A 276,782-nucleotide genomic window follows, 5' to 3' on the forward strand; every position below is an offset into this window, starting at 1 on the left:
GGCAGGAGCACCGTGAGCATGGTGTGCTCAGTCGCTTGGTCATGTCCGATTCTCTGTGATCCCATGGATCACCCACCACGGAATTTTCCAGGCGTGGAGACAGAATGATTTGGGGAGGAGAGTAACCACCATCCTTAGAGAAAATGATAGACGTGCCTTTGCTTTAAAATGATCCTGGGCTTCCCTGATGGTTCAGTCGTAAAGAATCCACCTGCCATTGCAGGAGACATGGGTTTGATCCCTGATCAGGAAAGATCCCACATGCTGCGGGGCAACCAAGCATGCGCTGTGCAACTACTGAGCCTGTGCTCTAGAGCCCGGGAGTCACAACTACTGAGCCCAAGTGCCCCAGAGCCCATGGTCTGCATCAAGAGGAGCCACTGCAGTGAGAAGCCCAAGTGCCGCAACTAGAGAAAAACCTGAGCAACGAAGACCCAGCACAGCCAAAAATGAATAAATGAATAAAACATACTTGGTTTAAAACACACACACACAAGACCTCACGGCTTAGGCTATTCCTAAGGAAAACAGACACCCCAGAGGGGGACCCTCCAGACCTACTGTGTCAGGCCTGACCAGAAGTCCAGGAGCATCTTCTTATCTGGCTTACTCCCCACAGTTATTCCAGGAGCACCTGGGACTCTGTGTGAGGTATTTTCTCCCTCCCCTGGGGCTCCACAGGTTGAGACACCTGAAGGCCTTCTCAGAGAAGAATACCTCTGAGTTGTTCCCACTCCGCTCACTAGGTCACTGCTAAGTTTTCCACCTATCTGTGTTTATCTAGACAGAAACACAAGGAGCTCTCTGCACCAGAGAAGAGACCGTTTACTCACAGAAAGGGATTCAAAGACTTATATTGGAATGCTGTATGGGTTTATCATTTGAGACCTGCTCACCAATACCCTGGGAGAGTTCAGAACACACAGCTTTCACCACGACTGTGAGATACGACTTTGTAAGGAAGCCCCAGCAGACTTGAAAAGCTAGCTCTGCGATGGTTCTTCTCTGGAGCTCGGAAATTACAATGGGAACCGCTGCCATAGAAGTGGGAAACCTCAATGCAATGGGGGTGACTGGATCAAGAGGCAGCAGGCCTAAGAGGCTTTTGTCGTTCAGTTGCTAAGTCGTGTCCAAGTCTTTGTGACCCCATGGACTGCAGCACGCCTGGCTCCTCTGTCCTCCACTACTTCCCGAAGTTTGCTCAAATTCATGTCTATTGAGTCGGAACTTAATCACCAAAGGCAAGGTGGGCCATGCTCACCATAACGGACAGTAAAGTCAATGCTGCAGTCAGAACAGTCTGACTCAACAGAGAACAATGGCACTGGCTAATTGATCATGGTGTTCCTAGAAATGAAAGAAACGGGAAGTCTGACAAATTCTTACTTGATCTGTATACATGAAAGAGTTCTAAATCAAGTAAACAAAAGTCTAATAAAATCAAGAAAAAAAAGAGTCAGTCTCCCTCAGTCAATTCCTAGCTTAAAGACCCAGAATCCTTGGGTGTATGTATCTTTTTCAGCACTGCTTACAATAGCCAGGACATGGAAGCAACCTCAGTGTCCATCAACAGCAGAATGGATAAAGAAGATGTAGAACATATATAGAATGGAATATTTTTGTTGTTTAGTCACTAAGTCGTCTCTGACTTTTCCCCATACTCGTCCTCTTGTCCCCATACCTCTTTCCATATGGCTGTTCCCAAGTTATGCAGGCATGCATGCAAAGTCACTTCAGTTGTGTCTGACTCTTTCTGACCCTACAGACTGTGGCCCTCTGGGTTCCTCTGTCCATGGGATTCTCCAGGCAAGAATACTGGGATGGGTTGCCATGCCCTCCTCCAGGGGATCTTCCTGACCCAGGGATCGAACCTGCATCTCTTAATGTCTCCTGTATTGGCAGGTGGGTTCTTTACCACTAGTACCACCTGGAAAGCCTGTTCCTGAGTTATATCTTTTAATAAGAATCCCAAGAGTTCCCTGGTGGTCCAGTGGTTAAGAATGAGTTGAACATGAGTTCAGTCCCTGATATGAGAAGATCCCACATGCCTCAGAGCAATTAGACCTGTGTGCCTCAAGTACCGAAGCCTGAGTGCCTGGAGCCTGTACTCCAAAACGAGAAGCCGCTACAATGAGAAGCCCGCGCACCACAACTAGAGGAAGGCCATGTACAGCGACAAAGACCCAGCACAGCCAAAAATTAATTAACAGAGAAGTAGTAGCCCAGATACCACTGAGCCCTCTCCTGTTGCATGGCCTCTCTCTCTGAGCCACACCTGTGGCCCCCCCGGGGAATTCCCGCTGATCAATAAATGGAAAAAGAGAAAACTTGCGGCTAGTTTACAGAGAGTTCTGCTTGACATCCATACACCATGTGAAAGGGAAAAATTGCAGCATGCTAGACCCTTTCTGAAACTTCCCTGAAAGCCAGAGTGAAGAGAAATCCTCTAGGGGGGCGGGGGCGGGGAAACGAACTTCAGGCAGGGCACCTGACTGTCCATTTCACTTGCAAAGAGAAATGGCCAGAGGTGTGATTATACACTGATTCACGGGCTGTGGCCAATGGCTTTGGCTGGGCAGTCAGGGATTTGGTTGAGAACATGATTGGAAAATTGGTGTCAAGGAGATGTGAGGAAGAAATATATGGATAAGATAAACCTCTCTGAATGCTCACCGTTCACCTCAGCAGAAGGAGATTTAAATAATCAAGTGGATTGAATGACCTGTTCTGTGGACAGCCGTCAGCCTCTTTTTTTTTAACGTTTATTTACTTATTTTTGGCCGCTCTGGGTCCTCATTGCCGTGCGCGGGCTTTCTCTAGTTGCAGTGAGTGGGGGCTACTCTTCACTGCAGTGGCTTCTCTTATTGCAGAGCACAAGCTCTAGGGTGCACAGTCTCCAGCAGTTGCAGCCCGTGGGCTCTAGAGCCCAGGGTCAGTAGTTGTGGCACACGGGCTTAGTTGCCCCTGTGGCATGGGATCTCCCCAGACCAGGGATCAAACCCACATCCCCTGCACTGGCAGGCGGATTTTCAACGGCAGGACCACCAGGGAAGCCCCAATCAGCCTCTTCCCCCAGCTACCCCTGCCTTCGACTGGTGGGCTCACGAATGTAGTGGGCACGGCGGCGAGGATGAGAGTCATACGTGGACTCAGCAACACGGACTTCCACTCACCAAGGCTGACCTGGCTACAGCCACCGCTGAGGGCCCAGTCTGCCAGCCCCCAGACCCGCCGGGCCTCAGATAGGGCACTGCTCCCCAGGGTGATCAGCCAGTTACCTGGTGGCAGGCTGATTACAGTGAACCATCTCCGTGATAAAAGGGCAGCATTCTGTTCTTACTGGGACAGGCAGGTACTCTGGATACAGATCTGCCTTCTCTGCAAGCAAATGTCTCGGCCCAAACTACCATCCATGGCTGCCTTGGTGGTGCAGAGGTTGGGAATCCACCCACCAATGCAGGAGACACGGGTTTGATCCCTGGCCCTGGAAAGCTCCCACACGCCTCAGAGCATCTAAGCTTATGTGTTACAGCTACTGAGCCCTAGAGCCACAACTACGGAAGCCCGCATGCCCTAGAGCCTGTTCTCCACAACAAGAGAAACCACCGCAATGTGCACCGCACCGAAGAGCAGCCCCTGCTCACGGCAACTAGAGAAAACCTGAGTGCGGCCACAAAGACCCAGCGCAACCAGAAGTAGAAAAAAATATATCATTTTTTAATAATAATAAGGAACTTCAGGCACGGAACTCCGCAACAAGAGAAGCCACCACAATGAGAAGCCCACGCACCACAACTAGAGAAAGGCCGTGCACAGGATGTTAGGCAGAACAGCGTGGTGTGGGGACTGCTGCATTTCCTCCCTTGTCCACCAGAGGGCAGCAGAGTTACTCCACAGCCTCGAGTCTCCCCAAGGTCCTCAGATCTCCCTCGGCCCAGCAGAGTCGGACCCTCACCGGTGTCACCTCAGTTCACAGTCCTCCTCGCCCCCCGACACTGGACTCCATCACCTCCTCCATCCAGCCAGGAGTGGGCCCACTTCACACCATTAGGAACTACTATTCCTTCAGGTCTTCAGTGTGTGTCCCTGGAAGCGGTGGCCCCACTAGACCCCCAAGGAGAAAGAAGGAGGATCCCTCTCACCAGGTGTTACTCACACCCTCTTTCCAGCCCCTCAGTCCTTTTCTGGAGCCTTCCGGTGGGAATAGAACACAACCTTCTCACAGCCTTTGAGAACCCTGGGAAGACCCTCAACATGACAGTCGTGTCTGACTCTTTGCGACCCCATGGACTGTGGCCCGCCAGGCTCCTCTGTCCATGGGATTCTCCAGGCAAGAATACTGGAGTGGGTTGCTATGCCCTCCTCCAGGGAATCTTCCCCACCCGGGGATTGAATCCTGGTCTCCTGCATTGCAAATGGATTCTTTACCAGCTGAGCCACCAGGGAAGCCCCCAATGTTACAAAGGGAAATAATATCCTGGTTTGGAGACCCCAGGGTCTCTGTGTCATGCTGACAGACCCCAGACTAGAACACAGCAGAGGCGGACACTGAGGGGTGGGTGGGCCTCTCAGTTGACTTGTCACCATCAGCCTTGCTATTGAAAGTGTGCCCCACAGTCCAGTATGGTCAGCATCACCTGAGAGCTTGTTAGATGCAGACTCCCATGTCCACCCCACACCTGCTGAGTCAGGCTCTGAATTTTAATAGGATCTGCAGACCCTCCCTGTGCATAGACGTTCGGGAGAGGCTGCTCCCACCCCACGTTCTGGAGTCTCAGCCACGCTGGACAACCATGTAACCTCTGCGGCTGTTGAAGCAGCTTTTCTTAGGTGCCTCCTGGGGGTTCAAAGTCTTCATGAAGCTCCACAGGTGATTCCCATGCACCGTGGGGATAATGTCCCTGTGACAAGAGTTTCTGATGCACCTCCTCCCCACCCCTCAGGCTCCTGCTCTGAAGGGGAAAGCCAGAAGGGGAAGATGAGAGTGGAGACTGTGGAAGCGGGGAGGTTGACTGTGCACCCCCCAAATGAGACCTATGGGGGAACGCCCAGGACACTGAGCCCCAGGCTGGTGCTCTCTCCACCAATGGGGGAAATTGTGTACGTGTGTGCGTGTTTAGGGTGAGAAGTCAAACTGCAAAAGGCAGAAACAGCAGCGGTTCGCAGGCAAATGAAATGTAACAGAAAGGGAAGAACGAAGAAGAGAGAAGGCAGGCAGGAATGAGAGGGGAGGGGAGAGTGTGGGCTCTGGGCAGAGACCCCGCCCCGTGGGACTGGCCACGTGACTCAGCGAAGTGCTCCTGCCCCGGGGCAGGCCCAGCACAGAGGGGGAAGGACAGCTGAGCTCACACAACAGACTACAGAGCTTGTGAGCTTGGAGCAGAAGTTCTCCTCACAGAGGGACACAGCAGACAGCAGGCACCATGGGGACCCCCTCAGGCCCTTCCCGCAGACAGTGCATCCCCTGGAACAGGCTCCTGCTGGCAGGTGAGACAGGACAATTTTCAGGGAGTGGGCAGAGACAGTTTTCAGGGAGAACAAGAGACTGGGTGGGGTCTCTGGGGGAGACAGGGCTCTGAGAGGGGACAGAGGGCTTCTGTTCAGATCTGAGGGCAGAGGACAGGGTAGCAGGGGAGGGTGGGGGGCTCAGCCACAGGAGACTCTCCATGAACTAGAGCTGGTGAGGGGCGGGAAGACTCAACTGCTGTAGGTTTTATCAGTTATTCTTCACTGAGCAGTAATTGTTGAAGACTGATGACGATAATAATAATTTATGTCGGGGTGTCACTACAGAAAAACACTGAACTGGAACACTAAATACTGTCCTTACCCGGCACCCTTAGAAACTGACAAAGAAAAACCAGGCTGTGGAATTCCTGGGAACTCTCCTTCCTTCATCCCCAGGTCCTAATGTCTGGAGCCTGGTCCTGGCCCTGGGTTTCAAGCAGCATCAGACAAGCCCCTCCCCTCACGGAGCCCACGCTCTGTGGGGAGGAAGACAGACAAGCAGAGAGATCGAGAGCGTGCTGGCAGGTGCTGCAGGCATCACGCAGGAAAGGGAGCGGGGAAGGGTCAGCAAGTGAGCACGGAGGGTCTTTACAGCAGCTGGTCAGGAGGAGGGGCATCTTCCAACAGGCCCTGAGTGTGAGCAGGTGTGTGAGGGCAGCAAGGGAGTGAGCCAGGCAGACAGCAGGGGAAACAGGAAAAAATGAGCCCAGAGGGGCTGAAGTGATGGGGCTGATGCTGCTGACCTTGAACCACACACACACATACATGCACACACACATGTGCACACACACCCACACTAAGGCTGAGGGATGAAGAGACCTGCTCAGGACCCGGGGCACCATTTCCCCATCCCCGACACAGGTCACAATATTAACTGGTTTCTCTCTCTTCCCTCCTAGTCTCACTCTTAACTTTCTGGACCCCGCCCACCACTGCCCAGCTCACTATTGAAACGGTGCCCCCCCTTGCTGCAGAAGGTTCAGATGTTCTTCTGCTTGCCCACAACGTGACAAAGAATCCTCTAGGCTATGCCTGGTACAGAGGAGAAAGGGTAGACAACAGCCAGCTAATCGCATCATATAGAGTAGCCACTACCAAAGGGCCTGCACACAGTGGACGGGAGACATTATACCCCAACGGAACCCTGCTGATCCAGAACGTCACCCAGAAAGACACAGGATCCTACACCCTGCTCGTTACAAAGGATGATTTACAGACAGAAAGACAAACTGGACACCTCCACATACTCCGTGAGTGCTTCCTCTCTAACCTCGGGGTGTTGGGTGAGGTGAATTCTGTTCACACTCGCAGGACTGACCGACCCAGATGGCGCCTCCATCTCGCTCTGCATTATGTCCTGTGTTGGGGTTTGAACATTTAGTGCAGAGCACACACTATCGAGACAAACTCCAAAGGGTCCGAATTCCACTCAGGGGATCTGGACCCTGCAGACACTGCAGAAAGGAGGATGGTCTGATGGGAGGGACTCAGCAGAGGGAGAGCACTCTCAGTCCAGCCCCCCTGGCTCCCTCCCTGCGACCATGACCCTGAGGAAGACCCTGCAGGACCAGCAGGGCCCTGGCCTGAGGGATCCTCAGAGAAGCCCAGGCCCACGGGGAAGCCCCTCCCAGACCCCTTTCCCAGGGTCGCGGCTCCAGCGACCATGGGGAACCTGTGCCGCTGGTGGGTGCTGGCCTCCCAGGCGGGGCTGACTGGGGTGGATGATTCCCCAGATCCCTGAGGCCAAGGTTTCTCAGCAGGTCACCAGCCAGGGCTCAGCCCCAAGAGCCGCGTCTGAGCAGGGGTGGAGTCCAGTCCTTCCCCTGAGACTCAGCATGGAGAGCAGGCTAACCCCATGCCGTTAGCCGACCCCCTGGGGGTCAGAGGAGACTCCAGAGGAAGGTCAGCATCCCCAAGAAGGACCAGAGGAAAGAAGATGCTCCCGGCAGCTCCTCACCCCGCAGCGGGCAGCCCAGGGAGCCCTCTCCTGTGGACGCAAATAATAGTAGAGGCAGGGTTTTCTTTAAAAAAAATATATTTTTTTATTTATTTATTAGGCTGCATCGGGTCTTCATTACATCATACAGGATCTTTCATTGTGGTTTGTGGGCTTTGTTGCTCCACTTAGTTACTCTGAGGCCTGTGGGATCTTAGTTCCGAAACCAGTGGAACCCACATCTCTAGCATGGCAGGGCAGATTCTTAACCACTGGACTACCAGGAAGTCCCTAGACACAGTTTCTATGTCCAGCTTTAGACCAGCTAATAATTAATGATTTAAGGTTAATACACAGACAACATGGTGCTCCTGACACCATTTACCATTTATTCTGTTTTACTGAAGACAAGCTCAGTAAAATACAGGGAGCTATAGTCAGTGAATCAGAGTCACACAGACCATGAGAGGCCAGTCGGGGGAAATATGTGTGGAAGGGTCAGGCCAACATCACAGCCCCACCCTCTTCTCCCTCCCAGGGGCCTTATTCTAGGAACCCAGAAACCAAGTGTTGGTTCAGATCCTTTCTTCTTGGGCATCCTCAACTAGAGGAAGATTCTAGTGTGAAAAGTCAAGGGAAATGGACAATTAATCCCGTTTACTCTGGAACTAGAGCTTCCCAGGTGGCCTCTAGTGGTAAAGAACCCACCTGCCAATACAGGAGATGTAAGAGACACGGGTTCAATCACGGGGTCAGGAAAATGCCCTGGAGGAGGGTATGGCATCCCAGTCCAGTATTCTTGCAAATTACCTGCATCAACAATCAAATCAGTGACAGGAATGTCCAGGCCTCCCCTCCTTAGGTAGCCGATGGACAAGCTCCTTGCGCTGAGTGAAGCAGAGATCATTTACTTGCTGGTTACTGGAGGTGCTGGGTGTCACTCCCACTGGAGTGAAATGGAAAGGACTCAGTCCCTCACTCCCCAGTCTATACCTGCAGCCAGCGCAGGGCCTGACAGGCAACAGGCTCTCCGTGTCTCTTTGTGGAGGGAAGGGCGGAAGGAATAAGGACGGATGAATGATCTGTGATCTCTTCAGGCGCTGGAATCTGGATGCAGAGTCCTAGGAGGCTCTGGCCATGCCTGCGCCTGTCTCTCCAGGGAGGGGAGCTGTGTTTCATCCTCTAACCACCTGCCCCTAAAGCGCACTGGGAGCCGAGTCTCATGGTGACTGTGGGGCTGCTCCACCGTGGGAGGGTTTCCAGGGGTTGGGGGCAGGGGTCCTGCTTCTGGGCAGTGGTGGGGCTCTTGGACCTCTGGATATTTGAAGTCACTTGAAACCCCTGCTTTGAAGTCGCTTGTAAACGGACATTTCTCACTCTCTGCTCTTTCCATGTCTCTCACCTTCCTCCCTCATTTCAGCCGGGACTGGCCCTGCTCTGCACAGCACCCCGCCCTTAGATTCGTGCGTGCACTCTCAGTCATGTTTGACTGTTTGCTCCTCTGTCCATGGAATTTTCCAGATAAGAACACTGGAGCCAGTTGCCATTTCCTTCAGGGAATCTTCCCAACTCAAGGGTCAAACTCACGTCTCTTGCATCTCCTGCATTGGCAGGCAGGTTCTTTCCCAGCTGAGCCGCTGAGGAAGCCCCTGAACCCCACGCTTGTTCATTCACTTAGTCATGTCTGACTCTTTGCAACCTTATGGCCTGTGGAAGCTCACAAGGCTCTTCTGTCCATAGAATTTTTTCAGGCAAGAATACTGGCAAGTGAAAGTGAAAGTGTTAGTTGCTCAGGCATATCTGACTCTTGTGACCCGATGGACTGTAGCCTGCCAGGTTCCTCTGTCCGTGGAACTCTCCAGGCAAGAATACTGGAGCAGGTTGCCATTTCCTTCTCCAGGGAATCTTCCCGAACTCATGTTTCTCACGTTTCCTGCATTGGCAGACAGGTTCTTTACCAGCTGAGCCACTGGGGAAGCACTCCCACCCCAAACCCTTAAGCCTTCCACAGATATTTCCCCAAATAACTGACTGCCCTGTTTCCATCCTGGCTTGTGGCCAGGCGCACCCTCCCAGGTGATAGTAAAGAACTCAGAAATCTGGGAGCAGCAGCCTCTGTGGGGCTCCAACACAAGCCACTTTCCCCAGGTCACCAGGAGAATGAGCTTCAGCTTTGCCTTGGTCCAGGGGTCTTTCCCCCCATGGTGCCAGCCAGTGGAATCACGCCACGTGACAAGGATATGTAGCCCCCCTCACTGATCTATTCCCTAACATGACTCAAGCAGGAAGCCAAAGGCAGAAAGACAGGTCTGCAGTCCCCAGGGGCTCACGGGCTCACTTCACCTCTTTGACTTGTGACTCACAACCTTGTCCTGATGTGACCCTCCCGTTCCTCTCAGGGGTTCCCGAGACCTTCCCAGGATGGGACTGACACACCTGTGCCGTCTGGTTGCTTTACTGCCTACTTCATCGCCCATGTGTCCTCAAGATGTCACCTTTATCATAGGGTGGGATGTCCTCCGACGATGAGGGGCCCGAGCCACTGTCTTTTCACTTAGCCTTTGCCCAGTTCAGACAAATTTGATCAAACACTTAGTTGTGTTTTCTGAGGCAGAAAAAAAAAAAAAAGCATGCCACACGCCTCTGGTGGGCCCCCTTCCCATTTGCCTAATTTGCTGTGGAAACTGGTGAGAGGGACCTCTTCCTCTAACTTTATTAATAGAACACGTATCATTTCTGGGCTTCCTTGCTGGCTCCGACAGTAAAGAATCTGCCTACAATACAGGAGACCTGGGTTCAGCCCCCCGGTTGGGAAGGTCCCCTGGAGGAGGGCATGGCAACCCACTCCAGTGTTTTTGCCTAGAGAATCCCATGGACAGAGGAGCCTGGGGGGCTGCAGTCCATGGGATCGCAAAGAGTCGGACAAGACTGAACAACTGAGCACATTATCATTTCTGCTCATTTAGATCATTCCTCCCTTTTATAAAACAGAGACTCAGACTTGCCCTCTGATTCATTCTGTCCTCTTTTTCTTTAAACTTTAATGTCCATTTATTTATGTATTTGTGGCTCTGCTGGGTCTTCACTGCTGCACACGAGCTTTCTCTAGCTGCAGGGAGTGGGGGCTATGCTTCGTTGCAGTACACAGGCTTCTCACTGTGGCGGCTTCTCTTGTTGCGGGGCATGGGCTCTAGGGTGCATGGGCCTCAGTGGTTGCAGCACCCAGGTACTAGAGGCCAGGCTCAGTAGTTGTGGAGCACGGGCTTAGTTGCCCCATGGCACGTGGGATCTTCCCGTATCAGGGATCAAACCCATGTCTCCTGCACTGGCAGGCGGATTCTTTACCACTGAGCCACCAGGGACATCCCCGTGTGTTATTTCTGCTCCAACACCCAGTTCCAGGCTGTGCTGCCCAGTCTTCTTGGGGTTTAAGGACTAGGGGAAGGCCCATTGTTACCCATCTCTAGGAAACCTTGGGAATTGAGGAGACGGTGAAGACATGTCTCCATCAGGCAATGTAGGTCTGTGCAGCTTGAAGGGACTCAGGACCTGCACAGTCCAGGTGAGCACCCCAGGGCCAGGCAGGCAGTCACCTGGTCAGTGAAAAACTAAAAGAGGAAGCAAGTGGTCCCAGACTCGCAGGCCTGGGACTCTGCTATCAAACTCTAATACTTGACTGATACTTGGGGAAGTCTGTGCTTCTTCCAGACATAAGAGCAGATGGCCTCACACTCTCTGAGCTCAGATGTTCATGCATTTGTCTCGTGATACACAGACCTGCCTTATTCTTTAAGGGCTCAGTCTGGCTGAGAGGAAAAAGATGGCAACCCTGATTGAAAATGCTTTTAGAGGAACCCAGTATATAAAAGGGCCAATGTTCTCTCTGTTATCTGCACAGCGGTGCTACCCAGACCCGTCATCACCAGCAACAACTCCAAGCCCTGGGAGCACCAGGACACTGTGGTGTTAACATGTGGACCTGAGACCCAGAACACCTCCTACATGTGGTGGATCAGCAATCAGAGCCTCCCCAACAGCACCAGGCTGGAACTGTCCGAGGACAAGAGGACTCTCACTGTGTTCAATGTGACAAGGAATGACACAGGACCCTATGTGTGTGAAGCCTGGAACCCAGTGAGTGTCAGCCGCAGTGACCCATTCACCCTGAATGTCCTCTGTGAGTAACCTCTGTTCCTACGTGGTCCAGGCCTCCTGGCTGAATCTACAGTGCCAGAAGCCAGGCCATACCCATCCCTCTCAGGTCCAAGTGCATGGACCCTCACCTTTGGACACCCAGGCTGGCCATGACTTCCTGTCCCAGGCAAGCCCAGGCAGGCCCAGCCTTGAGCCAAGACTGGGAGGGGATGGACTGCTCTGTCTTGAGAGGCTCAGGGTCACCAGCCTGTGATGGGAGAAACAGGTTAATGTCTCAGATTCAGGATGAGTGAAAATGAAGGGGTAGTTATTGTTGGGAAACTGTAAAACAAGACTGTCCCTGGCTGAGAGATATTTAACTCTTCTACACAGTCCAGGAAGACTGAGTTGGGCCATTAGAAATTATGTAACAGAAAGTGAATGCCTCCCCCACTTTATGGAAAGTCCCCTTGGCCCCAGAGATACACAGAGCTGGTGGGCCTGCCTTCACGGAAGTGTAAGTAAAGAATGGGACTTGATTTTTTTTTTTAACTGGAGGATAATTGCTTTACAATGTTGTGCCGGTTTCTGCCATACAACGATGTGCATTGGCCGTTAGTATACAGAAGGTCCCCTCTTTCTTCGGTCTCCCTACCAACCCCCATCCCCCACCCAGGTTGTCACAGAGCACCAGGCTGAGCTCCCTGTTTTATACAGCAACTTCCCACTAGCTAGCTATTTTACATATTGGGGACTGAATTTTTTTCAATTTATGTATTTTTATTTACTTATTTGGCTGCACTGGGTCTTAGTTGCGGCATGTGAGATCTTCTAGTTGTGGCACGAAAACTCTTAGTTTCAGGATGTGGGATCTAGTTCCCGGACCAAGGATCAAACCCGGGCCCCTTGCATTGGGAGTGTGATGTCTTAGCCACTGGACCACCAGGGAAGTCCCTGAATTTTTTTATAGTCAAAGAAAACTGTGGGAAAAAGTCAAGGAAAGTTAATTAAAAAAAAAAAAAACAACTCCACTCGATGATGAGGATGTTAGACATATGGGCTGAGAAGAGGGTCCCGGTGCTGATCCTACAGAGATGTCCAGGGAGACCGGTCAGGGGTCGTCCCAGGGTACCTGGGAGTCAGAGAGGAGGCACAGTCCTCTCCTTACAGATCATCAATGAAGAGCGACTCCATACCTTGATCACAGACTCAGGGCCATCCTCTGGGTCACCTTTACAGAGGTCACTGGGGCCCGGGGCTGGCTGAGATCTCTGAGAGGGAGCAAGGCCCAGGCCCCTGACCCACTCTCAGCAGTCACCCCTCTGTCTCTCCACAGACCCAGTGGCACAGCCCTCCCTCCAAGCCAGCAACACCACAGTCATAGAACATGAGGGCCCCGTGGTCCTGACCTGCCTCACAGATGAGACTGGGATTTCCATACGCTGGTTCTTCAAAGGCCGGAGTCTCCTCCTTGCACAGAGGATGACACTGTCCTCAGACAACAGCACCCTCACCATAGACCCCGTCAGCAGACAGGACGCCGGGGATTATCAGTGTGAGGTCTCCAACAGGGGCAACTCCAGCAGAAGCGACCCCCTCAGCCTGCATGTGAAATGTAAGTGACCATTTGCTTTATGCTATATCTTTCTGGGCAGATCATTCTAACAATCATGCGCAAAATGGAGAGAGGTCACGGTGGGCAGAATATCAAATGAGACCACTACAGGTCTTCTGAGATGGCTCAGTGGTAAAGAATCCGCCTGCAATGCAGGAGATGAAGGTTCGATCCCTGGGTCGGGAAGATCCCCTGGAGGAGGAAATGGCAACCCACTCCAGTATTCTTGCCTGGGAAATCCCATGGACAGAGGAGCCTGCCGGACTACAGCCCATGGGGTTGCAAAGGGTCAGACACAACTGAGCAACTGAATACACGCACATAGTAAACAGGTGGCAGAGTGAATAACAGCTCAATCTCTAAATCAAATACAGTTTCTTCTCCTGGGTTTAGCATTTTAGTGTAACTTTCACAAGATTCGTTGTATTTTTTTTCTCCTGTTACCATTTTTTTAACATGCTGCTACTGCTGCTAAGTCGCTTCAGTCGTGTCCGACTCTGTGCGACCCCATAGATGGCAGCCCACCAGGCTCCTCCATCCCTGGGATTCTCCAGGCAAGAACACTGGAGTGGGTTGCCATTTCCTTCTCCATTTTTAATGTTAAGAGTACATAAAATATATAATTTTAGCCATTTTTAAGACTGCAGCTCAGTAGCATTAAGTACATTCACATTGCCACTATCCATTTAGAACTTTTTCATCTTATTAAAAACTCTGTACTCCTTAAACAATAACTTCTAGAAGTCCCCCACCTCAAACCCTGGCCAACACCATTCTACTTTCTTTGTCTCTATGAATTTGATTATGATACTTATTTTGTATAAGTGGAATCATGTTATAGCTCAGTTGCTCAGTCATGTCCAGCTCTTTGCAACCTCGTGGACTGTAGCATACCAGGCTTCCCTGTCCTTCACCATCTCCCAGAGATTGCTTAAACTCATGTCCATTGAGTTCGATGATGCCATCCATCCATTTCATCCTCTGTCATCCCCTTCTCCTCCTGCCCTCCTCCCAGCATCAGGGTCTTTTCCAATGAGTTGGCTCTTTGCATCAGATGGCCAAAGTAGTGGAACCATATATTATAATTATCTCTTTGCATCTGATTTATTTCACTTATTAGCATTATGTCTTCAAGGTCCCATCCATATTATAGCATATATCTGAATGTCATTCCTTTGAAAGGCTGAAGTATATTCCCTTGTATGTATATACAACATTTTATCATTCATAAGTCGATTGTCTTTTAAACTGCTTCCCCCTTTTGGCTGTTGTGAATATGCTACCATGAATGGGTGTATAAGTATCTGTTCAGTCACTGCTTTTGCTCTTTTTTATTTTGGCTGCACTGGGTCTTAATTGCAGCATGCGGGCTCTTCTTTGTGGTGTGCAGGCTTTCTTTAGTTGCAGTGCGATGGCCTCTCTTGCTGTGGCACATGGATTCTCCTGTTGTGGCACACGGGCTTAGCTGCTCTGAAGCATCTGGGACCTTAGTTCCCTGACCAAGGATTGAACCCATGTCCCCTGCATTAGAAGGTAGATTCTTAACCACTGGAGCACTAGGGAAGTTCCTGCTTTCAGTCTTTTGGGCACACAACCAGAAGTGGAATCACTGGATCAAATGGCAGTTGTTTGTCCAACTGTTTGATGAACGGCCATGTAGTTTTCCACGGTGGTTGTACCATTTGCATTCTCACCAGCAATGCACAAGTTTCCATTTTTACACATCCTTGCAAACACTTCTTGTTTCTGTTTGCTTTTTTTTTTTTTCCCATAACCATTCTAAAGGGTAAGAAGTGATATCTCACTGTGGTTTCGATTTGCATTCCCCTAATTACTGGTGGTTAGGGTTAGACCAGGAGCTGACTGTGGCTCAGATCATGAACTCGTTATTGCCAAATTCAGACTTAAATTGAAGAAAGTAGGGAAAACCACTAGATCATTCAGGTATGACCTAAATCAAATCCCTTATGATTATACAGTGGAAGGGAGAAATAGATTTAAGGGCCTAGATCTGATAGACAGAGTGCCTGATGAACTATGGACTGAGGTTCGTGACATTGTACAGGAGAAAGGGATCAAGACCATCCCCATGCAAAAGAAATGCAAAAAAGCAAAATGGCTGTCTGGGGAGGCCTTACAAATAGCTGTGAAAAGAAGAGAAGAGAAAAGCAAAGGAGAAAAGGAAAGATATAAGCATCTGAATGCAGAGTTTCAAAGAATAGCAAGAAGAGATAAGAAAGCCTCCCTCAGCGATCAGTGCAAAGAAATAGAGGAAAACAACAGAATGGGAAAGACTAGAAATCTCTTCAAGAAAATTAGAGATACCAAGGGAACATTTCATGCAAAGATGGGCTGGATAAAGGACAGAAATGGTATGGACCTAACAGAAGCAGAAGATATTAAGAAGAGATGGTAAGAATACACAGAAGAACTGTACAAAAAAGATCTTCACGACCCAGATAATCACGATGGTGTGATCACTGACCTAGAGCCAGACATCCTGGAATGTGAAGTCAAGTGGGCCTTAGAAAACATCACTACGAACAAAGCTAGTGGAGGTGATGGAATTCCAGTTGAGCCATTTCAAATCCTGAAAGATGCTGCTGCTAAAGTGCTGCACTCAATATGCCAGCAAATCTGGAAAACTCAGCAGTGGCCACAGGACTGGAAAAGGCCAGTTTTCATTCCAATCCCAAAGAAAGGCAATGCCAAAGAATGCTCAAACTATCACACAATTACACTCATCTCACACGCTAGTAAAGTAATGCTCAAAATTCTCCAAGCCAGGCTTCAGCAATATGTGAACCATGAACTTCCAGATGTTCAAGCTGGTTTTAGGAAAGGCCGAGGAACCAGAGATCAAATTGCCAACATCTGCTGGATCATGAAAAAAGCAAGAGAGTTCCAGAAAAACATCTATTTCTGCTTTATTGACTATGCCAAAGTCTTTGACTGTGTGGATCACAATAAACTGTGGAAAATTCTGAAAGAGATGGGAATACCAGACCACCTGATCTGCCTCTTGAGAAATTTGTATGCAGATCAGGAAGACAGTTAGAAGTGGACATGGAAGAACAGACTGGTTCCAAATAGGAAAAGAAGTACGTCAAGGCTGTATATTGTCACCCTGCTTATTTAACTTATATGCAGAATACATCATGAGAAACGCTGGAGTGGAAGAAACACAAGCTGGAATCAAGATTGCCAGGAGAAATATCAATAACCTCAGATATGCAGATGACACCACCCTTATGGCAGAAAGTGAAGAGGAACTCAAAAGCCTCTTGATGAAAGTGAAAGTGGAGAGTGAAAAAGTTGGCTTAAAGCTCAACATTCAGAAAACGAAGATCATGGCATCCGGTCCCATCACTTCATGGGAAATAGATGGGGAAACAGTGGAAACAGTGTCAGACTTTACTTTTCTGGGCTCCAAAATCACTACAGATGGTGACTGCAGCCATGAAATTAAAAGACACTTACTCCTTGGAAGGAAAGTTATGACCAACCTAGATAACATATTCAAAAGCAGAGACATTACCTTGCCAACAAAGGTTCGTCTAGTCAAGGTTATGGTTTTTCCTGTGGTCATGTATGGATGTGAGAGTTGGACTGTGAAGAAGGCTGAGCGCCGAAGAATTGATGCTTTTGAACTGTGGTGTTGGAGAAGACTCTTGAGAGTCCCTTGGACTGCAAGGAGATTCCACCAGTCCATTCTGAAGGAGATCAGCCCTGGGATTTCTTTGGAAGGAATGATGCTAAAGCTGAAACTCCAGTACTTTGGCCACCCCATGGGAAGAGCTGACTCATTGGAAAAGACTCTGATGCTGGGAGGGATTGGGGGCAGGAGGAGAAGGGGATGACAGAGGATGAGATGGCTGGATGGCATCACTGACTTGATGGATGTGAGTGGGTGAACTCCGGGAGTTGGTGATGGACAGGGAGGCCTGGCGTGCTGGGATTCATGGGGTCGCAAAAAGTTTGACATGACTGAGCGACTGAACTGAACTGAACTGAATTACTGGTGGGGCTTCCCTGGTGGTTTACAGGGTAAAGCGTCTACCTGCAATGCGGGAGACCCGATTTCAATCCCTGGGTCGGGAAGATCCCCTGGAGAAGGAAATGGCAACCCACTCCAGTATTCTTGCCTGGAGAATCCCATGGACAGAGGATCCTGGTAGGCTACAGTCTATGGGGTCGCAGAGTCGGTGTTGAGCATCTTTTCATGTGCTTATTGGCCATTTGTCTGTTTTTGTTTTTTTTAATTTATTGGAGTATATTTTACAATGCCGTGTCAGTTTCAGGTGTATAATAAAGTGATTCAGTTTTACATATACATATATACATTCTTTTTCAGACTCTTTAGCCATATAGATTATTACAGAATATTGAGTAGAGCTCCCCATGCTATAGAGTAGGTCCTTGTTGGTTATCTATTTTATATATAGTAGTATGTATAGTGTTCTTGCCTGGAGAATACCAGGGACGGGGGAGCCTGGTGGGCTGCCATCTATGGGGTCACACAGAGTCGGACACGACTGAAGCAACTTAGCAGTAGCAGCAGCAGTATCTGTATGTTAACCCCATGCTCCTCATTTATTCCCACACACACACATTTCCCCTTTGGTAACTATAAGTTTGTCTTCTAAATATGTTGAGTCTGTTTGAGTTTTGTAAATTAGTTCATTTGTATCACTTTTTACAATTAGATTCCATTTATGAGTGATCAGATCAGATCAGTCGCTCAGTCGTGTCCGACTCTTTGCGACCCCATGAATCCCAGCACGCCAGGCCTCCCTGTCCATCACCAACTCCTGGAGTTTTTGAATATTTTATTGTATGTAAAAGCAACTGATCTTTACATGTTAATTTAGTATCCTTCAACTTGGATGAATTTGTTTATTAGTTCTAACAGTTTTCTGGGAAATCTTTATCATTTTCTACATATAAGGTCATGTCATCGCCAAACAGAAATAATTTTATTCTTCTTTTGCAATTTGGATGTCTTTTAGTTCTTTTTCTTGCCTAATTGCTCTGGCTAGTATGTCCAATACTATTTTGAATAGAATTGGAAAAAGCAGGCATTGTTGTCATGCTCCTGATCTCAGAAAATAAATTTTCACTCTTTCACCATTTAGGATGATGTTAGCTGTGGGGTTTTTATATATGGCCTTTGTTACGTTGAGTTGGTTTCCTTTTTTTCCCAGTTTTGAGTGTTGTATCATAAAAGGTTAGTTTTTTGTCAAATGATTTTATTTATTTAACCTCCTTACTTTATATGTCTAGTCATATATTCTATTTCTTTATGATTACATCTTGGTAGCTCTCATGTTTCCAGGAATTTGTTCATTTCACAGAAGTTATCCAATGTGTTGGCATAGGATTATTCCTAGTACTCTTATACTTTATATTATTTTTGTATTATTTTTGTAGAATTAGTAGTAATGATTCCACATTCATTTCTGATTTTAAAAATTTGAATCTTCTCTTTTTTTCTTAGTCAATCTAGTTAAAGATGTCAATTTTGTTAATCTTTTTGAAGAACAAAATACTGGTTTTACTGATTCTATCTACTGTTTCTCCATCCTCTAATTTATTTATCTCCATTCTAATTATAATTATTTCCTTCCTTCTGCTAGCTTTGGGTTTAGCTTTTTTTCTTATCCCTTAAGTTGTAAATTTAGGTTGTTGATTTGAGATCTTTTTTTTAATATAAGCATTTACAATTATAAATTCTTGCACAAGATTCTTAACTTCTCTGAGCCTCAGATTCCTCAAGTGAGAACTGCAATAAAAGAACCTTCTTTATGGCATTTTTCCACAGATTTAATGTAATATTCAACTAAACCCTTAGCAAAATACCCACACAGGGAAAATTTTCCAAAAACTTTAGCTGCTATAATTATTACTATTATCATTGTTGTTGCTGCTGTTTAGTTACTAAGTCCTGTCCAACTCTTTGAGGCCCCATGGACTATAGCTCGCCAGGCTCCACTGTCCGTGGGATTTTCCAGGCAAGAATACTGGAGTGGGTTGCCATTTCCTTCTCCAGGGGATCTTCTCGACTTCATTAGGCTATATAAAGTCAGGTATTTCTAGGACTACTTGACTTTAGATCCACATCTCATTAGCCATATGGCTTTAAGTTTTCCACCATTGTAAACCTCAGATTTACCATCTATAAAATGGAAATAATGTCTATCTGACAGGGTTATTATATGAATTAAATGAGATATTTGGGAAATATATAGCACAGAGCCTGGCACAGAGTATGTACATCATAACAATAGCTAACAATGGCATTAATCTTCAGTCTTGAGTTGAACGGTGAGGACCACTGAAGTAAAAAAGAAGAAAGAGACAAAAAGTGTTATATATTTGGGGAAGGAAAGCATAAAGATCCACAGGAACATGTTACTTACTAAATATGGAAGAGATGAAACAGGGGGGCTGAGTACAAGGTTTCATGTCTAGTATGATAGTTTTCATTCCGTGAGATGCAGCCAAGATAGGATTAGACATCTAAAACATTCACTGCGGCACATGCCTGTGAAGGAAAGTGAGGCAAGAGTGGAGGAGCCTGGGAGGGTCCTCAGACCAGGATGCACGTTGGATCCTTAGGAAGGAGGAAGTTTCAGGCTGCAGTGCAGTTCTAAGAGAATATCTGCAAAGCTGGCAAGGAGCCCTTGAATTATAAGTCATCTATCACACAAAAAATTTATTTCTCACAGAATTGGGATTGAGTTCATATTCCTGCTGGAAACCTGTGTGAAGGATGGTCTCTGTGCAAAGGGGTAGTGAATTCAGAGGGCCTTCCATCAATTAAGTCCCCACCATAAGACACCTCCTATGGCTCAGATGGTAAAGTATCCGCCTGCAATGTAGGAGACCTGGGTTCAATCCCTGGGTCGGGAAGATCCCCAGGAGAAAGAAATGGCAACCCACTCCAGTATTCTTGCCTGGGAAATCCCGTGGACAGAGGAGCCTGGCAGGCTACATGGGGTCACAATGAGTCAGACATGACTGAGGAACTAACACTTTCATAAGACACCTAACAGGTGCATATTCATGGCAGCCATACCTGGTACCCAGATAAAGATGTAACCATGAAAAGATGGGAATTTATAACATACAAAAATAACCATCATCAGTCCTTCTTACATTTCCAAAGACTTCAAAGATATGAGTGCAGAAAAGCCAGGTTGGAATTGAGGAACGTGGTCACTAACCTAGAAATACAATCAGAGAGGAAAAAAAATCACAAGGATATAGTCGGTTAGTCACCTCACAGCAACCTTCCACAGAAAGTTTATACCTTGAAGGAACAAGTAGAGACTATTTCATATTGAGTTATTTCCCAGAGCCTCTCCCACTGTAAAATAATGTCGCCTTCATTTGTTCATTCTTCTCTTTTCTTTCCACAACAGATAAATTGACACCAGAAAGCTCCTCTGACCTCTCAGCTGGTGCCATTGTCGGTATCGTGATTGGAGCCATGGCTGGGGTGGCGCTGATAGGAGCCCTGGTGTATTTTGTGTACGTCATAAGTACTAGAGGGTATGCCGCCTTTCCTCTTGTTCCACTTTCTCTGAGGCTGACTGCCCTGCTTGGGAGAGGGAAGGAGACTTCGTCTCTGTCTCTGGCCTAGGTCTGCTTCTCAGTCTTCCTGCTTCTCGGCACTGATTCTTATGGGTCTCCTCTTCCCTGGTCTTCATGTTTCCTGTACCCCCCTCTGTCTTGGACATGGCTATTTCCACCTCCATCTGGTTTAGAGGGGGCAGAGCCAATTGTGTTCCTCTGTCCCAGGCAGGGAAACCAAGGTCCAAGAAGGAAAACTAATGAGGACATGAAAGGAGGAGCAGGAGGAAGGGAGTCCTGTGCTCTGTCGACCACAAGAGCAGGAGGAGGGAGGGATAGGACTGGAAGAGAACCTAAGAAAAGCAGGAACAACCCAAGGCCTCCTGGGCAATAAATAAAGTGAGAAATAACCAGCATCTACCTACAAAAGGGAAAAGATGTCTGGGTAGAAATAGAAGCAGTTGAGATGAATGGCCGTAAATGTTCTGAAGAGCCAGTAAACCAGAGAGGAGTAAACATGAGAAGGGGCAATGGGTAGATCGAAGACAGAGGTCCTAGGAGGAAAGAGGACCAACCAAGGTAAAAATGAACATGGAGGAGCCCCAGGGAATCATGCCGACGTTGCGCTTCCTAATTCAAGGAGCAAAGATCCTGTGCCTGGGAATAGTAGTCACTGTGTCTGATATTTATTTAGGGCAAGTGACCAGCGCGATCTCACAGAGCACAAATCCTCAGATCACAACCACAGTAAGTAGAGCCACTCACTCAGTGAGAGCTGGTTTGTTCCACCACGTGCCCTGACCGACCAGGGAATCCCTACCTTCTGAAATATGAGAGGTGATCTCAGTCCCCACCCTCAGTCTGGCACAGGTCCTCACATCCTTCCTAGCCATGTAAGAGTCCCTGGAGACATGGCCCCTCCGAGGCCACAGAAGCCAGGCAGCCATGAGATGGCCGAGCTTCCAGGAGCCCTTTCCTCATCCTGCCTCCTTCCCCCTCCTGCCTCTGTTATGGATGCGGGCATCTCCTATGGTGAGACTTTCCCTGTCTCTGCTGCTCTGGGTGCTGTGGGCTTCAGCCCCTCCTGCCTCTGGAGCCTGCTGCCGAGACACACACCTGTGAGACACACCTGGGCAAAACTCAGGCCTTGTGAACTGGCAGAAATCTTCAGAAGTGCACTGAGGCCTCCCTTCAACCCCCTCACCCTGCCCCACCACCACCTCGGTCTAATGCACTGGGGTCTGGACCACAGACTGAGGGCGAAATCCTTAAGTCTTAACCATGGGCCCCCAACCCGCCCACCACCTGCCACCTCCTTCACTAGAAGTCACATCAGCTTAGGAACAGCCTGTTCTGAGGCCATAAGGCAACTCTGCATTTTCATGGGTTGATGACTCTCTTTCATTTCCCCAGGTCAAGGTCACTCTGACAGTTCACCTGGAAAGGTAAGCACAGCCAGTTTCACTGGCTCCTTTTCTCATGGAAATATCTCTGAGTAGAATGGGTTAGTCTCGTAGACACAAATGTGAAATCAAGTTTGGATCAAAGTTCCTCACTGCAGCAACAAAGAAGCATTACTCCCACAAGTCCACCTCACTGGACTCCATCCCGGCTGGGACCATGGACTCAACCTCGTACAGCGTCAGCTGAGTCCTCTGTAAAATGGGTGTGCTGCCTACTTCACAGAGGAGGTCAAGGAATTAAATGACATAACAAAGGTAAAGCACTCAGCACAGTGGCCAGAGCAAGAAAGGCACTAGATCATTCTCCCTCTTCTGCCTCCAGTCTGACTCTGCTCTTACTGACAAATGATCATTTCCAATCTTAGAGACCTGAGGTCTTGATTCCTTTACCTTCTAATACTTTTACTGAATTTTTCTCATCTTAATCTTCAACAGAATATACATATAAACTGAAAAATGCTTCAATCATAAGTATTAGGTTGACCAAAGTTTGTTCGAGTTTTTTCGTGAGATCTTATGGAAAAACCTGAATGAGCTTCTTGACCAACTTAATAATTTTAACAGTAAGTTTCCACAAGTTGTTCATATCTATGTAAACAGTATGTAAACTATGTAAAACTATGTAAACATTTTTTAAAAATCAACCCCCCTCAACACACACACACACACACACACACACACACAACGCTCCAGTTACTTCCCTCCGAAGAGTAAGGACTATCTTCACTTCCAAGGCATTAGATTACTTTTACCTGATTATGAAAAACACACTGTGTACATGGGTCTGGCTTCTTTCATTCAAAATTGTTTTGCAAGATTCATTCATATGGTTGTGTGCCTTTATTGTCTATTTATTCTTATTGCGATGCCATCATATTCCATTGTAGAATTCCATAATAATGTTCTAATGATTATTCAATAGGATGTTACTAAGCAGAGAAAATAGGTAATAAAAGCCCTTTTCTGAAGCTAAAAGTTTCAAAGTGGTAAGAGCATGGGGTGCTGAGTCACCCTGGACAAGGTGAGGGTCTGGCCTATGATGGATGCTGATTTAACTGACTGCTGCTCATGCCTTTCAGGTTGATGAAGTTGAATATTCCTCCCTGAACTTCAATGCCCAGGAATTAAAAAATAAAGCAACTTCAGCCTCCCCATCTCCAACAAATACAGAAACCATTTATTCAGAAGTGAAAAAACAGTAAAGGAACCTGTCCTGCTTGTTGCACTGTTGACTTATTCCAAGCTTGTCATCCCCATCGCCAGGAGATCCCTCTGCCCTCAGGGAAAATGAGAAGAGAGTCTTCCCCTGGCCCCTTTGACCCTTAATGAGGGTCCTCCAGGCTGCCTGGTCACAGCCCCTTCCTTCAGTGTCAGCAGCTGAAAAGGCACATCCATGAGGAGGTCTGTAGGAAACCAAAACTCCTTGGTCATTGAAATCTAGCAAAGCGGACCTTGGGAGAAAGTTGCCAGAACCTCTGCCCCTCCCCATTTGCTGACCTAGACCAGTTGTAAATTTGTGTATTCAGAACACGTTCATTCCTTCCCACCTCAGTCCTGTCCTACTGGAGTCTAACTTGAATTTGCCATAACCTGGAGAATTATGTCTTATCCACTGAAATGCCTGTGCCAGAAAAGAAGAGCAAGAAGGAAAAGGAAGAGCTTCTGCACTCTCAAGCCCAGTGTGAACCCACCATTCACAGGAAGACACATACATGACCAGCTCTGAGCTGGGAAGTTCTACACCTTTGTCCACTTTCAGGGTTGTCTACCTGCAGGATCAGGGACTAAGCAACTTACTACTTAGCTAGAATACCATCTAAACCTTTGAAAGCATGCCTTCAGAGAACCCACTAGAAGTAACTAGAAAACAACTTCTCAGTGTTCATAAGTGTATCTTGATGGAAACTGCAAAAAAAAAAAAAAATGCACATACTGTTTTAATAATGCTATGGGCTTTATTCAAGGCAATGCCCGGAGATTGAGGGGTCATCGGTTTATGGGGCAGTCAGCTCTTACCAGATACAATCTGCTGGGATTGGGGAAAGGACTCAGAAAATTACCCTGCAGAGATTATTTAAATAATGGTCAAAGAATGTACAATTTGGGGGTATTGGTTGTTTTTTCCCTTCCTTCTGAGACATTCTGCCATTTTAATTCTTGTAACTGCTTGTTTATGTGAAAGGGGTTCTGTTTAATTTTCTGCATAAGCCAATCTGACCACTTTAGGGGGAAGAACCTACCAAAGCCCCTCATGTCCCTCTGGCCATGAGCTCCCCAAGCCTTTCGTGTCAGGGGCATAGCCAGAAATGGGTCTCACTCCATTTCTAGATATCTCAGGCCAGTCATCAACCCCCTTCTCTTCCGTGTTCCAGCCTGTGCCTGTTCAGTCCGTCTGCCCCGCTTACCTTCTCAGGACGCCTTCTTGAGAAGCAGGAGCGCCCTGAAGGGAGCATGGCCCCTTGCACTGTTAGCATTGTTTACAGTCCAGGAAGCCGCAGTGGTGCACATGCTCCTTAGGATATAAGGTGCAGATTATGATTCAGCCCTGGGTTTCTTGAAGAGCCTCTGGAATTCTTCTCCCATGGGGTGCATGGGACGCATAGAAAGGGAGGACAGGAGGAGGAGAGGTGCGCCTGCTCCCCACCAGCCTTCTGCACAGACGGGGCCTCCTTGGGCTGCCGAGAGAAAGGCTTTATTCCACCTTCATGATGGACCTCCTGCTGTGTGGAACTGGCCCGCCAGAGAGGGGTGGCTGGGAGCGCTCTGTACTCAAGTAACTCTTTCAGGGTTTTCTCACCTGACACAGACTGTGTACACCTCCCCTCATGCAAGCACTTCTGTGTAATTTAATTTTGCCTGGCTAAGGCCACTTCTGAATGATTTGTAAAAATTGCTCTATATTTATAATAAATATTGTATATCAGGTATCAACATGCTGCCTCGCAGTTGGTACTGCTTTCTGTATTGCCTTCTTTACAGGCAGAAGAAATAGAATTGCTCAACAGGGAGTCAGAGTGAGCCTGTTTCTAAGTCCAGAGGTATTTGATCCTGGGATCCGAGAGCTCGATAAATTCATGTGCACACCTGCTGAGAAAGTGCGTCCACCTAGAGCCACAGGTCACTGCTGCAACCTGCCTGGAAGGACCTGCCTGTCCTCCTCTGAGGGGAGAAGGAGAGAAGATGATTTCATGAGTAACAGGTCTGCTGGGCTCTTCACTAAGGACACACCGCACTGCCCACGCAGATGGCTCCAGTGCGTCCCACGCCTGATCCAGCGTTCACTCCCACAGTCTCCATGGGCTCAGGTGTATAGGAATCTCTCCAGCACATCCCACCTTCTTGTTCCCTGTCCCTTTTTCTGCCCCTCAGAGAATCAGAGCTCTTCCAATCAGGATAACCTTCCTTTATTAATTCCACCAAGAATTAGCCTGTCTTCTCATTTCTCCTTCACTTCCAAGCAATTGGAACATGTGCTGTCTTTCCCCTCCTCACCCCCTGATTTCCCCTGGCCCTCTGCTGTGGTGCCTTGTTCCCAAGACCACTGGAAGCAGCACTAAAATCAGTACCCAGGGGGCTTCCCTGGCGGTAAAGAATCCACCTTCCACTGCAGGGGCCACTGGTTGATTCCCTGGTCCAAGAAGATCCCACATGCCATGGAGCAACTAAGTCCATCTGCCTCAACTACTGAGCCTGTGCTCTGCAACAAGAGAAGCGACCGCAATGAGAAGCCCACCCACCACAACTAGAGAGACAGCCCTCACTCTCCACAACTAGAGAAAAGCCCGTGAAGCAATGAAGATCAGCCAAAAATAAGTAAATAAATACTTTATTATTTTTTTAATTGGCAGTCGTAATTGATGGCCTTGGACTTCCCAGGTGGTGCTAGTGGTATAAAGAACCCAACCACCAATGCAGGACATGTAAGAGACAAGGGTTCGATCCCTGGGTCAGGAAGATCCCCTGGAGGAGGACATGACAACCCACTCTGGTGTTCTTGCCTAGAGAATCCCATGGACAGAGGAGCCTGGTGGGCTACTGTTCATAGGGTCCCAAAGAGGCAGACACGACTGAAGCGACTTGGTGCATATGCATGCATGCACTCAATGGTGTGAGAATTCGCCTTAGAGGGTAGAATCAACTACAAAGGTGCACACGAGGGCTCTTGGGGGTAATGGAAACATTCTACATCTCAATTCAGGTGATGATCACATGGGCGTGTACAGTTACCAAAAATCAAATTATATACTTAAGATCTGTGTGCTTTCTCATGGATTTTAATTTTATTTGAATTTTAAAAAATAAACAAAGGAGCAGTTTATTCAACCTATCAGGTACAAAGCATCTGTATTCATTTTCTACTTTTGCCACACTATGACAAATTTAGTGACTTAAAACAACACCCATTCTCTAGCTCACAAAATTCAGGTCCTTGAAGTTATAAAGCCTGAGGTCCCCATCGCCCTAGTACAAACACTCTCAGCTCCTAGAGGACGGTCTCAGGTCCTAGGCATGAGGCTCCCTCTATCTCAGCAATGGAGAATATCCCTTAAAATTCAATTCCTCTTTTTAAAAAGTTTGTATTTATCTGGCTGCACTGGGTCTTCATTGCTGTGGAGGCTTCTCTCTAGTTGCGGCAAGGGGGGCTACTCTCCAGTTGCAGTCCAGCTTCTCTTTTTGCAGAGCGCAGGCTCTAGAGCATTGGGGCCTCAGCAGTTGAGGTGCATAGGCTCAGTAGTTGCAGTTTCCTGGCTCTAGAGCACAGGTTCAACACTTGTGGCACACGGGTTTAGCTGCCCCACATGTGGGCATGTGGGATTTTCCCAGACCAGGGGTCAAACACGTGTCTCCTGGATTGGCAGGCAGATTCTTTAGTACTGAGTCACTAGGGAAGACCTTCTAATCCCTGTTATATTTCCGATTCTGAGACCAGCTAGGAAAAAGTTGTTTTTCAAAGTGCTCCTGTGATTACATTAAGCCCACTTAGATCACATCTCTTTTTGTTAAAGTCAACTGATGAGTAACCATATTTACTGTATGTCTGCAAAATCCCTTTTGCCATGTAACGTAACAATCACCCACACGATTACGCATCACATATTCACAGTCCAGGGATTAGGAGTAAGTCTTGAGGTTCCATCCTAGAATGCTGCCTACAACAGCATCATACGGAAGCTGTTCTTGTTCTCAGGGAGCTCCTTCAGGGTCTCTGTTCTATAGAAACAACAAAAAAAGCCAAATGTGTTTGGTCCAAAGTCAAGTTGATATTATAAGACACTGAAGACAAAAAACAGAGATAAGAAAGCAAGGGCCCCTTCTCTACTGCTGCTGCTAAATCACTTCAGTCGTGTGCGACCCCATAGATGGCAGCCCACCAGGCTCCCCCGTCCCTGGCATTCTCCAGGCAAGAACACTGGAGTGGGTTGCCATTTCCTTCTCCAGTGCATGAAAGCGAAAAGTGAAAGTGAAGTCGCTCAGTCGTGTCCGACTCCCAGCGACCCCATGGACTGCAGCCTACAAGGCTCCTCCGCCCATGGGATTTTCCAGGCAAGAGTACTGGAGTGGGTTGCCATTGCCTTCTCCGAGCACCAAAGTTAACTCTTAGCTAAACTTATCAGAAACCAAAAGCCACCTCGACAAACCAACCAAAAGCGACAGTAAGGCTGCACTATATTCAACCATGAGATGTTACAGACTTCTGATGATTCATTCATTCATCATCATTTACTGAGGATTTACTACATGACAAGCACTAAGTCACTTGTGGATCACAATAAACTGTGGAAAATTCTGAAAGAGATGGGAATACCAAATCACCTGATCTGCCTCTTGAGAAATTTGTATGCAGGTCAGGAAGCAACAGTTAGAACTGGACATGGAACAACAGACTGGTTCCAAATAGGAAAAGGAGTACGTCAAGGCTGTATACTGTCACCCTGCTTATTTAACTTCTATGCAGAGTACACCATGAGAAACGCTGGGCTGGAAGAAGCACAAGCTGGAATCAAGATTGCTAGGAGAAATATCAATAACCTCAGATATGCAGATGACACCACCCTTATGGCAGAAAGTGAAGAGGAACTCAAAAGCCTCTTGATGAAAGTGAAAGTGGAGAGTGAAAAAGTTGGCTTAAAGCTCAACATTCAGAAAACGAAGATCATGGCATCCGGTCCCATCACTTCATGGGAAATAGATGGGTAAGCAGTGGAAACAGTGTCAGACTTTATTTTTGGGGGCTCCAAAATCACTGCAGGTGGTGACTGCAGCCATGAAATTAAAAGGCGCTTACTCCTTGGAAGGAAAGTTATGACCAACCTAGATAACATATTCAAAACCAGAGACATTACTTTGCCAAAAAAGGTTCGTCTAGTCAAGGCTATGGTTTTTCCTGTGGTCATGTATGGATGTGAGAGTTGGACTGTGAAGAAGGCTGAGCACCGAAGAATTGATGCTTCTGAACTGTGGTGTTGGAGAAGACTCTTGAGAGTCCCCTGGACTGCAAGGAGATCCAACCAGTCCATTCTGAAGGAGATCAGCCCTGGGATTTCTTTGGAAGGAATGATGCTAAAGCTGAAACTCCAGTACTTTGGCCACCCCATGCGAAGAGCTGACTCATTGGAAAAGACTGATGGTGGGAGGGATCAGGGGCAGGAGGAGAAGGGGATGACAGAGGGGATGACAGAAGGGGATCCAGAGATGGCTGGATGGCATCACTGACTCGATGGACGTGAGGCTGAGTGAACTCCGGGAGTTGGTGATGGACAGGGAGGCCTGGCGTGCTGCCATTCATGGGGTCGCAAAGAGTCGGACACGACTGAGTGACTGAACTGAACTGAACTGAAGTCACTTGCTGAGAACAACGTGATGATTACAAAATAAAGCCCTTATTTGGATTGTTATTCAAAAAATTCTACTAAAAAAGAAAAAGCAGGGGAGACACAAAAACAAATGTAGGAGTAACAAAAATGGGCAAGGAATGAAAGGGGGAAATGAGGTAATTGCAGAAATTTGAATACTGAAAACTTTACGGCAGTGAGGAAGCATGACTTCCTACTGTGACAATGGTATTGTGATTGTATTTTTCAAAGAGCCCTTACATTTTAGTAATACAACTGAAATATTTACAGAAGCAATGATTTGATATCTAGGATCTGCTTCAAAACAATCCAGACTTGGAAGCTAGTGGGAAGTTGCTGTATAACACAGGGAGCTTAGTCTGGTGCTCTTTGATGACCAAGAGGGGTGGGTGGGATGGGGGCAAGCTGGGAGAGAGGCTCAATAGGGAGGGGATATATGTATACTTAGGTGGCTCAGTGGTAAAGAATCCGACTGTCAATTCAGGAGCCACAAGAGATGCAGGTTCAAGTTCAGTCCCTGGGTTGGGAAGATGCCCTGGAGGAGGAAATAGCAAACTGCTTCAGGATTCTTGCTGGGATAATCCCATGGACAGAGGAGCCTGGTAAGCTACAGTGGATGGGGTCCCAAAACGACCGAGTGGCTAAGAGCACATACACACGCACGCACAGCTGATTCACGCTGTCGTGTGGCAGAAGCCAACATAACCGTGTAAAGCAATTACCCTCCAATTAAAAAAAATTTTAAAAATAAAGCATTCCAGGTTGGAGAGGGGAGTATAGAAGCAACAAGATTGGCCACGAAATAACTGCTGAAATTACGTGATGAGTACATGTAGATTCACTGTATTATTAGCTTTACTTTTGCATCTATTTGACATTTTTAAGACAAAAAAGCCCTTGCTCTCCAGAAGCTTATAACACAAGAGCAGATATTCCAACAAATATATTGCTAAGTAATTTAACAAAATATACAAAAAGTGCTAGTCCAGTTCTGAGGATACCCAGAACATGAACTCTTCAAACACAGTCTCATCACCGAGGAGACCCTGTAGACGGATTTGTACAATCAGCTCACATCTCACTGGGGTTTGGTGCTCAGAAACTTTTGGGGAGGAGAGGGAGTCACAATGGGCAGGGAGCCCAGCTTTAGGTTGTTATTTGCTGTGCAAACTGATTTCTTTTTCCTCCATTAGCAGACATCTTCATTTTCACCCCCCAAAAACAGTGAGGAAGAGAAGAAGAGACTGTGAAGAGCCAGAGCCTGAGATCTGAGAAGATACAAGACCACAACGGACACAGACTCTAAGGTGAAGTGTGACGCTCACAGGCAGGTCTCTCTGGAGTCTAAGCTGTCTGGACAAAGTGCCCTCTGCCCTGAGCAGTGATGTGGGGCTAGAGCACAGTCCTGGTCCCCAACAAGTAGGAAGTGCTGGTAGGACATTAACTAACCACCCAGGGGCAGAAGGAAAGGGAGCCTCAGAGGGCCTCTCTCTACGGTTCTCCCCGTTACGCCTGAAAGTTAGGCAATTCAAGGCTGTGACCCAGCCCTAGGATTTGATGGTTCTTTTCTGTTATAAAGGTGGGTGAGGAATCACAGAGCAGAAATGGGACATAGGAAAGGACAGACTAAAAAAAGCTGTTTAAGCATGCTTTGTTTAAAGGTCAAGGCTTTTTGAGCCAGGCCAACTTCCCTTCCCTGCTGGGCTCTCTATGACCATAAGCCTTGCCCTGTACTTTGAGCCCCACTGAACCCAGAACTCTTCTTGCTTAGGGACTAAAGCAACACATTAAAAAGAGAACTGGAAACAGGAAGACAAATGAGAAAAGCAGAGTGGCAAGACTCCTGAAATACTCAGTGTGGTTATAAGGAAGTGAAACTGGCCTTTCAGCAGCTCAACATAATAAGTGACTGAAATATTTGAGTAATGACAGAACTTCTGGAATAAATAGGTAGTCAGCTAGGAAAGCTACTTTTTTTTCCTGCTTTTGTTTTCTTTGTTTTTAATTGGAGGATAATTGCTTAACAATGTTGTGTTGGTTTCTGCCAACACCACGAATCGGTCACAAGTATACATAAATTCCCTCCCTTTTTGAGCCTCCCTCCCAGCGGCTCCACATCCTCCCACTTCTCTAGGTCATCACAGAGCTAAGTTCCTGATGCTCTACAGCAGCTTCCCACCAGCTATCTATTTTACACATGCTGGTGCATATATATCAATACTACTCTCTCAGTTCGTCCCACCCTCCTTCCCCCACTGTGCCCACAAGTCCCTTCTCAACATCTGTGTCTCTATTCCTGCCCTGCAAACAGGTTTATCAGTACCTTTTTCTAGATTACATACATATGCCTTAATATATGATATTAGGACAAGTACTTTTAAGGTGCCCATACTTATTTGGATTTGACATACTTGTAAAAGGAATCCTAAAACTCATTTGAGTCTCATAACTTTGTCTTTAACTTATTATGCACAGGACTGAAAAAACCAGTTTGATGCAACCAGGAGTTTGAGGAGAAAAGAAAAACTGGGGTGGAGGGGGGAGGGAAGAAGTATAGATGGTGGCAGAGATGTGTGGATAAGAAAAAAGAAGCCCCAAAGGAAAGAGGAATACAAAGGGAACAGTAAATTTCAGAGATGAAAGCACTGTGCTAATTGCGACTAAAATCAGAGAATCGCCCCCTTTCCCAGCTGGAGCTTTTCTGGGTAATATTGTCCCCCAGCTCTGTCACCGTGGTCCACAGTGAAGTGAAATGGGAGTGGAAATGGGCAGAAACAGACACTAAAGGCTTCCACTTCCATTTAAACCCAAGAAGGGCTTTATTACCCTACACTGAGATGTTAGACTTTGTGCATTTGGGGGGATAGTTTACATTAGTAAAGAAATTTGCTTACATCAGTTCTTCGGTGGCTAAAGAATTCCCTGTTGGTCCCGTGGTTGGGAATCTGCCTGCCAATGCAGGGGACATGGGTTCGATCCCTGGTCCGGGAAGACTCCACGTGCTGAGGAGCAAGCAAGCCTGTGTGCCACAACTCCTGAGCCTGTGCTCTAGAGCCAGTACTGCCCAACAAGGAAAGCCACCACAATGAGAAGCCCACTCATTGCAACTAGAGAGTAGCTCCTGCTCACCGCAACTAGAAAAAGCCCATGCAGCAACAAAGACCGAGCACAAAAGTAAATAGATCTAAAAAAAAAAAAAAAAAGAAACAAAGACGTAGTCTTTATCCTTAAGCTGCTTTTAGAAGAGAGTGGGTAAATATGTACTCAGATAAAGAACAAGGCATAATGACAATGCAACAGGTGCCGTTAAAGTTTAAAAAAACAAGGCTGTGGGATGACCACAGGACCACCACCTGTTTTCTAGAGTTGCTGTTTCAACCACTCTAGTTACGGTGCCGGGCTTCCCTGGTGACTCTGTGGTGAAGAATCCGCCTGCCAGTGAGGAAGACGCAGGTTCGATCCCTGGGTTGGAAAGATCCCCTGGAGGAGGGCGTGGCGACCCACTCCAGTATTCTTGCCTGGAGAATCCCATGGACAGAAGAGCCTAATGGGCTACAGTCCTTGGGGTCATAAAGATTCAGACACAACTGAGGCAATGTGTCTGGGCAAGAATGAATAATTTCTACTTAGTTCAGCCAAGTCTGGCTAACCTTTCAGTAGGAGCTAACAACAGGAACAAGAAAAGTACAAGAGATTTTTTTTTTTTTTTAAGATAAAAACAGTCAGCCAAGTATAACTGAAGCCTAGCCAGAGATTTCTCACTGGATGCCTCTGGCCTTGTCTGAACTTCCTTGGAAAACAGATCTGGCTCCCGACTAGTTTCGAGGGATTAGCCCAGTTTACTTTGCCCTCCCTTTCATTAACCCCAGGAGATGCTGAACTTGCAGGTCCTGATAGCCCTGGGAGGAGAGCCACCCTCTCTGTTTTCTGCACTCCTCTCCTAAACTTTAGCCTCATCTGAACCCACCTGGCAATCGACATGAATTTGAGCAAACTCCTGGAGATAGTGGAGGACAGAGGAGCCTGGCATGCTGCAGTCCACGGGGTCACAAAGAGTTGGATGCGACTTACTGACTGAACAACAACAACAGAACCTACTTGGCAGCAGCTTCCTTGGCTCTACCTCTAAATCACTCTAATTTTGAGGCCCTGGAATGTCTTCTGCTGCCTGAAACACACCTTTTCTCTTTTTTAATTAAAAAAAAAAAAACTCGGTGGGACTTTTTGCACACAGTGGGAGAAGGGGAGGGTGGGATGATTTGAGAGAGTAGGATTGAAACATACACATTACCGTATGTGAAATAGATAGCCAGTGGGAGTTTGATGTGTGACTCAAGGAACCCAAGGCTGGTGCTCTGTGACAACCTGGAGGGACAGGGTAGGGAGGGAGATGGGAGAGGGGTTCAGGAGGGAGGGGACACAGGTGTACCTATGGCTGATTCATGTTGATGTATGGCAGAGGCCATCATAGTACTGTAAAGTAGTTATCCTCCAATTAAATAAATACATTTTAAAACCTCTGTGGAATATATGCCTTAGCCTGATCTTTGTCAAGGACACCCCTTTAGGGTGTTTTACTATTTTCACCAAGATCAGGGCCAGGCTCCAACGACAGGCCCAGCTTTCAGAGGTCTCCATCATGGCCACCCTTGCCAAAACAATAGAAAACAGCTTCTTTTCCTATTTCAGAACCCCTAAGCTGCACTCATTGGAGAAGGCAATGGCACCCCACTCCAGTACTCTTGCCTGGAAAATCACATGGATGGAGGAGCCTGGTAGGCTGCAGTCCATGGGGTCGCTAAGAGTCGAACATGACTGAGCAACTTCACTTTCACTTTTCACTTTCATACATTGGAGAAGGAAATGGCAACCCACTCCAGTGTTCTTGCCTGGAAAATCCCAGGGCTGCCGTCTATGGGGTCGCACAGAGTCGGACACGACTGAATCGACTTAGCAGCAGCAGCAGCAGCAAGCTGAACTCATACAACGCCCATGCGATGACAGATAAGTCTATCAAGTTTTGGGAAATGATGTGGCAATATCTGTCAAGAACCCAAGTACCTCTTTTGACCAAAGTATCTGTTCACATTCAAAAATAAAGCCCAGGGAAATAACTAGAATGTAAAACAAACAATGAAATCACATTTATGGTAGAAATATTTAAAACAGAAAAAAATTGGAAATAACCCAAATGCCCAACCATAGGGAGACTGTTAAGTATGTTGTGAATTATTCATTAATATAATATACACTCTTTTAACTGTTTGTTAAAATTTAAATAACATGAAAACATTCATATTGACTGAAAAAAGTCAGTTTTCCAAGTTGTATACATAGTGTGATCTCAGTAAGTAGAAAAATGGGCAAAGGAGAGTCTAAACACAGCCATGTCTCTCCAGGGCATATGATGAGGAAAATCTTTTTATTTTTTTGTTGGAGGATAATTCCTTTACAATGTCATGTTGATTTCTGCCATACAACAAGGTGAATCAGCCATAAGTAGTATACATATATCCCCTCCCTTTTGAACCTCCCTCCCACCCACCGGCACACTCCTCTGGGTCCACAGTGTGCCCAGCCGGGCTTCCTATGCTAAACAGCAGCTTCCTACTAGCTAGCTACTTTACACACGGTAGTGTATATATGTCAGTTCTGCTCTCTCAATTCCTCCCACCCTCTCCTTCCCCCACTGTGTCCGTAAGTCCGTTCTCTATGTCTGCATCTCTATTCCCACCCTGCAGATAGCTTCACCAGTACCATTTTTCTAGATTCCACATATATGCATTAATATATGATATTTGTTTTTCTCTTTCTGACTCACTTCACTCTGTATAACAGGCTCTAGGTGTACCCACCTCAGTTCAACTGACTCACATTCATTCTTTTTTATGGCTGAGTAATATTCTATTGTATACATGTACTGCAACTTCTTCATCCATTCATCTGTTGATGGACATCTAGGTTGGTTTCATGTCTTGGCTACTGTAAATAGTGCTACAATGGACATTAGGGTACATGTGTCTTTTTGAACGGTGGTTTTCTCAGGGTATATGCCCGATAGTGGGATTGCTGGGTCATATGATAGTTTTGGGCTTACCAGGTGTCGAAATGGTAAAGAATCCACCTGCCAATGCAGGAGACGTGGGTTTGATCCACGGGTGGGGAAGATCGCCTAGAGTAGGCAATGGCAACCCACTCCAGTAGTCTCGCCTGGAAAGTTTCATGAACAGAGGACTCTGGTGGGCTATAGTCCATGGGGTCGCAAAGAGTCAGATACGACCAAGCAACTGAGCATGCAAGCATGGTAGTTTTATTCCTAGTTTTTTAAGGAACTGTCATACTGTTCTCCATAGCGGCTTTATCAATTTACATTCATTCCCACACAGGAAAATCTTAAACTTTACAAAGTTTCTGTAATAAACATGGGGTGTGTGTGTGTGTGTGTGTGTGCTGTGCTCAGTCTTGTCTGACTCTTTGCAACCCCATGGATTGCAGCCTGACAGGCTCCTCTGTCCATGGGATTCTTCAGACAAGAATACTGGAGTGGGTTACCATTTCCTCCTCCAGGGGATCGTCCCAACCCAGGGACTGAATCTGCATCTCCTGTGTCTCCTGTATTGCAGGTGGATTATTTACCACTGAGCCATCCAGGAAGCCCCAAACACGTGCATGCACAGTCATAAACCACACTGCCCCCAACCCAGCTGGCGCCTTGAGAGGATGGGTGGGCCGGAACTGCTTGCTGCCAACAGAGCCAGTCCTGGGTCAGGCAGGAAGCCAAGATACACACACATGAAAAGAAACAGAGCGAGTTTGACACACCCCTCTGCTGAGCCCACAGCCAGGTTTCCCAGGGTCCTTGCAGGGTCCCCTGACCTTCCTGGCATTAACTCCTCACCTGGGGCCAAGCCGGGCAGCCGTGCTGCTCTGTGTCACAGGTGGCTCACCTAGGAGCTCTGACCAAATGGGTAAGATGGCCGGAAATGAAAAGCCATGTTCCTCTGAAGCAGAGTCAGAAAGGTGATTCTCCAGCAGCTGGTTCCCTGGGGGGAGCCCCACCAGGAGCCCCTCCCTATGGCCACCCAGTTTCAGCTCCTGTGTTTTCCTTTTGGGGCCCGTCAGACAACTTTGGGATTTCTTTGCACAGGGACAAACTGTGCCCAAAAGCCGCAAGAGAGCAGGTTGGAAGAGGCCCTGACACTGTGCAAACCTCGAGTTGGCAGGAGGACCTGTGTCTCTCTGCCTGACCCAGGTCCGTGTCTTCCACGTGCCCAGGTGCAGGCGGACTTCCCTGCTCTGCTGGCAACAACTATCGTTTACTGAGTGTCTACTTGTGCCAACCACTGTGCTGCTGTCCTTGTCTGACTCTTGTGGGCCCCATGGACTGTGGCCCGCCAGGCTCCTCTGTCCATGGGATGTTCCAGACAAGAAAAATGGAGTTGCCATTTCCTCTTCCAGGGGATCTTCCTGACCCAGGGATTGAACCAGAGTCCCTTGTGTCTCCTGCATTGGCAGGTGGATTCTTTGAGCCACCAGGGGAGCCCTGCCAAGCACTATACCCAGGGCTTTATTTTTTTTTAATTAGACGTAATTAAACTTTAAAAAAATATTTATTTATTATTTTTGGCTGTGTCAGGTCTTAGTTGCAGCATGCCGGCTTCTTTCTAGTTGCAGCCTGTGGGTTTAGTTGCCATGTGGCATGTGGGACTTTGTTCCCTGACCAGGAATCAAAAGAGTCCCCTGCATTGGAAGGCAGATTCTTAACCACTAGGGAAGTCCCTACCTGGGGCTTTAAATGTTCTTCTCAATGAATTCTTATTAACATTTTGTGAACTACACAGTCCACTGCAGTAGTTAAACACAGGCCCTGGGGTCAGACAGTCCAAACTCAGAACCCCAGCTCCATTACTTATGCGTTACACTACCTTGGACCTGCTACTTAAATTTTCTGTACCTCAGTTTCTCATCTGACAAATGACGGCTACCCTACAAATTAGATCCTAGAAACATATAAGGATTAACTCAATAAGTATAAAGTGTTCAATACATGTTGCCTACAATAATAACTATTATGTGGGTATCATCTGCATTTGACGGATGTAGCAGCTGAGTCTTGGAGAGTGTTTAAGTCACTTGCCAAGGTCACACAGTTAATGAAGGACAATGTGTGTCAGCTGCTCAGTTGTGTCTGACTCTTTGCAACCCCATGGACTATAGCCCACCAGGCTTCTCTGTCCATGGACTTCTCTAGCCAAGGATACTGGAGTGGGTAGCCATTCCCTTCTCCAGGGGATCTTCCTGAGCCAGGGATCAAACCTGGGTCTCCTGAAGGTTTGATTCTTTACCATCTGAGCCACCTGGGAAGACAAAGCATGGATTTAAATCCAGATCTGATCTACCTGATTCCAGAAGCACATGGACACCTGACACATCTCAGTGCTGAAGCCTCTGTCTGTCTCTGTCTCTTGGTAAACTGTCCTTAGGGAGCAGCTGGGTGGTGAAAGAGATACAGTAGAACCCAGGTTTTGGTTAAGTTTCTGGAGTCATCCTGGAGAAGCAGAAATGTACAAGGCCCAGAGCCAACCCTAGGAATGTGGGGTCTGGAAAATTTTTCACACACCCTAACCCCTGTGATCTTACACAAGTGCTTCAGGCTAACATCAAAGGCAATGTTGAAGGGGAAGAGAAGTCACGTGGCACACCACGAAGCCTTAGCAGAATGGAGTCCCACTGAGTTGGCCTGGTGTTTTGGTATGGTCAAGGGGATCCCAGTTTAGTATGGGAGCCTCAGGGGAAAAAACTGGCACAGCTGCTCTGAGCATTTTTGTGCATCTTTCTCTCTACTCCATCCTTAACTCCTGCCCAAACTCCTGTTCAGAACAGGTAAAGAAATTGTAGTTCATGGGACTTTCATGGTGGTCCAGAGGATGAGATGGTTAGATAGCATCCCCGACTCAATGGACATGAATTTAAGCAAACTCTGAGAGATAGTGGAAGACAGGGGAGCCTGGAGTGCTGCAGTCCATGGAGTTACAAAGAATCAGACACGACTGAGCCACTCAACAACATCAACTATGCATATAAGTTTCATAAGCAGGGTGGAAATATAGAGCCTTGGCATGCTCCTTTCCCAATTTTGAACCAGTCAGCTGTTCCATGTTTGGTTCTAACTGTTGCTTCTTGGCCTGCATACAGGTTTCTCAGAAGACAGGTAAGGTGCTCTGGTATTCCCATCTCTTTAAGTATTTTTCACAGCTTGTTGCAATCCACACAGTCAAAGGCTTTAGCGTAGTCAATGAAGCAGAAGTAGATGTTTTTCTGGCACTCCCTTGCTTTCTCCATGATCCAAGGAATGTTGGCAATTTGATTTCCGGTTCCTCTGCCTCTTTGAAACCCAATTTGTATTAATACATCTGGAATTGTCTCTAGGGAACTACAATTTCTTTTTTTTAATTAATTAATTTATTTTAATCGGAGGCTAATTACTTTACAATATTATGGTGGTCTTTTCTTTTTTAAAAAAAATTTTGGCCACACCATGCAGCATGCATGTATACTAAGTCACTTCAGTCCTGTTCGACTCTTTTGAGGCCCCATGGACTGTGGCCCACCAGGCTCCTCTGTCCATGGGGATTCTCCAGGCAAGAATACTGGAGTGGGCTGCTGTGCCCTTCTCCAGGGGATCTTCCCGACCCAGGGATTGAACTCAAGTCTCTTATGTCTGCAGGACTGGCAGGTGTTCTTTACCACCAGGTAACCTGGGAAGCCCACAAATACATGGGTTCAGTTCAGTTCAGTTCAGTCACTCAGTCATGACATGGGTGGTAATGGCTAAATACTCAACATCTAATTTCTGAGAGCTGACCTCAGGCTATTCAAGATGGCCTGGCATTTCATCCTCCGCTCTCCACGCCCTCACATCTTACACATCCAAGAATAAAACAAAGTGGGGTGGTCCAGCAGTTAAGATTTCACCTACCAATGCAGAGGGGTATAGGTTTGATCCCTGGTTGGGGAACTAAGATTTCACATGCCATGTGGCATGGCCAAAAATAAATAAATAAAACAAAGTGAATTTCAGACCATATTAAGGAAATTTCATACACTTTTTTAATCGGTCCTCTGATAATACGAGTTACCAGTACTTTACATAAAAAGCAGAAACATAAACAGAGCAAATCCAGCTCCTGAATCACTTCTTCTCTCCATCAACTGCCATTGCCCCCCATCCCCTGACTCTGACCCACATGCACAGCCCCAGGCATAGGTAATGTAATACACTCCTGCTCAAATACAGCACCCACACTCCATTCCTAAGTGGCAGCAACACAGAAGACATTAGGACTCCACACGGCTGCACATATGTGTTATGCAGGCCCCCGGACAACATTAAGAACATAAGCCCACCCTTCAGCATACAGGAATACAGAGAGCTGGAGCAGGCCCTATGCCTGTGCGCCCCCTGTGTGTTCCGTCAGGCCCTATGAGGGAAGAGGAAAACACGAAGCAGAGGACTGGGGACCATGAAATGAACTTCCTGCTATTTGTTACAGGAAACCGCAGGCAGGAAACAGCCGGGAAGGTTATCGACAATCATAGCCCACTCTGGAAACTGAATGTGAGACTCTGGAGAGGGGAAGTGCAGGGGGGTAGGTTGGGGAGGAGGTGGGAGAACAGAAAAGGAAGTCGTATCACCCCCCCAAACAGGACAACTCTCCGAGAGGGCAGGGAGCCTACCCTGTTTCCCCAGGAGCCTCAGGGGCTCCGGGCTCCACAGACCCTCCTCACCACACCATCAGTGGATGACGCCTTCAGGGCACCGAGACACAGAGCTGGGGAGGGAGAAGCACAAGCAGAACTCACCACCTGCTCACTTGGGGGGCGAGGGGGGGAGGCAGGCATGTGAGACCCCAAGAAAGGAGAATGCAGGTCCCTTCCACCCCTGCCCTGACTCCCCTGCGGCTGACCTGAGATCAGATCATCTCACCCAAACCCAGCAATTTCCACACAACAAACTCATGTCCAGAGTGAGCATGTGACTAAATGGAGCTGGTCCCTTAGCTGACTCAGAACCAGCTCTCCCGTAGGATGAATTGAGAAAGCAGCACTGACAAATGTACACTTGTCATTCAGTCACTAAGTGACATCCAAGTCTTTGCAACCGCATGCGCTTCAGCGCACACTACCATATATAAAATAACGAGTGGGAAGCTGATGCGTAGCACAGGAAGCCCAGCTAGGCACTCTGTGAGATGGGAGGGGGAGGGGAGGGGATATATATAAGGACGACTGATTTGCATTGTTGTATGGGAGAAACCAGCACAACACTGTAGAGCAATTGTTGTTTAGTTGCTGAGTTGTGGCCGACTCTGCAACCCCATGGACTGTAGCCCGCCAGACTCCTCTGACCATGGGATTTCCCAGGCAAGAATGCTGGAGTGGGTTGCCATTTCCTTTTCCAGGGGATCTTCCCGACCCAGGGATTCAACCCACGTCTCCTGCATTGCAGGCAGATTCTTTACTGCTGAGCCACCAGGAAAGTCCTGTAAAGCAATTATCCTCCAGTTAAAAATTTTAAATTACAAAAAAAAAGAACTCCTCTCTCCTCTCTCCCAGCCCAGGGCCCTACCCCGCATCTGGATGTCCCCAGAGACCCAGTGTGTGAGCATCCCCTCAACTGAACTCTAGAGTCCTCACTCAAGACAGGGAGTGGAACTGGATCAGCTCTCTAAACGTGTAGCGGAAGGTTCATACGTCCTTCTGTTCATCTGCACTGACTGGCTGGGAGCCTGAAGGGAGATTAACCCTCCATTTCAGAAGAGATGGGGAGCACGCAGCCTTGTGTGTGGGTGACAGGATTTCCACTTCACATGCCAGGCTGCAGCTCCACCATGCCTGCCACTGCTCTCAGATGTCCCCGCCCTTCGTGGAGTGAAACAGCTGCACCTCATGGAAAGTGCCACCTCTGCCTCCACCTCCAGTGGGGCTGGGCCTGAAAGGACCCGCGGGGCCACTGCTCCCGTCCCCGTGCTCATCCCCCTGAGCACGGAACCACATGGACACTGCCGTGCCCGCCCCCTGTCCTGTCCCAGTCAGGTGCTGAGCCACCCAGGGACAGGCAGAGAAGCGAAACCCACCCCGGAGAGGGAGTGGGTGGGGAGGGGCTGTCAGAGAGGAGAGAAGCGAATGAACGGTGCAGGGAAAACAAGAATAAAAGCCACAGTCTCGAAGCGCCTCCTCTAGCATAGATGTTAGCACGATTTCCTCCACTCTCAAAATGAAACACACCCTCCTGCAGCCCAGAGAAGGAAAGAAAGCAGAGCCTGCCCTGTCCACCTCAAAGAGGGGTGACAGCCCAGGGTGCAGGCAGCTGGAGAAGGCAGGAGTCCATACTTTCCAGAGTCAGACATCCAACCCCAGCTCAGTCCCAAATATCCATGTTTGAGATTCTGTTTCCGTTTGCTCCAAGATGAGACTTTGAACATCTCAGTTTTTGACAAACGTCCCAGGTAACTCTGACGCAGACAGTCTGAGGACCACCCTAGGAGAAGTCCCACCTCATCACTTCCCCACAGGATGGCTGAGAGGTGAAGAGCACAAGTAGAAAATCCCACCTGATGCGAAGAACCGACTCATTGGAAAAGATCCTGATGCTGGGAAAGACTGAGGGCAGGAGGAGAAGGGGGCAACAGAGGATGAGATGGTTGGATGGCATCACGTGACTCAATGGACACGTGTTTGAGCAAACTGGGAGATAGTGAAGGACAGGGAAGCCTGGTGTGCTGCAGTTCATGGGGTTGCAAAGAGTCAGACACAACTTAGTGAGTGAACTACAATAGAAAGTTCCCCACACCTGCCCCCCCCACCCCCGGTGACGTGTCTTCCTTCAAGTTCTGGCTCAAGTCCTGTACCCGCAGTACCCTGCGCAACAGACCACACCTTAATCCCTTCATTGTTAAAAAGGGCTAATAAAGTGCCCACTGCATGCGCCCTTGTGAGGATCAAGGGAGCCCATCTGATTATTAAAGCATTTAGCACGTGCCTGGCCTGCATTAAGCACACAATGTTTGTTGATGATTAGCTGTTCTCTTCATACACGACTAGCAGTACTAGCTATCAACTGTACTGTAATTATTAGCAAGCAATAATAAATCGCAGAATTTACTGACTGATAGGAGTTCATGACACAATGCTTGCACATAAAACTCACTACTCCCAAGGAAATTGACAGGTCAAGGAATCTTTAAGCAAAAAGGAGCTTTCCAAGGTTTCTAGACCCTGTAGCCCAGTTACCAGCTTCATCCTTCTGAGGCACTCCCCCCCAACCCCCGCCTTAGTCTCACCCCTCTCTTCTGTCCCTGGACATGGTGCTGTCACAAAACCTGACATTCACCCTGTGCCCTGCGCTTCATCACCAACGTTAAAGTGCTTCATGGTGTGTTCTGAGTGCTGCCCTCTCCCGCATCCTCTCCAGAAGGCCTTCCTTTCCCCCATCCTCTCCGCCTCCCCCCTCATCAATTAACAGCTTGCATTCTCCGAAAGACTTTCAGGCGGTTAGTATGTGACCCCCAGGTTAAGAATACCTATCTAATTGCCACGCATCAAGAATACCAGTCTAAGCAAAACTGAAAAGTCACGCTGACCAGAGGAAAAAGGGTGATGAAGAGTAGAACGCAGCCCTGGAACTTGTGATGAGGAGACGAGGAGAGCTGTACTACACAGGCCAGCCTCTGGGCTGGCTCCCTCTTCTCCACCCTGGCCTCCCTGGGGAGCTTCTTCCCACTGCCCATAGGGGATCTCCACCTGCATGAGCCACAGGCATCTCATCTAAACATCCGAATTGGGGTCCCCTGGTGGCTCAGTAAAGAATTTGCCTGCCAGTGCAGGGGCATGGGTTTTATCCCTGGTCTGGAAAGATCCCACATGCCTAAGAGCAACCCACGAGCCACAACTACTGAGCCTGTGCTCTAGAGCCTGCATGCCCCAACTACTGAAGCCCGTGTGCTCTGCAGCCGTACTCTGCAACAAGAGAAGCCACCACAATGCGAAGCCCACACACCACAACTAGAGAGGAGCCCCTGCTCACTAGAGAAAAGCCTAAGCAGCAATGAAAACCCAGCACAACTAAAAATAAATAAATAAGGTTTATTTTATTGTGAGTTTAACCATAAAAAATAAACACACCCAACTCTGAGTTAGCGTCTCGGTCCCTAGGCAACCAGCCCTAATCCTTCTCTCGGGGCTCATGACAGCTGATCACCCAAGAGCCCAAACAGGATGCGGCTCCCGCTTGCCTTCAGGCCTGCCCCTTCACTACCCTCTCCTCTCTGGTCACTCCCCAGGCCTGCCAGTGCTTCAGAACAAACACCCTCCTGGCCCCTGCTCTCTGTGTCCTCTGCTGTCCCAGTTCAGATTCTCATGGGGACTCTCCATGGCCACAGTTCTTCCAACGTAACAACTGCCAGAGAGCACGTCCTGAAACGCAGATCTGACCAGGCCACGTGTAGTTCCCCTCTCACAAGAGTCTAAACTCCTTAGGCTGCCAGCCAAGACTTTCACAGTTTCAAAGGACCCCACCCCTCCTACCATCAAAGAGGGTGCCAGATAAGACCAGGCCCAAGATATCCACCCCCTTCACTCTACTCTAAAAATCCAGCATCCAACTTAATAGCTGGGAGTGGGGCCCTCCCATACAGATATTATTAGCCAGATTTATTCGATCTCAGAGTAGATCCTTGAAAGATTTCAGTAAGAAGCAGGAAAGAAAAGGCCTGGCAGGGCGTTCAGGCCATAGGCTTTGAGTTCATCTAGTGAAATCTCATTTTGCAGCATGCATGCATGCTCAGTCACTCCAGTCCTATTCAATTCTTTTGAGACCCCATGGACTATAGACTGGTGGGATTCTCCAGGCAAGAATACTGGAGTGGGTTGCCATTTCCTCCTCCAGGGGATCTTCCCGACCCAGGGACCGAATCTGAGCCTCATGTGTCTCCCTGCAATGGCAGGGAGATTCTTTACCACTGATCGACCTGGGAAGCCCCAGGCAAAGGTAAAGCCTAGGAAAGTTAAGCTACTAATTCAGGATCAGAGCTTCGTCACCAGCCCCAGGGCCCAGGTTTCCTGGCCCACAGTTCTGCTTCTTCTGCCAACAGGGCCTAGAAAACTCTCCCAAGTGCAACTGACTGGGATTTCCACAACCTTCCCCTTCTCCTGCTCACAACTCAGGACCCCCCTACACCATCCCACAAGCCTACAGATTCTAATGTGATCTGGAAGAAGCAGAACAGAGAAGCTCAAACCGAGGCACCAGTTTCCAGGTGGCAACTCCTGAAGACAAACACGAGGGCCTTTGACTATAGAAGAAAAAAAAAAAAAAAACAAAAGAAAAACAGACCCATTGTTCTCATGGGTGGAACCCAACCACAGCAGAATTAGGGAAAACACTTCTACGCCAGAGATCAGGACTTGACCTGAAAGTACCAGAGCAGAGAAGGGAGAAAAAGAGAAAGAAACACATGCTTGAAGGAAATAAGGGCATGACAACAGTTCTTACTCATCCCTGGCTTTTGTTTTTTATTGGGGTTTTTTGTTTTGTTTTTTATTCCTCACATAGGCCTCTGAGTCCCCCAGGATCTAGGAGAACCAGGAAAAGGAGTGGCTCCCTGGAGGGTGGAGGACACAGGATGAGATTCGATGGCTCTGTTTTATGACTGTACTGTTAGTAGAAAAAAGAAGTCACTCTATCATAATTTCCCCGAGTGCTGGTGAGAGAAAAAACAAAAACACTCCACCCCTAGCAAGGGAAACAAATCCTCCTGCAAAATACAAGGACCCTATTTGGGGACCAGGGCTCTGCCCACTCAGTACTGTAAGAAACAGGAGGGAAAGGCAGAAAAGCTCAAGCTTTAAACAACTACTTCATAAGCACATCCTCCCAGTCACCAAGTCTGAAGCTATTTGATATGATTTCAACTTGCTGAATGCCTTGTCTAGCCCCCATAAAACGTCTCTGATCCTATTCCTTGATGCCTAGAGACCCATTCCTCTGGGTTTGATCCTTCAAGTGACTAGACTCTTTTTTTTTTTTTTACTGCATTGTACATCATACAAGATCTTAGTTCCCAGACCAGGGATTGAATCTGTATCCCCTGAAGTGGAAACGCAGAGTCCAAACCACTGGACCACCTTTAATCCGAGACTTCCTTTAATCAGGAAGTCCCTGATTAAACATTTAGACTGAAGAACAGAGTCTCATGCTTAGCCCCAAACAAGGTTACCATCCCCGCTTCCTGCCCTGGCACAAGCCTCTCCTCCACTGTAAAGTCCTTCCTTCTCCTGCCCTTGCCCTCAGCACACTCAAGTGGCGAACTCTCTCAGGGGCCCACAGGCAGATGAGTAGTGGTCCCCAAACATGCTCCCACAGTTTGTTGATTATACCCCTATTTATAACATCACGAAGTCGTGATATTTAAATTCTTATTTTTGAAAGCTAAGACACAGTATGAAAAGATAAAGTATCACCCATATTCCATTTTCCACCCATGCATGCGTGCGTGCTACGTTGCTTCAGTGATGTCTGATTCTGTGCGACGCTATGAACTATAGCCCCCAGGCTCCTCTGTCCACGGGATTCTTCAGACAAGAATATTGGATTGGGTTATCATTTCCTTCTCCAGGGGATCTTCTTTTTTTTTTTCCAGGGGATCTTCCTGACCCAGGGATCAAACCCACGTCTTTTAGGTCTCCTGCACTGGCAGACAGGTTCTTTACCACTACTGCTGAAGGAAGAAACAGAGCCGGACTCCATCTTAGGCCGGGCTCCGAACATCAGGCTACACGCATGGTCACCCTCCCCATGGACTCTAAACTTTGTGCCTGGTATCTATAGAAATGGCATACAAATGGAAACCAGAGCCCCCAGATAAAAGAGCCTTAGGACTTGTACCCTGGACTTTCCATTGCCTAGAAGAACATGCTAATTATCTCTGTAATAGAACAAAGTGGTAAATTCCATTATGTTTATCTGGATATGACCACAGGCCTATTGATAAATACCCACTGTTTATCTAGTCTTGTGACACATGAATCATGGGTTAACTTTGACTGTATCTCCCTTTTACCTTGTCCAGACTAGTTTCAAGGAATTTGGGGAGGTGGGTTTGAGCACGTACACTTAGGGTATATAAGGTTTTCACAAAAACTGGTCAGGGTCCTGGTCCTTAGCTAAGAGGGGACCCTGCCTTGGGCCTGCCGGTGTAACAAACTGCACTCCACTATCTGCATTGTCCTTCTGAGTGAGTTTGTTTCCCGGAACGCGTGGCTACAACACTGCCACCTGGGAATCGAGACTTAATTGTTGTTTAACAATTTGGCATATTTCTTTCAGCATATTTCTTTTGGCATATTTTTACTCCTTTCTGGGTGGCAAACTGTAACCTCCTGGAATGCAAAGATGATGTGCTTTTTTGGGGGGGGCTGGGATGAGCAACACCACATGACACGTGGGATGTTACTTTCTAGGCCAGGTATTGAACCCATGCCCCCTGCAGTGGGAGGGCAGAGCCTTAACCACTGGATCGCCAGGGAATTCCCAATGACAATATACCTTGCCCCCGTTTGTACAGTTCTGGAGGTTAGAAGTCCAACACGATGTCACTGGGCTCACATCAAGGTGTTGGCAGACGGTGTTCTTTCTGGAGATCCAAGGCGTGAATCCGCTGCCTCTCCTGATTCAGGCTCCAGAGACGCCAACACTCCTTGGTGCTCAGCCCCCTGCATCCACCAACCCAGCAATGGATGGTGGAGTCTCTCACGCTGACCTTGACTCTCCTGCCTCCCTCTGTCACTTATGAGGACACCGGTGATGACATCGGGCCCACCTGGATGATCCTGAAGACTCTTATCATCTCAAGACCCTGAACTTCATCATCACACCTGCAAAGTCCATCATCCCAAGTAACGTGACATCCACAGGCTCCAGGGGTTAGAAGGCAGGTGTGGGGGAGGACCAGGATCTGCCTGAACGTTACCCACACCCACCCCTTGTTTGGGCTTCCCCCTCCTTCACTTTGCTTCTGGTGCGGAGGCAGGAGCACGAGCTTCCGGGTCAAACACACCAGCCGTGCCGTTAGGGCTGGATGACCGTGGACCCATCCCTTCACCTCCCTCAGCCTCATCCTCCACACGTGTAACACAAGGGTCACTCTCCCTGCATTAGGAAATGACAGAAAAGAGCAGGTGAGATATCTGAGGCGTTACCCACAGAGTCTGGTCTGTGATGAGCCCACAGTGAACCTTCCAGGAAGGCCCGAGTCAGACAATGGGTCAAGCAAGATGATTAGCCAGAGACAACCTGGAAACCAAATCCATTGCTATGAAACTCTCTGTGACCCAATGGACTGTAGCCCGCCAGGCTCCTCTGTCCATGGGGATTCTCCAGGTAAGAATACCAGAGTGGGTTGCCATCTCCTTCTCCAGGGGAGCTGGAGGAGATTCCAAATGCAGAAATGGCCATAAAACACACCCAGCTTGTGGCCTTTGCACAACGGCAGCCCCACCCAACTCTTTCCATGACTACTGGCCTCTGACTTCCTCCTCAGTCTCCCCTACTCCTGGCTTTGACATCTTAGACCAGTACTAGGGGCTTGGGTTGTTGCTGTTGTTTAGTCACTAAGTTGTGTCCAACTCTTTGCAACTCCATAGACTGCAGCGCATCAGGCTTCCCTGTCCTTCACCATCTCTCGGAATTTGCTCAAACTCAAGGGGCTTGGCACCTGGGGCCAAACCAGAGCACCCAACACAGCTGTGTGGGTGGAGGGAGCAGAAATGGAGAAAGCACTCAACTCACAGGGAAGCTGACACCTGTGTGCCCATCACTCGGGCAAGGCGTGGATTAGTGAAGTTTGCCATGCTTGACTCATGATTCAAGGAGTCTTACCAAACAGTCAGCTTCCTCAGTGCTGTCTTGATGAGAGCAAAGAGGAGTGTGGGAGGCATCACAGATTCCTCCCAATGTTTCTAACCCATTCTCTCCCCACCCCTACCCCACTGGGTTACATTCCTCTATCTACAGGTCACTTATTTACTGAGTCAGCTTCCAGGGTGGGGTGGGGGGAAATCTCAGTTGAAATCTTTGAAGATCCATGCACTCAATTCAGTTCAAGTGTGCCTGTCATCTTAATGACTAGACACAGACATCTTTTACAAACTCTGAAGGAAATTTTGACAAGAGCCTTTGCACCACCCACCATCCCTGTGGGGACAACTGAGCTACAGACAAGAGGAGGAAGGTACCTCCTATGTGCTGGGGTCTTTAGGTTTGCATCTCATCTAATGCCTACAGCGACCCTTTGACATAGGTACTACCATCCCTATTTGGCAGATGAGAAACCAACACTCCAACAAGATCAATTAACTTGTCCCTTATTCAAGCACTGGTGAAAGGTAAAACCAGGATTCAGAATCACATGTTTCTGAATCTAAAGATCATATTTTCACTCCATGCCATCCCACCTACCAGAATTCAAGGACAGGAAAGATGACTGCTTCTAACAGAAATACTCATAAAAGACTTCAGTGAAAGGACAGGATCTGTAATGGGTCTTACGATAAAAAAAAAAAAAAATTCAGGAGGCTGAGCAGGAAGGGAAGGGTATTACAGGAAGAAGGAAAAGAATTTGAATAAATGCAGACGTAAGAATGTAAAATGTGGGTTCAGCTCTTACTACATAGACCAAGGGAGCAGACTAGGGTCATGCTTTGGGGATTTTTGAATGACAGCTTACCTACCGTAATAGGGCAGGGAAACTCTGCTCAATGTTATATGGCAGCCTGGATGGGAGGGGGGTTTGGAGGAGAATGGATACATGTAGATGGATGGCTGAGCCCCTTTGATGTTCACCTGAAACTATCACATTGTTAATTGGCTGCTGCTGCTGCTAAGTCACTTCAGTCGTGTCCGACTCTGTGCGACCCCATAGACGGAAGCCCACCAGGCTCCCCCGTCCCTGGGATTCTCCAGGCAAGAACACTGGAGTGGGTTGCCATTTCCTTCTCCAATGCATGGAAGGGAAAAGTGAAAGTGAAGTCGCTCAGTCGTGTCCAACTCTGTGCGACCCCATGGACTGCCGCCTACCAGGCTCCTCCGTCCATGGGATTTTCCAGGCAGGAGTACTGGAGTGGGGTGCCATGGCTACACTCCAACATAAAGTAAAAAGTTTAAAAATTTTTTGAACTTCCTGTTACAGACGATAGGAGTCACTGAAAACTTTTGAAAGTCATAAACAGGACAAAAAGAATTTTCAGCAAGATTACTCTGACAGTATTAGGCAAGATGACTTAGGAAAGTGATTCTCGACTCTGGCAACTCATTAATTATCTGGAAGCATTCTTATTGTGCTTCTATTTTCTTAACTTTCCATTTTAACATAATTTTAGACATTCAAAAACGTTTCAAAATAGTCAGAGTGCCCATAGACCCTTCACTCAACTTCCCCAAATATCAATGTGATACGTAAAACAACAGAGATGATCAAAATCAATAAATTATTGCTGATACAATCCATTAACATATCTACAGAGTTTATCCAAATTTCATCGACTTTGCCACTAATGCCCTTTTTCTGAATTAGGATACAATCTAGGATCCCCTTATCTCCTCTGCCCCTTTAATCTGGACCAATACCTCAGAATTCCTTCCTGACCATCACCATTTTTTTCTTTATTGCAGGATAATTGTTTTAATATGTTGTATTGATTTCTGTCACACAACAAGGTGAATCAGCCATCAGTATACACGTGTCCCCTCCCTCTTAAACCTCTCTCCCACATCCCACTCCATCCCCCGCTCAAGGTTGTCACAGAGCACCAGGTTGACCTCCCTGTGTTATACAGCAACTTCCCATTAGCTGTTTAACATGTGGTGATGTACGTGTCTCCATGCTACTCTCTCAATTCATCCCTCCCTCTCCTTCCCCCCGTGTGTCCACAAGTCCGTTTTCTTTGTCTGCATCTCTATTCAGTTCAGTTTAGTTCAGTTGTTCAGTCGTGTCTGACTCTTTGCAACCCCATGAATCCCAGCACGACAGGCCTCCCTGTCCATCACCAACTTCCGGAGTTCACCCAGACTCATGTCCATCAAGTCAGTGATGCCATCCAGCCATCTCATCCTCTGTCGTCCCCTTTTCCTCCTGCCCCCAATCCCTCCCAGCATCAGAGTCTTTTCCAGTGAGTCAACTCTTCGCATGAGGTGGCCAAAGTACTGGAGTTTCAGCTTCAACATCAGTCCTTCCAATGAACACCCAGGACTGATCTCCTTTAGGATGGACTGGTTGGATCTCCTTGCAGTCCAAGGGACTCTCAAGAGTCTTCTCCAACACCACAATTCAAAAGCACCAATTCTTCGCTCAGCTTTCTTCACAGTCCAACTCTCACATCCATACATGACCACTGGAAAAACCATAGCCTTGACTAGACGGACCTTTGTTGGCAAAGGAATGTCTCTGGTTTTGAATATGCTATCTAGGTTGGTCATAATTTTCCTTCCAAGGAATAAGCATCTTTTAATTTCATGGCTGCAGTCACCATCTGCAGTGATTTGGGAGCCCCAAAAAATAAAGTCTGACACTGTTTCCACTGCTTCCCCATCTATTTCCCATGAAGTGATGGGACCGGATGCCATGATCTTCGTTTTCTGAATGTTGAGCTTTAAGCTAACTTTTTCACTCTCCTCTTTCACTTTCATCAAGAGGCTTTTGAGTTCCTCTTCACCTTCTGCCATAAGGGTGGTGTCATCTGCATATCTGAGGTTATTGATATTTCTCCCAGCAATCTTGATTCCAGCTTGTGCTTCTTCCAGCCCAGCGTTTCTCATGATGTACTCTGCATAGAAGTTAAATAAGCAGGGTGACAATATACAGCCTTGACGTACTCCTTTTCCTATTTGGAACCAGTCTGTTGTTCCATGTCCAGTTCTAACTGTTGCTTCCTGACCTGCATATAGGTTTCTCAAGAGGCAGGTCAGGTGTTCTGGTATTCCCATCTCTTTCAGAATTTTCCACAGTTTACTGTGATCCACACAGTCAAAGGCTTTGGCATAGTCAATAAAGCAGAAATAGATGTTTTTCTGGAACTCTCTTGCTTTTTCCATGATCCAGAGGATGTTGGCAATTTGATCTCTGATTCCTCTGCCTTTCCTAAAACCAGCTTGAACATCTGGAAGTTCATGGTTCACATATTGCTGAAGCCTGGCTTGGAGAATTTTGAGCATTACTTTACTAGCGTGTGAGATGAGTGCAATTGTGCGGTAGTTTGAGCATTCTTTGGCATTGCCTTTCTTTGGGATTGGAATGAAAACTGACCTTTTCCAGTCCTGTGGCCACTGCTGAGTTTTCCAGATTTGCTGGCATATTGAGTGCAGCACTTTCACAGCATCATCTTTCAGGATTTGAAATAGCTTAGCTGGAATTCCATCACCTCCACTAGCTTTGTTCATAGTGCTGCTTTCTAAGGCCCACTTGACTTCACATTCCAGAATGTCTGGCTCTAGGTGAGTGATCACACCATTGTGATTATCTTGGTTGTGAAGATCTTTTTTTGTACAGTTCTTCTGTGTATTCTTGGCACCTCTTCTTAATATCTTCTGCTTCTGTTAGGTCTATACCATTTCTGTCCTTTATTGAGCCCATCTTTGCATGAAATGTTCCCTTGGTATCTCTAATTTTCTTGAAAAGATCTCTAGTCTTTCTCATTCTGTTGTTTTCCTCTATTTCTTTGCACTGATCGCTGAGGGAGGCTTTCTTATCTCTTCTTGCTATTCTTTGAAACTCTGCATTCAAATGGGAATATCTTTCCTTTTCTTCTTTGGTTTTTGCTTCTCTTCTTTTCACAGCTATTTGTAAGGCCTCCTCAGACAGCCATTTTGCTTTTTTGCATTTCTTTTCCATGGGGATGGTCTTGATCCCTTTCTCCTGTACAATGTCACGAACCTCTGTCCATAGTTCATCAGGTACTCTGTCTATCAGATCTGCTGCTGCTGCCGCTGCTATGTCACTTCAGTCGTGTCCGACTCTCTGCGACCCCAGAGATGGCAGCCCACCTGGCTCCCCCGTCCCTGGGATTCTCCAGACAAGAACACTGGAGTGGGTTGCCATTTCCTTCTCCAATGCATGAAAGTGAAAAGTGAAAGTGAAGTCGCTCAGTCGTGCCTGACTCCCAGCAACCCCATGGACTGCAGCCTACCAGGCTCCTCCGTCCATGGGATTTTCCAGGCAAGAGTACTGGAGTGGGTTGCCATTGCCTTCTCCACTATCAGATCTAGAGATGAGCTATCCCACACCCGAGGTCAGGGGCAGCGGCCGAGAGGAGCTACCCCACGTCCAAGGAGCGGCAGCTGCATGCGTGCAGGAAGGCTGAGAGGGGCTACACCACGTTCAAGGTCAGGAGGGGTAACCTCGTCCAAGGTAAGGAGCAGTGGCTGCACTTTGCTGGAGCAGCTGTGAAGAGATACCCCATGTCCAAGGTAAGAGAAACCCAAGTGAGACAGCAGGTGTTGCAAGAGGGCATCAGAGGCAGATACACTGAAACCATAATTACAGAAAACTAGCCAATCTGATCACATGGACCACAGCCTTGTCTAACTCAGTGAAACTAAGCCATACCGTGTGGGGCCACCCAAGACGGACAGGTCATGGTGGAGAGGTCTGACAGAATGTGGTCCACTGGAGAAGGAAATGGCAAACCACTTCAGTATTCTTGCCTTGAAAACCCCATGAACAGTATGAAAAGGCAAAAAGATAGGACACTGAAAGAGGAACTCCCCAGGTCGGTAGGTGCCCAATATGCTACTGGAGATCAGTGGAGAAATAACTCCAGAAAGAATGAAGGGATGGAGCCAAAGCAAAAACAATACCCAGTTGTGAATGTGACTGGTGATAGAAGCAAGGTCCGATGCTGTAAAGAGCAATATTGCATAGGAACCTGGAATGTCAGGTCCATGAATCAAGGCAAATTGGAAGTGGTCAAACAGGAGATGGCAAGAGTGAACGTCGACATTCTAGGAATCAGCGAACTAAAATGGACTAGAATGGGTGAATTTAACTCAGATGACCATTATATCTACTACTGTGGGCAGGAGTCCCTTAGAAGAAATGGAGTAGCCATCATGGTCAACAAAAGAGTCCGAATTGCAGTACTTGGATGCAATCTCAAAAACGACAGAACGATCTCTGTTCATTTCCAAGGCAAACCATTCAATATCACAGTAATCCAAGTCTATGCCCCAACCAGTAATGCTGAAGAAGCTGAAGTTGAATGGTTCTATGAAGACCTACAAGACCTTTTAGAACTAATACCCCCAAAAGATGTCCTTTTCATTATAGGGGACTGGAATGCAAAAGTAGGAAGTCAAGAAACACCTGGAGTAACAGGTAAATTTGGCCTTGGAGTATAGAATGAAGCAGGGCAAAGGCTAATAGAGTTTTGCCAAGAGAACGCACTGGTCATAGCAAACACCCTCTTCCAACAACACAAGGGAAGACTCTACACATGGACATCACCAGAGGGTCAACACCGAAATCAGAGTGATTATATTCTTTGCAGCCAAAGATGGAGAAGCTCTATACAGTCAACAAAAACAAGACCAGGAGCTGACTGTGGCTCAGACCATGAACTCCTTATTGCCAAATTCAGACTTAAATTGAAGAAAGTAGGGAAAACCACTAGACCATTCAGGTATGCATCTCTATTACTTCCCTGCAAATAGGTTTGCCTTGTACATTTTTAAGAGTATTAGCCAGTTATTTTGCAGAATGACCCTCAGTTTGAGATTATCTAACATTTCTTCATGATTAGACTTAGGTTACGCAATTTTGGCAAGAATACCACAGAAGCAATGCTATGCCTTCTCAGCTTGTCATGCTGGGTCCACAATATCAATGTCTCATCACTGGTGATGTTAACTTTCAACATTCCTCCGCTCTGAAATGACCACTATTTTGCTTGGAAGCTTTTTTAAACTACCAAGGCCGGGGGCCACACCACAGACCAGTCAAAAAAGCCTCTCTGGGAATAAGATACAGGCACTGCTAGCTTTAGGTGGCCTGTGGGTGCTTCGAACTAGCAGCCAGGGTCGGAAATCACCAGCTGAGATGAGAAAATTAGAATTCTGGAAATCAGCAAGGAAGTGATTTCCTGGGCTTCTTTTTTTAAAAGAACAGCCAGTTCCAGGCACAGATAAACATATCTGGACTTTGGCACGAACCCATGGTAGGGGAAAGGCAAGGCCAAGAAAAAATCCCCTGATTGAGAAAGCGATGGGTCCAAGAAAAGAGAAGGCAGGACGTTAGGGAAAGTGTCTGGTCTTCCCGGTCTATTATCTCTCCCGACTTCAAAGAAACCTTTGCTACAGTGAAAGAACACCATATAATTATACGATCGTGAGCCTGATGCAAGCTCCTAAGTGCCACTGAGGGAGGGAATTACGGATCATGGGATATGAATATATGACCACACATGCAAAGACGACCACTTTTGGGTACAGTCAAATGAACAATTCAGAGAATCTAGGTCAGAGGTACATGATCTCCCTTAAATGGCCTTGGACCTCCCCACCTGGTTTTTGTCCTTAGTTTCTTCTGAAATAAGAGAGTAAGGACCTTGCTATAAATTTCATGAAATAGGAAAGTGTACACATCTCTTGCCACTGGGTTGTTGAAGCAATGACTCTGTGCTCAACTTCTTTATTGTTACTGGTGTTTCTAGAAAGAGATTTCATCAACCACTTCCTTGGAGGGGCTATTTCGTAATGGGGAACACAAAAGGGAACACCAGTTTACCCAAAATGCAGAGGCTAGAAGGTGCCTGACAAGAACTGCCCCTAAAGTGTTCAAAAATTACCAGGTCTGGGCTTTCCTGATGGCTCGGTGGTAAAGAATCTGCCTGCCAGTGCAGGAGATATGGGTTAGATCCTTGATCTGAGAAGATCCCACATGCCCCAGGGCAACCAGGCCCATGTGCCACAACTACTGAGCCTGCACTCTAGAGCCCGGGAATGACAACTACTGTAGCCCACGTGCCTAGATCCTGTGCTCCACAAGAGAAGTCACAGCAATGAGAAGCCCATGTACCACAATTAGAGAGCAGCCCCTATTCTCCCCAACAAGAGAAAAGCCTGCACAGCAACGAAGACTCCTCACACCCAAAAATATATAAGTAAAATTATATGTAGTAAAAAAAAACCTACTAGGTCTGGTGCTGCTGGTGTAGGAGGAACCTGTGCTAGGGAATAAGTGACAATAGAAAAGGCAGGAAGTACTTTAAAGCTCAGGGAATACCAAAACAAGAATTAATTTCCTTATCCCTCAGTTACACAGCCAGTTACCCCTGAAGCCTCTCTGTGGTGTCTCACTGAAAGGACTGACAAATAATCAAATGCTAATAGAAATAACTTCCAGAAGCATGGGATCAACTAGGTAAAAAATGGCTGGGGAAGGTCTCACAAAAAAGCACACCTTTGACTGGTTAGGTCTTAGGGAAACAGAGACAAAGAGAAATACAAACACAGAGAACCAAGCATCAGGACCACTGTGGACACAAGTTTTAAAAAGGATTTCAAAAATGAGTGGGTTTGCATGTGTTACTCTTCTTTACTCAATCACCGTATGGGGTTATTTCAGAGGAGGATGCTGACCCTCAGAAAGGTGAAGTAACTTGCCAAGGTCATTGGTAGATCTGGAATTGGAAAGCAGGGACGCCTAACTCCACGGCTTCTCAGGCGACACTAGCAATAAAGAGCCTGCCTGCCAACGCAGGAGACATAAGAGACGTGGGTTTGACCCCTAGGTCGGGAAGATCCCCTCTGAGAGGGCACAGCAACCCACTCCAGTATTCTTGCCTGGGAAATCCCATGGACAGAGGAGCCTGGCAGGCTGCAGTCCAGGCCGTTGCACAGAGTCGAACACGACTGAAGCAGCTTAGCATGCACGGGTGCAGATCTAACTCCAAGCCCATAGCGATACCACTACCACTGAGAGAGGACGGAACACAGTATATTTAGGAAACAGGAAGGAACAGGGGTAACTACAGAGCAAAGACAGGGTTAAGAAACAAGGAATTTAAGTAAGTTTGCAAGAGTGGGACTGAAACAGAGGAAAACTCTACAGTTCTTGCCACCACAATGTCCTCTGCCTGCCTTTTGTCTGTGGAAAAACTTTAGCCAATGAATAAGTTTAATCAGAGAAATGAGAAAGTGCAGACAAAAAGGAAAACAGTCAAAGGAGACCAAATAATAACAATGTACTCATTAAGCAGAGTCAAGGACCTTTATTCCTTTTCAAGAGCTATAGACAATATTCTGAGCCATATCCTGTGAGCTGTCTTATAGACACCTGTCTGATAGGCAGGTGGAGAAGTTAATTGTGTGATGACCAGACTGTACCCACAACATAAGCTGCCACAATTGCGAGAACTGGCCTCAAAGAAATGGAAACAAACTGACCCTGGAACTATAGATGAACTGTCCCTAGAACAACCAAGATGATGCTGGTCAGACCACCGATGACCAATTTCAAGATGACTGCCAGAGCTGACTGTGCTGTTTCTGCATGCAGCCCCATAAAATCTCTTGCCCCCCATTTGTCAGGGAGGGAGTCGGCCTTTAGACAGATGTCTGCCCCCTACCCTAGTTGCACACATTTGGAACTTTCCTTTCCACCAACCTGGCCTATTTATTGGCTTTCAAGCAGCAAGCAGCCAGACCCCATCTTTTGGTAACAGGACCACATGTTATACAGCCATGAAAATGAGACAGACATTTGAGCTTGATCTGGTAGTTACTGGAGAACCACTGAAGGGTTTGAATAAGGGAGTAACGAAAGTGATGCCTCCATCTAACACTAAATCAGATGGTGATAAAAATGGGAGTTCTAGGCTACAGAGATGCAACTATAGTAAATGGGGCCAGACAATATTGTGGAGCAAGAAGTGGACTAAGAGTGAGAAGCTTGGGTTGAGATGTAGAAAGCCAAGTGCTGAAGTCACCGCTGCGTCAGGCGAGAAGTCTTTTCTCTTCAGACATCAATCTCTCTTCATCCATAAATCAGGGAAGGGAGAACTAACCTAAATGACCTCTAGGGCTTTGCCATTCCGTTGTTGTTCAGTCACTAAGTTGTGTCCATCTCTGCAACCCCATGGACTGCAGCACGCTTGGCCTCCCTGTCCCTCACCATCTCCCAGAGCTCGCCCAAGTTCACTGAATCGGTGATGTTTTCCAATTATCTCATTCTTTGCCACCCTCTTCTGCTTTTGCCTTCGATCTTTCCCAGCATCAGGGTCTTTTCCAGTGAGTCAGCTGTTTGCATCAGAGGCCAAACTATTGGAGCTTCAGCTTCAGCATCAGTCCTTCCAATGAGTATTCAGGGTTGATTTCCCTTAGGATTGATTGGTTTGATCTCCTTGCTAAGGGGCTCTAAAGAGTCTTCTCCAGCACCACAATCTGAAAGCATCAGTGCTTTGGCATTCAGAGTGTGGTCCACTAATCAGCAGCAACAGCATTATTCAAAAGCATATTAAAAATGCAGAATCTCAGGGCCCACCAGAAGAAATCAGATTTGTATTTGAAAAAGCTACTTAGGAGATTTGTTAGCACATTAAAATTTGAGTCACTTCTCTAAAGTGTCTGCCACTTCTCAAATGCAGTGGGTTTGAGATTCACTTCAACTCTATCATTTCTCACAGGAAAAAAAAAAAAAAAAAGCTTACCTAGTTCACTTCACTTGTGCCCTTTTCCTAACCCTAACTTCATCTCAGACTTGGACTTGATGGATTCTGGCTAGAATCAGGGGAAAAAGCAGCACTTTGACAGTGCTGCCACCTTGCGGCCAAAACCTGTAAATGCACTTCATATCACCTCTCACCAAGAAAGGAGCTGCCAGGGCTGGCTCTTCTTGCCCCAAACATCTGCACTTAATAAACATGACTCATTCCAGAGACTTTAGGAAATGGGCTCGAGGACAGAGGAGAGGCCAGGCTTTAAGGGCTGGGTGACATGTGTGGAGCTGAGGGGAAGGTTAACAAGGAAGTCCTCCCTGTTCCTCCAGGCAGGAGTAAGTAAAGGTGGTGTGACTGTTCCAGGCAAGACGAGGGAAGAGGCCAGGCATGGTTTTTGTTTAATCATCCTTACCCTCTCAATTTCAGATTATTTCCGCCTATGAACATGTTGGAGAGTTGACTGTAGACTTCGCTACAAAGTTTATAAAGCATCTGTAGGTGGCAGGCACTGTGCCACACAGCGGAGATCGTGCTCAAGTTGAAGGCTTGAGTCGAAGACTTGGTCTGAGTTTGGTCTGATGTAAACCATTGATGTGTCTCCCCCCTGGGAAATTCTAACAATGGTCTCTGTCCTCAGGAAGCTCAAGTCTAATCAGGAAGACGACACGCACCATAAAAGAGCATGCAATCAGACTTCAGCAGTGGTACCAATTCACTGTGAACTGAGTAGCTTAAGGGACTCTGGATTCAGTGGAACTTGGGCTGGGTCTGGAGGGTGGGGTAGGATTTGTGTTGATGGAGGGCAGGGCGGAGGAGCATGGAGCTAACTGGGTAGGGATTTCTGTGGCAGGGCCATTAATTGTTCATTTTTATGTTCCTGAACTTATGTAGGGCCTGGCACTTTGCGGCTACTCTGCAAATGTTTCTTGAGTTGAATGATATTTTTGTAAGCCTTTATCTAGGCCTGCTATGTTAGAAAGCATCTGAGGGTGCAGTCCATTACCAGTAAAACACTTTTCTGATGGAAGGTCACGCACACACGTGGAGCCTGAGGGGTGCTTTATTTAGCTTCCCATCGAGGCCTCGGTAGTCAGGGTTAGCAAGTGCTCATGTCTGCACCCTTGGTGTTTGTTCCAAGTAGTATTGTTACCGAGCAGGGTTCTTGGCCTCCTTAATCAAAGGAAATTGAGCAGAGGCCAGACAAGAAACTCAGGCGAGGTTTTATCGGGACCCCTGCTATAGCAGCAGGGAGCAAGAACAAACGACAGGTTCCCTTGCTTGCTCACTGCCTGAGGTGGGTGAGCTGGTTCCTTATATGAGGTGAGGTTAGAGGTGTGTCCAGGGGTCCAGCCTGAGGGATGGCTGAAGTGGTTTGCCCACCTTTTAGGCGGTATTGTGTGCAGGGGGCCCAGTTTAAGCTCCAGGGTCTTCAAAAACAGCAGTTGGGTTTTTTGGTCTCTTCATATCTTTTGTCCAGAATTTGCCCCAACTGCACATGCACGCAGTTTTTCATCCCATATAGTTTCTTTGTGAGCTTCCCTGGCGGCTCAGACGGTAAAGAAGCCGCCTGCAACGCAGGAGACCTGGGTCCCTTCCCTGGGTCAGGAAGATCCCCTGGAGGAGGGCATGGCAGCCCACTCCAGTATTCTTGCCTGGAGAATTCCATAGACAGAGGAGCCTGGTAGGCTACAGTCCATGGGGTCTCAAAGAGTCAAACATGACTGAGCGACTAACATTTTCACTTTTCACTTCAGTTTCTTTGTATTTTGTTGCTCAGAAAGCGGTGTGTCCAGGTGCAAGCACTGCAGCAAAGGGTCCCAGGTCCCAGCCCCAGTATCACTTCCTTCTTTCATCTTGGACTGATTCCAAACAAGATCTCACATCAAGAGCCGCAGAAGCCTGGGCAAACACAGTCCCTGCTGTGGCTCTTGCTTCTCAAACCCCCTTGGACCAGCCTTGAGGGTCTCCCACCAACCCAGGTCCCTCTGCTTTAGGCGGGAACCAAGAGGCCACAGCCACCTGCCTGACCAACAAGGAGGACTGTTTAGACCCAGTGCCCCAGGCCAGGGTTCTGGGCAGGAGAGAAGAGCCTCTCCTCCATCCTCTCTGCCTCCCTCCTTATGCGGCCACAGACTTGGAGGACGCTGTCCACAGTAGGGACACCATGATGTCTGAAACTGTGCCGAGGCTGGGAGCAGGGAGGACGGAGGGAGACAGGCCATGTCACCCTCTTTGCCAACCCTTAGCCCTCACTTTTCCTGCCAGACACTGAGCTAGAAAACATCACTCAAACGTATAAGGAAATTCAAACAAGCCAAAAGAAGAAATCATAGCACATTACGGGGTGGGGAGGCGGGAGGGAGGAAGGGGACGAGTACAGCAGCCAGGATACCAGACACCCTCTCATGTTCCTAACAAGGCTTCTTTCGTTTGGCTGGTTTTGCCTCCCATATTCCCATAAAACATGGTCCGCCTGTTACCTAACAAGGCCAGCGCCACTCGGCCCTTCCCGCCCTCTAATGAGAATGCTGGCCTGGGAGTAAAGTGCAGATCCACCCCACCACCCAAGCCACGTAGCACGCATGGCCTGAGCTGCCAGGAGAAGTGGGCACCCTCTCACTGGGAGCTGCTGAAGAGTCGACACGCAGCAGCACTGACAGGTGAAATGAAGGTTCTAATCTCTTCCCCCCTCCTGTTGCTGCCACTAATGCTGATGTCCGTGGTCTCCAGCAGCTCACACACAGGTAAAAAAAAAGTCCACTTTCTATGTAAGATAGAAAGAGGGGAGAAACGTGGCGAAGCAGGAAAGAGCATGACCGCACACGTGGTAAAATGTAGCCCCTGCAGGCTACGGGGGTTAGCGGTGAGTTAGCCTGTCTGGGCGCCTGTTTCTTTATTTACAAAAATGAATGAACTGAACGTAAATCCTAAGAGTGTCGTGAAGTTAAAGGAGCCCGGGTGTATGGAGTGTCTGCAAGGGTAGCTGGCAGGAGAGGACCTTACCTCTCCCCGAATCCCTGTTTGGGGGTATTGAGTGTCCAGGGGACCGGGCCTGGAGGCCATGCAGAGAGGGTGTTGAAGGCAAGTGTGCGTCTAGTCAGTCATCCTCGATTATATTTTTCCTAATACACTAGACGTGCCCCAACAATTCTTAATGCTATTTCATGGTAAGGTGATAAACCGGAAAATCACATCACCAGGTAGTGCCCGTGTTTGAAGCTGTGACCACACCAAGCCCTGTTTGAACAGCTTACCTTTAGGAAGCAGATCCTGGGTTAGGAGCTCCGAATCCACCCCACTGTTCCCTACAGCCGGAGTGGCCCAGCCCTTAGCAGAGCAACTGTGCAGACGGGGCCCTCTCCCCACCTACGTTCCCACTCTAAGTGACCATCTCCCCAGGCGCTACTTTGAGATGAAGTAGCTTTGTTACACACTCAGCATCGAGTGGGTCCTAAAATCAGGAGTCTACCCTCCTGCACCCATTTCCAGCATCTTCTCCCTTATAGAGTTCCCTGGAAGCCGCTGGGCCCCATGGCCCGGCAGGGGAGCCCTATACTAGCATTCTGGGAGGGAAGTCTTTTCCACCGCTGTGACGGGCCCCCAGGCTGGAAACCTCAGCCTGGATTCCAAGCTCCAGTCACAGCCGCCTTTCCCAGCCATCCCCCCGCACCCCGCACTAACAAGGGCCTGTGTTCCTCTCAGCCAGAATCTCGGAACCTCGGCTGCTCTCCAGCTGCTCTTGTGTCTTCCCACCAGCTCGGTTCTGCTCCCACCGCTGCCCTGATGTGACCCAGAGGCAGACATGAGCCTCCTCCCTCCCCTGCACAAGCTTGGCCCCGACTGCACTGTCTCTGCACGATCCACATTCCACCTTGAGTGTTGGTGCGTCTCCTACCCCAACCACTGCCCTTCTGCGCTGTAACCTCGCCACTGGCACATCCTGGTGTCTTGTTTGCATGTCCCTCCTGTGACCCGGCAAGGTGCTAGGTAAACATATCTAAGTGGAAGAAGAAATCCTCAGGTTTCTAAGTTCAAAATTTTGCTCTTAGGAGACTGGCCTCTCTTTACAAGACTTTGGTGGCTCAGACAGTAAAGAATCTGCTTCCAGTGCGGGACACCTGGGTTCAATCCCTCGGTCAGGAAGATCCCCTGGAGAACACAATAGTAACCCACTCCTGTATTCTTGCCCGGGAAATCCCATGGACAGAGAATCCTGGTGGGCTACAGTCCGTGGGGTCGCAAGAGTCAAACACTATTGAGCGACTAACACCTTCACTTTCAGGAGACTGGACACCCTGGTTTCATAGCAGCTCTGCTGACATTAGAGCTTAATAATTCTCAGTTGTCAGGTGGCGGGGTGCACTGTTCAGTAACATGTTTAGCAACATCCGAGTGGCCTCTACCCTTCTAGAAGCCAGTTAGCAGCCTCTCCCTGCCCACCCCCCAGTTAATACAGCCAAAAATATCTCCAGACACAGCCAAATGTTCCCTGGAGGGGGATCCAGTCCCCACTGGAGCCACTGCTCTCTACCAATAATTCTCAAACATGGCGACATGTTTAGACTCACCTGGACCTTCAGACTCAGGCTTGAATTCAGGGGCACCGCGATCCAATTCCTGGCTCCATCACTTACCCTGCTCCATCACCTACCTTGCAACCCTAGACAAAATGCTTAACGTTTTTAAATTATTTATTATTTATTTTTGACTGCACTGGGTCTTTGTTGCTGTTCGTGGGCTTTCTCTTATTGCCAGGAGTGGGGGCTACTCTCAAGTTGCGGTGCATGGGCTTCTCTTCATGGTGGCTTCTCTTGTTGCAGAGCAGGGCTCTAGGGCGTGTGGGCTCAGCAATTGTGGCTCACGGGCTTAGCTGCTCTGTGGCATGGTCTTCCCTGACCAGGGATCAAACCAGTATCCCCTGCATTGGCAGGCAGATTCTTAACCAGTGGACCACCAGGGAAGTCTGGATGCTTAACATTTTTAAGCCTCGGTTTTAGCATCTTAAAATGAATAAAATACCACTTGGCTTATACAACTGTTGTGAGAAGTAAACACTCAATAATGTGAACTTACTAAGGGTTCAGTAAAACTGAGAAAAGTGTTAGTCACTCCATCCTCTATGACTTTGCGACTTGAGTAAAGTAGCCACTAAGGCACAAGAACAACGAGTCTGGGAAAGCTCACTGAGCCACCCCGAGTCCTTGCAGTCCAAACCAGTCAATCCTAAAGGAAATCAACCCTGAGTATTCACTGGAAGGGCTGATGCTGAAGCTGAAGCTCCAACACTTCGGCAATCTGAGGAGAAGAGCCAGTTCATTGGAAAAGACACTGATGCTAGAAAAGATTGAAGGCAGGAGAAGGGGACGACAGAGGATGAGATGGTTGGATGGCATCACCGACTCAATGAACATGAGTTTGAGCAAACTCCAGATGGCGAAGGATAGGGAAACCTGGCGAGCTGCAGTCCATGGGGTCTCAAGGAGTCGGATATGACTGATCGACTGAACAACAACACTGAGCCGCCAGGTGGCGCAATTATAAACCACAGGAAACTGGGGTTGGCGGCAGGGCTCAACGGTTTCTCAGACAAGGGTAGTTTGCAATGCTGGACCAAGTCTGGCAAGAAGAAATAACAGTACACAATATTCCTGCTCAGAAACACCCCAAATAAAATCTTATCTTGCTTTATCTCTTAAAGTAACCACGTGCATGCGTGTGTGTTAAGTCCTTTCAGTCATGACCGACTCTTTGTGACACTATGGACTGTAGCCCACCAGGCTCCTCTGTCCATGGAGTTCTCCAGGCAAGAATACTAGAGTGGGTAGCCATGCATTCCTCCAGGGGATCATCCCGACCCAGGATCAAACCCTTGTCACCTGCAGCTCCTGCACTGCTGGCAGACTCTTTACAGCTGCGCCGCCAGGGAAGCCCCAAAATAACCACATACATGCTTAATATGCTTTTCCCAGGGAAGAGGGGAAAAAAGAAATAGCTGAGACGTGATGACAGTTATTATTACTTACAATAATAATTCTTTGTAAGATTACTTATTAATTATAATGTTACATATAATAGTAGCTTCCATATGTTAATCTTTGTGGCGGGCTTCTCCTAAGCACTTTACATATATTAACTCATTGTGTCCTCACAGAAATCTAGTGTACTTTTTTATTATCTTTTCACTTTTCAAACTTAAAAAAAAAAAATGTTGTAAAAATGATCAAAGTTCCAATAGATTCAAACTCCACGCAGTTGTTTTCAAATAACGCCACACATAACCGTAATACAGTTATGGAAACTGGAAAATTAGCAGTTACACGATACTATCAGCTAACGGACACATTTTCAGAATTTGCTAATCAACCACTGATGTCCCTTTCCTGCTCAGAATCCAACCCAGGATCCCACAGTGAAGAAAGTTATCATCCTTCCTGGTCTCCTCCTGTCTAAGGCACTTTCTCAGGCTCCCTTATCTTTCAAGACCTTGACACTTTGGAAGAGTACTGTTTTGTAGAATGTGCCTCCATATGGGCTTATGTGACGTTTCGTCGTGACTACGTTCAGATATGGGCACTGACACCACAGAAAGGATGCTTGCCTTCTCGGTGCAGCACGTCAGAAGGCCCAGGGTAACAATGCCTCTCCTGGTGGGGACGCTGAGTCTGAGCCTGGTTGAGGTGGTGTCCATAAAGGCACTATTTCTCATTATGGTTAATAAGTATCCTGTGGAGAGATAGTTTGAGACTGTCCAAATAACATGTTTCTTCTTGTCATACTTATGCCCATTAATTTTTAAAATCCATGGGTGATTCTTGCCTGCTACTGCTGCTCAGTCGCTTCAGTCGGGTTCGACTCTGTGTGACCCCATAGACGGCAGCCTACCAGGCTCCTCTGTCCCTGGGACCCTCCAGGCAAGAACACTGGAGTGGGTGATTCTTGCCTACAACAGGTATTACTCTGGTTTTAGCAAATCAGTGATTTTCTGTTTCCAACATTCCTTCTATGTTTATCAATTAACATTCCCCTATGAGGAAGAGCTGTTCCTGCACCAAATATCCCTTCACAGCATCTATTTATCCAGTGTCTCTACATCCTGGAGGAAGTGATGTGTAGTCAGGGATGTAGTAGGCAGCCCCTTACGTTATGGGCTTTTCAAAAATCGTTGCTTTAAAACCATGAATTGAATACAAAAGAGAGAGAGAGAGAGAGCTATTGCTTCTCTCCCATTTATTTAGTTATTAAATTACGTACTTATATAAGTAAAGACTCAGGGGTATTTGTGGATTATAACCCATTACCATCCTTATATACAACGTTGCTCCTATTGTCCCAGAGCTGGCCACTGAGCCCCATCCAGATGGATTCAGGGTCTTTCGGGACATATCATTTCTTTAGCAGTCCTGACTTTCTCACACTGAAATGGATCAGGACTCTATGGTCCTTGCCCCCCACCCCGCACCGTGTCCTCTGCCTGTCTTTTGTCTGTGGAAAACTTTAGTCAAAGAATAGGCTTAATTAGAGAAGTGAGAAATGTGGAAACAAAGGAAAACAGTCAAAGGAGACTAAATAATAATAATGTAGTCATTAAGCAGAGTCAAGGACCTTTAGTTCTTTCTTAACGGCTATAGATAATATTCTGAGCCATATCCTGTGAGCTGTCTTATAGACAGCAAAACAGCAGGTGGAGAAGTTAATTACATGATGACCAGACTGTGACATGAGCTGCCATGATTCTAAGAACTGGCCTCAAAGAAATGGGAACAAACCAACCCTGGAACTGAAGATTAACTGTACATAAAACAACCAAGATGATGCTGGCTAGACTACTGATGACCAGTTTGAAGATGACTGTCAGAGACGACTGTGCTCTTTCTACATGTAGTACCCCCCACCTTCTGTCTATAAAACCTCTTGTCCCACTGGTTCCCAGGACAGGCAGTGGGGAGTCAGCCTTTGGACAGATGTCTGCCACCCTTCCCCTCAGTTGCCAGCATCTGAAATAAAGCAATTTTTCGTTTCCACCAACCTGGCCTGTTTATTGGCCTTTTGAGCAGCAAGCAGCTGGACCCCACACCTTTTGATAACACCTCAAGATGTTCCAAGGTCATCTTGTACTTCCCTTCTGCAGCCCTGGAGTCACCCGTTTCTCCACAGAGCTCTGGCTCCTTTCATGGGAGAATGATAATCACAAATCTTGGGTACTAGGTATTGCCCATGGCTACCAGGGCTAACCACGTGGACACAGTGTCAGACTTTATTTATTTATTTATTTATTTAGGCTCCAAAATCACTGCAGATGGTGATTGCAGCCATGAAATTAAAAGACGCTTACTCTTTGGAAGGAAAGTTATGACCAACCTAGATAGCATATTCAAAAGCAGAGACATTACTTTGCCAACAAAGGCCCGCCTAGTCAAGGCTATGGTTTTTCCAGTGGTCACGTATGGATGTGAGAGTTGGACTGTGAAGAAAGCTAAGTGCCGAAGAATTGATGCTTTTGAACTGTGGTGTTGGAGAAGACTCTTGAGAGTCCCTTGGACTGCAAGGAGATCCAACCAGTCCATTCTGAAGGAGATCAGTACTGGGTGCTCTTTGGAAGGACTGATGCTAAAGCTGAAACTCCAGTACTTTGGCCACCTCATGCGAAGAGTTGACTCATTGGAAAAGACTCTGATGGTGGGAGGGATTGGGGGCAGGAGGAAAAGGGGACGACAGAGGATGAGATGGCTGGATGGCATCACCAACTCGATGCAAGTGAGTTTGGGTGAACTCCGGGAGTTGGTAATGGACAGGGAGGCCTGGCCTGCTGCAATTCATGGGGTCACAAAGAGTCAGACACGACTGAGCGACTGAACTGATTGAACTGACCAGGGCTATTGACTTCCCTGGTGGTTCAGATAGTAAAGAATCTGCCAGTGCAGGAGACATGGGTTCGATCACTTGGTCACAAAGATCTTCTGAAGAAGGAAATGGCAACCCACTCCAGTATTCTTGCCTGGGAAATCTCCTGGACAGAGGAGCCTGGCAGGCTACAGTCCATGAGATTGCAAAGAGTCAAGACATGACTGAGCATGCACGCACTAGGGCTCTTAGGTCTAGGCCCTCTGGTGGACAGATGTGTTCGTACACACACCAATGTACTTTTTTAGCTTGGTTTTATAAATTATGTAAACAGATCACAGAAAAGTTAAGCAAACTTGTCCAAAATCACAATGCTCATAAGTAGAGGATATGAGAGGTAAAAATAATAACAGATCTACTGCAAAACCTAACATGGGGAAGCAACTGCTTTACACATACAAGTTAGCAGAACAATAAGCCACTATAGACACTCCTTTTGGGAAATAACTGGAAGTCTGCAATAATACCCACTATAATAACCACAGTGTACTGAACATCTACTTGAGCACTGGGCCCACAGTAGCTTCTTTATTCCTAACATCACTGCAAGGTGGATACTGATAGACACTCTACAAACCATAGAATCGATGATCAAAGAAGCTAAGTGACTTCTCCAAGACCATATAGCTAACTGACAGAGTAAGCAGTTGACCTCAGGAATGTCTGGATTCCTTGTGGTCCATGCTTATTCCACCATATCAATATTTTCCAAAATTTATTTTAGGTAAAACATAAGTAAGCTTCTACTTTAATAGTCATACGTTTATTTTTAATGTATCTCTAAGCATGTATCAAACCCAGAATCTCACAGAAAATATTGCATAGAATGAAGATGTTATGTAAATTAAATTTATTTAAAGAAAAATGTATTAATATGAAATAAATAATAGTAGAGGTGGTCTAAGCTATAGCAAAAATTAAGGTGGTCCAAAAATGTCTGAACTTTGGGGGACACGATACTGTAGTAACAGCGTCATTTTCAGTTACACCATGAAATTAGGGTCATACAGGCTGCAGAAAGAACAACAGACTAAGAGCCTTGGATCTAGGTTTTAGCACCAGATGAGTCACCATTACCTTTATGACCTCGGGCATTTCATTTGCTCTCTCAGGGTCTCAGTTTCCTCACCTGAAAATAAAAGAGACAGTAGTTTAGTTAATATAACTTTTTTTAAAGCAACTTGGTAAAGATATCTAGAAAAATAAAACTGTTCTTAACTTTGGACCCAGTAATTCCACTTGTGTTCCCTAACACAGAAATCCAACATGTGGAAAACAGTTACAAAGAAATTTATCAATATCTAAAAATAAAACAATCTAAATATTCAGCAGTGAGAGAGCACTTAGGTAATCTGAAGTGCGTATACTTGCGAGTGTTATGAAGTCATTTAAAATGTCTGTTTTGGGGACTTCCCCGGTGGTCCAGTGGCTAACACTCCACAATCCCAATGCAGAGGGCCGGGATTCCATCCCTGGTCAGAGAACTAGATTCCACATGCTGCAACTAAGAGTTTGTAACTGAAAAAAGATCCCACGAGCCGCAACGAAGATCAAAGATCCCACCGTGCTGAAACGAAGACCAACCAGTGAAGCCAAACGAAAAAAAAATTTTATTTTAAAAAGTCTGTTATCAATGTTGTAAGACAACACAGGAATAAGCTTATGAAGTGAATAAAAAGGAAAATGTTCACATAGTGTGGCTATCACTATATTTAAAAAGTCATACGCACACTAAAATTCCAACAGTTGGCAAGAGTAAAGATTTTTATTTGGACTTTACAAATTTTCTCTAATATAGTTAAAATGAAAACGTTAAAAATGAAAAAGAAAACTCCTCAGTGAAAGGGTTCCACTCATGATCTCCAAGATTACCTCTGACTCTAATATTCTGCGGGTTGTCTCTGGAACCAGAAGTAGAGGTCAGACGAGAGTAAAATATTAGAAAAGTTTAGATGGCAGGGGCCATGGCTGTTGAAATTAACACCACTCAAAACAGCATGTGAAAACACTTGGAAACAAGCACTTGGAGAAATGATGTAACACTCTCCATCTGTTTAGCAGAAAGGGCATGAGTCTGGGATCAGGAGAGCTAGATTGAACCAGAGGCTACTCTAAGGGCCCTCTCCAGACAACGTGTCCATCTGCTTATCAGACACTTACCACGCGTCTACCGTGTGTCAGCAGCCACGTAGCTGAGTGACTATTGAGTTATCCGTTCAGCATCTAGTGAGGGAGAAAGATTTTTAGTTTGCTACGCTTGCCCATAACAAAATACCACAGACTGTCAGGCTTAAAACAACAACTTATTTCCTCACAACTCTGAAGACTGGAAAGCTCAAGATCAAAGTGTCAGCAACTTTGGTTTCTTCCAAGGACGCTCTCCTTGGCTTACAGATGGCCATCTCCTTGCTGTTTCCTCACTGGTCATTCCTCTGTGCATGGGCATGCCTGGTGTCTCTTTGTGTGCCCATATCTCTTCTCCTTATAAGAACTCCAGTCAGATTGGAATAGAGCCCACCATAAGGGTCTCATTTTAACTTAATCATCTCTTTAAAAGGCCCTATCCTCAAATACAGACTTTCTGAGTTATTAAGGGTTACGGCTTCAAAGAATTTTACGGGGACAGAATTCAATACATAACACATTTCAAACAACAAGCTTAAAGTGTGATTGTACAATGATAGTTGTTTAGTTGCGAAGTGGAGTCCAACTCTTTACAACCCCATGGACTGTGGCACGCCAGGCTTCCCTGTCCTTCACTGTTTCCCAGGGTTTGCTCAAATTTATGTCCGTTGAGTTGGTGATGCTATCTAACCATCTCATCCTCTGTCTTCATCTTCTCCCAATCATCTTCTTTTGCCTTCAATCTTTCCTAGTATCAGGGTCTTTTCCAATGAGTTGGCTCTTTGCATCAGGTGGCCAAAGTACTGGAGCTTCAGCTACCGTATTCAAATACAGTAGGGAACCATGTGAAGGTATAATTCAGTCTGGCAGGAAATATGAACAACTCCTGTACAGAGGAAGCATCATCTGGACCCAATTGCAGCTCCAGAATACCTAAAAAACATCACCTTGGTTGTCATAAAAAAATATTTTAGGTCTTACAAGACGGGCATAAGAGAGCATCAGGTGATAAGACAGACTTGAATAGAGACAAAAAGAGGAATGGATTTGTTCCAGAGGAACAAAGGTAAATACCAACTCCTAACAGTTGAACTGGGACTATGGATTCAAATACAATAAAACATGGAGGTCAGGTGAAGTTCCTGACTGGTTAACAGAATAATCTACTCCTTGCTCTCATTCCTTAAGTCTTCAGGATTTTAATGTATGTAGGACGGAATCTTAATAGGGGGAGAATATAAAGTCTTGATTAACCCCTACTTTTCCATCCAGAAATCATTCTTTCTCCACCTACTTCTAGGTAAGCTTTTCTCTAAGTCAGATTTTAAACTTCAATCCCTTATCCATTTAAAATACTCCTCTCTTGGATGTGAAGAAAATGGAACCCTCCTACACTGTTGGTGGGAATATTAATTGGTACAGCCACAGTGGAAAACAGTATGGAGGTTCCTCAAAAAACTAAAAATAGAGTTGCCATATGATCTAGCAATCCCACTCCTGGGCATATATCTGGACAAAACTAGAATTTAAAAAGATACATGTGCTATTTACAATAGCCAGGACATGGGAAGCAACCTAAATGCCCTTCCACAGATGAATGGATAAAGAAGATGTGGTATGTATATACAAAGGAATATTACTCGGCCATTAAAAAGATGAAACAATGCCATTGGCAGCAACATGGATGGACCTACAGATTGTCATTTACTAAGTGAAGTAAGCCATAAAGAGAAAGACAAATGCCATATGATATCACTTCTATGTGGAAGCCAATGACACGAGTGGACTTATTCACAAAACAGAAACAGGCTCACAGACATAGAAAGCAAACCTACGGTTACCAAAGGGAAAAGGGGGTGGGGGAGGGATAAATTAGGAGTTGGGGATTAGAAGATATAAACCATTATATATAAAATAGACACACAAAAATGTCCTACAGTATAGCACAGGAACCTGTTAGATTCAATATCCTGTAATACATCATAATGGAAAAGAATACGAAAAAGAATATATTTGTGTGTGTGTATGTATAAAGCTGTATCACTTAGCTGTAGGCTGGAAATTAACACAACATTGTAAACGAACTATACAATTTAAAAACTAAAATAGAGAATTTCCTGGCAGTCCAGGGGCTAGGACTCTGCACCTTCACTGCCAAGGGCCTGGGTTCAATCGCAGATAGGGGAACTAAGATCCTACAAGCCACACGGTATGGCTTAAATAAATAAGATACATATAAAATACTTCTCTCTTGAAGTACCCTAGATCCTTGAGTACAAAGGAAGAGCAATAGAGCTGCACTAACCCAGAAGCACAGTGATCAGGAACCAAGTCTCTTGGTGCCTTCCCTTTCCAGTGCCTGGAAGTTACCAGTTTCCTTCCTACAGGGGTTGCCAGAGGCCAGAGGGACCAACGCCAGGCTTCTGGGAGGTGGCTCCAAGAAGGAGGCCAAGAATGTGAGTGCAAAAGTCAGTAACAAAATATTGACAATGAGAGTGCACCATCAATATCCCCACTTGCTCTCCTGAATCCCTCTGAGAGCAGAGCAGATATTACCTGAGCTGTCCTCACCCCCTGCCCTCTCCCCCAGCCCATCATTCATTTCTTCCTGAGTCTCATGTAAGAGCCAGACTTCTCCAGGGTCCAGGGGAGCTGGCTGAAGGTCTGGCCCTCTCCCTTACCGTTTTCCCCAACAACCCAGGGCTGCCTTCCAAGAGGTTCCTGGACCCCATCTTCAGCCTAATTTTACTCACAGGCAAGACTGAAACAGAGAGGGAAAATGGCTTAGTTTGAAGTAAAGCAGCCACTAAAAGGCAGACACCTAGGTCTTTTTTTAATGTTTATTTATTTGGCTGCCTCAGGTCTTAGTTGCAGCACACAGGATCTTCATCGCATCATGTGGGAACTTTCATTTGGCAAATGGACTCTCTAGTTGTGGCACACGGGCTCCAGGGCAGGTGGGCTTCAGTAGTTGCAGCATGGGTTTAGTTGCTCTGCAACATGTGGGGTCTTAGTTCCCCAAGCAGGGGTCAGACTGAGTCCTCTGCCTTGCAAGGAGGATTCTCATCCACCGGACCACAAGGGAAGTCCAAAACTATTCACATAAGTTTTATGGATTTCCATTGATATATAACACACTGTAATAAGATTGGTTAAAGGCACAGAGCAAAACGGGCTTCCCAGGTGGCTCCAGAAGTAGAGCCTGCCTGCCAATGAAGGAGACATGAGATGTGGGTTCGATCCCTGGGTCGGGAAGATCCCCTGGAGGAGGGCATGGCAACCCACTCCAGTATTCTTGCCTGGAGAATCCCATGGACAGGGAAGCCTGGCAGGATTGCAAAGAACAATATGTATAGCACAAGCTCATTTAAGTAAACTATTATGTTTACATACAAAAAGGTATGGAGAACAAAACTATTCTGTATAAAATAAATAAGCTTTTACTTTAATTTATCCACTAGATGAGTCTTACTTTTAACATTTTAAAAGCTCTCATTAAAATTAAATTCTACAAATGTTAACAGCAGTCTCTCCCTTTTCTTTTCACCCTAGGACACCAAAGACACCACAGGAAGCCAACCAAGCCCTCCAGAGCCTTGACAGCAATTTCTCAATGTCAGCTGGCAAGCTTTGCTCTGTCTTTATAGGCGCTCTGAGACCCCACCCTCCCAATGAAACATTCTCAGTCAACAAGGCCGTGAGCACACCTAGAAGATGCTCTTCTTCCACCTCAGGTTCCCCACCACAGTCCCTAGTCCCTAAACCATTCTAGTATTCTCAAAAAAACAAAACATTATTGCCAGAATTACCGTGACCTCTAATGCCTTCTCCTAACAGTCTTTTCCTATGGCCTCTACAGACCCAGGCTTAAGTTTACTTACCTGAAAGAAACCGGGAAAGCCAAGTTTCCTAGCTGGCATCGCCTGACCTTAAATTGAACCAGACAAGTAACCAATTAATATATTTAAATATAATTGGCACAGTGGTAAAGAATCCGCCTACCACTGCAGGAGACACAAGAGATGTGGGTTTGATCCCTGAGTCCCTGGAGGAGGAAATGGCAACCCTGCTCCAGTATTTTTGCCTAGAAAATTCCATGGACAGAGGAGTCTGGAAGGTTACAGTCTTTGGGGTCGCAAAGAGTCAGACACGCCTGAGAACACACACATGATATCAGAATTATTTCTTTCAAAGAGACCTGGAAATTCACATTCAATCCAGTGAACCCATTTTACTCCGTAAATTCCAAACTTAATCCAGATTCTACACACACCTCTCCCCAATATCATCCTCAATCTCTCTCCCTACCCAAACTTTTATTTCTTTACTCATTTGAGAAGTCTTTCTACGGTAAAAGCTAGATAGAGCAAAGAAAGAAGTTAAAGTAATACGTAAGACATTGTCTTAGCAAAGATAATGTAGATTAAAAAAAAACACCTGTCAGTTTCCTAGCACATAAAATGCCTCCAGTATTTATGATTATCATCATCATCATTAATGGTCAAGTGACCCTGTAAGTTTCCAATCTACTACAGAAGATGTATGTACAAAAGCAGAGTTGAAGGCTAGAGAGATGGTGTGGAAAATCTCAAATGCCACTCTGAAAAGGGCTTCAAGTGAAAAAATGAGAGGGCATATTTTTTTGTAACATGGGGATAAAATTATCAGAATGAAAACATAAGGAAATAAAAATGGATTTGGAAGAATGAGTAAAGAGGAAAACATTAAAACAGTGTAGATCCTAGGGATTCCCTGGATATCCAGTGGTTAGGACTTGGCACTCACTGCTGGGGTCCAGGTCCAATCCCTGGTCGGGGAACAAAGATCCTGCAGAGCACTGTGGCCAAAAGAAAAAACAAGTGTGGATCCTGCTTCCCCCTCGACCATTTCTCCAAATATCAGAAGGGGAGAAAAGAAACGCTCAGCCAGAGGCTGCCTTCTGTCATTCAGATGAACGAAGACTAAATTAGGGTGCTGGTCTTATGAGAAGAAGCATTTTAATGGATTGGTGAGTTGGGTGGGGTCCTATTTATGACACAACAGGGCAAGCCCCTGCCGTCTGATAGGACAGTGTGCTGGGCACACAGCCTCCTCCTGTTCCCAGGCCCGCCTCTCAAAAGCAGGAGGCACAGAAGCACATTACTGGGCTCAGGAGTAGAGGGGCCACTTGCCAACTGCCTTAAAAAGGAAAAGCAGAGATGCCAGGATGAAGGAGTGGAACCCAAAGGCAGGTGCCATCATGAGCAATCAGTGAAGGAGGCCCAGATCTGTGAAAAAGTAAAGCCCAGAAGGATGAAGCCTGGGAGATCAACAGTTCCCTTCAGGGAACTCACAACAGTGGAGCCAGGCTCTAAGTTAGTTTCTAGGCCTGACTGGGAACCTGAGCCACCCCAGATACCTATCACCCAGCCAGCGTCTGAGCCAGAAAAGACACCCACAGCTCAGCCAGCATCTAAGGCTCAGCAGGCACCCGATCTACCACAGAACCTCACTGCACAGCAAAGACCCCTTGCCCAACAGGAAACTGAAGCCCAGCAGGAACCTCCAGCACAGCAAAAATCCACTCTGCACCAGGAATTTCGTGTCCCACAGGAGTCTGCCCCGCAGCTGTCACCTCCCATCCAAAGGGTGCCCTTTAGCAAACAGGAAGCTGCCTCACAGCACAGACCTGAGCCAGGAAAAGAATCTAGAACTCAACAGGACCCAGAACTGAGAGAGGGATCCAGAGCCCAGAGGCAACCTGAACCCCAAAATGAACCACCTGCCCAGACTGAACCGATGTCCCAAGAGAGACAGCAACAGTCAGAACTTGCAGCTCAGGGAGTCAAATCCGGAGAGGAATCTTTGGCTGAGTGGCGATTTCTATCAAAACGAAATGAACCATCTGAACAGCCATCGACCTCAGAATCGAAAACATTTCTTGAGTGGGTCACAGATTCAGGCACAAAACCAGATGTGGGGGTCACATTAGACATCGATTCACCAGCCACCCTGGGTAGGATGGCGGACCCTGGAAAGAAGCTGGCCTTCAAAGAGCAACCTGGTTATGAAATGATGTCAGGATTCGGTGGGATGCTAACACCCAGGAAGAAAATCAGCAGCCAGAATCCCAGACAATACCGGTACACAGGTGAGTTGAGCTTGGAGGAAGGGAGAGGGGGAGGGGCTCCCATGGATGGTCACTCATTCAGTCAAGAACTAAGACCTGCCAGAACGTCAGGTGAGCTCAGGTCACCGTCCAGCAGTCCAGACACAGAGCCAGAGCCCCCTTTGATGGAGGAGGGAGCTGAGGCCTGGAGAAGAGAGGGAGCCTGTAGGGGACTGAGCAGTAGGGGTGGCCGGCGGTGTCAGGATCCGCAGCCAGCCTCCGATTCCTTGCCCTGTTCCAGGCCACCTCCCCGCGAGGACAGGGGGGAATCAAACAGAAACTAAGGCTGTGGGCGAGGGTGGGTGCTCATCCCCCGGGCCGAGAACTCTGAGCACCGCTGGGGCAAGCACCTCGCTGACCAGGGACCCTTATGCTAGGCGGGTTGCCACGCAGGCAAGGCTGGACATCGGGCAGGGAAGGCCCTTCAACTCTCCGGGGTGTCTAGTAGGTTGGAAGACACTCGTCCCCGGGGAGTCCCAGTCCTGCCAGGCCCATGGCCTCGTAGGGTGTGATCTCAGGAAGCGGAAGGCTCAGGAGAGGCGCTTGGGCTCCGCCAAATCCCAGGCCGTCTGGGCTGCGCGCAGGGAGGGAGACTCGGGGGGCGGTGTGGGCAGGTCGTGGGCATGAGACTCCGCTGGAGACAGCACCCCTGCCCCTTTTCCTCCTCCGAAGCCAACGATGGTGTGTGCCCCCGGGGAGCAGGCTCGGCCCTGAACTCCTCTGGGCTCAGAAGCCCTGCTCTGCACGAGAACGGCCGCAAGTTCTCTCCAGGGAACATGGGTGACACAGCCAGAGAGGGAGAAAACAATGCAGCCCCAATCCTGGAGCTGAAGGCGCTGCGAAGCCGTTAGTCCGAAGGCTGGTAAATAGGGTCTCAGCCCAGGGGCCTGTACCTCCTGGAAGCGCTGGGTCGTCTCAGGACTCAGGAGGAGAGGGTCATGGTGTCTCTCAGTGCCAGGGCTCGTCGTGTGTTTCGGAAGGGTGTGGAGGAGAGACAGGATGGTATTTCTGGTGTTTCTCTGGGCCTCCCGAATCCAGTCACAAGGGATGCCCTTATCACAGCTCTGCCACAACCAAAGCCTCTCCACCCACGCCCCCGCCTCCCCGTGCCAGAGTGTGTGCGCATGCGCGAGCCTCGAGTCGCCTCTGTTTCCCGCCTTTTCCCAGGACAGCGCGGTACCCCCGGCCTCCTCTCCACCCTGCGGGCTGGTGCGCGGCTTGGAGCTAGTGCGCAGGCGCCGAGCACCTTACACACACACACACACACACACACACACACACACATCCCTACCCCCACCCCCCGCCGCCCCCGGCCTTCCATTCTAGCGGGGAGGAACAGGACACGGAGAAGAAGAACCCCAATAGGAGCAATAGGACAACTAGAAGACAGAGGGCGGGGGGAGGGGGGCGGAAAGGCGGGGCTTCCTCCTCCAACGGCTCCCAGGCAGAGTCACGCCTCCTGCGCTGCAGCCCCGCCTCGGCTTTGAATTGCCTGAGGACCTGGCCGGCTCCCTACCCTCAGGAGGAGGCGAAGTTGCATCCTGCTTACTTCTAAGCGGACAGGCACAGTACGTTCTAGACGACCCCTACGTGGGCAGGTGAGTGGGAAGACGAGGATGACAGCCAACACGTGACTAAATCGGGGCTTCCTTGCTGGGGTGACCATTAGGGACTCCCCGCTAGTTCTGCCGGAATACGCTTTTAGCCGCCTCCAGGGCTGCATTTTTGTTGGTCGCGGGCCCTTTAAAGCACGCGAAGGGGCGGGGCCAGACTTTAGGCCTTAGTGGAGAGGGGCGGGACCCGAGTGTCGAGGCCGGCCCACCTTGCTCAGGGGGCGGGACCCAGACAGGAGCAAGTCCAGGATTGGGTGATGTGGGGGCTCGGCGGTGGTGCGTGTGAGGATCGGCCCTCGGGGCGGAGACTGGCGGGTGGAATTGGCTCAGGCGGGTGTGTAATTTGCCGCGGGAACGGGACCGCGGAAAATTGATGGAATCGGCCTGGGAAACGAGGCCCCGGGTGGCCTTTGAGGCTCCGGCCTCGAAGAGGGTTCAAGAGGGGTCCAAAAGTCAAAGGCGCCGGCGGTGGCGAAAAGCCAGAGCCAAAGGTGAGTGGGCGGGGGCCGGCAGCAGCACGGAAGGAACCTTAGACATCCTGCGGGGAAACTGGTGACCGAGTGGACTGACCTACTGCCACGAGAAGTGGGGGACGCTCGTGGACTGGCTCATTGCCGCCCTGCGGTGCGGGGGTGTGGAGATAATCCACTATGAGAAGCGGGTGACGTGAGAGGGAAGTATCATCTCCAGCAGAGAGGCTCTCGGATGCCCCAGTACCGTGTTAGGGGAAAGAGTCCAGAATGTTAGTGTCCCGAACTAGCGTTCCCGCTCTGACTTCGTTCTCGCTCTGACTTCGTTCTTGCTCTGTGGCTGTGGCAGCTCTTGCCTTGTGATTCCAACGTGGGAAATGGTTCAAGCCCCGATTTTCAAGTCTCTGAGACTCTTAAGACGGTTATAGGGGAGAGATTTAGAAGTTGTTGCCCAAAGAGGAAGTTTTGGAGTGAAAGGTAGGAGGAAGTGGTGCCCCACAATGGGGCATACTTGGAGGAGGGGGTGCAGTACCGCTCCCAACAGCCCTGCCCCACCATCCTTCATTCAGTCTGCTCATTCATTTGCTGTCAGTCCACCATCCTCAGGCTGGCTGCCCTAGTATCTAGCTTCTTGACTCCTACTCCAAGGACTAAGAGGCCCTGGGTTGGCTTGGGACAACTTGACCTTCACTTGGGAGAAAGGAGAGCTGCCACCTGGGTTCCCTAGGTTGTCACGTTATTCACAAGTCCTGGCAGGCTGGAGAAACACTGACAGACGAGACATCCTGCCAGCCTCAGGCCCACATGAAGTCCTTGCTGGATTAGGAGTGTCGACCCACCTGAAGACCTATGGGAATTTCCTCTGCTGGAAAGAAGCTGACAGCCCTGACTTAGTCCAGAGACCCCAAACTCATCACCCTCCCTGCCATAGACGTCATCGGTAGCCAAGGGTAGAAGTGCAGCTGGCTCCAGATGCACACAGGAAGGCTCAGAGCTCAAACTGGGATCCGAGGGCATTCCTTGTCACACTGCAGGACACAGCTTCACAGACAGGACCAAGTGCCCAGAGGCAAGACAATGATCAGGAAATGGGCCTTGGAGACCTGGTGCCTCAGGCTGTGAGGGGGTGGTACACTGGACAGAGGCTCCCTCCCTCCCTGCCTCAACTTTCCGAGCTATAAAATGGGCATAAAAACAGGAGTCACCCCAGCTAGACAGTGAGTTCGCTAAGAGCGGGCTACTGTTTACCCCTGGGGTAAACAGTCAGCCCTGTTTACCCCACAATTGCAGAACCTGGTGTGCCAGACACATGGGCACTCAAATGTTCACTTAATAAGTGAAGGCATGCATTAACTGTAACATGGGATAATTATCATGCTGCCCTTAGGGAGTCATGAGGAGTTAGAATCCTCTTGCATAGGACCTCCTGCACAGGGCTGAGCCAGACCTCCCCACAAACCCACAGGCCCACCTACTCACAAAGGCTCATTCCCCCAGGCCCCTAGATTTCCCTATCATTTCCTGAGGCCCTGCCCTGGTGCTGGCCTCCACTGAGTGAATCAGACCCCCAAGGGCATCCAGGTGGGCCGGAGCACTCCTCCTCATCCTTTGGATCTTGCCAGTAACAGATGACACTAATGTCATGATCACCCCACTTTTCAGGTGACGAATGAGGGAGTGAGGGACCTGGTCTTCCTCACCTGGCCAGTAAAGGCGAGGAGAGAGCCACCCCCAGGCTCCTAAGGACAGTGAGTGTGTACACTCAAAACTGTGCCTCAACCTTGATTCTGGACCCAAAAGGCTCCAGGTGCACATTTTTGTTCAGCAAAGACATTCAAAGAACCCTTCCTTGAGCCAGGCCTGGGGCCTCAGTGCAGAGGATAAGACACCATCTGAGCCAGGTATACAGACATTAATAAATAACCCTACAAATCAGATATAATTATCTGATTATCCAATTATCTCAGTTTCCCCATCCGCCAAACTGGTGAAGAGGTAACATGTAAGAGGGAGGCGCTCCCCAAGCACGTGACATTGGACTCAAAGATGAGCAAGTATGGACTGCTGGGCAGGAGCGACACAGAGAGTGGCAAGGACAGCACAGGCAGAATCCTGAGGCCCAAGAAAGTGGCAGCTCACAGCATGGAGGGAGCTCAGCGAGGAAAGGGCTAAGCACCCAGAGGGCCCAGGTGGTACATGGTTTGGGATGCCATGTCCAGGATTTGGGGCTTTATTATGAGAGCAAGAGTGGGGTGTTCAAAGGTTGGGAGTGTGTGACCAGATTTAAATTTTAGAGAAACCTTCTGGCCCCTATGTGGGAAAGGCATGGAGGGGGCAAAAGCAGAGATACAGAAAGAGTTGTTATAGTCATCTAGAGAAGTGGGCAGTGGAGGTGGGAGAAAGGCCACGTTCCAGGGATTTCTAGGCAGGACTGGGGCAACAGGACTTCCTGATGGGTTAGACGAGACTGGGAGGTGCCCATGATGATGCCCTGGGTTCCAACTGGAGCAAATGGGATGAGAGGGGTACCATACACACACACACACACCCAAGATACACATCCATACACATACACACAACATGCCCGCACAATCTCACAGGCCAAGAACAACAGAGACACAGAGCCTTCAGGGGCTGAGCGATACAGATATGAAACCATCTGGTGTCATTTCAGACACTGAAGAGCTCCAGTACCACAATCTTTTAGGTCTTAGCATAGAAAAGAATTCAGCCAGAGGCAAAGTAATAGATAAGAAGTGATGTATTGGGATAGAATGCTTGTGAGGTTTACAAGGTGAGAAATGCTGCACCCTGAGAACTTACTGGGCTACCTTTTTATAAGCAAAGAAAAAGTGGGGAGGGGGAGACTTCTTTGTCATTCTTGAGTCAACGTCATGCTTCTGTCATCAGCTCCCCTCCAGGTTGGGCAGGGGAGTTTTCTTGTCCCTTCGGGTCAAGTTGGGTCCACTAATTACTGTTTTGTACGTGTGCAGACAGCGTGTCCTAGGAATCATTAACTTACTGAGCTCGCTGGACAGGCTGTGGGTCTCATGCCACCGTCGCTTTACTATCTGGGGGCATGTCTCGTGCTTCTGTTGCATGGTTTTGCCTTTAAGCAAGCCTGGTTTTATGGTTAAGCAAATCTGCTTTCTTGAGTAATTAACTTATAGGGATCGCTCATATTTTTCTATTTACAATCCCCTAGTTAACTATTTAATCATTAGTTCTACTTTGTCCCTTTATTCTGTCCCTATCAGATAGGCTGTGACACATGCATACAAACACACCTGCAGACACACTGAGAAACAGAAACACAGACACTGAGAAAAAATGTGGAGTGAACGCACTCACCCACACACACACAGACCAACGCTAAGCACAGCAGGAACCTGCACATGCATGTACATCCAGGTGAACCTCGAAGACATACTCATAGCTGCCCGCCCAGAAAGCACAGAGCTGAGACATGACAGAAGCAGCAACGCAGATACAGAGACACAGCGGAGGAGCCGCGCCGTCTCTGCTGGCTCCGTGGCCCTGGGCAGTATGCCACCTCTGTCTCTCAGTTATCTCATCTGCCACAAGGGGTCTTGATGGTCCCTGCCTCGTGGGCTATGGAGAGGCTGAAACCATTTACCTGAGTTACCTTACATAAAACCCAGGAAGAGAGCAGTGTCCAGCACACAGCTGTCGTCGAGCAGGCTGTGCGCTGCCATGCAGACACACTCAAGGATCAGGCCGTAATCACGGCCCCCTGGCCTGCATTTGGCCCCAGGCCTCTCCCCTGCAGAAGGCCTTGCCCCTCCCAGGCCCCCGACCTGGCCCTTCCTCCATCTTCCCCCCACTTACTTCCCCACTGCCCTTCTCTGGCCTGCTCAGTCCCCAGGGACCAAAATCCAGGCCGGGTCCACTTGTCCTGTGACTCTAGGGCAAAGGGCTAGTGCCCAGGCAACAGGACCCTTACCCCTCCCTCTGGCCCAGTCCTCACCCAAGGCCCTGGGGGCCTGCCTGCCCCTGCCCCAGTGCCCTCTGCATCAGATTCTTGGCATGACTCTGGCAACCTCAGCTCAGCATCCTTCCCTCCCTGCTTCGCCCACGCCAGTCCCTAGGGAGCCTCCTGGAACAGGGCAAAGGGCAGAAAAGCAGCCCCTGGGATCAGCGTCTTCCTCACTGCTGTGTGCAAGTTGCTTCTTCTGTCCAGGGCTCCTGTGCCCTCATCTTCAATCAGGAGCCCTGCCCCAGAGACAGGAAGTAAATGACAGCTGTTTTAGGGAACAGGAAAGCACAGCCGTGCAATAAGTACCCTGCTAGCTCTGTGCAAGGGCTAGGGCTACAGCAGTGAACTAAACAAAGCCCCTGCCCAAAGGGAGACTCTACTCTAGTGTCAGACACAGAAAGCAAACGCACAAGCAGTAAACTGGACAGCATGTTAGGTGGAGAAGGACCCAACCTCAGTGAGGCCAAGTGAGAACCACACAGCAAACCACGAGAAGAAATGCTGCCATGGGGACCCATACAAAGATCATTTCCAGCCCCCTGGGCAGGATGGCCAAGTGCACTTTCCAAGACGAAGAAATCAACCTGGCCAGTGGCTTAGGCCAGCCACAAAGCTGAGAGCTGTCTCCAGAGGCCTCTGTCTCTCCATCTGTTTGTTTGCCCTGGGGAGGGGTGGTCCTCTCCCAGACTCCCACCCAATCCTGCCGGCCTCCACTCTGACTCTTCCCTTTCCTTCCTTCTTCAAATCTTTGCTGAGCCCCTGCTAGGTGCCACCCCATGCCCCCAGGGGATGTCATTCCAGGCAGAGGGCCAGAGGCGGACTCACCTACAGCCAAGCAAAGAACACCCTCATTTGCACAGGCCCCTTCCCAAGCCCTATACCTAATTCAGCACTTGGGATTGTCTCTCCTTTTTCCTAAAGAACCCCATCTCCACTTGGAAAAGCTTCGAAGCTCCATGAAGCCTGGTTCTGCCCCTGGGGGAGACAAACAAAAAACATGTAAACAGATAAATGGAAAAGTGCCAAGGTGGAAAATCCTAGGAAGAAGAACTTAAATATGATGACAGAAAGCAGTGGGAGGGGGTGCATCTTAGATGGGGAGGCACCCTTAGGGACCACCTCCTGGAGGAGGGGGGAAGCTTAGGGCGAGGGTGAGCTGGCCAGGCCAGGAGCACGTGGAATAACAGGTGAAGGGTCCCTGAGCTTCCATTGCTCCGTCTGTGAGATGCAAGTGACAGTCACCGCAGGACGATGGCCTGGAAGGCCGAGTGGCAGGTTGCAGGGTGCCCACTATGGGAACACCACAGAGTAGGACCTGTGGCGTGGGCCCCTGGCTGGGCTTGGCACTGCCCTTGATCAGCTTTTATCCTTCTGCGAGGGACAAGCAAGGCTGGTTCTCCTCTCTCTTCCCCACCAGCTGGGGCCAGCTGTGCCATGGCCAGCCTGCGGTGGGGCAGGAGTTGCCATCAACCCCGGTGTTTTTCCACTCCCTGAATCCCCCCAGGGAAGGAGGAGGGCAGCCAGGCTGAGTCGGAGGGAACACTTTGTTCAGGACCAGGGTGAGCCTCCTGGGCCTAAGGGAGGAGGGGAGAGGAGACCTGGATGCCTCCGTTTCTAATTGTTGAGGGCACTAGGAGTCCGGACTCCTGGAACTGAATGAGGAGGGCCTTGGGGACCCAAACTCCAGGGTTCAAAGGCACAGGAGGCTGGCACAGGGACTGGGAGCAGTGAGTTGAGCCCCAGGCTCTGTTTACCGTGCTGGATTCTCACCGTCCTATCAGGGGTAGGAGGTGGAGCCGGTGACCACACCCTGGGCAGGCTGGGCCCCTCCCCAGGATTGTCACCCCCGGCTGCAACTGGCAGCAGCCACAGTCAGCAGTCAGTCAGCAGCCCTGGGGATCTCTGAAGAGGCCTGGGAGGGGTGAGTTCACAGCCAGCTGACAGACAGGAATGGCCGCTGCCAAATCCCCGGGCCCGGAAGGGAAAAGAGACACCTTTTTCTGGAGGATCAGGGAACCATCGACTTGGGAGGCAGGCAAGGTGCTGGGTGGGCTTCAGGAGGGAAACGTCTCTGAAGCAGAGGGCAGCGTCCCCACCAAGGGGGGACAAGAACAGTTTGTCCAGGACCTGGGTGACAGGACAGCGGTCTGGAAGGGAAGATTAACCGGGGACCCTGAAGTGTAGGGAGTCAGGCCAAGTCCAGGGCAAGTTTTTGTGGGGCCAGGGCTAGAGGCCCAGTCTCCAGGGCCCTGGGACGGAGACCAGCAAAAGTAACAGCTCTGGACCCAGAGATCTGGATCTGATTTCTGCTCTGCCACTTTTCAATGCAACTGTCTTAACACCTCTGAGCCTGTGTTTCCTCTCCTGTAAAATGGGAATGCTCCGAATAACAGCTGAGACAGGAACCAGGCAGTCTGGACCTCAGAGGGTTAGTCAGAGAACCTAAAGGAGCAAATTGAGAAAGCTCTTAGCACTGGGTTTGGCGAAGTGAGTTCAAGGTTAACAACAGGGATGAATACCACTGCAGGCAGGCAGCAAGGCCGACCGGTGCAAAGCCAAGCTAAGTGGACAGGCCTGAAGGCCAGGGACCCAGCTGGGGGAGGAGTGGGAAGGTTGAGAAGAGAGAGGGGACTGGAGGGGATTCCACAGCCAGACTGGAGCAACCTGGAGGGGGCAGGAGTGACCCCCCAGTTGCAGGGAAGGCTAGAATTATGAACTCCTGGGTTCAGGAAAAGAATTGGACTTGGGAACAGGATCCTGGGACACCACCAGGTGGATGGGAATTGGTAGATTGAGGGCAGAAGCCTCCCAAATACTGCAGAGGGCAAGGGCCTGTAGGTGACACTTGGGGCCTGAGAAGGAGGTAAGATGGGGGCCGAAACTCCTGGTCTTGGGAGAGGGGACCAACTAGGGGGCCAGGCTGCTCAGAACCTGGAAGGAGTCCCAGGCTTCGGGAGAGAGAATGGAGACAGATGCCTGAACGTGGGCCCCAAGAAAGGAGAAAGAGGGTTACGTAGACTCCTGGGCTGTAGGACAGATGCTGGAGCTAAGGAGTGTCAGCATCCCAAGGAAGAGGGAATAGGGACCTGCAGCCTGAAGAAGAGGGTGCGGGGGCCTGGACTCCTGGGTCTTGGGAAGGTGGGGGCTGAGGGATCAAACTCAGCTCCTGAGGAGGGAGAAAGGGTCTGGGTACTGGACTCATGGGTCCCAAGGAAGCAAGGAACTGGAGGCCTGGACTCTATCCTCCCGTCTGAAGGAGTAGACTATGGTCTGCTGTGAGTCAGGGGGAGGAGAGGGTACAGCCTGGACTCTGGGACCCCGGGGCCCAGTGGAGCCAGGGGTGACCCAGCCCTACCTTAACATGCCTCCCGACCTGCCCGCAGCCTCACGGCTCTTGCAGAGGATGGACCTGCGCACCATGACACAGTCGCTGGTGACCCTGGCAGAGGACAACATGGCCTTCTTCTCCAGCCAGGGCCCCGGGGAGACGGCCCGGCGGCTGACGGGCGTCTTTGCGGGCATTCGGGAGCAGGCCCTGGGGCTGGAGCCGGCCCTGGGCCGCCTGCTGAGCGTGGCGCACCTCTTTGACCTGGACACAGAGACGCCGGCCAATGGGTACCGCAGCCTGGTGCACACGGCCCGCTGCTGCCTGGCACACCTGCTGCACAAATCGCGCTACGTGGCCTCCAACCGCCGCAGCATCTTCTTTCGCACCAGCCACAACCTGGCCGAACTCGAGGCCTACCTGGCCGCCCTCACCCAGCTCCGCGCTCTGGCTTACTACGCCCAGCGCCTGCTGACCACCAACCAGCCCGGGAGGCTCTTCTTTGAGGGTGATGAGAGGGTAATTGCCGACTTCCTACGAGAGTACGTCACGCTGCACAAAGGCTGCTTCTACGGCCGCTGCCTGGGTTTCCAGGTGAGCCCCCTGCCCCCTGCCTGTCCCCTGGGCCCATGGCAAAGGCACACGGTGGGCCCAACCAGGCTCAGTTACATATGCGTGCTCAGTCACTCAGTCGTGTCCGATTCTTTTGTGACCCCATGGGCTGTAGCCTGCCAGGCTCCTCTGTCCATAGGATTTCCCCAGGCAAGAATACTGGAGTGGGTTGCTACTCCCTTCTCCAGGGGATCTTCCAGATTCAGGGATTGAACCCGTGTCGCCTGCATTGGCAGGAGGATTCTTTACCACTAGGCCACCAGGGAAGCCCTAGTAGCATACAGAGAAAGCACGGTGGTGTGGTGTGGTGCTTGACTGAGCAAACAGCAGATGCAGGAAGGGGAAGCTGGTCGGGGCTCATACTGCACAGAGCGAGGGTCTCATACTTGTGGCCCCTTGGCCAACTCCACCATGGAAGAAGGAATCTTCAACTGGGCATAGCTTCCTACATCAGGATCCCCACTGCTCCCCATCACCCTGCACTCAGGAGCTTCATTTACTCTCTTATGTGACCTGTCTGGCCCCTGAATTCATTCGACAGCCCCTAGGACGGTAGCCAGTGTGGTTTGTAAGAGCATCAAGGCCTGTTTGTAAGAGCACGCCTCACTTAGTCATCCCCACCAGAGGCTTGGCAGGTAGGGAGGACAGGTGCCGGCCCCATTTTACAGGGGTTCAAAGGGGCCCCCAGCTGCTCAGCTGGACCCAGATCTGCTGGGACATATAGACTCCCCTAAGGCGCAGTAGAATCCAGATTTTCAGGCTGCAGAGAGAACCAGCAAGCACATCCACGTTGGTGACCACAAGGAAGACCTGGTTGTGGCGCCTCTCCTCCCTGAACCAGGGCCCTCTGAACCCCAGCTGCAGGCCTTTTCCTATCCTGTGCCCCCACCCCAAAATCACGATCACAGGAACACAGCTCATCTCAGCGCTGGAAGGGAGGCAGCCCTGAGGCCTTCAGACTCACAGGAAGACTGGTCTGGGGATTTGGAGAATTAGGAAGTCTGTAGGGCACCGAGCTCAGAGCTGAGGCACAGTCTGTCCCTGTCCGGGGTCCGTGCTGGGCCCACCCGTCCCCAGCCACATCTGGGAACCCCAGCAGGAGTATCTGGAGCCATGTGAGCCTGCACCCCTTCAGACCCTTTCTGGGTGTTCCCCGGGTAGTGGAGCGTGGAAACTGTCTCGGCCTCCATCCCATCTCTGCTTCCATGAGGGGCAGCCTGTCCTCACCAGCCCAGCCCAGGTGTTCCTGGGAACTTCCCCTCATCTAAACTGAACCCACAAATATTGATCAGCCCAGCTGGGCCAGCCGGCTCTCCCTGGGTCCCGGCCATGCCCCCAAAGCTCGGGAGTAAGAGCCTGGGGACACCCAAGCTGCATTCCAGTCCCGAAGGTCAGGCACCACTGTGCTCTCTGGCCCACTGGGCCCCTGGCCAGGGGCAGGGCCACGCCTGACAGCTACTCTCTGCGGGCCCAGCTGGGCCACATTGCAGGACAGCCTCCCCGTATAAAATGTCAGCCCCTAGGGGCAGACGTCCCTGATCTCCAGGTCTCGCTCAGCCTCTGCTCCAGCCCAGTGCCTGGCACGCCAGAGGACCCGGGCCAGGACTTGCTGAATGAACAGAAGAACCCTGCTGGCCCCTTGCCCAGCCTCCTGTGGCTTGGATTTTTTCCCCCTGATCTGGTTCTCTATTGTCTTCTCAGTTGCCTGGCTCCTCTCTGAGATGCTGGGTCTCTGTCTCCCTGTTTGACTCTCTCTGCCTCAGGATCTCTGAGCTCTCCTGTTTCTCTCTCCCCACTGCCCCTTAACTGGTCCCCATGGCCTGTATCCCCTCATCTTGGTCCTCACTGAGTTTCAGGGACCCCTGCACCATCCTTCTCCCAGCTTACAACCCTCTGCGGCTCCATCATGTCTAGAACAAACCCAAGTCCTCAGGCTCCACATAAGCCCCTCACTGCCCCTTGGCTCTCACCCCACGCCCACCCCCGTCTCCTGGCCTCTCTGTTCCCCCCACACACCATCCACGCCAAGCAAGGATGCCTCTCAAGGCCTCTGCTTGTGTCCTATTCTCCTCGGAGTACAGTCATCCCTCGCTTCATTCCGATCCCTCCTTGGGTCCCTCGGGGAGACCCATAAACAGAGTCAGACCCTTCGTCCGCATTCTGTCCCTCCACCGACCGTCCTTTCAGACACTGGTCATTTCTTGAAATTGTATGGCATGTCTTCATTTGAGTACTGTCTGTCTTCTCAACATCAGCTCCATGAGGTGCCTAGCGCAGTGCCTAGCACACAGTTGAGCTCGCTAGACATTTGCTGAGTGACCGCCTCTACCCGCCTTTTCTCTGCCCCCCACTCCCCTGCCCGCCCCTGCTCCCTGACTTGGAGGCCTCTCCCCACAGTTCACACCTGCCATCCGGCCGTTCCTGCAGACCATCTCCATCGGACTGGTGTCCTTCGGGGAGCACTACAAACGCAACGAGACTGGCATCAGTAAGTCCCCGCAGGGCCCTGCCCACAGCCACCCCCACCCTTCCTGTCCCTCCCCCACACCAGGGCCCCAGCAAGGCCACCAGGGGCTCCCTGACACCCCTCCCGACCTCCAGGTGTGACCGCCAGCTCCCTCTTCACTGGCGGCCGCTTTGCCATCGACCCCGAGCTGCGTGGGGCCGAGTTTGAGCGGATCATTCAGAACCTAGACGTGCACTTCTGGAAAGCTTTCTGGAATATCACCGAGATCCAGGTGCTATCGGTGAGCCTGAGGTCCAGCGATGGGGACGTGACGGGGCCCAGGGCGGGCACAGGAGGGAAGAGACGGGCGGGGAGGTTGGAGGGGAGACGTGAGGGGGACCCCTGCCAGCAGTTCCTCCTCTTACCTCCGGCCCAGTCTCTAGCAAACATGGCCTCAACCACCGTGAGGGTGAGCCGCCTGCTCAGCCTGCCACCCGTCGCCTTTGAAATGCCTCTGACCTCGGACCCCGAGCTCACAGTCACCATCTCGCCCCCGCTGGCCCACACAGGCCCTGGGCCTGTCCTTGTCAGGCTCATCTCCTATGACCTGCGGGAAGGACAGGTAGGGCCCTGGCTCTGCCAGAACAGACGCAGAGCTGAGGAGCACGGTGGGAGCGCCTTCCCCACCTCCCGCCTCACAGCTCACACCTGCCCCCTCTCCGTCTGGGAGGAGTGAGGCCCAGGCAGGCTGCCCCTGCCCCGTGACCCACCACCCCTTCCTTCCTCTCCCCCAGGACAGCAAGGAGCTCAGCAGCTTCGTGAGGTCCGAGGGCCCCAGGAGCCTGGAGCTGCGGCTGCGCCCCCAGCAGTCACCCCGCTCCAGGGCCCTGGTGGTGCACATCCACGGCGGCGGCTTCGTGGCCCAGACCTCCAAGTCGCACGAGCCTTACCTCAAGAGCTGGGCCCAGGAGCTGGGCGCCCCCATCCTCTCCATCGACTACTCCCTGGCCCCCGAGGCCCCCTTCCCCCGGGCGCTCGAAGAGTGCTTCTATGCCTACTGCTGGGCCGTCAAGCACTGCGCCCTGCTCGGTGAGCCCCCTCCCAGCCTGCCTCAGCCCCCAGCACAGCAGGGGCAAAGAGCCACAAGGCACTGGAGCCTCAGTCTTGACACCCTGCCTGCCCGTGCACCTCCCACCACCCACCTCTGCCACCTGCTCACCCCACTGTGTCCCCTGCCCCCTCCTGCAGCTCTGCCTCTGTTGCCCCGGGCTCCCACCTTCCACTCACCCACTTCCTCTTCCTGCTTCCCCCGACTCTAGCCCTGACGCTCTGTCCCCAACTCTGGCCCTTTCTTCTCTCCTCCTGTTTCTTTACCCACTGCTGCCCCTTGCTGGCGGCTACCCAGCTGGGCTCCAGCCCACTCTTCCAGCTCCTCCGCCCTCCTGCTCCCCACACAGCCCGGGAGGCACAGAGCAGGGTGAGGCCATGCCGCAGGGCTCAGGGCACAGGATAGCCAGCCCAAACCCTAGCTGCCACCTTCTGGCCTTGCCGCCCCTCCCTCCTGACATGGGCGCTGGGTCTCCCCTTTCTCAGCACCCTTCCTCCTTGCTCCTGACCCCCAGCCCCGCAAGCTTCCCCACAGCATCCTGATTTCCAGACCTCTCCACATCCTCAGCCTGCCTGATCCTCTGCCCACTATCCCCCAAATAGGTCCAGATCCCTGCCTTAGTTTCCCAGTCTCTAAAATGGCAGTGGGCCAGAACCCCAAGCCCAACCTCCGAGAGCCCAGAGCTCCAGCTCCTCCCTGCCAGGCTTGACCAAGCCCCCTCCACGCCAGGCTCAACAGGTGAGCGGATATGCCTTGCCGGAGACAGTGCCGGCGGGAACCTCTGCTTCACCGTGTCCCTTCGGGCAGCGGCCTACGGGGTGCGGGTGCCAGATGGCATCATGGCAGCCTACCCAGCCACCATGCTGCAGTCCACCGCCTCTCCTTCCCGCCTGCTGAGCCTCATGGACCCCCTGCTGCCTCTCAGCGTGCTCTCCAAGTGCGTCAGCGCCTATGCTGGTTAGTCCCATCTGCATAAAACTGGGGCCCTGGCTCCTTCAGGGACAGAGACTAGAGCCCTGTCTCACTGGGTACAAAGGGGAGGAATCTGAGACTCCCTGTTCCTGCTGAAGCCATCAGATAGTCTAGGTCCCTGAGGGCAGAGGTGCCTGAGGTTGTGTGTGTTGAGACTGGGCCCAGAAAGAGAGGAGACCAACTCACCCACCCAACACACGCATCCACTCACAGGTGCGGAGACTGAGGACCACCCCGACTCAGACCAGAAGGCGCTGGGTGTGATGGGGCTCGTGCAGCGGGACACGGCCCTGCTCTTGCGAGACCTCCGCCTGGGCGCCTCCTCGTGGCTCAACTCCTTCTTGGAGTTGGGTGGGCAAAAGTCCCACCTGAAATCAGTGTCCAAGACAGGTGAGTGGCACCCTTCCCTCACACACCCATCCAGCCTGGCCAGGAGGGACAGCCTAGCACCAGAAGGTCCTGGGGGAGGCAAGGGGCTGGGCCCTGGGCACTCAGAGAAGCAGAGATCACCTTCCTGGCTCCTGCCATAAAGCCTTAGTCCACATTCTAGAAATTCCAGAACTTCTGATCACATGGGTCAGCTCAGGATCCCAAGAACTGTAAGATTTAGCTTTCCAAATACCCCCTCCCAGAAAGGCAACCTAGGGAATGACTCAGAAGGCCAGCTGTGTGTCCTGATTTTCAGTCCCAAGAATCCAGTCCACCGAAATTCCCTGGGCCCTCAGGTGGAAGTCCAGCTCTCCTAGATTCTTTACTGACTTTTAACAGAGGCACGCAGGGAGATCAGAAAGTGGGAGAGACATCAGTAAGTGGAGGAAATCCCCACCCCAGGTAGGTGGGAAGACCCTCAGGCTGCCAAAAATCACTTCCATCCAGGGATCCATTTTTTCCCATTTCCTAACATTTTAAGGATTTTAAAGCACACCCACCTCAAATTACTTTCTATCTATAATAAATCAACAGTATTTTCTGGGTAATAGAAATTGCATGTTCAAAAGTAGATACCATTCCCAGGGACTTCCCTGGAAGTCCAGTGGTTAGGACTCAGCGCTTTCACAGCCGAGAACACAGGTTCAAACCCTGGTCAGGGAACTAGGATCCCACAAGCCATGGGCCAAGAAAAAAAGTAGATACAGTTCCTGTTATTCAGAAAATTATTCCAATTGAATATGCTTTATTTTAAATTCAGTTTTTAATATCAGGATATTCCAACCAACACAAATAAATACACCCAAAAACAGGTGGCACGGTAGCTTAAGATTCTGCCTGCATATGCAGGAGACTCAAGAGACTCAGTTTTGATCCCTGGGTGGGGAAAATCCCCTGCAGAAGGAAATGGCAACACATCCCAGTATTCTTGTCTGAGAAATGCCATGGACAGAGGAGCCTGATGGGCTACAGTCCATGGGGTAGCAAAAGCTGGACTCAACTAAGCTGCTGCTGCTAAGTCACTTCAGTCGTGTCCGACTCTGTGCAACCCCACAGATGGCAGCCGCAGCCCACCAGGCTTTCCCGTCCCTGGGATTCTCCAGGCAAGAACACTGGAGTGGGTTGCCATTTCCTTTTCCAATGCATGAAGGTGAAAAGTGAAAGTGAAGTCACTCAGTCGTGTCCGACTCTATCGACCTCATGGACTGCAGCCTACCAGGCTCCTCCGTCCATGGGATTCTCCAGGCAAAAGTACTGGAGTGGGGTGCCATTGCCTTCTCCGACTCAACTAAGCACATACATGCAAAAGCAATGAAAAAGGATTTGAATTTTAGACACATGGACCATTTGGCACTGGGGCTTTCCTTGTAGCAGAAAGGTGACGAGAGCAGACCCTAGAGGCACACACGCCAGTCGAGCTCCCTACAGTACCAGGTACTATAACAGGCAAGTTGCAGTATCCGTGCGCCTAGCTTTGCCCCTCTGGGGGAAATACAGTAAGAATACCTGCCTCATTACGTTGCTGTAAGGACTGCCTACCTATCTGTGTCAAGCACCTGGCACACAGTAGGTGCTGTTTTGTGCCTTGTACCTAGAACACAGTAGGTGCTCTTAGAAGATGCCAGCACCCTGATTGGCCGTGTCTGTGACTCTAGTCAACAGCTTGGTTCCATTGACCCTCTGGGCTACAGGGCACCTAAGCAGTTATTCTCGTATCATCCTGCATTTTGGCTTCATGGATTTATAAAGGCAAGTGAAAGAAAAAAAAGAAAAATTGAAAAATGTAAGGTCCTGGCAGTAGTGGTAAGCAGAATGGTCCTGATCAAATCAGTGGAGCTGAGGCCGCAGTGAGCACACCAGGCAGGCCTGAAGTGCACCTTTAGCATCAGCTGGGCACTGGCTTGTCTGTCATTCAAAGGGAAGGGATGGGGACTTCCCTGGTGGTCCAGTGGCTAAGACTCCATGCTCCCAGTGCAGGGGACCTGAGTTTGATCCTTGGTCAGGGAACTAAGATCCCACGTGCGTCACAGATCAGCCAAAAAACAAAAAGGGAAGGGATGAGGTGAAGAACAGGGAGGAATTTCAGGGAGCAGATCTACATAGTTAAAGCTGTGGGGGTCTCTGGAAGTCTTGATATGTCCTCAAGATTCTTTTTAGTGCCCTGTGAACACAGCCTCGTTTCAAGCCATGTGGGCCTGCTCACCATTCCACTTTGATCCATTCATACTCTCTCAAGTGACCAGGAAAAGCCTACAGCCCCATGTTGGGGGCTAAGGAGGCAGCTAAAACAAGGCACCTGGTAATAAAACATTACCAGGTGTTTGGCAGAAACCAACACAATTCTGTAAAGCAATTATCCTTCAATTAAAAATGTTTAAAATTAAAAAAATATATAGATAGATATAGATATATTATGACCTCCCAGGGATGTTTTCTGTGCTCAGTTGCTCAGTCATGTCTGACTCTCTGTGGCCCCATGGACCACAGCCCTCCAGGCTTCTCTGTCCATGGAATTTTCCATGCAAGAATACTGGAGTGGGCTGCCATTTCCTACTACAGGAGATATTTCCAACCCAGTGATGGACACCACGATTCCTGCATTGACAAGCAGATTCTTTACTAGCACCACCTGGGAAGCCTCCCCAGGGGTAGCAGTATCTAATCCCGAATTTTATTAATCCCACTGAGTTCCCACCACTTCCTATGAGGTAAGGACTATTTTTATCCCCTTTGTTCAGAAGAGGAAACAGGCTCCCAGAGGTAAACTGACTGGCATTTCATGTTCCCAGTCACACACACCCCTCCATTAAGACAGAGCCCCACCTCCAAGACAAGGGACTCCCTCCACCGCCCCCTTGGAACTGCAGCCTGGGGCACCCTGGAGTCTGGGCCTCTACAGCCCTAGGGTACAATCCCCCACCGGCCTCTGCTCCCAAGGCGGCCTTCCCTGCCAGCCACCCACACACCCGACCCACAGAGCCAGGCTTAGCTGCAGGCCTGACCGGTCCCCTGACCTTGCACCTCTCACAGAGCCAATGCGGCGCAGTGTGTCTGAAGCAGCCCTGACCCAGCCGGAGGGCCCACTGGGAACCGACTCCCTCAAAAGCCTGAAGCTGCATGACCTGGGCCTCAGGAACAGCAGTGACACAACAGACACGCCAGAGCTGTCACTGTCAGCGGAGACACTCGGCCCCTCCGCACCCTCAACCGTCAACTTCCTACTTGGATCTGAGGATGGATCTGAAATGTCTGAGGCCCCAGAGGAGCTGAACAACAAGGACCGAGTTCGAGGTGTGGGCGCCGCCTTCCCCGAGGGTTTCCACCCACGGCGCTGCAGCCAGGGTGCCATGTGGATGCCCCTCTACTCGGCCCCCATCGTCAAGAATCCCTTCATGTCACCGCTGCTGGCACCCGACAGCATGCTGCAGACTCTGCCACCTGTGCACATCGTGGTGAGCGCCAGGCCAGGAAGGTGGAGCAGGCGAGGAGTGGGGCTGGCAGGGGCCTGGAGCTCCTGGAGAAAGGAGCTCCCGGGGAGCCAAGTGGGGGGAAAGGGAGAAAGCGCGGCCGCAGGGAGAGGTGTGCCAGCAGGAGGGAAGGCCTGGCAACGGGTGGACTGAGGGGGTCAAAGTTGCCAGTTTGCTTTTGCAATCCTGCTGAGATCACTGGTCAGGCGCTGGGCTTGGAGAGTCGGGGAAGGGGCAAAGACAGAGTGGGTCTCGGGGGAGGGAGAAGCCAGGCAGAACCCAGTCAGACTCATTCTCCGATTCTCCCCGCCCCCATCCTCGTGTCTCCTGCCTCTGTCCTCCCCCGCCGTCTGCGCATTTCCCTGCCCCGCCCCCGCAGGCCTGCGCGCTGGACCCCATGCTGGACGACTCGGTCATGTTCGCGCGGCGGCTCCGCGGCCTGGGCCAGCCGGTGACGCTGCGCGTGGTGGAGGACCTGCCGCACGGCTTCCTGAGCCTGGCGGCTTTGTGCCGGGAGACGCGGCAGGCAGCCGCGCTGTGCGTGGAGCGCATCCGTCTCATCCTCAATCTTCCCGGGCCGCCGGTCTGAGCCGGGGCGTGCCAGGCCCCGCGGGGAGAGGGGGGTCGCGGGGGGCGACACTAAAGGCCGCTTGTACCCATCTGCGCAGGGCTCCCTGGTGAATGCGCCTCGGGAAGGGCGGGGGAAACCCCGGGCCCGGGGCTCCCCGGCCCATCCAGGACCTCTCTAGGGCTGGGTGGAAGGGGGTGGGCTGTGCCTTAAGTTGGGGGAACGGCATGGGGAGAGTCGGGCGGGGGCCCCCTCCCCAGAGCTAAGACCCTGGCCTCCGGGAGGAGGGCGCACACAGACCAGTCTCAGAGACAGCCGGACTTGCACGGGATCACTGCCTTCTATTGCTGCTGTGACCACTGCAGGGGCGGGCCTGGCCCGACCTTGCAGATCGATTTGCTTTGTTTGTTTTTTGTAAATAAAAGTATTTAATTAGTTTGGCCTCTGGCAAATAGACAGGCTTCCCTCGTGGCTCAGTGGTAAAGAATCCTACTGCCAATGCAAGAGACACAAGGGGCTCGGGTTCGATCCCTGGGTTGGGAAGATCCCCTGAAGAAGGAAATAGCAACCCACTCCAGTATTCTTGCCTGGAGAATCCCCCTGACAGAGGAGCTTGGCGGGCTGCAGTCCATAGGGTGGCAAAGGAGTCAGGACCTAGCAGTTAAACAACGGGCAAATAGAGTGGGGACGGGGGTTGCCCACCAGGGGGCAGCATCAGAAGCCCGAGAACTTGGCACTGGCGAGCTGACGGAAGGCTGGGGGCCCAACACCTGGGTCCTGAGAAAGAAGGGGTGTGCGGGCCTGCATTCTTGAGAGTGGAAGGGCAGGAGCCCCCCTGCTAACACAGACCCACCTCCTCCTCAGACCTAATCCAGGTACAGTGCCAGAAGCTGGCTTCTCAGCTACTCCTCTTTACAAACCTAGACCCCGCACCCACCGGGAAAAGAAAACAGCAAGTCCCTTGAGAACCGGAGCAAAGCTAACAGGAAATCAGAAACAAACTGATCACTCAAAAACTGGGACCCAAGCTCTGCCCAGCTGTGACAGCCACTCAAGCCCTCACCCTCTGTAAGCCCTGGGTTTGAAGCAGAGATTTCCTTCCAGGGCTAGCCTTCAAATTTCCACACTCAGGTGGGGAGAGACCCAGGCACAGACTGTCAGTCCCCACAGGTTCTATCTGTGGTAGCCAGCAAGTCCTTCACAGAGGAGGTGATCCAGGAAAGAGCAAAAGTTTACTAAGAAGAAATAGACAAGGTTGTGAGAGCCAGCGGTCAGTGGTCAAGGCTTCTGCCTAACCAGAAGTTCAGATGCAAAGTGGGGAGTGGTCTGAGGGGCCTAGACTGGTCAGCAAGAGATCCTGAAGGAGCTGGAATGCAATTTGGACTATAAATGGCAGCAGGAGCCATAGAAGGGCTTTGAGCAAGGGAGGGACAGGATCAGCTCAGGCACTGAAAGAGTCTAGTGGGAATCAGGGGTGGACTGAAAAGGGCAAGACTAGAGCCCTGGAGGCAAGAGAGGAGGCTGGGGACAGGGATGACAAGCCCTGAGCTGGGGCAGAAACAATGAAGGTGGGGAGCAGAAGTCGGGGTGGAGCAGCTCCCAGAGCCATTACTGAGCTTGGATAAAGAGGACTTATTGAGGGTGGAGCAGAGGTTACAGGTGAGCAAGGGGATGAAGAGGACACTCAGGTCTGCACAGGGGAGCAGGTGGACAGGGAGACTCTACTGGGAGGAGGCTCAGGGGTGTGTGAAGTAGGTGAGGTACTGAGGGTGGTTTTGCACACAGATCAAAAGGTCGTCTTCAACAGAGACAGACTCACGGACATACAGAATAGACTTGGGGTTGCCAATCGAGAGGAGTTTGGGGGAGGAATGGAGTGGGTGGTTGGGGTCAGCAGATGTAAGCTATTATATATGGAATGGATAAACAACAAGGTCCTCTGTACAGCAGGGGTCCCCAACCTCTGGGAGCTAATGCCTGATGATCTGAGGTGAAGCTGATGTAACAGTAAGTGAAATAAAGTGCACAAGAAATGTAATGGGCTTGACTCACCCTGAAATCATCCCCTGTCCCCCGTTCCGTGCAGAAAGTGTCTCCCATGAAACCAATCTCTGGTGCCAAAAATGTTGGGGACTGCTGTTGTATAACACAGCTATATTCAGTATGCTAAGCCAAAATGGAAATTTTATATATATAACCGAATCACTTTGCTGTACAGCAGAAATTATCACAACATTGTAAATCAACTATTCGTCAGTTAAAAAAGCCTTCATGAGACAATCCAAGAGGTGGGAGGAGTCAGAAGAGGGAGGTTCCCTCCTCTGGAAATCCTTTCCTGTCCCACTAAACTCAAAAAGGACTCTTGGACTCCCCAGCCTCTGCAAACCCCTGCACGTCAATATATGGGTCTGTCCTCCCATCTGACCTGGGCTCCTTAAGGGCAGGGCCCAGGCCTGACTCATCTTGATCATCACCATTGCCCAGCAGGAGGCTGGGTGGATGAGTGTGTGAATGAGCGAGTGCGAGTGACTCGCCATATGAGGAAATCAGTGAGTGAGGTACTTAACGAGGGCAGGAAGGACTGAACGCACGGGTGAGTTTAGTAGCTGGAGAAGGGAAGGGATGGAGGAATTTCTGAGATTGTGCATCCAGCTCCCCGCTGCGCCTCCAGCCTCAACAAAATCTCACCGTTTCCGTCCGAGCTGTGTCCAGAATCCCAATACTGGGTGTGCTGTGAAGGGCTTACCAGGCCAGACTCGCAGAACCTGTCCGCTCAAGAGCCGCTCCAGCGTCTACGAAGCAGACCTCCCCCCCACACACACACCAACCGGCAAACACCTAGCATTTTGGCTGCCTGGCTGGACCTGCGGAGACCGCTCTATCGCGGTCCTCCTTGGGCTGTGGACCCCGCCTACTAGGGAATGCTCCCTGCCCTGCGAGGTCCAAGGAGTTAGGAGACGGAGTGTCGGAGTGTCTATTGGCTGGAAGGTGGTGACTGACGTCACGGGTAGCTTATCACAGCTCGATTTCGGAGGCGTGCTCCGGTGTCAGACACGCCTCTAAAACAGACAGACTTGGGAGCTCGCTGAGCGCGTGGGCGACTGCAGAAGGATCTTGAGTGAGGTTTCCGGCTGCAGGTAGAGCTGGACCGTTCGACCGCCTGATCCTGTCTTGAGAGAGGACGAGAATCCGAACTCCTTGGTCCTGAGGAGGACAAACTGAGGGGCCTAGACTTCTGAGTCTGAGGGAGGAAGAGGCTGAGCGTCCGGATTCCTGATCTTGAGGAAGAGGGGAGCTGGGACCCTGAAGAATCGTGCTCCAGATTCGGGGACTCCTGAATCCCAAAGGTCCCTGGCCTGCCCAAGGATCACAGATTTGGGGGTCAGGGGTTTTTGTGGCTACGTATTGTATTGGAGCCAGAGTTCTGAGTTCCTGAGGTGGGGCTTAGACTAAAGATGAATAGGAAAAAGGCTTAGGGGAAGCTTTGGCCTTGATACTGCCCTTTACTTCATCCCTGAAAGGGAAGCCAGGGGCAGGTGCTGTGTGCAGAAAGAATCCAGAACAGGAGAAGACTTGAGACTCATGTGGAAACCAAGAGAAAAACACAGATACCAACTGAGAGAGTAAAATACTGAAAACAATAACCGCAATAGAGCTCACTTGTACGGAATTTACTGTGGCCTAGGTCCTGTGCTAAGCATTTTACATAATTATCTCATGTCTTCCTCTTAACAGCTCTAAGTGATCAGATTATTATTATTCCCACTTGACAGGTGAAAAATTGAGGCCCAGAGAGAGAATCAAGATCCAGATGTAAAGAGACACAAAACACAGATGGAGACAGATAATGACAGACAGGCCCAGAGAAAGAGGGAAAAGTACACAGTGAAGAAAGAAGAGGGACTGAGAGTGGGACTCCCAGGGGGTGGGGGTGGGGGTTTGGGGCCTGGGACTCCTGGGGTCTGGAGGAGGAAGGGTGAGGGAGATGACTCCCAGGTATTTCCTCCTCAACTCCCAGATACCAGGCCTCTCACTATGGGTGTTAGGCCTGATTGGGGTCGAAAATACTGATTAGGACGGAATGGGTGTGTCGCGTGTCATTATCCTATTAGGATATGACAGAAATGATTCCTGGGATGTCCCTGGTCTGGGAGAATCCTCCCCCCTTCCCCGGGCCCGCAGCCCCCCGGCCTGTGTTCTTTGATCTGCCCAGATCAGCCTCAGGGAGGATTGGAGAAGGGCAGGTCCCTCTCTGTCCCTCCCCATCGCTGGATCCCCATCACCCAGAACTGTCACTGAGGCCCACTCTGGACACAGGTGGGCCACCCTGGGGCACCAAAAGATTTCCTGGTGGGTCTTCATCCCTCTGGGTCTCTCTGCTTTCCCCCAAGCCTTGAACCAATGCCTGCCAGAGGTCCTGGCACATTTGCAAGGGCTCACCAAATGCTTATGGAATGGATGGACAAACAGCCACATCTCTTCGTGCAGGTCTTCCTCTGTTCCCCATCCGCCATCTCTCCCTGCTTTCCCACCATGTTCTTTCTCATCCCCGCCCAGGCCTCACCTATCTCTTCTCATCTTCCCTTTCACCCTGGTGTTTCTCCTAAAGCCGCTGGGCCCACCATTCCCATTAGGGAGAAACTACAGCCAGCTGCATTGGCAGACAGATTCTTTACCCTGAGCCATGGGTTTGATCCCTGGTCCAAGAAGATCCCACGTGTGGTGGGGCAGCTGAACCCGGGCACTACAGCTACTGAGCCTGCACTCTAGAGCCTGGGAACTGCAACTACTGGGCCACACACCACAACCACTGAAGCCCGAGAGCCCTAGAGCCTGTGCTCCACAAGAGAAGCCCACACTCTCCGCAACTAGAGAAAAGCCCTCAAGACAACGAAGACTCAGAACAGCCAAAAACAAATTTTTAAATAAATAAATTTTTTTTAATACGATGGAGAGAAGAGTTCTCAAGACCCCAAATACAGGCACACCCCTGGCACCTCAGAGTCAGGAATGCAAGATCAGAACAAATATGTGTCCTCCAACACCTGCTTGGTGTGATCTTGTATTTATACCCACACAAGCAGAGAACCCACACACAGCACGTGAAGTTACGTACAAACACACACACAGGGGTGCACAATTGTGAAATCACTTGCACTGACACCACACAGAAATATCCCATTCCATATGCAAAAGAGACACCTCAGTTATGTGATTATATGCCCAGCCACAGGCCATTCGTCCAATCCCTACTAGGACCATGAGCAAAGACTTGGTTTTATTCACTATTGCATCACCAGCAACTAGAACATCATCCCCACTATCCTCATAAACACAAAATGTTTCCTATGGGCCACGTGCAGTTTCTTTACATGAATTAACTCATTTAATCCTCTCAGCAACTCTATTGGCAAAAACCCATTTTGTAGATGGGAAAACTGAGGTCCAGAGAAGTTGAGTGGTTTCTGCAAAGTTTCACAGCCATTCAGAGGCCATCAAGATTTGAACTAAGGTTTCCTGGATCAGAAATTGAACCCATGTCCCCTGAAATGGCAGGTGGATTCTTTACCACTGAGCCACCAGGGAAGCCAAGGAATTAGTTTTTCAGTGGTAGCTTTGTTTTCTGGACTCTATAGCCAGAAAGTGAGTGAAGTCACTCAGTCGTGTCCGACTCTTTGCGATCTCATGACTGAGTGACTTCACTCACTTTCTGGCTATAGGGTCCAGAAAACAAAGCTAGCACTCAAAAACTAATTCCTTGGCTTCCCTGGTGGCTCAGTGGTAAAGAATCCACCTGCCATTTCAGGGGACATGGGTTCAATTTCTGATCCAGGAAGACCCCACGTGCTACAGAGCAACTAAGCCCATGAGCCACAGCTACTGAGCTTGCGCTCTAGAACCTGGGAACCACAGCTTCTGAGCCCAAGTGCCACAACTACTGAAACCCACATGCCCTAGAGCCTGTGCTCTGCAACAAGAGAAGCCGCCGAAATAAACAGTCCGCACCCCATAGCTAGAGATTAGCTCCCGCTCGCCACAACTAGAGAAAAGACTGGGCAGCCACAGAGACGGAGAACAGCCAAAAATAAATAAATAAAGTGCTACAAAATAATAATTCCTGCCTTAACCTAGTCAGAATTACAGAAACTTGACAACTGAGACTGCACCCAAACACAGGTGCAGAGGAGGGAGAAGCACAGGAGGGCAATACAGACACATAAACAGAAAAGACACGGGAACACTCAGAGAGAGACACAGCGTGACAATCCCCACACAGAAGCAACAGCACCCAGAGAGGCACACACACCGCACAGCAGAGATACAACACACCCAAACCCAGACTCTGACGCACCCAGAGCGCCCTGAGTCCGTCCTGTTCTGCTCCCAGCCCTGCTGGGCTGGCCTTCGAGGAAGCAGCAGGCTCAGGATGGGATGGGGACCACCCCACTTGTCTGCTCAGCCAGACTGGTTCCACCAGGGTCATGGATGGCACCACCCTCCTTGTGAAACCCACATTGGGCAACTGGACCCTGACCTGGCCTGGACACCTGAATTCTGGGGAGAAAGAGGCTAGGAGCCTGGGTTCTGGAGTAGGGACTGGGTTCTAAGGGAGGCGAGGAGGGTGAGTAGGACCTGAACTCTGAGGAGGGATTCCTGTGTTCTCGGGAAAGAGGGGCACAGACACTTGGATCCCCGCCCCCACCCCCCGCTTTATTTTCCTTCTGTTTATTGCTACCAAACCATCTCCCTCCTCTCCCCTCATGTGTACATGCTCAGTTGTGTGACTCCATGGACTGCAGTGTGCCAGGCTCTTCTGTCCATGGAATTTTCCAGGCAAGAATACTGGAGTAGATTGCCTTCTTGATGGATTCCCTTCTTTGAAACTGAGTTTCCAGATTTAGCAAATAAAAATACTGGACACCAAGTTAAATTGGAATTTCAGGTAAACAGCAAATATTCGGCTGGCCTGAAAGTTCAATCGGGTTTTTTCATAAATGGTACAGAAGATAGTACAGAGATGGTACAGAAAAGCTTGAATGAACTTGTTGGCCAACCCAATACTTTTTTAAGAGTAAGTGTATTCCCTCCAACATATGGGACACTGCTGCTGTTACTGTTTAGGCGCTCAGTCATGTCCGATTCTTTGCAACCCTGTGGACTGTAGCCCACCAGGGTCCTCTGTCCATGGGATTTCCCAGGCAAGAATACTGGAGTGGATTGCCATTTCCTTCTCCAGAGGATCTTCCCAACTCAGGGACCAAACCTGAGTCTCCTCTTTGGTAGGCAGATGTTTTACCACTGAGCCACCTGGCAAGCCCCATAGGGGACATACTTACAGAAAAAAAGTATTGTTTATCTGAAACTCTAATTTAACTGGACATCCGGTATTTTATCTGGCAACCCCATTTGAGGGGGATGTAGGCCAGGTGCCCAGAGACTCTGCCATGGTCACCCCTCAGCCCCCAGCTCTCCCTGTCCTTCCCTCTGCCCTCCTCCTCACCCCGGAGGAGTGAGGCCACCTCACAGGCCAACTCACAGCTTCTCCAGTCCTGATTTCCTCATCTACATGAGTTGCTGTATCTAATTGGGGCCCTTGGGCTGTGTCAGAGTTGGAAGAGGAAATTTGAGGAAGACTCAGGTTGTCATCTTGGGAGCCCTAGAATCTGATCCTGACTGAGTCACCTGCAGCCCGTGGTCTGGTCTGCTGGGGGAGGGGGCCCTGTGGCTACCTCCACGGAGCAGGCCTCAAGGTGGGGAGAGATGCCAAGACGGGGCGCAGAGACTCCCGGATAAGGGCACTGAGACACAGAGCTTGAGAGGAGGGCCTCAGAGATGAGGAGACAGAGAACCAGGAGAAACTGGGAGACAGATCTGCAGAGATGGGGAAAGAAAGAAAGAAAGGAGAGATTCAGAGCCAGAGAGACAATAATGCAGAGATGGGGTACAGAGCGGGGAGATGTTTCCCAGACATTCAGGCTCCCAGACCAAGTGATGGAGATAACAGGCAAGAGGCTGGGTGCTGCCCTCAGGTCTGGGACAAGGACAGCAAGCCACTTTGGGGTGGTGCCAAGACACCAAGGCTTGGGGGAAGCAGGACCCCAGATCAGTAAGGTGATGCCCAGCGTGGTGACGACACCACTCCCTCTGCAGCTAACACCCCGATTTTCCAGTGCCTCCTACATTTTTGGAGTGACACCCGTGCTGGGAACCTCACCCACCCGGCTCTAATGCCGCTTCCTTCACTGAGTCACCTCCAACCCCGCCAGACCTGTTGAGGGGAGACTTCTGGGTGACTCAGGCATCCAGGCCCCCAGCGCTTTCATTTCCCAGGAAGCCAGCAGTCTGGGTGTCCTAGGACCCCTACCCGACTCAGGGCCACAGTCTAGCTTAGCCCTGAGAGTCTGGAGTCCCAGCCCCCTCTGCCCTCAAACCCGGGAGTCCCGGCCCACAGTGCTCTGTTTGGACTCAAGCATCCTGGACCACATCTTCCTCCTTTAGGAACCACAGGTTTCTCAGCTCCAGCGTCCGCCCTTCCCAAGTTGGAGTTGGGTGAGGTGTGTTTATTTACTCTGGTTCCAGCATGGGTCACCCCCCCCAAACACACTGCCCCCCCTCCATGTGCCTGGTAGGCCTGAATGGGAGGACCCAAAGCCCCCACTCCCAGGGAAGTTGGGGCCTCACTAAGGGTGGTGGGAGCACCACCAGCCTTTCTCTTCTAGCCCTTTCCCTTCCCCCGAAGCTGTGGGTCGTGGGTCGGCCAGTGGCTGGCACCCCGACTCACCTGACTTGTTTTATTTTTCCTGAACCTCGGGCTCCCCTTTTCTTGTTATTTCTCCCCAGATGTCTGTGCCCCGCTGTCTCAGCATCTCTCTCTCTCTGTCTTCTTGTCTCTCTCCATCTCTCTGAATCTCCTTGTCTCTCTCTCCCCTCTGGTCCTCTCCTCTCCCAGTCCCTCCCCATCTCTCTATCTCTCCCTCTTTGGTCTCTGGACAGCTGTGCCCCTTGCACCTCCCCTCTGCCCTCTGTCTCCATCTCTCTGTCTTTCTGCCGCCTTCGCTTTAGACCTCTACTCCCAGCTCCTCACCCTTGGGCCCCCTCCCCCACTATTTCCTAGGTCCTCTGAGCAGAAATGGGATGAAGGATGGAGAGGGAGGGAGGGGAAGTCCCAGTGGGGAGAAGAGGGTCAGCCAGACCGGCTTGGCTCCCTGGGCATCTTCGTCAGAGCCCCGCCCAGCACCACACAGCCCGCCCATTTATAAGCCACTCGGTGCCCAGGTGTCACGCATACCTCTGTCTCCATCATCGCGCAGCAGTCCTCCAGGTAGGAGCATCCGCCCACAGCTCTCTGCTCAGAGGCTGGCGCCTCTGCTCTGTTCTTCCTGCAAATGACTCCACATCTGTCTCCTTACATTCCTCTGACTGCTTACCTCTTTGGACATCCCTGTCTTCCTCATGCCCCCTGTGACCGCCCCTCTTCTCAACCTGTTGACACTGGGTTGAATTTGGAAGTTCTGGGGCCTGGTTCCCCCTCTGCTAACCCTCTTGGCTGGGCCATCAGGTGTGAGGCGTTTTTCTTCAGCTCACTGAGCCTCAGTGTTCTGTCTGTGAAATGGGCTTGCAGAAAAAAAAGGTACTGGGCAAGTGTGAGTGCTACTGGTGGCGTCTCTATAGGCACCCAGCTCTGATCTCTCTCTGCCCTTGTCTCTGACTCTGCCTGTCTCTTGGTCGTTCTCTCCAGCACTGCCTCTGGTATAAGAGGGTCCTCTGGGGTCTGTCGGGCAGCTGTACAGAGATGGGCGAGTTTCTCGCCCCCAACCCCATACATCCCTGTCCCATTCTTTCCTAGCAGGCAAGCTGACTTGGCCTCTTTCTCCCCAGCATCCTTACCCCTGAGAACTCAGCCCCCAGTGCCCCGCCCCTTGCCCTGACCTCCCTCAGTATCCAGCACCCCCTGGGCAGACTCTGACGCTGTCACCGCCCCCACCTCTGCCGTCCCCAACGCCACCTCCTCAGGGCCAGCAAGATGCAGTTTGAGATGCACGACAACGTGAAAGGCAAAGGTGGGATCGCTGGATGGACCCTCAAACCTTCCAGTCCCTGCACCATGGCCACTTCCTTCCCCTGGGCACTCTGGCTTCGAAGACAGACGGCGCCTGCTTGCACCCCAGAAGCCCTGAAGCGCGGGAACCCAGCACCCCAAGCCCAGACCTGGAGGAGGCGGTGGCACGTCTCGGCCCCGCCCACATGTGGCGCCAACCTCCCCTAGACCTGCAGGATGCCCCCCTCACCCCTAGCTGAACCAGACATGCAGGAGGCAGCAACTCCGGGGACAGAATGGGGGTGGCGATGCCCAGAAGTGGCGGCAGGGACTGGGAAGACGCAGTGGTGTCCCCTCGATGGGCGGCCTGGAGGCCTTGCCCGGACTGCCCGGCAGAGGGAGGGGCGGCAGAGGTGCCAGGGCCGGGGAGGTGCTGCGAGGCTGCCCGCTGACCCCCGCCCCCTCCCTCTGCAGCCATGTCCTACCCAGTGACCAGTCAGCCCCAAAGCGCCAGCACCTGCTACCAGACCCAGCTCAGTGACTGGCACACCGGCCTCACGGACTGCTGCAACGACATGCCCGTCTGTGAGTGCCCTGTCGCTCTCTCTCCAGACCCGGGAAGGAGCGGGAGGGGAAGGAGGGTCACCCTCAGCTTCACCCTCCTCACCCCACTCCCCGGTCCCTCCCGTGGGCCCTGAATACCCGGTCTCTAACCCTCCCGCCTTTCTCCGACGCCCGACACTCCCTAGGATCCTGGCTTCATCACACCTTCCAACTCTCACGGGGACCCTCCTCGTGCCCCTTGCACCCTCGACTGTTTTCCTTGTGGCTCCAACTCCTTCTTTAAACCCTCTTTCCCGCTCTAGAAACCCTTACTCTTCGGACCCCTAATTTCCTCTGGGACTTTCACTTCTTCCAACACTCAGTTGCCTCTGGGACCCTCACCCCGCGCCCCGCGGACCCCGCTTCGCCCCTCCCCGAGGCGGAGCCGGCCGGAGGCGCCGGGTGGGCCCCGCCCTTAGCGCCCTGCGTACGCTCCAGGTCTGTGCGGCACCTTCGCCCCCCTGTGCCTCGCCTGCCGCATCTCCGACGACTTCGGCGAGTGCTGCTGCACGCCCTACCTGCCCGGAGGCCTGCACTCCCTGCGCACCGGCATGCGCGAGCGCTACCGCATCCAGGTGCGTGCGCGCCGGGACCCGTGGGAGCCGAGGGCTGGGGGACTGACCTCCTCGGGTGCCAGGTTAGGGCTGCTAACCTCTCTCTCCCACTCTCTAGGGTTCCATCGGGAAGGACTGGGCAGCCCTCACCTTTTGTTTGCCCTGCGCGCTCTGTCAGATGGCGCGGGAACTGAAGATCCGAGAGTAAAGAAGTTTTCCCCACCTTCTCCTTCCCGCCCCCCGCCCCCGACCCTTCTCCTTTCCGCCCCCGAGACGCCTGCCCTCCTTTGCCCTCTCCTGGGAGGGCCTACCCCTCCACCCCATCCCTCACCAAAAATGCATCCACAATAAAAACCTGAAAACCAACTCCGCCTACATCCTTTTTCTCCCAGGGAAGGAATCTGGGTGGAGAAGGAGGTTTGATGAGGGAGGCGGGGACACAGGGGAGATGCCTTGGTGTGGAGGGAGTTCCGGAGGCAGATGCTTGACCTGCATCTGCTGTGTACGTCGTTGGCAAGTCTCTTCCTCACTAAGTCAGGGAGTCCTCGCTAACAACGTAAAACCACTAACTCCTTAGCTGCCAACCTAAAGCTCTTAACTGGAGCCTGAAAAGAAGCAAACCCAGAAAGGCTGTCTGGGAACCATGCAGGCACTAACCCTTCCAAAGAACAAATTTAGAAGAGTCCCCTTGGTCAGTCATTGCCTATGGACTCTTGGTCTACTTACATTGCTAACAGATCTGAGGGCTCTGTCTTCAAAGCACAGAACTGTCAGCTTTACAACCCTAGTGCTGTAGAAAGGAACATTCAAGGATCATCTGATTCAATTCACCCTCTTTATTGCAAAAGCAACTAGCAGATTAAAAACTGTTCAGGTTTCAACACTGGACAGACCTGGGGCTCAACCTTGACTCTTGCCACTTCCTAGCTATGTTATCTTAGTAAATTAATAAACGTTTCTGAGCCTCTTGCCCCCACAAATTCTGGTGGTTCTACTTTCAGAACATATCCAGAGTCTCCCTTCTTCCCACTCTACTGCAAGACTTGCTCCAACCACAGTGGCTCCCCCACTGAGCTTCCTGCCTTGCCTCCAGCCTGTTTTTAGTTTCTCCCCCACAGAGGAGCCCTGTGGACACAGGTGTGGAAGTAGATCACATGTCTCCTGGGCTCAGAACCCTCTGATGGCACCTCCTGCATGGAGGAAAAAGCCAGAGTATGGGGACTTCCCTGGTGGTCCAGTGGTTAAGAATCTGCCTTCCAATGCAAGGGAAATGGGTTCAAGCATTGGTCGGGGAACTAAGATCACACATGCTAGAGAGCAACTAAGCCTGTGAGCCACAACAAGCCACAGCTAAGATACGACACAGATAAAAATAAGTATTAAAAAAAAAAAAAAGAAAAGAAACAGCGTCCTCACAGCAACTTAAGGATCTACACAATCTGCCTCTTTTTCCCCCTATGACCTTCCCTCTTTATTCTCTTTATTCCACAGGAGCCTCTTTGTTGTTTCTCTGAAATGTTAGGCACGCTCCCACGTTACGATCTTTGCTCTGGCTGTTCCCGCAACTCAGAGTTCTTTCCTCGGATGTCCTTATGGCTGATTCCTTCACTGCTGCTCACATGTCATCTTAAGAGCTAGGCCCTCCCTGGGACTTCCCTGGTGGTCCAGTGGCCAAGACTCCGCACGTCCAGTGCAGGGGGCCCAGGTTTGATCCCTGGTTGGGGAACTAGATTCTGCATGCCACAACTAAAGACCCTACATGCTACAGGTAGGACTCAGCGCTGTCAAATAAATTAAAAAAAAAAACTCATGCCAAGCACCGAGCACAGTGCTGGAGTGCTGTAGGCCCTTGGTAAAATTTCTCCTGAAGTCCCTAGGATGTCAGTGGCCACACACAGGCTAGAATCCAGGTCCCTAGCCTCCCGTGTCCAGGCTTTCTCTCACTTCACTATGAGCCTCTTAGGTGTGCACTCAGGTGTGTGGATACCAGGGAGAGGTGCCAGGCAAGGGGCTGACATGGAGGAAGGAGGAACACACGCCATGGGGCATCTGTACAGGGACATCTACATAGCAGTGACAGGGGTTGGAGGGAGGGTAGCTCTGTCCCAGAGGAAAAGTCCAGTCCAAGAGCAAACGTTCTGCTTAGGAAGGCAAAGTCACAGCGTGAGTGTTAGGCAGAGACCTTACCAAAGTGTCTGAGCACAACATGTAAGAGTCTGGAAGAACCTCAGCTCCTTTCTGATTATGCGTGACCACTGGCTCCAGGACTCCCTGAGGCAGCATGTCCCACTGCTACCTAGCTTCCCTAGTTGGGCAATTCTGCCTTATCCTGAGCACAAATTGGCCATTTTGAACACCGACTCCTAGCGTCTGCTCTGCGCTGAGATAGCTTTCAGTGAGGTCTATCTGTGCTGAGTAATGCCGTCCTTCCTTGGGACGTGGAAGAGCCTGGTGGTCAGGAACGTGGGTGAGAGAGTCAGAAGGTCCGGATTCATATGGCAGCTGTCACTCAAAGAAAAAGAAAGTGAAGTCGCTCACTCGTGTCCGAGTCTTTGTGACTCCATGGACTGTAACCTACCAGGCTCCTCGGTCCATGGGGTTTCCCAGGCACAAGTACTGGAGTGGGTTGCCATTTCCTTCTCCATAATGTCTATGAAGTACTGTTTTTTCATCTGCAAGATGGAGACTACACGGTACCTACCTTATACAATTGGTTGTTGGAAAGATCAAATGCAAAGATCAAGCGAGCCATCTAGCATTGATACTTAGCAATGTAAGTTCACAGTCACGTCTTGGAGGTCAGGTGTGACTATCATCTCATGAAGGCAAAATGTGTATGGGCAGAGTAATCCCCCAAAATTCTTTAAACTGCCCCTCAAGTCTGAAAATATTGCGATACTCACAGGCTGCACTGAAGGCTCACTGGCCCCCTCGATGCAACACATTTCTGTGTTCTTGGGTAAATATCAGAGGTGGCCAGCCTGTGCCTAGGGGCTGGGTTTGCAGAAAGTTAACTTTAAAAAATTTTTTTCATTTATTTTTGGCTGTGCTGGGTCCTCCTTGCGCCAAGGCTACTCTCTAGTTGCAGGGTGAAGGTTTCTTACTGCAGCGGCTTCTCTTGTTGGGGAGCATGGGCTTGTCGGGCCTCAGAGGTTTTGGCTCCGATGCTAGAGCACAGGCTCAGTGGTTGTGGCACCCGGGCTTAGTTTCTCCGTGGCATGTGGCATCTTCCCAGACCAGGGGTCGAACCCCTCTATCCTGCATTGGCAGGTGGATCTTTTATCACTGAGCCACCAGGGATGCCCCCAAAAGTACACTGTTGAACACTCCCAGCCAGACTGAAGGGATGGGGTCTCCTGTCCCTACCTTCCCTCACAACAGGGCTCTTGCTCACCCAGAGGACTGGCAAATAGAAGTTCCCGTGATGCTTTCCATTTGGGTTGAGAGAATCTACTTGAAGTGGAGAACACTCACTGTGCCAAGGCCTCATTTCAGTCTTTGTGCTGCCTGAGTTCTCTTAATGTCAGGGGCCAGAATAAAACCTGAACTTGGGACCAAGGCAGGCTGTTTTCCTTCTTGAGCTGAGTAGGGGGTCTCTTTTCGATAGGGATCTGGGCAAGGGTAAAAGGTCTCATTGCCCTCAGGTCCCCTCAGTTCATGCCTTCTGGGAAACAAGAGCTTCTGTAGTGGTACCACTCCCATGCCCATCAGAAGAGATGGTGAGGAGTCAGGCCCTGGCCACATGGCTTGGGGGGTGGGGGCACCAAGATAAGGATGTTTATCCGACATAACCAGCTCTCAGGTGCCCGGTCAGAGAGCCAAGCCAGCCCATCCCCTACAGACAGCACTTGACACCGGGTCTTCACACACTCTTTATTTGTTGCTTTTACTGCTCCCCCAATTTCCCACAGCCTCTGATGGCAACATAGGGATCAGCCTCTTAGACAAAGGCCCCCAGCAGACAGGAAGACACAGGGTCCCTGCTTTCCAAGGTCCAAAAAAGAGCTGGGGGGTGGAGTCTTGGGAAAGGAGGAGTCCGAAGTTCAAGATGGTTAGGACTGGGGGAGGTGGGGCAGTCTATGGACAGAAGGGCTCAGAAATCCAAGGTGGCGGCTGGGGCAAGAGGAGGCCTTGGGGAAAGGCCAGATGCTGCTTCAAGGAAATGTCATCTGGGAAGAGAATTGTAGGTTGAAAACTGTCATTTCTATTCCCAACCTGGGTATCCCCCTCCCCCCACAACCTCACCCAGGAGGGTATCTCAGGCAGGGGCTTTGTCTCCTCATGCGCCCTGGCAGCGCAGCGACCCTGGCCCAGACTTCGGGGACCACCACCTGAGCTTGTCCCTGCAGCCTCATGGTGGCAGAAACAGCATCTTGCTCTGGCTCACTGGGCGGCCCCATTTCCAGTCTCCTCACAGCAGCACCCCTCCTTCACCACTGAGCCAACCCCCACACTCAGCCCCCTCTGCCCAGATCCTCAGGGCAGCCGCTGTGTCCCTGGTGGGACCTGACTGAAGAGATGTCGCTGAAAGGCATCTCAGGTCTAAAGCTGGACTCCTAATCTTCCCCCACAGCCCCAGTCTGTCCCACCTTCACCAACAACCCCACCTCGGCCCACAGTTTGGGCCACAAAGCTGGCATCAGCTTGGCCTCCTTCCCTCCCCTACTCCGATGTCCATGTTTGCCATCATAACATCCTTCCACTCACCCGCTTCTGTCCCAGTCTCCTCTCACAGCCTCTGCCCTGACCTGGCCCATCTCGGGTCCTGCCCCACTGCGGCTTCTCTCGGCATCTCCAGTCTATTCTCCACACAGCTGAGTGACCTCTTAAATACATCGGATCCTGTCATTCTCCCTCAGAAGACTGTCCAATGGCTTCCCAATGCCCTGAGAATAAAACCCTAAGCCCCACCCGGGGTTGGTGGGCCCCGGGTGATCTGCCCCCTGCTCGACCCTGACCCCACCGCCTCTGCACATTTGGTCAGGGTCACACTGGCCAGCTTTCCGACCCTTTTCAGTAACATCAACCACTTCCCGCCTCTGTGCCTCTGTCCTTGCAGTTCCTTCTGCCTGGATCCCGCTCCCCACAGGTCCTCCCACAGTCGGTTTCCTTCTTAAAGTCGACCTTCGCACAGTGAACAACTGACGACCCCGAGGTCCCTCACAAGCGCATCCCGTTGCTAACTCACTCCACTCGCCCGATTCAACATGCTTTTCCTCATTTACGCGTGTGCGTGCGCATGCGCACGTCGACTGTCTCCTGGCACTGGGACCTAAAATCCCGCGAGATCAAGGACCATGACTGTCTTGGTTCCTACTCACGCCCAGTGCCTTCAACAGTGCCTGGCACGTAGTAGGTATTCAGTCAGTAATTGTTGAACGCAGAACAAAGAAGGCTCTGTCTGGGGACCCTCCCCCCAGGGGAAGGAAACCAGAAGTCTCTGAGGACACAGTGTCCCAGTTGGAGGGGCCCCAAGTCCAGGGCGGCCACCCTAAGGGGACTCGACTGCTGGGGCCGAAGGTCCTGCCGAGGGTCAGAGGGACATGCTGGTGAGGTTGTCCTGGCTCAACAGCCCCTTCCGGCCCGCACCAGCCCCGTGCCCACTGCCCCCAGCGCCCCCGCCGCCGCCGCAGTATTCGTGCAGCCGGTGCCGCAGTGTGACGAGCGCTGACCCCAGGCAGGCGCCGTTGGGTGCGTGGGGCCCGCCAGGCAGTTGGAGCAGCAGTGTGGCCACGCCGGCCATGCCATCCTCGGTGGGCTCAAGGGTGATAGGCCCGGCTCGCAGGCCGGCAGTGGTGGTGGGGATGGCCGGTGGGCAGCAGCCCCCTCCTACAGGTCCCCAGGGCCCGCCGGCCCCGGTCAGCAGCAAGGGTGCCAAGAAGGGCTCGGAGCGGCGGAAGGCGGGTGGCGGGAGCCCGGCAGGCTTCCAGGTGGGGGCTGGGGCAGCAGGGTCTGGCGGGAAGCAGACAGTGACCTTGGCGAAGGGGCGGCTGGCCATCTTGGTCATCTCCTGCAGGTGCCGGCGCTGTTCCTGCCGGTGGTCCAGGGCCTGCTTGGCCTTCCAGAGCAGCACACAGAGCGAGAGGAAGAGGAAGAAGCAGGAGAAGAAGACAGAGAAGAAGACAAACAGGTCAATGTGGGCCTGGTCCTGCCGGAAGAACAGCAAGCCCTGCGAGTCAGCTGAGCCGTTGGCACTGGGCCCACTTGGGTCTCCCACACCCAGCAGGAGCAGGTAGAAGCGGCTGGACTTGAGGGTGTGGTGCTCGTGCGGGTAGGTGATGACCAGCCGGTCCCTCACGCCACGGACCACCAGTACCGCCGACGGCTCTGTCACTGTCACGTAGGTGATCAGGCCCCGTGGCCAGACCTCCCGCACTCGCGGCTCTGCTGGGGTAGCCGGCCCACCTCCAGCCCCAGGTCCCCCGAGATCCCCAGGTCCCCGGGGCCCGCCGTCAGCAGGGGGTGGTGGGGGTGGGGGAGGCGGTGGCGGCTGGATATGCACGGTGTGGACACCAGTGTCGGGAGCCACGCGGACCACGAAGGTGTCATAGGAGGTGGAGACGTAGAGGTCCACGGCGCCAAAGGTCACGTCCAGCGTCAGGCGGATGTCCACGTTGGTGAACTTAGGCTGCACTCCAAAGAGAACGGTGCGGCCGGGACCCAGAGCCCGGCGCTTGGGCTCGTGGAAACAGTTGGTTTGGGACGTGGGGTCCAGGCAGTACTCCTGTTCCACGGAAATGAGGCGGTAGCACTGCTGGCCCCCTAGCGGGCTCCCGTGGAATGACTCTCGGCACTTGGCACACTGCGGGCAGGGCAGGGTAGAACTCAGTGTCCAGTCCTCCAAGGAGACAGACTGTATTTTGTACCTACTGGTAAGTAACCTCTGCCACTGTAGCAGGTCCTCTATTTTGTATCTACTCATTAGCCCATGTCCCAGCAGCTTCCCTGTGACCCCGGCCCTGAAGGTCCCTGACACAGTGTGGACACTAAGAGCACCCTACACTCCAGCACTGTGGTTCCTGGTGTCACCCCAGCAACCACAGCACCCTGATGGCGAGGCCTCTGGAACTCTGAGACACAGCGATGCAGAGCTCTGTTGAATCCTGGCTTGACCACCTCCCTAGCCATGTGTCCTTGGACTAGTGACCTACCCTTGCTGAACTGGAGACTCTTCCTCTGTACCCGGGGAGTAAACACTGCTGAAATCATAGCCTCCACACGAGTAGGCCCGCCTGGCCTGCTGGCCTTGCTGTTTCTGACTGTAGCAGGTAGGTCCTCCCTCGGGGCATTTGTACTGGTTGAGCCTCTGCCTGGATCGCTCCCCTGCTCCCCCAAGTCTGAATGTCCAGTGTCCTCACATCCATTGGCTCTTTACTCAAGTGTCACCTTGAGTGACACTTACTTACCTTCTTGCTCAGGCCCTTCTTGGCCACTGTATCTACCATTTCTACTCCCCACACCCCCGAGCCCTCCTCGCTGCTTCATTTTCCTCCTTACTGCTCATCACTAACACCCTGCGTGTCTTGACTTATTTTTCTGTTTATTTCTGGACTTCTCCATGAGTTCCCCAGAAATTGAAAGCATTAAGTCACTCAGTCATGCTTGACTCTTTATGACCTCAAGCCCACCAGGTTCCTCTGACCATGGAATTCTCCAGGCAAGAATACTGGAGTAGGTTGTCATTTCCTTCTCCAGGGGACCTTCCTGACCCAGAGATCAAACCCAGGTCTCCTGCATTGCAGGCAGATTCTCTACCGTCTGAGCCACCAGGGAAGGATGAGACATTTTGCCTGTTTTGTTTCCTACTGTGTCCCAGCGCTCTGCATAGTGCCTGGCATAACTAGGCGCTCAGTTAATACGTGTGGAATGAATGAGTGGATGGATAACAGCTCACTTGATTCCTGTAGTCCAGTAGAAATCACTCAGTCTCTGAGGTTGACCAGAGCCAGTCCAAGCTCCAAACCCAAGCAGCTGTTTGACCCAGGACAGGTCTCTGAGCCTCTCCCTCTTCTGCCCACAGCTCACTGAGGCCCCAGCACAGCCTTCCTGAGCCTTCCACGTGTGCGCTGTCTCCACTGTATCTGTGGCATAGCTCCAGCTCAGTGGCAAGCACTCCCTATGTAGTAGCTACCACTGCTATCACGGGATGCTTCCCAGGTGGCTCAGTGGTAAAGAATCTACCTACCAATTCAGGAGACGCAGATTTGATCCCTAGGTCAGGAAGATCCCCTGGAGAAGGAAATGGCAACCCACTCCAGTATTCTTGCCTGGAGAATCCCACGGACAGAGGAGCCTGGTGAGCTACCGTCCATGGGGTGGCAAAGAGTCAGATATGACTAAGCAACTAAACAGCAACAACTGCTATCATTAGAAGTGAAAGAAACTGCTTAATCAGAGCCCCTAAACAGAGCTGCTGGAGGAGAAGGTCTGAACTCATCTCCAAAGCTGTCTGTTCAGACAAAGACCAACAGGCCTTTTGATTAAACATCAAGAAAGCAAAACTAGTCCTGGGTGACACCTATCCCGGGTCAGACAGCTGGTTGGGTTTGCAGCTTCGACTGACCCTGGTCAGTCCCAGGTGTGAGCACCTGGATCTGGCCAGTCCTGAAGGCAGACTCCAGAACTCGGTTTTGAAAGTTTTGTTTTTTGCTCAAGCTACCATGATACGAGTTTTCCAGCATTTGCCATCTTTAAGTTGTGACTACCTGTAATGGAGTCTGTCTCCTTACCACCCTGAAAGCCCCCAGGAGGCTCATTTCTGGGTTCCCAGTATCACGCTGAGGGCCTGACACTGACTAGGGATCAGTTTATCAAGCTGACCTCGATCCCCAGGACCACAGATACCAGAACCATGTTGTCAGTCCTGCCTGAGCCAGGCTGCCTCATCCCAACTTGGACCTCTTCTGGGCTTGGGGCCCTTGACCCATAACTTGCATCTCCAGCCATACCTGGTATTTGTAGCAGTCTCGGCGGTCACTGGGGGAGCTGCCCTGGCACGTGCCTGTCTCTGTGTTGTTCTGACATGGGCAGCCTGTCCCATCCTGCTCATTACACGTGTCCGCGTGGCCATTACACTGGCATCTGAAGAGAGGGAAGAAAATGCGGGTTATAGAGCTCCCATGACCTACAGGGGCCAGGCTGGATGCTGTAAACACAAGCTCCAGTCCGTGAGGCCAGAAGAGGAAGCTGAGGCTCACAGAGGTCAAGCCGTTTACCCCAAGGCCACAGAGCTGTTCAGTGGCCGAGTCAGGATTAGAACCCAGGTTGGATGGACTCCAGGGTCACAAGGAAGGGGATGGAATGGGAAGACTGGCGTGAGGCCTCTTCCTCAGGGTCCTCTCTATTTTTTATTTTTAAATTCAAATTTTTTTTTAAAATTTTTGGCTGCACTGGGTCTTCGTTGTGGCATGTGGGCTCTCAAGTTTCGGTGCACAGGCTTAGTTACTCTCCAGCATGGGGGATCTTAATTCTTGGACCAGGGATAGAACCCACGTCCCCTGCATCGGAAGGTGGATTCTTAACCACTGGCCCACCAGAGACATTCCAGGGCCGTCTCTCTGCCCAAGAGTCTCCACCAGGGCTGCTCAGCAGCCTGCATTTCAGCACCAGCCTCTGAGGTGGAAGGTCTCCCACCTGAGTCTATCTATTGCCCCCAGCCCTAGCCTCAGGGGACCCCATCCTTGCCTGAGGGCTGAGGACTGGGGAGAGGACTCTGGCTCTCAGAGCTGCTCCTATTGGGCAAGGCGGAGGTCCCAGGCCCGCCTCCACTTACTTGGTGCATTTCCCGTCGAGGAGGAAGTAGCCGTGGAGGCAGCTCTCACACTTATCCCCGTAGCTGTTATTCTGGCAGTTCACACACACAGCCTCATCTTCGCTGGGACCCTCTGTCGCCCAGTGTTCAATCTGGCCAAGGGACGACAGGGCGATCACAAACCAACACGGACCAGACCCCTCCTCCTTCAGACCCAGGAGCTCAGGACCCCAGCCTCTTTCACCTCATCTGGATCCAGCGAGTACTTCTCCGGCTCCCTCCTGGCTATCTCAAGCTCCTTCCTGGAGACGCAGACGTGGCTGTTGCCGCGACAAAAGGCGTGGCAGGGCCGGCAGGTCCCTCCCCCTACGGCTGAGCCCACGAACAGTGGGAGGCACTGCTCACAGTGGCTGCCCTGGAAACCAGGGACAGAGTGGTCAGAGGGAGTTAAGGGTCCTGGTGGGTGTGAGAGTCGGGGGAGGTTCTGAGAGCACCCAGCTTCCCTGTGGCTCAGAGAGTAAAGAACCTGCCTGCAATGCAGGAGACTCGGGTTTAATTCCTGGCCTGGAGAAGAAAGTGGCTACCCACTCCAGTATTCCATGGACAGAGGAGCCTGGCAGGCAACAGTCCACAGGGTTGCAGAGTCAGACACAACTGAGCAACTAACACTTTTCACTTTCTGAGAGCACCATGGGAAGGCAGCAGTGGCTCCGGCATTTGGCCTGGACCACCCCAGCCCCTCTACCGTTTAGCCCTCCACATTCACTTGCACACCTCCAGTGACGGGGTCTCAGTCCGCTTCAGTCCAGGGTGTTGAGCTCGGAAAGCCATTCCCTACCTGATCCTAAATGCTGTTCCACGTGTTCACCCTCCCTGGCCCAGCACTAACTCTGTCACACTATTTCCAGGCACTCCACTGTGACACAGCCCCAGAAGGTGTCCCCACTGTCCTCTCATCCCCCCTGAGATGGGGCTATGCCATCTCCTCCCTGCGTCTAGCTCACTGGGGCTTGGGACAAGGCTCAAGATGCCTGAGCGCAGGCGGAAGGCCAGCAGGGCCCGGGGGCAGGCCTGGAAATCCTGGACGGCCACCTTGGTGTGATTGTGGCAGAGCAGGCAGTGGTCGCGGGCCCCCACGCCGGCGCAGTCACTGTGGCGGTTGCAGCGACACTCCGTGGAACAGTTGCGGCCGACGAAGCCGAAGTGGCAGCGGCAGTGGTCGGGCTCCACACACGAGCCGTTCACGCAACCCTGGGCGCACACTGGGCGGCACAGCCCCGTCACGCTGCGGGGAGGGGGTGGGGGTCAGGGCAGGGAAGCAGCCGCCCCCTCCGCAGGGCAGACCTGGCTGGCGTCAGGGTCCTCACAGCTTCTCAGAGCCCACCCCGACCACCTACCCTCTTCTCCACTAGTCCACCCCGCCCCAGGTCTGTCCCATCACTGCCCTGCTCCTGGGTCCAGCCCAGAACCTCCTATGGGAGCGATGAGCTCCCACTCCAGGGCACCCTCTCAAACCAGCGTACCAACCTGCCCTCCCTGGACCAAGTGCCTACCTCACGCCCTCCTCCACACCTTGGACTGTGGTTCCTTGCATCCTGCTTGGGTCCATGCCCCATCCTTAACTGCTCCTCACAGGCTCTCCCACTCCACGGTCGGTCTGGCCTGCTCCCCTCAACCCCACCAGAGCCCTGGTCCAGCCGGAACCTCACTTGTCCATGGTGTAGCCTGCCTTGCAGCTGCACTCGTAACCGTGGGGCCGGTCGTGGCAGTTCTGGGTCTCGTTGCAGTCATGATGCCCGTTGGCACATTCGTCCTCCGGGGGGCAGGAAAGAAAGGCCCAGGAGGCCCCAGGTCGCCCACACGTCAGCCCTGACATGAAGATATCAGGCTTCACTGGGGGGCAATGGCCTCTGTACCTCCCACCCAGCCACCCTGGCCCTTGCTCCCACTTTCCCTGAACACCACCTGTAAGGGCCCACACGTTCATTCTCTGCACCAACCCCCATGTCGGAACCCAGATGGGCCGGCCCCCCTCACCCCATCCCCAGAGCTATCTGTCTCACCGTCACGGGGGCCACTGAGTCCACCCTCCAGGCAGCGGCCGCCCCCATCCTGGCCCCCCCAGGTACACCAGCCACAGTGGGGGCGCCGCAGGCACAGGGCACACTGGGTTGCCTGAGCACAGCCCAAGGAGCAGCTCTCGGGTCCGCGGAGCAGCCGCCCACAGCCTCCGGCCATACACCGCAGGGGCAGATAGGAGGGGCTCAGACACTGCGGGGAGCAGAAACGGCAGAGGAAGAGCATCAGACACGTACATCCTGGGGAGCTCCCTGGGCTGCACCCTCTTCTCAGAGACCTCACCCCTGCTGGCCACAACCAGGTGGGCCAAAATGGACATCACCTGGGGCCACTGCATCCTCCCTTCTCAGCCTTTGGAACTGGAAGTTCAGACCGGAAGTCAGGCTAGGGACAGCCTTAAAACTAGACTGTGGACCAGGGCTGGCCAGGCCGTTTGGATAAACAAGTGACAGCAGAGGAAGAGAGTGAGGAGGGGCGAGGAAAGAGCAGAGGCAGAAGGCAGCAAAGACGAGACCCACACACTAAAGACGAGGAGAGAGGCAGCCTTCCGGGCTCCGTCTCCAGTGCCTGGCTGCACTTCCCACCCGCCTTATCAGAGGCACCACTGTGTTGGTGCAGTGAGCCCTCTCTACCACCTGGCTTGGGATACAGCCGTTTCTTACGATCAAAGAAAGGCAATGGTCCCAGATGAACACAGAAACTAGATTCAGGAGGGGGGATGCCAGCCACAGTCTCTTAGAACGTGGAAGAGGCCTCCCTGGCAGTCCAGTGGTCAGGACCTTGAACTTCCTTTGCAGGGGTTGCAGGTTCAATCTCTGGTTGGGGAACTAAGATCCCTCATGAGGCACAGAGTGGCCAAAAAAACCCCACTTTTTTTAATTAAAAAAAAAAAAAAAAAGAACCTGGGCCCAGCCGTTGGGGCAACAGGACCCTCCTGCCCTTGGCTGGGAGGATTTGGGGTCTGTGGTCAGGGGCTGCAGTGCAGCTCACACACCATCACTTATTGTGTCCGGGCACTCAGACAGGGTATGCAATGAGGTCAGGAACTTACCTCACTGTATGAGAGCATTTTATTTACAGCTCTGGCCTTAAGTAAAGTACAAGGGGAAAGGGGTTAGTCTAGGCTGTCTTTCTGGACGCACTCAGGAAGAAACAAAGCAATTGTGCAATCCTGAAATAGAAAACCCTGATTGCTGTGGCCGGAGCTCTGAACCCACTGTGGGCTATGCCGGTGATGAGCTGACCCTGGCTGAACAGCTGGAGCCAAATTCTCCTCCAGGTCAGGCTTCCAGATCTAAAATTGGTGCCCCCCTTGGCAGACAGCAGGGCCATCGGGAAGGGGGCCGAGAGAAGCCCAAGGCTCCAGTCGGCCAAGTGTTCTCTTCTGGGACCACTGTAGTGGCCCAATGCAATGCTGCCCAACACCATTAACTGCGTTTCCTGGAAGAGATGCAGGATCCCAGCTTGTCTGCTGACCTATGCCCACCACCTGGCAAAGTGCCCGGCACGAGGAAGGTGCTCGGTGATGAATTTGGTGAAAGGAGAAAGGGAAGGAAGGAAGAAGCCAGCCAGTCAGTGGGGAAGACAGCACCCTGTTGCCTGCCCCAGGCTCTGAGGCCAAAGTCATTCAGAACAAAGTCTAACAGTTACAACATGGCTGCCCTTGAGCCACAGCCCAACAGGTCTTATCTGCATACCTGTTACATTTGATCTGTTGCTGGAGTGGATGCGCAGTGGTATTTTTTTATGTTTTTAGTTGGTTTTTTTTTTGGCCACGAGGCACGTGGGATGTTAGTTCCCTACCAGGGATCAAACTCGCAGCCCAGCACTGGGAGGTGAAGTCTCAGCCACTGATCGCCAGGGAAGTCCCCTTGACCTATGTCTTAAAAAAAAACCCTGAGCCAACACACTTTAGTTTTTAACTGCTTCTCCTAGAAGTCAGGTGTGGCAGCGGCCCTCTGACATTCCCACGCAGCTTCAGCTCTGTGCTATCCACTCAGCCGCCCCACCACTCCCTCCGGCCTCCCAGCTCCTCAGCTGCCTGCGGGCTCTCTGGTGTTGTCTTCCAGTCCCTGGAATCCCAGTAAAGACAAATAATACCAACCTCAAAAATACTTAGGGAGACCTTGTATCACCAGAAGGAGCCCAGACTTGAGGATGAGAGAGGCCTCTGCTTGTTAGAGGAGCCACCGCAGGGGGCTCTGCCCTTGCAGCCACACTGAGCGCCCCCACAGGAAGCAACCCCCACCCCCAGCCGCTGCACTGACCCTCTCCGTGTGGCACACACAGCTGAGAATGGAGATCTTCCCAGGGGGTGGGACGTGGGGCGGGGGTGGTATCACTGAGTTTCTACTGAAGAGCAGGCACTGCTCCAGGCTTTAAATAATTCTCCCATCTAATGTGGACAACCCTCCTATGGGATGGAGTGGTATGACACCAAATATATTTGGTCTTTGTCCCAGGTTCCTGGTACTGAGCTACTAAAATACACAGGGGTTCCTGAGTGATGGGCACGTCTTTCGTTATTCAGGAGGAACCCCTTTACACCTAAGTTTATGTTAATGGGGTGACTTAGGGGAGTTACCAGTCACCAGGGTTTAGGGCAGAGACTGAGGTCTCTAAAAACACTTGAACAATGAGATTCAGGGACTTCCCTGGTGGTCCAGTGGTTAGGACTCTGCGCTTTCACTGCCGTGGGCACAAGTTCAATCCCTGGTTGGGGAAGACCCCACAAGCCCCATGACGTGGCCAAAAAAGAAAAAAGAACAAGACAAAGAAGGAAGAAAGAGATGTGGGGAGAGAAAATGGGAAGGAAGAGCAAGTGTGATGGTGGGAGCAGACCTAAGCAGATGGAGGACTGGGGCAGAGGCGGCGGTGGTGAGAAAGGTGAACGTGGCGGGCGGGGAGGCCCACCCGCATCCCCGGCCGGGTGTGGTACCTGCTGGAGGCTGCTGCTCCAGACGCAGTGCTGCCAGCCCCCGTCAGCACCCTTGGAGTCCAGGCAGGAGGTGCAGTTGGGCAGGAGGTGACAGGGTGTGGGGCAGGGCAGCGGGGGCGATGACTCCACTGGCATCGGGGACACGTTCAGCAGTGAGTGGCTGAAGCACGTCCAGTCGTAGGTGGGCTGCACCGAAAGGATGCGGCGGGTCTCCCCTGAGGTTGGGGGGGCGCAGGGATTAAGAAGTGGGTCCGGGTCCTTTGCCCGCTCCCCACCTCCCCACCTCACACCAGGCCGCTGAGCCCCTGGCATCCCTGGAGCAGGAGTCCAGGCGCCCCGGACTGTCCTCTCGGGGAGCAGGCCTGGCGCTCACCCGTCCTCTTGAACTGCCGCGTCCACATGCACTTGCCCTCCCTGGTGCACTGCTCGCAGTCGGCCGCCCCGCACACAGCCTCCGAGCAGTTCCCGGCCCAGAAGACCTCGCGCTGGTTGATGCGACAGTCATTCTCTGAGGTGCAGGACCCGTTGCGCCCAATGCAGGCACCCTCGGGGCAGTTGGTACACCACTTACAGCGTGGGGCAGAGGCCTGGGGGAGAGGTACTGGCTCAGAGGGGTCGTCAGGGCCCCCAGCACCCCTCCGGTCTCAGTCCCTGCCACCTGATCCCAGGTGAAGAGCCCCATGGTGCCTGAAACACATTCCCCACCCCCCCCCCACCCCATCACTCACCTCTCCATCTCCAGGCTGCAGGGTCCGGGGATGGCGGGCCAGGCACTCGCTGCAGGTCCGCAGACGTCGACATTCCTCGGGGGAGTGGGGCATAGGGGAGCAGGGGGTGCCGCCACAGCCCAGCCTGGGGAGGCGAGAGGCCTGGCCCGTCACGCTCAGCCAGGCTCCATCCTCCCCGCACCCGGCGCCCCTCCCTGGTGCCTCCTGGACACTGGTCTGCAGGCCCCGCAGGTCCATCTCAAACTGGCCTCAGCACAGGCCTCCCAGACCGGCCCCTCCTGAGCTCACTTGGTGACAGTCCCACGGCCACCTGTCATCCCAGGCCAGAGACACTGGACAACACCCCATGTCCTCCTGGCACTCCGCCCATGGAGGCCTCTGTCTCCTAACTTCTTCCCTGACCAACCCCTCCTCCCCGACCCCTGCAGCCCCCTGCCCAGGTCAAGGCTCCTCCTCTCAGGCCTCCACCTGCAGCCTCCCCTCCCCATCCCCTCCTCCATGAGCCCACCCCTGCCCTCTCCTGCTCACCCCTTCGATGACTCCCCATCACCCACGTGGAGGCTCACAATCCCTGACTCAAAATCCTTGAAGGCATACACGTTTCAGAATTTTCTAGGTTTTAGAAAAGCAGTGGGTGTACCCACTGTTATGTAACACCCCAAGCAGAGTCTGGGGGAGCACCCTAAAAATCAGACCCTATAATAGTCTGTAGTAAACATGGTGACACAGGTAATGGGACAAAACAAAGCCCAGTAGTAGCCTCACGTCAGCAAAGGGTAACTGCGGCCAGTACAGTTTGTGCTAAACCCAGCAAAGTACTTTCAGCCTCCTGAGATGCCTGGATTCCCAAACTACAGACAAGGAGTCTCCAGAGCTGGATGTAGCCCAGGGCGGCTGGGCCCTGGAGCCCTCTCTGAGCAGACCCACCCACCTCTCCAGGCTGTCTTCCCCAACTCAGGTGTTTCTAAAAGCCACTAGACACAGCCCTACTTCCGAATCTTTGTGGTCTAAATGACCCCAAGCTGGTCATTTGGGGCCCAGTTCAGACTCAGCTGCCCCAGCCCACAAACAGGGTTCCCCACTCGGGCACTCCCCATGCCTGCCCCGCCTGTGATGAGCTGGCCCTTCTCCCAGGGGAGCTGGTGTCCCGACCAGACAGTACCTGCCTGAGGCCTCCCCAACAAGCCCAGCCCAGCACAGAGCCCCCTTTGGATGGCACCAATACCACCCACCCATGTGCTGTCAGTCTCCACGGTTACCTGTGGGCCTGGTCCCCAGACAGGCAGGCTCCATGGCACCAGGTACAGGCCCCAGTCTGGTTACAAGCTTCGGGCGAGGGCAGCAGGCGGCAGGGGTCAGGGGGCAGGGTCAGGGCCAGCAGGCGGCCCAGGGCAACTCCCCCAAAGCCTCCTGAGATAAACAGGTGACCCCCTACCGCGGCCACGGCGTGAGCCACAGACTCTTCCATTGGCGGTCCCACAGAGGCTGGGCCTGGGGAAAGACAGAAAGTTCAGAGACAGGGAACAGGTAGCTGGAGGCAGAGATTCACTCACAGGGGCCAGTCAGAGAGGGATGCTGGGCAGAGAGACGATCTAAAAAGAGCAGAGACAGACAAGAAAAGGCAGGGAGAAGATAGACAAGGCCAAACAGAACGAGACAATCAGACACACACAGCAAGACAGAAAGAGGGAGAGAGACACATCAACAGGAAAAAACAGAAAGAGTGGAATATAAACAGAGGCAAATTTTGTGGAAGCAGACCACGGTGGTGGGTGAACAACTTTGTGGAGGTACTGAATGTCACTCAAGTCATTTGACAGTGGCTAATTTCGTTACGTGAATTTCCCCTAAATTTTCATTTTTTAAATTTATTTTTATCGGAATATAACTGCTTTACAATGTTGTGTTAGTTTCTGCTGTACAACAAAGTGAACCGGCTATCTGTATACATATATCCCCTCCCTCTTGGACCTCCCTCCCACCTCCATCCCACCCATCTAGGTCATCACAGAGCACCTACACTTTTTTAAATCCTAAAAAAATAAACAGTCACAGAGTGGTGGAAAAGATAGATTAAAAGCAAAAGAGAACTAGAGACAGAGGAACAGAGACAAACAAAATGAAAAGGAGACGGAGCCAGAAACACAGTCAGTCACGTACAATGGTCAAATGAAATACAAAGGCAGGATACAGCCCCTTGCCAGCCTATGAACTGAGAGGAAACACCCTCACATATGACAGTCATCTCTAGAGAATGGGATTACGGGGGATGCTTTTCCTCCTTTTTTACGAATTATCTACCATGACTTCATAATCAGAATTTAAAACATTCCTAAAAAAAGAAAAAAGGAAGGAGGGTGTTTCTGTGGGTGTTGAGATAATGTGGAGAGGACGGGAGCTTTGCCTGTTGGTCTGAAGGGGTCCATGTGACTGCCAATGAGTAGGGGTCTCAGGCCAGGCCAGAGAGCCCCCTGGTGGTCCCAGGGCCTCCCGGGAGGGCGGCGGACTCACCGATGAGGTCGGGCAGGAGCCAGGTGTTGCAGTTGACCTGGTAGAGCAGCACGTCGCTGCTGAACTCGTCGGGGTCTGAGCGCCCCCCGAGGACCACCATGGTGTCCCCTAGCAAGGCCGAGGCGTGGAAGAGTCGGGGCCGGGGCTGTTGGGGGGACACGTGGCAGGGTGGCCTGTGAGAGCCCACGTCCTCCGCTCCCTCTCATCCCACCCAAGAGCCATCTCCTTTATGTGAACCCCCAGAACCCTCATGCCCCATGTTGTTCCCCAGGAAGCCAGCCTGGATGGCTTGAGATGAACCCCTGGTTTCTTGTGTGACCTCGCCAGCTGGACTGGGGGGTCTCCTGCTGAGGCTCATACTTCCATCTCCCTTGCAGTCTAGCCCCAAGATGGGCTTGGAAACTTGTTCATGGATGGAAAATGCAGCTGTCTCTAGGCACCCAGGTTTCCTGCTCTCACTCACACTGACTCCTTTGGCCTTGGAGGCGGAAGTACAAGAGACCTCAGCTCCCTGTTTCATAGCTGGGGGTGCCAGGAAGGGGAGGGGCCTGTCGGGGCCACACCCAGAGTGTGGGAGCACCAGGTCAAAAGACAGGCCTCTGATCTCCTGCTGGATGATTCTTACTTCCAGGTCAGACAGTAGAAGGGGAGACTTGGGGAAGGTGTGGGGGGAGGGAACTGGAAAGGAGGCAGAGTAGGAATCCAGGGTTGAGCCACTCCCTGCGGCACTGGGAAAGGAGGGGCCCTCCCCCCGCTCCCCCCCCCCCACACCGACTCATCTCTCTGGCCCTTTTTCCTGACCTTTGCTCCCTGAGAAGGGGCCAGCAGGCTCCAGGTGCGGTCAGGGCAGTGCAGGGAGTAGAGCTCAGGGGACGGGGCTGCCAGCTCCACGTGGAAGCGGAAACCCCCGAACACGTAGAGGGAGTCGGTGGCCTCATGATACACAGCAGAGTGACCGTAGAGACCTGGGGGTGCAGGGAGAGTGAGCACAGAGGCTGGGGTAAGGGCCAGGGGTCAAGAAGGCCCCCCAGGCTCCCCTTCTCGTGACCACGACACCACCCTACCAGGCCCTGACGCCGGAGACCTGGGAGCCTTTCTCAACACCTCCCTCTCCCTTCAGTGCTAAAGGACAGCCATTGGAGACTCTGGGAAAGGGAAAAGAGGGAGACAGGGTGACCAGAGGGACCTTGGGGACAGTGATCAAAGAATGCAGAAGGAAAGGGACAGGGACTTCCCTGGTAGTCCAGTGGTTAGGAATCCACCTTGTAATGCAGGGGATGAGAGTTTGATTCCTGGTTGGGGAACAAAGATCCCACAGGCCATGGAACTACAGAGCCCTCATGTTACAACTACTGAGCCTGTGCGCCACAATTAGGCAGTCCGTGCACCACATCGAAAGATCCCATGTGCTACAACTAAGATCCGGTGTAGCCAAAGAAAGAAAGGAAGAGGAGAGGGAGAGAAAGGAAAATACCTGAGGGGCAGTGTTCTAGAGCCTGGGAGAGGGAAAGTGCCCCACTGCTACTAGGCAGGAGGTGGGGCAGCTTCTCATGAAGTCTGGGAGGGGTAAGGAGAGAAACTGAACTTTTCAAAAGACAGCATCCTGAGAAGGTGGGTGAGTGACGGGGTACACAGAGAGACAACAGGTGTAGGAGGCAGTGACCACAGAGTACAGGAGTGGGTAGAGAGGACAGTCGAGTCAAAAGCGCTGTGCCCAGCCCCAATGCCGTGCCCTGTCCCCAGGCCCACCTGTGGGGGGTGTCCCGCTCTGAGCCCCGGACACCCAGGTGCCAGTCGCCAGCTGGTACTCAAGCAGCTGCTGGTTGAAGCCATTTTCTGGGGAGTAACCACCCACCAGGAGCAGAGATAGGCCTCGGCGGGCAGTAAGCGTGTGACCAGCAACGGCTGGCAGCTCCACAGTCTGAGGGGCCTGGGGGATGAAGGGTGGAGGTCACCAGGGAGAGGGGCAGAGATCAGGGGTCATTTTGTGCGTAGAAGCAAGGCTCAGAGCTCCCCATTCTCCCCTTGAACCGCTAAGGGGGTACAGGTCAGACCCCAGGCCTTCCCACCAGTCATGGTCCCGGCAGACAAGCAGACCTATCACTATTTCTGCCTGCTTGGTGTCACTTCTTCAGGTGGGAATAGCCCAGGGTTCCTCTGGGAAGCCCTTGCTCCCCGGCTCTTACTCTGGCTGCACAGGGCTGAGTATACCAGCTCGACAAGGGGACTGTGTCCCAGCCTGGCCACCCAGAGGGTCACATCCCCTTGGCTGGGGACTGGCTCAGGAATTAAGTGTGACCCAGGACGGTCAAGGAAATTCAACTTCTGGGACTTGTGCTGGGGCCCCAGGAGGAAGCGTCCTCCTCCGGGGGCAAGGATGGCTGGAGCTGCTCTTGCCATCCCTGCTGGAGCCTGGCTGTGGGGACCTGGGGATTGAGATGCTTACCTTCTCCTGCCGCCACTGCAGGGTGGTGAGGTTGAGGACCCAGAAGTCCCGGGCGATGCCCCCAGCTGTGAGCCCCCCCAGTAGGTACATGGCCCCACGGCCAGCAGGCACGTAGGCAGCAGCGTGGAAAGAGCGAGGGGAGGGGCCTGGGCCCCCATCCTCGGCTCCTGCCAACATCTGTGTCCACCGCCGTTCACTCACTGAGTACCTGGGGCCAAGATGCAAAAAAGCAGCCTCACCATGTGGCAGTCAGCCCATAACCCCCTGGGGTGACATCCCCCCACTGTACCCCAGCATCCCCTGGGATCACCCCCCACTTGGTAGGTACCCCAACACCCCTAAGGTGACCCTCCTATGACAATCACTGTGCCATCCTCTGGGGTACCACCACCCCAGTAAGCACCCCAGCCCATGAGGTAAGCCTCCTGTGCAAGCATCCCAGCATCCTTTGAGGTACCCTGCACCTGTGGAGACTTTTCTGCACCCCCCACAGGGGACTCTTATGGGACAGGCGTCTCAGCCTCCCCTGAGGAGACCTTTTGTCATTCAGGCGTCCCACCTCCCCAGGGCCGTCCTCACCTATACAGGTTTCCCAGCAGCCCCTGGGGCAGGCCCAGGCCCCCAAACATCCACAAGGTGGCATCAGGTCCCTCCACCATCGTGTGCCCCAGGCGGTGCAGGAAGCGGCTGGCAGTGTCCTGGGGGTGGGGCGCGGACAGGAGGGCTCAGGGGAGGTCATTACCAAGTGGCAGGCTGGGTACAGGGTCTCTGGGGGTAGTCTGGGGAGTGGAGCGGGGAGAATGATCCAGGAGGCGCGCTGCCCGGCACCTCCCTGGGGAGTGGTGTCCATAACTCACAGCTGAGAGGCGGCTGTCCATGAGGGTCTCCCAGACCAGCTGCCCACCATCCAGCTTCGTGGCACAGTCAGGACCCCCAAAGCCCTCAGCACAGACGCACACGCCCAGGCTCTGGGGGACAGCAGAAGCAGCTGGGGGGTTGCCCTGATTACCACCCCCACCCTCCATCCCACCTGGCTTGCTCTCTTCTACCCGTACCTGATTACACGTCCCCGCCCCGTTGTGGGCATTACAGTTCTCAGGACACACAGCCATGCGGCAGTGCGGGCCAGCCCAGCCCTGGGGACACCGGCAGAGTCCAGCACCTGGGACCCCATCCTGGGGCACACACTCCTGGGGGACAGGGCAGCTCCCGGGGCCCCCTGACCCACAGCGGGCAGAGCCCACGGAGGCATTGAAGCCCCAGGATGAGGAGCCATTGGCCTCCCAGTGCAGTACCAGCAGCCCTGTTGGAGGAGAGAGTCCAGAGGTTCATCACAAGACCACAACAAAGTGATATCCAAAGAGACACGGGTTGGGCGTCCCTGGTGGTCCAGTGGTTGAGACTCCGCGCTCCCCATGCAGGGGGGATGGGTTCGATCCCTGATCAGGGAACTAGATCCCACACGCCACAACTAACTGCATGCGGCCAACTAAGAGCTCACATGCTGCAACTAAGCTCATGCTACAACTAAGACCCAGTGCAGCCAAATAAATATTTTTTAAAAATACAGTCGGTAGGCCTGCGGGCTCTCTGATCGCATCACCTCTCACCCTCCCAGCTCTTTGCACTCCAGCACCACTGACCAGCTTCCTATTCTCAGAATAGGAAGTTATTGTTTGTCGTTGTTTAGTCGCCAAGTCGTGTCCGACTCTTTGCGACTCCCTGGACTGTAGCCTGCAGGGTTCCTCTGTCCACTGGATTTCCCAGGCAAGAATAAGGGAGTGGGTTGCCATTTCCTTCTCCAGGGGAATCTTTCTGACCCAGGGATCGAACCCGCGTCTCCTGGGCTGGCAGGTCTCAGAGCCTGGGCAGGCATCTGCTATGCCTCCCTCAGTAGTCATCCTTGCCCACACCGCCCCCTTCAGGCCTCAAGTAAAATTTCACTTCTGCAAAGAATCCTTCCTCACCTCCCCAGACAGGCCAGGTCCCCAGTCCTTTCCATTTCCTCTCGTTCCTTCTCAAAAAAGTGTCACTATTCTGACTATAATTTGTTCACTGCTGTTTGTCACGTCCCCTTCTGCTGTGAGTCCATGAAGGCAGTGCCTGTGTCCCTGATTCCCTTCGACACGCCCAGCATGGAGCCCAGGCAGGCCCAGCTTGACAGCTGGGTGCTCAGTAAATGTTTGCTGGGTGAAATGACACAGAGGACCCCTCAGCTCTAGAAGCTCGCTGTGCAGGGTCTGGGCTTGCATGCCATCGCCAGCAGAACAACTCCAACTCTGCCCTCTCACAACCTTGCAGCCACTTGGTTTTACAACATGAAGAGAAGCACTTCAAACGTGGGCCCTTTTACTGCAGAGCAGCATCTCTGGCCCCCACCCATGGGATACCCCTAACCATGGGATACCAGTAGTACCTCCAATCGTGACAATCAGAACATCACCAGACACAGCCAAATACCCCAAGGGGCAAAGTCACTCCTGGTTGAGAACCACTAGGCTGAGGAGAGAGATGCTCAGGGGCCACACCAGCTACATTCTGTGTCCCCCATTTGGACCTTCTTTCCAGAAACATAACCCAGGCAGTACAATCTTCAGCTGAAGAAACTGAGACCCAGAGGTGGCAAGGATTGCATCACCCAGCAAATCAGTTGCTGGGACAGTCAGGCTGGGTCTTGAGCCCACCTCAGGCAGCAAAGTACAGGGACAAAGGACAGTCCCGGACAGCGGTCCCATTCCCCCAGTGCCCATACCAGACAGGGCCTGCACAGTGAGGGGCCGGTCCCGCCGCTGGCCGCAAAACGCAGCGATGAGGCTACGATCCGACTGGACGACACCAGTGTCTAGGAAGCGTGGGAATCCATCAAAGGCCAGGACATAGCTCAGCTGGAGGGGTGAGGAGTCAAGGATCAGGGGATGATGAGGAAGAGACAAAGCTATGCTTGGGGTCTGGGAGGAGAGGAGCTCAAAAAGAGAGAGCAATCTGAGATGGGGGCAAAAGCTGCTTGAACCACCTAATCTGACTGTCACGCTGTGGCATGGAGGCCACCATTCCCACGCCTGTGTTGACAGCAGACATGGTTAATCAATCAGGCACTTGTGCATGGAGTCTCTCAATACACAGATCCTGGCAGCCACTACCAATCGATCAGAGTTGGCCCTCAAGGTACAAACGTTTACCATGCCTGGACTGGGGAATGGGAAACTGGGGTCCAGGAAACAGGAGGCAGCCTGGGAAGTGGGAGGGTCTGTGGGCTGAGGAACAGAGGGGTAGGGGCCTGAGGAATAGAGTTGGGAGGGACATGGGGGCCAGGGTCTGTCTGAAGGTTCCCCCTGGGTGGGGGAAAGTGGGCCTGTCATGAGCGCCCTTGGTGCTCACCGTGCACGGGGTGCTGCTGTCGGGGGAGAAGGTGAGGGTAAGCGGGGGACAGAGGGTCCCGGGGGCACAGGGCTGCAGCACCTCAGTGGCCGAGACAACCCACACACAGTAGGACAGGCCAGGCCCCGCTCTTGCTGCCCCGCCACCTGCAGGCAGGAGCCCCCCAAACCGGCGTGAGCCCAGTGCCACTGAGGACACGTTGGTGAGGAGGGCACGACCCCCACACTCCCGGAAGCAGGAGCCACCTGCCCTGGGGGGAGAGAGGAAGGCAGCGTCAGATCAGTCCTGTCCTAGCCCGCCACGTCCCTGCCTCGCACCCCGGCCTGGCTGGCCCCTGGCTCACCGAGGGTCCCCGTAGTAGCCAGGGGAGCAGAGCTGGCAGTGGGCACCCTCGGTGTGGTCCTGGCAGAAGCAGAGCCCGCTGAGGTTGTCGCAGTGGCCTCGGCGAGGGTCCCCATGCCCGTTGCACTGGCAGGGCCGGCAGCCGCCGGAGCCTGTGGCATTCCCGAAGCTTCCGGGCCGGCACCGCTCACAGTGCTCCCCCCACGTCCAGTCTGTGGAGGTCCCCGCGGGCAGGAGGCAGGGTCAGGGGCCAAGGCAGGAAGGAGCCCAACCCTGTCTGACCCCACCTGGCTCAAAGCAGGGCAACTGGGACCCAGACTGAGGAGGAAGTGCAGATACCAGGAGGGAGGGAGGGCGCTGAACAGGCAGTGGGACCGAGGGACCTGGAGCTGGGGGTGGGGACTCAGGAGCCCCAGGGAGGTGCCCGAGGCCAGCAGGCTGGCTGCTCACCCTGGCACTCATCGCAGAAGCCGGGCCCCCGCTTGTGGCAGTGGCTGTGGAAGTTGCAGCCACAGTCCCGCGAACAGCGGGGGGCGGGGGGGCCGGGGGCCGGCGTGGGAAGGGGCAGGTCTGATGTCCAGCCCAGGTCACACACGCAGGTGAAGTCTGGGGGGCCGCTGCACACACCGTGGCCACAGTCCTCCAGGCACCTGAGGGGGCGTGGTGGGGGTGGGGGAAGGATGGGCAGGCCTGGAGCCCCCAAGGCATCCACCCCTCTCCCGGCTCCACCCCAGTATCTCCATGGCAACACCATCAGAAGCTACTGCCTGTTCCAGGATCCTGGACTCCGTGGGTGGCCCTGTCTCCAAGGTAACCCCATCACATGTAGTAACTCCTGTCTCTATAGAAACCAAATATCACCACTGGTGGTCTGTTCTCTGTGAAAACCCCTTTCAACTTGGTCCTCCTCCATCTCTATGGCAACTGCGGCCTCCAGTCCAAGGGTGACCCGTCTCCACAGTAACTGTGTAACACTGAGGACCCTGTCGCTCTAATGAGGGCCTGTTCTGCCAGGTAAAAACCCAAGGCTCACTGGGGAGGCTTGCTCCGGGGAAGGCAGCCTAACACCAGGATCAGTTCCTCCCAGCGTCTCCGCCCGGACCCGCCCTGGGCCGATGTCTCCATGGAAACCCAGGCCCCACTCACGTGCGGTTGCAGTAAGTGACGCCATCGCCCTGGTAGCCCCTCTGGCAGTGACACTCGTAGCTGAGGGGTGTGTTCAGGCAGGTCGCCCGCAGGTGGCACCTCGCCAGGCCCAGGCGGCACTCGTCTACATCCGGACAGCGGGCATACGCCCAGCGGGCGGGGAGGGCCACAGACAGCCCCAGGCCCTCCCCGACCCACAGGGAGCAGTTCCCCCCACTCAGAGGCCCTGAGAAGTCCCCCTGGAGGCAACTGCGGGGAGTGGGGTTGAAGAAGGCGATTGGGGTGGAGGAGCAAGGTAAGGAGAGAGACAGAGAGACAGGGACAGGGAGAGAGGAGATAAACCAGAGAGACACAAAGATGAATATGGAGACAGACAGGAGAAATGGAAGAGAGGCAGAGAAAACCCCAGGGAAGCCAGGCAAAAACGATTTTAAAGGACAGTGGCGGGGGGGGGGGGGGGGGGGGGGGTGGGGGGTGGGGGTGGGGGGGGTGGTGATATAGACAAAGGGAGACAGAGGAGAAACACAAAGATCAGAAGAAAGAAAACAGAAGGGAAGATGAGAGAAAACAAGTCACAGAAACAGGGAAAGAGTTGGGAGGGAGAAGAGAGAGAGAGAGAAGGGGGAGAAGAACAGAGAAAAAGGCCAAGGGGCAGAGAAACAAAGAGGCCGTGAGAATCAGGGTGGGCAGCGAGCCCCCGCGGCCCCGCCCCCGGCCCCGCCCCCTCACCGGCCCAGCGTGGGGTTGTCCTCGTTTCCACACCAGCCACACTCGTGGCTCTGCAGACACTCGTGACAGCTCGGGAAGCGGTCACAGCTCCGGCACCGAGGCTCCGAGTGCACGCTGCGGGGAGGCGGGTGTGAGGCCGCCCGAGCTACCCCCGCCCCGCCCCACCTCCACCCTCCCCTTCCGCGCCCCTGCCGCCCGCCCGCACCTGTCGTCCCAGCCTCGGCAGCCCCCGTGCGGGTACCGGGCCAGGTAGGCGGCGAACAGGAAGCAGGTGCGGGTGGACTGGCACCAGGCGCACTGGCTCGAGTTGGCCAGGCAGTCGTCACAGGTCAGGCGCCTGGGGGCAGGCAGGGCACGGGGGCACGGGGGCACCGGGTCAGGGCGCAGCCCGGCCCCCCACACACCCTCACACACCCTCACACGCCCTCTCCCTGAGCCCAGCGGAGCTCACTGGCTGCAGAGTGGGGGGCACTCTTCTGGACTCTTCAGGGCGCCCCGACCCCGGCCGCGCCGGCTGCACGCCGCGTCCCCCTTGCGGCTGGTGCTCTGATGCCACTCACAGAAGGGGTCCTGGGAGGACAGAAGAGGAAGAGCCCGCTGAAGCTTCCCCTGGGCCTCCTGGCGCCAGGCCCCCAGCACCGGCTCACAGATCCCTGGTCCAAGCCCGCCTCCCTCCTGCAGCCAGGGAGATCCACGGGTTCCGCCTGACCCGCACGGCTCGCTTTTGGGGCAGTAGCGCCACTTTGTGTGGTCCAGGTGGGGCTGACCCAATCCCCAGGATCCAGAGATGGGCGAGGGGTCACCCTCCCTCCCCCCAGCCTCACTGGTCCAGGAGCTGGCACCAGCCCCAACAGAAGCACAGGAAAGGCTCTTTGGCAATCTCTGTTGAGCTGAGGGATGGCGGTGCGGTGGGGACAGGAAGGTGTTCTCCTTCCCTTTGGGACTCGAGTGCCCAGGGTGGGGGTGGGGGGTGAAAGTCTGGAGCCCTTGAGGCTCCCTTGACCCTCCCAAGGAATGTGGAACGGAAGGAGGTGAAGGGCTGACTACGTGACTTGAACTTCTGAAGCCAGCAGGCCTTAAGACCTGCTCTCAGGCTCTGCTGTCCAGCGGATAACGCCCCTCTGGTGCAGAGATGTCCAGCTCAGTTCTCCAGTCCCTGCCACGTGCAGAGTCATGCCTATGTCAAGCCCGCTCTCCAGCCCCTCTCCCACCTGACTCTCACCTGCTAACAACAAGCGCCCCAGCTGTCTGCCCTCACCACTACCCAGGGTCCCTCAGCCAGTCCTGGGGACCCACCCCCCAGGGCTGAGTCGCCTGCTCTGGCCGACTCCGCTCCGAGACCTCCCCGCTGCAGCCTGGTGCGCACCTGGGTGCAGGCGTGGCAGTCGCGATGCTCCTCGCAGAGCGGGCAGAGGGCAGGCACCAGCACGAGCAGGGACCCGCCGGCCCCAGCGTCCCCACAGTGGGCGCCGCTCTGGCGCAGGTGGCAGGTGGCGCTGGCCAGGCACCAGCCACAGCCCTGGTCTGCCAGGCAGCCCAGGCAGGAGGAGTAGGAGGCGCAGGCCGACGAGCGGTAGGGCTCCAGGAAGAAGAAGGAGATCTCCTGGGGGTGAGGGTGTCAGAGGAGGGTGAGGGCTCCATGCTCCAGGTCAAGGTTTGGGACAGGGATCAGTGTTTGGAGCCAAAGACTTAAGGGTTTGGAGACAAGGCTGAGAATTTGGACATGCAAAAAGTCAGGATCTAGGCCACTGGGAGACTAAAGGGATCGGGGTTTGAGAGAATCTAGAGATCAGAGGTCAAAGTAGGGAGGGCAGAAGTCAGGGTCAGCGAGGTCAGGGTGGGAGGCCTCGGAGATGTGGCGAGGGGTCAGACTTTGGAGGTCAGATACTTGGGTCTGGGAGGTTCAAGGTAAGGCCCAGAGTTCAGGAGTCAACAAGTAAGAGGTGAGGGTCAAGGGAGTTAATTCATGGCCCTGGGTTCAGCAAGTCCAGGGCGTCTGGGTACTTACGCTGCCACCTGGCACGCCAGTCCGGTCCCACAGCAGGGTGAGCTCACTGTGCCCGGGGCCTGCTGAGCCATTGAGCTGGCCCCGGATCTCTACTGCATACTTGTGGCCCCGGCCGGGCAGTGGGAAGAGGCGAGCTGACCCTGGGCGCTGCAGCCGCCTTGTCTCCTTCTCCTGCTGTGCCACCCAGCGCCCCACCTCCTCCTGGGGGACAGATTAGGCCCCTGAATGTGCCACCCACACTCTGGCTCCTGAAATCCCCAAGAGCCCCAAACCCATCAAGCACCTACCCCCTCCAGGGAAGAGGAGGGCCTGAGTTCCTTAGACCCTAAGAACCTCCCAGCACCCCCAAACCTCCCAGCGACCCACCTTCTACTCAGGGGAGTCTGACCTGGTAACTGAGAGCTTCCACTTTTTTCAAAATTCCCCTCCAATTCTGTTCAAATGAAGACCTCCAGGCCCTCCCTCCACTAAGGATATATCCCGGGCCTCCAGATTCTCCCCAGTGCGACTCCCTGCCACACACCTATGCCCCCTGTATTTACCGCAAATAGCCTGCTGAGTGTCCCAGGCATTCTTACCATGTTTTCTGTGTCCGGGCCCCGGGCCATCCGGGCCAGCACATGCAGGCGCTGGGCCCGGGCCCACACGGCCACATCCTCAGCCCCAGACCCCCCAGGGCCTCCCGGCAGCAGCGGGTGGATGAAGCCACGGTAGACCAGGGACACGTCGGTCTCTGAGCTCGGCGTCAGGGTGATGGTCGTGCTGCGGACAATCAAGACCTGTGCCGGCCAAGCAGGGGAGGTGAGCTTGAGGACTTCTCTGCCCGGCCCCGTGCGTCTCAGGCCTCTCCAGCCACAGCCGAACCGAAGAGACCAAGCAACCTAATCTCCTCTTCTGTTTTACTAAATGGGAGTCTGAGGCCAGGATTAGGGATGCAGGGGTGACAGACAGCTCACCTATCGTCACTCTAGGAAGGGAGCTGGGCTCCAAATCGGATAGCAGACAGCAGGGTCCCAGGCCCTGCTCATCTCCACCTCTCATTAAACTCCAGGGCCCTGGACCTCTCAGCAGCTTCTTCCTCAACATCCTATCTTTCCACTTAAGCCCTTAAGAGTCCAGCTCCCTTAACTAGGGGGTTTGGAAAACTTCCAGGTTACAGGTTAGTGAACACACTCATGTTCTAGGAAGATGTCTCACCCCAACTCCGTGGGGACAGAAGATGAGATCCCTTCAGGACCTCACCCTATGTATCCTGTTCTTTGTTGTAAAATGAACCAGTATGTAAGTTATAAGTTAAAAAGATAAAAAAAAGGAGTCCAGATCCAACATTGAGAGCAACGGACATATTACATGATTTACTGCTAGTATGTGTTTTTATAATTGTGAAAGGGGGAACAACCCAAGTATTCATCATGGGTACGTGCATGCTAAGTTGCTTCAGTTGTGCCTAACTCTTTGCAACCCTATGAACCATAGCCCAACAGGCTCCTCTGTCCATGGGATTCTCTAGGCAAGAATACTGGAGTGGGTTGCCATGCCCTCCTCCAGGGGATCTTCCCAATCCAGGGATCAAACCAGTATCTCTTATGTCTCCTGCACTGGCAGGCAGATTCTTTATCACTAGGCCACCTGGGAAAGCCCACGGGAGACTGTTTAAATAAACTAGAACACTACGGCATTCGAATGTAAATGGAATATTATGAAGCTGTTAAAAAAAGAGAGAGAGAATGTTTCCCAAGTTCTGCTATGGGAAGCTTGCCAGGATACACCAAGAAAAAAAAGGAAAGCAGCAGTACAGTGTAGACGGCATGTTATTTTTTCCGCAAGAAACAAAAATAATTAAATATCAATTTACTCATATTTGAATGGGTAAACTGTGGAAGGATAGATTAGAAATCCAAATGTGCCACAACTACTGAGCCCCGTGCACCTCGAGTCTGTGCTCTGCAACAAGAGAAGCCACTGCAATGAGACCCCCGTGCAATGCAACAGACTGTCCCCCTCACTGCAGCTGCAGAGAGCCCACCCACAGCAACGAAGACCCAGCACAACAAACAAATGATTTTTTAGGAAAGGAATGAAGCTCTGACACGTGCCACTACACGGATGAGCCTCGAAAACGTTTGCTGAGTGGATGAAGCCACACACAAAAGGCCATGTATTATACGATTCCATCGTACGACCTATTCAGGGTTAACAAATCCAGATACAGTGGATTTGGTCAGTGGCTGCCAGAGGCCAAAGGGAGAGAGGAGCGGAGAGTGGTACCTTAATGGATCTGGGGCTTCCCCTTGGGGTGATAAAAATATTTTCAAACTAGAGAGTGGTGACAGTTGCACTATATCGTGAATGCGCTAAATATCACTAAGGGTAAATTTTATGTTATGTGTTATCTCACCACAGTTTTTCAGGAAAAAAAAAAAAAATTTAAGTCAATAAGGAAAATCAGATCCTTGAATGTGAAGACTTAAGGGGTAAACACAAGAGTGATAAAGGTCCATGTGAGGGCTTCCCTGGTGGCTCAGTGGTAAAGAATCCACCTTGCCAATGCAGGAAACACAAGTTCAATCCCTGGTCCGGGAAGATCCCACATGCCATGGAGCAAATAAGCCCCTGTGCCACAACTATTGAGCTTGTGCTCTAGACCCTGAGAGCTACAACTGCTGAGCCTGCGTGCTGCAACTACCGAAGCCCACACGCCCAGGAGCCTGTCCTCCCCACAAGAGAAGCCACCACAGTGACAAGCCTGTGCACCGAATCTAGAGAACAGCCTCTGCCCTCTGCAACTAGAGAAAAGCCTACACAGCGATGAAGACCCAGCACAGCCAAAGCCAAAGATAAATAAACAAATTTTAAAAGTTTTTTTTTAAAAAAGATCCATTTGAAAAAAATGAGAAATCTTAAGACCAGGCCCTTCGACACTCTATGCTGGGCTCCTCACCCTGGCTTCCCCACCTTGTCAGGCTGGGAGGCGTTGGGTGGCTGCTGGAAGGTGAGCAGGTGCAGGCCAGGCAGGAAGCTCTGGGTGACACAGGCCTCCAGGGAGGTCACAAAGACAGGAGCGGGCCCCCACCAGCCCACGGTGCCGGAGATCTGCTCCCCGCGGCAGCGGGCCTGCTCTGTGGGGACAGGAGGGTCGGGAGAGGGAAGTCGGTGTGCGGTGGCTGAGGTGCCCCCCACCACCACCTCCCCCCACCCCACCCCCCCCCGCTAACGCTGCTACTGGACACTTACCAGGCCGAGGGAGGCAGCTCTCATTGTGCACGCACCAGCCCAGGGCACCGGGCCCCTGGGGGGGAGCCGCACTGCTGCTGAACGCCAGGCAGGCCTGGCAGTCACCCAGGAGACGGCTCAGGCCCAGGCAGCTGGCAGCCGGACACTGCAGAGAAGGGACACATGGCAGTCACCACCCACGGGAGCTTAAGGGACCTGGGATTCAGGAGTCTTGGGGCAGAAAGGTCAGGAAACTGAAGAAAGGGACTGAGAGCTGAGTTGGAACCAGAAAGATCAAGAGGACGGGGTGGGGGATCTAGGGACAGATCAGAAGTACAAAAGGATGGGGAAGAGGGTGAAGGGTCAGGAATTCCCATCTCAAGAGTGAAAATGAGTCTCCCAAGTGCAGCAAACTCCGTCTCAACTTGGTTTAGGCAGAAGACGACACTGAGGACCAGGTCTTGTGCTAGGGGACAGAGGACGAGGACAGTCACTCACAGCCCCTGAGGGAGTCCCAGGAGGTGGGGCGGCTTGGCAGGCCCCCTGACACCAACTGCATTCGGGGTCTCGGGAGCAGACGCTGTGGTCCGTGTACATGGAGCAATAGTCCAAGTGGTACTGCAGAGAGGTGGGCAGGGAGGAGAGGGTGCTCAGACCTGGCGCCTTCTCCCACACCCCCACTCACCCTGATGGTTCCAGGGGACCCCAACTGCTCAGATCATTGAGGACCCCCGTCCACTTCTCTGCAGCCCCAGGGACCACTGCTCCTCTGCCCTCAGCCCCAGGGATCACCATTTCTCTTCCCCTGGACCTGGGGTCTGACCTCCCTCCTGTCACAGCCCTCCGGATCTCTTCCCTTTCTCCCAGGGACCCTCCGCCCACAACTTCCCTTAACCATGGGAACCAGGCCACCTCCTCCCCAGCCACCCTCTCCCGGTCACCCCAGTGCTCACGTCTGGAGCAGGCGCCTGGAACACAAAGGGGGGCACTTTGTAGGCCATCAAGTCCCCACGAGGCCGGCCACTGTACCCCCCGGCCACCAACAGGACACTGCCGCCAAGCACAGCCGCCACGTGTGAGTACCGGCCACTAGGAGGCGCTGCTCGGCCTAGGAGAATACAGACCCCTCAAGGACATGAGACCACCCCCCAACTCCCCCTCTCACCTTCATGGTTACCCACCTAGAGGACCACCCCTGACCCCCCCATGCTTCGACCCCACTTGTCCAATGCGACACTCCCAGCCTGCCTGGCCCTGCTCTGGCCCAAGTTCTCTCACCTCCTGTAGCTCCCACACCACTGCCCGAGTCATCTTTCAGACAGAGCATGCTCTCTGGGATCAGGACTTGGGTTCAAATCCTGGGTCTACCACTTCCTGGCTTTCAAATCACAGATCAACTGCTGACTAGTTGTGTGACCTTGGGCAAGAGACTAGATTTTTCTGAGTCCTGCTTTCCTCCTCTGTAAACGGAACCTTGCCCTCGGGGAGCTGAGGTGGGCTACATGGCTCGCATCTGTCCGACACCCGCCTCCCTCCAGGGACACCCTCTGCATTTCCTCTGGGAAACCAACCCTCCCACTCACACTCCCCAAGGCTCAAGTCGAGCTGGCCTGGACTCTGGCAGCAGTGGGGCTTGAGCCCAGGCTGATCAGAGTCAGTGACTAGTTCAGGCAGGGAACGTAATTCCTACTATTCTTGGGGAAAAGACACTGTCTTTTTCCCAGGCATTTTTTAAAAATTTATTTTATTTTTAATTAAAGGATAATTGCTTTACAATATTGTGTTGGTTTCTGCCATAAATCAATATGAATTAGCCATTGATATACATCTGTCCCCTCTCTCCGGGCATTTTAAGGGGGGCGAATATAATCACAGAGCTGCTGGTGACCATCTACAAAAGCAAACCTGCCAGAGACAGAAGGAAACCGGGAGACTGAGAACTGGAGAGAGACATGGCTGAGGCCATCACACGCCCACCTGGATCCAGGCCAGCCTGCAGCCAGTTTTCACTCAAGGGAGTCAAGACATTCTTCTTTTTGCTTAAGCAGTGGGCTTTCTGTCGCTTACAACCAAGAGTCCTGACTGATGGGTAAGAGGTCAGGGATTGGTGACTCCTTCACTCTCTTACCTATTTGCTCTGTAAGTTCAGGGGACCTGGCCCAGGGATCAAAATCTACAAAGAAGAGGCCTCCAGAAGCCTCACACTCTGGGCTATCTAGTGAGGGAGCCTAAAGTGGGGCTGGGATGGGAGGCCTCCAATGCTAGGCCAAGGCTTTATTTCTGACGGTCAAACAGTTCCTTAGGGACCCCTCCTCCTGCCCACCCCTTAAATGTTACTGTCCCTTCTCTTACGCTTGCCCTTTGTCCCCACCCTTCTATTCAATAGGGTGGGGAGAACAGATGGGCCTCTGGGAAGTCCAGAGCCCGCTGAAAGGATATACCTGGCTTGTGCACACAAGTGTCTTTCCGAGGAGAGGGCCTGTGACTTTCTTCCCATTTGCAAAGCTGCCCCTGATCTCCTGAGCTTGCAAGGCTTCTCCATGCGCCCTCCAAGTGAGCCCTCTGGCCCTGCACTCTTAGGACAGTGTGTTGGGCCCTTCCTGGACGGTGCTCACTTGTTCTTCACTTTATCAATTTATTCTCACCACGTCCCAGAGGTTTAAGTGTTATTACAGTTTACAGAGGGGGAAGCTGAGGTACAGAGAGATTAAATGATGGCTTTTATACAAAAGGTTGTTGAGGAATGGCCATTCCGCTTCAGCGTTTTCCCACTGTCTGATCTTGAGAAAGGCGCTTCTTTGGAGGCAGTTCCCTGGGATGGCTGAAAACTGGCAAAACCTCAATTGCAGCCCAGATCTGATGCTACTGAATATGTCTCCCATCTCCACAGCAACAACGCCCTGGTCCTGCCCCCAGTGCCGCCATGCCTCCTGAGGCCAGCTCCAAACAGGACCGGGTGGTTTCTGCCCAAAGTCCCACATCACTGTGGGGGCATGAGTGACCTTCAGGAGCCCCTGACAGAAACAGATGGGCCACTCACCCTCTGGAGTTCCTGGAGGGGCAAGCTCAGCCCCTGACACCCACTGATGGCAGCCCAGGTGGTAGAAGAAGATGCCGTCTTCATAGCACTTTTCCTCCTGGTAGTGGGTGTGCACGTTGCCCCCTGGGGAAGGAGGAGAGGGGCACAGCTGGCCAGCCTAGGGGAGGTGAGGGCGTCCATGCAGGGGGTCTCAGCTCAGACGCAGGCCCTTGGCAGGCGGGCGGGGACGGGGAGCCTCCTCACCATAGACCAGCATGTAGTTGCCCAGGACGCTGGCCGTGTGGAAGGCTCGCTCCCGTGGGCCGTGAAGTCCCTCCCGGCCCTTCAGGGTGGTCCACACGCGCCGATCCACATGGAAGAGCTCGGTGGAGTTCACCCGCACAGAGAATCTGTCGGGGGGGGTAGGAGAGGGGCTCAGGGCAGGAAGGGCCTCTCCCTCCTCTGGGCTCTTAGGAGTCATGATCCCCCAGGGTTGAGACTGGCTTTACTGGATATTTATCCTCTTGGAACTAGCAGCAACTCACAGGCAGGACCCAAGTCCGACAGATTCCTGGGTTCCCTGCATAATCTAGCCAGGGCTGGACACCAAGCAGAGGTGAGGTGGATGGATGGGCGAGTGGGCGTGCATGGGGAAGCATGTGACCAAGAGGTTGGATGACAAGAGTAGAGAATGGTGAGTGGGTGAGCAAATGAATGAGTGAAGGAGAAAGGAAGGGGTGGCTGAATGACCGCAGGAGTCTATCAGTGGGCGAAGACTGCTAGAGCCTAAAGGCCTGGGGTGTTGGCCCAGGCCCGGCTCTGCAAGGCGGGGGTGGAGGGCAGGTCACTCACCGGGCAGTGGAGGGCCGGTGTCCACCGTGAACCAGCAGGGCACGGGAGGGGGCATGGAACACCATGGAATGGCCGGTGGCGGCAGGGGGCCGCCCACCTGCTGGCATCACCTGCTCCCAATAGCCCCCACTGGTGCCGTCGAGGCGGAAACGGAAGAGGCCGGAGGAGAAGAGGTCGTGCTGGGTGCGGCCACCAGACACATAGAGCCACGTGTTGTCCACCAGGGCTGCTGCATGACCTGCCAGGCCGGGCGGCCCCGAGGGACTGGAGGCAGGTGGTGCCAGAAGCTCCCAGCGGCCGCCACCCATCGGGCTAAAGGCCCAGATGTCGCTGGTGAGGGTGCCATCAGCCAGCTCACCGCCCATCAGCACCAGGGAGCCGGCCCAAGCCACAGCCACGTGGGAGTGACGGGCAGCCTGCGACGAAGAGACCAGGATGCAGAGATGGAGAGGGAAACAGGTGGTGCCACCCAGAAGGACAAGGACAGCCAGACAGACAGAAATGCCGAGACACAGCAGGACGGAGAGACAAGACAGAAGATGCGATAGAGGCAGAGAGAGAGACGGACACGTGCCAAGAGAGAAAAGAAGAGAGATCCCGAGAGACAGACACGTGTGAACACAAAGAGAGGTGTGGCAGAGAAACACAGGAAGAGAAGGAGCAGTCAGGGAGGAGTGACAGAGACCAAGAGAGAGTCAGAGATACAACCCAGAGAGCGAGACACAGAGACCAAAAGAGCAGACGACTCAGAGTCAGAGACAAAAAACAGAAAGATGAACCGAGAGAGAGACAGGAGACACGCAGAGAGGTAAGATGCAGAAAGGAAGATAAAGGAAGAAGAGAGAAAAGCACAAGTGGGAGGGGCCGGTGACCCTGCATAAAGCTGCAGGGGCTGGGGTGTGCGGGGTAACAGGGTCACTCTGGAGTGCCATCGACTCAGTGGGTGTAAGTTCGAGCCAATTTGGGGAGATAATGAAGGACGGGGAAGCCTGGCATGCTGCAGTCCCTGGGGTCGCAAAGAGTCAGACACGACTGTGCGACTGAACAACAGCAACCGAGATGCCCTGGCTGGCTCCGGCAGAGGGGACAGGCGCCCCTGGCGGGGCAGAGGTGGGGTCCGTACCGGGGCAGGGCTCAGGTCCCAGCGCTCCCAGGTGTTGGCAGAGAAGTTGTACAGGACGAGGTCCCCCAGCGCGCGGTTGAGGTCCTGGCCTATGGAGAGGAGGACAGTGTCAGGCCCTGGCCACAGGCTGCCAGGCCTCCAGACCCCAGACTCAGATCACATGCCATCTGCTCACCTCCAAAAACAGCCAGCAGCCCCAGTGGGGACAGGAAGGCCCCGGCTGCCCCGATACGGGCAGAGAAGGCGGGGTCCCCGGCACTCACGTTGTGCCACCAGCCAGCTCCCTGGTTCTCCCACAGGTGCAGGTCACAGGCGCGTCCCAGGAAACCAGGCTCACAGCGGCACGGTCCCAGGGGCTGGGGGCAAGGGGACACACAGGCAGGGACAGACAGACAGGCAGGGAACAGATACAAGAGCCAGAGTGAGACAGGCGGAGCAGAAAGTGAAAAGGAAAGAGATGAACACGAAAGGGGAAGATGGAAAAACCGAGAGGCAAGGCGAGAGACAGGAGCAAGACAGGGCAGCAGACAGAGGAAGAGACGGACACAGAGACACAACCGGAGGGAGGCAGAGGAGTGGAGAGAAGTCAGACCAGCAGAGAAAGGAAAAGGAAAAAGACCCAGAAAGAAAAACGAGGACAGACAGACAGACGGGTTGGAGAAAAAGAAGACGGCGGTGAGGTCAGGGTCGGCCTGGGCTGGAAGAACTCAAGTCCGGGGAGGTCAAGGCAGAGAGGGCTCAAGGCTGATCCAGTCCCAGAGCTGGACATGCACGGCTTAGGCCCCGGGTCAGTGGTCAAAGGTCAGAAATCATGGGATTTCCCTGGCAGCCTAGTGGTTAAGATTTCACCTTCCAATGCAGAGGTGCCTTGCAGCCAAAAAACCAAAACATGAAACAAGCAATATTGTAACAAATTCAATAAAGACTTGGGGTGGGGGGTGTCAGAAGTCACAGCTGGGGGCCCAAGCCAGACAGAGTGGAGGGGTGGGAAGGTGGAGTCGGGCCTAGCGAGAGGAAGGAAGCTGGGTTCACAGGTGACAGGTGGGTTACAGGTGAGGCTGTGAGTGGGTTCAAGCTGAGGAGGGGCCCCCTGGTGGAGTGGGATGGAGTCACAGGTGGGGAGTGGGGTGTGGACGGGGAGGGGAATTCTGTAGGACGGAGCAGGGTCCTGGGGTGGGGTGGGGGGGGTGGCGGTCAGCATCATGGGAGAGGGCAGGCTGGCAGGGGCTGTCTCAGGCAGGGGCAGGGTCAGAGCCAGGAGGTGGGGGTGGGAGGTGTGACCACAGGCCGGGGTCCAGGGGGACACGGGGGGACAGGCTCACCGAGGTGCAGGTGCCATGGCTGCCGCAGTAGGCTGAGCACTCCTGCAGGCTGCAGTCGGGGCCCCCCCAGCCCGGCTCGCAGACACACACCCCTGGGGGCTGGCACTGCCCATGGCTGCGGCAGCCACCCGGGCACAGGGAGAAGCGGAAGGAGGCGTTGAAGCCCAGCAGGTTGTAGTTGGCATCGCTGAAGAGGTGCAGCAGCATCTGCAGGCACGGGGTACGGGGCTCTGGGGTGGCACGGAGCGGGGTCTGCTCCTGCGCCCCCTACCCTGGGGCACCCCATCTCCTGTCTTTGTCTCTCTCCACCTTTCTTTGTCCCCGTATCCTTCCGATGGATGTCGAGTGCCCCGGCCTCGTGTTTCCCTCTGTGTGTCTACCCCCATGTCCTACGCACTCACTTGGCTCCTCCAGCCACGGCCCCGCAGCCCAGCCCCACCAACCTTGCCCGAGGAAGCCTCGATGGGCGGAGGCCGTGTGCTCCCACTCAGACTGGCCAGCAGGGGCCCGCGGGGGGAGTCACCGTCATACACGAACAGGTAGTCATAAGTGCATTCTGTGTCCAGGAAAAGGAAGTCCAGTAGGATCCGGTGCTGGGAGCTCGGGGCTGCGCGGTGAGAACAGGGAGGCTGGGCTCAGACGTGGACCTCCCCTTCCCACCTCCACGCAGCCCACCCACAAACACCAAGCCCTGCTCCTCACAATGCTAGGGCCCCGAGATGAGTCAGGCCTGGGCTTTGCCTTCAAGGGGCTCCCAGGCTCCCAGCCCAGGGAGGATGGGGCTGCAACAGCAAGAGGGACAGAAGCTCAAAGAAGAAAGGACAGTATCAGCCCTGGGAAGGGCTCCTAAGATCAGGCCGAACACCCGCTATCATTCAGAAATTCGGAAACTTGGGATGCAGAGAGGAACCCCATCCCAGTGGTCACAAAGAACTGCTCCCATTTATTCTTGAGCCTTGAACACGCCTAAGCCTGAAGGTCAGGGTCCACGCCCGAGCAGAGAGGCAAACTCCCAGATGGAAAAGGGCCTTTGTGGGTGTCTTGTGTTCCAAGCTCTAAGAGAAGAGGCCTATTTCTGCCCCCTGGGCAAGGACCGAAACTTGGTGCACCACAGCTCCTCTCTCCCTGACCCAGAGTCTCTTCTCTCTGTGTATTGTACTAGCCAAGGGCACAGCCTCTGAAGCCAGACTGTCTGGGCTCAAATCTTAGCTCTGCCACTTACTAGCCACTAGTTAAGTTGTGTGACGTCAGGCAAGTCACCAGACCTCTCTAGATCTGTTTCTTCATCTGTAAAATGGGGATGTGATCACTGTGGTCGATTCAAACTTCTTGCTCACTCCTCCCATTGAGAGATGAGGGCTGGACTTCGCCAGTGGTACAGTGGATAAGAATCCACCTGCCAATGCAGGGGACACAAGTTCAATCCCTGGTCTGGGAAGATTCCACGTGCTGCGGAGCAACTGAGACTGTGCTCTGGAGCCCGTGCTACACGACAAGTCACTGCAATGAGAAGCCCACATGTCATAACTAGAGAAGCCCCCACTTGCCGAAACTAGAGAAAGCCCATGCATAGCAACGAACACCCAGTGCAACCAATAAGTAAGTAAATTTTTTAAAATTAAAAGAGAGAGAGATAAGGGCTGATTCCTGACCCCTTGTATCTGGGAAGAGACTAGCTTGGCCAATACACAACAGCAGACCTGAGGCTCTGGGACTTTCAAGGCTAGATCAGAGGCAGCTGCCACTTTTACCTGGGCCTTGCAGAATACTCCTTCTCAGAACCCAGCTGTCATGCTATGAAAAGCCAGCATCACGTGGAGGAGCCATGTGTGGGTATCCCAGCTGTCATTCCCAGCTGAGCTGCCAGCTGCCATCAACTGCCTGCCCGTGAGGGAGCAGCCTGAGTGCCCAGCCCAGGGGACTGTTCAGATGACTGTGGCCACACGGGAGGCCGTAACGGATAAGACGCCTTAAGTGCTGATGTATGATAGGGCCTCACACTTCATAATGCCACTACTCCTGGCAAAGTCACCATTCTTGCTATCTGGTTCCAGAAGGTTCTCTCACTCCATATCTCTCACTGGGGCTCAGGGTGGTCTTGTGGGCTGGGGCAACTAGGAGACCTGGGCTCCAGCCCTGCTCGGACCTGCTGGAGAACCAGCCCCCTTTCCCATGCTCCTCACTACACCCATCCGTGCACTGGAGGCGCCCATCCACTCTCCACCAGCTCCTGGGGCTCTCGGGGCCTCAACTGCCTTGATGTAATTTGGGGATGATTCTCACCCACCAATGCTGTGTGACGATCCCAGATGGTGACTTCAACATGCCAGCGCTGGCCTCCTTCCTCACCTCCTGTCTTCCCCTGACATGACTCCCTGAAGGATCCCCCTGGCTCCACCTCGGTCCTCACCCTCCCCTGCTCAGAAGCCCTCGGTGATTCCCCACCATCTCCAGGAAAAAGTTTAGCTCCCTAACTGGGGGTTTGGAGTCTCAACCTGCCCTACATCTCCCCATGGCTTACAGTTTGATCAGGAGCTGGGCCTTTGCACAAGCTCCTCTCTTTGTCTTGAGCACGTTCTCCCTTCCTGCCAGCACACTTCCTCCGCTTCTCCAGGAAGCCTTCCCCGATGCCCCCCGGCTGGGTGAGGGGTCCCTCCAGGTTCTGACTTTCCAATACAACCTCCATTTCCCTGGACCAGGACCATCTGTGTCCACGTCTGCCTCCCCTGCAACTGAGGAGGCCCACAGGACAGGGCCTGGGCCTGCTCATCTTGGGGGTCCCTCCCCGATTCTGCCCACCAGGGCCTGGTGCTGAGCAAGGGCTCAGGAAATACTGGATGAAGGAAGGAAGAAACACACCAGACAGAATACTGAAGCTGACACCTCCCCTGTTGGCTCTGGCCAGAGCCCCCAGGAACATCACAGAGACCTAGAACTGTGGTCTGGAGAATGCAGAAGAACCATTCAGCCAGGCCGGGCAACCAGACCTCCCAGAATCTTACCAGCCTCAACCACACTATAAAAGCTCTGTCCCTAGAATCACAACAAATACATCTTTGTCAAGTGTCTGCCGGGGGCCGCCGGCTCACCATCTGCCTTCCTGAAGTCCCTCCCTGAGTCCAAGTCCTTCTGTTTCCATCCAACAGAGGCCTAATCCCTAGACTATGCTGGACAGAGATCTGAGCTCAAATGCCCCTGCTTTTCAAAGGCTTAATGCCTCTTATTCATAAGGATGTTATGAATCCTTATGAGGAGAGGGCCCAACAATGTGTGAACATGGTAAAAAAAAAAAAAAAAAGTAAGTGTATCATTTATTTCCTTTTTAATAGATGGGGGAACATGTTGGTTCTTAGAGGTGATAGACACTGGGAAGCATAGGGCCTCAAGGAGGGATCCAGAAGTCTCCCAGACTCCTCCTGACCCCAACATCCAGCCAACCGCTCCCCAGGTCTCAGGGGTGAAATGTCACACGTCTCTCAGCATTCTCCATGCCTCTCCACCCACTTAGTTCCTACCCCAATTCAGAACTCATCCTTTCCCACAAGACAAGAACACCAAGTCTCCAGTTTGCCCCTCACCCAGCCTGACAGTGACACCTCACTCCTGCTCAAAATCCCCCTCTGGCCCCCCATCAATTCCCAGAGAAAAGTCAAGCTGCTCATTGTGACATTTAGGGCCTTTCCGCCCCTGTTTCTGGCCCCCTTTGCTCTTCCCAGCCAACAGTTTGGCCAGATCAGATGAGCTGAGACATGGCTCTGAGACCCACCAGTCCTCTCTTTTATTTTGCTGGCGGCACATGGGATCTTAGTTCTCCAACTAGGGATCGAACCCATGTGCCCTGCAGTAAAGACTTAACCGCTGGACCATGAGCAAAGCCCCACCAGCCCTTCTTTTGTCTTCATGGGGCTGTTTGCTTTTTTCACCTGGTATACTCCTAACCCTGAATATTCATTGGAAGGACTGATGCTGAAGTGGAAGCTCCAATACTTTGGCCACCAAGTCCGAAGAGCTGACTCACTGAAAAAGACCCTGATGCTGGGAAAGCTTCAGGGCAGGAGGAGACAGGGGTGACAGAGGATGAGATGGTTGGATGGCACCCACGGACTCAATGGACATGAGTCTGAGCAAACGCCAGGAGACAGTGATGGACAGGGAAGCCTGGCCTGCTGCAGTCCATGGGGTTGCGGAGAGTCAGACCAGACTTAGCGATTGAACAACACTCAGTGCATGTTTCAGAACCCCTCTGTGACTCCCAGCAGAGTCTTTTCACTCCTCTAGGCCCGTCTACCCAACCAGGCACCTCCTTCCGTCTCAGCCCTGAGCACACTGGAGGATGAATGTCTGTGTCTAGCCTTACCATCCCCAACCAGGCTGGAGCTCTTCAAGGCCAGAGAATAATTTACATCCCCAGTGCATACACAAACTTCCCACTCTCTTCTCAACCCCTAGATGAGGATGGCCCCCACACTGGGGACAGACACACTCAACCCCAAGAAACACGCTTCACCCATAGCCCACACAACAGCCATAGAGACCTTCTAAACCATAAACTGAGTCATGACTTTCCCTGTTCAAAAACCTTCCATGGATGCCTCGTGTCCCCAAATAAAGACCAAGCTCCAAAGCCTGCAAAAGGAGGTCTGGCATGACCCCAGCCCTATCACACCTCTGGTCTTTGCCCAGGATCTCCTCTGGGGGACTCCCACCTCTCCCTGGAGGCCAGCTCCTCATTTGCTGCCAAGGGAGGCCTTCCTGGACTTCTCTAGCCACTGCCTTAGATTGCTGCTTCACCTCCTTATTGTCCTCAGGGCACAGCTCAAAATCACCACATCCTAAACCTTCCGGTTCCTCCCAACCCTCCAGCCTCTGGCTCACTGTCTCCTTGGATTCTGTCCTAACACACAGATATCTTAAATAATCTGCCTGCAATGCAGGAGACCTGGGTTCAATCCCTGGGTTGGGAAGATTCCCCTGGAGAAGGGAACAGCTACCCACTGCAGTAGTCCTGCCTGGAGAATTCCACGGACAGAGGAGCCTGGCGGGCTACAGCCCATGGGGTCGCAAAGAGTAGGACATGACTGAGCAACACACACACAAAAGCATCATACACTCGTATTTCCGGGCCTTTGTGTGGGCTATTCTCCTTACCTGGAATGCCGTTTTGCTCTCTCCTACATTCACCTCTGGTCTCAGGCATAGCCCAGGCTAAATCAGATGCCATCTCTGAGGTTATCACTCCCTAGGGGTGGGTTTGTTTCCCCCACTAGACTGGGAGCCCAGAAGAGTAAAGATGGGGCCTTTGCACAGGCTATTTCCTCTTCCTGGAATGCTTTTCTCCTCCTCCTGGCTGATTCCCATAGGTCTTTAGTCCTCAGCTCAGACATCTCCTCCTCCAGGAAGCCTCTGCTCTCACTCACCCCACAGGATCAGCCACCTCCTCTGGGCACCCCCAGGTCCGTGGGGTTCCCCATCAGAGCCCCGACCACTCCGGGTTGAACTATTAACATGTTTGTCTCCGCCACTAGATTCCAAGCCCCAAGTCATCACGGATTGCTGAGACTTGTGGGTCTCTCTGCTGAATCCCAGCGGCAAAGACAATGCCTGGTACATGAATGACTGAAAAAATGCTTTTGTTGAAGTACTTTAAAAAGAACAACACTAATAATCCTAAGACCATTTATTGGATATTTATTATGTACCAGGCACAGTAAGTACCTGCTCTCATTTAATTGCAATAGCCCCAGGAGGTGAGTACTATTACTATCACCACGTGCAGGGAGGGAAAGCCAAATCTTAGAGAAAGGAAGCCACCTGCCTAAATTCACAAAGCTAGGAAGAAGCGGAACGCAAATTTGAAGCCAGGTGGCTGGGCTCAAAGCCTGAGTTTTCAACAACTTCTTTTTAAATGAAGATTAAAAAAAAATTTTTTTTAATTTATTTTTACTTTTTTGGTCACATCCAGCGGCATGCAGGATCCTAGTCACCACTAGAGATGGAACTCAGGTCCCCTGCCCTGCAGTTGAAGCACTGAGTCTTCATTGCTGGACTGCCAGAGTAGTCCCTAAGTATCTAAGGATTACTCTGAACAGCCCACACTGATGCTGTGGCTTGTAATTGTCCATCTGAGGCTGGTTGCAACTCCCCGACCAGACTTCAAGGCCTTCCAAGGCAGGGCCCAGGTTGGCTGCATTTTAGAGCAAAGGGCCTGGACCCGTTCGTGGTCAGTGGATGAATGAGGGCACAAATGAATGAATTAGCGCACCAGCGGGTGTGTGACCCACGCGGCCCCACTCACCCTCGATGAGCCATTCGCAATTGCCATTGACGCTGTAGTTGCCCGCACCATCTGTCACGAAGCCTGGAGCCTCCCGCAGCACTTGCCGCTGCCCCTTGCAGTCCCCTGCCTGGGCTCCAGGAGACAGTGGCCCCAGCACGGCCAATGATACAGCCAGCGCCACAGCCAGAGCCCGATCCAGGGCCATCGCCGCCTCCTCCCGTACTGAGGGGTCGTAAAGCCCCGGAGAGGGCCTTCCACCCCGTTTGAAGCCCTGCAAATGCGACCTCTATGGATGGGACATGGCCTTGTAGACCAGCGGGGTCCAGGAGCCGCTGAGACAGCCGTTGTCGCCGGGCTCTGGAGATGGAGGGGTGGGCCCTACAGACCCATGGAAAACCCTGTAATGGGGGTCGTTATGGTCGGGGCAGACCCTTAGGGGCCATGGGAGTCTCTTGTAGACATGGGCCCCCATAGGCTAGCTGACCCCATAAACGATGTCCAGCAGTTACAGTCGCGGGCCGCTGCAGGCCGAAACGGACCTTATAGACCACTCGGGTCCCCAGTGGGCGAAGAGGTGTACAGTTCGGCGGGGGCCTACATCAAGGATGCGGGCACGTCCTGGACCGGAGGGTCCTCCGGGAGAGAACCCTCCAGCCAGGGGCGGGGCGCGAGCGGCTGCCCCGGGGCAGAGTCAGTCTTCAGGGGCTCAGGCCTGGACCCCATAGACGAACTCGCTTGCTCACCCACCCGCGACTCCCGTCCGAGCCGGATGAGCCAGATCAGAGAGACGAGGGGACACTCGGGCGAGAGCGGCCACGGGAAGAACGCGGGGAGGACGAGAGGGAGGGGGCCTAGCAGCCGCTGTGGGATAAAAAATAAAGAGGAGGCGAGAAGTTGCAGAGACGCAGGTCAGAGCGGCCCTGGGAGGACTGCAGAGCACCCAACCCCACCCCTCCACAAAGGGAGACTTCCGGAAACTTCCCCGCCCATTTGTTCCTAGACGCAGGCGCAGCAGTGACCGCCTCGGCCGGTGAAGTGAGAATTACACATGCGCGGTGCTCAAATCTTAATCCGAACTCCTGGTGCAGGTGGCTGAGCAAAGCATCGGCCACTGGAGGGCGCTTCTACCTATAACTGGGGCAGAGATGGTAAAAATAAAGCTGTACAGTAAGAGGACTCTGCTAGATGATGATTCATACCTTCAGGGCTCTCCGATTATGGGTCAACAAAAGGTCAGGTTATGCAGGTCCCTCACAAGATGCCATTTCACAGTTGGGCACACTGAGGTCCCGAGCCTGGAACGGTTCGTGTTCAGCCCAGTCTCTGAGCACTATCAAGATGTAAAAGAGTCCATCTTAAAGATAAAAACTCAACGAATCTTTATTTTGGCAAGAAGGGGGAAAAGTCTTTCTGCCAAGGACCTGAGGGAGGGCCTCCGGGATGGAGATAGGGTGGGCAGAGTACGGGTCCGAGGTCACAGAGATCCAGGGGAAGGTTTCAGAGTCGAGAGTAGCTTCACAATATCTGTCCTGGGAGCAGTGGCTCGGGGTCGCGGATTCCTGGAGAGCCTCAGGCAGGGTCCCGGCGATCGTCACTGGTGTTCTGGGTCCGGCGGGGTCAGAGGTCTCGGAGGGGGCCAGGGGGCCGGAGGTCACGGAACAGCGGGAGCCCAGAATCCGGTGCCGCTCGGGGCAGGGGCTGAGGGAGGGGACGGGGAGAGCGGCTCCCGCGGGACCGTTTGGCACAAAAGTCAAAGGGGGACTGGGAGGGAGCGGGACACTACGCACCCCTACCTGGGCACGCGGGGTGGGGAGGTTTGGCAAGGCCGGGAATGGCAGAGCCCTGGGGCCGGGTTAGAGAGGGGATCTGGAGCCCGGCCGGGGCCCGGCGCGCGGCCCATGGGGCAGGGGTGCTCAGACCGGGGGTGCGGTGCCCCCGGCCGTGTGCATGCTGAAGTACTCGGTGAAGCCGGTGTGCGGCGCCGCTGTCTGGGGCACGAGCGGCTGGTAGGGCGGCACGAGCGGCTGGTAGGGCGGCGTCGGGCCATCCCAGCTTGGGTCAGCCGCCTTGGGGAACCGAGAGGAAGGGGGCGGGGAGGCCGCGCCCGGCTCGGCCATGGTCACCACGCGGCCCCTCGGGGCCACCGCCGCCGCCACCGCTGTCTCCTCCACCTGCTTCCCGGCCTGGGAGGGGGGTCAGGATCAGATGCCGTCCTGGACCCACGGAGGGGCAGATGCAGCCCCGAAGGCCCATCCCCCTCCCCGCGATGATCCCCCCTCCCGAGGTGTGGGCGCAGGGGTCAGTCAGGGGCGCCTGGGCAGTGGGGCCAGGTACTCAAGCGGGGGCGTCGGGGTGCGCCGGGCGAACTCCGGCGGTGGCCGGGGAGGTGGGGGAGAACCGCGGAAGGCCAGCGGCGGCGGGGGCACCGCGCGGGGTGTCTGAGGGGGCGTACGCAACAGCGCCAGGACCCAGTCTGGCAAGGTGGGCGCGGGCGCCGGGGGTCGGTCGCGGCGCGGCGTGGGGGCGCGGGGGTTGCGAAAGGCAGGGGGTGGGCTCAGGCGCCTGGGCGTGGAGGGCGGTGGAGGGGCCGGGAGCGGGGTCAGGTACTCCAGGGGCGGCGCCAGCAGCTCCTCGGGCGCCGGGGGCGCGGGGCTTACGCAGGAGGCGGGCGGGGGTATGGAGAAGAGCTCCGTGAAGTTGGGCACCGAGTCGCTGATGAACGTCACGTTCCCATAGACGTGCTGCGGGAAGGCCTTGTCTGCGGACTGGCTGCCTCCGGGGCCTGGGGCTCCGGCCGAGGCGATCTGCGACGTGCGCACGTGGTATGGGAAGTTCTTGTTGGCCGCCGAAGGGCGTGTCATGATCTGGGGTGAAGGGTAGGCGCAGGTTGGAGAAGGGCTGTCCAGGCCTCAGGCTGCCTTCATAAACAGGAGCCCTAAGGATTCTCCTGTTCACTCGATACCCCCGCTTCTCTGAAACCCTTGAACTGGATGTGGCACCTCCTCTGGGCTCTCACAAAGTCCTGAGCTCTAACTTTCAGTCCGTCACTACTCTGCAGGCGCTTTCTCAGTCAAAGCCCTGAGCTCCCAGTTATCACTGAATGGTTAAGCTGCAGCATCCTATGATATCTAGTAGGATGTGGGTGTACTAAGTCGCTTCAGTCGTGTCCAACTCTCTTCAACTCCATGGACTGTAGCCCGCCAGGCTCCTCTGTCCATGGGATTCTCCAGGCAAGACTACTGGAGTGGGTTGCTGTGCCCTCCTCCAGGGGATCTTCCCCACTCAGAGACTGAACCTGGATCTCTTAGGTCTCCTGCATTGGCAGGCAAGTTCTTTACCACTAGCACCGCCTGGGAAGCCCATCTAGTACAATAGTTACTAGCTATCTGTGGCTATTTAAATTTAAAATAACCAAAATTAAACTAAAACTTTAATTTCTCAGTCACACTGGCCACATTTAAGTGTTCAGTAGCCACATGGGGTTAGTAGCTATTGTATGGGACAGCACAGATGGTAAAATATTTTCATAAACAGAAAATTCAATTGGAGAGCAACTGACAGACTCTAGAAAGTTAGCTCCTTGATGGCAGGTACTTGATGGTTCTTTTCCCTGCTGAATCCCCAACATCTTCTAGAACAGTGCCTGACACATATAAGCTCTCAATAAATAATGGTTGAATGTAGACATGTCTCCGGATTAGCTGGGAGGCCACAAGGGCAGGGACTGGGGTGACCCTAGCACTGCACATAGGAGCCCAGCTCAGTCCCTCCAAGGTTGTTGCTGAATAAGTGAACAAGGAGCTGAAACCAGAGCGATGGAATGCCTGCTGGTGGTGGAGCTGTTCTGAGCCAATGTGAGTGTTTTTAGGAAGGAACCTGGGCGAAGGTGAAGTATAGTAGAAAGGTTACTGTGTTCTGAGCCTGCACCCCACCTCCTGGCCCCACAGTTCACTGAGTATAGGACCTGCGGCATGCTGCTTACACTCCCAGAGCCTCACTGCACAAAAGGAGTTGCAGTGCCTACGTGGAGATGAAAAGAGGGTGGAAATGAAAACCGCTGGTGCAGACTCTGGTACATGGTGTGTACTAATTTGTGTGTGCTAGCGTGTGTGCTAAATTGTGTCTGACTCTGTGCGACTCTATGAACTGCAGCCTGCCAGTCTCTATCCATGGGATTCTCCAGGCAAGAGTACTAGAGTGGGTTGCCATGCCCACCCCCAGGGGATCTTCCCAACCCAGGGATCAAACCTGCATCTCTTAGATCTCCTGCATTGGCAGGCAGGTTCTTTACTGCTAGCACCACCTGGGAAGCCCTGGCACATGGTGGGTTCTTAGCATTTCGCCTCTCTCTGTCCCTCTGTGACTTCCTGCAGAGCCTCAGGAGGAATCATCCCAGGAAAGTGAGTCTGTACCTAAGTCGGGTTCCAGGGTAGAACATGGGGAACCTGGCCCCCTCTCTCAGTGGCTGAGTATATTCCCAACAAAGAATACATGGTGGACCCATCAAGTCAGGAGCTGGGACCCTCAGCAATGCCTATTTTCCTGTCTGGTTCCCACTTATGCCAGATCTTAGAACCCCACCACCCCCACCAATGGCCACGGAGCCTGGCAGGTCACTTCCCCTCTCTGGGCGTTAGCTTCCCCTCTCTGTTTGCCCTGGGGCTGCTCTGCCAAGTAAACAAGACAGCAGAAATAAAGGCATATGGGTGTTCCCAGCATGAAACAGGGTGGTTTGAGAAAGGTGCCCACTGAATGGTTGATGGATGGATGGAAGAATGAATGAACAGAAGGACTGGACTGTCTCCCAGAAAGGCAGATAGGATGTAAACCAGAGCAAAGAAGAGAGTTGGTGTTAGTAACCCCTGCTGCCATTCAGATCTAGGCCCCCTGGAGCCCCAGCCTGACCCACCCCAGTGGCTTCGTCCTGTGATGGAGTGGCAGAGATGGGAGTATGTGAAGGGTAGCGGGAGAGTAGAGACCAAAGGGCTTAGGGAAGGCTGTGGAGATACAGAAGGGGAAAGTGAGAGTCCGGGGACCCAGGGTCAGGATGGAAATGGGGATGGGGGCAAAGAAAGAGAGTAGGGCTGGGGGAAGAGCCCAGGACACAAAAGTAGGAGAGAGGAATAGAAGAGGGTGGACTCTGGGGGATACAGTGGAACAGCCTGCAAAGACCCAGCAGGCTCTCAATAAGCATGTGTTGAATGCCTAAAGGATGAATTGAAGGAAATGGATCAAGCACTCAGAACAGAAATTCAGGCAGCTCAGGGGTGGATGGCCTCATGCATCCTCCACCCACTGGTTTCCCACTGCCTCCCACCCTGGATGCCCAGCCTCACCAGGAACACGCCGTGGGCATATAGATGGATCCCCAACTGGATTCCATTGACAATCTTCTCCCGGGCCCACTTGGGGATCCCGAAGTTGGCGATCAGGGCCATGACTGGAACTGCAAAGAACCTGAAGGGGAGGCAGTGGGTCTGTAGAGACACCATCCCTGCCTTCCACCCCACCCCATGGCCCCAAATCCCCTGCTATGCACACACACACACACACACACATGCCCCAAGTGGGTCCCAAATTGGAGGGAAGCCAGTGTGACCTTCAGAGCCAGAGGTTAAAAGGAGACAGGAATCCCACTGGCCTGGGAAATGTGGTGAGGGGGGTGGGCAAGCAGTAGGTTGAATTTAACTCAGTTCTAACCCCACCCCAAATTCTGGCACCTGATAGGAAATCAAAGATGTTTGATGACTGAATTAACATACGATAATAATAATTAAGGAATTGCTGCATGCCAGACCTGTTACTAAGCATTTCATGAATACACACTCATGTAACTCTCACAGTGACTCTATGAGGCAGGTACAATTTCCATCCCTATTAAACAGGTGTGGAAACTGAGGCAGAGAGAATTTAATTGATGTGTGTAATGTCACACAATTTACAAGCTTTAGAAAGTGAAGTAAAAGTGTTAGTCACTCAGTCATGTCCAACTCTTTGCAACCCCATGGACTGTAGCCTGCCAGGCAAGAATACTGGAGTGGAAAAAAATAATAATAATAATATTGGAATGGGTTTCCATTCCCTTCTCCAGGGGAATCTTCCCAAACCAGGGATCAAACCCAGATCTCCTGCTGCATTGCAGGCAGATTCTTTACCATCTGAGCCACCAGGGAACCCCCACAAGCTTTAGAACTGGGATCTAAATCCAGGTAATCTGGCTTAGAATCCACCTACTTGGGACTTCCCTGGTGGTCCGGTGGCTAAGACTCCACACTCCCAATCCTGAGTTTGACCCCCAGTCAGGAAACTAGGTCCCACGTGCTGCAATTAAGAGTTCACATGCCGCAACTAATGATCCCACATGCCTCAACTAAGACCCAGCGCAACCAAATATATAAGTAAATAAATATTTAAAATGCATATATGAGAAAGTAAATCATTTAAAAGAATCCACCTACTTTACTGCTGTGTGTGTGTGCTAAGTTGTTTCAGTCGTGTCCGACTCTGCAACCTTCTGGACTGTGTAGCCCACCAGGCTCTTTTGTCCATGGGATTCTCCAGGCAAGAATACTGGAGTGGGTTGCCATTTCCTCCTCCAGGGGAATCTTCCCCACCCAGGGATCAAACCCATGTCTCTTACATCTCCTGCATTGGCAGGCGAGCTCTTTACCACTTGCACCACCTGGGAAGCCCATAACTTTGCTGCTGCTGCTGCTGCTAAGTCACTTCAGTCGTGTCCGACTCTGTGCGACCCCATAGACAGCAGCCCACCAGGCTCCGCCATCCCTGGGATTCTCCAGGCAAGAACACTGGAGTGGGTTGCCATTTCCTTCTCCAATGCATGAAAGTGAAAGTGAAAGTGAAGCCGCTCAGTCGTGTCCGACTCTTAGTGACCCCATGGACTGCAGCCTACCAGGCTCCTCCAACCATAGGATTTTCCAGGCAAGAGTACTGGAGTGGGGTGCCATTGCCTTCTCTGAACTTTACTGCTACGCTATGTTAATGAAAAGAATCACAACTACTTTTTGTTGGACATTTACTATGTGCCACACTCAAAGCCCTTATCTGTTGCCCTATACAACTCTCAAGACACCCATTTGCAGGAGATACTCTGGACAATCCCTCTTTCTGGGTAGGCAACCTGAGGCTTTTATAGTTTTTTTCACTTTGGGAAAGGAATCGTTTCCAGGTTACACAGTGAGTAAGTGGCAGACTCTGGTGACAGCTGCCTAACTTAAAGTCCATCTGCCTCCCAGAAGAGGGTCTGAGTTGAAGACAGCCATTTCTGGGGAGCCGGGGAAGGCATGGACAGGTTGGGGGCCCAGCACATCTCACCAGAGGGTGTAGGCAGCAAAGAAGGGCACGTAAAAGGGCTGCTTCTCCGGGAAGTGGCGCAAGGAGACGAGCACAGCATAGGAGAACCACACGTAGGCCGCCACCTGCAGCCCAATGAGCCCGTAGCCCGCTGGCGACTCATAGGTGTACAGGACCTGGCCCGGGTCAAAGAACTGGACCCAAGGGAGAGGGTCAGTCACAGCCCTGGCCTTTGGCCCTCCTCACAGGGACCCCAGACCCCACCCTCAAATACCCTCAAAGGGCTCAGAGGTACTTGATCAAGACAGAAGCAGTAGGAGAATGAGAGATGGAGATGAAAGGATAGACACAGAGAGAGAGTAAAAAGATAGAAACTATCGCTGCTACCATGGCCCAGCACAGAGCTGAACACCACCAAGTGTAAGTTTTTCTGTTTGCACCGAGTTGATAAAGCAGGTCTTATTTTCACCCCATTTTACAGAAGGGGGAAACTGAGGCTAAGCAGGAAGCCTTTCGGCCAAAGTCAAGGTGATATATAAAGCCTTAGAGAAGTCCCCTGGGGTAGGTAAAACCCTCCTCATTTTACAAAAGAAGAAGCAGATTTGGGGGTGGGGTGGGCATCAGTCAAGGTCAACCAGCTGGGAAATGGGAGAGCCAGAGTGGACTCCAGGTCTGTGTGACTCCTGAACTTAGTCACGACACTGAGCATGAAATGTGACAGACAGCGAGAGACAGAAGGAGGAGAGCCACGTAGAGAGACGGGAATGCACTTAGGGAGACAGATGGAAAGGCGGAAAACCACCGAGTGGGAGAGAGAGCCAGGAAGAACACTAGCAGACAGGTGGAAGAGGCCACTAAAAGCTTTGCGGGTAGGGAGGACGGAGCAAAGCCTGAGCTTTTAGGGGGACTCACCTCGGCCTCGTAGATGAGCAGCGCCACGTGTGTGAGGGTGTACAGGGTCATGTAGACAGACAACTTCACCGAGCCTGAGTGGCTGATGCGGCCCCTGGCGACAGGCCGTGAGGGGAGACAGCAGGGGTGGGGGCCGTCAGAGAGGAGGGGGTGGCCACCCCCTCCCCCAACCCAATCTCTGCCCTGCCCCCCTGCCCAGCCACCCTATCCCTGCTGTGCTCCCTCCCGCCCCAGCATGGGCACCGTGTCACCGTGAATCCCTTCCCCAGAAGGATCAGCATCAGCAGGAAGATGAGGAAGCTGGAGGAGAAGAGCAGCTTGGCTGGTAGAAGGAGGAGAGGGCAGCTCAGACGCGGGGCTCCGCCGGGGGAGGAGCCCCACACCCTCCCGGGCCCACTTCTTTCTCACCCAGGATCTTCAGACTTTCGTTGCCAATGCCATCCGTGGCATACTGGCCCCAGTAGATGCAGAAAAATAGGAGGCTCAGGACTGAGGGGAGGACAGGCAGTGAGAGGAAAGGACAGACACCGGCTTTAGAGCATCACTCTTCCCTAGCACTGTGATCCAGATGACCAGAGCCCTTCGTTCATCCCTATCAGGATTTAGACTCTACTCCTGCCGACTTCCTGGGATGCTCTGAAGTCCAGACCCCCAGCCCCTCCTCCCTCAGACCCAGGAGTCCAGATCCCCAGCCCCCCTCCCTCAGACCTAAGAATCCAGGCCCCCAGCCCTTCCTTTCTTAGGCCTAAGTATCTGAGCCCTAAGCTCCTCCTCTCATAGAACTCAAAAGTTAAGATACTCTAAACCTCACCCTCCATTCCTGCTGCAGCCATGAACATTTTATAAGTCGTGTGAAGCAACTGACGACCTTTCAGCAAATCTAGGAGGAGGATAAGGGAAGGCTGTACACAGACAGATTGGCTGCCCTCCAACCTTGTCCCCCCTCCCCCATCTTCCCTCTCCCCTCTCGCTCCGCCCCTGCCATGGGCTGGACTCACATCCAAAGTAACAGGAGAGGAGGAAGATGAGGATGAAGATGAGGAGGAAAGTCACATCGGTCTCCAGGATCCCTGCCAATTTGGCAGAAGGAAACCCTGCAGTCAGGAGGGGTCTTCCCTCAACAGGCTCCCAGTTCTAGGTTCCCACTGAGATGCTGGGTCCCCAGGTGCTCACCAAATTCATCAGCAGAGAAATGCCGCGTCCAGAAGGACTTGCCGTTGGTGAGGACCATCTCATACTCCAGCTGCAGCCCATCTCCCTGTGGGGAGTATGGTGGCCTAAGGAAGGGGGGCAGGGGTAGCCCTGGGCAGGGAAGGGGTTGGCAAGAAGGCAAGGAGGAGAAGGCCCCGGTCACTTACACCACACTTGCTGAGCGCGATGTACCACCACCTTTCACGCACGGAGCGGAAGCTGCGGCCACTGGAGCAGCTCAGGTAGCGAGTTCCCTCCTCTGACACCACCTGGGGAGGAGCGCAAAGGCTGAAGCCTGCCTGGACCTGGGCTTTCAGCACCTGCCCATTCCCCCAGGCCGGGCCCATACCTGACAGCCTGACCAGGCATACTGGGTAGTGAGGTTGATGACCTGGTTGTTCTCTGGCCTGATCACTGACTCCTTAGCCAGGCAGTCCTAGGCAAGGACAGGGATGTGGTCACTCCTTGGCGAGCTTCAACCTTGTCCCCCCACCACCTTCCTCACAGACTTCACCTTGTCCCCTGCCTTGTACACGGCTGGCCACTGGGATGGGTCGTCGAAATAGAGGAGGATGTTCTGACAGCACTTGGCCTGCAGACCCAGAGATGTGGGGAGTTGGGGAGCTGGGGTAGCCCTTGCCTTGGGAGGCCAAGGGGGTGTCCAGCCTCAGCATGGTGAGTGATTGGGGAAGGCTCACCTCAGGGTATCGGAAACGGAAGTCTAGTCGGCCATAATCCGAGAGGAAGCAAAATCTTGTCAGGAACACCCAGTCCTGGAAAAGCGGCCCACTCAGACTTTCTTCTGAGCCCCTTGAGAACTCTCCTTGACTCCATAGTCCCCCCCTCAACTTTTCCTCCCTACCCTGGAGTTCCTGGTTTCCTAAGAAACATAAAGGGGACCAGGTCACCTCCAAAATTCTTCTGTTATCCTTTCACCTTGGTTCCAGGATTCCTGCTTCGGATGTCCCCCAAGTTTCTTCCCCTCCTTTCAAACACTTCTCCCATTTCTCAGGTGCCAGAGAAAGCCTGGAGGGCCAGATCCCCATCCTGGACATCTTTTGTCACAGACACACACACACACACTGGACATCTTTTGTCACAGACACACACACACACTGGACATCTTTTGTCACAGACACACACACACACACACACACTGGACATCTTTTGTCACAGACACACACACACACAGGACATCTTTTGTCACAGACACACACAGACACACAGACACACACACACACAGGTCCCAGAACCCATCAGATGCTGGGGAGTATTCCAAATAGCCCCCTCTGGGTCCTGAGCAGGAGAGTGAACTCAGGCTCTCTTGCAGTGAAAAGTGCTGTCCCTTCAGCACCACCTCGGCGTCCCCCACCCCCACCCCAAACTCTGACTCTCCCAATCCCGCCCCGCTCCTCGCCCAACTCTGACCTCAATGTCCCTCCTACAATCCCCGAGGCTCCTCTCTATCCTCGGGGCCCCCTCAGCCTCAACCCAGACCCAGTCCCTCATCGCCCCTGGCCCCAAGCCCCCAGGCTCTCAGGGACCTTCCGGGAGAGGCGGCAGGGGGCGGGGCGGCACCTTCCCCTTCTCTCCCTCTGGTCCCTCGGGGGCCCGGCGGGTGGCAGGGGAGGGCCGGGCGCGCTCACCTCCTTGGAGCTGAGGTTGCCCCGCACGTACTTAGCCCGGGCGCGGGGGGGCAGCGGCAGCATTAGGAGCAGCAGCGGCGGCAGCAGGCGGCGCAGAGCGGGCGCGCGCGGGGGCTCCATTCCACCCGCTCCGGCCCCGGCCCCGGCCCGGGTTCCGCTCCGGCTCCCACTCCGGCCCGGCGACGGTGGCGAGAGCGCGCGGGCCGGCTGGCGCGCGGCCCCGATTAAAGGGGCCGCTGGGCACCGCGCTCCCTGCCTTCTCCTCCGGGATGACCCAGCCTGGCCCCTATCCAACCGCCGTGGGAAGGTCCGCCCCTTTCCCATCCGCACCACACCTCTCCAGCCCCAGTACTCCCCTTGGGTAGTCTCCTTGATACCTCAGGCTCCTGGTGTCCTAAAATGAACTCCAATGCACTCCCCCAAGTCGAGCATCCTCCTCCAGGCTGCCATCTCAGGATGACCCACAACCCCCAGGCCCCAGCTCTGTTCTGACCTTCCCTCAGTTTAGCTCCCAAATAGCTCTTTGATTACCCATCCCCACCCCCATGACAGCCAACACCAGCTGTGGCCACTCCACATCCCATGCACCCTGTGAAGTTCCTACAGAAACACAGAGGCAGAGTGGGTAAACCACCAGTTCTGGGTCACACAACTCCGAGGTGGTAAAGAGCCCTCAGCCACAACCGCTACAGCCTGACCCTGTCCTGTCACTGCTTACCAGGGTGTGAAAATCAGTTGCCATGAGGCAGAGGGGGTGGTGTTACAAGAAACCCACAAGCAGACTCTGAAATCAATTGCTTGGGTTCAAATCCCAGCATTGCCATAAGCTTCCTAAAAGACCTCAACTGAGTCACACCTGTGTGATCTCCCAGCCAGTCCCCTACACCCTGGCACTGACTTTACGGTTTCCCTGTGGGCAATGGGGAGCCCTGGAAAAGCTTTACAGAGTACAGTCCAAGCCCCTCCGCTTCATTTTCCCAATCAGATTCCAACACATGTTTAGCTTCATCCCTCCCCCTCCACTGAAGAAAATTTGCTGCTCCTCAAAATACCATTTTAAAAAAATTTCCAAGTCAAGAGGCCAAGCAGGGAACATAAGCGGGTGAAATGCAGAGTGTTGACCCCACAAAAAAGGAGCCTCTGCAACTTAGCTTCAGCCAGTTTTTGACAGGAAGGAGAGTAAGTCTGATATGCCAGTTTCTCTGCTTTCATTCTGGGTTTTTTTTTTTTTTTTTGAGAGAAGCCAGAAAAAATTTTTTTTTAAAAGCTGATTTGTAACAGTAGATAATTGATTCAAAAATGTTAAATATATTGTAGACCAAAGAAAAAAGTCTGCCACTATACCCAGGCTTCATCTGTCATTCCTGCCCTGATCCTGCCCACACACTGTTCTTCTGCCCACCAGACCAGAAGCCTCTCATACGCAGAGCCCAGATGTGACTCATGCTAAGTCCCAGCATGGTCTAGGGATACAGGCAGAATGGGCCTTACACGTGCTGGTCCATAGAGGAGCATTTCTAGATTGCCTGGAATGTTCTGTTTCTCCTCTACTAGCAAATTTTTACCGAACTTGAAAAATACAAGGGTCTTTTGTCAACTCCTCATCAGCAGAGTAGAGTCATCACTCCCTCCTTGGACTCCCCAGCCCCTGGACTTCTCTTTCAGATGCCACAAGGGCTGAAACTGTGTTCACCACTGTACTGGGAGTCCCCTGGAGGCACAGCCTCAGTCTCATTCACTCTGGAGCCCCAGCATCACCAGAGTCAAGCACAAAGTTGGCCTTAATGGGTGGATCTGTTAGACTGACTGGAGGTCTCTGGGCCGAGGACGGTGACAAATGACAGTACCTTTCCTTCCACTTTGGACCCAGAACTCAAAGCTAGGGAAAGCTGCTGTCCTGAGCCAGCCACTCACTAAAAATCAAGAGGACTGTGAAGAAGACACTTTATTGAGGTGATCAGAGTTGGAGATTCCTGCCCCCAACCCAGCCTCAGCCTGCTCAGTACAGTCTCATGGGTGGAAAGGACCAGGCCTCTGGGCTGCTCTGAGCCACCATCCAGGAGAGGCTGGGCAGCGGTGCTGGGGGGCTGGGGCTCCAGTCCAAGGCAGAACTTCGGGGCAACAAGGGTGATGGTGGCTGGGGCAGGAGTTGTGGTGGGCCAATCCCCCAAGGCCGGGGAGGAGGCGGTGTGGCTACCAGCCAGATGCTTTTCAGTAGATCAAAGGCTGTTGGGGGGCCCCAGGCTGCCCCAGATGGCGAAGGCAACGAGGATAATGGGGGTGGCCAGGGACCTTTCGGTGGTGCCAGGCTCACTTGGTGCACAGTAGGAGTGCTGGAGGTGGGAGGCACGGCAAAGGTGAGCTCCTTTGTTCCCTGCCGCCTCCTCTGCCTCCCCTCCCCTGGGGCCTGCTCAGGACTGTTGATCCAGGAAGGTGTCATTCTTTGCCTCTTAAGGGCCCCAGGATCAGTTCCTGGCACAGAGGAAAGAAGCATGAGGGACAGCTGAACAAGAGCAGACAAAGAAAAAGGGAGTTTAGGAGGCAGGAGGTAAGCTCACCTGGCAAGTGTGGCTGGCAGCCCCGGAGCACCAGGGTAAGGTCAGGCACACAGCCATGGCAGGCCTGTAAAGTGCCCACAATAGCATCCCTGGCCTCTTGAACTAGGTTTCTCCTAGGGAAGGCTCGTGGCAGAATCAGCTGACATTGCAGCTCCCCCAGCAGCTGCTCCAAGTCAGGGAGCTGTGGGGGACTGGGGGGGCCTGGGCCCGAGCCTCCAGGCACCTGGTTTTCCTTGCCCCTTGACTGTAGGGATGGTTGTTGGCCCCTGCCTGGGCTTGGGGAGGACTTGGTGGTGAGTGCAGGGGTGCCCAACTCCAGAGACTCACTGCTAAGCAGCCGGGCCACGTCCAGAGATTTCACCTCATGGTTGAAGAGACCCCGGTGGTCCCGGCTCAGGCGGCCCTGGGTTATGACCACAAGCTTAGCAGCAGTAGGGGCAACAGAATTCCGCAATACCATATGTGGATCCCGACTGGCCACGGGAGGGTGCTGATAGGTCAGCGGCTGCCGACTGCCCGCCAGCGCCTCGTTACGCTCCCGCCTGGTCTTCCGACGGCGGACACGACCAGGCTTCTCAGGCTGCTGGAAAGGCTTGGGGGCTGGCTCCCCGGGATCCATGGTGCCCTGGAAGATAAGGACAGGATAGTCATATAAGAAGAGATGATTTAGGGTGAAGTGGGAGTACTATTTAGAGACTTAAAATGAGAGAAATGGATTGGTAGAGAGCAATCAAAAAAGGTTTGGTCAGGGAAAGATGAGGGAAAAGGCAGAGTCATAGGGGCAGGATGGGGTCAAGGGAGTCATGCTGAATGGGAAGATCTGTCAGAAGATAAAGGGTTAGATGGAACGAGAATGTGAGGAAATCATGGATGAGGGATGGGAAAAATGAGGGATGGGAAAGGGATCATGATACTGGAGAGATCTGGTGAACCAGATAGGGACTTTGGACAGAGGAGAAATCCAGGGGGAGAGGAAGTACTGGAGAATGCAGAAAGTGGAGAGACGGTAGCAAGAGAAAGGCAGCAAAGAGAATAGAAGTTGGAGACACAGAGTAAGCCGGCAGGACAGAAAGGGCAGCAGAGTAGTTATCAGGGACTGGGGCCTGGTCATGGAAGGGGCGTAGACCTCAAGGCTGGGTGAGGCACGTGAGGTAGGGATGGGGGTACAGTTGATGAGGGTAGAGCGGAGGAAGGGCACCTCACCTTCTCCTATCCCCAACGAACCCCGCCCCGCCCTGCCCACTCCACGTGGCTGTGGGGGACAATGGCTTCTTTTCCGCCGTGACCCCAGCTCTCTCGATGCGCCTGACGCTCTTCCGGGCCTCACACAAGGCCTCCTGCACGCACGCACGCACGCACGCACGCATGCGCGAGCCCCTCCCACGCCCTTTGGCATCCAGTTCCGGAGAGTCACAGGCCCAGAGGCACGTGCCAGCTGCCCGCGGTGCCGGTTATAGTCCCGCCCCTCCCAGCCTCACTTTCAGAAATCTCTTTCATTTGTCCTAAGCACCTTCTATCCACCTTCAATCTACCAATTGGCCTAGGTCCACTAGGCCCGCCCCCTTCCTCAGTGCTGATTGGTTTAGACATCTATTGGCGGATTTTCTCTGTAGAGCGGCAAGGTGCGGCGAAGCCAAAGGGGAGAAGGGCCGTTGCAGCCTCTATTTACAGCCAGTCCCCACGCAGTCAACAGGATTTATCCCTAGGGAATCAATATAGTGTCGTCATTTGGAGCTAGGCTTCAGAGCCACACTACCTAGGTTCCTATGCCCAGACTGGCACATTTGAGCTCTGTGACCTTGGCAAAGTATGCAACTGCTCAGAGCTTCAGTTTCCTAATCTGTAAAATGGAGTTGATAATCTTCTCCTTCTTATAACTGCTGTAAGTATGTTATAAGCGTCCAGCATCCAATTTGAAACAGCTCTTGTTGACTGGATGCCTCTAAACTTTCCCACTACACTTGTCCCCCTCAGTTCCCCCCCACCCCCACCCCGCTGCTTGCGGGATCTGTTCCCTGACCAGGGACAGAATCCCAGCCCGGGTTGTGAAAGCCTGGAGTCCTAACCACTAGTGCACCAGTGAACTCCCCCCTCAGACTCTCAAATCGAGCTATACCAGGGTTTTCCCCATACCCTAATAAGCTATATTGTGCATTACCTGGTAATATTGCTTGTCCAACCTTCATAATCTTACAAAGCCAAAAGCCTTAGGTACTACTCATAAGAAATCCTTCACCCTCAGAGTCCATCTCTTTCTCCTCCCACAAAGGTCCCCTGTACCTTTCTTAATCACAACCTTGATCCTTCCCTCAGTTGTGTGTCTGGAGTCTGCCTCCTCCAACATGGCTAGATGAAGGTCAGAATCAGACCTATTCCTTTAATACTCATTCAGCAAATACTTGTGAACAGCCACAGATAGTACTTGGTACTCTGAGTCAGGCTCTGTTCAAGGCAAGTGGATTGAGGCAAAACAAACATAATAAAATAAAATGCAATGCATCTCTGTATCTCAGCATCAACGTTCCTAGAAGGAATGAGTAACTATGAAGGTCTCATTTGGGAGTGGAGCTACAGGAACATGATCAGGATTTTTAGGGGGTGGGACCCCGCCACCTGGTCCCCCAGAACAAGGAGATCTGGGAAGACTTGAGGTCTGAGATTAATTTGGGGCAGGAGGTGGGAGTCAGCGACCTTAGATGACCTTGGCTATGGATGTAGGTTTCAGAGCCCAGACACACCCAACTGAAGTCGGTCAGCCATAGGTTTAGGGCGGGGAGCGGAGGCCACAGATCTGTAAGGTGAGCTGCGCGGGAGGGGCGCCAAGCTAGACTTGGCCCTTGCAGCATCTCTAATTTCCCTTATCTTTCTGCATCTTCTACTACCCTCTCTGCAGGGTCAGTGATGTCTCTATTGCTAAAACATATAGTTTAGCTATTATGTCACAAAAACTGGTGGTTTTGAGCAGGGGAGGGCCATGAGCACAGAGGCTCACTAAAGTCCCAGCACTGCCTTACAGCTGAGCCGCTAATTTTCACATTTTGCCATCCTCCTTTTCTCTCCCCTACGTCTGAAGAAAATGGGCGCGTCCCTTCCTGGCCAGGTGCTTACGAGCCACCCCCTCAAGGGATCCAAGGAATGGACTCGTCCACTCCCCCACCACCACGTGAATGAGTGACACACATAACACCCCAACCCTGGCCCCTCCCCACACTTCTCGCCCTACAGCAAATGGTTTCTTCCCCCAGGACTGGCGCTAGATTTCCCCCGCCTACTCTCGGCCTTCAGGTATTTCGCTCCTCTCCGTGACCCCGGTAGGGTGGTGCCCCACCCCCCGCCCCCCCGGTATGCTGGATGGTCTCGCCTGCCCCCGCGCCCCCCGGTGCCTGGGTGCGCCAGCCGCCGCCGTGGCCCGAGAGACCGGCCGGAGCAGGAAGCGCCGGACGAGCCCACTGCGCGGTCGCCGTGGGGGAAGCGAAGGTTCCCAATTCCACCTCCCCGCCTAAGTGAAGGTTTCCGCCCCGGGAGAGGGGGCGGTGCCCGGGAATCCGTCGCGCCTTCCGCGGGAGTGCGGGCTTCGGCACCGTCCATTGTTGCCTGAGGGGTAGGGGTGGGCGTGGCGGCGCCACCTCCTCCCGGAACACTCTCCCGCCGACCGCGCTCGTTCGTCCTGCAGGAGCGGAGGCGAGTGGCAAGATGAGTGGAGACGAGAACCCAGCCAGCAAGCCCACGCCAGTGCAGGACGTGCAGGGTGACGGGCGCTGGATGTCCCTGGTGAGCGACCCCGCCCGCGATACTCCGGAGTCCGGGGCTGGGGGCGGGGAGGGCGGGGAGACTCTTGGGAGAGCAGCTGGTTCGCGCCGCTCTCGCTAGGAGATTGGGAAACTGAGGGCAGTTGGGGTGGTGCTGGCTAAGGAAGCGGGGTGGGGCGGGCACCGCAGCGTGCATGCCATTGACTCCCCTCCTTTACATCCCCAAAGCACCATCGGTTCGTAGCCGACAGCAAAGATAAGGAACCCGAAGTCGTCTTCATCGGTGACTCCTTGGTCCAGCTGATGCACCAGTGCGAGGTGAGGCCCGTCCCTCTCCTTCTGCCCCACCCAGGCCTGTGCCTTCACCGACTCTCCTGGACCAGAGCCCGAGCCAGGCGGTGTGTGGGGTACTCAAAATACGTAGCACCGGACACCCAGAATTTCTGTATAATGTGCCACGTTCTACTGAGAAGGAAGTGTGTTGTATCCTGGCTTTTTGTCACATTGGGTTTGTGTATAGTGAGACTTAAAATGAGGCTTCTTGCAAGAAGATTGCCTACCATGAGGTTCTTTGTTTGCTTAAATTAGCGCACAGCCCTAATGGATTTCCAGAAAGCTATAGTTGTTTCCACAAAATGAAGGTCAGTAGGTCTCTACTAAGGGAGCTCAATTATTCTACCTATTCACTAAGAGATGTTAAACCATGACTTTCCTCAAAGTGAAGCTCAACTGGAATGCTGTTGGTTTGATGCCTGGCTCAAGCAGAATGAGTTTTCGTAGAAGGAGTCTTGCTTCTATGGGGATTCATGAAAGTGAGACTGTGATGGGTTTGGGTAAAGTGATGTTTGACCATATTGGGGTTTACTTAGGGTGAGATTTAACGAGACTGCTTTCATAAAACAAAGCTCTAACATGACGACATTTGGTTAAGCTTTGTATAGAGAGCAGTGGTCCGTGCTGATGATGCCCCTGTGCCCACACACTTTTTGCCCACAGATCTGGCGGGAGCTCTTTTCCCCTCTGCACGCACTTAACTTTGGCATTGGCGGTGACAGCACACAGCATGTGCTGTGGCGTCTGGAGAATGGGGAGCTGGAACACATCCGGCCCAAGGTGAGCAGGGCTTGGGTGGGCAGCCAGAGCCCCCTCAGCCTGCCCCCCACACCACTGCTCCATCCTCTCTTTCCACAGATTGTGGTGGTCTGGGTTGGTACCAACAACCACGGGCACACTGCAGAGCAGGTGACTGGGGGCATCAAGGCCATAGTGCAGCTGGTGAACGAGCGGCAGCCCCAGGCACGGGTCGTGGTGCTGGTGAGAGAGGGGAGGGCAGGGGGAGGAAGAAGGGCTGTGGTCTGGGACCCCTTCGGGTGTAGCCACAGCTGCAGGGCTCTGGGCAGTTCAGCTCAGAGCAGTGGCTTTCAGGCAAAATCTCATGTTGAAGCTTTCTGTGCCCATCAGAAGTGCTGTGGCGAAGGACGTATTCGGGGGCAAATAGCCCCTTTTGTCCAAGGGACTGCTGGACACTCTGAAGGTCACTCAGTTGTGTCTGACTCTTTGCGACCCCATGGACTATACAGGGACTATACATTCTCCAGGCCACAATACTGGAGTGGGTAGCCTTTCCCTTCTCCAGGGGATCTTCCTGACCCAGGAATTGAACCAGGGTCTCCTGCATTACAGGAGGATTCTTTACCAACTGAGCTATCAGGCTGTTGAAAAACACAAAACACTTAAATAGCCAAGAGTGGTCAGACATTCCTAAGGTGAACCTAGTTTCCATTGCTTCTAAAAGGTTCCAAGTCTAGAATGAGGTGTCAGGACCATAGTTTGGAACCTGTGTTTCCAAAACCCCCATTTTCCCATCCCTAGTGTATTCTGGAGCTTAGGACTTCCTGATGGGGGACAGAGAAATCTGGCATAGAGGAACAGGACACCCAGATGCTGGTAGGATGCCTCCTCACAACCCCTTGTGCCTTCCTCAGGGCCTGCTTCCTCGGGGCCAGCACCCCAACCCACTTCGAGAGAAAAACCGACGGGTGAATGAGCTGGTACGGGCAGCACTGGCCGGCCACCCTCGGGCCCACTTCCTGGACGCAGACCCTGGCTTTGTGCACTCAGATGGTACCATCAGCCACCATGACATGTACGATTACCTGCACCTGAGCCGTCTGGGGTACACACCTGTTTGCCGGGCCCTGCACTCCTTGCTTCTGCGTCTGCTAACCCAAGACCAGGGACAGGGTGGTGCCCCCCTGCCGGAACCCAGCCCCTAAGCATCTGTCTTCCTACAACATTAAATTTTCATTTTTCAGTCTCCCATGTTCTGCTTTATGGCCAAGCCCATGTGGGTATCTAACTCCGACGTCTATCACCCTGCAGCTCTGCCCAAGGGAGGCCTCACCGATCCATCAAGGTATTCTGGTCCGTGTAGTCAGGCAGATTTCTGCCATCACAGTAGTGCTCCAAACAGGCACTGCCCATCAATAACCCACTAGGTGAAACTGGTTTGCTAACATGACCCTGTAGCATCAAGGTCAAGCGAGAATTCTGGGTGACCCAGCAGTCAAAGCCCACCCACTGCTGCACTCCGACCTGAGCTTACCTGTGACTTCCTGTGAAAGCTTTCTGACCTTCCCACCCCCGGCAGTCAGGCCTCCACAGCGTATGGGTCTTGTCTCCCCAGAGAAGCGCTTTCCAAGGCTGTATGATAGAGCTGGAAACCAGGAGAGGATTCCTCTGCCTTGGCTGCAGTGCTGGCTCAGGCCACACAGGGGCAGCAGGGTTCACTGGGGACAGGGAGGTACTCTGATCCCACCAGCCTTCCCACCCAGTGCCCGCCCTGGTTCAGACCTTGAGAGTTCACCTGGAACATCAAGGGTGAACTGCCCTTCTCACAGCACCCAGTCAAAGGCCTTCCCCAACCATGCCTGGCCGAATGGCTGAGTAGGCATGACTCTGCCCACCAGGTCCCACTGATGTAGGGGATGGTACTGGAATGGCACCCCGCTCCTCACAGTGGTTGGGGGCAAAGCCTGTAACCCCATGGCCACCTGGGGGCCAGACTGGTATGACCCACATCCCTTCTCCCTTGAGAACTAGCAGCCACACAGGTGTGTTAAACAGCTTTAATCTCGGTCATTGCGTCTTCTCAGCACAGTAAGAAATATTGCACATGATCAACATGTTTTGTTCTGGGGATGGGGACGAGGGTGGGGGAATCACCTTCTTAGAAAGTACAACCCAAGTTGGGAGGGCAGAGGGGGTGGGGAGAGAACCCTCCCCGTGCCTGTGGCAAAGTGCAGGAGCCCCCACCCCCAAGCTAACCTGAGTCCAGCCCCTCTGGGGAAAAAAGGGGTACATGAACTCCCCCCTACTTCACAGGCACCTCCCTGTGGCCCGAGGCCCACACTACCCTCCAGCTGGCAGCCCTCACACGAGCCATTTTGCATAAAGTACAAGTGAAAAGGTCTGAAGGTAACACACTCCAGGTTATATACAGGGGCTCGATGGAGGGAGACTGTGCCCCACTTCCCCTCAGTCGCCCCCGTCACAGGGAGGGAGCTGTCGGGGGAGGGGGTAGACAAGGGAGCAGGCCTCATTTCGCCCCCAACTGGAAAGGACGAAATGGCTTTACTGGGGAGGAGGCAACCATCCTGCCCCCCCATTCCTGCCACCTAACATACTGTCCATGTCCTGAGGGGGGTACTGTGGGTCTGGGGTCTTCTCAGGAGCCCCTCACCTGCCTGTGGCAGCTGTGGAGGAACCAGAGGCGGGTGGTGAGGGTTGGGGGGGCCCCTCCCAGCCAGGCTGTCCAGGCCCCGGCTCTGGGGGTGGAGGCAGTGGCGGGGCAGCCGGGGCTGTGCCAGAGTCCGAGCCAGGTGAGGTGGGGTCGGGGCCCCCTGCGGGGCTGGGAGTGGGGACAGGGGCAGCAGCAGTGCCAGTGGGGGGCGGTCCAGGGAGGGGGGCCTCGGCTCCCGGGGGCTGTTCTGAGGGAGTGGCCGCCTGCATGATCTTCTGGCGCACCTCACGGATCTTCAGCTGCAGACAGACTTTGGAGGGGAAGATGTCCGCGTAGCGGGCCTGGAAGGCTGCCGTGGCCTGGGCTGTGGGCAGCAGGGGCAGGCAGGGAGAGGGAGAAGGGCAGGGTGAGATGAGTAGGTAGGCCCCCTCCAAGTCCCTCGCCCTGAGACTCCCAGCTGTGCTCACCTGATGGGAAGAAGCCGTGGTCCTGGAAGAGCTGCATGACCAGGGCCCGGCGCTGGTCCAGGGTGCGCCGCAGCGACGAATAGGGCACTTTCTCATACTCCAGCTCCCCAAGCACGTCCTCTGCTTCTGTGCCTGTGAGCAGTACAAGGAGCCCGGTCAAGCCTCCCGCCACCGTGCAAGCAGGTCCACTCAGCCCTCACTGAATCCTGTTTCACACTGAGTTCGGAGAGGGAACCTGCCCAAGGTCAGGTGGGAATTTAGGGGCCTGTGAAACTCCAGAACCGGGCTTCCCTGGTAACTCAGCAGTAAAGAATCCACTTGCCAACGCAGGGGACGTGGGTTCGAACTCTGATCTGGGGAGATCCCACATGTCCCGCGTGGAGCAACTAAGCCCTCAAGACACAACTACGGAAGCCGTTGCATCCTGAGTCTATCCTCTGCCGCAAGCAAAGCTGCCACCGCAGTGAGAAGCCTGAGCACCTCAACTAGAGAGCAGACCCCGCCCGCCGCAACTAGACAAAAGCCGTGCAGCAATGGAGACCCAGCACAGACAACAGAGCAGAGCACCTCCAGAACCCACCCTTGGCCTGCTGTCCTCGCTCTCAGCGACTCCTGCTTACTCTCCCACCTTTAACCCTGTTCCTGAGACCCCACCCCTATTGGAGGCCCTGGGTCCCCCACAGCTCTGCCTGCCACCACGCCGGCACCTGTGCGGTCAAAGGTGAAGATGTCGCCCTCGCACTTGGCACTCTTGGGGGTGTTAGGCTCCGAGCTACAGCTGGAGCGCCGCCTCATCTTGCGCTTGGGCGAGGTGGGGTCCTCAGGGGCCGAGTCCAGGTCTGTTCAGACAGAAGCAGGCTCAGTGGCCATGCTGAGGCCCCTGGGGGGCCTCATCTGTCCCCCACCTTCCCCGGGCACCTGGCGCTTGCCTACCAGTGGAATTCTTCCTCTTCTTGCGGTAGGAGCCCAGGATGGCCCGGGGTGAGGTGGCCAAAGACTGCAAGGTGGGCGAGGGCAGCACCTCCTCAGGCCGGAACTCAGGCAGCTCGGCAAAGCGCTCTTCGAAGTCCACCTCTGACAGGACCCTGCTGGAGAGCAGGCAGGGTCACCTTCTCTGCCCCCGCCTGCAGCTGCCCCCTCTCCCAGCAACCCACACGCTCCACCGGGTCCCCCAGCCCATGCTCACTTGTCCACAGAGTCAAAGGTCTTCTTCAGGGGCGGGGGCCGCACCTTCACCTTCTTGCCGGCACCAGCCGCCTCCTTGCGCTCGGGGGCGTCGCCGGCCGCCCTCCCACTGCCGCCCTCGCTGCTGCCGCTGCTGCTGCCAGGAGCTGGGGCTGGAGCCAGGGCCGGGCTGGGAGGGGTGGGAGGCTCCCCCCGGCTCTCCAAGCCCAGCCCGGGGACACGCCAGTCTGAAGACGAGCTGGGGAATTTGGTGGCCTGGAGGGTGGGGTGGGGAAGGAGATGGAGAACACTGGGGTCAGACTCACCAGGGCAAGACCCAGAAACAGAGAGGGATCACAGAGATGGATGCTGACCGCCGAGATACAGAACTGTGGGCAGGACCCAGTCATGCAGACATACTAGCCCAAGGCCAGAGGAGAACCCACAAGGGCATGGTTCAGATGGGTAGAGGGAAGAGCAGTGGGACAGAAGAGCAGACAGGAGACAGAGGAGCAGAGCCAAGCAGTGGTGGCCACCCCCAGGCTGCTGGGCACTCACCATGGTCTCAGGGCCCTTGGTGCTGGCCTGCTCCTCGGCAGGTGGGGGCAGCGGGGGACTGCTCCGGGCTGTGGGAGTCCAGGTCTCATGGGGCAGTGGAGGGGCTGGTGTTGCTGGCCGCCCCTCAAGATCTGACTCGGACGCTGGGGGCTCACGGGCTGGGCCAGGCTCCAAGGGCTGCCGGGGTGCAGGGCCTGGCCGCCCAGGAGCACCAGCCTCGAAGGAGCCCACAGGAATGCTGGCGATGGCCGCCTTTACTTTCTGGGGGGCCTTAGGGGTGGGCCGCTGGGCCTTGGGGGCCACTAAACTGTAGGTCATGGAGCCTGCGGGTGTAGAGAATATTTGCTAAGCCAGGCTTGACAGGAACCCATCCCCTGGGTCCACCCAGTCAGCCCGTCTTCACCTAGCCTGACACCCACCTGTGGCACTAGGGAAAGGGCTGGCAGGGGCCGGGGTGGCAGCAGTGGGTGCCGGTGGGCCCTTGGGCAGGATGGGGGCAGCAGGTGGGGTGGTGCTGGTGGCCACAGTGTAGACCAGGCCGGGGGGAGCCTGGGATGGCTGGGCCAGGGGTGCTGAAGAGGTGGGTATGGGGCTGCCAGGGTAAAATGCTGTGATGACGGGACCACTGGCGGCTGCGCAGGTGGGAGGTAGCTGGGGGCTGGGCACAGGCGACACGCCCACCTGGCCAGGAGCCAGCAGTGGGGCTTGGCCTGTGGAGAGAGAGACGGCAGAGGCAGGGGACCAAGTTAGGGCCTGGGCTGCCTCGGTCCCACCCGTGGTCCCCAGATGCCAGCCAGGCCCACTCCTCACCTGAAAGCAGGGGCTGCACGAAGGCGGGGCCACTGGGCCCCAGTGAGGTGAAGCCAAGGGTGACCGAGCTCGTGGGTCCGTACGAGGTGACTGTTCCAGGCTGACTGGACGCAGGACTGGTGCCCAGGGGCAGTGCGTGCCCACCTGCTGACTGCACATAGGTGATTCTGCCATAGGGAGAGGCAAGGGGAAGGTGTGAGGAGAGCCGGCCCCCCAGAAACCCTCCCCTGCGCTGACTCCCAGATGAGGGCTCAACTGCTGTACCTGGTGGAGGAGGGCAGCAGGACTTTCTGAGGCTGCGAGGCGGGGCCGGGGAGTGGGGCCGGGCTGAGGGGCGGCACCAGGCCGCTGGGTGTGCTCACAGGCACCGGAGTCAGCTGGATGATCTGTGGGCAAGGGAACCACAGGCAGAGCTGAGCTGGGGCCCCAGAGTGAGGCAGGGGAGGCCTGAGACCTTGGAGGCTGGATCTCAGCAGAGACATGGAAGGGAGACATCGGGCTGGGGCTAGGGAGGATGAAATCAAGGGAAAGACAGCAAGAGGCTGGAGACACAGAGAAGGGACAAGGGACAAACGATGAGAGCAGAATCAAGATGCTCAGAGACATCAAGCCAGACAGTGAGACAGAGGCCCAGACACCAAAGGGGACAAAAGGAAGAGAGCGAACAACAGGCAGACACAAAAACCACGGGACGCAGAGACCAACGCCCAGAAGGGAGGAGCAAGGGACAGGAGCAAGAGGCCGCCACCGAGGTGCCCTTACCTTGCTGGGTGGCTGAGCACCGTTCTGCACAGGTACTGAGAAGGGCGGGCTCACCAGGGGCAGTGGCTGGCCAGCCCCGCCTCCCCGCACTGACATGCTGGGGGTGGCCAAGGGCACGAGTACCTTCCCGGGCAGCAGCTGGGCTGAGCCACCTGGGGGCGGGGCCTGCACAGGAGACACTGACTGGGCTGCAAGTTAAGAGACAGGAGAGCAGGTGGTCACACAGGAGCGGAGGCAGCTGGGGCCCGCTCCTCGTGCTGCCCGGCCCGGGCCTCACCTTTGGGGGGCGGGGCGGAGGGTACGGACTGCAGGATGGGGATGCCAGGAGTGGGTGCGGTGGCAGCCAGGACTTTGCCGTTGGTGGAGGTGCCCGGCGGGAGGGTGAAACGGATGCTGGTGGTGGGGGCAGGGCCGCCGGGCGCCACTGCCTTGGTCCCAGGGGCCGGTGCCACTTGCAGTTGCTGGGGCAGCGTGGGCAGAATGTACTGCACCTGGGTGATGCCCCCAGCCTTGCCCAGGGGACCCGGCTGCAGGATGCCCAGGGGCATTGGCCCATTGGGGCCACTCCCAGCACTGGCCCCCGAGCCTGCAGCCGCCCCACTGCCAGGGCCCCCCTGGGCAATGAACTGGACAGCAGGTGGCGCTGGGGCCCCATAGCCCGGGGTGCCCACCAGCAAGTTGGTGACAGTGGCCGGTGCCTTCCCCACAGTGCCCAGGAGGGGCCCAGCCACCAGGTGTGGGGCCGTGGAGGTGGCAGCTCCTGACTTCTTGTCCGAGTACACTAAGCTGACGCCCAGCGGGGAGCCCCCCAGTGCCCGGGACCCAGTGGCCGCCTCAGTCCTGGCGCCAGCTGTGTCACCAGGAGACGCTTCGGCCCGGCTGGGAGCGGGGAAAGGCTTGGAGGCGATGGGCACAGGAGTGCTGCTGACGGGCCGCACCACGTTGGTGACCATGGTGGCAGCCGGGCGGGACAGCGGGGTTGCTGGGGCCCCGTAGGCCAGCGAGGGTGCTGGGGCTGAGGGCACGCGAGCTCCGCTGCCCTCCCGTTCCTCCTTGTTTGAGGGCAGGACCAGTGTCTGCAGGACGCCTCCTCCCCCGCTGGGAGGCGCCGCGATGACTGAGGGGCCTGGTGGCTCCAGGCCGCCCACGCTTTCAGGTCTCTTGCGACGGAAGGTGGCAGGATCCGTGGGGAGAAACCGGGTGGCCTTAGAAGGTGTTGCTGGGCCCCCAGTTCCAGGGGGTGGGGGACGGAGGGGGCCTGTGGTGCTGCCCTGACCTGACTCCTGGGCCTTGAAGGTCCCTGAGCCCAGTGGGAAGGAGGTGGTGGCTGAGGAGGAGGAGGCAGCGGGCGAGGATGCGGAGGAGGTGGGCCCATAGCCTTTGCCGAAGCCTGCAGGTGGATCTGGGGGCCCTGGAGGCTCAGGGTCCAGCGACGGACGGCAGTGAGTAAAGGAGGAACGGATCACAGGCGAGAACACCTTCCGGCCAAAGCCCTGTGTGGAAGGAAAAAGGAGACACAAGCACGTCAGGGGAGCCTGGATACCCACACCCTGCCCATCCCCATTTCCACGTCCTGCTGGCAGCCAGGCCAGTTGAAGGCCTCCACTCATCCAGGCTGAGACGCCCATGGGGCAAATAGCTCGCCCTCTCTGGGCCTTAATCTTCCCCACTTCTTGACACACAGAAAAGGAACATTCTCCCACCCAGGACATGTGGACCAGACAACAGCAAGTCCCAAGCCCTCACCTTGCTGCCCTCCGGGTCCTCCCCAGAGCTGTCTCCACTCTCGCTGTCAGTCACCCGCTCCTTGCACTTGAGGTCAATGTCAGTGGTGCCGAAGCCGTCATCAGCTGAGGGAACAGACGCGACAGTGTTGGCAAAGGGCTGGGCGCGGCGCTGCCCAGAATAGAGGGTCTGAAGTCTGGCTCTGGCCTCAGCTCTGCCCTGTGTTGGCTAAGTGTTGTCCGGGAATGCTGTTCCTCAGCCCAGGTGTGCCCAGCCTGCCACCAGACCCTGAGAGCAGGAAACGGCACCTGATCCTATGCCCCAGTGGCCCGGCCACGCTGCTGTCCTCAGGCTTCCTGTCTGGCCTGCAGCTTCTTCTTTTTTTTTTAACATTTATTCATTTGGCTGCACTGGGTCTCAGTCACGACACTTGGGATCTAGTTCCCCGACCAGGGATCAAACCTGGACCCCCTGCATTGGGAGGGTGGAGTCTTAGCCACTGGACCACCAGGGAAGTCCCTGACCTGGGGCTTCTCGAGGGCAGGGCTGGACTACCTCGGTAGGGCCTGAACTGAACAGGCCCAGGATCACAAACAAACGGGGAAGTGAAGAAAAAGGGGCCCAAGGACCTGAGCCAAATCTCCACCTACTTTCCCAACCTGAGCCTGCTGCTCCCCGGCTAGGACTCTGGGTCCTGAGACAGCTTACCAATGACATCATCGTCCCCCTCCTCCTCACAGATGACCATGCGTTCCTCATCACTGGTCATGTCCTCACTGGCTGCACGCTGGGAACGGGAGGCCCGGGTGGGGAGCAGTGGGGGCCGTCCACTGGCTGCCAGGGTGCCTCCCTCCCCGGGCGCCGCAAAGGGGCCTGGAGTCCCGTACTGGGTGGAGGGCTTTGGGCCAGCGTAGGACGCAGGGCCAGACACCATCTGCAGGGCAAGTGCAGGGAGAGTTCAGCCAGGGCAGTCACCTCCCTCCCTGCCCGTTGCCCCTACCCCTGCGGCCTGCCCTCCAGACCTGAGTCAGTTCCTGCAACGCCTGGCTGTCTACCTCCCCACCATCCAGGCTGTGGACCCCGCTGTGGGAGAAGGCGCGGGGCCGGGCTGAGCCAGGTCCCCCGACAGCGTGCAGACGCTCTGCCCCACAGGAGCTGCTCCCTGGAGCCTTGGTGTCCGAGCTCAAGAGTGTCTGGGCCGTGACAGACAGGAGCTCTGAAGACACTGCAGGGAGAGAAAGAGACAGGGTTACAGTCAAGAAGCCTGCTACCAGCACCTAGGCTGGCCAAAACGTCCACAGACACTTCTAGACACTGGGTGGAAGCAGGTGGGACTTCTTGGGCCACCAGGCAGAAGAGAGGCACCACCCACCAGCCCAGCATTTCCCACTACTTCCTGTCCTCTGGGGTTTCGAGGAATGAGCCCACTGCTCCCCGGGAGGCGGCCCTTCTGAGGGGAGAAAAGCCTGGAGACAGGTACGTGCAGCACCGCTTAACAGACAGCCACTGGACTGTCTTGAGCCTCTGTTCCCTGGTCTCAGAGCAAAAGGAACATCCCTCGCAGGGCTGTGGCCCAGAACCCAAGGGATCTCCAGAAAAGCGCCTCAGGGCAGTGCACTCTATAGACACCCTCAGTCAGTAGCAGTAGCCAATAAGAGCCTTTTCTGACTGCGGCCCTGAGAGCCAACAAGCTGGGGTTTAAATTCAGACTCGGCCACTTCCTAGTTTTTTGTGACTTCAAGTAAGTGATTCTGCCTCTCTGAGCCTCAGTTTCCTCATCTGGAAAACGGGCTTTGGTTTTGAATGCTAGACATTATGCTCTAAGAAGTGCCTGTCATGTAGTAAATGCTCAATAAATGGCACTTGATGATGAGATTTCTGTTCGGATGTGTGACCTCCCTGGACCTCCCTGACTCCTTCACCACAGCTCAGTGTCAGGGCCTTTGCGGTGACGGGCTCAAAAGCAATGAAGCCGAAAGGAGCTTCTGGGGAAGTGGGCTGAGCAAGCGAAGGGAAGACTGGTGGCCCACAGGAGGGAAGAGGCCAGAGGGGCTCACTGACCTCCGGGGGCAGCGGCAGTGCCTGTCTCTGACATGCTCCGCTCCCTCGGCTCCTTGTGCCCTCCTGCCAGCCCCAGGCTCGTGGGCTTAGCCTCTGAGCTGGACTTCTTCCGGTCCTTGTTGCACCACTTCCAATCTGGGTGGGCCTTAAAGTGGGCCTCTTTCACCTAGCAGGAAAGGGCAAGGAGACCCTTCACTCATCTGCCCGACACGAAGAAGCTGAGGAGCCGAGAGGTGGCGGCGTTACCTGGAAGGCCAGGTCATGGTACTTCTGCTTCTCCTTGGGCCCCAGGGCGTACCACCACTCGCCCAGGATCTTACTGACAGTCCGGTTGTCCTGGTTGGGGTGGCGCTGGTGGACCAGGGCCCGGTGCCGCTTGCTGAAGATCATGAAGGCATTCATGGGCCGCCGGATATGGTCCTTCTCCCGCTGCAGAAGACACCGGCCCGCAAGGGATTATTAGAACCCAGAGGATGGCCTGGGTGGCCTTGGGGTGAGCTGGGGACGGACGGGTGGAGATGAGACACCTTGTTGGGGCTGCGTCCGTCCTTCTCTGAAGAGGAGTCCCGTTCCTTGGGCAGGGCGCTGAGGGACTGGGTCCGGCGTTTCCCGGGCGGCAGGGGCAACTGGATCTCAGGAGACATGATGGAGAGGAAGCTGTGGGGAATGAAATGTGATGGAGACAGAGCAGCGGGGACAGGGAGAGCTGAGTCTCCGGCCACGCCCCCTCCTCCCTGGTCCCAGGCCTCAGGGTACTCACGCATCGTCGTGATCACTCTCTGTCTCGCTGTCCAGCCGCGGCTCTCCTGGCGGTCCAGGGGCCTCATCCTCCGTGGTGGGAGGGGGGCCCTTCCCAGGTTCCACCACCCCCAAAGTGTGGGGGGGTCCAGGCCCTGGGCTCTCAGGGCATGTGGCTCCAGGGGGCCGCCCCGGGTCAGCATTCCCTGTCCCGCCCGGTGGCTGCTCGTGAGCAACGGCCGCCGACTCAGCAGGTTCTGGGGGCAGAGCGGCGGGCCAGTCAGAGGGCTCCGGGGCCATCCCGACCCCATCCCCAGGCCTCCCCACGGCCCCTCGCCCCTCACCTTTGCTCTGGTTGGAGGCCACGGGGTGGCTGGCAGGTTGCTGGGCCTCACTTGGCTGTACAGAGGGGTCAGGCTGGCTGGGGGCCAGGAAGGGGACTAAGGAGTGCCAGGGGAACACGGCCACAGAGCGAGGTTCCACATTTGTCCACACTGTGGGAAGGAGTCAGCTGAGTGGTGCGGCAGGAGAGCCGGGCCTTGACACCCCCCTCAACCCAAAGCAAGCTCTCTTCCACCCTGGACAAGGCGCCGCCCCCTCTTCTTTACACCCTCTTCCCTCATCCCAGAGCACCCTGGGCTCGGGCGTGCGACATCACTCAGGAAGAGCTCCTCGCTGACAGATTTCTAGATTTATAAGAACAAAAACAGAAGCAGGGAAAGAGCCCTCACACCCCACGCCCTCCCCCACCTCCACCAGCCTTGCCACCAGGGACGAGGCCAGAGGCACAACTGGCTCCTGTCACAAACCAGGCCATGTCTGCTTGCCATCTCACTCTCTGAAGACCTTAGCGAGGCTGGAGACCCTCCCCCAGTCGCACCCATTCCCGTCACCACGCCTCATCCGACAGAGCCCCTCACCTTGGCCCCACATTCCCTTTCTCTTTTCTTGAAGCAGATGGCCCAACCTCCTCTCCCACTCCTCTCCTTCCCTCCTCTCCCCACTACCCACAGGGCATGGGATCTCAGGCCTTTCTTCTTGCCTCCCTCCCCCTACCACAGACCCCAGGGACCCAGACCTGCCCTTCCCAGGCTGGGCACTGGTGGCTCCAGAATCCTTCTCTTTTCTCCTCAGAGAGAAGTCTACTAATTGTGAAGAGGCCTCCCCTCACTTGAAACTCCTGCGCTTCCCTCCAGTATAGTGGCCAGCCCTCTTGCCCAGAAAGATGGGAGGGTGTGGTAAGCTCCTCAGAAGAAAAGGCAGGGACAATAGAGCAGACAAGAGAATTGTTAGGAGACCCTGCCCAGGCAAGGCAACAGCGCCAGGTGTTTCCTTGAGAATATGCACAGGAAGGTACCTCCCGCACCAGGGGCCAACCTTCTGTTCCAGGAGCTGGGTGATAAGAGAGCCAGCCTGAGGCTGCGGCCCACCCCTGGCTGGACTCCTGGGGCTGGCCCAGGCTGGGAGTGGGTCTCCTTCTCACTGCCAGCTCCCTGGGGGAAGTGGAACCCACAGAAAAGGCCCCTGCTAGGGGAAGACCATGAAGACAGGAGGAAAACGCCCTAGCCCCGGTCCCCCTCACTCCAGGCTCCCCCTGATCTAGATCAATTTGACCTCAGCTGACCCCCCCCCCAACCAATGCCTTTGGAAGGCTAGCCTCGTGGAGCCCCTATGGGAGACACTGGCCTCAAGACCTGCTTCTGTGAGATGCTGCCAAAACAAGAAGTAGACATCAAGGCAACAGGAGACGGACAAAGAAGCCAACACTGGAGAGGACTCTAGATACTATGAAAATCCCATCCCTACCACTGGGGCACTGGAGCCCCACAAGCCTGCTGGGCCTTCAAACCCACAAGAGCCTTTAGAGACCTGGACAGGTCCCACTCTTCACAAAGATCTTGCCTCCTGATCTTCTGCTGGATGAGAAAGAAGAGACCCAGCAGACAATGGGAGGACGGTCCTTTGGTCCTGTCCCTCCTGAACTCCTCTCCAGCGCACTACCCTCCAGGTTCCTAGGTCTCGCCCTCTCTCTGAAGAGCACACCACAAACACATCACTCTTGAGCAGACAGTGCCTCACTCACAAACCCAAGACCTGTCCTTAGCCCACTTCTCAATCACAGCCCCCAAGCGCCTCCCCACTCTGTTTCACACCTGGAACCAGGTCTCACGCTGCTACGATTCTAACCCATGCTCCGGACCAAGGTACTCTGCACCCTTCACCTCCTATGACAACATACCTGTTCCACCCCGCACCTAAACCCCACAGCTGTCCCCAGCTACGCCCCACTCTGCACTCTTATCACTCTGCTACACTCCCACCTGCCGTCACTAACCACTTGGCCCAGCCGAGCTCTGTAACTTTCCCCTCTACTCTGCCGCCACCGTTCTCTTACTGTAACCCCATCACCATTACTCTGCACTCAACACCCCGACATCTTGACCCCTGCAGTCCCAGGGCCCAGGCGCTACTGACCGAACATGCCGAGGCCACGGGAGGCCGCGCCGGACGCGGGCACCAGGGGCCTGTGGGCTGAGTACATGGTCCGGCGCGGGGGGGCCCGGCCGGGGCTCGCGCCTCCTCAGCGGCCGTCGCCGTTCCGCCCGCCGCCGGCTCCTCGGCCGCCGCCACTCGGGCCCGGGGGGAGCTGGAGGCCGTTGCCACATGCCCCCCCCCACGCCGCCCCCCTCCGGCCGCCCCACGCGGGGGGTCTCTGCCGGGCGCGCCTGCGCACAACGCCGCCTGCCTCCCGCCGCCCGGGGGGCGGGGGGAGGTCAGAGCGCGCCGGCCCCGCCCCGCCCCCCAGCGCGCGCGGGGGCCGTCACGGGGCGCGCGGCACGGGGGCCATCGGCGCCGCCCCCTCCTTCTCCCTCCTCCCGCGCGGAGCCGGGCGGGCGGGGCAGGTGGGGCGGGGCGCGGCGCGCGTGCGCGGGGGCGGCCCCCTCCCTTCCCCGTTCGCTGGCTCGCTCCCTCCCTCCCTCCCTCGCAGCTCCGGCGGGTAACGGCTCTGGCCCCGCGCGCCCCGGCTGCCGGCACCGCGCCCCGCCTTTCCGGGCCTGGGGCCCGCGGCTCAGCGCGGGGTCGGCCTCCGGCCCCGGACGGGCAGACGGACGAGCGTGCGTGCGTCCGTGCGCTCCGAGCGAGCCCCGCGCCGAACCACCGCCGCCTCCCCGCCCCGCCACTACTACGCGCTCCCCTCCCCCCGCCGCACCTCCCCCCGCCCCTTCCCCGCTTCCCCCGCGGCCTTCCGCGCAAGCCCGGCCCACCGCGCGCGAATCCATTGGCTGCCGCCGCCGCGCGCGGGTCAGGCCCCGCCGCGCCCGCCCCCATTGGCCGCCCCGGGGGAACGTCAGTCATATGCAAATAAGGGCAGGGCGGGGCGGGCTCCGGTTGGACCCAAGCCGGCCCGGGGCGGGACCGCGGGAGGAGGGCGGCAGGGAGGGCGCACTGCAGTAAAGGCACCGAGCCAGGGGGGCGGTTCGGGGCGCCGTGCTGCAGAGGCCCGGGGCTGTGGGTGGTACTTGTGTGTGTCCAGTCCGCGCGAGGAACACGCTCACGCGCGGCTCGGCCCACCTCCCTCACGCACACCTGGGGCGCGCACGGCCCCGCAAGGCAGACGAACTGCGTGTAGGGTTGGGCCAGCCACCCCTGAGCCCTCACCAACTCTCACAACAGCAGTCACAAACTCACACACACACACTCCTAGACAGACTTTCCTACCACACCCTTTACCTTATACACAGCCCAGGGTCACATGTACCCTCCCTCTTACACTCTCACACGAAGTCACACACCTAAAACACTTCCTCACATAATGTACTACCTCCCATACTAACCGTCCATCATGCCCCACCCACAGTCACACTCGTTCTCACCCATCCTCTTCACATCACCCATTTCATACATGCCCTGTCATACATGCTTCATCAAAGCATATCCTCACACATCCCTGTGAATCATACAAACAAACGACATATTAAACAGGCAGAATTTTCTCCTACACCTCATCACAATCACTGTTTGTCCACTGCACATACCCTATGTCCCTCTAACACAACCAACACTCGTGGCCTTCCTGGCACTCCCAATCCCAACACAGGTAACTCTCACAAGTGCCATCATACTGACCCCACACACTATATAAACTTACCCCAGTGAGCACTACTTCAGTACCCTGGCTCATCAGGTATACAAAGTGCCATAGCTGTTCACCATCATTGAGCAACCCTACCTGACACTTAGCGGCCACCTGGGGCCCTCCACCTCACAGTGTAAGGCAGGAGGCCACCACTCTAGGTTGTGAGTCACTCTTTTCAGAAGAAGGAAGAGGGGAAACTAACACTGGGGCTGCTCCGTTTGGGGAGCTTGTATGTATGACCCTGTGCGTTGAATCCTCACAATCACTAGGAAAGTACACTTTATTATGCCCATTGTTCAGATGAGAAAGTGAGGCTCAGAGAAACAATAAATGGTGCAGATCATGCAGTTGGGACATAACAGCCCAGCACTCCAACTCAAGTGCTCTGTCCGCTACTGAAAATTCAACCTCAGGGTGGACACAGGCAGAGACTCCCAATCCAAAGGTCTGGGAATATGTTCAAAGATTCGGAGAGACTGATGAACTATAGAAAAGTCAGAGGGTACACAAAGAGTCACAAACAAGGTCTGGGGCCTACCAGGCAGAGAGGCAGTGGCCTTGGATCACGCAAGGGGGCCCTGAGGTCACATCCTGTGAAGGCAGAGGCCTGGGGTCACAACTGGGCAGGTCAAGACTGCACAGGCTCAGATGGACCGAGACTGAGCTCCTACACAGGTAGGATCAGTGACAGGCACAAACTCTTCCCAGCCTTCTGCACCTACAGAGATGAAGGCATGGAGAGGGGCAAAAACCAGGTAACCTGAGCCCAGAGGGAAAGGGGAGGTCTGTAGCCCTCTGACCTCCAGTGACTGCAGGGCCAGACTCTTGGCTGTGAGCCTGGAGAGACCAACAGAGGGACTATTAGGTGACCACCCCCTCCTCCCTATGCAGCCCCAGACTCAGACCCTCCATTACCTCACTGCCCCAGGGACTGCAATGTGAAGCAGAAATCAAGGCTGAAATCAATGTGGCCTGCTCTATCTCCCCATGGCTGCCCCCTCCTCTCCCCACCGGTGAGTCACCTCCTGGCAAGTTAACCCCTTCCCCACTGCAATGCAGCTCAGGGACTGAGCTCAGAGGAACCCTGCCCCCAGTACCCCCACTTCTGCTGCATGAGAAAAGGAGCTAAGCCTGGCACAGGAGGGAAAGAGGGCCCCAGACATCTGGGAGGGTTGCACATCTGGTAGAAGGCAGTGCCCACAGAGAAGGGATGGGAAGAGGCCCCTTACAGGGTAGGGGACAGCCAAGTGGGGGCCCAGCCTACCAGGGAGGGGCCGGAATCTGGGCGGGAAGGGCCCCCCTGCCCTGGGCACTGGGCCAGCCCTATACTTAGTTTCCATTGTTTGGAATGGAGGAACCCTGGGTGGGGGTGATTAGTAGAGAAGAGGGAGCAGTTCCGTGTCTTCAGCCATCCCCAACTCTAATTGGGGCCTCCCTGGTTGGAAAATGCTGAGGAGGTTCCCCAAACCAGGGCCTCAGCCCCATCTGAGAGGGAGTGCTTCACCACCCTTCACTCAGAGCAGGTAATGGGCAGAACCACAGTGCAGCTCACCCCTGCACTACCCTGTAACCAACTCCACAAAAGGTTTGGCCCCAAACAATCCCCAGGGCACCACCCCACCCCAGCCTGGGGACCAGGAGCCCAGACAGAGACAGCAACTGCCACCCAGGGTGGCACAGGCTGAGGCCTGCCCAGAGCCCTGGGGCGCACAGCCAGGGATGCTGACAGACTGAGGGACAGGCAGACATGCCCTGAACTCACGGGCCCCCGTTTATTGAGCCCGAGAGGCACCGCGCCCTGCCGCCTGCGGCTCCCCACCCTGCTCTCCAGGCCCGGGTCCCCGCCTCGGCTCACCACCCCAGTGTCCCCAGCTCCCCTCACCCGCTCTCCACATACACACCCACCCACCCACCCCGGGCGGAGTTGGCGACGGCCAGGGTTGCCTGGGGAACGAGCCCAGGATTGGGCTGGTGCTGCTCGGGAGGGATGGGGGCCTAAAAATAGCGCCGGGGTGAGTCAGTGTGAGTGGGGCTGGGGTAGGCAGGGGGACCAGAAGGGAAAGAGAGGCAAGCGAGAGGTGTGGGGGAGGCTCCCCAGGGATTGGGAGATGGGCGGGATAGGATGGAGAGAGGGATGTGGATTTGGGGGTAGAAAAAGGAGTCAAGGGGGAGTGTACAAGCGCCGGGGCTGAAAGGGCTGGTCCGCGCGGGCTGAGGGAGGCGCCACTGCCTGGGCGGAGGAGGGGGCGCCGCCCTGCGTTCTCCTCCCCAACCCCGCGCTCACGAGATTTTCCACTCGCCGCCTGGCCCCTAGCCAGCCCTTGGCGGGCCCCACAAAGCCGCTTTGTGCTGGGAGGGCGGGCGGGCGCCTGGCCGGCCTGACACCCACGCGGGCCGCGGCGAGGCGCGGGCCAGCCGGCACCCGAACTGTCTGCTGGGGGGGGGAGGTCCCCCACCCAGCCCGAGAACGCGGCCGCGCAAGGGTTAATGGCGCAGGGGCGGGGGAACAGATCTCGACCAATCGGCGTCGGCGGGAGCGACAGCGGCCAATGGGAAGACCCGAGGCCAGACGCCCCGGGCCTACCCCCTAGGGCGCGGGAATGGGCGCGGCCCTCACTGGGCGCAGGTCTGGATCCACAAAGCCCCCGATGCACCCTCCTTCCCTGGCTGCTTCGCGTAAAACAGGCTCAGAAGGGGGTAGGATCTTGCAGTCAGGAGGTGGCACGATCAAGATTTGAGCCCCGGTCTGCCTGGCTTCACGATTAGCTTTTCCACCGAAATGGGGAGACGGGGGTTCCCTGGCCCAGGCCCCCAAGCGGAGCGGGAACAGGGTACGGGGTGCGGGCGGAGGCGGCGGCGCGGCAGGCGAGGGTCCAGCCGCCTGCGGTGCAGCCGCTGCCGCCGGTGGTAATGGGAGCCAGACGCCGTCGTCGCCGCTAATGCGCCTCCCTCCCTGCCACTAATGGAGCCATTAATGCCCGGGCGCCGGGGGCTGCGGGCCACACACCACCGCGACGTTGCGCATGCGCGGGCCAGCAACCCCAGCCACCCGCCGCCACCAGGAGGCAGCCTGACCCCTTGCAGTGCCTGGCGCTCGGGGCTCTTCCAAGACATCTCCAAGACTCACTCCTGCTACCTCAAAAGAGCCTCTTCTCTCCTCTCTCCTGTAATTCACCCTCTTCTTCCCAGGCGAGGTCTCCTTCCTATCCAGGGGTCTTGGACAGCCTGATCCAACCCTTTCCCTCTGCTCTGAACCGTTTCTAGGCTCTTCACGGGGCTGACACTCAAGTGTGGCTCGGCTGTACCTGTCTTCCTTGGCACCCTTCTGCCAAGCCTAGGCCCCGTGTCAGCTCCAGCCTCAACTGGCCACTTCAAGGCCATGCACTTTCACCCCTCCTGGCCTTTGCTCCTGTGGTTGCCTATGCCTGGATGGACCTTCTCTTCTACTTCCCTGAAATCCACTCATTCTTCCTGTTTTAGCTCCAATGTCACCTCCAGTGAGAAGCCTACCTGAACCTCCCTCATCACTTCATTCATTAAGCCAGAGTTGCCTCTCTCCTCTGTCCTCCCCTGGCTCTGGGCCTCCCTCTGCTCATCCTTGCCTGTGCCTGCATCCACATATGCCTTTCTAACCCACTTTACCCCAGGGCTGCTCAGCCTGGGCCAGGGAGAGAGGTGAGGAGGGACTTCTGGTGGGAGAGAGGGGGGTTATTGTTTGAGACAAAACAGAAATTCTGGTTGGGCAGAGTCTGGATCTGCAGAGTCAGGAGGATTCCCCACTCCCACCCCGCCGCCCCCCTGGCTCTTCTTGGGGCCTCATTTTCCCAACGCACCCAAGCACAGTGGATGGATACTGCTTGGTCTCTGAGATTCTGCCTGTTGGGAAGGACTACTCGTGGGACTCAGTTAAATGGAGCTGGCACCAAAGTGTCTTCTGAAAGGTGATGGGGGTGGGGGTGGTAGGGGTGATCCGGATCATGCCCTCAAGCAGGTGGGTGGGCAGAGGAACTGCTTTCCTGCTGCTCCCCCACAGCCGGATCTCCTAGCTTGGCCCCCAAAGCCCCCGCCTTCCTGCCTGTCTTGGAAACAGGTGCTTGGGTGTTGATGGGTCTGTAGGATAGTTCCTGACAACTCTAAGCAGCTTTCAGGACAGGAGTGGACATTTAATTTGTCAAGGACCAAGAAGGGGCCTTCAGGCCTAGACATTATTCCAACATTCCCCAAAGAGGGAGCAAGAGACCTGGTGCTTAGCAACTCTCCAATGACTTAGAGGAACAGAGTTCCTGATGTGCACAGAGTGGAAGTGGGGACTAGGATAGGGAAAGCAGGTCTGTCTAAAGAATGGGAGGAGGAGGACCAGAGATAGAATCCCACAATTGGGGCGGGGGGTGGGGGGCAAAAGAGAAAGAGGGTGAAATGAAAGCTCCAACAAGAACTGGTATCCAAGGAGGTACAAACCAGGAAAGCTGTAGAGAGACTCAGGGAAAGCCAGACAGAAGTCCACAGAGGAGGACTCAGGCGCAGAAATGGAGACCTGGGCAGAGACAGACATAGGCACCCAAGGGAGAGACAGATACGCAGTGGCTCAAACAGGCAGATGGGAAGACAGGCCCAGGAGAAGGGGCACTGCCTGTCAATACGGGGAACCCAGGCAGAAGCCAGGAGCTGGAAGGCAGGCCATGCCAAGTACAAGGCTGAGACATCTGGCCTCCTAGGCCAGGGCTGTAGGCCCTGGGGCGGCTTCCTCTCTGGGGGAGCAGGCGGGAAGAGTCAGAGGGAGGTGGCGGTGGCAGCTGGCTGGCCCGGCCATGCACAGAATGCGGAGAATGCCGGCCCGCCTGCTCCAGCAAGTCCCCCAGCGGAAGCAAATGCCTGGCGGGGGGCAGAAGCAGGCAGGCTGCCCTGGGCCACCCCCTCACACCTGCTGTCCTGACGGAGGGTCAGGCCCTGGCATGGGCAGGCCAAAGGGTGATAGCTTCACTGTGCCCCTGGGCACGGTCTGCCCTGTCTGGGCCTCAAGACAGAGAAGGCCCCAAGGTGCCTACCTCCCAAGGCTTTAGGGAGGCCTCTGAGAGAACAAAAGGGCCCACTGGCTGGGAACCTGAGGGCAGCCTGGATACCTCAGCATGGGTGTAGTCAGGAAGGCGCGGCTCAGAACCGCCAGGACAGGCACTGGACAAGTTCTGACGATCAGGTGGCTTCCAGCAAGGGGCCTCCCCTCCCTGAACCTCAGTCCCCCTCCTGCTACCGACGACAGGGCTGGAAACTGGTAATCCCTATTTTGTAGTGTCAGGAAGTTTCAATCAGACAGCCCCATCCGTGAGGCTGGGCAGTGGTATATGCTCAATAAAGCGAGCTACTGTTACTGTTATCATTATCATTACTGAGAGTAACGGGCTCTGGCGCCAAACAGTCAGGGTTCAAATCCTGGCTCTCTCTGTTCCTAGCTGGGTGACCACAGGCAAGTCACTCTGCCTCTGGGACTGCAGTTTCCTCCTCTGTCCAGTGGAACTAATGGTCCTGCTGAGCTGGGGTGTGATCACGACTCAGTGAGTAAAAGTGCACTGAGCACTTACTGAGCAGTGTGCCAGGCACATGCATGAGTGGTACTCAATAAAGCATTATTACTCTTACTTCTGGTAGCAAGGGTCCTGTGATCTAGATCGAGAGATCTGATTCAAGACACAGTCCTGCCCCTCCCTGGCTGGGTGACCTCCATCAGGTGACCACCACCTTCTGTCAGGGCCTCACTTTTCCTCATCCGGAAAATGGTAGCAGGAACCCTGCCAGACCACCCTGGTAGGCCTCAGGTCACCCTCCCCACGCAGCTGCAGTGAGGGTCATGACCCTGAGGTGCTATATGTGAAGGCAGTGTTGGGGCTGCAGGAATGTGGGCGGTGGGGGGCTGAAGGGGATGGTTATAGAGTCCTTAGGCTTCAGTGTCTTCATCTGCCCAAGGACAGAAATCCCTGCTGTGCCCACTTTGTGGAATTTTGCTCATATCAGCTACAAAATAACAAATGTAACAAATGTTAGGGGCGAGCAAAAAACACCTCAGTAAATGAGCATGAGGGGAAAGCGCTATCCCTGTGTCCTCTGCCCTGGGTCTGGGCTGGAGCTGAGTGAGGGCAGGGCCTGGGCTCCTTCCTACACTAGTCTTTGTTCCAGCCCAAGACACAGCGGCTCCTACCAAGATCCACACGTCCACCTCCTTCTTCCCTGGGCTCAGGGGCTGGAACTCACCCTATATGGTACAACCCTCCAGAGTTTCCTAGTGCCTTCAAGTCTTTGAAGGACCTTCTATGATCTGACTTTGATATGCTGCTCACCTATGCAGCCACACATCCCAACACTCACCCACGGTCTAGAACCCTTGACTTTGCAGATTCAACTTCCTTTAAACTTTGGCTCTCGCCTCAAGGCCTTTACACAAACTCTTCCCTCTACCTGACGGTCCTCCTACCAGCCTTGCCAGGCTCCCTTCTGCACACCCTTCAGGCCTCACTTTAGAGGGCTTTCCTGGTGGCTCAGACGGTTAAGAATCCACCTGCAATGCAGGAGATCTGGGGGTTCGATCCCTGGGTTGGGAAGATACCCTGGAGAAGAGAATGGCTACCCACTCCAGTATCCTGGCCTGGAGAATCCCATGGATAGAGAGGAGCTGGCGGGCTATAGTCCACGGGGTCGCAAAGAGTCGGATATAACTAAGCAATTGAGCATGCACTCATGGCCCCTTCTCCAAGAAGTCCTCCCTGACCACCCCAGCCCTGACCACACTGGACAGCCACTATCTGGGGACAGGTCTGTCTACTCCAGGAACCATGAGCCCTGTGAGGATGGGGCTGTGTCCTTAGCATCAACCAGCACAGGGCCAGGCACAGAGGGGGCCCTCAGTCGACAGTAAATGAATAGGTAAATAAGAAAAAGATGCTCGGGAAGGGGTGAGTGACGTGTTTGTCGCCCTCCATGAAAGTTCCTCTGACAAGGCCCAGGCCAGATGGCTCTCCAGCCCCATCTCAGAAATGCCTCACCCCCTACCCCTGGCCTCAGCCCTCTAGCCACACCGGCTGTCCTCAGCTGTGCTCCTTCTGACCTCAGAGCCCTCCCATCAGCCTCCCAGGAGGTTCTTCTGTCCCAGGGTTGCAGGTTCCAACTTCTCCTTCAACCCCTGGCCTACACGCCCTGTCCTGAGGGCAGCCAGACTAGGTTCACCTTGGGAGGCATGCCCGCCACACCCCCGGCTCCCCGCCAGGGCACTGACCACACCTGTGCTATTTACCAGGTACAGCAGCGAAGATGAGGTCTCCAGGCCTGGGCCTGCCACCACCTGGCAGAAGGACCCACTGGAGCCTCAGTCTTCCCATCTGTAACCAAGGACTGTGGCCAAGTGGTCATGAGCCAGCCAGCCTGGGTTTGAAGGCTGGCTCCGGGATTTACTAGCCACGTGACCCTGGGCAAGTAACTAACCTGACCTCAGTTTCCTCTTTTTTTTTTTTTGGCTGCACCATTCAGCAGCTTACAGGATCTTAGCTCCCTGATCGGAGATCAAACCAGGGTCCCCTGCAGTGGAAGCATGGATTCCCAGCTACTGGATCGTCGAGAAACTCCCAGTTTCCTCCATAGGAGCCTACTCACAGCAATATAGGAGCCTACTCACAGCAAGGTTCAGTATGCTGTGAGTGCTACGTTAAGGGGTGGGTGTGAGGTTAGGAGAGATAACCCACTCACAGTGCTTATCACGGTGATGCCCCTGTCAGTTCTCAGGCCATGAGAGTTGTCATCATGATTACCATCTCTGTTACCCCATCAGCTCTATTGGGGGGTGGGGGGGCGGGTGCTGGCTTTGAGCCTGCACTCTCAGGAAAGTTCTGCTGACTGGTAGACCCCAACCAGGAGGCCTCTGGAAACACTGCACTGAGCCTTCAAAGTCCACATGCTCAGCCTGACACAGGAATTCCCATGGGAACTTCTGTGCAGATGGGAGGGCAGCCTCCCCTTGAATGCCCCCTGGGATGGGGAGTTCACCTTTCTCGAGAGCCACTTTGCCAGTCACCTAGTACAAAATGAGCCCTCACCCAGCCCCTCCAGCAAAACCTCTTACCTGTCCCAGGCCGGCCCATGATGACTTCCTTTTTGGGGGCAGGATGGCTGGTATAGCTGCTGGGCACCAGGACAGGCAACAGAGCAGCAGGTGAGGGGTGGAAGGCCACCGGCTGGAAGGGTGAGGAAGCCAGGCCAAAGGTGGGCATTGGCTGGGCCACGGCAGTCGGCGCAGCTGGAGGCACAGTGATGGGTACGGGGGCCGGCAGAGGTGGGGGCAGACCAGGCTTCCCACTGGCCACCCCTGGGGGCACTGGGGTCTCTCGGCAGCCCCGCCCGGGTCCCCCGGCCCGGGCCTCACTGCCAGTGCCCACCTCCCCGGGGAACTTGGAGGGCAGCGGCACGTCCGGGTTACGGACGATGACAGGTGAGTCCCGCTGCACGGCAGGCACCCGGCGCACGGAGGGCCCAGGGTCCGAGGTCAGGCCAGCAGGTGGGGGCAACAGCAGCAACGGTGAGGGCTGGCGGGAGCGGGAGAAGGGCACGGCGGGCGACACGGCTCGGAAGCCAGCTGGCGCGGAGGGTGCAGGTGTGTGGGACACCGAGTCCACGCCAGCGTCTAAGCTGTCATTCTTGGGGAAGTCTGGGGCGGCTCCTCCACCCGCTGCGCCGGGAGCCCCCAACGCCCCTGGGTGGGGCAGCAGCTCTGTCTTCCGTCGCCCAGGGCTGATGGGCACAGTAAAGGTCAGGTTGGTCTGGAAGGTGGGGAGGATGCCAGAGGAATGGCGCTCTCGGGGGGCAGGTGGCGGCGGGTGGGGGCCCAGGTCTGGTGGCGTCAGCACGCCCGCCTTAGGGGTGCTGGCGCTCAAGTGGCGGCTGCGGACAGCGGTACGCTGGATGACGGGCGAGGCGTTGATGGGGCTGAAGTTGGCAGGGCGGAAGCCGAAGAGTGGCGAGGGCGAGGGCGACGGGGCTGGCGAGAAGGGTGACTGCGTAGACACGGGGGAGAAGGAGGGTGTGCCCGAGCGAGAACTGCCCAGGGACACCAGCATCACCGCTGCTTCGCACTCGTCAAACTCAAAACGAGACAGGTCGGCGGGGGCCACCAGGCGTGGACGGGAGTCTCCGCGGGCTGCCACGCTGCTGGCCTCACTGTCCCGCGACGTCTCATCCCCCCAGTCGAACTCGGTGCTGCCCTCACGGGCCGCCACGCCCGCCGGCCGCCCGGCCCCACCTGGGCCACTGTCTGCCAGGCCCTCCATCTCCTTGGTTCGCATGGACAGGTGACGGGAGCAGTAGCCCCGCCGCTGTGACTCCTTCATGCAGCCATCTCTTGAGCACAGCCGTCTCCACTGCTTGCCGTTGAACTTCTTTCGGATTCCATTGGGCGTGCAGACCACGTCGCCCTTCTTGTACTTCTGCTGGGCTGCTGTCAGGGGTGTGCGGGCCCGGGCGGCCGGCGCAGCCCCTTTCTCCAGTGAGGCCACGCTGCTGCTCCGGCTGCCACCCTGGCTCCCCTCCTGGCACGGGGAGGGCTGCTCACCCGGGCGGCCTGGGCCTGCGAAGGCAGGGGACTTGGGTGGTGGTGACAGGAGCTGGGGCGGCAGTGGGAGCAGAGCCGGGGTGCCCAGGGCGGGCGGGTGCTTCTCCTCACCCTCCTCACAAGCCCCAAGGTTGCCACCGAAGCTGATCTTGGAGACCTCAGCATCCTCAGGCTGCTTGGGGTCCAGGGCAGCAGGGCAGGGGGGCAGGGTGGCCCCGGGCTCGGCCTGCTCCTCCTCAGGGCCTGCCGGGGGCTTCCTTGGCAGGGCTTCGGGCTCCCAGGGGGGCCGCAGCAAGCGGAGGCTGGAGCGGGCCACCCATACCGCATCCTCGGGCTCCCGGTGTGGTGGCTGAGGTGGCTGCGGCAGGGCGGCTGGGCCCAGCTGGGAGCTGGGGCCAGGGCCGAAGCGGACCTTGTAGGCGGCGGGCTTGGTGGCCACCTCCACCACCACACCCTCCCGGTAGGCCGCCATGCCGGGCTCCACGCAGGTACAGACTGCTGTGCCCACCGCCAGCGCCCCCGGTGGGGGCGTGGCATCCAGAACCACATCCACACCCCCGCCAGGCACCCCCTCATAGAAAGTCAGGGCCCGGTCCCCGTGGAACTGCACACCCAGGTCCTGGCTTCGGCGCACCTGGCGCACCACAGCCGGCAGGAAGAGGCCATCCCCGCGCCGAGCCAGGACTCGCTGGGACCGCAGCTGCCGCAGGTCGTAGCCCCCGCTGGTGCTGCCAGGGGTCCAGGGGCCCAGACCACAGGCTTCAGCCGGCTCATCCTCCAGGTCGGCTGAGTGCTCGCTGGCTGTGTCGGTGGAGGAGGAGCGCGTGGAGGTGGGTGGCCGTGGAGGCACCCCCAGGGCGCCGGCTTCCTCGGGGGTCCGTGCCTGCTCTTCAGGGGCACCCACCGCCGCACTGCTGCCACTGCCGGCGCCGTGCTCCTCCACATACTTCTTCTTGGGCGCTCGTGACTTGAACGTGGCCGTCTTTCGGCTGAGTGATGGCTCCCAGCGGCCCGCCTCCCCCTCCACCTTGGGTTCTTCAGCTGGGCCTGGGGCCGGGTCATCAGCTTGCAGCTCCGGGGGCAGCCCCTCGGCCCGCGGGCCCTGCTCAGCTTCCTCCTCCTCACCCTCCTCAGCCTCTTCTGGCCCCGGCTGTTGCTGCTGCGCCTCGTCGTCTTCCTCCTCTGGCTTGTCCCCCTCCCCAGCCCCTCGCCGCCTCAGGGCCTTGGCCCTGGTGGCTGGTGGGGACTTGCCACTGCTGCCAGAACCTGGAAGGCTGGTGCACGCCTTTTTCATGGGCTTCATCTTTTGTCCACCTGCCGGGTGAGAGGACAGACAGGGATCATTGGGAGCAACCTCAGGAACACCCCCCAGACCCAGTGTCCCCCAAGACTTCCCACTTGCTGGGGCTACTGCCTCAACTCCATGATCCCCAAGGTCTCCCACCTGGCTGTGTTCCTGTGGGCCCTGGCCGGCACCCAGACACAGACTGGCACCCATATGCCCTGAGCTATACGCTCTGGTTCCTTGGGAACCCTCACATACTCTGCTTTCTCTGCAGAGGACAGTAGGTGCAGGCACACACTCTGACTGCCTCAAGGGAACCACGACTAAAAGTAACAGTTCACACCTATGGAGCACTCACTCTGTGCCAAGCCCTGGGCTAAACTTGCCTTTATTAACCCATTGCATCCTCACCACAGCCCTAAGAGGCGGATGCTACCATCAGCCGCATTTACACAGGAGGAAATTGGGGCACAGAGAGATCAAGCCACTTGTCCACATCCATCCGGCTGGGAAATGGCAGAGCTGAGATCTGGACCCAGGTAATCTGGCCCCAGAGTCTGTGCTCCTAACCATTTCAGTGTGCTGCCTGTCACATGATCCAGAGGGCACTCTTCCTTGCACTGTCACTGCCCAGAGAACACACGCACTCACACACACAAATGTACAAGCACACAGTCACAGAAAAGGAGGTGACTGGGCTGCGATGTGAGCCTCTCTCTACCACCCCCACCCCAGCCCCGGGCAGCCTGGAATGGCCGGGCATTGTGGGAAGGAGTGGGCAGCTGCAAGGCCCAAGGGACAGCTGCCCACTCTGTTCTGCACCCCAGGCCTGGCAGGTACAGCCATCTCCCCAGATCCTGGCGGAGAACAGGCAGGGGCACGTCTGGGGCAAGAGCTCATACCCAGTGCTACCACAGGGCTGTACATAAGCGCGCGCGCGCACACACACACACACAGAGCACACACACACAGAGACACAGACATCACACAGTGGGACACAGGGCTACACCCCAGGGTTTCACGGTCCCTCTGGATGGGAGCCTGCCCCTCCCCCCACAGCACCCAACGTGATACCCGAAAGCCCAGCCACCCCCCTTCTGGCCTGCTTGCATCCCCGCCCTGCCCGGGCTGGCTCTGGCAGGGTGGCTGAGCCGACTAGGCCCCCCTGGTCCCCAAATATGCCCTCGGACTCCAGGTGGGGGTAAGTGGGAGAAGGTCAAAGACGGCAGGACAAGCCCAGCAAGCCAACCTCACCCACTTCCTGAACAGTCATTACTGCCCGCCCCCTTTCAGGCTGCCCTGAGAGAAGAGAAGGGAAAAAACTTTACTCTGAAGTGACTAAAAGAACCTGAGAGGCCAAAAGGGGGGCCCCCGGGAGGGTTGGGGGACCCAGGACCATAAGCCAAAGAAGATCCGAGGCACCCCTGACTCAGCCTTCAGGCTCCTACGGGACCCCGACCTCATGCTCTCCCACTTGGGGCCTGCTGCTGCTTAGGAGCCTGCAGTCCCAGGCTGCCCCTTCTCTGAGCCAATCCTGGGGTCCTCTCGGGCAGAGGCTGGGGGCCCTGGGGCTTCTCATAATGGGGCAGGCACCCAAGTATCCAGGAGTTGGACAGCCACCACCACCTTCTCCCACTGACCCGCTGGGCCACCATCCTGGGCACTGAGACCGGGCCCAACACAAACCTTTGCATACCCCACCCAGGGCTTACAACCACACTGCCTGGTCCAAGTTCTTCACACCAGAAACCAAGCCTCTTTTTTTCCCCTGGGGCCTACTCTCTTCCTGTCCACCCTCTCAGGATAACTCCCACCCAAGGCCCTCTTGGGCCCTCACCTCCCTCAGAATCTAAGCAATAACTCCTGAAGCCCAGGCTGGCCCAGGCTTCTCAGGGTCTCATGTCCTCTGCTCCCATCAGGCCTCCTGACACCAGCGTCTCTGCCACTCTCTTTCCCATCCTGTCACCATCTCTATCTCCACCTCTCTCTTCGCAGGCCCTAGGCCCCCTCCTCTGTCACTCCCTCCTTGTCACCCTCATCTATCTCTGTCACCCCCTCCTCCCAGTCACTCTCATGTCAGCCATCTCTGGACCTGTCACCTTCTCCCCCCATCACCTCTCCTTGTCACCCCCCTCCAACTCTGTCCCCTCTCTCTCCCTGTCACCCTGATCTAGTCCTGTCACCCCTCCATTCCTGTTACCAATTCTCTGCCCACCACCCCCTCCTTGTCACCCTTTTTCTGTCACTCCTTCTCCCCACCACTTCCTCTACTCCGTCCCACCTTCCCACCATCCCACTCACCTCTTTTCCCCTGTACCCCTTCCCCGTCCCTGCCACCTGTCCCCTCTCGGCCCCCAGCACCCCAAATCCCCCCTGCCTGTGTCAGCCCTGGCCCCGCCCCTCACCTCGGGCTCAGCGGGGTTTCGGGGCGGGGGGCCGTGGCCCCGGCTCGGTCCGGTCCGGTCCCTCCCCGCCCCCCCTCCGGCTCTCCCTCTCGATTCTCCCTTTTTTTTTTACTCCAACACACAAAATGGTGAATGGACCTGCAACAGCTGGAGCAGTCAGCCAATCAGCGGCCACAACCCCGCTGACCGGCGCCGTCCTAAGCCAATAGATACTCAGAGCCTGGTCGGCTCCGCCTCTCAATGACGAGCGACGCTTGCCACAGCCAATCGTGCCCACCCGGCAGCGCGAGGGGGAGGGGCCAAAGTCCAAGATCGGCCTCCCTCTGGGACCGACACCAACCTGAGCCTACGATCGCCCGATCAGCCTAGGGTCCTGCCCTACGACAAGTGATGGACATCAACGCTGACCAACCGTAGTCTGTCTTAGTTCAGAATGACGAATACAGTACCCAGTCGTCTTGCACTCTAGGCCGGAACCCAGCCTTTATGAAGGACAGTAGCCAATGAAATGCAGGAAGGCGGGGCTAAGGGACCGGCTCTCCAATGAGCAGGCTTAGAAGGCGTGGCCTGAGCGTTTGTTGACCGGCTGATCGCAATTCCTGCTGGGAATGGTAGTCTTCTTACGTCTCTGGCCCATAGTCGACAGTACATGGCAGACTACAACTCCCATGTGACAGAGTGCCTGGAGCTCTGAAGAACCCGTGCGAGGAGAAAAAGTCGAAAGGGCAATTCCTCGTGAGTCTCACTGGACGCCAGGAGCATCTTAGACCCAGGGCCCCGACTCACCCGGACTCCCGGCTCTGGCGTCGCTGCTGGCTCCTCTCAGTGGCGGCGGTAGCGGCACAAGGGGGAGGTGCGAGGAGCAGCCAACCGCCACCCTCGAGCCCCGTAGCCAATCAGCAGCAGTCGGGGCGGTGCAATGACCTCACCGGGTTCTACTCTCTTACCCCTCCCCCACGTGGTTGTTGCTGCTGGTAGCTGGGAGTAGGGAAGTTTGCGGGGGGGAGGGAAGGAGAATAAGTGATGTCACCTTTCCCCCGTTTGATTGGCCGCCGGGTGGCCGCGACTACAGCCAATCAACAGTCTCAGAAAGTCTGGCGCGGCCCCGCGGAAAGCCCTGTTGCCATCGGGAGGGTAGAGAACTATCACTTGTGTGGTGGCACGCGCTGCGGAGTAGTCTCCGCGCGTGGCCTGGGGCTTGGTGACCCTGGGGACAGGCCACCTTCCCCAAGACTTTGACATTTAGGGCGGCTCAGTTTTCTGATAGCCCCCCTGGGCGTAGGGTGAGAGGAAGGCTTGAGATGGGGAAATACAGCACTTCATGGAGCATCACACTGCATTCCGTGAAGAGCTTACACTTTGTAGGTGTTCACACCTGGTGGGGGGCGGATCACACTGGGGTTGGGAGGAGAGGGATATGCCCTGTTGGTAGTAGATTCCTGCTGCCCAGATGCGGGGTTCACAGCAGGTGTAAAGAAAATGCACCCAGACTATTGCAGGGCTGTATGCCTGTAACATTCACACTACAAGTGAGAGAGTATATTGTGACGTGGTCAGTTCACTTTGAGCTATAAGGAAATATCAGTTGTCCAATGGGATTCACTGAATATGAAGGAGATTGACATTATCCATGACATTCACATTATCAACTGTCCACAGATTTGCCTTGAGAGTGGCGCAAATTTCACTGTCTGCAAGAAGTTCACACTGGGAAAGAAGCTTACACTATTTCTTATGCTATTACATTACAGGGTTTCCCATGTGGCTCAGTGGTAAAGAATCCGCCTGCCAATGCAGGAGATGTGAGTTCAGTCCCTGGGTCAGGAAGATGCCCTGGAGAAGGGAATGGCAACCCACTCCGGTATTCTTGGAACATCCCATGAACAGAGGAGCCTGGCGGGCTACAGTCCATGGAGCTGCAAAGGGTCGGAGGCAGCTTAGCAACTGAGCACACTATATTATGTTATGACTTATACTACCTTATACCGTCATATTATTACTGCTATTTTAATATCATTCCAAAAGAGAGTTTGCACTTCCATATTGAGTGGGCCCATACTGAGTAGTCCCATATTGAGTCCCTGAGTTGAGGAAAGTTTTACAGAGCTGTTTATACTGTACCCATAGGGTAGACATTAGTTCAGTTCAGTCGCTCAGTCATGTCCAACTCTTTGCAACGCCATGAACCGCAGCATGCCAGGCTTCCCTGTCCATCACCAACTCCCGGAGTCCACCCAAACCCATGTCCATTGAGTTGGTGATGGCATTCAACCATCTCATCCTCTGTTGTCCCCTTCTCCTCCTGCCCTCAAATCTTTCCCAGCATCAGGGTCTTTTCAAATGAGTCAACTCTTCACATCAGGTGGCCAAAGTATTGGAGTTTCAGCTTCAACATTAGTCCTTCCAATGAACAGCCAGGACTGGTCTCCTTTAGGATGGACTGGTTGGATCTCCTTGCAGTCCAAGGGACTCTCAAGAGTCTTCTCCAACACCACAGTTCAAAAGCATCAATTCTTTGGCACTCAACTTTCTTTATAGTCCAACTCTCACATCCATACATGACCACTGGAAAAGCGATAGCCTTGAGTAGATGGACTTTGGTGACAAAGTAATGTCTCTGCTTTTGAATATGCTGTCTAGGTTGGTCATAACTCTCCTTCCAAGGAGTAAGCATCTTTTAATTTCATGGCTGCAGTCACCATCTGCAGTGATTTTGGAGCCCAGAAAAATAAAGTCAGCCACTGTTTCCACTGTTTCCCCATCTATTTGCCATGAAATGATGGGACCGGATGCCATGATGTTAGTTTTCTGAATGTTGAGCTTTAAGCCAACTTTTTCACTCTCCTCTTTCACTTTCATTAAGAGGCTCTTTAGTTCTTCTTCACTTTCTGCCATAAGGGTGGTGTCATCTGCATCTCTGAGTATGGGTGGGTCTGAACAAACTTACATTCATCAGAGAGTTCCCACAGCCCATTTAGGTAGACCCTTGGAAAATTGTTCATGCTGTCCCACAGGGGTTCACAGCAGCCACAGAAAGTTCCCCATGCTTAGTGATGTTCACTGTCTTTGTTAACTTTGTCACAGATATGAAAGAGATTAAGTATACTGTCCATGGGGAGGTGCGTATTGGGCCGAAGTTCACATAGCCCATGGGAGCTTACGTGGTGTTGAGGACGGGAGGATTTCCATTGACTGGGATGGCGTTTCATGCTCCACAATCAGTCTGCATCAGGCATGAGGGAGAATTAGACTCAATGAGATCTGCAGTCTCCACAAAGAAATTCACCCTGCCTAGGGAGCACAATGCTACAGTGACAGGGGTTCTCTCCTGCCCAGGCTTCCCAGCTGGCTCGGTGGTGAAGAACCAACCCACTTGCAGGAGACAAACATTCCATCCCTGGGTCAGGAAGATCCCCTGGAAAGAAGGAAGGAAATGACAATCCACTTCAGTATTCTTGCTGGGAAAATTCCATGGACGGAGGAGCTTAGTGGGCTACAGCCCATGGGGTCACAAAGAGTTGGACAGGACTCAACGACTGCGTAACAACATCAACTGGCTGTTCAAGATTGTCTCTGAGTGTGGTATGTGTTTAATGTCCACAGAGGAACCTCCACTGCTTATTCTGGTTACACCATGCATAGAGGAGACCCGTCTGTGACAGTTCACACAGTCCAAGGCCTATTTCACATGTCCCTGGAAGAATTACATAAAATGTAGTTAACTTAGTTACACAGTTTATCAAAATTCCACTGTCCTGTGGAGTTGGGGGAAGTGGTGCTATAGGAAGTGGGATATCAGGCTTAGCCAGGTTGCTCAGGGTGGAACCGAGCTGGGCTTCTTCTCAGCTGTATGGGCAAGTCATGAATCCCTTGTGCCTCAGTGTCTACATCTGTTATGGGATAATTTTTTCCCAATCCTATGGCATAAGGTTGCTGCTGCTGCTGCTGCTGCTGCTAAGTCGCTTCAGTCATGTCTGACTCTGTGCAACCCCATAGACGGCAGCCCACCAGGCTCCCCCGTCCCTGGGATTCTCCAGGCAAGAACACTGGAGTGGGTTGCCATTTCCTTCTCCAATGCAGGAAAGTGAAAAGTGAAAGTGAAGTCGCTCAGTCGTGTCCAACTCTTCGAAACCCCATGGACTGCAGCCTACCAGGCTCCTCCATCCATGGGATTTTCCAGGCAAGGGCACTGGAGTGGGGTGCCATTGCCTTCTCCGATAAGGTTGCTACGGAAATGTAAAGAATTAAGATGTGCAAAGCTGAAATTAAAACCTGATATAGCCAAATAAATAAATATTTTTTTAAAAAAAGGATGTGCAAAGTATTTTTTTGTCTCCTCATGTCTTTTGAGGGTAAATCCTCAGAAATGTCAAGTATTGGACTTCCCTGGTGGTGCAGTGGGTAAGGATCCACCTGCCAATGCAGGGGATGTAGAATCAATCCCTGGTCCAGGAAGATTTCATATGTTGGGAGATTCCGCAGGCTGTGGAGTGCCACAGCTATTGAGCCATGTGCTGCATCTCCTGAAGCCCGCGGGCTTAGGACCTGTGCTCCACCGCCACAGGAGAAGCCACCGCAGTGAGAAGCTTGTACTTCACATGGAAGAGTAGCTCCTGCTCACAGCAACCGGAGAAAGCCTGTGCCCAGCAATGAAGACCCAGCCCAACCAAATAAAATTAATTTTAAACATATTAACTCCTGTGGTGATTATTCTTATTCAGAAGGAACTTATCACCACCTGAAGAGTTTATGTTCTCACAGCCTTACTGGTGACCTTGTCCATAGTTTGTGCGTGTTGTGGTGCTGTGGTAGTGCTTTCTGAAAGAATTCCAGGGTGCAGCGTATCTGTGGGGCATTTATCAGTCCATCAGGAGGCATTACGGTCTAGTGCTTGAGGTCCCTTTGTAACGATTTTTAGCTGTGTAGCCTTGGGCCTGGAACCTCTCTCAAGTCTCACTCTCCTAATCTGAAAAATGGGAATCATTCAAGTATCTATCTCATTAAGTTGAGCTGAGGATGAAACAAGATGGTGAGTCTAGGGCCTTGCGTATAATAAGTGCTCAGTAAATGGGAGCAGTGATTTTTATGTGCTCTGTGCTACACTAGACTCTGGGAATCCCTGCTTTTCAGGAATTCACTGGGGACTTACCTGGTGGTTCTGTGCCTAAGACTCCATGCTTCCAATGCAGGGGGCCCACGGTTCAATCCCTGATCTGGATACTAGATCCCACATGTGCATCCTGTCCCTAAACATTTCATGTGCTACAACTAAAAAAAGATCCCACGTGCTGCAGCTAAGACTGGTGCAGCCAAATAAATTTTTAAAAAGAATTCATCATTTCTTGGCCTTTATTTGAGGCCTATTCTCGGTGATGGGTTACACCACACCTTAGGGAGTCATACTGTTAACACAAGTCATAACACCTTGTGTTGAAGGAGAGTTGGGTAAATTTCATTGGAGAGTTAAGGCTTTCAGGCTTGGGAGGATATGTGAAGTTGTATGAAAATTACACGGGCTTCCAAGGGGGTGCAGGTATAAAGAATCCACCTGCCAATGCAGGAGATGCAAGAGCATGGGTTCGATCCCTACGTTGGGAAGATCCCCTGGAAGAGGAAATGGCAACTCCAATATCCTTGCCTGGAGAACCCCATGGACAGAGAAACCTGGCGGCTGTAGTCCATCGGGGTCACAAAGAATCAGAAACGACTGAGCAACTGAGCTCATTTCATGCGCACACACATGAAAATTACAGAAGCCCAGAGGGATTTTAAAATGTTAATAGTCTTTCAACTTTACTGAATTTTTTAAAAGAACTATTATCAGTTAGATTTAAGTCCAGACACAAGCAATAGAAATCCAAACAACAGTGGCTTCAACAAAACAGAGAGGTGTTTTTCTCTGTCCTCTAAAGAGATTGAATCACCTTAGGCTGTCTTTTCAGTCACACTTAGTTCTTCTACCTCAGTGACTGCTGAAGCTCTTGCCGCTGGCTCCAAGTTCCAAGCAGGGATATGGGATGTAGGGGGCTGACACTGAGTCTTTTAACAGCTTTTGTGGAAGCCCCAGTCTATCCATATGTCTTGTATCTTATTTGTCAGATGTATTCGGCCACCCCTATTTGAGCCCAGAGGGTTTGAATGGAATAGGCAGTTTCCACCTGTCTGTGGGAGAGGGTTACATTATCCATGACTTGGTGAGACTGACAGTGACAGGACTTCCCTGGTGTTTCAGTGGCTAAGATTTTGGTGCTCCCAGTGCAGGGGACCATATTCAGTCCCTGGCCGGGGAACTAGATCCTGTATGCTGCAACTAAAGATCTCACATACCTCAACGAAGATCAAAGATTCCACAGGCTACAACTAAGACCCCGCAGAGCCAGATACATAAATATGTTCTAAAAACCTGACAGTGATATTGGTGTTTACTGCACCTGTTGGTTGCATGTTAGTCACTCAGTCACGTCTGACTCTTTGCCACCCCATGGGCTCCCCACCGGGCTCCTCTGTCCTTGGGATTTTCCAGGCAAGAATACTGGAATGGGCAGCCATTCCCTTCTCCAGGGGATCTTCCCAACCCAGGGATGGAACCAGCGTCTCCTGCACTGCAGGCACATTCTTTACCAGCTGAGCCACCAGGGTTGAGGCTACACTGTCCACAGAGTGGTCCGCCTAATCCGTGGCAGTGTCCACATGGGGACACGTGGTAGGTTACCCTGCCTGAGGCCATACTATGGGGCCACGCTGTTCACATGAAGACTCCCGCTGCTGCTTGAGGTGACCCTGTTTACATGCTTACCTGCACCATACATGTGAGGTTTACCCTGGAGTGGGAACTGACCCTACCGCTAGAGGCATTCACACCATGTTAAGCAGGTGATGCTGCCTCTGTGGCAGCACACACTGAAGAGGGAACAAGTCATTTGTACGGAGAACACCATCCGTATTTATTTGTTATTTGTTTGTTTTCTCACCATCTGTATGGGGCTCATACTGTTTATGAGGGTTATACTACCTCCGTGGGGTTTATACCATTTACGTGGGTTGCCCTGCTATATGGGTCCACCCGGTTTACAAAGTTTGAATGGAGCTGTTCAAATGGAGCTCGGATCACTTTATGAAGGTGAGCATTTCTGGACAAGGCTAAAAAGGGCCATGCTGTTTAAACTGGAGTTCATACTGTTTTTGAGCATTACAATGTTTATCGGGGCTTTACACTGTCCATGCAATCATACTGTATATGGGCTTTACATCCGTCACAGACACTCTGTATGGGTTCTGACTGTCACCTTATCCCAGCTGTTTTCAGACTCAGTTCACTTCAGCAAGTACATATTACCAGCCTACTCTATGACTACAGCCTACGCTATCTATGGCTACAGCCTACTCTTTAACGGTGACCACAGCCATGAAATTAACAGACGCTTACTCCTCGGAAGGAAAGCTATGACAAGCCAAGACAGTGTATTAAAAAGCAGAGACATCACTTTGCCGACAAAGGTCTGTACAGTTAAAGCTATGATTTTTCCAATAGTCATGTATACATGTGAGAGTTGGATCATAAAGAAGGCTGAGCGCCGAAGATTTGATGCTTTTGAATTGTGGTGTTGGAGGAGACTCTTGAGAGTCCCTTGGACTGCAAGGAGATCCAACCAGTCCATTCTAAAGGAAATCAATTCTGAATATTCATTGGAAGGACTGACGCTGAAGCTGGAGAGCTAACGCTTTGGCCAGGTGATGCGAAGAGCTGACTGATTGGAAAAGACCCTGATGCTGGGAAAAACTGAAGGCAGGAGGAGAAGGGGACGACAGAGGATGAGATGGTTAGACAGCATCACCAACTCAATGGACATGAATTTAAGCAAACTCCAGGACACAGTAGATGACAGAGGAGCCTGACCTGCTATAGTCTATGAGGTCAAAAAGAGGTGGACATGACTTGGCGACTGAACAACAGCTCTATGACAGACCCTGGTCTAGGCACTGGCTTAAGACTTCATGCTTCCCATGCAGGGGGGTGGGCGTTGATCCCTGGTGGGGGAAATAAGATCTCACATGCTGGATGGCACAGCAAAAAAATAAAAGGAACCCATGGGGTCTAGGAAGGGGCCTCCAATATAATAGTGGTCAGGGACTTCCCTGGCAGTCTAGTGGTTGAGAATCCATGCTTCCACTGCAGGGGGAGTGGGTTCAATCCCTTGTGGGAGAACTGAGATCTTGCATGCCACACAGTGTGGCCAAAGTATATAGACATACATATAGGTATATATCTGGGTTTCCCAGGTGGCGCTAGTGGTAAAGAATCTGTCCACTAGTGCAGAAGATGCCAGAGGCGCAGATTCAATCCCTGGGTCAGGAAGATCCTCTGGAGTAGGAAGTGGCAACACACTTCAGTTTCCAGGCAACTTTTGCCTGGAAAAATCCCATGGACAGAGGAACTTCGTGGGCCACAATCCATGGGGTCACAGAATCGGACACAACTGAGTGCACACACACCGATAGTTATATATCTATATCTACATAGTGGTCAGGCATAGTACTGGGAAGATGGTGTTTGTTTTTTAATATTTTGTTTTATTTTAAAATTTTTGGCCATGCTGCGTGACTTGCAGGATCTTAGTTCCCTGACTCACCCTCAGCAGTGAAAGCTCAGAGTCCTAAACACTGGACCACCAGGGAACTCTTGAGAAGGTGGTTTTGGCGCAGAAACCTAAAGGGAATGAGGGACAGAGCTATGCAGACTTCTGGTGGAAAAGCCTTCAAGGCAGATAGAATAGCATGGGCAAAAGCCCTGAGGGAGGAATACGCCTGGCAAATTCAAGAAATAGCAAAGAGGCTGGAATGCACTTGGAGGAAAAATGAAGTGGGGAAGGTGGGAAGTGAGGTCAGGAGGGAAAAAGGGCATTGCAGGCAAGGAGTTGAAGCCTCCCAGGGAGTGGAGGGGCTGATGGAGGGTTTGGGGGCAGAGAAGGGATGTCATTTGGTTGACTGGAGCACTTCTACCTGCCAGCGGAGCACAGACTATGGGGACAAGGCAGCAAGGAGTCCAGTGAGGAGTCATCAGACCAGGGTGGTGGTGGGGGATGTGTGTGTGGGGAGGGTGACTGAGTCTGAAAAAGCTGAAGGAAGACCTGATGGGAGGAGTTCCCTTCAAACTGGATGTCAGAGAAGAGAAAGGAGTCAAGGATGACTCCGAGGTATTCTACCTGTGCAACCAGGAAAATGGTGCTGCAATTTCCAGAGATGGGGAAGATTGGGGGTGAGGTCACTTTGGGGGAGCTCTAAGAGACCTTTTTTACTTGGAAAACTTGAGAAATCTAAATGGAGATACCGGTGAGGTGGTTCAATGTGTGAGATTGGAGTTTGGGGTAGAGTCCTGAGATGGAGACAGAAATTTGGGTGTAATCAGCATAGTATATGGTGTATAAAACCATGGGCCTGGTGGAGATTGTCAAAGGAATGTGTGTAGATGGAGAAGAGGACCTAGGACTGAGTCCTCGAATCCTTCAGCATTTCAAATCAGAGAGACCAGCAAGGGTGATAATCTAATGGAGTTACATTTTCTGTTTGGCAATGGTTACACAGTTTAGGTGGCTTCAGTCTCTAAATCAGGGGTCTCCTACCTCTGGGATCTAACGCCTGATGATCTAGAAGCTGATGTAATAATCACAGAAAAAAGTGCCCAATAAATGTAATGCACTTTAATCATTCAGAAACCACCCCCCTCTCCCCCATCCGTGGAAAAAATTGTCTTCCATGAAACCCATCCCTGATGCCAAAAGGGTTGGGGACTGCTGCTCTGAACAGTGTGGGTGGGTCCCGCTATTTCTCAGGGAACGGCAATGCTCGTAGAGCAGTAGTGGTTCGTCACTGTTCATAGGGGCGATGGGCAGGCGATGATTATGATTTTTATCGTCCACACAGTCTCCTTTCTAGGCGTGACTCTGTGAAGAGTTGTGACTTCTGTAGGGGTAGGTTTTGTAGGTTCTGTCCATGCCTTTGCCTGACAACGATAGGATAACTGTTTTATCTGTGTCAGGACAGTAAACTGGAACAAGAACTACTAGGGCCATGGGAGTGGGGGGGGTCTCCTCACTGTCCAGACAGAGGTGTTTTCTCCACGGAGTGTTACACTGTTCATCCCAGGCACCTCTGAGGTCTGGGAGAGGCTGGGCTTTTTACTAGCCTCAGGGGCATTTGTGAAGGCTTTCTGGGGAGAGTGTGGGGGGGGGGTTGGATCCTTGCCCACTGGAGTTCACATGGTCTTGGTTGCATAGTATGTCTTCAAGGATTGACCAGCGGTGAGAGTTCTCATCACAAGTTCACAACCTCTGGGTGTTTCACACAGTAATTGTGGGGTTCACCGTTCCTGGGGTGATTTCCAGTGTTCACAAGGCAACTGAACTGTCCAACACAGTCCACATTCCATGATGCAGTCATGTTATAATATCTGTGGACATGTCATTTTCACCAGCGGTTCCCATTCTCTGTGGATGGTTGAAAGTCTCCCCTGAGGCACGCCCACCAATCCATGACTGTTTCACAGAAACTGTGGGACTGAATTATCCAGCTGAGTCAGGGTAGAATTCTGCCATTAACAGGCGATTTCACTGTCCATACTTGTGTGTTTGCTGCCTACAGTTGGAATCTCTAGGCTTATATTGTCCACAGGTTATGCCGCTCACTTCTGCTAATAATCACCAGTATTTATTGCCTACTTATCTCAAATCTCTGATTTCTCATAACAACCTAATCATTAATATCCCCATTTTACAGATGATGAAGCTGAGGCTTAAAAAGATCAATTCACTTGCTCTATACAATCTCACTCACATACAGGAAATAGCAGTTTGGGTTGCCACCCTGGTCTCCATCTTCTGATGGGAGTAGAGAGGTCTTTGAGGCTGTAGTATGGATCTATTATCTTTTAAACTTGGCATCATCTTTTTCTGAGGGGTGGGGCAGTAAAAGACATAATAAACTATACTGGTTAAGGGTGGTGGTTTTGAATTGGATAGATTGGATTTGAATCCCGGCTCTGACAGTTTCTGAGCCTTGCTTTATTAATCTGTAAATGGGGCTAACAATAGGAATTCCCTTCTTTGGGGTTTTGTGAGGCTTCAGTAAGAAGCTGTCCCGACAACGCTTGGCCCAGCGCCGGGCACATAGTGAGCGCTAGCAGTTCGGGAGCTGTTATGATAACAGTGATGATGGTTATTATTGCTGGACCACACTGCTCCCAGAGGGTTACAATATCCGTGGGGGAGCTGCACTGTCCGTAGGCAAGGTTACATAATTCCCCAAGGGGGAGCTGCTTCCTGGGAGGCCCTGGTCTCCCCGAGGAAGAGGACCGAGAATTCTTCTGAGGACTGCTTAGGGACTGCCCTAAGGCCTCTAGGAACACACCAAAGGAGGGTGGGCTTGAAGCCCTAAGCACCCAGAGCCTAACCCTTCAGGCCTTTCCTCTCTGTGGCCCGTTCACTTCTCCCTATCTTCTTGGTTTCATTCTCTCTGAGCATCTCCTCCCCACCCCCTTTCCTCTCCTTCGGTACCTCAGAGTCTTTTCTGAGATTGTTTCCAGGATCAGCCTGTGAATATAACTGCTATTTGCCCTCTACTGTTGGCCATCTGATCATTGCTGATTTCCTGTTTCCCAAAGCCTCAGGCTCCATCCATTCCTCCCAGCTGCAGAAAGAGACTTAACACATCCCTACGCACTGGCCTTCATCCTTAAGCCCTGTCTTCCTCTCTCCTGGCGACCCCCTAGTGTCCCTTGGGAGCACATTTGTTCAGACTTTGGTCACCCCCTCGCATCCTGGCTCCACCCCCGGAACCCCCCTGCCCTGGAGGTGGAAGTGGGGGTACCTCCGGCGCCAGCCGTGTTCCCAAGACAGCTGCAGTCTGCGGATGGGGGGGCGGCTCTTGCGTGCTTTCTCTCTGGTCACTTCCTCCCCAGATGGGACTGGGGCTATCTGGAAGGCCAAGACCCTATCCCTGGAGGAGCGGAGGAGGCAGCCGCCTCCCCATTTCCGACGCAGGGAAATGCTTCCCACCCATTCCACCCCACCCCTGGACAGCTGCCCCTAGTCAGGCTCAGGGTTGGGGGGGGGGGCGGCGCATGGTAAGGCCAGCCTGGGAAATGTTGTGGTCTGGATCATCCTCCGACCCGACCCCCACCCCGCGCCCTCCGCTCCTGCAGAGAAAGTTCTGCCTCTTCCGAAAAGGTCCATACTCCTCATAGAAGTTTCTGACACTCATCATAAGGTATCCCTCAAACCCTCTTACAGGCTTCCAAAGAAAATGTGGACCCCGCAGTGGGCAGGAGAGGAGGAGGAGGGGCGGCAAGTCGCGGATCCTGAGGACTTAAAGCTATCTTCAGACTTGAAGCCTCAGAGAAAGGTCATGACCCCCAGGACCCCATCCTATCCCAGCCCCTCCTTCTCTCCTCCCCCGTCGCGCGGCCCCTTTAAGCCTAGTGCCGGCCGGTCCTCAGTGGCAGCGCGCCGGCGAGTGTGTGTGTGTGTGTGTGTGTGTGTGTGTGCGCGCGCGCGCGCGCGCGTGTGTGTATGTATGTGTGCCTGTGTGTGTCTGTGTGAGTGCGCGGGGAGGGGGCGGGCACAGTGTCTCCATGGCGACGCGGCGGTGACGTCGCCGGCCGGGGGGCGTGGGCGTCCCGGCCCCGGAGTGCGATATTAACCCGGGAGGCGGCGGCGGGGAGGGGAGAGGCTCTGAGAGGCGAGGCCGGGTGAATCGGCGAGGGCGGCCCGACGTGCTCGGGACGGGACGGGGCAGCGCGGGCGCCGGGAGCTGCGGCCCGGAGTCGGGGCGCCTCGCCCCGGGCCCCCCAGCATGAAGACCCCGGCGGACACAGGTGGGGGCGGGGGCAGCACGTGTGGGGGAGACTTGTTGCCCCGGGAAACCAGGCGGAGAAACTTTGGGGGGGCTGAAGGGTTCTGGGGGAGCCCGAGTGTTCCCCAGTTGCGGGGGACCCCCCCAAGCACTCGAGACCTGTTGCTTCTTGTGGTGCGAGCGGGGGTGTGCACCGAGCCCCCAATTCCTGGTTCTGGGCGCAGTGGTTGGGTGCTGCGAGTCTTGGTTCTTTCCTTGCCTGGACCCCAAAACCTGGGCTCTCCCTGACACCCGGGATCACGGGGGTGGCTGGGTTCCTCCCAGCCGCTCTGTCACGTTGCACTCTGGGGGCCGGGACGTGTGCGGGGTGTGTGTGTGGGGGGGCGCTGTCCACAGGGCCCGCTATTCCCGGTTCCGCGCTGCACGGTCCGGCCCGTGACCTTCACCGCGATGCGTGCCCCGCACCGGCTTAGAGGGGGATACGGGATGGCCTCTAGGAGGAGGGCGTGAGTGGGGAGCCCGGGAGTCGGGGTCCGGGCTGCGCCGCCCCTCCCCCGCCCGTCTCCGCCGGCTCCTCGCTCCCCCGCCCGCGCCGAGTCGCAAAGTTCCAAAGCGCAGCCCGAACGTTCGAAAAAGGAACTTTTTGTTTCCGACCTTAGAACGCGCGGCTTTAAGGTCGCTCCGGAGAGACCTGGGAACCCTCCTCCCTCGCCGCCGGGGACCTGGGGTTGAGGAGGGTGGGGAAGGTGGGGGGGACGCGGAGGCTCCCCCCCTCGTTCCCCCTCCCTCATCCAGCTCTTCTCTTTCAACCGGCCGTCTCTTCCCTCCGCCCCCCTCTTCCCCGCCAACTTGCTCCTCCTTAAGGGACCAAGGTTCCCCTCCCCCCCCTCGGTCGGCGGGCGGGGGGCAGCAGGATTAACCCCCCCTCCCACTCGGACTTTCCCCCTTCCCCTCCCCCGCCGCCCCCGGGCTCTCACAGGCTGGACTTTGCGCCCGGGCGCGCTGGGGGAGGGGTCCCAGCCGCCCCCTGCCCGTCTACCCCGTCGGAATCCGGCCCGGGGCGGGGACGGGGGAGGGGGAAGGGGGCCGGGCGCCGCTGTTCAAACTTGTTTCCTTCCCCCGGCGGCGGCCGCGGCTACGGCTCCTGTGTGCGGGTGTGTGCCCCGACCGGCCCACCCACCCCGCCCCCCCTCGCTGGGCGGGTGGGGGCGGCTCTTAAAGGGCTCCGAGCCGGGCTCCGTCGCCTGGGGATTGGGGGCCGAGGAGGGGGCTGGGTGTGGGCAGGGGCTCGGAGTGCTGTAGGGTCAGTCACGTGCGTCCCACATACTCTCTGGCTCCTAAAGGCTCCAGGGCCGCTGGGCCTCGGGGGCAGCCGGAGACTCCCCTCGCCGGAGGAGGGGGCCGAGGGACCCAGACAACCCCGCCTCGTTTTCGCTCCCTGCTATGGGCCTTCTCCTGGTGGGACCGGCTGGGCCGCTCCCCCATCCCAGTTTTGGGGCCGCGCCGTGTGTGGGTTCTCTGGCTGGGGGAAGGGGCGGGAGCCTTTTCTGGCCTCCCGATGGGTCCATGGGTCCATCTGCCTCCTGGCTGGCCGCTGCGCGCCCCTCCATCCGATCCTCTATCCCGGCCCCACTCTCCTCTGCCGCGGCTGTTTCCCACTTCCTGTTTTCTTCCCGGCCCTGGCGCCACCGAGGGCTGCTTGGAGTGGGGGAGGTGGTGGGGCCCCCCAGGAGGCCGGCGTGTTCTTCCTCTACCACTGCCCCTCCCTTCCGACCCCCATAGTCCTTTTGAAATAAGTTTGGGCAGTTAAGGTGAATTTGAGGGGTGCCCGAGAATTCTGCACCCCCACCTCCGCCCCAGGTTTCCATAGTCTGTCTGGGAGATTCCCTACCCCGCCTGTGTGGGATCCAGGTGTGTCTTCTGGGACCCCGCCATCCCAGCCCTTCCTGTCTGCTGCCTCTTCTCCACCCTGTCTGGCAATGTCCTCAGTTCTTCTCTCTGTCAGCTGCTCTGTCTCTGCCTCACTGTGTCGTCCCCCCCCCGTGCTCCAGAGGTCCAGCATCCCCAGGCTTTCTTGGTGTAGGCCGGGTGGTTCCCTGTTTTAAGCACGTGGACTCATACACAACACACACTCACACATGCTCCCCTTGCCCGTGCCTGGCTCCTGGCTCCAAAGCCTGGGGAACAGAGCCCCATTGAGACACCCTGACGTCACCCCCCATCTTCCTTCTCCCCCCAAAGCTGGGAACAGGCCCTCATGTATGCTGTGTCCGATGAGGAAAGCTGGCTTTGGGGTTGGCCTGGGAATGGGGAGGGTCCCTGCCATGAGTGGGAGCCAGGGTCCTGGCCCCGGAGCAAGGTTGTTCAGGGAGGGGGCTTAACTAAGGGGGCCTGGGTCAGCCCCCGAAATGCAGCTTGAGGCCTTTCCAGAGCCCCCCACCTCCATTCTGAGTTCCCTTTGTGTTGCATGTAGTCTCTCTCACTCCTTCTCTTCTGCAAAGTTTATTTTTAGCCTCCTGCTCCCCCGCTCCCAGGACTGTCGCTGCACACACGTTGCCTGGTTACCGGGACAAGGAGGCTGGGGCGGGTGGGCTGGGAAGGGTGGCTTTAATTTTGGGGGGAGGGTGAAAATCAGTACACCCTCCCAACCCTAGATTGATGTCTCAGGGGCTTCGGCCCCCACCCCGAGTCCAAGAGCCAAATTGGGGCTTGTTGGTGGGGGCGGGGTCTTGAAGCTTGGTGCCATGAAGGGAGACAGGAGTTTTTTGGAGAAGGTTGGCGGGTACATGAAGCCGGCGGTCTCTTGCGTTCCCAAGAGCCTCTGGGCGCTGAACAAGACTGTTGGACCTGGTTTTCTAGCAGGGTGAGGATCAAAGGGTGAACACCTGGATTCCCAAGAGAGGGATGGGGCTGTGGATGTTGGGGTCCGTGGAAGGTGTTGTCAGGGGCTGTCACTTGTGAATGGAGCAGGAACTGCTGGTACAGGACCCTGGGTCTGTGACCAGCTGAGGTCATATGGTCATATCCCTGGAGCCCTGAGGGACTGACTGAAGCTGGGATTTCTGAATGGGGCAGGGACCAGGTGGGGAATGCTGGCCATCCCAGTCTGCCCAAGGCCAGGGGTCAGGGATTAGAGTCAGCTCTGATTTAGAGGGAGTGGTCCCTTTGGGACCAGGAGCTGCTGATCCCCGGCATCCCCATGGGGAAGGCTCCCTGTTGGATTCCAGACTTGGGGCTTTCAGGGAGGTTCCATGTTGCCTCAGGTTGGGTTGGTACCTGCTTCAGCTTGAGCCAGGGCCATGGGAAGAAGGCTGACCCTTGCAGCCTGACTGGGAATTGGGACCCGCCCATCCTTAACTGTCCACCTTGGCCTTCTCCCTCTAGTGGCACCAGGGCTCCTGTCCTGCCTCCCCCCCTTCTTCTCTTCCTCCCTTTTCCCTCCTCCCACCCCTCCATTACCGGCTGCCTTGTGCTGAATTATTGATGGTCCCTGATTACCCGGGGGTTTGGGAAATGACAACAACCGCAGCCCCCCCAACTCCCCTCCTCAGGCTGCCCACCCCCTCTAGGGACCAACCAGCCCACCACCAACCTCTACCCAAGGTTAATGCTGGGGGCGGGTAGGTAGGTGGGCAGGGAAGAAGCTGAAGATGAGAAGGCAGAAGGGGGAACGGGTTGCAGCGAGCGATGCCTGTTCAGTGTTGAGGCCCTCCAGCCAGGTTGGGTCCATGTGCCCGGGTCTGGGTAGGGCAGTGTAGCACAGAGGGTCCCTGGCTTGATGGGGGGGCGCTCTCTCAGACAGTCTGGGTTTCACTCTCCAGGGAAGACAGAAGCCTCTGTGTGTGCAAGCGCTGACCTCATCGTCAACCAGCCACCCCACCCCTCCTGGTCCTTTTAAGAAAAAAAAAAAAAAAAAAAACCTTCTCTTGGGGGCCTAGGGTGGGAGTAAGGGCTCCGGTAGGTCTTGGGAGGGAGACAGTGTATGTTCCTAGGAGGGGAACAGAGGAGGTTGGGGGGGTAGGGGCGTGGTAATGACTAACCCTGAATGGGAGTGAGGGTGGGCTGGGGGTGGCTAGCCCCAACCCGTCTGGCCACGTGTGCCCCTTCCTGCCCCTCCCCCACTGGCAGCCCTGCCCGCCGGCCTGGCTTGGTGCCTGGCCCCCTGGCACTGGCCCCGGGACCCGCCGCCGACGGTTTCCTGTTTCTCCCGGTGTCGCTGGAGCAGGCTCCGGCTTCCCCTCCCCCCAGCTCCTGTCTAGCCCCCCTCACACACACAGACACACTGTCTCCCTCTAACAGGTCTTGGCTTGGCAGAGGGGAGACGGGTTTCCCCATGGTAAGGGCGGGGCCAGGAGGTGGACCCTGGGATGGGCCCCAGGGCCCTGGACTTGGCACCCTGACCCAGGGCAGCTCCCCTGCGTCCCGTCTCCAGGCTTTGCCTTCCCGGATTGGGCCTACAAGCCGGAGTCGTCCCCCGGCTCCAGGCAGATCCAGCTGTGGCACTTTATCCTGGAGCTGCTGCGGAAAGAGGAATACCAGGGTGTCATCGCCTGGCAGGGGGACTACGGGGAGTTCGTCATCAAGGACCCCGACGAGGTGGCTCGGCTCTGGGGAGTCCGCAAGTGCAAGCCCCAGATGAACTATGACAAGCTGAGCCGGGCTCTGCGGTGAGGAGGGCAGAGGCCCCGGGGCAGACGTGGACAGCCCCCCACACACACCGGTTGGGAGCCCCCTGGCCCGTGGGGGTAGACATTGGGTTTGACTTCTGGCTGTGCCACATGATGGCTGTGTGACCTCAGGCCAAGTTCTCACCCCTCTGAGCCCACGTGTCACACTGAGGCGAGAACGTGGTCATGGATGTGGCCTGTAGTCTGGCCCCAGAACTAAGGGGAGAACTGGTCCCCCACCCTCTGGACCTTGATTCCTCTCGTGTGGCCCACGTTTCTCAGTCACCCTTTGCGAGCAGCACTAATATGGGTCAAGGTTTGGGTTCTAGATTCGGGTCCCCTGTGACTGACCCTCCGGTGAAAGGTGTTTGTGCACCCCCAGCTATTACTACAACAAACGCATTCTGCACAAGACCAAGGGGAAACGGTTCACCTACAAGTTCAACTTCAACAAACTGGTGCTGGTTAATTACCCTTTCATCGACGTGGGCTTGGCTGGTGAGTACCAGGGCTGGTGGGTACGGCCTCAGAGGGAGAGCAGGGTCTACCTGAATGTCCAGGCGAGGCGGAGTGGTGGGGGGTGGGGGGGGGGGCTTGACATCACGTCTTCCCTCTCCCGTCAGGGGGTGCGGTGCCCCAGAGCGCCCCGCCAGTGCCGACAGGTGGCAGCCACTTCCGCTTTCCTCCCTCGACACCCTCCGAGGTGCTGTCTCCCACCGAGGACCCCCGCTCACCGCCGGCCTGCTCTTCTTCATCGTCATCCCTCTTCTCGGCCGTGGTGGCCCGGCGCCTGGGCCGGGGCTCGGTCAGTGACTGTAGCGATGGCACATCAGAGCTCGAAGAGCCCCTGGGAGAGGACCCCCGGGCCCGACCGCCTGGCCCCCCGGAGCTGGGTGCCTTCCGTGGGCCCCCGCTGGCCCGCCTGCCCCATGACCCTGGTGTCTTCCGTGTTTACCCCCGGCCCCGGGGTGGCCCTGAGCCCCTTAGCCCTTTCCCCGTGTCTCCTCTAGCTGGGCCTGGCTCCCTGCTGCCCCCGCAGCTCTCCCCAGCTCTGCCCATGACCCCGACCCACCTGGCCTACACCCCGTCCCCCACGCTGAGCCCCATGTACCCCGGTGGTGGCGGGGGCCCCAGCGGCTCGGGGGGAGGCTCCCACTTCTCCTTCAGCCCCGAGGACATGAAACGGTACCTGCAGGCCCACACCCAAAGCGTCTACAACTACCACCTCAGCCCCCGCGCCTTCCTGCACTACCCCGGGCTGGTGGTGCCACAGCCCCAGCGCCCCGACAAGTGCCCACTGCCGCCCATGGCCCCCGAGACCCCACCGGTCCCCTCCTCGGCCTCGTCCTCCTCTTCCTCCTCTCCATTCAAGTTTAAGCTCCAGCCGCCCCCCCTGGGACGCCGGCAGCGGGCTGCTGGGGAGAAGGCCCTGGCGGGCGCTGACAAGGGCACTGGCCTGGCCCTCAGTGGTGCAGGCGGGCTGGCCGAGGGTGCCGGGGCGCTGGCCCCGCCACCGCCACCGCCGCCACCACAGATCAAGGTGGAACCGATCTCCGAAGGCGAGTCGGAGGAGGTGGAGGTGACTGACATCAGCGACGAGGACGAAGAAGACGGGGAGGTGTTCAAGACGCCTCGTGTGCCTCCTGCACCCCCAAAGCCTGACCCGGGTGAGGCGCCCGGGGTCGCCCAGTGCATGCCTCTCAAGCTGCGCTTTAAACGCCGCTGGAGTGAAGACTGTCGCCTCGAAGGGGGTGGGGGCCCTGCTGGGGGCCTTGAGGATGAGGGCGAGGACAAGAAGGTGCGTGGGGAGGGGCCTGGGGAGGCTGGGGGGCCCCTCACCCCAAGGCGGGTGAGTTCTGACCTCCAGCACGCTACAGCCCAGCTCTCTCTGGAGCATCGAGATTCCTGAGGGCTGTGGGCAGGGGACCCCCATTCCCCCACCCCCCATGCCTCTTTTGCTGCCTTAACCCCCCCCCAATTCCCTGGAGGCGAGGGCAGCTTTTTAGTCTCGCTTCGCCTCCTCCTCTTTCCCGTCCCCCATGTTTTGTATAAAACTTTTAATTTTTTTTTTTTTAATGGTGAGGGTGGGTGGGTGCCCAGGGGTGGGGCCATCCCCTGTCCCTGTGGGTTTCTAAGCTCCAGGCAAAGTGGTGGGGGTGGGAGGGAGGGGGGAGTTAAGGGGGCCACCTCCATTCTGGGGAATTTATATTTGAACTGAGGCTCCGGCCTCAAAGCCCAGGAACTTTTTTTATTACAATCGTTTAGGAAGTAAAGCCTGTCTCCCTCCCTGTTCTCTGCCTCCTGTACCGCTTTCTCTGTCCGTCCCCGGCTGTCCTCAGCCCCAACTCTGCCTTCCCCGCCCCTCCAGGGGCCGTGAGTGCCTGGGTTTCTCATAGCCCCACAGGGTTGCAGCAGAGGGAGGGACATTTTATGATGAACCAAAAATTCCGTGTTGAGGGGGGTGTTGGGGGCGGAGGAGGGTGAGGGGTGCCGCCCATAGGCCACAAATCTCTACAAGTGCCTGCTATCCCTCTCCTGGTCCCCACCCCAGTGCCAGTCCAACCCCTTCACCCCCCAGCTGCTCCTAGGACTTGCCCCATAGGCAGGCGGGTGGGGAAGGGGGTGCCCTGAAACCAAACTGGAAGCCCCCTCTGCCTCCCAGCTGGGGCCCCTGGGGTGGGGGTCTGTGGTCAAGCCTTATTCTGTATTGGGGATGGAGGGTGGGTGGGGAGGGAAGTCGGGGGCTGCTGGAGAATGTATTCAAAACAATAAAAACTTTGGACCTTTGGATGCAGTGATTGAGTGTGCATGCAGCCACCTCAGGGCCACATCCTTGGCTCTGAGTGGATCCATGGCCAGAGGGCCTAACCCCATCTGAATGGGTCAAGTCCAGTCCTGGAAAATGAACTCCTGGCCTCGGGGGGCACTAAACCTCTGGGCCTGGTGGTGAAGGTCTTGGGCATTCTCTGGCCCTCTGACTGCCCTCTCTCGTGGGGATCCACTCTTCCTGGGAGCACTTTTCGGCTCTTCAGTGCCAGGCCATGGCCCTTGTTCTGTCTGCAATGCCTCTCTTTGTGAATTACTGTTCAACCCTCCAGGCTCTGGTGAAGGCCTGGCGCTCCTTCTGCACTACCTTTGGTGTCCTCACACGTCAGCTCTTAGAGGTGCTTATGAGTTAATCTGGGAGTCCTTTGGTGACAGGCTTGCAGTGTCTTGCAATGTAGATCTTTCAAGGCACTTTAGTGATCCTCCCATCAACCCATGGGAGCACTCCACTAGTAAATTAAGAGACTGGCTTAATCGCAGTTGCAGTTCACCTACTGTGTGCCAGGTACTTAGGAGCTGGAGTTCTTTATCTCCAAGGTGGGAGCTGGCAGCTCACTTAAATGACTTGCCTAAGGCCTTAAGCCCAGCTGGGACTTTAATGAAGTCTGTCTCTGAAATACATGTTCTTTCAACAAATCAATTCTCCTAAAGTCAGGATGGTTGGATCTAGACCAGGATCTCAAGTTCCTAAGATCTGATAGGAGAGGTCATAAAGCCAGAAGCTCAAGTTGGAGAGCTTGAATCAGAGATGAATCAGGAGGAGGTATCCAAGCTGGAGGTGCTTTTAGACAGCACAACCCATCCAGTGCAGGTGAGGTGCCTGAGGCCCAGAGAGGGAAAATTTTCCAAAGGCCACACAGCTGCTAAGAAAATTGAGGGCTCTGGGCCTGCATGGCTTCACCATGAAACCCCACCCTGTGCAACTCTGGGGGAAGGAACTGGAAACTCCTACCCACTCTCATTTCATCTTCATTTCAAGCCAGCCCCGGGTGGGTGGTCCCTCATGATGCCCGTTGGCAGTGAAGAAAGGATCCAGGGCTGGGGTACTGTGAGGCTCCTGTGGAGGCCTGCAGGCAACTGCTCCCTCTCCTGGGTGATGTAAGTCACTCCCTTGGGGTGGGGGCCACTGGGCTATTTCTGGAAGTAGGGATGAGGCATGTCTCCTGGCAACATAGATGCAGCTAAGTTGGTGGTGGTGTGATGGAGAGAGGGGGATGTCATTACTGAGGTAGGAGGGAGGACCCTGACTAGTAGTCTCAGCACCTGATTCTAGTGCCTTCAAAGCACCTCTAAACCGGATCTAACATGGAGTCAAAGGCGCTCAGCTCCAGAACCCCTCTCCAGGTCAGACCACAGCCCAGCCAGATTTCTTGCCCCAAATTCTGGCTAAGTGGGACGTCACAGGTGGCCTCTGGTCTTGAAAACTCCAGCAGCTCCTCTCATCTTTAAAGTGGCCCATCTAAATCTATTCAGTTTCTGCAAGGTCATACCCTTGCTCCCTTCCACATCCTCCAAGATCTCTGATACCAAGTAAAAGCTCAAGACACTTCCATCAATTAATTCATATCGTCAGAGACTCTCTCCTTACCTATAATCCCCAGCACTCCCTCAGTCCCCGGAAATTCCTTTCTTAGGCTTCTCAACCATCGCTCACTTCTTCAGGTCCCTCAAAGATACCATCAGTTTCTCACAGTCTCCCACAGACCTTTTACAGACACCTCAAGTCCTTTCTGACTCCACTCCTCTCCAGGAAGACCATTTTACCTCTGAGCACCTCTGAGCACCTCTAGACACCCAGAGGTCCCTCGTAGCCACTTACAAACCGCTCTAGCACCCCTCAACAAACGTTCTCATCTCGTACAGACATTCGGATAAGATTCCTTCAGACTGACTCCCTCAGGCTCCCAAGGACCCCAATATCCTCTGGCGGTTGCACACGTGCGGCCCAAGCCACACGTCCCACGGGTTCTGGCCGTTAAGTAACCGCCGCTATTCCGCCCTGTTCTCCTGCCCTTGTAAGCCTTCTTGGTCCAGGTTAGGATTCCCCAGGATTTGGGGCTTGAGTCAGATTTTTGCTTTTGGACTCCGAGCCGCCGTCAGAGGGCAGCAGGAACTGTTTGACTGAGGAACTACTACAACTCCCAGAAGCACCCGCTCTGGACTGTGCAGTGATGTAGCCGCATTCATTGCGAAGAGAGCGTTAGTGTGACTGTGCTTTGCCTTCTGGTTAATGTAGTACGAAAGGCTTCAGAGTTACTATCCGTCCTGCCCCAGGAGTTTGTGTCCGCTGGGAATTGCACTCAACTACAGCGTGGACGAGACTTTTTTCAAAGGGCAAGGCAATTAGAGTGATCACAGGATCTGATTAAAGTGAAGCCTAGAACTCCATTTCCCGTCATTCCACGAGACAGGAGAGGAGGGGGACTTCATTTCAGTTACAAATACTTCCGGAACACATAGACACATTCACATGAACTCTTATTTCCCAGCACACACTCACACGAGCTCTGTACACACACACATACACACACACACACACACTCACACACACACACACACACTCAAACGAACTCCGTTTCCCAGCGCGCTTTGGACTACCGTCCTTCCGGGTATTAATCGCTAAGTGGGGGCAACATAATGCGAACACAAAACGCGAGGCTACGCCTAGCAGCTGGCTTCCTTCTTTTGGGCCTTCCAGGATCCTGTAATTTAGAAAGCCTGAGGATTCAAAGAGCTTAATGGGATCTTCAAAATAAATTGTGTTTTCATTTCTTTCAACCTTCAGTTCAGCCTCCAGGTGCAACGTACATTGTTAGGAAAAGCTAGACAGTATCCGAAGACTGTATTGTCTTGAAAAATCCACCGGAAACTTTGTTTCCTAAATCGTTGGCGGAGAGGGTTTTCCTTCCGGATTTGTGGAAACTTGGGAGTGTTTGCACTCCATTTTCCAGTAGTCCCTAATCGACTTCGGCTCTTTCTTGGGACCTGGCGTCAGGAGAGGAGGCGTTGAAACTTTTTGCAGTCTATCTTAGGCGACTGTCTTTCCCTTTTCGCTCACGCTCTTTCCGGCAAACCTCAGCTGTTTTCTCACAAAGGGTCGGGATCCGGTCTGGACTATTCCCCAGCATGCTTCAGGATTACGGTAGACCCCGCCCCCTCAGTCAAAGGTAAGGCCGCCTTGAACTCCATTTCCCAGAAGACACAAGGTTCGCTGTAGCAACTACCCTGAAGCCTCGGTGTTGACTACATTTCCCAGCAGGGATTGCGGCCTAGCGAACGAGGGTGGAGGAATGTCCTGCCTCTCCATTTCCTAGCCTGTCTCCGGAACTGCAAAATCCACTTGGGGCTTAGGAATCACATGGGACTCCATTTCCCGGCGTGCTTTGGAAGTAGCTTTATACCTGCAATGCGGTGAGGGCGTGGCGACGACTACATTTCCCGGCTTGCCTCACAGCCCGATAGCGGCGGGTCCACCGGCTCCGACTCAATTTCCCAGAGTGCACTTGGCGCCAGTCGGCATACAACCAATAAATTAAGTGAGCGACTGGACTTCGTTTCCCGGAGTGCATCGGGCCTATACAGCGCACAGATAGAGTTACCTGAGACTACATTTCTGAGGCACACCTAGGGACGCGCGATTGCCGCAATGGAGTGAGTGTGCGACTCTGACTCTGCTTCAGAAAGTGCTTCAGAGTCCGTTTTGGGCAGCTGTCCAACTTATTGCCCGGGACTCTTTCCCGAGGTGCAGCGCGACTCATCATCGCCGCAGCCCGAGGTCTTTGTGGACTCCATTTCCCGGCGTGCCACGCGGCTCTCTGTGAGGGCCTTGAGCGGCGACGGCGTCGCGTAGGGCCGGCGGACTGCATCTCCCAGCGTGCCCCGCGGCGGGCGCTGGGCCGGAGCCGGAGCCCGAGCGGCGCGGCCTGGAAGAGGCCGGAGCCCGGGGGAGGCGGCGGCGGCGGCAGCGGCGGGGGCGGCCCGGGCAGCCCGAGCCCCGCGGCCTGGGCCTGCGCTCGGCGCCATGAGCGGGGGCGCGCCTTCGGGGGGCGGCCCTGGGGGCTCGGGCCGGGCGCGGACCAGCTCGTTCGCGGAGCCAGGCGGCGGAGGAGGCGGCGGCGGCGGCGGCCCGGGGGGTTCGGCCTCTGGCCCAGGCGGCAGCGGCGGCGGGAAGACGTCAGTCGGAGCCATGGGCGGGGGCGTGGGGGCCTCAAGCTCCGGGGGTGGCCCCGGCGGCAGCGGCGGAGGAGGCAGCGGCGGCCCCGGCGCGGGCACCAGCTTCCCGCCGCCCGGAGTGAAGCTGGGCCGTGAGTACTAGCGGCGCCCGTGGCGGGTGGAGATCGGATCCCTGAAGCCACTCAGACGTCGATCAGGTTCTTCTTTATGCTCAGGGAGGAGCTCGAGGTCACTGTGCCTTCCCAAACTGGGATCTGAGATCTACGCCCTCCCGGAGAGAGGGATTCGGGGGGGTTACCATCACTTGGAGTTTAGAATTCGAATTAGTAATCCTCCAAAAGACAGGGTCACAGGTTCTTGTTCTTCCAGTCCCGAAGTCTTGGGTCCGTGAGCCTTAAAAACAGGAATCTGATGTTGCCATCCATTCGAGAACGGATCAGGGGTCATTGTCGCTTGCAAATGGGGCTCAAGGGTTATTGTTTCTCAAGAGAACACGAATAAGATCATCACCGCCCAGAGAAGGGATCTGAATTGCTCCCCTTTAGAGCATGGGGATTTGGAGTGAGTATCACTTAGAAGCAGGGATTTGGGCTTGCTGTGGCCCCAGAGAACAGAACAGGGCCAGGGCTTTCCAAATCTGATACCCAGTCATCTTCCCTTTTAAAACACTATCTGTCCATAATGTGTAGAATTGTACACCGAATGGTGGAAATTAATGATTGCTGCTTCTCTTGAGGACAGATTGGAAGTCAGCATACCTTTCAGACCAAGTTCATAGTCACTAATATTCAAGCAAAGATGTCTGTCTTGAAGGGTTTCCTTTCACAGAAAACGGAATGGGGGCAGGGGCGGTTACCAGTCCCTCCCCTAGAATAAGGATGTGAAGTTATATCCCTCTCATTATTCTGATGTATGATGTCATTGACAGTGGATAAATAGCTATATAGGATCCTCTCCCTCCCTCTCCCCTCTGAATGGATCTGATTCATCACTGACTTATTTTCTTTGGGGAACCTTTCACCAGTTACCCCAAGAAGAGGGATCCCTGTCCTCCAAGAATGCCAACTTTTGCTGCCATTCGCAGAATGCTTTGGGAATTTCCTTTAAAGGACTGAGGCCAGGATAAACCCTTGATGATAGAGATCAGGTTCACCATTCTCACTATTAAGTGTTCGTTCATTAGGGACCAGTTACGTACAGGATGGGGTCTGGGGCTCCGAACCTCACGGGTGAGGTCAGGCCAGTGCCTTTTTCTAGCCCCAGAGTATTTGGGTAAGAGGCTAATTGTCTCAAAAGTGAGAGTTAGGGCGCTGGCACTCCCTACAGGAGGAGTCATTCTTTTCTGTCACCAGAAACCAGTGGTGAACTTAGGGAGGACTTAGAGATCACTGTCCCCCAAGCTGTGGGAAAGGTTAGGGCTTTACTGACATAGAAGTACCTCAGGATTCCTGCTCTCAAGTGGAAGAGGTTAGGTCAGGCTCTCCCTAGTGAGTAGGGAGCAGAAGGCAGTTAGCTCTCGTCATGGATGGATTCAACATCTGGGAGTGGTGGTGCCTCCTCACATCAGGAGGGACCAATAATTTGCTGCTCACCAGAAGTGGAAATTAGAGGTTACCAACCCTGGTACAGCAAGAGGTTTTATGTGTCAGTATTCTCCCCTATGGAGGAGTCAGGATTTGGGGTTCCCTGAAGGGAAGAGGGGAAAAGGCAGCATCTAGGAGCCACCTTTGAAGATGGGGGAGGGACAAAGACCGTCCCCTGCCCCATGAGCTTCCTGTAGAGACTCCCTGCCCTCTCACAGCCCCAGGATGGGGTGGTGGCCCGAGGGGAAAGGTCAGTAGATTGTGTGTTCCCTTTGCTCCCCAGGTGACAGTGGGAAGGTGACCACAGTGGTAGCCACTCTAGGCCAAGGCCCGGAGCGCTCCCAGGAGGTGGCTTACACAGACATCAAAGTGATTGGAAGTGGCTCATTTGGGGTCGTGTACCAGGCACGGCTGGCAGACACCAGGGAATTGGTGGCCATCAAGAAGGTTCTCCAGGACAAGAGGTTCAAGGTAGCTTGCGGGGAACAGGGATCAGGAGGTTTGACTGCACATGACTGGTGGGGGAACTCCAGCAAGAGTGCTGGACTTGGGTTTGTACAGGGGGTCTGAGCATGGGCCAGAGGAGAAGAGAGTGAGCTGTGTGGGGATGTGCATTCCAGGAGAACCCAGAGCTAACTTTTATTGGGCTCTTGTTCTTCGTAAGTGCTTTTGTAGGCGAGTTTAACTTAACGCAAAGATTCTCTGAGGGTAGGTACTGTTGTTACTCCCATTCTAAGTAAGCAGAAGCTGGAAACTGACACTCAGATAAGAGAATTGCACAAGGTCAAGTCTAGAATCTGATTCCCAAGCACTTCACCTTAACCACTGAGTTACTCTGCTACCCAGAAGAGAAAGGAAGCTGGTGGGGCTGATGATTCTGTCTGCGAAGGTCAGGCTTTGCCCCCAGGGTCTGGCACTTGCTGGGAGAAATCCTGCCCGTGCTATAGATGCCTGGGTGTGGGGCCCGGTCACCCCTGAGGAAGGGGTCCTTTACCTCATTCATATATAGTGCCCTGTGAGCTGGTAGAGGCCCTTTGGATCCTGTATAGTCAGGAGGTAGGAGAAATTGAGCCTGGGCTGAAGAAACCAGGTCAGGGTTTAGGTCTCGGGCAGTGAGGACTTCAGGGGCAGGTCTTCCTCCAGGGTGCTGGTCAGAATTTGATTATAGGTGAGTCCCGAAAGTGAGAGGAATCTGAGGATAGGGGCCTCTGAGGCCCCAGGGGGGAACAGAGGAGAGGGAAGAGTGCTAAGATAGGTCTTCTGGGAAGAGGTTGAGGCTGGATCTCTACTGGGAAGGTGAGGATGAGAAGCCTGGAGTCCAGGACTCAGGATCCAAGTGCCCAGATGCCTCCCGTGAAAGCAGTGGAGTGGCCTGGGGACTAGGGGCATCTGGATGACCTCTCCCTGTCTAGTGTTGCTCGTGCCAGGCAGGGAGGTGGGCCTCATGTGGCCACATCATGTGATTTTCAAGAGAAGCTGAAGAACTTAGATTTACATGTGAAGTCATTTGCTTTGTAAACCTGAGCAAAAAAATCAAACATTGTTAAGAAGTAGGCTGCAGGAAGCACATGTAAGTGGTCTGAGTTTAGTTGTGAGGGGAGCTAGGGGTGAGGAATTAGGGGCTGCTTCATATGGGGCCTTGGAGCTAACCAGCGGAGTGGCTGCTTGGCCCTGCTGGCAGGAATTGGAGTAGAGCTGTGGCGAGGGGTGCTCGGGAGGGGAGGCAGGGAGAGTGGCTTGTCTTCTGAGGCTCTCTTCCCTTACCCCCCAAGAACCGAGAGCTGCAGATTATGCGTAAGCTGGACCACTGCAATATCGTGAGGCTGAGATACTTTTTCTACTCCAGTGGGGAGAAGGTGAGACCTGGGTATGGGGATTCCTCCTCTGCGTGGGCTCCACCCGTCTGCTGCCTTTCTCATGGCTGCGCGTCCCTTCCCCCGTTATTCTCCATACACCTTCCTCCCCCTCTTCCTTGCTCATTTCTCATGACGCCTCACACCTCTCCTTTGCTCTCTGCAGAAAGACGAGCTTTACCTAAACCTGGTGCTGGAATATGTGCCCGAGACAGTGTACCGGGTGGCCCGCCATTTTACCAAGGCCAAGTTGAGCATCCCTATCATCTATGTCAAGGTAGGCAGGCTGGCGGGCTGCGGGGGTCCTGGCCCACCAAGTCAGGTGCTCCAGACAGACTCTCCCATCATTTCCAAGTTTACATTGGTCTCTAGAGGCCTCACGTACCTTGCCCTTGTCCCTACATCCCCAGAGATGGAGCTCCCCAAAGGCAGCGCAGCCCAAGCTGAGGCCTGATGCAATCCGGGAGGCAGGCTGACCAGGGCTGGGGAGGCTGCACATTACCGGCTCGTGTCCACACCAGGAGCCCACCCACCAAGTGGTGTTGGTGCGGTCAGCTCAGAATCGAGGTGGGGACTTAGAATGCAGAGGCACAGTGAGGTCAGAGTCCTGGCCCGTGGAGCCCTGGCAGAGGGGGATGGGAAGGAGGCAGGGTTGGAGGAAACTTAGTGTCCATGGAACCAGGGACTCAGGCATCTTCATTCATGGCCTGCGGAGGCTCATTCCCCTGGTGCTGTGCCCTGTGTGTTACTGTCCCTAAGGACGTATTTGAGTGAGTGACTGAGTGAGTGGGCGGGCTTCGCGATGCTGTGGAGAACGGGACCCGAGCAGCCAGCTGCATGGCGGGAGGAGGGTGGGCTCACGTTTGCGGAGGTTGCATGGGCCGTTTTTCCTCCCGCTGGCTTTAAGCATCCCAGGCCTAGGGTGGTGCTGTGGGACCGCACCTTCTGGGGGGGGCGGGTGGTGGTAGTCTGGTTTGTGGACTGTGTCCCGGACCCAGCACTGAGCAGCTGTAGAGGTCCCACTGACTGAGACGCAGACTGCTCCTGAAGAGCTCTCAGTTTAGCAGGGTAGACAGGCATCATCACAGAGAACTCTAAAACTGCCAACAATGGCCGACCCGGAAGCAGCACAGGGATTCTGCAAACAGGAGGCCCCTGGCCCTGCCTGCTTTGGGAGTGAGAAGGATTGAGGAAGGCTTCTGGGAGAAGACTGGGCACAGGACAAGAAGGTGGCATCTCTGGCCACAGGCACTGGGAACAGAGGAGGTGCTGCCCAGGAGGCAGGCCTGAGCAGTTACACATGCCGGGCTATGGACGAAGCCCTGGGGCTGCAGCAGCGATGGAAACACAGAGATCCCTGCTCTTGGCACTTAACATCCTAGTCAGTAGGAAAGAGAATAGCAGAAAAATCCAGGTGGAGAGGGGCTGGCGTGAGGGTGGTTTTGACTGCTGTGTGAAGGAGGCTGAGCCCTTCCTACAGCCAGTGGTTTTCTTGGTGAGGCTCCCCAGCCTGTTTTAAAACAAGGCCTTCCTGATGTATCTGTCTTGTCCATCAGGCTTCTGCCAAAGTGTGTGTTTGAAGCAGTGGTTTCCAAAGTGTGGACCGGCACCAGCACTAGGGGGCTGGTTGCAGAGCCTCATCCTGATCTACCAAATCAGAACCTCTGGGAGTGGGCCCTGCAGTCCTTGTTTTACCATGGCCTCCACGTGATTCTGGTGCTCACCAAAGCTTGAGAACCAAGGGGCAGCGGAAGTATTTTCAAGACAGGGAGAGTGGGCCTGGAAGGGCTCTGCAGGCCGAGATGGTGGAGCAGGGGTGTGCTCTGCGGGGAGAACTGGGCTGGAGTTCTGCTGTCCCCTGCCCACCCCAGGTGTACATGTACCAGCTCTTCCGGAGCTTGGCCTACATCCACTCCCAGGGTGTGTGTCACCGCGACATCAAGCCCCAGAACCTGCTGGTGGACCCCGACACTGCTGTCCTCAAGCTCTGCGATTTTGGCAGGTGGGCCTCACCTGGGGTGGGCTGGGTGGCTGAAGGGGCGAGGAGGGATCCCGACCCTTGGCCCGTGTTGACTCCTGCCCATATCTTCCCACAGTGCAAAACAGTTGGTCCGCGGGGAGCCCAATGTCTCCTACATCTGTTCTCGCTACTACCGGGCCCCAGAGCTGATCTTCGGAGCCACCGATTACACCTCATCCATCGGTCAGACTTGGGGGGGGGTAGCAGTTGTGGCAGTTTTTGAGGTCCTTCTGTGTGTCTGCCAGGCTCGGTGATAAAGCGTAACACCTGTTCCTTTAGCCGGTCCTCACAAATTCAGGAAGGTGATGCTGTCATAGGTGTATTTTACAGTCTAAAGCTTAGAGTGGTGAGGTCACCTGCCCACAGTCAGGTGGGACTGGGCAGGGCTGGGCTTTGAAAGCAGACCTGACTCCAGAGTCCATAGAGCCCTGGAACCTCCCAGGAAGTCCTTTCTCCTCAGTCAGCAGGAGGGGCTGACAGTGACCTTGGGGGAATCCGGAGGTGAAAGGCTTTGCCACCATGAGGGTGTGACCTGTTCACAGGGCCTCGATGTCCTTCCCTATTGCTGGGGGTGAGAGTGCCAACTTCCAGGCATGAGGAGAGGGTGTGAAAGTGTTCGGAAGAGAAAGTTCATCAGCTTTGCGAGGAAACATCATGGTCCCTAGGTGTGAACTTGTGCTGTGGGGGTCAAGGTACAGGACTGGAAGGGGTGACTAACCAGGCCACGGCTATTTCCGAGAGCGAGAGAGAGGCCGGAAGTGAGTAAGGCAGCTCATTTAATGCTTTCCCTCCAGGCCTCCCTGAGGCCCGGAGAACATAGGTGTCTGTTCTGGGCCTGTTGATGTGTCCTCTGAGGCTGCAGAGAAAAGGCTTACTGGGATCAGAGTGGAGAGAAGCGATGGAAGCCTCTAGATTGGAGAGTACGGCATAGTCAGGCAGACTTGGAGGTTCAGAGTCAGGCTCTTGTGTTCCTATGCTGTGTGACCTTGTGCAAGGCCCTTTCTCTCTGAGCCAAGAAAATGGGGCTCTTGGCATTTCTCAGGGTGATCATGAAGGACAGAAATGCTTGCCTGGGGATGGGCATGGTAGCTCTGACCTTCCCCCCGTTCCTCTTCAGATGTGTGGTCGGCTGGCTGCGTACTGGCTGAGCTCCTCTTGGGCCAGCCCATCTTCCCTGGGGACAGTGGGGTGGACCAGCTGGTGGAGATCATCAAGGTGAGGGCAGGGCCAGGGCGGGCAGGGACTGGGCTCAGGGCCAAGGACCTTGGCTCAGACCCCTTCCTTTCCCTACAGGTGCTGGGAACACCGAGCCGGGAACAGATTCGCGAGATGAACCCCAACTACACGGAGTTCAAGTTCCCCCAGATTAAAGCTCATCCCTGGACAAAGGTGGGGGAGGGCTCAGGGTTCAGGCAGCGTGGCTGAGGTCCCCACCGGAGGCCAACTGGTCTGGGGACCTGGCTATAGTCACGGCTCAGTAGTGGGTCAGTTAACTTTGATCACATGGCAAAGTTTAAAGCTGAGGACCCCCAGTAAATCCCAGAGGCTTGCTTTCTGATGGGGAAGCGGGCTCACAGCACAGCAGGGCCCAAACAGTCATGGGACCCGAGCGGGTTGCTCATCTGATACAAACTCACCTCCCCTCAAGAGGCTGCGCATCATTTTCCTCATCTGGAAAGCGGGGTTGTGGGGGCGAGCAGGAGCACACCAGTACCCAGGGCCTCAGCCGTCTCTTCTGCACCCCCAGGTGTTCAAATCGCGAACGCCGCCCGAGGCCATCGCGCTCTGCTCCAGCCTGCTGGAGTACACCCCCTCCTCGAGGCTCTCGCCGCTGGAAGCCTGCGCCCATAGCTTCTTCGATGAACTGCGATGTCCTGGAACCCAGCTCCCCAACAACCGCCCGCTCCCCCCGCTCTTCAATTTCAGTCCTGGCGGTGAGAGCCCAGCCTGGGATCTGGGGTGCTGGAGGGGCAGCCAGAGATGGCAAAGAGCTTGGTGTGGAAGACCGGAGTAGAGAGCTAAGTGTGGGCTGCAAGACAGTCCTGGGGCTCAGAAAATACACCCCTGATGCAGGGAGACCCCAACCCACCTCATCTGCACTCTGCGATCTCCCATTAGGCTCCTTCCAGTTTTATTTAAAGTGTTCAGTGGCTACACCTGTCTTTATCTGGTGCCCCTTTCTAACCGGGACTGGGTCGCCAGGTGCCCTGTCCCCTGACTAGACATGTCCGTTCCTGTCTCTAGAACTCACCATCCAACCATCTCTCAATGCCATCCTCATCCCTCCTCACTTGAGGTCCCCGGCGGGCACTGCCTCCCTCACCCCGTCCTCACAAGGTAAGTTGGGGGCCATCTCCTGTGCAATAAAGCTGCATTTCTCAGTGTATGGGGGGGAGGGTTTGTTCTCACAGCCCCTGAGTTTACTGCAGATATGCAGAAATTGTTGACAGAAAGCCATGTTTCCCATGTGAATGGGCACCTTTGTAAGGCATTATTGCCTGTATTTTGTGTTCAGATGCAAACTGGAAAATGAAAGACATACATCTGGTCTGCACAAACAAATAGTTAAATTTGTTCCTCCCATTTAAAAATGAGAGCTATTTTATGTGCAAATCCAGATTTCCTGTTTCTCTTGGGGAAGAAAATCAGACTGGGCAGCAGTGGGCCTGCCTCTGCTCAGGGTGGTCCTGCCAGCTGGAGCTGAGGTCCAGCTGCCCCCTGTGCTAAGGGGCTTCGCTCCCTTGTGAGTCACTTAGTGACCAACCTGGCCCTTTGGCGTCTGAGTTTGAAACCCTCGACCTAAAGTGACAGCTTTCGGTTTCTAATGTAGCATCTCACACCAGCTTCCTGCCTTGGGGTGGCGGGGTGGCGGTGGGGGGCCAACAGGCCCAAGTTAACCATTTGCTCTTCCCTGCCCCTCAGCTTTAAGTGAGGCTCAGACCAGCTCGGACTGGCAGTCGACCGATAACACAGCCACCCTCACCAACTCTTCCTGAGGGCGCCACCAACTACCCTTCCACCTTGGCGCCCTGTGTGGGGCTGGGAAGGGGGGCCATAGCCCACCAAGTTCCTGCCCTGACTGGGCCCCTAGACTAGAGGGCAGAGGTAAACGAGTCCCCACCCCACCCCCTAGTCCCTCCCTCACCAGCCTCACCCCTGTGGTAGGCTTTTTAAGAGGATTTTAACTGGTTGTGGGGAGGGAAGAGAAGGAAGGACAGGGGATGGGGGGCATGAGGACCTTCCACCCCCTCAGCCCCCCACCCTCCCCCCAGGTCTCCACCTCCTCCAACCCCCTCACCTACTGTGTCCCTTGTAAATAGAACCAGACCAGCCCCTCTCCTCCTCTTCCCTCCCCTCGCCCCCGGGTGTAAATAGATTGTTATAATTTTTTTCTTAAAGAAAATGTCGATTCGCACCGTCCAACCTGGCCCCTTCCCCTCCTACAGCTGTGTCCCTGCTCCTGTCCTCTGCCCCTAAGGCCTCCTCCCTCCTCTCCCCACCCTGGAGGGCAGGGGCAGTGGGGGAGCTCCTGATATCTTAGTTTTCACAGTAAGGTTTGCCTGTGTACAGACCTCCGTTCAATAAATTATTGGCATGAAAACCTGCTTCCTGTCTAGACACCTGTTTTCACAGAGGTGAGGGGGGGCTTGCGAGGGGGCGGGGCGCTGGGACAGAGTGGGCTGCGTCTCAGGCAGGGGAGCAGGTGCAGTGAACCCAGGCTGGCCCAGGCCTCCTGTGCCTCAGCTCTGTGCACGTAGTGAGCCGCGTCTGGCTTATCCACCACAGCACACATCATCTGCTTCTACTTAGGGAGGGAAGCACCGTCATTCCCAGGTGACTGGTGAAAGAGCTGGCCATCAGATAAGTCAGGGCCACAGAATGTAAGTGGCAGAGTCAAAGTTTGAATGAAGGGCTTCCTATATCATAGCCTGAGCTACCTGCCGCTTAAGGGGGACACAGGGTGATGAGGGGGGTCACTTGGGCTAAAACAACCTTGATACAGACTCTTGGTGGCCATGGATGGGGGCAGAGGAGCCGTTTCCAAACCCTAGCAGAGAGCCCCAAGCCTTCATTGCTGTCTTAAACAGGACCCTACTGTGCCCACCTCTAGGGATGGTGGGAAGTGACACCTTTGGGAAGGTTGTTGCAGAGGGCCTGATTTTTCTCCTTGCTTTGTAAACATGCTGGGGCCAGATGGTGGGGCTGTGGCAGAGTGAAATGGCATCTCCTCCACATGGTGCCAATGGTAGCGAAGGCAAGAGGCCCTAGAGAGGAGCAACTGAACTATCCAGTACTGGACTCCATTTGTGAAATGGGAGAGTTCCGAACACACCCCTGAGGGTGTTCAGGGACTGTTCCTATGGTATCTGCGCTCTGCTATCTCGTGAGGTGAGCACCAAGGGCATCTGTATACTGACGGCCCAGAGCAAACCCTGCCCCTCCCTGCTCAGCACCATCAGCTGTCACCTTGTTCACAGGATGAACACCGAGAGCAGGTGGACTGGATGAGGGAAGGAAGGGTCTGGACAAGGGGCTGAACTTGGGTTCCTGGGGGCCCCTGCCTGCTGCTCACACCAGTGGGCCATGAGGTTCCCAAGGGTGTCCCTACACCCTCCGCCCACCTCCCTGGCCTCTGTCCAGGTCTGGCCCCATCCTCTCCTTCCCGGCCCATCTTCAGCTTCCTCCTTGCCCCATCCTGATGGATGCCAAAGAGCCCTAACCCCAGAGAGAACCCTCACCCCATCCCACCCCCTGCACTTCCCTAACTTCTAAGGCTGGTTTTCAAGGCCTTCCCAGGTCTAGACTTCCCCCAACCCCCACCTCATCACCCCTCCTTCGCCCGGCCTCCCTCCTGGACACCTCAGCCACAGCCTGTCCTGCCGCACCTGTCCAAGCACCTCGGTCTAGAGGCCCGAGAGGAGCCTGCCCCAAGTGATCTGCTTTCTTCTGGACAGCAGAGCACTATCAGCCCCACATAACCTCGGAAAACGTTGGGGATTCCTTCCTGCTCCCAAGACCTTTTTATCTTTTGCGGCCCCTTAAGTCCAGTCACTTTCCCTGCAGTTACATTGACTCCTCTGAGCTGCCGCCCCCTGTACTGGTTTCAGGTCACAGGCACTCAACAGCACTGGTTACAGATGTGGGCTGAAAGCACCACCTGGATTCAAATCCCGGCTGACGCCTCTGCCCAGCTCTGAGACCTTGGATGAGTCTGTCCCTATTCCCTTGGGATAACATTGGGATGGCCTCACAGGCCTGCTGGGATCACATACACGCACAGTGCTAACTGCAGCGCCTGCCCATGGCTGGGCAGCGGAATGCCTGCTGTCACTGTCGTCAGTAACTGGACAACCTCCGAGTGCACCGAGAACTCAACGCCTCACGGTGGTGTCTGCCTGTAGTATTTCCTTCCTCTTCTACAAGCAGATGTTTGCCTTTTCAAGGACAATCTCCTCTAGAAGTCTCTGACCCCCGATCTACCATGGAGGTTTGTTTCCTGCTCCGGGCTCCTACTGTCCCTACACCTCCCCACTGCCGCCCTGGGGACCCTGGGGCTGAAGTGTGCCTGCCCCGCCTCAGGCACCGCAGACGCCTGACTCGTCTTTGGGCCCCAGCACACAGAGGGTGGGCCTTACGACACCCAGGCTCAATAAATCAACAAGACACTCAGGGAACAAGGCCATCTGTACTTGGGTGTGTTCCTCCAACCCCTGTGTATGGCTCTTGGGGCACAGCCCCTGTCTTGACTCATGTCTGGGTCTCCAGTATCACCCATCTGCAGCTGAATACCCATCTTTCAGCTGGAAGTGAGATGAAAGAAGCCCAGAGAAGTCAAGTACCTTCTTCCACCAGGCAGAGCCAAATGCAGGGATCCCAGAGTCCAGGGAAGGCAAGGGTAGGGGCGGGCGGTGGAGAACAAGCAGAGGACCTGAAGAGGAATGTGGCAGTGCCCAGCAGAGACCTGGCAGATGGTCGGGGCTCAGGAAAGGTTACCTGACATTCCTAGGCACCAGGGTGACACGGAGCAAAGAGTCTTGGAGAACCCCACTTTGCAACGCAGTAGGGTGGCTTAGGACACATTGTATGGTGTCTCAGAGCTTCAGTGTCCCCTCAGGCAGAGAAAGGTGACACCTGGTGGGGCCGTTCTGAAGAGTCAGTAGGGAAGAGGCCAGGATGGATGCTGGCACCCAGTGGGCACCAAAGTGGCTTGTCAGGGGGTGATCCCCTTCTCCCCAGAGGTGCCCATACTTGTTTTGCAACCAAATTTTTTTATTGTTGATCTTTAACTGTGTCACATGAAGGCTGTGTCCAACTGCAACAGCCCACTTGCTTCAGAGGCCCCCAGGGCTGCCTGGCACAGCTGCAGCGTGTCTGCAAGGGCCAGTGGCTGGGACGTCTCAATGATGGCAATGGTCTCCCCGAGCTCGGTGCACATGATCGTCTGCTGAGGCTCGGGGGGTGGGGGCGGGGCAGGAGGGGGCGACCGGGGAGGCTGCAGTGTCAGGGTCCGTGCTTGGGCGTGGACCCGCTGATGCAGTCGCAGGCCCGCCATGGCACGGAACCAGCGGCCACAGGTCCCGCAGTAGTAGGGGCTCTTGTTGTAGAGTCCAGTGATGGGAAGGCGAGGCGCGCGGGCAAATGCCACTGGCCGCAGGTGCAGTCTCCGGTGCTGCTGCAGGTTAGAGCTCTGTGTGAAGCGCTTACCACAGTCCAGGCACTGGTAGGGACGCACGCCTGTATGGGTCAGCTGGTGGCGGCTGAGGTTGGCCAGAGAAGCGAAAGTCTTGCCACAGGCATGGCACTGGAAGGGCCTCTCGCCCGTGTGTGTCCGGAGATGGTTGCGCACGTGGACCAGCTTCTTGAAGCCCTTGCCACAGACGCCGCAACGGTGCCGCCGCTCAGGGGGCCCGTGGACGGCGCGCCGGTGCCGGGAGAGCCGGGAGGCCGAGGCAAAGGATTTGGGGCACTGAGGGCAAGGCAGCTGGGCAGGTGGGGTGGGAGGGGCTGGGGGGGGAGGTGTGGGCTCGGCTGGAGCCAGGGAGGCCACCGCAGATGCTACCGTGGGTGGTGCTGCTGAGGGGGGTGCCCCACTCTTGCCTGCGTGCGTGCGCCGGTGGTAGAGAAACTTGGTCATGTTGCTGAATGTTTTGCCACAGCGGCAGCGATGCAGTGGGTTGGCAGTATGGGCCCGCCGATGGGCCACCAAAGTGAGCTCCGTGCCAAAGCCACGGCCGCAGTCCACACAGAGGTAGCGGGCTTCACCGCGGTGCAGCCGCAGGTGCTGCTCCAGGGAGGCTGCTTTCTTGAAGACCTTGGAGCAGGTCGTACACTCATGGGTGCCACCCACGTGCGCCCGCCCATGAGCCAGAAGCCGGTTTGCAGAGCTGAAGCTTCGCTGGCACTGGCTGCAGTAGAAGGGGTGAGCCGCTGAGGCTGGGCCGTGGGATGCCCGCCGGTGTCGCCGGCGTGTCCCTGCTGAGGTACAGTGTGGGGGACCATCCCCACTGCCCTGGGCCTGGCCAGCTGCAGACTTGTCACCTCCCTTTGCATCGTCACCAACCTCGGCTGCTGCCTCTTCCTCTTCCTCTGTCTCTTCATTGTCGTCTTCATCATCTTCCTCCTCCTCCTCTAGCCCATTGTGCTCTTCTTTCTCTAGGGAGTCAAAGTGGGTGCCTTGATGCTCCAAGAACTCCTCGGGGGTGGTACAGAGGGTAGAACACTCGGGGCACTCGTAGGGCTCCATCTTGACTTCGAGTGGAGCAGGGGGTGGAGGTGGTGGTGTGACGGGAGGCAGAGGCGGCGGCACCAGAGGTTTAGCTGCTGCAGTGGAAAGGTGCTGGGCCTTGCGGTGAGCCACCCACAGCTCAGGTGAGGGAAACAGCTCCTGGCAGTCTCCACACTGGTACTGGATCTGGCTTGCAGACTCCCGCAGGTGGGCATCTTGGTGAGCAAGGAGCTCCCTGGGGGAGAGGATGAGCTGGCTGCACTCGCCGCACTGGAAAGGCCCTTCCTCAGTGCCTGGCACCAGCTCCGGCTCCAGGCCAGTGTCCTGGGTGGTCAGTGCCTCCTCCTCTGTGACAGTGGGCACGTGCTGCTCCTGGTGTGAGAGGACTTCTTCCAGCGTGTTGTAGAGGTTGCCACATTCAGAGCACATGAACTGGAAGAAGAGGGAGGAGGCAACGGCCTCCCCAGGTGTCATCTCAGTCAGCTCCGTTGACAGCTCCATCTTCTCCCCTAATATCGGTGCTGACATCTCCATTACCCTTGGTGACATTTGTGTCGGCATCTCAGCTACCTCAGCCACTTCAGCCACCACCTCTGCCATTGCGCGGAAGGTGGTGCCTGGAGAAAGGAGGGGGGCCTAATGAGACACCAGGAACTCAGGGGAGGGGGGATGTCTCAGGAGTTCCCTTGCCCACGTCATCACTCACCAGTCTCTACCAATCAGCAAGTCTGGATCCAATGTTTATACCTCAGTCTTCAGTGAGCCCATGACTCTGTACTTGAACTGCACCCCATGGCGCCCAGGCATCTGCAAGAGGGAGACAGCCCTCCTCAGTCTGGCCTCTGAGGCCACCCTCCTTACCCAGAGGGCTGGTCACACCCTTTCCAAGAACATAATGTATCTTTAGGGGCCTGCTGGCTTTTGCCTGTGCATGTCCTCTCTTCGCAGCACCTTTCCTCCATCTATGTGTACACAAAGGGATGCAGCAAAGTTTAAGAGCACAGGCTCTGGAACCACACTGCCCTCGGCTTGAATCTGAGCTCCACCACTTACTTTGTCTCTCTGAGACTGTCTTCTCACCTGTGAAATGGGCTAAAAGTACTAATGACCACAAAGTCCCTGGTACTTGATCAAGGTTAGATAGAATCATTACTTGTAATTCTCCAGAAATGTTTTCCTGTTCTAAGTCTTTGATGCTGCTATTCTTTCTGGCAAGAAAGTTTTCTCTTCTTGTCTAACAAACTCCCACCCAGCATTTCCTTTTGTGAAGTCTTTTTAAATAACATATCTATATCCACAGGGTGGTGGCCACTCCCTCTTCCTTGGGGTTCTTTTTTTTTTTTTTTGGCTGCATCTCTCAGCATGTGGGATCTGCCCTAACCAGGGGTTGAACCTGTGCCCCCTACACTTATAACTACTGCAACACCAGGGAAGTCCCTCCTTGAGGTTCTTATAGTATTCTGTGCCACCTCCATCATAGCAAATATCATGAACTTGAGATAAACTCATCAGACTGAGAAGGCTGGCAAGGCAGATGTGATGCATTGTAGGGGCTGCTGTCATCAACAAAACCACTGATCAAGTGCAGGGATTTTAACTTTTGAACTTCCCTCTATGTACCCCCTATCTCCCTCTATTGGTGTAGGCTCAACCCAACCCAGGCCCCTTCACACAATGGGGGTACAGAGTCCTTCAGACTGCCCCCACGCACGCCTCAGTAGTAATTTTCCAAATATAATCCCCACCATCTCCATTTCTTCTTCAACTCATCTGTTAGTGCCAGAGTTCAGCTTTCAGGTGTGCACACAAAAGTTTCTGCACCTTTTAGCATGTGGGATCTGCCCCCGACCAGGGGTCGAACCTGCCCCCTCCACTAGAAGCACGGAGTTATAACCTGTATTGCCAGGGAAGTCCCTCCTTGGGGGTTTTTATGGTATCCTGTGCCACCTCCATTATCATAAATATCATAAACTTGGGACAGAGTTAAAAATGTTAAGCTCCCAGAGGTCTCATCACAATAGGCACTGAGTATATTTGCTGAATGAATAATGCTCCTTTCAGGAAGTGAGGCTCTGAGAATTTAAGGGTCTCTGTGCACATTCCATTTTTCCCACCAGACCAGCCCTCCTATTAAACTGTGAATTCCCACAATAACAAGGCCCATCACTGGGCCCTGCTATCAGCTGGTGTCCAATATATCCTCCTTGCGTAAATGATTCATTAAAAGTCCAAGAGCTAACTTTTTGACTCCTTCCCTAATTTTGAGTTGCCCGGGGCCCTGGCACACAAAAGCCATTCAACAACGGATCTTCCCGGAAACCAGGGGCCTGAGAGTTCAACTTTTCATTGTTTACAGCTCTGGTGCCAAAAGAGAATTCCCCTTTAGCGAGGCCCAGCGCCTGGTGCAAGGCTTTTACACAGGAGGCACCCAGTAAACGTGTAAAAAGACCCGAAGTGTGGACTTTCCTAGTCAACATTTCCCATTTCCCAATCTTGGATTGTGAACTACTGAGGAGAAAGATGGGTTTATTTAGGGAATCAACAAAAGTCCTTCAAAAAAGAGCCCCCCAGGGGTCTGGAAGTTCAACTTTTCTGAGACACAACCCTTTTCTCTGACCAAACTTATCAACGCCGCAGCCTGAGAGAGCCCTGCAAACAGCGGGGGGCCTGCACGCCACAGGCGCTCAGTCAACACTACAGGGCACCGAGGAAGGAGCGCTCTTTCCACTCCGCGCCGCTCCCGCCCTAGCGCAGGCCCCAAAGCTCCTCGACCCTCGGTGTCCCCTTCGTTCTCCCTCCGCCCTCTCCGTATGCCCAGCGTTCTCTTCCCCGGCCCGCCCCGGGGCGCCCTCACCCGTCTCTCTCACCTCCTGCAGCCCCCGCCGCTCTTGACACAGACCCTCAGTTCCAGGCGTGCGGGACCCCTCACTATTCACACCTCCCATTGGGCGGCTCCCTTACCCCTGACAGCCAATCAGAGCCGAAAGCGGAGGGCACGCGCCCTTGCGCCTGCGCGTGGACGCTCAGGCGGGGCTCGGCGAGTTTCTCCACGCACGCAACTGTGCCCTGTGGGCGGGGCTCCGGGCTCGGAGAAGCGCCTGCGCAGTTCTCCTGGGTAGCTCTACCGCCAAGTCTGAAAGTTGAGTGGAAAGAAATGGCATCACGGGAAAGCAAGGGACCCTGGAGTGGACTGGGTGGCAAGAGACCTTAACAGAAGTGTAATTTTATAGCTGAAGAGACCGAACATGTCTGAGAGCACAACTTTGGAGTCAAACACACTTGGGGTATTTCCCCTCTGTGGGCCTCACTTTTACTCCTGAATAAAATGGGCTTGAATCAAATCTACCTCAAAGGCTGTTGAGGGGGTTGGATGAAATCAATCAGGTAGAAGCACTCAACACAGGGCCTGATATAATGCGGATGCTCACTATAACCCATCTAACCTGGACATAGTCCTTCCCTGTTTGTAAAATTGCTTTCCCTTCCCTCCCACTCTTCGGTGAATTTAATGATATTCACTTATTGGACGCCTACTGTGTGTCTGGCCCAGGACTGGGTTTCGAGAGGTGACAATTGCCATAAGAGAGGGGATTCCCTGGTGACTCAGAGGGTAAAGAGTCTGCCTGCAATGCGGGAGACCTGAGTTAGATCCCTGGGGTGGGAAGATCCCCTGGAGAAGAAAATGGAACCCCCCCCCCAAAAAAAAGAAAGAAAATGGCAACCCACTCCAGTGTTCTTGCCTGGAAAATCCCATTGATGGAGAAGCCTGGCGGGTTACAGTCCGTAGGGTGGCAAAGAACCATAAAAGAGAGGGGAAGGAACTCTTCCGAGGTTACTGCTATAGCCAGTGCGAGGCAGGACCCAGGAGTCCCCAAGGGGATGGGAACCGGTCCCAGAACCTGTCCCAAGACACTTGAGGGCCCTCACCTTGAGTCACCCAAGTGGGGAAGGGGCAGGATGGCCAAAACGTCCAGGGCTCTGCCGCAGGGTTGGTGGGGGTGGGGGGTGGTAGTACTTAGACATGCAGCCTTGACACCAACTCTCTTGATATAGACCTGCTTTTGTCAGAGTGAAATTGGTAGGTGCAGATTAGAGGCGTATTGAGAGTTCCCTGTGACCTTGGAGGTCAGAGATTTTAAAGGGTTTGGGGGGCAGGGCGTTAGAGTTCCTGGAGGGGATTCTGACTGTAACGGGGGAGTCATGACGGACACCATCCTGAAGTGCACAATCAAGATGTAGGGGCCCATTGCAATCAAGAAGGAGGTACTGGCTGCTTAAATGAGACGGAGAGTCCTAGCCTTGAGTGAGGAAGGAATTTATAGGGTGGGATGAGGTGGGATTCCAGTCAGGATCACGAGATGGCACAGATGGGGTATAGGTTGCCAGTAGAAGTAAGGGGCAGTCTAATGGAGGGAAGTCCAAGTCCTGATCATAAGGAGTCTTGGCACTACCCAGAGCCAAGACGATCGTGATTATGGTCCTTTGCCACGGGCAAGTGAAAACAGTGGTAACGTGGGCTTCTAGGTCGTGATTAGGAGGGGGTTGTAGTCCATGACATGAGTAGTTTCAGCAGGTCGGGATGTGGGGCAACAAGGACACTGTAGCTCGAGTCGACCCTGCAAAAGGGTACCACCAACTCCAGCCCAGTTGCGGCGCCACTTTCGCTCTGCGCAGGCGCAGCACAGGCCTGCCAGACACTACGGTTGGGGGCGGACCCAGGGGAGGGGCCTGGAAGCTCTGCGCTTGCGCTTAAGGGGCGTGGCGGTCGCACCTGCGCGAGTTGGGCGAAGGAGGAGGGGCGAGGTGACGCAGGCGTAATAATAGAGAAGGTGCCAGAAAGATCCAAAACAAGTGGCTGCGGCCGTCGCCTGGGAGTCGTGAGACGCCGGAATTCGGTAAGGCTATAGAGAGGCCTACAAGCGACTAGTGGCGGGTAGACGGGACCACCTGGGTGCTGGGGAGAGGGAGGTACCGCCCTTCCAGGGCAAGAGGGTCGGATTCGGACAGCGCCACCTGTGTGGGGCGAAGAGCGGCTTTGGTCTGTCTCATTGTAGGGGACAGAGGGTCACTTTCGGGCGGTACCACTTAGGTTGACCTGTATGGCCGATCGGACAGTACCTCTGGACGGAGCCAAGGAGCATGTCCGGACAGTATTGCTCACAAAGGGCGATTGGCGGGGTGCCCCGCGTCGGGCCCCCAGGCTTGTTCGGACCGAGTCACTTGCTGTGTTGGGAGGCTTGTTCGGAACATACCACCTAGGGAGGGGCCCTCGGGTCTGGCCAGTCCGAGTGGTAGGACGATGAGCGGGGTCTGGCGTCTGGACCTGTTACTAGGGGACCTCGGGCGATACCATTCTCTTGTGGCAGAGAGGGGAGGCTCCAAGGGCTGGGACTGAGGGTGGCCCTGCCCGGCTGGACGCGGCTGGGGACACGCACTGGCAGGGGTTGAGGTCTGGGTCTCCGCGTCGCTGACCGCTGCCTCCTGCTCGCTGTGTGGGTTCTAGGCCCTGGTTCTGAGCTTGTTCTGCCCCGCTCCCCCGGGTATGGCGCTGACCGGGTCGACCCCGGCCCCGAGCTGGGAGGAGGATGAGTGTCTGGACTACTACGGGATGCTATCGCTTCACCGTATGTTCGAGGTGGTGGGCGGGCAGCTGACCGAGTGCGAGCTGGAGCTGCTAGCCTTCCTGCTGGACGAGGTCCCGGGTGCCCCCGGCGGCCTGGCCCGCGCCCGCAGTGGCCTGGAGCTGCTGCTGGAGCTGGAGCGCCGCGGGCAGTGCGACGAGAGCAACCTGAGGCTGCTGGGGCAACTCCTGCGCCTACTGTCCCGCCACGACTTGCTGCCGCACCTGGCGCGCAAGCGGCGTCGGCCAGGTATGGTGGAATGGGAGGGCGACCGACTTCCGCTGGGGAGAGGGCCTTGCTTTCGCTGGGCCTCCCCAGTGCCTGATATGAAGAGAGCCATATCAGACAGTATGTGTCTCATCGCACTTTCCTCCTCCCAGGGTATCAATGAGAAACACGAGAGGGAGGAGGCATGGCTTTGGGAGGGGTGAGCTTGTGAAATTTGGCCACGTCAGTAGTGATGTTTGTGGCCACTGTTTACGGAGGGCTTACTTCATGCCGGGCATAGCAGTAAGTCCTTCTTCATGTGTACTATCACCTTATGACTCCCCACCCCCACCCCAGTAATCCTAAGTGGAAGTCCCGTCAGTGTCCCCACTGTACAGGGAAAGCACAGTAGGTTCAGAGAAGTTAAGCAGCTTGCCCACATATAACAGTTGAATCCTGTGTGTCTCTGGGAAATAGGGAACAGGAGGTACAGCTTGATGAGACTGACAAAATGTTTGTTCCCTGAGGTTTTCATTTAGTTGGGGTATCATACTATAGAGGGCTTCCCTAGTGGCTCTGTGATAAAGTATCCGCCTGCCAATGCAGGAGACACGGGTTCAATCCCTGGGTCAGGAATATCCTCTGAACAAGGAAATGGCAACCCACTCCAGTATTCTTGCCTGGGGAATCCCATGGACAGAGAAGCCTGGAGGGCCACAGTCCATGGGGTTGCACAAGAGTTGGAGGTGAGCAGCGACTAAACGATATCAGACTATGAGACAGATGAATGACTTATTATTACTGTTATTTTAGTCTATGAAGATAATTTTATTTGAATGATTTACTTTTAGATGTGGTTATGGAAAGACTGAAGCAGAAGAGTGGAGCAGAGAGAGTAGGAACTGTGGAGTGTTTCAGAGTGAAACGCCGCCCCCTTAAGTTTTTATAACCAGTTAAGTCCTTTCCGAGAAGGTGACGTTTGAACTGAGGCTGCTGTACTGCCCAAGTGTCTAGATCTCAAGAGGAAAACATTCTAGGAATAGGGAAAGACAGACTGTCTAGTCCTGAGGTGGGACTGAGTTTGGCACTATCTGAGGCCAATGTGGCAGGAGCAGAGATGGAAATAAGGGCAGAGAGTAGTTGAGAAGCCGTGTCACACAGGAGCTTGCAGATAACACAGCTGGAATTCAGATCCTGCTAGTTTGTCTCCAGAGTTAATGCCCTTAACCCTTGTAAGGGAAGGACTCCTAGAGCAGTCCCGAGCAGGTGAGGAGCCCCTTGTGTGCTGAGGCTGTGAGCTGTTGAGCCCTTGGCTGGGTTACTGGAGGTGCTGTGGCTAGTTTGGGGAGGGCGTTTGTGAACTTCCCTGTCTAGGGTAAGCCCATGGGGTTTGGATAACCAGGAGAAGGATAACCTTAAGGCAGAACTGACAGCATTTTGGGAAAAATGTGTCTGGAGGTCAGGCTCTGGAAGAGAAGATTTGGGGAGCTTGCAGGGGCCTGCCTACTCCTTAGGGCCTCAGGGAGACCCAGGGGTGGTTGGGAGCGCGTAGGCAGCGTTGCCTGAATCCTGACCATAACTCAGCTTACAGAATTGCTCTGACAGTTGGTGCTGCTGTAGACATGAATTGGGTGGCCCCAGGAGGTGATGAGTCTGCTATCCTGGGAGGCACGGAGCAGTTACTGGGCTGGAGGTGTTTGAGGAGGAGTGGCTGTCTGGGCTTTGACCTCTGGGGAACTCAGGCACCCTGTGGGGCAGGCTTTCATCTTTGGGGGGAGGGGTGAGAATTGGAGGCTGGGCCTGGGAGAGGCTGGAGGTTTCAAATACTTTTTTCCATCCCCTGCCCCATCCGCAGTGTCTCCAGAGCGCTACAGCTATGGCTTGTCCAGTTCTTCTTCACGGAGGATGGAGGGCAGCTGCCGTCGCCGTCGCCAGTCAAGCAGTTCTTCAAATGCTGAGCAGGGTCAGTGGGAGACAGGTGCGTGTCCCTCACTGGCCCTTCTGAACCCTCATGAACCTAACTTATCCTGACCCATCAAGAAAGGAGCCTGAGGGGTGATTTTGCCTGTTTCTCTTTTAAATGTATATATTTATTTTATTTTTGGCTGTGCTTGGTCTTCATTGCTGCACTCGGGCCTTCTCTAGTTGTGGCAAGTGCAGACTGCTCTAATTGGGGTGTGCAGGCTTCTCACTGCAGTGGTTTCTTGTTGCAGAGCATGGACTCTAGGGTGCACGGGCTTCAGTAGTTGCACAGATGGTCTCCGTAGTTGCAGCTTGTGGGCTCTAGAGCACAGTCTCAATAGTTGTGGTGCATGGGCTCAGTTGCCTCAAGGCCCATGGGATCGTCCCAGATCAGGGGTCGAAGCAGTGTCCCCTGCATTGTCAGGCGGATTGCTTGCCACCGGACCAACAGGGAAGTCCCAATTCTGTCTCATTTTCCTTTGTGTTTGTGTGTGGGTTTGTGTGTTTATTGCTGCAAAGACCTGGGTCCAAAAGTAACCTGTGCAGTTGTCTCTTGTGGTTTTTTGTCGTTTAAATGGCATCACCTTGTAGGTGTTATCCTTCACATGGCTGTATTTATTGGATGTGTTCCTGAGATTTATTCACATTGGGTTTCTAACTGGTTTTGTTACATTGCCATGGCAGTGAATTTATCTATTCTCCTCCCCTCTCCCAAGTTTTTAATCATTCAAATGTAATTTCAAATACACAGAGAAGTTGAAAGATTAGTACAGTGAACTTGTTCATATCTTTCACCTTGATTCAGTAATTTTAACGTTTTGCCAGTTTTGTTTTGTGTGTGTGTGTGTATGTAACTCTGTGGTTTTTTATTGAACTCTTTGAAAGTAAATTATAGGCATCAGGACACTTTACCCCTAAATTAGCAGGCATCTCCTGAGAATCAGGAGATTGTCTGATACCACTTCAAGACCATTATCATACCTGAGAAAGGGCATGAGCACTAATCCTCTGGTATCCTAATGAGCCTGTCTCAGATCTTCTCCATACTGTCTGGACTTTCAGGATCCACTGACAGATGTGTTGTTGTGCACTCAGTTGTTAGTCACCTTAATCTCTACTATAGAACCCCCACCCCCTGCCACCGGGTAGCTTTTTCTTTATTTCCTCATGACATTGACCAGGCCACTTGTTTTTTAGTGTCCTGATTGTTTCTGGATGTGTCTGATAATTTCCTGAGAGTATCTTTTAACTTATACCTCTGTCCTCTGTATTTTGGGAATGGTGTTTAGAGAGTTGGTTAGATTCAGGTTATGTGGATTTGGCCAGGATGTTCCTTGGTTGATGCCGTCAGCTTCACGTTGGAGCACGTGAGGAGACCTGGTTTTCCTTTTGTGAGCGAGCAAGTTTGTTTACCTGGTTATCTGGTATATTTGCCCTTAGTACAGAGGTATTTTTCCCTTCGTGGTTAGTAGATAATCTGTGGGATGACATTTTTACCCGTCCTGTTCCCCAGCAGCATCCCCAGTGGGTTTAGCAGCCGTTGGAAATCTTTGCCTGAACCAGTTGTTGTACTGGTGTTCTCACGGTGATGATTTTCTGATTCTCTCCTGTGTCTGTTATCTGGCATTTTCTCAAAAGGAGTTTTAACTTTTCTCTTTGCTTCCATCCATCCCTCCCTCTCTTTTTCAAGTGAGGAGTGTCACCATGGACTCATATATACTTGTGTGTTTAAAGTGTTAGAATCAGTTATTCTTCCTGATGTTCAAATTGGCTAGCTCCTGTGTCTTTTTGGTGTTTCTGCTTCGTTCTTTGAGTGCTTCTTGGTTTGTAGGTAGGACTGCAGGATGTCCTGGGTTCCCTTGTATTTTCCTTCCCCAGCCCTGGAATCAGCTGTTTCCAGAAGCCTGGTTTCTCTTAGAGGCAGTGGTATTTAGAGACCAAGATTCAGGGGCTGAGTAGGTGCATTGTTTCTAGGCTCTTACAGTGAACCAAACTAGAAACTGTGCCTTTAAATACAAATTCATGTTAGTATTTTCAGTTCAAAATTAACATTACAAGGACCTTTTTTTTTTAGTTTGTTTTCCTGACTGCACTGAGCTGGCTTGTGGGGATTTTAGTTCCCTGACTAGGAATTGAACCTGCATCATTGGCAGTGAAATCACAGAGTCCTAACCACTGGACTGCCAGGGAAGTCCTTACAAGGACATTTTTATCTTAGTCTGAAAGTCTTGGTAACATTAAGACATGGACTTATTTGCTTCATTTTACAACAATAATAAAACAATTTCAAACTTAAAAAGTGCTAACCATGTCTATTGAATGAAACATAAGATTTTTTTGTGTGATTTTTGTTTTCAGAGTATATCCTACTAAGAGTTTGTGGTCACAATATTCTTCCTAGTTACTTAAAATCCTTTTCTCCTGTTGTGTGTTACTTATTCTATATATGTGTAGATTCATTTGTTTCTGTTTAATTTTATGCTCTATTTTGCCTCCTTATTTTTTTGAGTATGTCATAAAACAGTTACAGGATTCCAAAGTCAAATCTAAAATATGCAGAAAATATGTTCTTAGAAGTATCATTTCTTTTGTTGTCTCTTTCCCTCCCAGTAGATAATCAATTTCATTTCCCCTATAGACTTATAGTGTTTCATCTTGCAGAAATAGCAAAAAATGTATACATCTTGTTTCCTCTCCTTTTTTATATAGAATGTAGCAAACTGTAGCTACTTGCTTTCTTTCACTCAGCAATCTATTTGGAAACTCCCCTGTGCACTTTTTGTCAGACATTTACATTGTTTTCAGGTTTGCATGGTTAGAAACTATAAACAGAGCTCCAGGCTCCCGCAGCTGTTGTCCTGCCTGTTTCCTGGTGTGAGTAGTCAGGGTTTCTCTAGGGTCACACCTGAGGGTGGAACTGCCAGGTGGGGTGTGCTCACCTGTCCTACATGATGCTTACTTGTCTGTACTCTCCATCTTCTGGCCCAGGAAGCAGAGGGGCTCACCCAGGGTCCCCCAGCCCAGAGTCCAGACTTGAGCGCTTCCTTGGGCTCCCATCTTGATGCTCCACCTGTCATCTGGTCCTCAGCCTACCTCATCTTTCTCTCCTCAGGTTCTCCCCCAACTAAGCGACAGCGGCGGAGTCGGGGCCGTCCCAGTGGTGGTGCCAGACGGCGGCGGAGGGGGGCTACCACCACTCCCCAGCAGCAGCAGGAGCCAGCCCGGCCCACCTCAGAAGGCAAAGTGACCTGTGGTAGGTGTTGGTGTGTGCCTCGGGGAGTGCATGTACAGTGTAGAGCTGGAGGCGGGTGAAGCACCCCCCCGTCTGACACCCAGGGGGTGGGCAGCGGCTCGGGCACCTGTTCAGCACAGCAGAATTCTTGCCCTTTCGGTAGCCATCTTGGTGGTCTACCTCCCACCCATAGTTGAAGGATTATGTTGTGTGTAGCCTTCTCCAGGAGGCCTTTCCTGACAATCCCTTACCTTCATTTTCATTTTTTATTGGAAGAGCCAAGCAGAGCCTGAGAGGTTGGGCTTGGCAGGCCTCAGGGCAGATGGGAGTTAGATTTTATACTAGAAGTCAAGTCTTTCCAAGGGAGTTTTTCTTTTAGCGTGGCAGTAAGGTGAACTCTGATTCCATCTAGAAAATCAGTGAATGAGTTAGAATTTGCACAGTGTTTAGAACACTGCTGGACAGGCACATGCCCTGCCAGGTACCTGGGAAATACAGGCAACAAAGGGGAAGCAGGGACCTGAGTGGAGTGGCTTCAAGTCTAACACGGATGGGGCTGAGGTCTGGCCTGGGGTAGTGGCATTGGAGAGGCGAGAAGGAGGTGAACCTATGGAAATAAACCATAGAGCTGACTGGACCTGCAGACTTGTTGGGTTGGGTGGGGTAGGGGACTCCGCTGTGCAGACTCATGAAGACCTTCCCATGAAAAGTTCTCACTGGTTGTGAGGAGAGGACTCACTCTCTCACACTTCCACACGCTGCTCTGGTACCCCTTCTGAGTGGGACAAGGCTCGGTCACAGGGTATCAGCTAGTGAGAGGCTCAGGCTGGACTGGGTGGGGATGGGATCACAAGTGGGAAGATTGAGGGGGAGTGGCAGCACTCTGCATTCCCCAGGAGACCTCAGCCTCCAGTGGGGGCGGGAGGCCTTCCTCCTCACCTGCAGAGCCTCCACCCCTCAGGAGCGCATGCTCTGCCTCCTCTCGGTGCCCAGTTCGGCGCCCCAGGCCCTGGGCACCAAAGCCACCCCGTAGCCGAGGCTGCAGATACCTGTCCTGGGTGCTGTCAGGAGGAGCAGACCAGCAGAACCAGCCGTGACCCCAGAGGGCCCCCACGTGAGGGGGTGGCTGCTTGGTTGTGACTCTTCCCTAGTCAGGTGGTAATTAGGGCCACCCCGTGGCTGGGGGGCCCGGAGAGCCTCTGCCTCCCTGGGGAGCAGGCCAAGCTGAGGCCAGGGAGCGGTCTTGCTGGTGGAGGCTTCAGCGTCTTGACTGAGGGTGGGGAGGTGGTTAACCTGGGTGTGACCGGTTCCTGATGTAGGGGATGAGTGAGCAGGTCTGACTGCTGACTCACCAGGCAGGGTGGGGCCGGCGTGAGGCTCTCCCCTGTAGGGCCCAGGTTTTCTCCCCTGAAAATGGAGATGGCTTAGTCTTGGGGTTGGAAGGAGGCCCTCCAGACCTGAGGAAGGGGGGCCCCCCTCCTCACCTGTGCCACCCGTGGGGTTGGAGCCTCCAGTCAATGGCACTCCGCTGAGGGATAGAACCAAAGTGAACTCCTGAGGGCCCCAGAGTGTGAGGAATGGGCCCTGGGGGATCCTGGACTCAGCCACGGGACCTCTGAGTTTCCTCATCCCTCGTCCACTGTGCTCTGTGCTGAGCGTGCTACTCCGGACCTTGAGTCCTCAAGATGGCCCCTGAGGTAGAGATACCGTCCACCATTGTGTGGAGCGGACAGGCTGGGCAAAAGCCTGGGTTTGTTCATTTGGTTGTCACACACGTTTATAGAGCACTGACTATGTGCTCACATCCCATAGACGGGACTGGAGGCCCTGCCCTCACGGGGCTTGTATTCTGGTGGGAGGAGAAAGCTAAGAGAAGGAAGAGAGAGACTGACGATGTCAGCTGTGGAGAGAAACCAGCAGGGACAGGGCATAGAGAATGATGGGAAATGCAGTTCTAGATGGATTTTCAGGGTAGGGTGGTCTAGGAATGCCTCTCAGAAGACAGGGAGAGAGGCAGGTGGGTGTGGATGGCCGAGGAAGGGTGTTTCAGGTTGAAGAGACAGCGGGAGCTGAGACCTGAGCAGGGACATGTCAGTGGTGGAGCGGAAGCTGGCGAGCCTGGAGCAGGGGGAGTGCGGGGGCGGTAAGGAGGCCAGGGCAGGAGAGTGACCAGGGGCCTGTCCTGCAGAGCCACTGAGCCTCAGGCCAGGCCTTTGCGTCTTTTAAATGATGGGAAGCAATTGGAGGGCTTGAATGACAGGCTGAGCTTTGCTTCCACTTCCCCCCGCCCCCAGTCTGTTTGCCCATCCCCTCATCTGTTTCTGGATAAGAAACAGAAGCAGACAGACCAGCATTAAGAACCTCGACCCTGGGCTCCCCAGCACCCAGCCTCTGCCACTGTCAGGCCATGGTTTCATTAGCCACGTTGTTTTGGAGTCAGTTCCAGGTGTCCTGTAGTTTCAGGGGTAGGTTTTTCACTGTGTATCTCGAGAAGATATGAATTGAGTTCCCTGGTGGTCCAGTGGTTAGGACTCAGACTTGGCGCTTTCCCTGCAGTGGCCCAGGTTCAATCCCTGGTCAGGAAACTAAGATCCTGCAACCTGCACAGCTCAGCATCTGCCCCCTGCCTTCCCCCCGGCCAAAAAAAAACTCACAAAGGAAAACCCAGTAACTTCTTACTCTTAAATGTCTTCTCAGTGCCTAAATGTTTAATTATTCTAAATATTGGTGCTCTTGAGTCTCTCCTAATCTATCGGATCCACCCTGCCCACGCACCACCACCACCCCCCACCCCCACCCCCTGTCTTGTTCCTCCCCCACCCGCCTTGCATTGTATTTGTTGAAGGTAGTTGTGTGGTTGTGTTTCCCAAAGATTGGATTTTGCCAACTACATTCTGCGATAGGATTGACTGACCATGTTCCTCTGTTGTTTGTTTTTCCTAAAAATTGATAGTTGGGCCTGGAGAGGCCTGATCAGATTCTGGTTTGATTTTTTTTTTCTTTTTTAATTTTGGCTGTGCTGTGCGGCTTGCAGGATCTTAGTTCCCTGACCGGGGATCAAACCCCCCGCCCTCAGTAGTGAATGCGTGGAGTCCTAACCACTGGACCGCCAGGGAAGTCTCTTTTTTTTTTTCCCAAGTTCACTTCAGTGGCCTGTGTCCCCACAGTTCCTCCCTGTCCATTAGTTCAGGAAAGTTGAAGGACTTCTGCCTATGCCTTGGGGAAGAACCTGGAGCCGGGGTAGGGCGGGCTGTTGTCCAGAGGAGGTGCTGGCGTTGGGGGACAGAGTCTGTCCCGGCTGCTCTCCCCTGGGTACCCATCACGTTGGTCCCCAGCTTTTCCTGTTACTAACTCCCGGAGGGGGGACCTGAGTGAGAGTCGTCTCTGGGCTCCAGCCATATGCAGCACACGGTCTGGCACGCACGGTGGCTTACCTGCTCTCCCGGGGCCTGTGTCCCTCAAATGTTCCCCAATTCCCCACTGGAAAGCCCCTCCCATTCCCTTCTGGGGCCCATTTTGCCCCTGAAGAGAGACTGATGCGGTGTGGGGTAGGGGAGCCAAGGGGGTGCTGGTGCCCAGTTGAGTGCAGGAGGCAGGAGCAGCTCTCTTCTCTAAGAAAACCTGGCCCCGCCCTCCACCCTGGGGGCAGGCAGCGTTTCCTACCTGTGGAGAGGGACCGCAGGCAAAAGCTCCATGTTCCTGGCCCGAGGAAACTATTCAGCTACCTCTGGCCTTCCCCCAGTGCTCCCTGGCTCTGTTCCTGACCCCCCTGCTTCTTGGTGTCCTGAGGCCACTTCCTTCCTGCTGCTTGCAGAGGGCTCATTACCTGCCAGGCACTGACCTCAGTCTGCCCTTTACCTGCATCCAGCCTTGTCATCCTCACAGTGGCCCCATGAGAACAGGTGCTGGGGTGAGGTGGTTTTATGGAGGAGGCCACCAAGGTGCGGAGATGTGCGGTCAGCTCGGAAGACCCCAGACTTCCCGCCTCCCCAGCCTACCAGGGCGCAGTCAGCCCGGCCCCTCCAGGTGTCCCCTTGTACCCTTTTCCAGCGTGATCCGCCCGTTCTGTCCCCCGGCCTATGAATGCCCCAAGTTCATGCTCTGCCTCTGGGCTTTCACAAACACTGATCTCTCTTCTGGGAAAGCCGCTGTTCTCTTTTCACTGCTTGTTTGCCTCGACCTCCTTGTCCTCCTTCACGTTGCATTTCCAATGTCATTTCCTGGAGAGGTTGTCTCTGATCATTCTGATCTAAATTACAACTCGCACTCTATACTTTTCTCTCCTGACCCTTGGAATGTCTTTTAATTATAGACTTCTGTGTATGGTTGTGTGAGAGGCAGCACACGGTTTAGGGATAGTTGAGAGCTTGGGCTCTGGAGGCAAGCATCTAGGTTGGAATTCCAGCTCTGCCATTTCCTGCCTGTGTGGCCTGGGGCAGGTGACTCACCCTCTCTGCCTGAGTTTCCTCGTCTACAAAAGGGGACAGCAGCACAGCCTCATAAGGTTGCAGGCATCATCAAAAGGGTCAGCAGGTGTGAATGAGTACTTGGTGCAGTAAGTACTGAGTGTCACGTGTGTGCGGTGGGCTTCCCAGGTGGCACAGTGGTAAAGAATCCGCCAGGCAGTGCAGGAGATGCAAGAGATGCGGGTTTGATCCCTGGGTTGGGAAGATCCCTTGGAGTAGAAATGGCAATCTGCTGCAGTATTCTTGCCTGGAAAATTTCATGGACCGAGGAGGCTGGCGGGCTACAGTCCATGGGGTCGTGAAGAGTCAGACATGACTGACCAAAGCACAGCACGCAGGGTGTGACCCGCACAGAGTGCTCCTTGGTTGCGGCTCACAGGTCTTACAGTCCCACTTGTGTCTCCCCAGTGCTCCTGGCACTTAGTAAATGTCTGTTAAATGGAAGAATGAATGGGATGTGCGGGTCCCCCCTGGTCCAGTCCTCCTTCCACCCCAACCGTGCCCGTTGGGCTCTGTGTGAACAGATAGGCTTTCCCACATGTCTAGTAGCCAGCTGTGCTGAGGAGAAATGCCAGCTGGGGGGCGGTTCACCTGGGCGGCTGCAGGCCCCAGGCTGCCGGTGAGCCAGGCCTTGGTGGGTGACGGGCATTCTGGGCAGAGGAGATGGCCAGCTCATTCTGTGAGTAAGGCTTGTGCTGGGAGCACTTCCCTTGTGACTGGAGGGCAGGGTATGGAGGATGGAGCTGGGATTGCAGGAGGAGACAAGGGAGGACATTGGCTCGGGCCCAGGTGAGCAGGCACAGGGCTTAGGCAGGGGCCATGGGGGTAGAGGGGAGTGTCGAAATCACAGTTCCTGTTTTTGGGGTGCCTTCTGTGCCTAGGCTCTGGGTCGAATGCTTCATGCGTTGCCTAATTTGATCCTCATGACCCCGTCGTGCAGCAGGGACCTCTTGTTTGTTTATGTTTTTCAGATGGGGAAACAGGCTCAGAGAGGTGAGGTCACATGCCCAAGGCCCCACAGCTAGAGAGTGGCAGAGCCGGGACTCGCCTCAAGGTCTGTCATTCTCCGCCACCTGGCTCTGTGCCTCTGCTGCTGAGCACCCCCGTGTGGCCTTGGACAGGTGCTGCTCCCCCCACCCCACCCCGCCCCCTGGTCCCCTGCTTCCCAGCTCATGCCTGTTGAGGGCCTGGTCAGATACTCAGAGGCGTCAAGGATGTGGGCCCAGAGATCTTGTCTGATCCTAGGATGGAGGGAGCCAGGCCTGAGTGTCGTGGGAAGTCTTGGGGGTCCAGGCTGGACAGGTTTTCCTAGGCCTCGAGCAGAGAGGGTGAGTTTCCCCTCGAGGCAGAAAGAGGAAGCATTTGGGGTTTGGGGTGGGAGGAGGAAGTGGGTGGTGCTGAGAAGTTGCCTGGGGAAGCGGGGACCTGCCTGCTGCTTTCTGCTCTGCGGCTGACACAGTCTTTGAAAGGTGAAAGGAGTCAGGGGCCTGACACTCCCCTCCCAGAGCTTCAGCAGCCTCATCTGTCAAAGAGGGTGAACGTGCCCCTGCATCCGTGCTGCTGGTGCCTGCCGTTCTGTAGCACCCACTGATGGATGGTCGTCTGAACAACCCTCTCCAGGAGGGACTGTCCTCTGGTTTAGGCAAGACCCTGGGCTCAAGAGAGGTGGTGACTCATTCCAGGTCACATAGCTAGTGCCTGAAGGCTCTTGGGGCGGGATCAGCTCCACTGACCTGAAGCTGCTGTCTGGGCCTGGGAGGGTCCCTGCCCTCTGACCCTCGCACTGTCACGCGCTGCCATTCCCTGCCCGTGGGACCTTGGGCAGGTCACTTCTCCTTGCTTTCATTTGTTGTTCAGTCGCTAAGTCATGTCTGACTCTTTGCGACCCCATGAACTGCAGCAGGCCAGGCTTCCCTGTTCTCACCATTTCCTGGAGTTTACTCAAACTCATGTCCGTGAAGTAAGTGATGCTATCCAACCATCTCATCCTCTGTTATCCCCTTTTCCTCATCTGGCTTCATTTCCTTATCTGTAAATTGGGGGAATACTAGGGCCTGCCTCACAGGGTCCTTTGAAGATTAAATGAGTTCATATGACTCTGCTGCTTGTCATTTCCAGCTTACACCTGATCATCAGGGCAGCCTGTGTTGTGAGTGGCTATCAGTAGTCAGCAGTCAGATTCACAGGTGGGAGTTCAGTCATTCCACTGAACTGAGGGGAAGTGATACGCCTGAGGTCACATTTATAGGGATGGCCTTGGAAGTCCCACGTCCCACCCCCTGCCCAGAGCTACCACCTCATTTGGGTGGATGTGGGCAGGGTTATAAGTGACAGACACACCTCAGACTGGCTTAAGCAGAAAGGAAATTGATCAGAGCTGAAAATCCAGGTGCTCCATGTACACATGATGAACTCAGGAGTCTTTTCCTGTCTGTCCCTGGCCTTGTATAGGTTTCCTTCTCCCCGCCCCTGGCAGAATAGCCCCCAGCAGGCCTGGGCTCAGAGCCCACCTTCTGGGCAGCCTTTGTGGAACTGAGAGCGCCTGCTTCTGTAGAGCCAGCCCAGTTTGGCCTTGAGTCTCCTGGGCCTGGTGACTGCCTGGTGGGTGGGGGGCTGGGGATATGGTTGGCCCCACATGAATCTCACTGTTTGGGGGCAGAAGAGGGGGACGGCTGGTTACCTAAAAGCCAGTCCATTCATTCATGCGTTGGTTCTGTCACAAATGTGTATTGAGTACCTACTACGTGCCACGGGGCTACCTATACAAGCGAACAAGAAACAAAATTCCCTTCAGGGAGCTCACATTGGGGGCAGATAGGTGATTAGCTTGACAGTGAATGAAAGCTCGGGGTGGGTTAGAAGATGCTAAGTGCCGGGGGAGGAAATGGAGCAGAAATGGAATGGGGTCTGGGAAGTGCAGAGGCCTGGGGGCGGTGGTAGATTGGATGGTCAGAGTAGGATCACTGGGAAGGCGGCGTTTGAACCTGAAGGAAATGAGAGAGTAAGTCCTGCAGACAGTGGGGAGAGACCATCCCTAGCTGGAGGACGCGAGGGCCAGAGCCAGGTGGAATCTGCGGGGTGTTGGGGGGAGGAGCACGGAGGTGGCGAGGCTGGAGTGGGGCACGTGAAGGGAAGCGCAGGGCCACCAGGTCAGGAGGTAGCAGGTCAGACCACAAGAGCAAAGCTGAGTGAGGGTGTCACCCACACTTGGGTGTGGTTACCAGGAGGAGGAAGGATGTGGGGCCGGGGCAGTGCAACTCACGCTGAGGCGCAGTGGGGAGGGGAGGGCGGGTGGCGGCCCCTCCCTGACCAGTCCCTCCTCCTCCACAGACATCCGGCTCAGGGTGCGAGCAGAGTACTGTGAGCACGGGCCAGCCTTGGAGCAGGGCGTGGCCTCGCGGCGGCCCCAGGCACTGGCACGGCAGTTGGACGTGTTTGGGCAGGCCACCGCGGTGCTACGCTCCCGGGACCTGGGCTCCGTGGTGTGCGACATCAAGTTCTCCGAGCTCTCCTACCTGGACGCCTTCTGGGGTGACTACCTGAGCGGTGCCCTGCTGCAGGCCCTGCGGGGCGTGTTCCTGACTGAGGCGCTGCGCGAGGCAGTGGGCCGGGAGGCCGTCCGCCTGCTGGTCAGCGTGGACGAGGCCGACTACGAGGCTGGCCGGCGCCGCCTGCTGCTGATGGAGGAGGAGGGGGGCCGGCGCTCGCCCGAGGCCTCCTGATCCTGGATGCGGCAGGACTGACCCCACCTCCTCGCCTCTGGGCCGCCTCCTCCCTGGAGGACGTCGACCATCTCTGCCCCTAGAGGACTGTCACTCCAGCGGCGCCGAGGACTGCGACAGACACCAGGCCCCTCGCCAGACCCTCCCACAGGATGTGGGCTCTGAGGCCTAAACCACTTCCAGCCGAGTTTCCTTCCCAGCCTCCCCTACCCCCCACTCCACCCTGAGGTGTGTTCCTTCAGCTTCAGGAGGCCAGGGGCTCAGGCATGCAGATCTGAAAGGAAGGGAGGCATAGCCCCTCTCACCAAAGGCCCCTTGCACATTTCTCCCAACCCTGGGCTGTGTGTGTGCACCCACACTACCCTCTCTGAAACCACCCCGGGGCGCCTGCCCTGGCCTGCTCCACTTACTTCTTTGGCCTTCGGGCTTCTCTCTCAGGATCTCTGATTATACAGTCCCTTAGCCCTGAGCTTCAGTCACACCAGTGGGCACTGGAGCTGGGGTACACCTGGGGCCTGCTCACCTTGCCCACACATCTCTACAGCTAGCTGGGGCTCCACCCACGAACCTGGCCTCCACTTTCTCCTGCTTCCTGAAGCTGGACACAGACTTGCACACAGATCTATGCCCAGGGTGTCAGGTGTGTGTCGCAGCCACATCAGACCAAATGTGTTATTTCCTAGGAGGCCAGGGCAAGGATCCAGCTTCCTTCTCAGAAAAGGGGGAGGCAAAGGCTTGGGGCTATTGGCCAAGGCCTTGTACCAATGGCACCAATAAAACTGCCCTGGCTGGGGCACAGGTGGGCAGCAGGGCTGTATTCTTTCTTCATGGGCTGGAGGAAGGAGCTGGCGAGAGCCAGGGCCAGGCATCAGTTCCAGAGTTCCTGGCCTGGTGTCGGGCTGGAGGGTGGGCAGGATGCTGGACCATCATGTGCTGGCTGCTGCCCCAGGCTTGCCCTCCTCCGCTTGGCTTCAGTTTCATCTATCGAAGGAGGAGATACTGCCTTGGAATCACAAAGGCTCTCCCAGGCTTACTCACACATGCTTTGCTCCTGTGTATTCTGGGGAGTGCTGGCATTTTTAACCCTCAGTGAGGTGGGCCAGCTTCTTATCTCCCAAGGCCAACAGAGTTCCAAGGGTTTGGAAACCAAAGGGCTCAGCAGCCAGTTCTCTGCCTAGAAAGCATCTCCAAGAGGCTCTCCACCCCTCACACCTTCTAGGCAGTTATCTTAAAACCTAGATCTCTGTTCCTCCTCCTGAGGGCAAGCATTTCTTCCTGGTATCCTGTGGCTACAGCTGAAGTTGTAGCTTCTTACTCTTTACCCACTCCTTGTTTAAGACTGTAGGAACTCAAGTTTCTTACACAATATCCAGGGTTTTACTTCCTGAGGGAGAAGGGGCCCAGGGCTGGGGATGGGGTGGGCAAGCGTTCCCAACTGCTGGCTTTTCTTGGGGGAAAGGATGTGCTTCCCATACCTGAGAGTCCCTTGGACTGCGGGGAGATCAAGTCCTAAAGGAAATCGGTCCTGAATATTTATTGGAAGGACTGATGCTGAAGCTCCAATACTTTGGCCACCTGATGCAAAGAACTGACTCATTAGAAAAGACCCTAATGCTGGGAAAGGTTCAAGGCAGGAGGAGAAGGGGATGGCAGAGGATGAGATGGTTGGATGGCATCACCAACTGGATGGACAGGAGTCTGAGCAAGCTCTGGGAGTTAGTGAAGGACAGGGAAGCCTGGCGTGCTGCAGTCCATGGGTGGGAAAGAGTTGGACACGACTGAAGAGACTGAACTGAACTGAAAACCTGCACATGGGAACCTGTCCTGGACTCCTTACCTGTGTTGATAGACAGGGATACAGTGGCAAGTCCAGGAGTTGAATCTTGCCCGGGAGTCAAGACCTGGTCCATCCCAGACTGTCTCCATTTATCTTCTCTGGGCTCCTAAATAAGATTTATTTAATACTTTGCCACTCTGTGTAAGGTAGGGATTTTACCATTTTTGACAGGAAATGGGTTCAGAGAGTGAAAGTGACTTGCCTGAGGAGTAGGGAAGTACTGAGATGGAAAACAGCTCTCGCCGTTGCAGGCAGGTTGGGGCTTCCATGAGCTTTCTCCTTCCCTCAGCTAGAGGGCTCGGCTGGGGTGGGAATAGGCTTTGTTTTCACGACCTTTCAAGATTTGGAACCCCTGCGGTAGTCGGGTGGGAGCTGCTGTTTGTCCTCGCCTCCCCCGCATTTCACCTCTCCCTCAGGCTCCCACCCTGAATTTAGGAATGGTGGGCCCCGCCCATTTACTGTACAAGATTCAGGCCCTGGCCCTGCCCCAACCTCCACACCTACGCCCACTTCAGTTCCCTGTTAAAGCTCAGCCCCGCCCCATTCCTTAGGCCTTCCCTACAGGCCCCGCCCCATTATTTAGGCCCCGCCCGCTCCACTTTTTTCAGGGGGGCCGTTGGGAGGGAAGTGTGTATTTTGTGGCACGTGCACACCGGAAGTAAGTGATCCTGACCTCGAGGCCAAGCGAGCCTGAGGCCTCCGGAGCCTGCACAGGCGCAGTGCATGCCGGGAATCCATGGTGGCGGGAACCTCGAGGCAGTGTCTCGCGCTTCCAGAATGTCCCGGAGCGTTGGCCTGGCCTTGCTGGAACCCGCGTCTGGTGTTTCCCAGAGTCCTGAGGCTGAGAAGTGGATAAAACTCAGGTTCTGAGAACAACCGGAGAGTTCAGAGAGCTTCGGAACTCTAGAAGGATTCTTTGGAGCAGGACGTAGACAGGCTGCAGCCAAGAGAAATAGGGGCCTGTGGGAGCTCAGAGGAAGGCGGACCATGATTTCACAGAGGAGATGAACCGGGAGCTGGCTCTTGAAGGACGAGTAGGAGTTCAGTAGACTGACAGAGAAGGGCCATTTCAGGCAGAGCGCGTTCCTCGAGGAGGCCTTGGGAACGTTCCTGAATGGGATGTGACAAGACAGAGTCAAAGGTAAGTTGCAATGCAGTCAGCCCCGCCCTCTCTCGGTCAGCAGTCATCTGCTACCACAGTAACGGCCGACACCCAGGGGCCCCCGACAGTGACCCCAACGGTGTGAGGTGGTTGGGGAGGCAGGCTTGGTGTGCCTGGAGCTGGGCCTCACATGTTCCCCTACTCCTAAGGGGGCCCCGGCCTGGGGCTGGCTGACCCCTGCTGGGGACACTGAGAGGACTCTAGCCTCAGGGTGCTGGTTCTGGACCGCTCCTTTTCTGGTGGGGGAGCCAGACAGGACGCCGTGGGTCACAGCCCAGAGTGGCCAGTGACTGAGATGACCCCCAGGAAGGCTTCATGGATTAGAAAGCTCCCTTTTCATTTGATGAAAAGTTACCAGGACTTCCCTAGTGGTCCGGTAGCTAAGATTTCAGGTTCCCAATGCAGGGGGCCCAAATTCCATCCCTGGTCAGGGAACTAGATCCCACATACCACAACTAAAGATCCCACATGCTACAACTAAAATCCAGTGCAGTCAAATAAATAAAATATTTTTTAAAAAATTACTGCCACCAGCACCAAGATACTTTTTAATTGTGAAATATAACATTCATAAAAGTGCATAAAAATAAATGTACAGTTAAAAAGCTGTTGTAAAACACCTGCCCCATGAGAAGACATCCATTAGTAGCACCCTAGTAGTCCCCACCCCCTTTCTGTCATGTGCTCCCTCCTGATCACATCCCTCCTGGTTCCCTAGCTAGAAATACTATCCTGGCTCTTAGAGTAATAATTCCCTGCTTTTCTTTTAAGTTTTTAGCTTTGTGTCACTCAATGAAATAGTTAATTTTCTCTTTTTTAACTTGATATAAATAGAATTGAACAATATGTGTCCTGTTGCCTTTGGTTTCTTTTGTTCAGTGTTGTGCTTGTGAGATTCTTCCACGTTTTGTTTATTTGTAGTTGACCCATCTTTATTGCTGCGTAGTATTCATTGTGAGCTTCGCAGGTGGCTCAGTGGTAAAGAATCTGCCTACCAATTCAGGGTTTGATCCCTGGGTCAGGAAGATCCCCTGGAGGAGGAAATGGCAACCCACTCCAGTATTCTTGCCTGGGAAATCCCGTGGACAGAGGAGCTGGGCGGACTATAGTCCATGGGGTCAAAAAGAGTTGGACCCAACTTAGTGACTAAATAGCTGCAGCAGTATTCACTGGATGATTATCCCACAGGTAGTTCATGCATTGCACTGGGGGTGAACATTGGGTTTTTAGCAGTTGGAGCTGTAATAAATAATGCTGCTGTGAACATCTGTACACTTTTTTTTGATGGACAAATGCTTACATTTCTGTTGGGATGTACTTAGAAGAATTGGAGAATTCCTGGGTATGGACAAGGGTTTTGGTTGACACTGCCTGATTAGTTTCCTATGACTGCTGTAACAAATTGTCACAAGCCTAGTGGACTAACTCAACGTAACTGTGTTCTCTCACTGTTAGGCAAGAGGTCTAACAGTCAAGGTGTTGGCAGGCCCGTATTCCCTCTGGAGTGTCTAGGTGAGAATTTGTTCCATGCTTCCTCCGGCTTCTGGTGGTTTCCAGCTGCTGGTGGTTTCCAGCATCCCTAGGTTTGTGGCTGCGTTACTGCAATTTCTGCCTCTGTAGTTACACTGCCTCCTGTTCTGTCAGTGTTAATCTCCCTTTGCCTCTCTTTTATAAGGATACATGTGATTGCATTTAGGGCTCATGAGAATAATCCAGAATACCAGAATAGTCTTATTTCAAAATCTTTAATCACATCAACAAAGTCCTTTTTGCCACGTAAAATAACATGCACAGGCTCCAGGGATTAAGCCATGGACATTTTTTTTCTTTTTAAAATTTATTTTTATTTTGTGGCCCTGCTGAGAGACATGCAGGATCTTAGTTCCCTGACCAGGGTTCGAACCTGTTTCGCCTGCAGTAAAAGGGCAGAGTCCTGGGACTTTCCTGGTGGCCCAGTAGTTAAGAACCCACCTGCCAACACAGGGGACATGGGTTCAATCTTTGGTCTGGGAAAATTCTACATGTCTCATGGCAACCAAGCCTGTGTGCCATAGCTGCTTATCCCACACTCTTTGCCCAAGAACCGCGACTGCTGAAGCCTGGAAGCCTAGAGCCTGTGTTCCACAACAAGAGAAGCCACCGCACCGGAACTAGAGAGCAGCCCCCACTCGCTGCAACCAGAGAAAGCCCATGCACAGCAACGAAGACCCAACACAGCCAAAAAAAAAAGGGGGGCAGATTCCTAACCACTAAACCACAAAGGAATTCCCTTGAGGGATGTTTTTTGGCCTGCTACACTAAAAAACTTCTTTTCTAATGTGTTTATAGCAATTTACTATCCCACCAGCACAGAGTTAAAATTCTCTTTGCTTCACGTCCTTGCCAATACCTGGTGCTATCAGATAGTTTTTAAGTTTTTAAATTTTTAATTGGAGAATAATTGCTTTAAAATATTGTATCTGGAGAAGGAAATGGCACCCCACTCCAGTACTCTTGCCTGGAAAATCCCATGGACGGAGGAACCTGGTAGGCTACAGTCCATGGGGTTGAGAAGAGTCGGACACGACTGAGTGACTTCACTTTCACTTTGCACTTTCATGCATTGGAGAGGGAAATGGCAACCCACTCCAGTGCTCTTGCCTGGAGAATCCCAGGGACAGGGGAGCCTGGTGGGCTGCCGTCTGTGGGGTCACGCAGAGTCGGACACGACTGAAGCGACTTAGCTGCAGCAGCACTGTATTGTATATACAATATATCAACATGAATCAGTCGTAGGTATACATATGTCCCTTCCCTCTTGAACCTCCCTCCCACCCGTCAGACACTTTTAATTTTGCTAATCTGATAGACATGTGGCAGTATATCATTGTGGTTATCTTTCTCCTCCCTGATAATTAATTTCTGCTTATTCTTGAATGAGGAATAGTAGATATTTGGGTGCATAGAATGGGCTATTATAGACAGGTGGAATAGCGTGTATGAAGGTCTCAGTAGTCATTTGCTTAAATTGAGTAAGAGGTTGCTTTTTTTTTAAGCATTAAGTTATTAAAAGCAAAAAAGTATGCAGAGAGATAAATGGAACAAAATCAAAGATAAATAAGATGGTCCAGTATGAGGCTCTGGCTGGGCTGGTCAGAAAGAGGAACCAGGAAGGGGTCTGGCCAGCTGGCAGAAAACAGAGGGATCAAGGGAGTGGAGCTCTCTCTAAGAATTGATGCTATAGGTGTGATGACAGCAGAGGCCTGCCAGACTTGGAAGGCAGGTGCTGGGATCAGAGCCCAGGGTACAGGATTTTGAACATGGAAGACAATACTGTGGTTCAAACCAGGGATTTTTGAATTTATTTTTTAATTGAAGTGTAGGTGATTTACCGTTTCGTGTTAATTTCTGCTATATGCAAATGATTGTTATACATACATATACATTCTTTTTTTTATATTCTTTTCCATTATAGTGTAACATAGGATATTGAATAGAGTTCGCTGTGCTATACAGTAGGACCTTGTTGCTTATCTATTCTATACATAATAGTTTTCGTCTGCTAATCTCAAACTCCCAGTCCTCCCCATATGTCTTTGAGTCTTTTTCTGTAAAACCAGGGGCTTTTAATTTGGGATCCAGAGAGTCCTGTGTTACTATCGTGGCTCTGTCCCTTTATTAAATGTCACCCATGACTTTTCTCCTTCCCTCATCCCCCAAGTCATTCAACAGTCATTTACCAACATGTACTTCTGTTGTAGGGCAATGCCAAAGAATGTTCACACTACCGTACAATTGTGCTCATTTCACATGCTAGTAAGGTTATACTCAAAATCCTTCAAGCTAGGCTTCAGCAGTGCATGAACTGAGAACTTCCAGATGTGTGAGCTGGCTTAGAAAAGGCAGAGGAAACATATCAAATTGTCAGCATTCGTTGGATCAAAGGGAAAGCAAGGGAATTCCAGAAAAACATCTACTTCTGCCTCATTGACTCTGCTAAAGCCTTTGTGTGGATCATAACAAACTGTGAAAAATTCTTAAAGAGATGGGAATACCAAACCACATTACCTGCCTCATGGGAAACTTGTATGCAGGTCAAGAAGCAACGGTTAGAACCTTATACGGAAAAACTGGTTCAAAACTGGGAAAGGAGTAAGACAAGGCTGTATATCGTTACCCTGCTTATTTAACTTCTATGCAGAGTACATCATGCGAAATGCCAGGCTGGATGAATCACAAGCTGGAATCAAGACTGCCAGGAAAAATATCAACAACTTCCGATATGCAGATGATATGATTCTAATGGCAGGAAGCGAAGAGGAACTAAAGAGTCTCTTGATGAAGGTGAAAGAGGACAGTGAAAAAACTGGCTTAAAACGAAGTCTTCAAAAAACTAAGATCATGGTATCGGGTCCCAAAACTTCATGGCAAATAGAAAGGGGAAAAGTGGAAACAGGGACAGGTTTTATTTTCTTGGGCTCCAAAATCACTGTGAATGGTGACTGCAGCCATGAAATTAAAAGATGCTTACCCATTAGAAGGAAAGCTGTGACAAACCTAGACAGCATATTAAAAATCAGACATCACTTTGCCAACAAAGGTACATATATTCAAAACTATGGTTTTTCCAGTAGTCATGTATGGATGTGAAAGTTGGATCATAAAGAAGGCTGAGTGCAGAAGAATCGATGCCTTCGAACTGTGGTGTTGGAGAAGACTCTTGATAGTCCCTTGGACTACAAGGAGATCAAACTAGTCAATCCTAAAGGAAATCAACCATGAATATTCATTGGAAAGACTGAACGTTGAAGCTGAAGCGCCGATGCTACCTTATGTGAAGAGCCAGTTCACTGTAAAAGACCTTGATGCTAGGAAAGATTGAGTGCAAAAGGAGAAGGAGGTGGCAGAGGATAAGATGGTTAGATAGCATCATTTACTCGATGTACATGAATGTGAGCAAGCTCTTGGAGATAGTGAAGGACAGGAAAGCCTAGCATGCTGCAGTTCATGGGGTCGCAAAGAGTTGGACACGACTGAGCAAATGAACAACAGCAACTTCTGTTGTAGCTACTACAGGATGGGTTAGATCCTGTCCCTTTCTTGACATGCTCTGGCTTTGTGGGGGATGTGATCACTGAGGGCATTTCCTTGTCTTTTTAATGATTTAAAAAATATTTATTTATTTATTTGGTTGCATCAAGTCTTAGTTGGGTCTTGCAAGATCTTTTGTGGAGGGGCACAGACTGTGATTGTGGCAGGCAGACGTCCATGGTCTCCAAGCCCGGGTTATGGAGCACAGGGACTCAGTGGTTGGATTGTGCAGGCTTAGTTGCCCCATGACATGTGGGGTCTTAGTTCCCTGACCAGGGATCGAGCCCACGTCCCCTGCATTGCAAGAGGAATTCTTAACCACTGAGCCACCAGGGAAGTCCTGAGGGCATCTGAAAGGGACATTCAAGGGGCCATGGGAACTCAGATGAGGCAGACACTGACTCTAATCTGACTTCACAGAACCCAGGCTTCCTTGAGCCTTATGTCCTCGGGTTCTACCACCCTCTGTTCCACCTCCTCATTGACATCTGTGGACTCCTCGGTTCCTTCTCCTTCATGAAGACTCTAGCACATCGTCACAGACCTCCTTTGCACGCCAGCTCCTGCCATTCTGCTGGGATCCTTAACCTCTGTGTGATGACCCATCCTTCTAATTATCTGGTCTCTTGGTCTTTCCCACCTCATCCTCAGTGACCTTCTTCCCACGCCAGCCACCACTGCCATGACCACACCTTGGCCTTAGTCATTACCCGGAAGTGCAGGGCACATAGTGAGCGTTTACCACGCACTTACACCACATGCCAGGCCCTGTGCCAAATGGTTTACATGTTTACTCCTCACAAAAACCTGTAGAGTTGGTATTTTAAAGATGAGGATACACACTCAGAAAGGTGAAGTCACTTCCCTGGGTGACACATTTAGTAAAGGGCTGAGCCAAGATTGTATTAATAACACAGAACTCTCTGGGTCCCAAATTAAAAATCCCTGGGTCTTAACCACAACCCTGTTCTGTCTTCCATGTTCAAAATCCAGTACTCTGGGCTCTGATCGCAACACCTGCCTTCCAGGTCTGGCAGGCCTCCACTGCCATCACACCTGTAGCACCAACTCACAGAGAGAGCTCCACTGCCTTGATCCCTCTGTTTCCTGCCAGTTGGCCAGATACCTCCTGGCTCCTCTCCCTTCTCTGCTCAGCCAGGATCTCACGTTGGACCATCTGATCTCTCTGGCTAGCTCTCTAGCTGTCAGGGTCCCAGCGGGAAACAGAGGGCTCCTACAGCTGGGATTTTGAAGATAATTTAACGAAGGGAGTTTTGCAGAGAGTGTGGGTCAGGTTGAGAGAACCAGCAAGGGAGGTGAAGGCAGTAGGATGTTGGGGCCCCTCCGTGGTCTGCAGGGGTGAGGAAGGGAAAGGGTGTTACTGGAGCATGGTGAGACCATGGAGCATACCTGAGCGGTGTGGAGGGTACGGTACTGATCCAGAGCTGGGAGCAGGAGATGAAAAATCCAGAACAATGCTTCCCCACCCCCTCACCCCACTCTCTAATGTCCTGCTGGTGCTGTCCCTGAAGGACCCAGTTAGAAGTCAGGGGGCAAGGGAGCCCGGATAATGCTGTCCATATGGGCTGAGAAGGGCGGAGGTGGGCCTGGAGGGGGCAAGGGGAAATGGCCAGCACGCTCTTGACTCCTGTGCGCCCTAGCCTCTGCCTCATCATCAGCACGCCCCTACCCTTGCTTCGAGATTGGCTCAGAGGAGAATGCTGGCACGTCCAGTGGTTAAGAACCTGCCTTCTGATGCAGAGGACACTGGTTCAATCCCTTGTCTGAGAAGATTCCACATGCTGTGCAGCAATAAGCCCGTGCGCCACCACCACTGAGCCCACGCTCTGGAGCTCATGCACCGCAGCTGGAGAGTAGCGCCTGCTCTGTATAACTAGAGAAAGCTCGGGCGCAGCAACAAAGACTCTGTGCAGCCAAAAAAACACAAATGGTGAGAAATGATACATACAGGTGCCACTCCGACTTCTTGGTCAGCCCTCTCTCTCTGTCACCACTCTCCCATGAGCATCCCCCAGCGCTCCCCTTTCAGTCTCAACACATAAAAGTAAGGCTAATCAGTCATGCATTTCCTTCAGCTTCCTATATACACCCACAGGAATTCACACCCAGATTTACTTCACTGCTCCATGCTCTGTGCGAGTGCAGCCTCTCCACCCATGCATCACCTGTCATCATAACTCCCAGAATATCACTCCATCGTTCTTCCCTTCTCAGCTTCAACAGTCCTTCCTTCCCTCTCCTCCTTCTTAGCTATAAATATGTGCAAATTTTTACCATTAAAAAAAAAAAAACGAACTGAAAACCTCTCCCTCCCTTTACTTTGTGCTCCCTCTAGTGCCTGTCCTTTGTGTTTCTCTTCATCCCACCCAGAATTATTCTTCTTTTTAAAAATATTTATTTGGCTGCACTGTGTCTTAGTTGCAGTATGAGGGAATCTTAGTTTCAGCATGTGAACTCTTAGTTGCGGCAGGTGGGATCTAGTTCCCTGACCAGGGATTGAACCTGGGCCCCCTGCAATGGGCGCCTTAACCACTGGACCACCAGGGAAGTCCCCCGCTAAATTTCTTAAAAGAACAAATGTGAGTTAGCGTTCTTTGGCTACAAACAATAGAGACTGACTTGCTAATTTAAGCAAACAAGGAATTTATTAGAAGGAAATGAAGGTGACACACACAGTGGAGGAAAGATGGAAAAAACAGGCTTTGGAAAAGGCTGGAACCAGGGCAGGGGCAGGAATCAAGAAAGGAGGAAAGAAAAGCTGTATGATTCAGCTCCAGCCAGGTTCAGGCATCCTGTCACGTCAGCTCACAATTCAAATTCCAGGGAGAGCTTCTGATTGGTGCAGTTTGAGTCATGTGGCCCTCCCTTTGGCCTGTGGAGGGGCTGGGCACCCTGACGGACACAGCCTCATGAAATCCTATCCCGTAGGCCATGGGTGGTTGCTCAGAGAAAAATCAGGGAGCTGTTGTAGCCGATGGGGAAATGGACGCTGGGCGGGCAGAATTGACAGACGTCCACTGCTCGCCGGCCCCAGCTTTCACCTCCCATTTGAGTCTCCACTCACGGAAACCATTTGCACCAAGCGTGTTAATGACCTTCTCTTGCCAAACCCAAGGACATTTTTCAGTTTTTGTCTGCAGTTTTTAATTCCATTGACCAGTGCCTCTCTTTTGAAAATTTTTCCTCCCTTGGCTTCAGCATAAGAAATCAATCCAAAACTTAGCTTCTCAAAATAACAAACATTTGAGGACTTCCCTGGTGGTCCAGTGGTTAAGAATCTGCCTTGCAATGCAGGGGATGTGGGTGTGATCCTTGGTTGGGGATCCACATGTCGAGTGGTAGCTACTGAGCCCACATGCTCTAGAGCCGGTGCTCTGTAACAAGATAAGCCTGTGCACCACAACTGGAGAAGCCCGGGGCACTGCAAGGAAGGCCCAGCACAGCCCCACCCCCCAAAAAAACCCTAACATTGACTGTCTCATAGTTTGAGCAGGTCAGAAATCCATGAACAACCTAGCTGAGGGGTTGTTGTCTCTTCTGAAGGCTTGGGTTGTGTGAGTGTGGATGGATAGCGTGGCCTAGGAGAGAAGGGGAAAAATAAAGACATGCACACATGCCAGGAAGCTGTGCACGTTAAGTCGCTTCAGTCATGTCCAACTCTTTGCAGCCCCTTGGACTGTAGCTTGCCAGGCTCTTCTGTCCATGGGATTCTCCAGGCAAGAGTACTGAAGTGGGTTGCCATGCTCTTCTCCAGGGGATCTTCCTGACCCAGAGATCAAACCTGCATTTCTTACGTCTTCTGCATTGGCAGGTGGGTTCTTTATCATTAGCTCCACGTGGGAAGCCCACAAGGCAGCTGTGGTCCTCTTTTCTTTTTTTTGGCTTGCAGGCTTTTAGTTCCCCAACCAGGGAATGAACCCCGGGCCCTCAGCAGTGAGAACAGGGAGTTCCTCACCAGGGATTTCCCAGTGTGATCTTTTTTAATAGCCTAATCTTGGAAGTGACACCCCATGACTTTTGCCATATTCTATTTATTAGAAGTGAATCACGGGACTTCTCTGGTGGTCCAGTGGTTAAGACTCTGCACTCCCAATGCAAGGGGCCCAGGTCTAATTCCTGGTCAGGGAACTAGGTCCCACATAACACAAGTAAGAGTTCATATGCTGCAACTAAAGATCCTGCATCCCGCAACAAAGATCGAAGACCCTGCGTGCCACAACTAAGACCCAGAACAGCCATATAAACAAAGAAAAATAAATATTAAAGGAAAAGAAGTGGGTCATTAGGTCCAGCTCACACTCACAGGGAAGGGATCCCAGAAGTGCACGAACACCAGGAGGTGGGGGTCACGGGGCCTCTTAGGGGCTGCCTACCGTAGTTTCCCTGGTGCCTCAGATGGTAGAGAATCCACCTGTAGTGTGCGAGATGCAGGTTCGATCCCTGGGTCGGGAAGATCTCTGGAGAAGGGAATGGCTACCCACTCAGTATTCTTGCCTGGAGAATTCCATCCACAGAGAAGTCAGGCAGGCTACAGTCCAGGGGTGGGGGATGCAAAGAGATGGACACAACTTTCACTTTTCAGCATAGCTTCCATGATGTAGTGATTCTCCTTCCTTCCCAACAGCTTTTCTAGTCCAGGTAGGGGTTCCTCTTACTCTGCCCACCTTTGAAATATGGCTCTTCCCCTGGGCTCCTTCCTTGGTCCATAGCTCTCAGTCTACATATTCTTCCTGAGAGGCATCATCCATCCTCGTGAATTCAGCTATCACCTGTCTGCTGCTGATGCCCAAATCTTCAGTGCCGACCTGTCTCTGTGATACTGCACATAAATATATCCTAATGTTGGCTGCAAAGCCAACACAGACTCATATCCCATGAGCACCTCAGACATAAGAAGTTCCATAAAGAACTTCATTGGATAAGTTCTGTGCCACCTTTCATTTTCTCCCCAGTCAGCAGATGGGACCTCCACACACTCAGGCATCCAGCTGAAGAGTGAGGCCCTGACACCATCTCCCCCTCACCCTCATATCAAACACGAAGCCTGGCTGATTTGGTTCACCTCAAGGTTTTTCCAGCCCACGCCCTCTTCTGTGTCCTTGGTACCATTGTCGTAATACCAGCTTTTAGCACCTCTAGCCTGGGCTATTGCAACAACTTCCAGATTTTTCAGGCTTCTTCCTCCTTATGCTTGCCCCCTCTCAAAAACGCAAAGCTGCCTTGAAACAAACTCCATGGCCTCCGAGATCAAAAGATGCGTAATGCCCGGGCCTCCTCCAGCCTTTCCAGAAGCATCTTTCCTTCACAGCTTGTGCTTTAGTGATAGCCCTGACTGCCGCACCCAGCCTGCTCTGCTTCAAGTGTCTTGTTGTTGTTGTTGTTGTTCATACCGTCTCTCTGAGTTTCATGCCACCTCCAACTCAGGAGAATGAGTTCCCCTTGAAAACTGAGGAGAATTTGAGCTCTTTAAAAAAATATATTTATTTATTTGTCTGAGCTGGGTTTTAGTTGCAATGTGTGAACTCTTACTTGCATTACATGGGATCTGGTTCCCTGACCAGGGATCAAACCTGGGTCCCCTGCTTTGGAATCACGGAGTCTTAGCCACTGGACCACCAGGGAATTCCGAAGAATTTGAGTTCTTGAGGGCAGGAATTATATTCTCTCCTGCTTTGCATCCCTAGCAGCTTCCATGGAAGTCACACATATAGGTCACTCAGTTTGTGTATTGAGTGGAAGAATGTATAAACTGGAGATGGACAGTAGCATAGGATATGGGAGCTGGCTCTTCAGGTCTAATAGGTTAGCCAGTGGGCAGAAGAGTGGGAAGGACATCCTTTTTTAAAAAAAGTTGTTTATTTGACTGCCCCAGGTCATTTTTTGTGTGTGTGTGTGTGTAATAAAGTTTTATTAAAGTATAAAGGAGATAGAGAAAGCTTCTGACATAGGCATCAGAAGGGGGCCCAGGTCATTTTTAATAGATTTTTTAAAACTACTTAGCTAATAAGTTGGTTTTGGCTGTGCTGGGTCTTCGTTGCTGCCTACAGTTTTTCTCTGGTTGCGGTGAGCGGGGGCTGCTCTCTGCTGCTCTCAAGTTGTGGTGCTCGGGCCTCTCACTGCAGGGGCTTCTGTTGAGGAGCACGGGCTCTAGAGCGCAGGCTCAGCAGTTGTGGTGCATGGGCTCAGTACTTGCGGCACTTGGGCTTAGTTGCTCCGAAGCATGTGGGAACTTAGTTCCACCGGGGATCGAACCTGTGTCCCTTGCACTGCAAGGTGGATTCTTAACTACTGGACTACCAGGGAATTTCTGGGAAGGGTATTCTAATTATAGGGAACTGCATGTACCAAGGCCAAGAGGTGAGAGGAGGCAGATTCAAGGAAGTGATGGTGGTCTGGTGTGGTTGATAGGATACGTGGTAGGAACTGGAGGGGACCAAAGCCAGATATTGCAAAGGTCGTGGAAAGCTGGCTAAGGGGTCTGGCTTTTGTTCTGTTTGCAACGGGGAGCCCTGGAAGAGTCTGACTCAGGGAGCGGTTTCATCAGAGCCATGTTGTAGAAAGATCACCCCAGGGGTCAGACTGGACACTGGGAGACCAGGTGGGAAGCGGTGGACCGGCCTGAGCAGGAGGTGTGGAGGCCTGAGCCAGGACACTAGGGGCAGGGGAGAGCAGAGGAGATGGACTTGAGAAATATCAGGTTGAAGTCTATGAAACTGCTCATTTGTAAGGAAAAGCTGATGAATGATTGGTAATTTTCGTATGGTTCATCGGGTTTTTTTTCTTTTTTAATTTATTTTTAATTGGAGGATAATTGCTTTACAATGTTGTGTTGGTTTCTTCTGTACAACAAGGTAAATCAGCCATAAGTATACATATGTCCCCTCCCTCTTGAGCCTCTCTCAACACCCATCTTTTTTTTTAAGTTATTTTTTTCAGTTGGTTTTTACATTGTATTTATTTTATATTGGAGTCTAGTTGATTAACAATGTTGTGTTAGTTTCAGGTGTACAGGGAAGTGATTCAGTTATACATATCCGTGTGTCTATTCTTTCTCAAGTTCTTTCCCCGTTTAGGTTATTGGAGACCATTGAGCAGTGTTCCCTGTGTTATACAGTAGGTCCCTGTTGGTTATCTGTTTTAAATATGGCTGTGTGTATATGTCAGTCCCAAACTCCCAATCTATCCCTCCCCTGCCCCCTCAGTTTATCTTAATATTAAGGAGGTAAGTGAACTGAATTGGATTTTGAGCCCAATTTGGATGTAAGCATGAGGAGGAGGCTGTCAGGCTTGAGGGACATTTTTCTTGAGTTGGTTGCCAGATCGAATGGAGCTGCTAACATGGGGAGAGGGAATCCAGGTGTGTGTGTGTGTGTGAGCATGTGTGTGGGGGGCATGATGGGGAAGAGGCATTTCAGCTTGGACTTGTTGATTTTGAGGTGCCTTTGGGACCCCCCATGAGGTGGCTGGATATCTGGCCTGAAGCTTAGGAGAGAGCAATAAGCTGGGGACAAATTTGGGGTTACCAGCAGAGAGAAGACAGTTTCTGGGAGAAGAGCCCAGACAGCAGGAAAACCAAAGGAGTGAACTTTCTTAGATGTGAAGAGGAGGATTTTTAAAAGATAGTTGTGTGCTGCAGAGAAGGAAAGTCCCGAAGGATTGAAAAGCGCCTGTTGGATTTAGCAAGGAGGAGGCCATTTGGAGGGGGGACACTAATGGGCGTGGCCTGGCCTGGGCTCTGGAGTGGCAGACTAGGGCCTGGCCTGGGCACTGTCCCTTCATCCTCAGTAATGCATGACTGTAGCCACCAGGGGGCAGTGGCCACACAGAATCCAGGTCGGAGGGATCCACTGGGACCTGCAAGCTTGCAGAGATGTGAGCTGTGGGCACAGATGGTGGGGGGTGTTGCTGGCCCACTGTGAGGGCTGTTGCCTGGTGGGGAGGGACGTTCCCACGTGAAGGGAGCAGGGAAGAAGTTCCAGAAGGGCAGGGGAAGGAACTGTTTTTTGTGGGGTGGCCATGGGCAGATTACTAATTCCCAGTTCTGTCTTGCATGCAATGGGTCTCTGGGGGTGCTAGTGGGGTTTATTCAACCTGGCACACCAGGGGTCACGGGATTTGCATTTTGGACTCTAATTTTCTCTGCCCTCATTACTTGATAGTCCTACTTTGCATTCTGTGTTTGAGACACAGTGAACTTTTCTCAGCTCACACCTGCTTTCATGTGAAAGTCCTGCTTCCGTGGAAATGTCTTACCCCCACCTCCATCCTTAAGGTCTTATCTCAGGCGTCACCTCTTTCTGGAAGCCCCCTTCACGGCCCCTTCTTCGACTTCTTGGTTCCTCCAGAGCACAGTTTTCACTATCTTCAGCCTTAATATTCTGCATAATATTTGTTTATTTATGCATTTTTGGTCAGTTTTATTGCAGTATAGTTTTTTTTTTTTTTTTTGCCACAGTGCATGGCATGTGGAACTTCTCTGACCAGGGGTTGAACCCATGTCCCCTGCAATGGAAGCACAGAATTTTAACCACTGGACTGCCTGGGAAGTCTTATTGCAGTATAAATGCAATAAAGTGTTAGTCGCTCAGGTGTGTCTAACTCTTTGCAGCCCCATCGACTGGACTAGAGCCTATCAGATTCCTCTGTCCATGGAATTCTCCAGGCAAGAATACTGGGGTGGGCTGCCATTCCCTTTTCCAGGGAATCTTCCCTACCCAGGGATCAAACCCTGGTCTCCTGCATTTCAGGCAGATTCTTTACCGTCTGAGCCACCAGGGAAGCCCCAAGAATATGGGAGTGGGTGGCAATAACTTTTACCAATTTCAAGTTTACAGTGTGATGGGTCTTCACACACATAGGGCAGAGCCATGTAACTACCACCACAGTCAGGGTGCCAAACCTTCTCATGACCCCCAAAGTCCCCTCCTGTCCCTTTGCTACAGTCTCTCCTCCCAGTCCAAGCCCCTTTCCACCACGGAGCTGCTTTCCTGTCACTACAGTTTCGCTCTGTATAGAATTTTGTGTAAATGGAATCCTACCGCACGTAGTCTTCCATGACAAGCCTTGTTCACGTTGCTTTTCGGGTTCATCTGTGCTGCTGTGTGTCTCAGTAGCCACGTATTTCATTGTCTGTTTTTTATTGTCTGCCCCAGACCCGGGTCTCTATGAGCGTCATGTTGGTGCCTTCATGCTGCCCTCCAGCTGCTCCTCCACTTGCCTTGGCCATTTCAAGCCAGCAGGCTCTCTCTCCTTGCCGCTTTCTAAGCTTCTTCCCCCTGCCCGGTTCCTGGTTCCCCACACCTGCCTGCTGGTTAGGACGCCTCTGTACCACTGACCCGGGGCCTCCTTGCGTCTGCCAGCCCCTCCTCCCATCATCTCCGGGACCTGCCTGCTGCAGCTGCCTCCCCACTGGCTCTGGATACCTTTCTCTGTGCCCCAGGAGCCCTTCTCTCTGAGCTCCTCTGAGCTGCCCCATCCTGGAACACTGTGTTATTTAATTTCTCTTTCCTCCTGTCTTCTGCTGCCTGCCATCCCCTTTGTGCCCCAGTCAAACATTTTCCCATGGGAGGACCTTGGGGGAATCTCTAAATTTTGTACAGGCCAGAAAAACCTCCGTCTCTCTGGTTTCCTTCCCTCTCCTCCTTCCCTCCACCTCACATTTCCTTTCTCCTCTCGCCAGTCTGTGTCCCTCTTCTTGATGCCCTCAGCCTGCTCACTTTTCTCTGGTCTCCGTTCGCCCCACTCACCTCCTTTCTGCTCTGGCCTCCCCTCCATTCTCAGGCATCATCACCTGCTGTCCTTGTGTTCCCCTTTCCTCGTCCACTGTCTCCCGTCTCCTTCTGTCCTCAGGGCCTCCTTCCTTCCTTCCCTAGGGCCCATTCCACTTCCACTTCTCTTTTCCCTCCCTTCTTTTTTTGGCTATGTTGTGCAGCATAGGGGATCTTAGTTCCCCAGCCAGGAATTGAACCCATGCCCCTGCAGTGGAAGCATGGAGTCCTAACCACTAGACCGCTAGGGAAGCCCCCCACTGTCTGCTTCTTCTTGTACAACTTCCCTCCTCCTTCTCCCAGCTTTCTTCCCTTCTCCTGTGCTCCCATTTTCCATAAATTACCCCCTTTATCCTCAGGGGTATAAGGGAGATCCAAGACTTGTGACCCAGACACAAAGATACACACACACGCGCACACACACACAGGTGGCCGCATATGCATGAATAGATAGGTTGCATTAGTGAGCATGTGCCATACATTCAGATATGCAGACACAATGACAAGTGCCAACAGCTTACAATGTAGTGCGTTTAGTATACACCAGGTACTGTTATTTTTACACGTTTTTGTATATGAATGAGCAGGCCAAGGAGGGGTGAGAGCTAAGCATCCAAGTTGACTTACACAGGAAGGGCCACGTGCATGCACACCTGTACCCGGACATGGCCCTCACTCAGACCCACATGCACACACTCCTCAGGGGAATCCGGAACTTCTGGAACTGGGGCTGTTTCAGAAGCAGAGAGAGCACACACACACATTTTCCCAGTGTCATGTGCCATGTCCTGCATACATCTTTGCATGTGCCTCATGGCTGCCTCAACCCACCCGGAGTTATGACTCAGGACGGGGGGAGCCCTTGACAGCATTTAGGACCACCTGCACTCAAGGCTGTCCTCCTGGCTGAGGCGTGTCAGCTGCTGCTTAGGGTGGATATTCTGGATAATTAGGGGTTATGACTCAACTCACCATTCAGCACCCTGTCCAGTGAGCACCTAAAGGGTCTCCCACGTAACAAATCAATGTTTTTTTGGATCCTTAACCCTGGTCCTTGTGTCTTTAGTGTATATTCATCAGTTGTTTGTCTAGGGGATCTTCCCAACCCAGGGATAGAACCCAGATCTCCCGCCTTGCAGGCAGATTCTTCACCATCTGAGCCACCAGGGAAGCCCGTATCCATCACACACATAATTGTCGCAGACTTGGTCATTCTTGGGAGGGATGAGCCCCCAGCACGCGCATCCTTGTAGGGTGCTGGGGGCAAGGCAGAGCACAGCCCATCCTTGTCCTTGGCCCCACCCTGGCCCGGAAGCTCCCTTCTAGCAGTCACGCTCTGTCTGTTACGCACACACCCGGGTCAGTTGGGTACGTTCATTGCAGGGTCCGTGTTCCTTCTTGCTCCTTCCAGGGTGGGCAGTTCCTGTGTTGTCACTGTCGTTGTTGTTGAGTTGCTCAGTTGTGTCCGACTCTTTTGCAACTCCATGGACTGTAGCCCTCCAGGTTCCTCCTCTGTCCATGGGATTTCCCAGGCAAGAATACTGGAGAAGGTTGCCGTTTCCTCCTCCAGGGGATCTTCCCAACCTAGGGCTGGAACCCGCATCTCCTGCATTGATCGGCAGGTGGATTCTTTAACACTGAGCCACCTGGGAAGCCCATGTAGCCATTGCACACACCCTTTTTGGGTGTTTCCTTCTTACCAGTGGGACCCACGTACCTTGGTGTGCAAATAGAGTGGGGTTTCTTATAGTACCTTGTGATATACTTATGCTCTGGGGCTCCAGGCCCTGCTTGTGGGCGTCTGCCATGTTCACACTAGGGAGGCCTGCTTTACAGGCCGGGGCCATCAGTGCTCCTGCGTTCATCTGTGCTGTGCATGGCTGCGGGCTCGGACCAGCTGCTTGGTAGGTGGTTCCTTGTCCTTGTGTTCATGCCTTGTAGGTCTTGTGTGCCTGGTCTGTGTGCGGGTGCGGCCCGCAGTTTCCTGTATCTGTGTCCTGAACAGGTAGTGTGGGGCCTAGGGGCCTGTGCTGTGTAGTGGGTATTAAGTTTCTTGTGCAGGGGCTGCGAGAGTCCCTGTACCCACTTGGTATGCACAGGGGTGGCTGGGTGGGTGTTTCTTGCATTTATTTGTGTTGTACACACAGAGTGGGTCCCAGGAGACTGCTGCACACGGGGCAGGGGATTGGGGGGCAATAGGTAGGTCCGTGCCTGTTAAGCGCGCTGCGCAGTCCCGTGTACTTACTTTGTACGCCCGCGGGGTAGGTGTTTCCTGTATTTAATTCTCTTACTCACTTGCAGTGTAGGTCCCGGGAGCCCTCTCGGTACACGTGGGCAGTTGGTGATTCTCATGTTTTTCTCACGCACCCAACGCGAGGGTCCTGTGTGCCCATTCGGTCCGCGCGGGGCAGCCGGACGGGTAACAAAGCGTCGGGCGGCAGCTGAGCCCAGACCGCGCGGCGCGCGCCCGCGCCCACCTCCCCCAAACGCCTCCCGGCCTGGGTGCCGCTCGCCGCCCCGTCCTCCTCTCCGCGCCGCAGCGCCCCCACCGACCGGGGCCGGCAGACACGCGTCCTCCTCAGACCCTGCGCAGGCTGGCGCAGGGCCCAGGGTGCCCTCCTCCTCAACCTCCCCAGCCTTACTGTGTCCCGCACAGCGGAGGTGTTCCGTGACCAGGCCCTGCCCTCCTTGCTCCCCTTCCCTCCCTGCAGCTCTCCCCCCACCTGCTCTCTCCCATTGCTGCTCCCCTAGCCCCTCTTTTCACGCTCCTGGCCTCTGTTCTCACCCCAGCCTGCACCTTCCCGCTTTCCCTCGGCTCTGTCTCTTTGTCCCCACCCCCCACCTTTTCCAGTTCCCATTCTCTATTTCGGACTCTCCATTTATCTCTTGGTGTCCCTGTCGTGGATCTCCCTATGGATCTCTGTCCACCAGGGAGCTTGTTCCAGTATCTGTTCCCATCCACCATCTCTCTCTGTCTCTTTAGATGTCTCCTTTTCCATCTCTCGCAGTCTCTGTGTATGTCTCTGTCTGCATCTCTGTGTTTCTCTGCATCACCACTTTGACTCTCTCAATCTGTCTTTGCTTTCCGTCTCTCACTGCCTGTATTTCTTCTTGTTCCTTTTTCTGTCTTGGTCTCTGTGTCTCCTTTTGCACGTTTCTGTCTTTCTGTCTCTTAGGTTCCCTCTCAGAATCCTTGTTTTGTTTCTCTGTGTTTCTGTCTGCATCTCACTAGTCCCCTGCCCCTGTCTCTCTGCCCGCCTCTCTCTGTCTCTCTCCCCGTCTCTGTTTCTTTTGGTCTCTGTCAGTGTCTTTCTGGTATTGCCTCTCTCTGGCTCTTTCTTCATGTCTCTGACTCTGGATGTCTCTCTTATCTCTGTGTCCATCTCTCCATGCCTGTCTCTTTCTGTGTGTCTTCCTATCTCTGTATCTCTCCAACTCTGTCTTGCCTCTTCCTCTTTCTCTGAGTGTGGCTCTTCTATCTCTGATTCTTGCATGTCTCTCTCTCTTATCTGTGTCTCTGTCTCTGTATGACTATTCATATCTGCTGTCTGTGCGTCTGCTTCTTTGTGGCTGTTTTTATGGCTCTTCATCTCGCTTTGTCTCTGCCTGGATCTCTTCTTATCTCTGTCTCTGAGTGTCTCTGTCCTTAGTGCCTCTCTCTGCTTTCATGTTCCCATCTGCTCTCTCCACTTCTGTCTCCACCCCTCCCCCCATGCCTGTGTCTCCATGTTTCTCGTGTCTCTGGCATCTCTCTGCCTCTGTTCGTCTCTCCCTGCCTCCATATCCCCTGTACTCCCATCCTCTCCCTTTCCTTCCTGTGTACTGTGTCTCTGGTGTCTCTTTGAGTCTCTGGCTCTTAGGGCCTCTCCCTGCCTTTTGAGTCCCGCTCTGCTTCCCACCCCTCTCTGTCTCTGTGTATATGTTTCTGTGTGTCTCTGTATATCTCTGTGTCTCTCTGACTCTATGACTGTCTCTGGGCATCTCTTTGTCTCTATGAGTCTTTCCCTGTCTCTATGAGCACAGTCCTCTGTGCTCCCTGCCTTATTCCCTCTCCCTACCCTCCCCCCTTCTCTGTCTCTGGATGTCTCTGTGTCTCAGGGTGTCTCTGTGGATCTCTGAGCCTCAGGGTGTCTTCCTGCTCTTGCATCCACCTCTCTTTCCCTGCCCCCCATTTCCCCTCTGTCTCTTTCTGTGTCTCTGTGTCTCTCTGTGTGTCTCTGTAGATCTCTGTGGGCTTCTTGTCTCTGTGTCCCCCTCGACTCCCCACCCCACTCTCCTCTCTCTGTTACTGCATCTCTGTTTCAGCCTGTCTCTGCGTGTCTCTGTCTCTGCGTGTCTCTGTGTCTCTGAGTCTCGGGCCTCTCCCTGCCTCCGTGTCCCCTGCGCTCCCCGCCCTCTCCCTCTCCCTTTCTCCCCCCTCGCTCTCTCGCTCGCGCTCTCTCTCTGAGCATCCTTGGGCCCGGGGTTGCCATGGGGACAAGGTGGGAGCCGGGGATGGCGCGCGCCTGGGCTCGCGCCGGCAGCTCAGGCGAGGAGCAGCGGCCAGAGCAGCGCCAGCAGCAGGCAGCGAGCGGGCGCGGGAGCGGGAGCGGGAGCGGGGGTAGCGTTGGCGGCGGCGGCTCCTCCTCGGCCATCCCCTCGGAGCCGTGCAGCTGACGCGCATGGCGAAGACAGCGGCGCCTACCGATGGGAGCAGCGGTAAGGCAAGGCGGCGCGGCGCAGCCGGGCGGGCGGGCGGCGGGCAGCCTCCTCCTCTCCCCAGCTCGCCTGCGCGCCGCCCGCCCGCCCTCCCTTCCTCCCTCTCCCCTCGCAGCCCCTGCCTGCCCGCCCGCGCCGCGCTCGCCCTTCCATTTAAAAATCTTTAAAACTTTGCATATTAATATCTGCGCTTTGCATAATCTGACCCGCGCTTTATTGATTGCAAGAAGCTTAATGCAGCCGGCTCGGCCTATTGCAGAGAGCTCTCCGGGCGGGAGCCGGGCGGGCGCCGCTCGCTCCGCACCGCGCTCCGGCTGCCCGCCGCCGCTGCGGCCCCGGCCCTCTCGCCTCCCTCCCGGCGCCCGGCGTCGGGGCTTTGCCCCCTGGCTGGGTATCTTTATTATTTGGGGGCGAGGTGTGTGTGTGTGGTGGGGGTCGGCTTACTGTCTGTGGCAGCGAGGGAACCGAAGGAGAGATGTGCGTGGTGGGGGGGTGGGGAGGGATGGGAAGAAATGGGGACGAAGAGGTGAAGAGGGAGAGAAAAAAGGGGAGAAGGGGCAAGAAGGAAGGGGAAAGGAGAGGCGTGGAAGAGGCGGCCGTAGAGAGAGGAGAGAGCAGTCGGCTGAGGACGGAGCTGAAAGGACGGAGGAGCCGAGCGGAGACAGAGAAGAGAAAGGAGGGAGGCAGAGGAGCGCAGACTAGAGAAAGAGCGACCTGCCCGGAGCCGGTGGAGGGGACCGGGCGGTGAGCGCTTTCATCGCTGCCGTCCCCAGGCCAAAAAATAAAGAAAAAGAGGAGAAAAAATAACACCAATAAAAAGACGAAAATAAAACACACCGCGGCTGGGGCCATCATATACAAAAAGGAGAGAGCGCAGAGAGGAGAGACAAGGCGGCATGGGTGCCCGGCAGGCTTCGGCGCTTTGGAGAGGCTCCCCGGGCTGGGCGGGATCCCCATTTTGGACCCTGCATCTGGGGAAGGGGCGACTGTGGAGAAAATGAGACGAGAGGGGTCATGGATGGTGGCGGTGCCGCCTGTTGTTTTTTCCCTTTGCTAGGGGTGTGGGGGCCGCCGTAGTGTGATGGTGGTGAGGATGTCGGTTGGTGATGCTGTCGGAAGCTCGGAAGCAAGCAGGGCGCGTGGGGAGGGGGGGGCGAGGTAAGAGGGCACGGGCAAGCAGGAAGGGTTGGGGTGGGAATGAGGGCGAGAGAAAGAAACGGGGTGCCTCGGATTGCGGAAAGGGTGGGAGCTGAGATGGGGAGCAGCTGGGATGGGATTCTGAGAGGTGGGCGGTGGAGCTCCAGGGCCCGGGAGCGACGCCGGGGAGCCGGGTGCGCCCCTCAGCTCTCTGGGCAAAGTCTGTAACTTGGGGAGCCCCTTGACTGTCTCCTCCTGCTCCTCAGCTCCCTGCTCTTTTCTTCCTCTTGT

At 53.8% G+C, this 276,782-nt stretch overlaps 12 protein-coding genes and 2 long non-coding RNA genes across 42 annotated transcripts; 7 read left to right on the forward strand and 7 right to left on the reverse strand.

Moving 5' to 3' along the window:
- The first annotated feature begins 5,268 nt into the window (after positions 1–5,268).
- On the forward strand, positions 5,269–26,072 carry LOC133230658 (carcinoembryonic antigen-related cell adhesion molecule 7-like). Of its 8 annotated transcripts, none has more exons than XR_009730935.1 (9): positions 5,269–5,487; positions 6,408–6,758; positions 11,343–11,621; positions 12,915–13,193; positions 20,618–20,747; positions 21,463–21,515; positions 22,182–22,213; positions 22,317–22,486; positions 23,311–23,452. XR_009730935.1 is itself a non-coding variant. In XM_061388391.1 (8 exons), the coding sequence occupies exons 1-8, from the start codon at positions 5,424–5,426 to the stop codon at positions 23,431–23,433; spliced, it is 1,311 nt and encodes a 436-aa protein (XP_061244375.1). In that variant the 5' UTR covers positions 5,288–5,423; the 3' UTR covers positions 23,434–26,072. The 8 variants fall into 8 exon arrangements, 6 of the variants coding, with proteins under 6 accessions (XP_061244375.1, XP_061244376.1, XP_061244377.1 ...); XR_009730936.1 differs by having other exon boundaries at positions 5,270–5,487; positions 20,618–20,726; XM_061388391.1 differs by lacking the exon at positions 22,317–22,486 and having other exon boundaries at positions 5,288–5,487; positions 23,311–26,072.
- Positions 26,073–56,388: 30,316 nt separating this feature from the next.
- On the reverse strand, positions 56,389–87,437 carry LOC133230660 (uncharacterized). 2 transcript variants are annotated; one of them, XR_009730937.1, is made up of 3 exons: positions 87,056–87,437; positions 72,756–72,802; positions 56,389–67,879 (listed from the first exon to the last, which is right to left on the reverse strand). It is a non-coding gene; the product is annotated as an uncharacterized LOC133230660 (long non-coding RNA). The 2 variants fall into 2 exon arrangements; XR_009730938.1 differs by lacking the exon at positions 56,389–67,879 and adding an exon at positions 68,309–69,807.
- On the forward strand, positions 73,950–94,483 carry LIPE (lipase E, hormone sensitive type). Of its 7 annotated transcripts, none has more exons than XM_061388383.1 (10): positions 73,957–75,004; positions 84,486–85,021; positions 87,437–87,527; positions 87,641–87,786; positions 87,922–88,107; positions 88,280–88,574; positions 89,323–89,550; positions 89,779–89,955; positions 93,025–93,446; positions 93,841–94,483. In XM_061388383.1, exons 1-10 carry the CDS (start codon positions 74,167–74,169, stop codon positions 94,048–94,050), a joined length of 3,129 nt encoding a protein of 1,042 aa, XP_061244367.1. In that variant the 5' UTR covers positions 73,957–74,166; the 3' UTR covers positions 94,051–94,483. The 7 variants fall into 7 exon arrangements, with proteins under 7 accessions (XP_061244369.1, XP_061244367.1, XP_061244372.1 ...); XM_061388388.1 differs by lacking the exon at positions 73,957–75,004 and adding an exon at positions 76,511–76,620; XM_061388386.1 differs by lacking the exon at positions 73,957–75,004 and adding an exon at positions 76,929–77,126.
- An 8,771-nt stretch (positions 94,484–103,254) lies between these two features.
- On the forward strand, positions 103,255–105,591 carry CNFN (cornifelin). 3 transcript variants are annotated; one of them, XM_061388400.1, is made up of 5 exons: positions 103,306–103,351; positions 103,909–104,090; positions 104,543–104,653; positions 105,110–105,246; positions 105,344–105,591. In XM_061388400.1, exons 2-5 carry the CDS (start codon positions 104,054–104,056, stop codon positions 105,431–105,433), a joined length of 375 nt encoding a protein of 124 aa, XP_061244384.1. In that variant the 5' UTR covers positions 103,306–103,351; positions 103,909–104,053; the 3' UTR covers positions 105,434–105,591. The 3 variants fall into 3 exon arrangements, with proteins under 3 accessions (XP_061244382.1, XP_061244384.1, XP_061244383.1); XM_061388398.1 differs by lacking the exon at positions 103,909–104,090 and having other exon boundaries at positions 103,255–103,351; XM_061388399.1 differs by lacking the exon at positions 103,306–103,351 and having other exon boundaries at positions 103,880–104,090.
- Positions 105,592–109,084: 3,493 nt separating this feature from the next.
- MEGF8 (multiple EGF like domains 8) lies at positions 109,085–150,056 on the reverse strand. The gene is made up of 41 exons (XM_061388401.1): positions 149,106–150,056; positions 143,254–143,417; positions 142,811–143,017; positions 141,664–141,844; positions 141,489–141,577; positions 140,366–140,781; positions 139,778–139,923; positions 139,535–139,657; positions 137,448–137,602; positions 136,993–137,112; positions 136,516–136,660; positions 136,237–136,400; positions 133,860–134,060; positions 133,282–133,482; positions 132,640–132,876; positions 131,725–131,843; positions 131,479–131,610; positions 131,274–131,387; positions 130,545–130,793; positions 129,849–130,048; positions 129,400–129,610; positions 129,057–129,306; positions 128,431–128,563; positions 126,734–126,981; positions 126,536–126,646; positions 126,258–126,376; positions 125,679–125,886; positions 124,982–125,162; positions 124,034–124,197; positions 123,233–123,377; positions 121,981–122,212; positions 120,722–120,845; positions 120,367–120,580; positions 119,994–120,208; positions 117,040–117,247; positions 116,686–116,845; positions 116,069–116,261; positions 115,221–115,391; positions 114,998–115,128; positions 114,174–114,306; positions 109,085–112,027 (listed from the first exon to the last, which is right to left on the reverse strand). The coding sequence occupies exons 1-41, from the start codon at positions 149,290–149,292 to the stop codon at positions 110,759–110,761; spliced, it is 8,370 nt and encodes a 2,789-aa protein (XP_061244385.1). The 5' UTR covers positions 149,293–150,056; the 3' UTR covers positions 109,085–110,758.
- A 386-nt stretch (positions 150,057–150,442) lies between these two features.
- Positions 150,443–160,356, reverse strand: TMEM145 (transmembrane protein 145). 4 transcript variants are annotated; one of them, XM_061388403.1, is made up of 15 exons: positions 160,151–160,351; positions 159,203–159,277; positions 159,019–159,096; positions 158,854–158,940; positions 158,672–158,773; positions 158,487–158,571; positions 158,312–158,383; positions 158,125–158,193; positions 157,722–157,802; positions 157,557–157,635; positions 157,314–157,407; positions 156,423–156,595; positions 154,424–154,544; positions 151,745–151,951; positions 150,443–151,270 (listed from the first exon to the last, which is right to left on the reverse strand). In XM_061388403.1, exons 1-15 carry the CDS (start codon positions 160,268–160,270, stop codon positions 151,001–151,003), a joined length of 1,713 nt encoding a protein of 570 aa, XP_061244387.1. In that variant the 5' UTR covers positions 160,271–160,351; the 3' UTR covers positions 150,443–151,000. The 4 variants fall into 4 exon arrangements, with proteins under 4 accessions (XP_061244387.1, XP_061244389.1, XP_061244386.1 ...); XM_061388405.1 differs by lacking the exon at positions 156,423–156,595 and having other exon boundaries at positions 151,103–151,270; XM_061388402.1 differs by having other exon boundaries at positions 151,180–151,951; positions 160,151–160,354.
- Positions 160,357–162,080: 1,724 nt separating this feature from the next.
- On the reverse strand, positions 162,081–165,793 carry PRR19 (proline rich 19). 3 transcript variants are annotated; one of them, XM_061388415.1, is made up of 4 exons: positions 164,989–165,793; positions 164,867–164,897; positions 162,709–163,333; positions 162,081–162,622 (listed from the first exon to the last, which is right to left on the reverse strand). In XM_061388415.1, exons 3-4 carry the CDS (start codon positions 163,325–163,327, stop codon positions 162,150–162,152), a joined length of 1,092 nt encoding a protein of 363 aa, XP_061244399.1. In that variant the 5' UTR covers positions 163,328–163,333; positions 164,867–164,897; positions 164,989–165,793; the 3' UTR covers positions 162,081–162,149. The 3 variants fall into 3 exon arrangements, with proteins under 3 accessions (XP_061244399.1, XP_061244398.1, XP_061244397.1); XM_061388414.1 differs by having other exon boundaries at positions 164,219–165,793; XM_061388413.1 differs by having other exon boundaries at positions 163,912–165,793.
- Positions 165,794–166,393: 600 nt separating this feature from the next.
- PAFAH1B3 (platelet activating factor acetylhydrolase 1b catalytic subunit 3) lies at positions 166,394–168,774 on the forward strand. 3 transcript variants are annotated; one of them, XM_061388416.1, is made up of 5 exons: positions 166,394–166,479; positions 166,686–166,775; positions 167,454–167,570; positions 167,649–167,771; positions 168,443–168,774. In XM_061388416.1, the coding sequence occupies exons 1-5, from the start codon at positions 166,402–166,404 to the stop codon at positions 168,731–168,733; spliced, it is 699 nt and encodes a 232-aa protein (XP_061244400.1). In that variant the 5' UTR covers positions 166,394–166,401; the 3' UTR covers positions 168,734–168,774. The 3 variants fall into 3 exon arrangements, with proteins under 3 accessions (XP_061244400.1, XP_061244401.1, XP_061244402.1); XM_061388417.1 differs by having other exon boundaries at positions 167,649–167,753; XM_061388418.1 differs by lacking the exon at positions 167,649–167,771.
- Positions 168,775–169,571: 797 nt separating this feature from the next.
- Positions 169,572–196,784, reverse strand: CIC (capicua transcriptional repressor). Of its 6 annotated transcripts, none has more exons than XM_061388408.1 (21): positions 196,682–196,784; positions 190,724–193,519; positions 178,829–178,978; positions 178,507–178,741; positions 178,274–178,403; positions 177,993–178,175; positions 177,747–177,912; positions 176,708–176,910; positions 176,394–176,619; positions 175,707–175,810; positions 174,238–175,453; positions 173,961–174,148; positions 173,463–173,584; positions 173,199–173,365; positions 172,808–173,098; positions 172,389–172,711; positions 171,853–172,106; positions 171,600–171,754; positions 171,374–171,505; positions 170,667–170,798; positions 169,572–170,563 (listed from the first exon to the last, which is right to left on the reverse strand). In XM_061388408.1, the coding sequence occupies exons 2-21, from the start codon at positions 193,506–193,508 to the stop codon at positions 170,196–170,198; spliced, it is 7,530 nt and encodes a 2,509-aa protein (XP_061244392.1). In that variant the 5' UTR covers positions 193,509–193,519; positions 196,682–196,784; the 3' UTR covers positions 169,572–170,195. The 6 variants fall into 6 exon arrangements, with proteins under 6 accessions (XP_061244392.1, XP_061244391.1, XP_061244393.1 ...); XM_061388407.1 differs by having other exon boundaries at positions 196,236–196,780; XM_061388409.1 differs by lacking the exon at positions 196,682–196,784 and adding an exon at positions 195,896–196,157 and having other exon boundaries at positions 171,600–171,751.
- An 11,801-nt stretch (positions 196,785–208,585) lies between these two features.
- ERF (ETS2 repressor factor) lies at positions 208,586–216,196 on the forward strand. The gene is made up of 4 exons (XM_061388450.1): positions 208,586–208,763; positions 213,174–213,408; positions 213,791–213,906; positions 214,032–216,196. The coding sequence occupies exons 1-4, from the start codon at positions 208,742–208,744 to the stop codon at positions 215,315–215,317; spliced, it is 1,659 nt and encodes a 552-aa protein (XP_061244434.1). The 5' UTR covers positions 208,586–208,741; the 3' UTR covers positions 215,318–216,196.
- A 2,219-nt stretch (positions 216,197–218,415) lies between these two features.
- Positions 218,416–229,468, forward strand: GSK3A (glycogen synthase kinase 3 alpha). The gene is made up of 11 exons (XM_061388451.1): positions 218,416–220,538; positions 222,274–222,461; positions 223,763–223,846; positions 224,010–224,120; positions 225,715–225,845; positions 225,940–226,046; positions 226,981–227,078; positions 227,157–227,252; positions 227,611–227,797; positions 228,108–228,200; positions 228,786–229,468. The coding sequence occupies exons 1-11, from the start codon at positions 220,256–220,258 to the stop codon at positions 228,857–228,859; spliced, it is 1,452 nt and encodes a 483-aa protein (XP_061244435.1). The 5' UTR covers positions 218,416–220,255; the 3' UTR covers positions 228,860–229,468.
- Positions 229,469–231,529: 2,061 nt separating this feature from the next.
- ZNF526 (zinc finger protein 526) lies at positions 231,530–236,938 on the reverse strand. The gene is made up of 3 exons (XM_061388449.1): positions 236,457–236,938; positions 234,296–234,396; positions 231,530–234,206 (listed from the first exon to the last, which is right to left on the reverse strand). The coding sequence occupies exon 3, from the start codon at positions 234,187–234,189 to the stop codon at positions 232,156–232,158; it is 2,034 nt and encodes a 677-aa protein (XP_061244433.1). The 5' UTR covers positions 234,190–234,206; positions 234,296–234,396; positions 236,457–236,938; the 3' UTR covers positions 231,530–232,155.
- A 1,391-nt stretch (positions 236,939–238,329) lies between these two features.
- DEDD2 (death effector domain containing 2) lies at positions 238,330–253,605 on the forward strand. The gene is made up of 5 exons (XM_061388452.1): positions 238,330–238,484; positions 239,093–239,459; positions 241,273–241,395; positions 244,492–244,632; positions 252,408–253,605. Exons 2-5 carry the CDS (start codon positions 239,132–239,134, stop codon positions 252,797–252,799), a joined length of 984 nt encoding a protein of 327 aa, XP_061244436.1. The 5' UTR covers positions 238,330–238,484; positions 239,093–239,131; the 3' UTR covers positions 252,800–253,605.
- Positions 253,436–254,893, reverse strand: LOC133230676 (uncharacterized). The gene is made up of 2 exons (XR_009730941.1): positions 254,637–254,893; positions 253,436–253,780 (listed from the first exon to the last, which is right to left on the reverse strand). It is a non-coding gene; the product is annotated as an uncharacterized LOC133230676 (long non-coding RNA).
- Positions 254,894–276,782: the final 21,889 nt, after the last annotated feature.

The sequence above is a fragment of the Bos javanicus genome, chromosome 18 (genome assembly GCF_032452875.1).
Source record: "Bos javanicus breed banteng chromosome 18, ARS-OSU_banteng_1.0, whole genome shotgun sequence".
NCBI classification, from domain to species: Eukaryota; Metazoa; Chordata; class Mammalia; order Artiodactyla; family Bovidae; genus Bos; species Bos javanicus.

Bases quoted from the DNA above. Each gene is read 5' to 3' on its own strand.
- LIPE (XM_061388383.1), top strand. From the start codon at position 74,167: ATGAAGCCTGGGAGATCAACAGTTCCCTTCAGGGAACTCACAACAGTG. The intron at 75,005-84,485 runs GTGAGTTGAGCT...ACCTGCCCGCAG, and splicing joins CAGACAATACCGGTACACAG to CCTCACGGCTCTTGCAGAGG. The intron at 88,575-89,322 runs GTGAGCCCCCTC...CCTCCACGCCAG, and splicing joins CAAGCACTGCGCCCTGCTCG to GCTCAACAGGTGAGCGGATA.
- ERF (XM_061388450.1), top strand. From the start codon at position 208,742: ATGAAGACCCCGGCGGACACAG. The intron at 208,764-213,173 runs GTGGGGGCGGGG...TCCCGTCTCCAG, and splicing joins GAAGACCCCGGCGGACACAG to GCTTTGCCTTCCCGGATTGG. The intron at 213,907-214,031 runs GTGAGTACCAGG...CTCTCCCGTCAG, and splicing joins CATCGACGTGGGCTTGGCTG to GGGGTGCGGTGCCCCAGAGC.
- DEDD2 (XM_061388452.1), top strand. From the start codon at position 239,132: ATGGCGCTGACCGGGTCGACCCCGGCCCCGAGCTGGGAGGAGGATGAG. The intron at 239,460-241,272 runs GTATGGTGGAAT...CCCCATCCGCAG, and splicing joins GCGCAAGCGGCGTCGGCCAG to TGTCTCCAGAGCGCTACAGC. The intron at 241,396-244,491 runs GTGCGTGTCCCT...TTCTCTCCTCAG, and splicing joins GCAGGGTCAGTGGGAGACAG to GTTCTCCCCCAACTAAGCGA.
- CIC (XM_061388408.1), bottom strand. From the start codon at position 193,508: ATGAAGCCCATGAAAAAGGCGTGCACCAGCCTTCCAGGTTCTGGCAGC. The intron at 172,712-172,807 runs GTGGGTGTCAGG...CTACACCCGCAG, and splicing joins CCCTTTCCCTAGTGCCACAG to GCTCCATGACCTACAGTTTA. The intron at 170,564-170,666 runs GTGAGCACAGCT...TGCTGCCCACAG, and splicing joins CCACGGCTTCTTCCCATCAG to CCCAGGCCACGGCAGCCTTC.
- LOC133230658 (XM_061388391.1), top strand. From the start codon at position 5,424: ATGGGGACCCCCTCAGGCCCTTCCCGCAGACAGTGCATCCCCTGGAAC. The intron at 6,759-11,342 runs GTGAGTGCTTCC...TTATCTGCACAG, and splicing joins TGGACACCTCCACATACTCC to CGGTGCTACCCAGACCCGTC. The intron at 20,748-21,462 runs GTATGCCGCCTT...ATATTTATTTAG, and splicing joins TACGTCATAAGTACTAGAGG to GGCAAGTGACCAGCGCGATC.
- MEGF8 (XM_061388401.1), bottom strand. From the start codon at position 149,292: ATGGCCCTGGATCGGGCTCTGGCTGTGGCGCTGGCTGTATCATTGGCC. The intron at 140,782-141,488 runs GTACGGACCCCA...TCTTCGTCGCAG, and splicing joins GGGACCTGAGCCCTGCCCCG to GCTGCCCGTCACTCCCACGT. The intron at 115,129-115,220 runs GTGAAAGAGGCT...TCCCTTGGCCAG, and splicing joins ACTCGCTGGATCCAGATGAG to ATTGAACACTGGGCGACAGA.
- PAFAH1B3 (XM_061388416.1), top strand. From the start codon at position 166,402: ATGAGTGGAGACGAGAACCCAGCCAGCAAGCCCACGCCAGTGCAGGAC. The intron at 166,776-167,453 runs GTGAGGCCCGTC...TTTTGCCCACAG, and splicing joins AGCTGATGCACCAGTGCGAG to ATCTGGCGGGAGCTCTTTTC. The intron at 167,571-167,648 runs GTGAGCAGGGCT...CTCTTTCCACAG, and splicing joins TGGAACACATCCGGCCCAAG to ATTGTGGTGGTCTGGGTTGG.
- TMEM145 (XM_061388402.1), bottom strand. From the start codon at position 160,270: ATGGAGCCCCCGCGCGCGCCCGCTCTGCGCCGCCTGCTGCCGCCGCTG. The intron at 156,596-157,313 runs GTGAGTCCCCCT...CCTTGGGTCCAG, and splicing joins TGCTCATCTACGAGGCCGAG to TTCTTTGACCCGGGCCAGGT. The intron at 151,952-154,423 runs GTGAGGCTGGGC...CCTTCACCCCAG, and splicing joins ATGCCCACGGCGTGTTCCTG to ATCATGACACGCCCTTCGGC.
- PRR19 (XM_061388415.1), bottom strand. From the start codon at position 163,327: ATGGATCCCGGGGAGCCAGCCCCCAAGCCTTTCCAGCAGCCTGAGAAG. The intron at 162,623-162,708 runs GTGAGCTTACCT...CCTCTGTGCCAG, and splicing joins CTGCCAGCCACACTTGCCAG to GAACTGATCCTGGGGCCCTT.
- ZNF526 (XM_061388449.1), bottom strand. From the start codon at position 234,189: ATGGCAGAGGTGGTGGCTGAAGTGGCTGAGGTAGCTGAGATGCCGACA.
- GSK3A (XM_061388451.1), top strand. From the start codon at position 220,256: ATGAGCGGGGGCGCGCCTTCGGGGGGCGGCCCTGGGGGCTCGGGCCGG. The intron at 223,847-224,009 runs GTGAGACCTGGG...TGCTCTCTGCAG, and splicing joins TCTACTCCAGTGGGGAGAAG to AAAGACGAGCTTTACCTAAA. The intron at 225,846-225,939 runs GTGGGCCTCACC...ATCTTCCCACAG, and splicing joins AAGCTCTGCGATTTTGGCAG to TGCAAAACAGTTGGTCCGCG.
- CNFN (XM_061388400.1), top strand. From the start codon at position 104,054: ATGCAGTTTGAGATGCACGACAACGTGAAAGGCAAAG. The intron at 104,091-104,542 runs GTGGGATCGCTG...CTCCCTCTGCAG, and splicing joins CGACAACGTGAAAGGCAAAG to CCATGTCCTACCCAGTGACC. The intron at 104,654-105,109 runs GTGAGTGCCCTG...CGTACGCTCCAG, and splicing joins CTGCAACGACATGCCCGTCT to GTCTGTGCGGCACCTTCGCC.